The sequence below is a fragment of the Atractosteus spatula genome, chromosome 13, assembly GCF_055471065.1.
Source record: "Atractosteus spatula isolate fAtrSpa1 chromosome 13, fAtrSpa1.hap1, whole genome shotgun sequence".
NCBI classification, from domain to species: Eukaryota; Metazoa; Chordata; class Actinopteri; order Semionotiformes; family Lepisosteidae; genus Atractosteus; species Atractosteus spatula.
In genome coordinates, this window is record NC_142718.1 from 27952732 (window position 1) to 28208434 (window position 255703).

General features: G+C 36.0%; 5 protein-coding genes and 1 long non-coding RNA gene across 8 annotated transcripts; 3 read left to right on the forward strand and 3 right to left on the reverse strand.

Annotated features, from left to right (window-relative positions):
* The first annotated feature begins 2370 nt into the window (after positions 1-2370).
* LOC148822024 (uncharacterized) lies at positions 2371-5949 on the forward strand. Its single transcript, XR_016093938.1, has 5 exons — positions 2371-2483; positions 3794-3955; positions 4080-4176; positions 4562-4715; positions 5176-5949. It is a non-coding gene; the product is annotated as an uncharacterized LOC148822024 (long non-coding RNA).
* Positions 5950-7944: 1995 nt separating this feature from the next.
* Positions 7945-12615, forward strand: spc25 (SPC25 component of NDC80 kinetochore complex). Its single transcript, XM_088930556.1, has 7 exons — positions 7945-7987; positions 8515-8672; positions 9364-9429; positions 9522-9668; positions 10864-10968; positions 11760-11858; positions 12099-12615. The coding sequence occupies exons 2-7, from the start codon at positions 8522-8524 to the stop codon at positions 12221-12223; spliced, it is 693 nt and encodes a 230-aa protein (XP_088786682.1). The 5' UTR covers positions 7945-7987; positions 8515-8521; the 3' UTR covers positions 12224-12615.
* A 954-nt stretch (positions 12616-13569) lies between these two features.
* Positions 13570-25899, reverse strand: nostrin (nitric oxide synthase trafficking). 2 transcript variants are annotated; one of them, XM_088931004.1, is made up of 16 exons: positions 25853-25899; positions 25464-25549; positions 23568-23651; positions 22972-23034; positions 22793-22874; positions 22305-22367; positions 21400-21498; positions 21031-21156; positions 20534-20632; positions 20104-20229; positions 19171-19279; positions 18478-18566; positions 17967-18092; positions 16863-17115; positions 15055-15138; positions 13570-14841 (listed from the first exon to the last, which is right to left on the reverse strand). In XM_088931004.1, exons 1-16 carry the CDS (start codon positions 25877-25879, stop codon positions 14705-14707), a joined length of 1653 nt encoding a protein of 550 aa, XP_088787130.1. In that variant the 5' UTR covers positions 25880-25899; the 3' UTR covers positions 13570-14704. The 2 variants fall into 2 exon arrangements, with proteins under 2 accessions (XP_088787130.1, XP_088787129.1); XM_088931003.1 differs by having other exon boundaries at positions 16863-17133.
* Positions 25900-26816: 917 nt separating this feature from the next.
* On the reverse strand, positions 26817-83233 carry cers6 (ceramide synthase 6). The gene is made up of 10 exons (XM_088931305.1): positions 82827-83233; positions 65886-65991; positions 64662-64792; positions 59390-59447; positions 51273-51323; positions 49943-50035; positions 40590-40718; positions 39160-39266; positions 30627-30783; positions 26817-29354 (listed from the first exon to the last, which is right to left on the reverse strand). The coding sequence occupies exons 1-10, from the start codon at positions 82994-82996 to the stop codon at positions 29196-29198; spliced, it is 1161 nt and encodes a 386-aa protein (XP_088787431.1). The 5' UTR covers positions 82997-83233; the 3' UTR covers positions 26817-29195.
* A 2808-nt stretch (positions 83234-86041) lies between these two features.
* stk39 (serine threonine kinase 39) lies at positions 86042-122920 on the forward strand. Of its 2 annotated transcripts, XM_088931126.1 has the most exons (19): positions 86042-86182; positions 90635-90747; positions 91840-91948; positions 93020-93161; positions 93599-93654; positions 94891-95000; positions 95102-95203; positions 95363-95496; positions 96273-96321; positions 96415-96480; positions 101691-101762; positions 102635-102757; positions 103401-103430; positions 104128-104184; positions 105670-105737; positions 116083-116135; positions 117582-117650; positions 117799-117863; positions 121492-122920. In XM_088931126.1, the coding sequence occupies exons 1-19, from the start codon at positions 86077-86079 to the stop codon at positions 121564-121566; spliced, it is 1599 nt and encodes a 532-aa protein (XP_088787252.1). In that variant the 5' UTR covers positions 86042-86076; the 3' UTR covers positions 121567-122920. The 2 variants fall into 2 exon arrangements, with proteins under 2 accessions (XP_088787252.1, XP_088787253.1); XM_088931127.1 differs by lacking the exon at positions 101691-101762.
* A 6775-nt stretch (positions 122921-129695) lies between these two features.
* b3galt1b (beta-1,3-galactosyltransferase 1b) lies at positions 129696-241541 on the reverse strand. Its single transcript, XM_088930480.1, has 4 exons — positions 241450-241541; positions 181706-181757; positions 150516-150630; positions 129696-133016 (listed from the first exon to the last, which is right to left on the reverse strand). The coding sequence occupies exon 4, from the start codon at positions 132750-132752 to the stop codon at positions 131769-131771; it is 984 nt and encodes a 327-aa protein (XP_088786606.1). The 5' UTR covers positions 132753-133016; positions 150516-150630; positions 181706-181757; positions 241450-241541; the 3' UTR covers positions 129696-131768.
* Between the last annotated feature and the right edge of the window lie 14162 nt (positions 241542-255703).

Genomic DNA, 255703 nt, shown 5'->3' on the forward strand with positions numbered 1-255703 from the left:
AGTTTCTCTAAAAAAGAAGAACATTAAAAAACAAGATGCCTTTTGCAGTTTCAAAAATTTTGAAAGGTTAAAGATAAGGAGTGTGTTGTCCACACAAAGAAGTACTGTTCATGGGAGATTTTTGTATTAAATAATGAAGTGTTATTCAACTGTACTGTTTTCATACAAATTGAATTTTGTGATTTGGACATTTAGATGCACAAATGAATTTATTGGCTTTATACAGCTGCCTGGCAGGATTTACAGGATTTAGTTTTGGTGTGGTGGCACACATACTCTCATACAGCGGTAGTCAATACAGAGTACAATACTGGGTGATGCGGTGGCTAAGGATCTGCGCTTGTGGCTGGAAAGTTGCTGATTCAAAATCCTGTGGCTGGCAGAGGAATCCTAGTCTGTTGGGCCCCTGAGCAAGGCCCTTAACCCCAACTACATCAGGGGGGCCATATAAATGGCTGACCCTGTGCTCGGACCCCAAGCTTTTCTCCCTATCTGTGTGTCTCAGGGAGAGCAAGTTGTGGTGTGAGAAAAGACAAATTCCTAATACAAGAAATTGTTTATGGCCAATAAAGAGATCATCTAATACAGAAGCAAGTGTTTACATCTTTGCATCCAGGACATTGATGTATAATACAGTAGGTGTGTAACTTGCAATTATATTATAGCATATGTAGGACATCTGATTTTAATGATATACCTGGAAGAACAGTCATTAATAAGACTAAATTAGCAGTGATATATTAAATGAGCTGAAGGCAGCTTTTCATCTCAGGCATTTATTGATGGGATTGCTCTGACCATTGAGTGTTATTTCTGTAGTGGTGCCTGTGCAGCTTCTGCTAATGTATTGTTTGCAGAGCTCATCCCGAATGGACATCCTGTGATCATTCAACATGGTGATTAAACACTGAAGCTGCTTTTAACAAATGACAAGGACTTAATGTAACTCCAGGTTAAACTTGGCAGACAACTGGGAATCTGGTGATGTTCATATGACTCTTTTTTAGGATTGTGTCTAGCAATTTTGAAATGCTCAGTCTGCCATTGGGTAACTCATGTTCACTCTCCTCATTCGGAGTACATTTGTCATCAGAGACTGCATTAAAAGGCTGTCATTTTCACAACAACGTGTCACACTAACTGCAATTGGTAATTGGCAAGCAGCAAAACACATTTTGAAAAGAAAACCAGTTAATTTGATATGAAGAAAATGTAATAGTTTTTTTTTCTTCTTTTTGTAGGAATAGGACGTGTAGCTTCTATTATGTTATATTAGTGTTCTATGTAGTATTTAATGTTACAAGATGGGAACCCGAAAACGACCAAATTAGATCCAACCCAAACTAAAGTGCCCCTTCCACCAAAATTTCATTTTTTGCATCATCATAACCCTCAAGGGGATATCTGGTATAGCTTGTCCAACTCTATACAGTATGTATTTGTACAGCCATCCACCAATTATCAAAAACCTCTTTATTATTCCTGATAAGGGTCCTGGCAACATAGATCCTATTCTAGAAGTAAGAAGTATTGAATTTTGAGAAGTACTGGAAGTTGACAAGACAGCTGTCTGCCTTAGGGTTCATTCACACACACACAAAGTCAATTTAGAAACGTCAATTAACCTAGACGGCACGTCTGCAGAAGGTGGGTTAAAACCAGAGCATGCAGAGAAACCTGTTTGAACATGGAGAGAACACGCAAACTCCACACAGACGACACTCCAGTCCATGATAAAAGCTAGGGTGGAAAGGCTCTAAAACAATGGCACTAACGACCAGCCCATTGCGCAGCAGGTATTGTAAAAATTAATCTTATATCTTATACACAGGATGCTTTTGAAATTAGCCAATCGTAAAAACCGTACTGTCAGGGAGACCGTGCACCTTGGTGCACTGAAAAACAGTACACAAACGATATTGTGTGAGCATGCTTCAGATTCAAACGACTGCACGCAGCCAAGATTTAAGTCTCTGATTCCTTAAAAGGGCGCTATCGTCCCAGGTATCCACCAGAGGGCGAGTGGCGCATACCTAACACAGATTCCCAGGACAAACTATGAAGGATTAAGTTCCTTTATACAGTACGTGCTGTAGCAAGAGGTTCCTGAAAAACTTGTTCATGGATTTACAATGTTGACGGCTGAACAGGCGAGCTAAAAGTCTGCATGCCAGCCCCCTACTGCCAAAATATTCGTAAATGTTCAGTTTGGATTAAAACAAATCAGAATCCTATCGCACGTCCGTATTCAGACATTGCTGTTTGAATCATTCGGGTTCCAACACACTGAACACGAACGACTTTATTGTTGTGTTTAGTCATCCAGCCACCAGAAGTCGCGGCACTACCAGCGGGGGTGTATCTCCTGCTCACTCAGGGGTGTGCGCATGTGTATTTTACACGCACATGTCGTGAAATGAACTTGCCTGGAGGTGAAATATCCTTTTTTCCCCCCATTCAGGCCGAAGGACGTTTGGCGGGGGGTAAGAGAATCCAGCATATGATTTGTGAATGTGTTAACTGTATATTAATGTTCTGTATTATACGTCTTCTTTTGTAAGTATTTAGTTACTTTGCATGTGTTAAATAGACAAGCCGACGTAAGCAAACCTGCAGTCAATATGGAGTTTGCGCTGTCCTTTTGGGCGCTTTCTGAAAAAGAAAACCGCAGTAACTGTTATAAGCTACTTCAACTGCGAAGTAGAACTGCATTTTAGACTGTATCCTAAAATTACAAGGCTGTGAGTCCACGTTGGTCTATAAAGCTGTAAACTATGTTGCTCCAACGATATTGTAACGTGTTTTAATTTAAGTCAAGCCAATATTTGTTTAACGTGAAATTTAAAGTCTGTATTCGGTCTCTTTAAGTTTTACTATTGCTGTTCTGTCCCATATCGACGGATCTCTACATAAAACGCAAAGCATTAAAAAAACTTTTATTATGACAACGAGGAAGGTTACAAAATGAAGAGGCATTTTGGGGCTATGCAGCTGCGTCTTGAAAGTAGTCAGAGGTTTGACTTCGACATCATGGATTTGATCTATAAACTACAGCTAACTGGTTGAGTTTTGATATGAATTCTAGTTGTAGGTTAAGGTTTACGGTTTGTGAGTACACTGCAATATTGTAAAGCTATATATATATACACGAGGGATGCTTTGACGGTGTCTACATAGGATGCTTTTTATTTCCATGGTTGTTAACTGCGGCCGAGGAAGTCTGTTGATTTTATGAGATTACTTGTGAAAAGACACATTTCGTAGGCGAAAACGACATAAACTAGCATTGTGGGTAACTAGGGGAAGTGTTGTATGAACCCTCCTGACTCAAGCCAGTCTACTAAGTGTTAGTAGAACTTGGTAAGTCAAAGTGGGGAGATAAATGGACGATACCTACGGCTGGGGAGAGCTTATGGTAGCCTCTCTGGTATACTCTAACTCCAACACTTTAACCTTTGTGAAATACTGATCTAGAATGTAAAGAGTAAAGTCTGCTTGCCTGCTTCTCAGTTGAACTGCTAGTTCTAAGAGATAGCAATATACATTTTATGCACTATTGCACCATGAATGAAATATTAAGCACTTTAATCCTAAAACAGCTGTGATGTGAAAATCACAAAGTTGTTTTTATGTACTGTGGGCTTTATGAGAAATAAGCTTTGAGTTGAACTGTCATGTTTATGATCACTGTTCAACTTAATTATAACTTTTTTTATAAAATGTGAATGTTTTGGAAAATAGTGTGATTGAAAGTGTATATATATAAGATTCAAATCTTTTTGTTTCCCTGTAGTTATATACAGGCTTCAACTAGGTACATCTGGATGACTCACATTAAGTGATTACCAGGATGGATTTGAGACGTTTCTGCAGCTCAGGAAACTTGGGGTTACTAATGCCAAGCTTTAATGCCAAGACCTCTTGTACGACTGGAGGATCACACATTCTTAATCAAGTAGGTAGCTCTCGTTGTGGTGGTGAAGTGAATTAGTACTTCTTTTAAGAGTAGAAATCTTTAAATTCTCTGAAGGTAACTCATATGGGATAGGTGGATTTTTATAAATTGTCTTTGTCTTTAGGAAAAGTTCCTGAAGATGACTTGTGCATTTGGTAGTCAAGAACACCCAGACTGAGATTTACTTAAGCAGGAATTGGAATGTCATTCTTTATTGTAAGGTAACAGCTAAAAGGAGATTTTTTATCTTTTTGCCATTGAAAGAAATTTCTTGATCACTTTGCCAGTCAGGGGTGCTTAACCTACAGACAATAATGAAATAAAGGGAGCAGGGCTGTAGTGATCTGAACTTGGTAAAATTGTTTCCTCCCACAAAGGCGTTCTTGTAATGGTTTGCTTGCAAGGACGTAAGAAATGGAGGTATAATAAACTGAATGGTGATATTTAAGACGCTGTCTGTTTAAGCAGATGGTCAGTCAGCATTCATACATATACATTGACAGCCATGTGTAGAATCCTTAGATAAAACTTTTTTTTAAATGTATGCTGTATTTTTGTTGTACCTTTCTTTAACATTGCTTATAGTATTCCTCTGTTTCCCTCCAGACTGTCCAACTTGGTGTCCTCACCTTAGAAGACACATGATATTCAGATACCATCTTTTGTTTTTAGAACTGCTGTTCCTGAGGTATACAGCAGAATGTTATTGAGGCTTGTGTTACTGCCTAAAATTCTTCAAGAATGTTTTCAAGGACAGAAGGTACCAGCGCAAAAGTTTTTCCAACGAAGAATGATTTATATGTGCCTGAAATCCATCCTTTTACTTACTAGTTGGGTTAATTGTTACTTGACCTTTTGTGTAATCAAAAACTATTTTCCAGCTTAATGAAAAGGTAAAAAAAAAATGGTGAAATTTTACTGTGCATTCTGTGCATGAAATTGGTTTAATCTTAGGACATGATCTATCAATGATGTTTCTGAATCTGTGTAAAAGGTACACCCTCCCACAAAGGCGAGCTTGTATTGCGTGCTTGCAAGTTCGTAAGACCTGGAGGTACAGTAACCCGAATGATGTTTTTTTTGTTACTTTCTGTCCAGTCAGATTGTCCCTTCATCATTCATACAAACACAATCCTGTATTAGGTGTAATTTCCCAAAACTTTTAAAGCTTATTTTAATATAGTTAAAATCTTGTGCTTTAATAAGTATTTCCATTTTAGGACCAGCACCTGGAAGTTAATGGAGGTTATCATGAAGACCTACATGGAGCTCTGGAAATGTGTGTGTAAAAAAAAAAAGAGTACTAACAAATGCAAAGAACGACTCCCCTACGCTAAAAGACTTGTACTAACGGAGACATGCACGTTGAAGCTTTTCATCCATATATCGCTAGCGATAAATACTTGAATTAGAAGTTACACATCTAAACAACATCTAGTATTGTCTGCCTCTGTTTCTGTGTTATGAACTATGTAAAATTTCTTGGTGACCAATAAAAGGATCACAGACTATAGAATGCAAGCAGTAGTAAATTACAGTGCTCATTTTGTACCTGAAGTCAACATTTAAATGACCGTGTAGATGAGTCTGACACTGTACATTTCATATCCTGTATTGGTATAAGCTTTTATAGTTGTGTTGCTGCACTTCTTTTTTTCTGTTTTAAACTGTTTAATCTTCCTGATTTATGGAGTTTTGAAACTGCTCAATTTTAATTTCATGATGTAGTTTGTAAAATATTTACATAACATAAAAGGCAATACAATGAAATTGGTGCCTGAGAGTTCACTGTATCCATAATTATATCTTACTGGTTGTTTTCATTTTTGAGCATTTTCTTCATTGTGAAGTGTTTAAATATTGCATGAATATGGTTATACTATAATCACCACAATTTTAAAATGTTATAGCTTCATCTGAGTACAGTAAGTTGCTACATGATTAAAGCTTTTGCACAATTGTTTCTGCAACCGATAAAGGACAATTTTTCAACATTTCTGAAGCTTGTGTTTTATTTTCTTGTACCTAATGGTACAGAATCTTGTGTACAGTCTTCTTCAAAACACAATAAAAGGCTACAGCTGCTTCTAAAATCAGTCCAGTGATGTGGTCCAAACACAAACATGAAGTTGTTACAGAATTTACGGTTTGTGACTTCAGGGGTGTTTATTAAAGCCACAGACAGTTGGGATATAATTTGGGGGAAAAATAACTTTTGTATAGTACCTTAAAAATCAAATATGTGGGATGTGAAGTTGTGTGATTAATTTTGTATGCAGTATGTCTACAAATGTAAACTATTGTGTGGATAGCTTGATTTATTCAACTCCAGCGTTCCTTGACGTTTTACACAATGAGTGAATGGCAACAAAATGTACACAAGAATCCATGCTGAAATAGTTTTGCACTCATAAAGTCCAAGATCAACTGCTGACTGACAAATGTAAAGGTACAGTAACTGGTTGCATAACTCTCAAGTTTAGTGCATTCATGGCTGACGTGTCCTGCACAGATGATGTCCGGGGCGGGGCGGAGCGGTGGTTCTGTGGCTAAGGATCTGCGGCTGTGGCTGGAAGGTTGCCAGTTCAAATCCCACAGCCGGCAGAGGAATCCTACTCCATTGGGCCCCTGAGCAAGGCCCTTAACCCCAACTGCTCCAGGGGCATTGTACAATAGCTCTGACCCCAGGCTTCTCTCCCTGTCTGTGTCTGTGTTTCATGGAGAGCAAGCTGGGGTATTTGAAAAGACGAATTCCTAATGCAAGAAATTGTATAGGACTAATAAAGTGATGTTATGCAAGATGAACTAGGCAGTTTCCCAAGGTGCCAAGTTAAATGGGGAGCTGAAATATCCTAAATATCCTTATTTCATTTCATATTTGCATACAGATGAAATATGTAATTTATCCATTTCTATACATTACATCACTAATGGTAACGATTATAATTATTTTTCCCGCATGGGAACCCTGACCGCTAATGATCTTGTGAATTAAAATGAATTTGTTAATGAAATTCTGTAATGCAGACTTGAGATGTTTTAATTTTAGAATTTCGGGTCATAAATAAGAGGAAGCACTAAGCCCTATTATATCTTGTTTGGTTGCTACTACTTCGTTGATCTAAAGATCTTTTATAGCTGATTTTGACGTTTCAGATTCGCTTGTAATCTTCTGGTTATTAGCAAGAGATTAAATTCATTTGACCTGTCAGAAGGGAGTTCTTTTAAACCCAGACTTTAGACGGTTTATATGCAATGCAATGTAAGTCTTTGCTGTAGTCAGCAAACATTTAAGCATTTAAGTACATAGTATATCATTGTTTACCTACTCCATAGCCAACACTATAAGAGGAACAAAAAAAAAACGCTGATAAGTGGAAAGAAAAATATCCCGTCTTTTGAGCTTTGTTCGGTGGTGTGATACAAAATCTATAACAAAAAAATCGGACTACAGAATCTTTTCAAGAAATCCTTTCCTAATACAGGATCCCAAAATAAGAAAACTAAAACTTTAATTATACATAACTAACATTGACATTAAGACAACATTCTAAGCATAAGAGCTAAATCCACCAAAAAAAAACCTGTTACTTTCCGTTGTTTTGATAAAGTTCACTTGACTGTTTCAGAATGGATGTATTTTCATCCACGCCTGACAGTCTCTTTATAAGACGTATAAAACTGTATCAGTTGCCCTGCATCTCTTCACTACCGCATGTGAAAACGGAAGAATAACAAGAGGTGGCGTTGCATTCTGGGATGGGTTTGGACCGTACCATGTGTAGTAGCGTTTCACTGTTTTATACCTTTTTAATAAACATTAACGAAATTTAGTGTATCTTAAGAAGTAGGAGTAGCCATCTATTTATAAAAATGTGAGATTTAACAAGGCAGCTAAAGTTACGAATTGCAAAGTAAAATCCAGCAAATTCCACCCACTTGATTTTAATTTCCAGTGTCCTTTCAAATTTGAATATTCCAGACGTTTCCGGTGATTCGTCCGAAGCTTGTTTGGCGCGGAAGTTGAATTTGGTAACTGTTTTAAAGTATTTAGAAACATTTTAATTTATTAGATGAGAATCTTCATTACACTACATTATTGCATGAGTAAGGGAAATGGTTTAGTGATTTATTTTGCGACTAAGATGTGATGTTTTATTATATTCGCGTGTCCTTACTCTATTAATATGTGCGATCTAAATATAAATGTTTCTCTTTATTTGCACTATTTATTTCTGTTTAAGGAATGGTGTTAATATTTTGTGTTATGCCTCATTGAATTATCTCCATAAATATTTAAGCCTTCATGCATAGTTCATTAGTTTGTTTTTTCGTTTAAAAAAACTTCGCACTCATTATTGTGAGTTTCATCTGGTTTTATTAGAATCTCGCTTCAGTATTTTATTTTGTATTTTTATATGGTATATAAAATTATATATGTCTGATTATATTCTCACTTACCCAACTGAAGTCAGCCTGCACAATACATGCGTACTAGACGTTAAAATTATTTTCTCGTTGCATGCAAACGGGATAAATGAATGTAATTTTGTGTTTAGGAGAACCATGGCTTCCATCAAACAGCCAGGCATTAACAATCAGTTTTCCAAGAAGCTTGAAGAAATGCGAATCACACTTTTAAATGAGGTCTTAGGAGATGTGAGCACTGAAGTCGAGCTGAAGCGAGTGCACAAAGAGAAGATGAAATCATTAAAAGGTATGAACCTTAGATTTTCATTCACTAGTGACATTACAGGGTGGCGCGGTGGTTAGCATTGCTGGGGCCCTGCCTGGGTTCACTTCAGATCAAATCAAAGTTGATTTATCAAATGCACAACAATACAGCGTGCAGCAGTAGTTACTGGCAATGAAATGTCTTTTCTGCGAGCTCACAAAAATCACAAAATTAAGGTTAAGAAAATAAGGTTACATGATAATAGAAATGGAATAAAACTCAATATGAATAGAGCTGCTATGTGTCCAGGGTGTATGCAATATATTATGTCCAAGTAGTGCAGTATGCTGAATCCAATGAAAACTGTATGTCCATGTAGCCATTACGTGTAATTTGCTAAAGGACCTGCAGGTTATTCCAGACCTGGGTGTTATTTCTGTGGAGTTTGTGTGTTCTCCCCGGCATCGTGTGGGTTTCACCCGACAGTCCAATACTTCCATACTGGTAGATTGGCTCTGGTGTGTGAGTGTGTACGTGTCTGTCTGTGTGTGCCCTGCGGTGGACTGGCGTCCTGTCCAGGGCGTAGTCTGCCTTGAGCCCTGCAGAGATGGGCTCTCCTGTCACCCCGAATTGGAAGAAACGGTTAGAAAATGGATGGATGGTGACATTCCGTTGACAAATTGAATGCCACGCTCTTGTCAGATTTCGTGATTTGTCTTTTCCCTTTTTCCAGACGCGTGTTACAAGAAATGCAAGGATGACGAGGCCATGTTTGAGAAGATGAAAGCATTTTTAAAGGGTAAACGAAAACTTTTTGGGAAATATTAGGTTCCCCAATATTGTCTGTCTTGTGATTCTATTTTTATGGATTTTACGGATTTGTCTTCACAGAAGTGGAACACAAAAATGCCCAGATTCAGGAGAGAGGAGCCGAAATAATTGAAGTTAAATCGGAAATTCAGGAAAATGAAATGCAGAAGGAGAAAATGATGCAAGCATTGCAGAAGCTTACAGAAGAGAATGCCAAAAAGCGGGAATGTGAGTTTCTCGTTTATTTATGCAGTACAGTAGATGCAGTCGAAAGTAATTTGCACTTCAAACTTAATTGAAAAATACTGGTTCACTTCAATAGAATGTACGTTTTGCATTGTATTAAACACGAGATTCAGAATATATTTAAAAAGGACAAGTAAACTTTCAGAGATGATACAATTCAATCATTCTTTAGCTGTTCCTTTACAATTATGACAGTCAACTATTATATTTGATTCAGCTACAGTTACAGGTTTAGAGTAACCTGTTTATATTGAGATCTCTTTGGTTAACTTTTTATCTAAAACTGTTGGCTTTCGTGGACTTAAAACTCAGCTTCTATATCCAGATTTACTCCGCTGCAATAGCGTTTGAAAGCTTTGCAAAATTGTGAACTGTTCTATGGTCAAATTTTATTTCACTGATTTATTTCATCTTTACGTTACTGTTAAACTTTGGTTCCACTAAGACTAATTATAGTGGTAATAACTGTTGTTTTGTTCATTAAATAGGTAACATTTCAGATAAATGTAGAATTGATTCTAAATTGTGGTGACTGATTATAGAGGCTCTTCTTGGTTCTGTACTATTATACCCACAATCTGCTGGGTTCCCCCCGACCATACCTGTAACTGCTTAACTCCATTGGCTGCTTAAGTGTTAAATGATGGTTCAGTCTTGAATTATGTCTAAATCTTTTTTTTTAATTCAAAGCTACTACATTTTCTGGTAATCTTTTTGTTTCAGAATCATTTGTGAATTTGACTAATCTATTGAGTATATGAGAATCTATATCATTGATATAAATGTAGAAGATTAGGTGGTCCTTATATAGGTCCATGTGGTTATTAATACTTCACCAATTGTTACTCCATTTTGAGCATTCACCTCTTATCTGTCCTTTTTTCTATCCTTTAACCAGTTCTCAGTCCAAAGACATGTAATGTCTTAAATATTTAATGCCTACATTTTTAGAATTGGACTTTTTATAAAAGAGCAGTCTGTGAAAAGCTTTTTGATAATCTAAATGTATCAATTAATTTCACCCTTAAAAGTATTCATTTTCAATCTTCATGTTTTGATTAAAAAAAAAAGCTTTAAAAAGTGTACTGTATTTTATCGGACCACAGAGACTGGTGTACAGCTTCGACTTTAGATAGGATAAGCAAATAAATTTGATTTTTTTTCTTCACATTTTAAGTGATGACCTCTCAAAATAAGGTGAATAAGGGCAGACTGAAGAATCTAAACAAGGCTAAACAAGTGTTTCAAGAGAGTCTTGGGTTGGAAATACGTAAGCTTCATGGTAAGTATTCTTGCATGGCTCTACACAGAAATGTACACTAAATGATCAATTTAGTTTTAAATAAAAAAACTAATAGATGTTACATAATCCTTAGGTTTAAGAAGTGTACAAGTAGCCAGTCGATATTGGATACAATAGCGGTGGTTCATGCAGCTGCAGTGCTGTGCTGCAGTGTAAATCACACAGACTACCTAGAAAAATTGATTTGCAAGTTTTCAATGTGATATACTCTCATCTGTAGGAGGAGAGATACAGATATCTCTGTCAGGATGGGTTTATGAGGAGGCTGGATGTAATGGCCAGGGTTGCATTGCCTTTCAGTCGCATCACATCTTTGGTTTTGATTCCTGTGAACAAATTGCACAAAATAACACATTTCCTGTGCTCACAGCCACAGCATCTGGATTTCATGGCAAATATCGGAAATTACAGTTTGTCACTTAATTGTTGCTAATCAATATTATACGAATTCCTACATTAAAATGCTTAATGGGCCTTTTAGCATTTTTATCAATTGTTTGTGCTTTGTTTGAACATTTTACGACTTTCTCTAATCCTTAGGGTTTTACGACTGGCAGGGAAATGTAATATACAGGATGCCAGGGGACACTGATTTTTACAAGCTGTGGGAAAGAAACAAGCAGCTCTGCATGAGTGTGAATGTAAATCGATCTCTTCCTAGAGCTGCGCTGTCGTATATTTTTCAGGACAGCTTCCTCAGGGTGCTCGTACTCTTTTTGGTGAACTTTTGGTTACAGTAAAGCTTCGGTGTACATGTTTGTTTTTATAAGGCGAGAAGCTGCAGTTTGTGTTCAGAAGAGTTAACCATAAGGATCTGGACAGCGTGTACACCTTTACACTGCGAATCAGTGAAGAGGGCGTATATGAAGGTAAAGTGACGCAGGATAAATCTACCAAACTAAATGAAACAAGAAATTATTTAATTAATAAGATGCTAATCAGATTACTTGTTTTATGCTACTTTTGTCTTCTAGACTAATTGCTTATTCATGCTCCTTTTAAAATTGTTTGGTATTGAACAATTTTGAGACTTAAGTTACTTTAGCAGAAGAATGGGCTTTGCTGAGAATGTCCTAATTATTGAAACCTAATTTTCTTTCCCCATCCAGTGGTTTCATGTGATCCACCACTGGAATGCATGTCTCATCTGGAGAGCAGATTGCAGGAAACCAACAACTTCTCTGCCTTTCTTACTAATGTTAGGAAAGAATTTGCTGCTCTACCAAACAGCTAAACATCCTGAACTCTGCAAACATCAAAATATATGATCCAATAAGTTATTTTTAACTGAGCTTTTACAGGCCAAAAGATCTAAGAACATTTGTAGAATGACCCTTTTTGAGTGTTTTCTTGACTTTGATCGATTACCCTTGCTATTACTCATTCCAGGCAACTGAAGTAAGTTTTTTGTGTTGGGATTCATAAGTGGATATGGCAGTTGTGAACTTGCTCTGTAACATAATACTTGTTTGATATGCAGAAACAGTTTTTATACCTTTCACTCAGCCACACAGCCCACCTCCAGTATGTCCTCAAATGTCTGTTTGTTTTTTGTATCTGTTACTTTCTCTTATTTGTTATTCTGTTATTTTGTAAGTATCAGTTATATTAAAATTACTAATAAGTGCAATGAGTATTGTTTGTTCTGTTAAATATTGTTGATATTTAGTACAATTGTATTCTACGGCCTTAAATTATTTCTTAAAAAATAATTTCTTCCCTGGAACACTACACTTTTAGATCTATATTGTATCTATAGAATATATTTTTAGATTCTATTTTGTCTTCACATGATCAAATGTCTGTAGTGCTTGAACTCTGATTTCTAAAAAAACTTACTTGGCACAACCATTTGGCTTCAAAACAAGTGATCCCTTCAGATGTGGTACTTTCTATTCTCCTATTATATTTCTAGCTATAAACATACAATGAAACAAATCTCAGTTCTACATCTACGAAGAAATAATGCTGATTCCAAGGAATTTATAAACATGGTAAGTGGTAACAGTCATGTCTCAAGAAAATAAATTGGGCTAAAACTGAAATTTTAGTTTTTATGTGTATGTTTAAAATGGCTGTCCAGTTTCAGGTCCCACTTATGGCTGAAAGCATTTCTAGTATTTAAAACTGAGAACAGCAGGCATGTGTTTACCCAAAAGGCCATGAGAGTATGGAACAAATTGCCCAGCCAGTAAGTCAGCAACCTGGGTTCTTTCGAGAAACAGCTGGATGAGATCCTTAAATCGATTAGCAATTAATTAGCAAACTATCTAGATGGGCTGAATGACCTCCTTTGTAACAGTTTGTAATCGTTCATATGACTCATTGTAAATTATGCCTTGGATTAGTAAATGACTGGAGCCTACAGTGCAGCAGCAATTTACCATGGATGTAGGCAAATGTATTAGACTTAAAAAGCAATTTTACTGCTTTTTTGTGTAGAGAGATGTGTTATTAGCAGTATTTTAGTGCTTTTGGAATTATGGATTTTCCTAATGTACTGCATGGTGTTTGACCTACTTAAGTAATGAAATGAGACTGAATTGTGTACCGTAGAAAGAAAGATGCACACCACATCCGTTTCCCTTTGCTAATAATAAAATCTTTATTCTGTAAGTAGTTAACATTTTTCTATGTTAATAGAGAGTGGAATACAATTTGAGGAAAAATATATTTTTTGGTATTTGGTATTAGCATGTTAATGATACACCTATTTGCTGGAAATGAATTTTAACGTTTTCCCAAACAAGCTACATGATGGACTATGCTTGGTAAAAAATAAAAAATGCACGCGTGCATTATTTTTCATTGCTATTGGCACTTTAGTAATAATATCACGTAACTTATGTTTTTAAGTAAAAGAGTTCTTTGTTATATTAGCATATATATGGCAGTCTTTTTAAAATATCTTTCTAAATATTTTTTTAAACAACATTGCAACAATATTTACATTATGTATAATGTAAGATACTGTAATGCAAACAAACACTTGAGAGATGAGATTTTAATGGGAAGAGGAGAGACTTTAATTCTTGGAGAATTTCAAGACCTGAAATGGGTACTGATAGCATTATAAAGTATAAATATTAAAGCAACATTTCCTGATGAAATGATGGGGGAGTTCTCTTACTGCAGCATGGAAGATTAAATATCTTTTTGAAGAGCAGCAATGTAGCCAAAGTGGCTGTCTTTCCAAATCTACAAATATTAAGCATTATCTTTAGTCTATATAGGATATCTACAGTAAAATGTACCATTAAGTCAAAAAAGAACAATAGGCAAACATGAAATATTTTTTTCAGGAAAATTAATCCCAGTTGCAGATCCAGTCCAGTGTCACTCAGGCTTAACAAACATGCTTTGTTATTTTTTTCCTCACTACAATCTTATACAATTGTCTACCACCCTGATTCAATAGCACGTGGAATAAAAATGGGAGTGTGTAATATGGATTTTTAAGGATAATAAGATGTGCTAAATTGATGTCGAGAATGTTCCGAGTTCATATAGTTCGTATGCTTGAAGGTGGAGATACAGGACAGGCATTTAGAGGGCTATTTTTAATTTGTCTTCAGCAATGAATTCAATACAAATGTAGATCTTTTCTAAATCTAGCAATAGCAATTTTTCAGTTTGAAAACATTTAGCAGCGTTAACTTGCCAGTTTTCATAAGATACCTGAACCGTATGAGAATATGCAAGCACAAGCAGCTTATTATACTTCTGACGATTGGTTAAAATTTAACGTTGGCAATTCTTCAACATATGTAGATGGAAAATGGCCTTTCTTCCCTCTTAAAGAGCCATACCACCAACCACTGTCGTCCTTTTGGTGTATGTTTAGTACATCACCTGTTGAAATACAACGTGTGAGAGCATCAGCTAAATAGATTTAAATAGCCATCAATCTAAATGTTGATATGAGTGATATCACAGCACACAATTTAGATAGATAATTGCATGGTAATACTACAAACATAAATCGAAAGTAATCTAGAAGTTTTTAAAGCTTGAAGTTGCTTCATTAACAGTACTTTTAGTGTTTTTTTTCCAGTAATTGCTTACCTTCCTGTATGGTTAATTCATCAGCTATGTCGGTCCTGAAATCATAAAGAGCCCTGCATCTGCCGATAGTGGCAAACTCCATACCTAATATGAAGTGGAAAAAGAACAGAACAGTTTAATAAGATTTCTAAGTCTTTGACTTCGAAAATGTGTGTTTTTGAAGAGTTCAGCTTTTGCAAAAAATACACAGCATGATGATTTTCATAGAAACATAGCTCTGCTCTGTCACACTATGAGACAGCACACAGTCCCTTACGCCAGTCTTTTAAAGAAGGAAATAAACGTTAACCAGTTTCTTACAGACGCAATTCCATCCACTTTTATCAGCCATTTTATCCCTGGAGGATGAGGATGAGCCTGAACCTACCATGGCAGATACAGGGCAGCACTTCCCCCTGGAGCAAACCCATATTAAAATTGGTAGAATATGTACATTGCATATGGACTGAATGACATTCTAAAAAAAATAATTCTGAGCAAATAAGCCTCTTTAGCTTTTTTAATGTTACTGATTACACTTATGTTTCTCATTTTCTTTCAAATTCTTGAAATGTGGTTTTGAAAAATTAAAACTTACAGTATATCCCCACAAGATCTTGCTGCACAAATAAAATTGATTCACTGGCTCTGGAGTACACAGCTGTGACTACTGCAGCTTATTGGCTTGGAATACGAGGCCTTTCTCTTATTTATGTAACCTTGCTGGTTGTGTGAGCATTTTTTAGAGATCACTCTGCAACAGGGGTTTTGTACTGTAGGTACAAAAAAGTATAGGCTGGAGGATCGGACTATGGTAGCTGATCTGTAAGTGAGCATGTTTGATGTTTCATGAAAATGTGTCTGTCATTGTTTACAGTATATATCACAGGTGACCAAACCTGGTCCCAGAGAGCCACTATCCAACAGATTTTATAGGTCACCCTTAACTCCTAAAGTTATGATCAGTTTCACAAATTAAGTAAGGAATGCCTAATTGTCATCCTTGAGGGCCACAGGGCACTGGGTATGTTGCAAAACTGAAAAATTATCCAGTTCTTAGGGATCTAATGATATGGAAAGATGTGCTTCTAAGAAACCCAAGTTTCTCCTGTCCTGCAGATTCTTTCATTTACGGCTGTTGTTATGGAAGCCTATTTAACCTGTGTAAGTAGGAAACTGGGAAATAATTCTGAAATGATTCACACAAACAAATTTTCCATATTTTGTATCTTAGATTTTATGGACCACAAACTATTTTACTTAAATTAAGTTCCCTCTGATGCAGCTGAATTTGCCTTTGAAGTTTAAATTCTCAGACATTGTTTGTTGATGAAATAGTTGTATAACTGTTTGTGGCTTGCTAAGAACCTAAAGAACAATTAGATATCAGTGAATCACAAGTTCTTATACTGGGGCTCTTACTCTCTTCCTACAAAGCTGAGTTTGACTAATGATCTCTTCACAGATGAATTGAAGGATCCACTTGCTTTGAGTGATCTAAACAAAATTGACCTTGTGTACACATCTTCCATGTAGAACCAAGTGTCAAACTGGAGCTGCATTGATACCCGAATGTTTCTGTTCAAGGACGGCAGCATGAAAAGGGACAACATAGTGTTTTAGCACACAACAAGATCAAAAGGCCTTTTTTTTGTTTCGCAGATATAGCTTTATTTTGTCTTGAACCTGACTTCACCTGCGACCAAGTTTTAGACCTACATGATGGTGCCGCACACAATGATTTATCATTGACAAGCCTTGTCACAAAGGAAATGCATACCTAGAGTTCTTAACTGAGGTACTAAAGAAGGTTCTGAAAAATGGCTTACCCTTATCGATTTCCTCTTCCTCGTCAAAATCCGACAGGTACCCGTTACGTGCATCATCATCTACTGCTGTTGAAGTTGCAGTGAGGGCACTAGCTGTACCACTGTTGCTACTTCTTGACACAGATGGGATAGCCGAGTCATTTTGCTCCTCATCAGTGTGAATGACTGAGAATCTCATGGACAGCCTCGATCTGTAAGGTGTCTTTTTGATCTTGACTGGACGGGGTATTTGTACAATGCTGTGGTGATAGTCCTTTGAAAAAATGAATTTCTATAATTCAGTGAGCTGCTGTTGCATTTTGTCGGTGTTGTCCACTTTAAGTCATATTTACCAAGTCATGGTAAATTATTCTTTTAAAACTGTACTGTTCTGTCCGATGGTTTGTGTTTCTTAAAACGCAGTGCACACGCAGTGAACACTCTTTTGAATGTGCTATCCCTGTTCGTTAAAATTGTACTGTGGCAGACAGGTGGCTCTCACATTGATATCTGGTGTATTGGCTTCTGCTGCACACTGATTCACTGACTTGAGAATTCAAGCACATGTTTCATGCTCATTGGTTGGGCAATTATTCAATTAATGACGTTTCTATGATTTGAGGTCATTTGAAGGTCTGTTACTTCCAAGAGAAATTACATTTTCAAGACTTTTCTGATCAGATCTACAGTTTAATGACCTTGGTTTATATCCAACTTTATATACTCCACCAGCTATTAGGGCTATTAAAGCAATCACTACATCAAGGAGATTATGTAGATTATAATCTCCTCGGACACAGTGTTTAATGTTTCTGAACCCATTTTCACACATGAATAGATCAATAGACAATTTTATCCTACACGGTTTGTTATCCTTAACATAGTGATTACTTGAATGTTCCCAACACCTGCTGAAAGTATATTACAATGTCATGACAGCTCTTTTAATTAATATGATCCTAAGAATCAGTTACAAGCAGATGTATTCTTCACTAGCCTATTCTGCAGTCCATTCTACTATTTTGTGTTTAATGGGTAGAGGGTGGTTGCTGAACAAACTTATAAAGAGAAGTCAGTTTTAGTACCATTTAGACAATGTTTCAATAACTTTGCATGCAGTCTTACCTTGTCTTTCCATTTGGTGATGCTGTCACTAAACTGATGTGTAGGCTTTGGTTTCCCTTGTAGTTCTGCCATAGTTGTAGAAAGTTTAAAATACGTAGCTTCCAAAAGGTTCAGTTTCAGTGTTGTCTATGGACAATTTCAAAAATATATATTTTTTTATAACAGAATCGTTCTGAAAATCATTCTGAATACGTTTCACTGATTTAAACGATTGTTAATATTTTCCCAGTGGACTGATATATGGCTGGGAACTGAAATTTAATTTTCAAAATGAACAGTGAAACATTAACCAAAGAATAGAGGATAACCAGAAGCTGATATCCTTCAAAAAAGCTTGATTCATACAAAAAAAGCTGGATAAGGTTCTCAGATAAATTAGTTTCTAACTACCAAACTAGCTACATGGGGTGAATGACCTTTGGAACTTGTCTCAAAACTATTCTTTTGTTCTTAATATGCTTTGCTGATGATGTCTAATTGCCTTGACAACCGTTAAACACTGCTAGCTTACCTCATCAAGCAACTGTTCAGTCTCTTCTAGATTCTTTTTGTTTGAAAAGGCTGGATTTTCATTGTAGGTCTTCATCATTTTCTCCAAACCTGTTAGATGTTTAAAAGGAAAAAGAAATTAATCAAATGATTTCAGAATAAATCTTCTTGTTGTAGGCATATGGTCCGTAGCTACAGTACAGTATGTAGTCACTTGGCATCCTTGTTGTAACTTATTGCAGTAGTCTATCAGTGGCTTATTATGCTACATAACAGGTAAGCTCTTAACGTGACAAAGTTCAAAGTTCATTTGCTGGAAAGGAACAGGTAAAGGTTTATTCCACGCTGAAAGGAAAAAAAAGAAACCCTACGTTTCAGCTGCAGAGCCCTTTTCAGGTGTGTGTATCCAGAAGCTTGCGTCTCTTTTCTTTTCCTTTCAGCATGGAATAAACTTTAAATAAACATAAAATAAACACGACTACATAGCAGATAAACTACACGACTCTTAACACCTTTTTTGCATAAGCCATCAATACTAGAAGTGTGTGCACAATGTGTAATAATATAATGTATTCTTCTTACTACAGTACTATTGGATCTGTGCCTCTAGTTGAGATAATATTTAACATTGGAATTCAATGGTCATTTTAATTACAGTTGCCCCTTTGTAAGTCATTCCCACTACAGATTCAATGTGCCTTTCAATAATACGGACCTTCCCGGTCTTTTCTGGTCTTTGTGATGTTATCCTGCAGCCGCTGGAGTTTCACCTTCAAGGAGGCTTTTCTTCTGTCTTTGTTCATTGTAGTTTTGTTGTCCTCTTCCTGTATTGTGCAAAAACATGTTGCCACAAATTTAGGTTAAGCTTGATTAACCAGCGTTTTCACAGCTCCCCCCTTTTGCTCATATCTTGACTTCCTAATGTCATTTTAAGTGAACACACCCAGTAATACTGCCAGATCTGGTTGGGGAGATTAGCCTAATATCAAGTACTGTAACTTGAAATAAATAGGGAAATGAATCAGCTGTAAGTAACTGGGAAATAATAATATAACCAATACTGGTTCATACTGTAGGTGTTTACATTGGTTAATTAAAACAACTGTAAGCTGTTTGTGTAGTAAAACCGTTATATAACACACAGTATAAGACAAAATTGGAAAAATTCAAATTTGATCCTGTGTGATTCATGAGATAATTTGCTGCTTAGATACAACGTGCATCATTATCACAGCGGCTTTAACTTTTAAGACACCCCTGTTTCCAAGTAACTCTTGATGCCTGGATTGCTGCCAGCACAGACCCTGCTCGGGGGGTGCAGTGCATTTTGCCATGCTGTCACTAGCCCCTTCAGAAGAAGCAAAAGAAAGCAGCTTGAGACCTGAGGAGATGGGAGTGAATTCCAACAGGCAGCAGGGGTAATCGCTTTGAGTTAACTTTAAAAATCACTTCCTTTACATTAATGAGCTGCCTGTGTGAGTCATGGCTTCTCCTGATTTCCAGAAATTCTTTAGTGTATTTTCTAAACCTACCACAAGAGTGTACTTATCAGAAGTAGTGAAAGGCATTTGGGATAGATATTCTGTGTACCATTGCAATCACACGGATAGCAAGAATCAATCTGAATCTTTCACAAAGTAACACTCACAAAATAATCTGCAAGCAGGAACTCGGCTTTGTTGTCTTCTGAGGTTACGCTCGTCTCTTCCACTAAGGTCCGTATGTCCTTTTCCACATTGACATTCTTAATGGCTTGGTCAATCTGTTTTTGACACTGTGAGAAAACAAATATAAGCACTCATCAGCACTCTGTAATTTATTACACCTATTGCTTTCTTGATCATTAAAACTATGCAGTGCAAATATAGTGCAAAGCATTAAAGTTATGAAGTACAAATCATTTGCTTCCCTGTTTTATTTATTCCTGGCTAGTTCGGACGGTGACGATGACAATTAGAATAGTGTATACATCTACAACTATAGGACATTTTAGAAGACACAGACTGTTATTACTCTTTTTGTGAAACAAGATGTAGTGTGTGTTTTTAAGATGCCAAAAAGGATGTCTATCTTCTTACAATGATGAGAGTCTTCCCAAAACTGGAGATGTGCTCGTTGTACTTATTCAGAATTTCACATAATATTTCAATGCGCTGTTTTTCCAGCTCCTGGATGCTCTGCATGAAAGATAAAAGAGATTTTTCTTGTTTGAATATGAAATAAAGAATGTCTCAGGCTTATTCTCCAAGGACACCATTATCTTTTACACAGGAACTATTTCTGCAAAGCCCTTCAGCCAGAGCAGGCAGTGCCTTAATTGCAGTACAATCTGTCTACAGTCAGTGATAGTGGTGGAGAATTTAATAGCTGGGTTAAACTGGGACAAGGATAAATGGCACAACATGATGTCGTCTGTTACGTGGATTGTGAGTGCAAAGAGAGGAAAAAGAATAAATGAGATGAGAGAAATCACAGGAAATGTCACTTGGAAACTTATTTTTTTGCATGATAGAACTTCAACTCATGATAAAACGTTTAAAATTTCTATATGTTTTAATTAGCAAACAGCAATAACCTGGTAGCAGTTCTTCAGAGTTGTCTCCCATTTTATTCGGTGTTCGTGACCAGCCATACTGATGTGATAGTATTCCTCATCTGTCCTTGCCAGGACTTCAGCAGATTTTGTCAGTCTGTTAAGCATCTTGAGGACAAATAAAACAGAAGATTGCATAATGCATAATGTACTGTACAGTATTACCTGTTTTCATATTACTGTTAGGAGAAAACATAAGGCAATGAAATATCATTGAAAAATATTATTGTGGTTACACGTAACAGTTACAAATGACAAATTTCTTCTGGTGGAGATTACTGGCTTTTACTAGAATTTCATATCTAATAACAATAAAGCACACACTCATTAGATGGATCTTAAGACAATTACCTTCTGCTTTTCTTTTTCAGTGGACAAATGCTTGTTGCTTTCCACAAAATTGAAGAGGGCTTCATGTTCCTTTGTTAACCCAAATAACTTCTTTTTTATCTGCATGGAAAATATATTTTAACATACTGTGTACTGTACAGTATGAGAGGTTTTCAAGCATGTAGCTGAATTCCTGTTCCAAGGTCAGTTCCAGCTTACTCACATACTGTAAACACATGTATTCATCAGTAACCTCAATCTGACAATTGTGTTCTTAATATGGTAGCACACGCCAGATAATTGCATTAACTATGCAGGCTTAGTAAGAGATTTAAGGAAGTAAATGTTTATAAATGTATGCAATTTATGATTTTTCTTTCTCTTCTAGTATCTGCCTCTTTTACAAAAAAAAACCTGTCTTTTTTTTAGAAAATAATCCTAACAGGAAGGGCTGGTTCGGCAAAATCTTAACTTTGACTTGAAATATTTCAGCTTAACTAAATGGTCCAAAGATGATTTTTGGAAACACAAATCAAGATGTTTTATATTGAGGAATATAATATTAAGGGGTTAATGATTTAATTATTATAATTAGCTTGATCACAAATGCTTGATAGTTACAGGATCATGATAAAACTGATCAGATAAAGGGACTTTTATGTTGACTAAAATATTTTCAGAAATATTATGCTACTAATGCTAATTTATGTTAATAATTATTTTGTATGTAAACTAACAATGAAGCTTGGGAAATGCATGTACAGTAACATCTACACATCTTACTTGTCTTTAGTGAATATTCTAAAATAATAGGATATTATATTCATATGTCTAAAAGAATATGACTTAACTGTTGATAAATAACCATTTGAAGTCAATATTTTGACTCATTGCATTGACAACCACAAAACAAAGAAAAAACTTACCTTTATTTGCTCATTCCAGTTGGCTAGTACATACTTTCCCATCTTTTCAACGGCATTATCTAACTACAAAAAACATTTGATTTATTTTAGAATTTAGTAGAATACAAGAGCTAAGCCTAAAACTAGTCCCCCTTTAGTTCCAAGTCACACACAGGTTTGGGTGCTATTACTACCTGCTGTACAATACAGTATCCGCTGTTATCAATTAGAAACTGCATTAATGCATTAATATTGTTATTACTCAATTTTTTGTTTGCTGGTTTTATCCAAAGCAACTTACATGTTCACCCATTTATGCAGCTTGGTATTGTACTGGAGTATTTTGGTTGATATTCCTTGACTTCCTGATATTCTAGAACCCTGCTCACTACTGCTTCTGTGTTATACGTTCTGTCATGATCTACAAGTGATGAAGTCATTTTACATACAGGAAAGTAAACTGACAGGATTTATATCACTTTTGTGGGGAAGGCAGTCAAAATACATACAGGCTTTTTCTTTTTTGTGTGATCGTCAAGAACTTGTCGAATTTGCTGAATGGCTTCCTGCTGAAAAGCATTTCCCAGTGTTCTACGGACAAGAAAATGGTTAATGGCAAGCCCACACTTCCAATTCTACAGAATAATCAATTCTGAACAAAAAGCCGGGGTGAGAATTCAATCCTTACCTGTGTATATCAGCTGTAGAACACATTTCATCCGAGACATGACTCCAAGCAATGTAAGTAGAGCTTAAACAAAAAAAAATCAATATCACCTGTGTTCTGTCAAAAATTCAATGGTTGCGCTTCACTGCATCCATAGAGAATAAGTTCTTCAGTGTAACATTTGGAAATGTGGAATTTGAGATTCAAAACTGCCATATTATTTCAAATGGTATGCGTTATATCAGTAAGTGCAAAAGCATTTTCTGTCCCCAAATCTCTATATTCTGTATGGTCTATATTCTGGATCAGAGTGGCATTTTTATTGCGAATATAACAGAAACATAGTATATAAAAAGTGTATCATAGTTATCCACAAATATTCATCCGTTCCTTGAATGTAACTAATCAATAACAGGGAATCTTATATCCATTTAAAATTATTTGCAGCTTTCACTCATTAACTGACTTGCCTTTCTTCATTTTACACTCTCAAATGTGTGGTCATTTTTGAAATATTGTCCAGTTGAGAGAAAGAGAACGGGATTGTAAATACAGAAGAAAAAGGAGGAATGTGTATTGCTGTTGAGATCCATTATGGATGAGGTCAAGATACTTACTTCTTAGTCATGCCACTTGATGCTTTGGTTAGCTTGTTAGCCAGTTTCTGCAGTCCTTTTGCATAACTGATCTCAAGGTCAGCTCTTGAAGCAAAAAGATTACAGTGATCATTATGTGGTTTTAGCACAACATACTGTAGGTCTCTATGTTCTTAATTTCAGCAATGGCTTTTGAACTGGACGAGAGACAGATTCTGTTTTATCCAAGTAGCAATTTCTGACGAATAACAGCTTTCATGTGGAGCTCAGAAGACATTCACTTTTCAACATACTGTACCTCAATACAGAAATAGAGAAACTGGTGAGAATCAAGCTAAACCTTTGTTCTCTATTTATTCAGCATGGGAAATATTTAGAATACATTAGGGTACAAAGAAGCTCTGATTACTAGAACTCTCATTCTTATTTGTAATCATTCCTCTGTATAGATTCTATTTTTTAAATAGTGTTATTCTGTATAAACAAGTCCAGATTTTTGCCACCAGCATTAAGGTAAGTATAGAAATATCAAAATAGATCTTAATCAGTGACAAATGTTTCTTAGATCTATACCTGTAAAATGTCAGAATGTATTATTTCTCATCAAATACTGGGTAATTTGTAATGGATACTGACACAAGTAATGGCCGATGTAAATACAGTTTTACATATGGTAAGGCAACAGAAGGGTTACTAATTTGTCATTTAGGTTTTAAGACTGAGGTTAAGGAAGGCTGCAAAGCATACGTATGAGCGCTAAACAAATGTTTCCTTAATCTGAAACCAATGCTCTGTGAAGGACTTTCTAATTAAAGATGTGCAGTTTCACCCCATGACTGAGCAAACAAACACAGAAGTGCATTGTAATTTCTGTGGTTCTTGTGGTCACGCTTTGAAACATACTTTATTTTTGCCCCGATTTTGCTCTTGCTTTACAAACAGTGAAGGTCATGGCACATTGTTTTTCATTTGTCCTGTATCCTTATCACTTCTTCCACCTAAGGCAAGAACCCTTCCGATTGAAGAAAAATCACGTTGTTGCTAAGCACCAACCTTTTTTTTGTTCCCTTATAAAATCATTTAGAAATCCTTTATCCATGCCTTATCCTCTCCTATCAGCTGGTTTGATGTTCACAGTGTCTGAAGGTCTGTTAAACACTGTGACAGAGGGGGCTGTGCTTTATTCAAGGCAGATACCCCCCTGTGACACTTGTCTGCAGTCCTTGACAACTCGACTGCCTGCAGTCAGTTCCCCTCTACATATTCACTGACATTGTTAGACTGTGAAAAAATAACTGCAGTGGTTATTAAAATTTAATTAGGGACATTCAGTCTGCTTCTTGGCTTTGGGCTTGTTTTCATGAGGTAATTTAAAGCCTTATGAAATGTCTGACATATCCTAGACATCATCTTGGAAATGAAATTTGTATTTAAAGAAAGCATTCGGCCTAACCAAAAACATTTATATTATGCTTATTATCATTTTTGTGATTGACACTGAATCTCTTCCATTAAAAAGTCAGTTTAATTCAACCTTTGATTACAAAGGCTAATTGGGGCCAGTGCTTGTTTATTTTGCATGTTAAAAATGAAAAATCTGTGAAGAGTTAAATTGCATTCATTTCAGGCTATGCTTGTTATGCAAAAACTGAAAGCTTTTAAGGACTGGAACTAAACATGGTAAATATATATTTTAAGCTATCAAAGAACATCTTAGAAATAACACAGGTGTTGTGTATAGCATTTGAGGACATTGATATGATACAGGTGTGACTACGTAATATTTTTGTAAATTGTGATATTTCACATTTTTTTAGATTTTGCAGTGTATTACCATTACACACTGTTTTTCACAGAGTAAACATACTGTAGTGTTTAGTTCGAAAGGAAGTGGGAAAACATACATACACAAGTTACCTTTGTTGAAAGACTGTCATGAGTTCCTTGCAGTAATGTTCTCCATTTTTTGAAAATTTCTTCAGATCCTGATACAGCAGGTTGTACTAGAACATACATGCAAACCACACTGTAAAGTCTCAACCCGATCTGTTTTTTTTTTAGGGGGGGCGCTTAAAGTATTTTAAAATCCATGTCCAGTTTTGAACTAAAACTAGTACAACAAGTTCAAGGTTAAAAGTTGTGCTGCATGTGTTTGAATTGCAACACCTGCCCTCCTGACAAAAATCTTTAGTTATTCTCAACTATGATACATAATAGGAGAGTTCCGTTTTAAGGTATTAAATAATTCCATTTTCCAACAAACTGAACTGTGGCTCACTACGAAAATGATTTTAACCTTTACTTACGGTACAGCCGCTCACAGGATCCTTCATTTTGTTTTCCTTTGGCTCGAATTATTGACTTTGCACTCCAGACTTTTGCATTTATTGACTCTGCACTTCAAACTTTAGCCATGAAAAATCACTCACTGGGTAATCATCTGGGCTTGCTGGGCCAATAAAAAAAAACCTCTTTGGCAAATTCCATCTTTGGATTGTTAAAGATAGCCTACATGGCTCTCTAATCCTTCTTTCGGTTTGGTCGAAAGAGAAAGAAAAAAGAAAAACATCTTTAAACCATTCTTTTTCTTAATGTTAAAAAAACCTAAACCTAAAAAATCTAGGCACTTGCTTACCGTGGTTTAGGTTAGGTAGAGTATTTACAACTATAGTGTATAATTAACTGTGGTTGTGAATTTAAAATATTTTAAAGGCTAACAAAAAAAGCACTGAAACACATTTAATCTTACCTGTGTCATAAAACTGCTGAAACTACAGTAGCTTGCTGGTGACATACAAAACCTACAAAGCACATTGGGAATTGCTGATGAAGGTACAAGTGGCTAGAAGTTTTTTTATTCCAGTGTTTCTAGGAGAACTGCACAGACACATTATCACATTAAAGAAGAAGAAAACTCTTCTTTCAAAAATCTATTTCTTTTACATGGATGCACAGTACGCATAACAAATGATCGATCATCTTAATAGCATAACGTTTATTTTCTTCTAATGTCTGGTCAGGTTTTTTTACATTTCCAAATAGTTTATAGAATTCTGCAACAAAGATCTAAGCTGTCTTAATAGAACTGAATTGTAATGTTTATGTGAGACTGTAAATTTACTGATCATCTGGACTAGTGACAGCAGTAGCCACAGAATGTAATAACATGTTTTTGCCCTTTTAGCTTTCTTTCAACACCAATTGACAGTCCAGAAATCAACATGCTAAAATGCAGAAGAAGAAAAAAACAGACATTGTCATGGTGTGGTCTTGTTTGAAGGAGTTTATTCAAAAACAAACTTGGCAACAATTTCAGATTTGGACTTCCTAAAGGTTATTCTGTCACTATGCATATGCACTAAGAACTGTCCACCAAACCAATGACAGTCACAATTGTGAATCAGATTACAGTCTTTCTTAACCAAACTGTTGAACTGATAAAAACTAGGAAACCTTTGCTATTAAATTGCTGCAATTTCACCTCATATTTAGGCAGACTACAAACCTCCTATGTATACTTAATGAACTTCATTTATTTGAAATAAAAACGCATTTGTGTTTATGTTTGAACCATATTGTTAATGAAATACATCTGCTTGAACTCCCTTGCTACTTTTGTTTAATATTTAAGAACTGGGGAAATATATTCCAATACAAAGATCAATGGTTCTATACTTGATGAATACTAGAAAAGGAAATCAGAGAAGGCACCTTATATTACGTCTTAAGTGTGTAATCCTGCTGCCTCCACGATTTTAAGAAGAAGAGCAGAATACTTTGGAATATGAAATCTTTTGATCAGAAACAGTAAATTAATTCAATCTAGACTAGAGACAGTCAGGTCAGTTTATTCTTTGTCAATGGCATCCACTTATTTAGCTGAGATTTTAGAGTCCATAGTTGACCTTTTTCAGATAAGAAACTGAAACAGTGCCTTAACATCACTGAAAAAAAACATCACTTAAAAAGCTTTGGACAATCACGCTAACCTAACAGGAGACTTCCTCCAACATTTGTTTCTTATCAATGCTACCCATTTTCCCTTCTACAAATACAGTACCAAGTCTATTTATTATTTCCCAAAGTAGAATGCAAGGATTTACTATCTAGGTTAAAACAGCAAGAGATTTAAGAGATTAACTGCAAGATTCATGGACAATATTCTTTTTCCTATTAGATGGTACCACATATATGTGGATGCAAGCAAAACATTTTAGTTTATCAGATGATACCACTGCTGCAGCTGGGAACCATACATTTTTAGTTTCCGAACATTTCCAGAATTTCCTCTATGTGATCTGGTTACATACCGTAAATGTATCGCAGATGATTCATTAAATACATGTTTTCTGGTGAAGGATTTTTAACTGTCTTGCTTCCCAATCGGACAACAATTTCATTAATCGTGTAATGAACTGGAAATCCTTGTTTCAGTGATGGAGTAAGACGTACAACAATTTGTCAGTTGCGGAGTAAAGTTCTTGATTAATAAGCATGAGTGTACTGCTTTGGTCGGAAAGTGTATTTGAATTTAGAGTATTAAATATTTTGTCCAGGAAAGAGCATGCTTTCAGGTTTTCCTCCATAATAATGAAATGCAGCGGTTTAAAACGTGGCTCCCATAAATGAGTTTCCCATTGATGTGAATATCATCGGTGAAATGTAGGATATATCCTCAAAGCAATGTTCAGTGTAAGCAAAAAAAAAACAAACTAATGCAAATACTGTTATTTACTATACTTTGCAAGAAACAGCTTAGTGGCTTGCTAATCATTTACAGATTATGTTATTCACCAATGTGAACACAAGCTTTAACCACGTTGTTGTTTTCAATTTTTTCATATCATCAACAGAATATTTCAGTGTTCTTTAAGTAAACCAAAGCTAACCAGGGTTTTACACCATAGGCTGTTGAAAAGGAAGTATGAATGGTTCTATACTATTGCTTGAATACTATAGGAACTTGGAATACAGTCATACCTTTTTCACTTCAAAATGAATCTACATGGACATAATACTGTTACTGGTTGACTGGTTTACAATCATTATAAAAGTGTTCTTCCTTATAGATATTGACTGAATACATTATTACTATTATTAAACCTGTAAACAAAAAGAATGCAACCACTGATCTAGCAAGGTGACACCACTGCATTGAAAGCGTATCCAAAATTGCTGCACGTGGCAAAAATTAAGACCCATATTTGTCAAAGCAGACTTAGCAGTGAAATTAATAGCAGCAGGACCATGACCTAGCAATTTCAACTTTGAAAGTCAAATATTTAAACGAAAAAAAATCCCTTTTGTCCACAAATCTTAAACAAATATAAAAATAAATAATATACAAAGACAAAACATAAGAAAATACCGCTCCCATTATGTCAGACTACATATACAGAGCATGCTCACACATAATAAAAATGGAAATCCTTCATTCTTTCACGCACAGAAGACTGGGCAGTGCACTATTCGAATGCTTTGATATTCTATTGAAACGCTGTTTGATACCAGGATACACGGTATCACCACAAATTCTATTAAGTACTTCCGGTATCAAACAGGAAATGTTGTTCATGTCTCACATACAATATTCTACTAATGGTGCTTGCGACATCTTTCCAGTGTTTGAAACGTCAAATCGGCAAGTGATTAGTGTTCGTCTTGACAGGGGGCCCCGGAAAGGTAGCCGTTGGTTCTGGTGGCACCATTAGTACCGTTGGTGGCGCTGCTGTGAACCTTCTGTGTGGGAGGCTGTTCCTCGTCTTCGTCGGAGCTGGATTCAACGTCGCTCCGATCGTCTTTCGAAACCTAGGAGGCAGGCAGCAAAAAGGAAAGTCCCTCTCGTCACCCCTTTCTAAAACCTCGGAGGTTCTCAAGCCGGTGCACGCCCGGCGGCGCGGAATAGAGGAAAGCAATCAAAAGGGGCACGGGAGGCGACGGAAAGGACATCTTGCGAAAATTTCTTAAGCTTTGAGAATGTCGGTGAAAAAAAAAAAAAGACCGTTTAAGGTATTAGGATAACGACAAGTAATGACACGAATGACAAAAACAAACCTTCTGTTCAGCGTATACAGTAAATATTGACTTTCACACACGGGCTCAAAGGCATGCAAATGAGGTGGCCTGTCTATACTCCTTAAACCTTCATGAACATACAGTAGGTAGTAGATGGAAATGTTAATGATGGTGTTTTGGAAAGGCCTGGATATCTGTGAAGCTCTGAGTGGCCTACTCCATACAAGGCCTACTCTTCATGCAGGACTCTGTGTCCAACTTACATGTAAGGGATTCCATTTCCCCACCTTCAAGGTTAGCAGAATGGAGAGAAATAAGTCACACAAGAAAAAGCCATTAGAAGCTGAAGCATTTTCAACATGGTGACAAACCCCTTAAAGCACATCACTGCCCCCTACTGGTCATCTTTGTGTTTTGGAGGCTTGCCTTGTTTTGGGGTCTTCAAGAGTCTGCATTATTGAAGCTTTCTGCTGCCTGCTGCACATGAGTTAACATGCTGTTCTGTAACTAATGAGTGCCATTAATAAAATAAATAATCTCTAACGCATTTGACTCCAGAATCAAACCACAGAACAGTCTTAGCAATTACTAATACCTTAGAAGTACTTTTACCATAAAACTGCTTGATCAGTTCTTTCAAATTTTGCCCACTAATTATTAATATTAGCTACTTGGAATTATAGTGCATAACATTCTAAGATGTTGAACAAGCAATAATAAGCTTATATTTTCACTTGAAGTACAATACAGATGCAGACAGTAAAGTACTATTGATCCCTTTATTTCTCATTAATCTATTAAGGGAAACAAAAATTGTCTTTGTCAATTAAAATCTTGGGATAAAACGTAAGGAGTTTGAACATTTTTTAAACCTACTTAGTGGAAAAGAGGTTTCTTATACAATAAAGACATGAAAGCAGTAAAGTCTATATCTGTTAGCCTAATATTGTAGATTTCTCCATTTTATAACCTATGCATATTATATATTATGGTCTGATTAACTTCAAAGGCTAACGTAGAGGAGTTAGACTGATGACAATTCTGTGATTCTGTGACAATTCTTACCTTTCCTTTAGAAATGGCTTTGCAAGCTATTTTTATGATGAGATAGGACCAGAAGGAATGCAGGACTTGCAGGAGAATGAGAAGGAAGTTGAAGACCCACCATGAAGGATAAGGACCCACAATCTCCCAGCTTTCAAACAGCGTTGTGTTTAAAATCCTGAAAATAAAAAAAATATTAACGGAATACACATCAAATTTCTCAATACGCAGACTCAGTACTTTTACTGAGTACCCCTTCCCTGACATAGTACTGCAAGCATATTTCATTTCATTCAAATTAATGCTCTCCTGTTACAGTCACTATAGAAATTATACATGTGTTTGTTTTCTCACATTCATTCACAAAATATGCAATTTGCAATTGGATTTTTACTGAGGATTAAAAGGAAAGTGGTATTAATCATACTGAGAAACATACTGAGTATCAAAAGAAACTTAACATCTCTACATATGCATTTTGTAAAGTAATAATAGTATGCTAATTTTGGATATTGATTAAATGTTATTTTGCTTAATTGTTCATTCATGATTGACCATGACAGATGCGAGTGACCCTGTTGAATAAACTTTGAATCACTTCATTAGTAAGAGAGTTGATTGGGCACAGGTGATGAGGCGATTTTACTGAATGTCAATTAAGTGAAAAAAAATCTCAAAAAGGAATAAACATGCCCTACAGTATTTATCAGGTAAACCAATTCCTTGTCATCAGTAATTGGAAGATTGACTGTTTCTTGTATCTGCTGTGTTGAACATTTGTGAGATGAACCGAATTGATGTTGTGCAGAGACCAGGAAACAGGCACATGTCCTCTCTACACTAATGTATGCTTCAAACGGTCTCTTAGCTTCAAACGTGACTAGCCAGTAACTTTCATGGTTGACCCCCGTTGACAAATTTTAAACGGCATAATACATTTACTTATGTCATGTCTGTTCATGTCTATGCTGTGAAGAAATCTTGCCCCCTGATAATAATTTTGTGTATTTGTTAACAGTTTTCTTCTGATCCTCACATAACAGTAGGAAATTACCATAGCCATGTGGATAACATGACAACTTTATACATGAAAAGTGTTCTGCAATTTATGTACCTTTGAAGTACTTTTACCACATTGAATAGTGTGGTATAAGATAAAAATAGAAAAATGAAAGGTTAAATTGTTAAAAATTAGCATGAGCAAAAAAGGGTTTTCTGTAATGAAAACAGCCATTTGTTAATCTAAAACAAAACATTGGAAATTCCTTTGGAATTTCTTTTTCAAGAAAGGAAACAAATTACCATGTAAACCAGATTTTGACAAATCTGAAAAACAAAGTTAGAAATGCATGTTGTACCATTTAACCCAAAGACTTGGGTCTGGGTGATTCTCTTCTCAGTCACTCCTCAGAAAAGGTGACAAATGGCTGTTTTCGTTACAAAGCCGGGCAGAGCGGCGTCTCTGTGGCTAAGGATCTGCTCCTGTGGCTGGAGGGTTGCTGGTTCATATCCCGTGGCCGGCAGAGGAATCCTAGTCTGTTCGGCCCCTGAGCAAGGCTCTTAACATCAACTGCTCCAGGGGCAGCGTATAAATGGCTGACCCCTAAACATACAGCTATTCACTGGTGGGGAGCTTACTTAAATAATTTCTGATTTATTTTTATTTATTATATCATTAAGTATTTTGAAAACCTTTAAAAGATTACTGTCTCCATGTTATCAAAAATACCTTATAAATGTAAATGTAAATAAAAAGACCTTACTTTCAGACCAGAATTTAGTGAAGTTTTTATACTGCCTGTTAAGAACATATGTTCTAAAGCATGCTGATCTTCTGGCATTACTTCTGCTGATTTAAATACTAGAATTTTCACTACATATCCAAGCCTCCTGTTGTTATTTGTAAGACCCTCTACATGTGGTCGACATAACGAAAGTAACATCAGCATATATTCCTCGATATAGTTTTATACTTGGCTCCTCTAGTTCCACACAAAACATTCCAATATTGAAAATGTACATTCTTGTTACCTGCATGTAAAACCTTCTGTTTTGTTTTAAAGACTGTGAAAGAACATAAGCAAGTCTCACAGCAGACTGAAGGACATAACCAGCCACTTACTGTATCTGACTGACCCTAAGCTATCAGTATAATTAATTATTAACAGTATAAGCTAACGCTATTGTGAAGTAAAGAAAACAGGGCTGTGAGCACCTCAATGTCTCCAGTTTGGAGTGCTACTGCCCTCAATCCATGATCCAGTGCACATAAAGAATGTGTCAAGGGCTGAGTGGCTACTGGCATTAAATCAAACACTATAAACAGCAAAGAATAATTACAACCCATGGGAGCAAGGCAGTCTGCTTACTTTGTACAATGCCTCTAGCCATAATAAATTGGTATAAATAGTCCTTATTGGTTTTTATGTTAATTAAACTTAATGCACATATATTTGGAAATATATTGCAAGTTTCACACCAAAAACATTCCTGAATTTTTATTCTTCTGTTAGAGAAAAGTACTAATAATCCATCTGCTTAGCCATCCCCGGAAAGCCTCTTATTTTCATTGGAGGGTCATGGCAACATGGTTCTTATCTTTGAAAATACACACCTTGGACGGAAATCCAGCTCCTCATAAGGCACACAGGGGAAATTAAGAGACACCAATTAAGCATGCATTTGAGAAGGAAAAATAAAAAACAGATCATCTGGAGAAAACCTGCATGGACACGGAGAGAATGTGTGAATTTCACACAGAAGGTGCTCCAGTCCAGTACTGAACCCGAGACCAAGACCTGGGAGGCAGCTGTGCTAACTGCCAAGCCTCCATGCCACCCAAAACTGCTGATCACCATCAAAAAAATCCAAAATACCGCACACTCACCAAAATCTATGACTATAGACATAAATTTAACATTACATTAATGTTTAATATTGAAATCATTTTTTCTTAATATGGTGATGCTCACATAAAACATCTGTGGCTGATATAACACTGATCTATAAAGCCAGGATCATGCCTTTTTTAGGATAAACCCAGCAGTAATGCAGAGCTGAACATAACTGTAGCAGAATTAGGGTATAAAGTGTTGCAAGAACAGCAGTAGAAAACAGAGACTGAAATGCACTGTCTTGAGAATAATGTAGACAGTCAAAAACAGACATCACACTGGCTGATCTGGTGCACTTCAGATACTAGTAACTTTGGACTGCTTGGTGCATTCTTACTGTAGGTATTACAGTAAACTGATATTTTTAAGGCAATTTATTTCTAAGGTGCTTATACAATGCAGCATTATTTGTTCTATGTTTTGTATGTTCTCTGTGGGTTTGTGTGAGTTTTCTCTGCGTTCCACGGTTTCCTCCCATTGTCTTTAGTCTGTGTTTGCCCTACGATGGACTGGCCACCCGTCCCGGCTGTATCCTACCTTGTGCAAGGATAAGTTCCTACTCGACCATGACCCCATATTGGATAAAGCAGTAATAAAATGGATTGATGTAAATTACGTTGATCCTAGTTAATGTTGACTTAGACTTAAACCTGAAGGTATCTAGAAGTATAAAGAAATTGTAAAATTAAGTTCCTCAAACCTCAGTCATCTCGCCTTCCCCACTTCAAAGACTATCTTGGGAACTCAGACCTATTTGAGGTGGCATTTATTTTTACTCTTTGTCATGGTACATTAATAAATGTTGCTTATTATCGAATAGAATGAGAACTCAATATACCGTTTGGTCATATACTGTACCATCCTAACCTTTATTTAAAGTCTTGGTGCTTTAGTGTTCCACTATTATTCAATTTTTTTCTTCCATTATTACATTTCTGTGCAGTGTACTCAGATTAAAGGAGGATATGGTTTTCAAAATTTAGTTGCAGACAATAAGAAATAGAAAATGAAAGAGATGAATAGCTGTACTCCTTCTAATTTATGAATGTCAGTGTAAGAATTCAGAAGGACTGTATGAGTCAAGCATTGACACACTACATCCAGCAACTGTGATGGATAACTGAGCAATGTGAGTGTTAAGAGGCCAGAAAGTGAATTTCCAATTATACAGTCAGCATCAATTACTGCACTGAGCATTTTATGGTGACAGCAGACAGGATATTTTACGGCATTTGATAAAAGCACAAAATACATCTCTCTGTAATCACTCAATATTATGAACACTTTATCTGTGATTTTTAAATCATGTTTAGATCAATGAAGCCAAGCTGTAATTACACCGACTATAAGAATTCCAAAGCTCCTTAGGTTAGATGGAATCTGTTACTGAGTAATGACATCTTAAGTGGCCACAACCAGTTCGTTTTTATGATTGACTCCTTACTCATTGTTTTGCAAGTCAAGTGATAAAAGCAAAGCCAGACGCTGGATGTGCAAATTTGTTAACATGTAAGAATGAAAATCACAGGGGGCGTGACCTACAATTGTATTGCTGCATTCAGGGTTTAATACAAGTCTCTTATTCCTTCCATGTCAACATCTGAATAGGCATAATTAACAATTAAGACTGTTTTCTAAATATGAAAAAAACCCACTAAATGCTGTAAGCACAGTTTAATTATCGGGAGAAGTCTAAAACAGCACAGGAAGTGTCCACTTACTGCAAATTACTGAGCACACCATTGTTTTTTAAACCTTCAATCATGTCTGATAGGACCAAAGCGAAATTTATAGCACATCAGTCGAGGCTGGACACTGATATAATTTCAATTCCTATCTAACAAATATCATATTAATGTGAAGACAGAACAAATTTTTGCTTTAAATGTAACTAAAAAAGGGTAACAATACGAACACACCAGCACAGGGGAACAGCTTTACTGAGATATATTGTTTATTCTCTCTTAGCTTCGATGTGAGGTAGCATCATGCATTATTCAGGCAGTACACAAGAAGCGTTGCACCTTGCATTAGACTGTAAAAAGGAGAAACATTCACTGACTGAACTCCCCAAAGTTCTCTCATCTCCACATCATGTTCTATTTTTAAAGTGTGGCTCAGTAGGCCGGCGATTCCAGTGCGTGACCCGTCTATTACTTACAATGAGATGCGCTTCAAGTTAACAAGTATTGGGGCACTTGTAACAGTAGTACTCTCTGACACTTGAATGAATCTCTGATCAATGGGGTTTTTCAATTATTAAAATGAAGCACTGAAGATTCAGGAAGTGAACCAAATCTGACGCAAGTGTTACTATTGATACCACGAACAGTATATTAAGCTCCTCTCATCAGGACCTGCTTCATCTGGCTAATAGCTATCGACCCTCCATAGTCCTTCAGGACCATCATCAAGCATGCCTCTCTCCTTTCTTTAATAGGCTCAAACCAGTTTATCTAAACCAAACGTCCAGTAAACACTGTTCTTCTATAAACTCAATAAATCTGCTGGTTCTGAGTGAGCACTATAAATTTCTTCTTGCTCACAAACTACGGTGAAGGAAAAACTAAATTAAAAGGTCATATTATCACACATTTCCCTGTTATAATCCTTTCTTACCATTAGGTTGATCATATTCCCTATTAGTGATGTGGCTGCAATACCAATGGCTAAAAAGGCTTCTCATTGCATGATTTGCTTGCATATCTTGCTCACAATCCATATATAATCCACAAGGACTTACAGCAATGCAAGTCACTCCATACATCTCATGAAACACTGTGCACAGCAGAGAGATCATGCTCTCACATGTCAGACAGCGCACACTACACATGCAGATGTGTAGTGAGGGCTGGACTGTAGCTCAGGAAACCAGACTCTCTTTGTCTCTGGGAGATGCTGGGAGAGAGACTCACCTGGATGTCATTAAATCAATCAAACCCACTTTAAAGGAGCAGCACCATGATGCACAGAAAGCAGAATCTTATTTTGGTAGTTGGTAGTGGTGGGGTTAGAGGTAGGTCATCCAATTTTTTAGAGCAACTGGCCATGTCAGTAAACACAAGCATACAAGCAGAAATAACATCACATGCCCCATTTTATCTAGGTTCAGTTCAACTTCTAACCTAATACTTTTTACCATACTTCTCCACATGGATCATTTTAATTTGACAGTTCTTATTTTTATGGCAAGAGAAAACAGGATTATTATTTTTTTAATTTAAAACCAAGCCTTCTTTTATTTTTTTTAAATTTAAACTGACACAAATAATAATAATTGCTTACACTTATATAGCGCTTTTCTGGACACTCCACTCAAAGCGCTTTACGCTTATTATTTATTGATATGTACAATAAATTAGGAAAAAACATAAATCATATTTAGAGCATACAAAAGGTGAAGCCAGCTGCAGAGCTGAGATTCCTGATATTACAGATGTACTGTATAATAATGATCATTTTAGAATTTCTTCCTATGCAAACAGACACTTTCTCAATTAAAAAAGAACCACCATAGGGTGTACTACAGTATATACTGAAGTACACTGCAAAGCAAACAAGTGAAACAGTGTTTTAATACAAAGAAACAGTTTCATAACTGGCTCATTTGTATGACTCATTATGTCAGCCTGCTTGCAGAAAACACCTTAAAAAGAGAAGGGGATTGCTCATTTAGTGGATACTAAGCATGTTTCGAAAATTCTCAACACAACACATTCTCGGTTTTAAATGTAAAGGGATTTTAAATCTGGGAAAAATTATCTACTGATTTTCACTGAGCTTTTGCAGCACACAGGTGCAAGTCTGAAACAAAATCACAGAAACTGTAAACAAAATGCATACTAAACAATTATGATCATCACAAATCATGTAAAAGTTTGGTATGAAATCGGACAAACTTAAAATGACAAAACATGAATCTGGTATGACCATGACATGGGTATGTTGATCAATGAAAACATTACAAAGTTAGTATGGAGTGTAACAGATGGTTCTGTCGTGTCTTTCTGTACATTTGCAACCAGATGACTAAGGTTAGCTAATCACAGTGGTCTCCTGTCGTGGTCATTGTGTGGTCTGTTGGAAAATTGACACTTTTAGATAGGCTTCCAGGAACAGAAAACCTCAAGGACTCAAATAAAGCTAAAACCAAACTGCAGTAAAAGTTGCCTTCTATATGTACCAAAGGCTTCTTGTATTGAAGTATACAATTCCCCCCCATCACCACACTTCCACTGTCCCACTGGTTTGCTTCCGTCATACTGTATCTACCAAGGGCAAAATGACATTCACTGGTGAATAAAACAATCCATTACATCATCTGTGACTGCTGCAAGTGTTCTCTGGACTGCCACAGGCAAAGATTTTATCTCTAAGCTGTCATCTGGTAAGTCCTCAATGGCCTCTAAGTATACAGATAAGTTTTATACAAAGAGCTTCAGTCAGTTTGCTGATTAGCAGGTTATTTCTTCCTACTTCCGGGATGTCTTGTGCTGCAAAACCACAACAATCTGATCTGAAAACGATTCTGTGGACTGATCAGTCCCTCTGCCACTCCTGGGAAGATATGGTGACCTGACCTGGCTGTTTCCTTCTTCCTCTGGACTGGTTTACAGATCTTATTCTTTGGGACAACAACTCTCACAGCCAGCCAGTTGTGATCCTGACATTAGCAGTCAGGCGATGCTCAGTGCTCAGATGGGGGAAAGAACATCTCTTTTACTCTTCTTGTGTTAATTCATATCAAGTGAATTTTTGGATGGGTATTTAAACATATCTTTGACCTATTGATTCATTTGTAAGTCTAATAAAATTTTACTATTCACACATATGACTGTTGGATTTTCATTGTGTCATTTGTCATAATGCAACATGCAACTAATGTTTTCAGTTTTTCTTATTTTATAATGCTATTATTTTACTTCAGTCCCCTATATGTAAACTGGACAAAACGCATATCCCACTATGAATTAACAATACAATATGCCTTACATGCACATAGAGGAAGATCGTTTAGGGTGTATGCAGATTAAATCATTAGATTATAATAATTAATTATAATTATAATATAATAGATTATTTAGATTTTCAGAATAAATCATAGGCCACAAGCACAAATTAAATGGCTTAGTTCTGAATAAGTATGACTCTGAGTCTTGTTATTTAAAATATTTTTATATTTGTTATGGTTTGGGCATTTTTCCTTACCCTTTTTATACTATTAATAACATTATGAAGGTAACTAACTTTTAAACCAGCACAAAATTGAGTCAACATCAGAAGCTGAAGACTGGCTTGTACTTTCTCATACAGTGCAACAATACTAGTACAGCAAAACTGGTTCAACTGCTCTGAGAGTATGAAAATCAGGGTTAATGACTGAAATTATTCAAAATCCAGCAACAGATGTAGATTGCACTGACATAACCAACATGATTGATACAGGCTATTCCTGCCACTGTGTTGCATAAAACTCAAAGAAATTCACATTTGTGGATATCCTGAAAAGTAGACAACACAGCATAAGGACTAGGTTTTTCTTAGGAATGTAGCCAGTCGAATGCAGATATTGTGTTTTTTTAACCTTTTGGGAAGTCACTTATGCCAAATAAAAGGGAACAATCAATTAAAAAAAAAATAAGAGAAGAATGCATACTTACCAAACAGGATAAATGCCAAGCCTGGTACTTATGAAGACCAGTGCAAACATGACAAATATGAGGTCACAGAGTCTTTGACACTTAGCATAATTGGCCATTTTAGCAGCCTGCAAATACAAATATGGAGAGGATTTAGAAATGTCCTGAAAAATTAACTTGCAAACTTTTCGGTTGTGATTCCAAAAAAGAACCAAATGAAATGTTTTAATAAAAAGTTAAACATTAATAATCACAACTCTGTTAATCAACTAAATATTAATAAGGTATTACCCTACCTGTACAATAAGTACAATATATAAGATAGAAGAAAGCAAAGGAAAACATTGGGGATGCATTATTTTAAAATATATTTTAAATTACAAGTAGTAGTTAGTCTTTAGATTTCTGGCTTTAATATTTTAGCCTCAGTAACTTTATTACACTGAAATATGAAAACTTCAGTCTTAATGGGACATACTGAATGCAAATATTTTTAATACAATTTTTATTCAACATTTTGTATTTATCCTAACAAATTAGCAACAAATTACATCTTATCATCATTGTACAAATTATCCCAATAAGCTTAGTCATACTCATAGTATGACTATTTAAACAGCCTCTTATAAGTTTCTTTTATATAGTGATAAATCATTAGGCTTGATCGTTTTCATTGAAGGCTTTCAGAGACAAAGTGACTTTGGCTAGTTTAAATTTCAAAATCAATTCTCACAGCCTTAATTATTTTAAATACCCACTGGGCTGCTTTTCATCTCAGCTCTTCTGTCAATTTTTAATTTCTACGTCTTCTGCAGCTTTGGTAAGGTTCTAAAGCTAATACATTTAAATTCAAATATTATCATTGTACCAGGTCATAGGTATCACTACCACAGTCTGTACTAACACTCGTGTGTTGCCAGAATAGTAATAGAGGTTAGAATAGGGGGCATCTTATGACATGCAAAGGAACAAGTAGAGGAATTCCTCTCTGAAAAGTAAAAAGTACTTTTTACTTTACAGCACGGAACTAACCTCTACCTGTTCCTGGAATAGCAATACATATTACACAAAATTTAGGTAAAATTAACAGAACTTGCAGTGATACAGTAAGATGTCAAATTCCACAAGGACAGAAACATACAGTCTGTATATGCTCAATATGAACATCTAATAAGAACACACGCATTGCCATGCAACAGATACATATACAAATATTGCATGCTTTTAAACATCAATCAGAAACAAATACATTTGTTTCAATGAGTCAGTTTGTTGCAGAGCTATAGTACTAAATTCTCTGTGGTGATTACCTACAGTACCTCCATCTGTACCGTGTGTCTTGTCAATAAACTTAATGCTGTTATAAACCTAAAATATTCTTCCCAACATCAGACTGATTTTGAGGGCTACACTACACATTTCTAAGGCAGCACTTTTGTAGGTTCCAGTACCTCAAGCAGGACATCCGCAGCATCGTGAAGGCACATAACCAGCGTCCCCACTCGCACCATGTTGTTGACATACGAAAAGGTTATCAGGGAGAGTGTTGCAAGGTGGTGAAGAAACATAATGAGGAAATCCTGGAGCAGAAAGAAAAAAAACAAAGTATGTATAAAATAATGCTTAACTACTGGGCAGCCAACTTGTAACATGTGAGATGCTTTTAAATATTTTTCAACGTATTTTTACCCATAATATCTAAAAGATTACGGTCTCTGCCTTGCAAATGGCCTGTGTGGACTCATGAAAACCAGCTCCAAAATGTAACAAAACACTGTTTTTTCCTTCTTTAGCGGCACACATTCATCCTGGGGATCTTGTCAGAGCAGATAGTGGTTTTATGAATGCACGTTTACCCTTAAAAACATATGGTTCTGTGCATTTCAAACGGTATACAGAGTTTTGAATGCATATGCATAAGATATTCTTCACTTATTTTAGGTACTTTACAGCTTCCAAAAGTGTGAAGTTCTAACAAAGCCTGTATATATGAAACCCTCCATCTAGACGAGCTGTATTATATCATGCTTTTTTAAAAAAGAAGGATGCTGAAAGAAGGTATTCATCATTTACATCAAATCACTACTTAATTTGTGCACAAGTCTTACACTGTTGCATGTTTCATTGCAAAATCAAACATATGAATGTAAAAATACATAACATTACACAGGAGGTACACATACTGTACACCAGCAATTTACTTCTCTGGTACAAAACCCAAGCAGAGTGCTTCATTTTCTAGCATTCCACTCTTCTGAAGAAAGCACTCAAATAATGTTTGACAGGGCTTGCATCCAGAAATTGACATCTGGTGTGCCAACATACCAGTTGTATTTGCTTTTAGGTTTCTGAGTTATTTCTTCAGGGATGAAGTGTTATGCACGAGGCATAAAATGTTTAAGAATTCTGTTTTGCAGTTTGGAGAAGAAATGTTGTACTTAACGATTTAACTTTGGCATTAATCCATTTCATATACACAACTGTATCACTTCTGTCCTATGTGGGTATTATGCATCTAAAAATGTATGAAGAAAATCCAATCCATAGCTCTCTGCCAAAGGCACCATCTACAGCTGGAACAACTTAATTCCAGACACAGCTCCCACATTTGATTCCTTCCTTTAATTAATGCTCTTCTCACTGAGACAAACTTATTTCATTATGGAAAAATGGGGCTTTCTTGGTCAACCTGGTAACTTGAAGTGTTTGCTCTTTCCTAAAAAAATTGAATGAACCTTTCCTAATTGGAAGGAGAAAACTTCAAATATAATTGACTTATCCATGCTTTAATTAAAGGTGTAGCACCTTTGTTTTTAATGATGCAGTTTGATACTTTAATAAATTAGTTTTTGTTGTTTATCATGCCAAATTAGAATCACATGGTTTAATGAATATACAGTAATATACACACACCGTCAGAATCCATCTCCAAGCATGCCAAGTGTTTATGGTGTACTCATGAAGTACAGTAATGTTTATTTTAAGAATTTTTCTAATACATATTCACTTAAAATCAAAAGGATATGCACATATCTTAAACATGAAGCTTTGGGATACACAGTTTAAGTATGTGGAGTGTTAGAATGCACTAAAAAGATGCAGTGGTGTACATATCAACTGAGCACCTCATGTCCTGTAAATCTCTTTAGTGTAAAGGATACAATGTATTTTGTGTACTCTGCCTGAATATGTAGTTTTTTCTTGCACTTTCTCCCAGATCTAATAAAACCTGAATTTTGCCAAACCTCAGTGAGATTTATACATGGCCATATAATCCACTACACCACAGTCTGGAGACTTAAATTTCTCCTACTCACATACTTCTTCTGTGAAATAGTAGCAGTCACACTACAAAGCAGTGTAGTTAGAGAAGTGAGAAATGGCTTCACCAATTGAATTAAGGGGAAACTGTAGGAAGACGAGATTGTAAAAGAATGTAATTTAGTCAGGAAAACAAGAATAACACCCCTAGTCTTTGAAAATGTGTCATGGAGCCTTTCATATCAAAGTCGTCTTATGTCTTATGTCTTATCTGAAGGATGGCACATTTCAAAGCACGGTATCCCTAGTTACTTAGGTACTGTGACATGAATCCAGAAATGTTGGTCCAGATGGGAAAGTGCCACCTATGAGACCACCACCACCACTTGCAGCAGCAGATCTCATGTGATCAGGCTACCAAGTGGTAATCCCATTGCAAGGATGTTATTGTATGAAAAGTAAAAAATTTTTACCCTTTAAGTTTCTAATGGTCAATTATTGTTGCTGATAGCTGGGCAAACCTGTAATGTCAGGACTACAGGGTACAAAACCTGCTTCCAAGTTAAATAATGCTTTATTTTGATTAAAAACACCTTATTCCTAGTAAGGGTCATGGCAACCCACAGCCTGTCCTTGAACCGATAGGCACCAAGGCAACACTACACACTGGACACTGTGGGACAAACTAGAGACTTGTCTCTGGAAAGTGAGAAGGGACCAGAGCACTCAGAGAAGACCCACTGGGAGCACAAGCACTTTAGAACTGAACCCCAGACCCCATTCTTGGAGGTAGAATAAAGCGTGACACAACAGCATGCAGTGCCATATGCAAACAATCAAATAAAGCCCCTTTCGACTATTTGTGTATTCCACTGGTGCGGAAAATGACAACTGTCTCTTATTTTGATTACTGGAAACATAGGGGATGGGTGTTTTTGGACTGCAGGTTCATTTCACGATTAAGATTTTCCTAAAAACTCTGCAGTGATCAAAATAGGACTCATTATGGCCTTGACCAAGAGTGAATTTGCAGCATGCTCATCATTCTTGTCTGTATAATTATATTTAACATGCACAATGCTAAAGGTGGAGTAGGGGGACGACTGGCTGATTAAAAAAATCATATTCACTAGAGCCAATATTTAGGAAATATTCAAAACAGCCAGCTGTACTGTAATACAAGACACGGTTAAATACCAACTCAATTCAGGTGATCTGATGTCTTAATCTCTTTGCATATTTTTCTGTTTCAGAAACAGTCTTGGTCAAAAATTAGCAGTACCAACATTATTCAGACTACACCATACGTGAATAACAGCCCATCCTCTCACAGAGCTACAGTATGCAATTGTTCTTAAGTAGAGAGGAGCAGTAAAAGAGTAAGCTGGGCATGAGGACTGAGAGCAGAGGTGTGAAATGCAGAATAGAAGCATGGAAAGAGTGCAGGGAACATACTGGATTTGGCAGGGGAGTGCACAGGACCTCCTCAGTGCGTTGTTTTGTGCATGAAAAAACTGAAAGAAGAAAACAGACAACATGCAAACAGTCAACAGAGATGAAAAGCGAGTGCATCATAAACTGTGGCAATCTGGGGGCAGTCGTGCTCAGGGTTGGAGTTACAAAGAAAGACAGACATGGAAGAATGCAAACAAGGAACTGGTGAACATGGGAAGCACGCACAGATACCGTAGTATTTAACTCTACAAAACAGCAAATAAAACCAACTATGATACACACGTTTTATATTGGCCTCTGCTCCTTAAGTGTAATCCTTTTAGGTAAGTGCTCCTGGAGTTAATTATTTGCCATATGCCGACTGTACAGTGTAAATAGTATAGCCCAGAAGATGACAAACATCACATCACCTTAGATATTATCAGTTTTTTTTATAATTGCTTTCTGCCAGTAAAAGCTTTAAAAATGCATCAGCCAGTTAGATTATCCAATGCAATGTCTGTTGTCAAAAAAGAAATGTCCTTGAAAAGGATGCAGTCAGCTTCTTGAGAACAAGTATTTCAGGACATACTTTCTGTGAAGACACATGAAAATGCCTTGTACTGTATTTCTACTACTCAGAAAAAAAAAGGTTTGTTCAAATAAAGCACAATCGACCAGTGGTGTGTTTATTATTTTTATTCGTAATGGGTTGAACTGTATGCGGTCAGGTGTCATCTGCGTTGATGCTGTGTTGCGTATGCCTCACTGATGTTTTAGATCATATTATAGTTAAAGCAGGGGTGAATGCATTTTCATCTTCTTCATGTTTGAGAGATTTGCAGGATTGCACATTCACAATGCTAAATAACTATGATGTCATGTCCCAGCCTCCGTAGTTAACATATCTGACTGTTAATTATTACTGAGTTGATCTGGCGTTTAAAAGACTTAAAGCGTAATCTGCATTTATGTGGGAACGTATTTAATAAACGTGCAATCAGCAAGGCATTACTGTCTTTGCAAAACGTTTAACAAAATAATTAATATACAGTACAGAACACGTGTGCAATGGTTCTGCTGAGAAAAACAAAATGCTTTTTGGTTTCTCATATTTAAGGAGGTTCCTGGACATCGAAGACACAGTAAATAACATTAGCAGGAGTACAATGCAACAAACAAGTTCTCCTCAACGACAATGTCTTATTAATGGTAAGATTAATGGTAAAATCCATCCATTTTCTAACTGTTACTTCAAATTTGGATCACTGGGGAGCCAGAGCCTATCTTGGCAAGCACTGGGCACAAGGCAGGGTACAACTTGGATGGGATACCAGTCTATAACACATACAAACACACACACACTCATTTTTCCACTCGAACATGGGGGAAACATACAGTACAAACTCAACGCAGATGGCATTCCAAGTCTGGAACTGAACCCAGGACCCAGTACGACAGCAACGCTAACCATTGTGCCACAATGCCACCTGCTTTACAGTCTCTTACTATTAATGAAGTTAATGCTTTGTTAAAAGGAACTGCAAGGTTACTTTTACATTTTGCAGTTGGAAAATGATTGGCAATAAGTGCATTTCAAACCTCAATGAAACTACCAAATACACAGTAATGTGTACAACCTCCAGTTTACATCACAAAAGAGATGGAGTTTTAAGTATGTGTAGTGCCATATTACCGTTGTTGACTGTGATCATTTAGACCAAGCAAACTTTGCTACACTATTAATAGTAAATATTTCTATGAAACCGACACATACAAGGCGACATACTTTTAAGTATTGCAAAAAAATAGCAATCTGCCAACCAACTAGAATACACTCATAACGATTAATGTTGTTAGGAGACCATGTTTCTCATTTGCTTACAGCAACTAGTGAGCAGGAAGGGCTGCTTTCACGTCACAATTGAACTCTCACTCTTGCCCTTGGCAAAACAAGCGGTTTCTGTCTGCCTGCAACAATAGGCAACCATACAGTACTTTTACAAAGTACAAGATTTTACACTTAATTCAATATTGGTAGAATATTGCAATACCGTCAATTGATTTATTTTGTAGCCAACATTTAATAATCGTCTGAAAAATTGGAACCGCTGTTCCCCTTTAATATGAATAAATTTTATGATGAGCACTCGCAGTAATTTTGAAAAGATAGCACCCATGACTGTATGGTTTTAGAAGCAGAGAGAGAGTAGAGAGTAGAGAGAAGAGGTGTAATTCAAATCGTGAGGTTTACCGGGGCAACTCACCTGGCTGAGGAGAACAAAAACCTGTCCATGAGAACAGGGCTGACACAACCCCCTTTGTTTAATAAACCTCAGCTCTGTTTAATGCTGCAGAGGCAGAAATGGGATGGAGAGAGAGAAGTTGAAATAAAAAGTGCAAGGGAGTGAGCAAGAAGCACAATATTTATACGTAGGGAGGTGGAAGTGGGCAAGACTAGGTGTTGACCTCCTCTCGGACGTTTGTTTAAAACTCCATACTGGCAGGCTTGCTGAAGTTACAGCTGACCTTCCCCTAGAGCTCTTTAAGGAAATAGTTAATTGTTATATAACTGGTGTAGGGTCAGAAAACCACATTCTCACATGGCTTTGCACAGAATATAAGAAGTGTGCATGGTGTTAGTTGGTAGTGGGGTGTTGAAGAGCAGTCTTGGTCTCCAGAGTGGGTTTTGGTGAATGAAGACTCCTTACCCTCCAGCCTTTAGTTCATTGCAAGTTTTAATGAGCTCAGGCCTCACGCGCCACCTTATTTAAAGTGTGGCCAATCACATCCATGTTTTTTTTTAAGCATCATGACTATACAGTATGGATGCTGAACACAATTAACATACTTCTTTTCTGAGATGTTAATGTAATTTAAATGTCATCATATGGATTGAAGGCAATCCGTATTTATTTTCTTCATTGTTCTGATTTGAACTCATTACTGTATGTGCCAATAATGCTATTTAAGAAAAAAATCTTATGTTGGGTATTAACACTGTGCAGAACAGTCATGCATGCTAAGGAATAATTGTTATAATATGCAACATTAAAGACACATGAGAATCTGAAAATAATTTATTCAAAAGCATGAACAGGATATTTAAAGAAAATATTCACATGGGGATTTTGATTTATTCCATTATCTTTCTCAGGAACTGCATAGAGGCCTAGATGGCCATATGTCTACTCTCAGGACTTGGGCTTTGAAGGTCTGAGAATTACAGATGAGCAGATGCTCACAGAGTAAGACTGTTGTGCAAATTTAACTGCTTATCTGCTTTGGGTTTTCCGCATGGAATTACTATGGCACAGAATTCCTGTAAAACAATTTCCCATGGAATAAAAGCAAATGAGTGAAATTTCGACATGATTAAGAATACTGAGAAAAGGCCTGCCCCTATTATTCTGTCCTTCAAGGCTGTTCAGAAGAAATACAGTATGTACTTATCAGAACGTAATCTCTTGGAATCAGAGATTTTATATTACTGCAGTACATACAGCACACAAATTGCAGATATATACTAAAAGGTCAAACTATTAGGAACATCCCACCTCCACTGCTGTCAGAACTACATCATTATGAGGGCAATCAGAAAAGTTAATTGATAGCAGAGATTGAGGTACTGTCAAGAAATGTGAAAAGGAACTGTCTCTTTGGTATATACATCAGGTGTTCATATGCATGTCCACTTATAGGGAAGCACATGTGCTGAAGGTACGGTAATTTGTCTTCCCTATCTGGAACGTATATCATCATATGATCATATGATAATTTGACATGTGTGAAGGAATAGGCAGGCTCCATCCATAAAATGGATGAATTTTGAAAATCACTTTATTTCATTGATGCATTATTTCAGATACATAAAGGCTCTTTTTATAAAAAGATAAGTATTGTACTTTAAGTAATGAACAATGAGACTGAGGACTCATGCAAACAACTGTGTCACCCAAAAGACTATATGCCAATGCAAAAACGAGGCAGTAGGCCTATTCTTGATATACTGTAGGATGTTCAACATTGACATTTTAATGCAATGCTTATATAGACGTTATCAATAATATCTGCAAAGCCCATCCAAGATATAATTATAAGATATACAGTATAGATATATAAATAAGGCTGAAATCCATCCTGTTTCTGATTTTTGTCTTAATTGTCAGAAGAAACAGATTTTTTAGTTTTAGTGGTCATGAATGTTGTTACCGTTTAGCACTCTTACTGAGGTGAACCTCAGGGATCTCTTTTGGGGTACCGTCCTATTCAATACCCCCAAACTACTGGGTAAAATAATTAACAGTAATAGCATGTACTTCACATCTACGTTGATGACAATGCAAATCTATCTAAATAGTGAACCTGATGTTTCTTTAATTATTTCTGTTCTTAATATCTGTCTAGTGAACTTTCAAACCAGAACACAGTAAATAGTTTTGCAATTAAATTGTAGCTGAAGTGATATTACTGGGTCTATGAATCAGTTCAGCACAGACAGCAAGTTCAGACTAGTTATAGTTCTGAGACTGTTTTCAACTTCTGATGTTACAAACCAAGGGGTTGGATCTGACTCCTTTGAGGAAAATCTGTAGTGTTATTTAATCATTTGCAAAGCACTGCTTGCTTCACACCTTTTTGTCTATGGTTGATGTGGAGAAACCGGTAGATGCTTTCATTTCATTAAGGATTACTATAATGCTCTGTTTGCTGCTGTTTCTACACAAAAGGAGGAAATATATTTAACATAGTGCTTCAGGGGTTTTAACTTTGTGAAAAAAGCATAACCACTGAACTAATTTTAGCATCTCTTCATTGGTTATCAGTTCTTTTTTGAATATGCTACAAGATCACACTGCTTACTTTCCAGAAATCATAACCTGTGCTCTACCAAAAATGGCCTTCTGTATGTACCCATGGCAAAGTTACACCTCATGGAAGGGCAAGTTTAAATACTATGGCTCAATGTGTATGGAAATCCCTTCCTAGGTTTATTAAAGAATCAAAACACTCATAATGCTTTAAAGGTGGTAAAGGTGGCAGAGATGAGTCCTGTGTTGTAAAGTTGCAGGACCAAGACTAAGATAGGGCAGTGCTACAACTTCGTAGGAAGCAGGATTATTACCTTCAGACACAATCCTGTCACATTTCAGAAGCTGGGCAAGGTTGGGGCAGATCAGTACTCGCACTTCCAGAGAAAATTAGGTTTTGCTGCACCCAACATTGGGGGATCAGTATGTGGCGCTTTGTCCTCTGGGTCAGAATTATCAAACCGTTGCTACAGTAACTGGATAACTGAGCTGTAGGAAGTGCAATCCTTTAGACAATATGTGAAACTAAGACTTTGATTACTCGGCTATCAAAGATCCCACAGCACTTTTCATGAGAGTAGAGATGTTAACCATGGTGTCCTTTGTGAAATTCCACCCTAGGCTGGTAAAATCTGTCCTCCCTAGAATTTCCCTTTAATTCGATTGGTCTAGCAGTTTCTAACCTATCCATCAGGTATGTTGTGTACTTGGGCTGCTGACACTTAATGGCTGCTATGCATCATGATAGCGGGAGCTGCAATTCAGTGATGGATGAAGTAGGTCCTTAGTACCAGACGAGCAAGTACTGTATGCAAACAGCAATGAATAGGCTGAACTTAGGACAAGCAAATCAGAGAAGTTGCATCTGGAATATTTTTATTGCATGCAACCATGATAAGTGCCATTGTATATATCTTACTCTGGCCCTCGGAAAAGATATTCTGGTATACATTGTTAAAACACATCAAGGCATTTTTAAATGGAATCCATCCACTGGTATTCCTAGTCTCTGTTTTAATGCTTTTTATGCTCTCATTCTTTTGTGTATTCTGTGAAGTGCTTTGGGACTTTTTCAATGGAAGGGGTGATGAAAAATAAATGCTTTATTTTTTTATCTGGCTGTCGTTAAATTGTAATAATTTAAAATACCTATGTGCAACAGACTGTCACTTCCTGCATCTCTGCTGGATATTCTGAAAATGAACGATTAGTTCAAAATTAAATACTGCTCACTCAGGGATTTACAAATCAAGTTGAATAATTGGCATTCATGGTACTGTAATCAATAGGCGTCTTACCTTCCTTCTAATATCCGTAAACTGGGAAAACAATAATGACAAATAGAAAGACAGCTCCACTATGTAGTAGTAGTGAAGGTCAGCTGTGAGAGGCTGTGAATAAAGAAAACAAGAACTGTTAGGAATGACCCACAACATTTAAACAAAAAAATCTACTAGAGAAAGCAATTAAACCTCTGTGTCCACCTGGGATGAAAATAAATTCCCAGGGGTTACAAGGACAAGGACTGGGAGTCCTGAGCTAATGCAAAGAAATGAAAATACATGTAACTGTAATTGAAAGATACATGAAAGTTTGTTACACAAGGATCAGACTATTATTAAAACACCATTGGTGTTATAGTTTTGCCTCACTGAGTGTGCTTGTTCAATGAGCAGGAGCATTTACACCCTACTCTGGTACTGTTCTGTCAGAGCTACAACAGTGGACCCAGGAACTATGCTGGGCAGCTGCTGAGGATACTGGGAAGGGTATTATTCTGGACACCTTAACCCTAGTGGCTAATTAGTTGCTGTTGAATTTTTTCCGCTTTCAAAGCTGTCCTACAGTGTTGCCCTTGTGTTGTCTTTGACTCCCAGTCTGTTTATGGTCATTTTGTAGGCGAGTGTGTGGTACGTGTGAGTAGGATGCTTATATGGAAGCAGGTGGAACCAGGGAATTCTCCTCTTTTGAGTTGGTGTGCTTGCGTGTGGGCTGTTCCCTGTGCAAAGAACTTACTAGCTGCTGAGTGCTGCCAAACTAAAAACTCTACGGCTATAATCCCTTTGTGCAGATGCACCAAAACAAAAAAGTACTGTGTGCTCATTGCTCGAACCCTTCAGTCGCTGGCTAGGATTGTGATATAATTCCTTAAATTAATTGGGAAAATGAACAACATCAGGTGAAATAGAAGCTAATGAACTCTTTTGTAAATGTCTGTATGTACTTATACACAGGCTTGTGTGGGAAGTTACAGGTCTTAACAATGCAATCTTCTTGTGAATTCCAAAGCAGTTGTGAGAAGCACATAGTTAAGTGTCTGTACTGTACAAAATTGGATATTGTACAGACTGTTCCAGACTCTTAGACAGGAGTCTCAGAATCTCACGACAGGAATCTTTGTTTTTTGAAACAGAATGAAATATCATAGTATATCAGTTCTTATTTTTCAGCCACCAGAGGATGGATACACTTACTATCTTTTTGTAAGTGATTCGAAATGTCATAAGATCATAATACATAACAGGAAGCTACTCATAACAGTTTCTTTAACTCTAATTAGAGCATATGAGGATTCGCTGATGATGCCATAATTTGGACCAATATTTGCAGAAATAATCTGATAATTACCTGATAAGGGTAGTTGTACCAAGATTCTCTGGTGTTCCAAAGCCAGGACGTCTTTATAAGAAACAAAAAAAAAAGTCAGAATGTTTGACAAATGATTCGTACAAACTTTGTGGGGAGTAACAGTGATTTATTTAAACTTTGTCATTCAAATTCATTCCTTAAAGAATGTTAATAATCTATTTATTTTCAGTCCTCTAGTCTTCATAAAAGTTGAAGATTTAAGAAAAATATAAAAAAACAAACATAAAGGTAATTTCCTTTTTTATAATCCACATTCTATCTAATCTAAATAAAAGTAATTTGAATGCAAATTTTCACAATGCCTGTAAGGACAAGGAGTTCATTTCAGGCCCAATACTACAAATTTAACAATAGTTTTTCTTTAATATTAAACAAGAAAATTGTGTATACAGTATTAATTAACAGTGTTTATTAACTATTCTAAATTAGTTATACTGTATGCGTATTATATGTGTACAGACTTTCACATTTATGCTACCTTCTTGTTTTTTTTTTACTAGAAAATAATGGTCTTTAAGTTACTGAAGATCTGTGAGTGACAAGTTAGTTTGTGTAGCCATGGACACAGATTGAGTGTTAGGAGCTCATCATTATATAGAACAAAGCTTTACGATAAACAAACGAAAAAGGTGGTCAGATTAGTTTCTCAGTTTACAAGGGAATTCATTTAGCAAACGTATAAAATCTATTTTCAAGTCTTCAAGCATTTAATGCCACATGACTGGAGTTTAAAATGCTTCACCCTTTTCAAGTTGTTTGGTAATATGAATTCTGACTTGACCATTATGGGGATAATGTCAAATGTTTCAGATTGGGAAAGCAGATTCTGTTTTGAACACCATAGCTGTTAAAGGGTGTTGTAAGGAAAGGTCAAAATACTGACCAGGCTGCTACTTTTAAAAGCTTGTTGAAAGAGCTTCTGCTTTTACTACTGTGAGCTGATGGGCACTGCTTTCATTCTGTCAGATGTTCATAAAAGGATTCTTTGGCTGAAACACAAGCCAAACAAAAGAAATAAAATGACTGTTAAATGTACACTCAGTATATATGCAGTGTATTCTTGGCTGTGTACCTTGTCTGGTAATAAAGAAATTAATTGAACTTTAAATCGATAAGGAAAATACAATTATTTTTAAACCTTTTTTTCTTGAGTGGCTTGAGCTGTTGATAACCAAATCAACAGTTTCGTCTTAACAGCCCGTTGCTTAACAACGAATCGAGAATCAATGTTAAAGATCCTTGAAAGACAACAAATACCCATGGCAACTCTAAGTTCAAGTAGCAGCTGCCTTACAAGTACAGCAATTGCACACTTTAAAAACAAAATAAAAAATGTTTTGCTTTCAGAATGGATTGGTATAGAAACATTTAACTGGATTCCACCAGTATATATTTTGGTGTTATAACCAAAATGTTTAGACCATATCGAAGTTGTTGTGTTTAAATTTTACTGGTGAACCATCACTATACATGCAGGAATTAAAAATCAAATTTCAAAATATATCCCATAATCAGCGCAAATGCAGCTTTTAAAACAAGAGATATGCCCATAGATTATCTTCATATCTCGGTTCTTGACATTTAAAAAAAATAAACACAAAACCCACAAATGTTTAATTATTTATGAATGGTCTATGACTGCAGCTACATCTAAGAAGCCAAAAATGTAGCTACTTGGCACACAACATGGCATCAATAGAATACAGAATAAAACTGAATTTTGCAACTAAATTTAAATGTAATATAGACACCTCAAATATTTCAAATACTCAAACACCTATAGAACACTATAATGAAGAATTAAAATTTTACAGACATTCTTACAAAGACAGTCAGATCCCAAACCTACAGTAAATAATATGTTGCAATATCAGGTTTTTAAAACAAATTTCAAGTACTTTACATTATAAAAGGCATTACATAGTATAACCATAGAACCAGCATTAAATTTCAAACTATTTTATAGCATATTAGTGTACATCTTTTGATTATAATTCCAAATAGTTCACACATTTGGAATTAGAACTAAAGAAATAAAAGTAAAATTCATAAATGAATTTCAAGATCATGGTGTCATAAATAGTTTCAAGAAATATAGTGTAACCTCACTGTGTGTGCACCCTTAAAAATGTTTCAATATAGGTAATTTACAACAATTCATACTATACAATGGACTAGATGCACACGATGGTTTAAGGTTTGGACACAAAAGGTACAGGAACAAGAAAAAGCAGAAATCATGATAATATATTAAATGGATTATTTAATAAAATATAGAATGTGTTTAATATTTTAGATAAAACAAATTTTCTTATACATAAGGCCTCTTTATGATATAGTGTATTATCACAGCTTAGATCTGTAGTAATAGTATATACTGTACATTTTATTGTGGCTGTGTAAAGTTTCATAGATACTGTGCAAAAGATGCATAAAAAGAGTTTTCAGTTTGAAAAATGGCACTACAAATCCTGACTTGCATGATGCCCCCTATTAATACTATATAAATTTGCAATGCAGGTGTTTAACCAAGCATTATTTAGTTTATGTTGAAGCTGAGCAACAGCTTGATGTCATCATTAAAATATCATATATTTATCAGCAACAAGAAGAACTTTGGAATCACATTTATCTAAAGTCATGCACACACGTCAGCACTACTTTGAAACCTTTCAGAAAATAGCCCTAGTTTGTAGTTCTTGCCACAAGAGGGACCTAAAATACAGTATGTTAGTATATTGCTTCAAGCAGTTTCTGTACCTCAGAGGCCAACACGGCAGTACATAACAAAATCTTGGAGATTCACAGGGTAAAACCAGTATTTAAAAATGCAGTCTAGTGAGCCAAATTATTTGGAGGCTGGGCATCATCGTGTAATTTGTATAATTGAAACAGAAAAAAAATAAATTTTATTAATAAGGACACAGGTGAAGTAAGTGAGCATGCCATTAAAAATGTTTGAGCTGCTTCATTATAGCCATTCCTTATTTTTCAGAACGGATGGTGCAAGCAGCTATCTGACACCAAGAACGTGTAACTCATCATTGTCTTCAGCACTTGACAGATGTCAAAACTCCAACTGTAATTAAACCAAGTGAACAGAAGTTCTTTGTTTATTTTGGTTTAAGGAAAACAAATACTTCCCAGGCGAACACATGGCTCCAGTCCTACTAGAAATATAAAGTGAATTGCCAATAATACAGCAGGGTAGGTGGTTTGCAATAGATTTACTCTTAGACCTCTGTAGTAGCAAGTAAAAAACAACAAATGCAGGAAATAGCAGATACTGCCCACGAGCTTAGTCACACAAAAAACAGTTCTGAGTAAATCCAATATTGTATTAGCAAACACCAGTATTTATGACCCTGAAAAAAACATTATGTTGGACCTGGCTTAACCAACAGATGCATTATGCCAATCAAATGTATTTTTCTTTAATTTGATTTATTATTGTCTTGTTTTCATGGTAGTTTATTTGATTAAAGACTAGACAGAGATATTTGAGAAAGATATATTGATAGCATACTGCAGGAAAGCACAAATCCATCATTTATCAGAAGGCAAACCAATACAGTAAAGGGATATTTTTTTAAAAACTACTGTATGTTCATGCACTGTCAAAAAAGGAAAGGGAATCACTTGTTAACTGGTAACTCACTTACTAATTTCTTTGCATCTATTAAATAGAAAATATAAGAAACTTGAAAGCACCAGCAAGAAAAAAAGAGGCATGAAAGCAGCCATGCTTTATGAATTTCTGTCATACAGGTTGTAAAATGAGAGGATCTTTTACATGCAACATGTCCTATTTTTCATCATCTGGACATCATTAATCTGGGTATTTTGTTAACACAACATCTGGCTTAAATGGTGGTGAAATGTAAAGGGTTTCAAAAATGTCTGAATAATATTTTATGGAGTTTCTACAATAAAAGTTAAAAATATTCTCATCACACAAAATAATGAAATACATATGGAATAACAAAGAGCAGCAGTGGTTGAGGAAAACGTCCAGAGTGCTGTTAACACAACACCCAACTAAACTGAATGTTAAGAAAGTTTATTGAGATGTTAGTTTTTGCTTAACCCAACCGGAAGAGATGCAAACACCTGGCCATAGACCAGGGAAATTAGAGCTTACAAAAGTGTCAAGTGAAACCCAAAGGCAACAATGTAGAATTAAGAAAAGAAAACAAAAAGAAATGAAATTGTGACAACTGTCTCAAAGAACCATTAGATACAGAGAAGAGTGGGACCAAAACTACTGTACGTGAGGAGAAAATAAACCACACAGACAAAAGACCTAAATAGTTTGGCAGTTCCACTCCAAGTGGTTAAACAGAAAGTTGGTGAAATGCCTGGATACAGTATCAGTATTGGTTTTGATGTACAGTAGGTGTGGCATGTCTCTAAAGACCTGCATTGAGTGGTTTGATGGGGAGAATTAGGAAAGCTTTAACAGGCCACTGTGGAAGCTGGACCTTTTTTAAACAAATGACCGGAAGAGTATGGGGTGGCAAATCTAGATTTTAAAGGAACAAGTAATAGGTTTATTCCATGCTGAAAAAAAGAAGAAAGAGAACACAACGTTTCAGCCGTGGAGCCTTCTTCAGGTGTCAAATCTAGATTTTGTTCAAATCTAATGGAGGGGAAAGAGAAATCAACAATGAGACACAACAAGAACTTACTCATTGAGAGAGACATGAGATCAACAAGATCTCACTGGAAGAGATCAGAAGCTGGGGTTTTTTTTTTAGGACTGGTTCGCAAGGAATAATAATAATTTTGAATTTCAATAATGCAAATTTAAATTTAAATTTACAGTAACAGCTTTCTTAACCTGCTGGATGCTGAACAAATGATGAAAAACAAGAAAAACTGTAACAATCAAGGACAAGTCTTAATTAAAAGATGTGTTTTAGGGTCATATTTTAAAACAGTTAAATAATCTGCCTCTCAAAGCGTTGCAGGAAGGGCATTTCATAAAAATAGAGCAGCGACAGAGCAAGCACAGTGTTTGGTACAATGAGCAATTCTGAATCCAGAATGATTCCATTAAATTCTGTAGAGGGGCCAGAAGTCCATCCCTAGCAGAAGTCCATCCCTAGCAACATGGTTACCCATTGTTTGAAGAAATGAATATCAAGGTGGACTTGACTCTTGCAGGGGGAACACAGGGAAAATTGATTGTAAGGAAATTGTCAACGAGTTGAAGGAAAAAGGGAAACTTGTAATTATTTATCAGACTCCAGTAGAGGGCTTCCGATAGGTTGTTGAAAGTGACTGGGCTGCTCCTGCAGCCAAAGATTAAGCGAACCTCACAGTAAAACGCAGACCAAAGAGACACCGAAATTTGGAATTCAGAAACATGGTTTTGACACCACTGTAGACATCAGCTGCGAAAAGCCTTGTGCCAGGTCCTGCAATCTTAATGAAGAGGATGATATATTCGGTGGCATAGTGACATGAAAAATACAAGCTGGGAATAAGGGGGTTAATGCTCCGAATAGCAGAGTTGTGAGGACCTGACAAGTCGATTATCAAATGCTTCTTTCTACAACATTCGGAAAGTAGCAGCCCTCATGGTGATACTGTGACATGTAGAGAAAGGAGGAGAAGCAAAGGGAGCAATCAAAAAGTCTAGTGACTCAGGGTCAGAGGCTGCAGATGGAAGATGTTTACAGATGACAGGAGAGGAAGGAAAAGTGAATTAAACAAGCAGAAAAAAAAGAAAAGAAAGGACATCCAGTAGCTACAGAGTGAAGACGGGATCAGGGTGGCAGTGTAATACGGAAGCAATTCAATATCAATTGGAAAATGAATGCAGGCATACTGGGCCTGTGAAACCAACTGGAAACCAATGCAGGCATACTGGGCCAGTGAAGGATGGTGGTGGCTTTGCCTCAGTTGCTACAGAAGTGAAGGTATCAGCAGGAAGGGGAAGAGAAGGAATTGAAGTTATTGCGAATTTGGCAACTTCAGACAAACAATATTTGATGGCAGTAAATATCTTTGGAATGGAGAAGATTAAAGAAAACGTGTGGCTGGGGTTGAATGGGGGAAGACAGCGGGGAGATAATGGAATAAGTCAAAGCTCGAGGGGTCAATCCTGGAGGCTGCTGCAGGCCAGGGGTTTGAAATACGAGACGCAGAGAAATAAATTCTGCTGGAGATGGATCTAACACCAGAAAAAGGTACATCAGCAACATTCAATATTCAGGGCTCTCCACTAGGACTGTTGGTTCCACTGGAATAAACAAGCTGCTGATATGGTGAAAAACTGCTTGTGGTGTTCATTACAATTACATTCATTCGTCTTGCAGATGAATGAAAATGAGAGGGCGGACTCTCATCAGGCGGACTATCTTTTTGTAATAGATAATTTCACGTTAGAGCACCAGAGGTGAAGGGGAATTGAGTTTCTGTCTTCCCACCCATACCTTAGTTAAAAATATAATTTATTAGTTTGAATTGGTTTAAAGGTTTCTACTACATTAGACCTACAGTATGAAGATTATTTGGTCAAAACTGAGAAAATAAAGTCCATGGATTGCAAATAGGCAGTTATTTTACACCAGAGGATGGACGCTTCTGAACATTTATCCAAATAAAAGAAGAACTGAAAACTGTTCAGACACATTTCTCATAATATTTTAATTATCATCTACATTATGACAAAATATTATAGTGATAAATAATGACAACATTTTGAGCGAAGCACATCCTGAGTAGAGGACACTATCAATTTTCTCATGCTCTCCTTCTACATCTTACAGAATCTTTAGTAAAATATCTCCAACATTTTTTTCAAGATGTCCTTCTATCATTGAAAAGCATTGAATTCCCCATGCTGGGGTTCTAGTAGATATGACACCTTTTACTTAGTTACACCAATGTTTGAATGCTATAACTTTCTTCTCATAAATTCCAAATCCTTGTTCTCTCTGGAACTAAAATATTGCAGAACTATTTAGCTGGAATTACCAACCCAATCTCCAGCTCTTAAATTCTGTACCTCACTTGTTATTTTCTGTGCCTCACATGAACATAAGGAAGGTTACAAAAGAGAAGAGGCCGTCTAGCCCCTTTGTGTGCATGCATCCACCTTTCTCTCACACATCTCTTCCTTTGAACCCTCCTCTCAAGATACCAATCTGTGCTCATATCCGACTCAAAGTCCTCTCTTTATACTCTCTGCCCTCTCCAGGCCCTCATTTCTTAATTTAGTCCCTGATGTCCTCTTATCTTCTGCTTTCTGCTGGTTACTTAGTGGACCGTTCACTCTCCTGCTTCTCGAATCGTCTGATTTTCCTGTCACCTCAAGTGATGGAACCAGTTAACTTGAAGCATCAAAACTGCCTTGTCTTTAATCACCTCCTAAAGCCTCTTGAAGACCCACCTGATGAGGCTACTGTACTGAACTATACTGTACTGAAGTACTGTAGCACCAATGTACCTTACTGTACTTGAATTTTTACATTAAGCAAAAGTTTTGACTATAGGATGGCTTGCTACCCCAACATTCAATATTTACTTCCCTACAAATTGATAAACATAATAAGAAATTCTAAATTGTTATTATATAGGTAAATATAATAAGAAGAGTGCCACATGGAACAGAATGACTTAACTATCAGATGACAACATGTTTAGCATGTATTTAAATTGTAAAGCTGATGCAAATCAATATAGATTCATATTTTGAATACTGAAAGGAATGTGAGAGTAAGGTTACAGCCTTGCACCCTATAGTACCAGAATAGGTTCCATTTGCTGTGACCCTTACTAGGAATAAGCAGTTTGCTGATTATGGATGAATGTGAGTAAGGCCCCTGAACATTTAAAAAATCCAGTACTTCCTTCACAGTCATCAAAACATGATTAATAATATTTAAATTAGCAATTCGTAAGTCTTCACATAAATGATTGAGCTGTGTAGAGCTGTGTACAAAACATATGGACAGTTTGCTCTGAAACAACAAGGCATTTAAAGTCCACAACAAGAACACAAATGTCTACTTTTGCACATTATGCTTGGCAGCATAGCTCCATCTCCTTCAAGTATTAATTTGGGAATAATGCGTTTGTTTCCTTACCTTTTTAAGAAATCGCACTCCATACGTAAATATGTACAGGTAAAATGTAAATCTCCACCTGGGGCAAATACAAAAGAATTAAGACATTAATTAGGCAGATCTGCTGTGTTAATGACATCCCTAAACTGTGCAATTAATGGCAATAATATGGAAATTCTGGATTTTATGACCCAAAGGCACATATGGTACATATTAAAGATAAAATTCTTTTTGGGTGATGAACCAATAAATAAAGAAAAAAAGCTATTATTATACAGTATAATCAATATCTCCCCAAGCACTCCTGGAGCATTCCTGGATAACTCATGGTCTTTGTCATCCATGGGTTTGCAGCAAACACACAGGAAAATATTCTGTTTAAAGACCACAGTGTTTACGCAACCTCTATTATGTTCACAGAATGAGATTGTGTTACAGTACATGATGTATTTTCTTTTATTTCAAAAATTAATCAGCAAAAAGTTTTATTAAAAAATAAAAAATGCAATATAGGTCAAATGAATAACAGAAATGATCTATGAAGTACCATTAAGGCACTGTCAAAGGGTATTAAAGCAAACCAACAAGCATTGTTTTTCCAATGCGACTGTGGAAAGCATGCTCTTTTTTCTTTTGTTTTGGGGTTTTACAAACACCATTTATCATATTTAAATATTACAGACTGATGAGAGTACTATGTAATAGGAAAGTATTGCATAGTAGTTCACACTGTTACAATACACACAAATGTCAGTCTAAAATAGGAAGGAAGATTGTGTGGCCAGAAATTAAAAAAGGTCAAGAGTAAAAGCTTTAAACAAGAAAATAAAAGCATCTCCTTTTCGCACAAGTATATAACATTTTATTTCTCTATTCAGATACACGTCTCTTGTAATAACTCAGTAAACAATTACCCGGTCATATCTTATTTGTGTGCAGATCCCCATACATCACTGAAGAGGCCTGTAGATAAAGTACTTTATGCATCAGATATATACAGCATGTGAATTTTAAGGATAGGTCAATAAGAGAATACAGGGGCAGAAATCCATAGAGACACAAGAAATTACAGATTAATCAGAATAATCCAAATGCATGTCTAGTGTGCATATATACAGTACATGAAATATTTCTCAGCTGTTATGCCCAAAAGCATTATAGCCCCTATTTGACATGAATTAAAGCTTAGGATGCCATTTTTTCTGCCATTTCTGAGTAAAATAAAAATAAACATCGAAGGAAACATCCACCAGAAAGATGGATCTGTAATGAGCTGTGCTGGGTAACGTTTATGAACAGAATCCACTGTAACTACCATGACTTGAGAGTAACACGTACTGACAGGAAAATGCATATTCTTTCATAAAAGCCTCAAATAGAATGACCACAATCTGACACAAGAAGATCTCAGAAATGTTCCCTCGTGTGAAGCTGTCCTGTAATTATTTTTAGCTGCCTGGTACAGTATATGCTCTTTAAAGCTGCTCAAAGGTTGAATGTTCTATCTATCAATCAGTTCTATCTAACTGATTGATCTATCTATCAATCAGTAGACCATCAAACTACTGATTTGTGTAACACTGAAAGTGTAGTCTTACTTAATGTGTAAAATAATAAAACAAAAAAGAGGCATAAAACAATGAAGATACTGCAATAATAAAAAAATGTAAGACGTCATTTAGCTATTCCAGATAGCTAAGCATCTATCATCTGGATCCTTGCATAATGAAAGGTGCAGGAGTTTAAAGCTATGCCCTAAATCAAATTAATCAAGCTTTATTTATTGTTACTTTATTCACAAACATATTCAAAATAATTAATCTTCAGTATTAGAAATCCAACAGTTTTAAAGGCTAACATGCTAAAACAATGAGATAAAAAAAGATGTACAAACAACACATTCAAGGGATCTATCCTGATTAATTTTAAAATGTAGAGGAATAAATACATTTTTGGCTACTGTATAGCATTTACCGATTGGTTTTGGCCTTTGTTCTGTACCTTCTGTTTGATTAACTGCAAACACAGAAAGGCAGGATTGTTTACCTACAGATATGCCAACACTGTTGCACAGCAACTGGACAATTTAAAATGTAGGGTGCATGCATTTTGAAAAATACACAGTGTTAATACATGATTAAGAGGCTCTATATTCTATGCAAAAGGGTGTAACCTCTTTGTAGCAAACACACAATCCACCCCCTCCAAATACACACTGGTATGCCTACATTTACAAGATCTCCTTTGAGAGATCCAGTGGTTTTAAACATGAAACAAAGTTCTAATATAAAATAGAATATAATGCTGGAATTCATTTAAAATTGGAACAGAAATGTCAGTATAGTACACAACACGGCATTTGAAAAATTCTGAACAAACTTCCAATAAAAACTTTAAAATAAGTAACTCCAATCTGATCAATTGAATTACAATCAGTTTCTCTTCCAGATGTATTACAAAGATGCATGTTTCCAGTAAGGACTTTGTCAATGTTACTTTCCTTCCAAAGTCTTTTTGCTAGTAATTGAAGTAATCAGTGTAAGAGTGGGGGCTGTGTGTTTTGTCGTTGTAACCCTTCTTAGGGTTATATATCATATTCTCCAATGATGTATCATAGGCCATTCTTTTCCAATATTCTTAATGTTATCTTAGTGAACCCCCCTCCCCCTTAACTACCATAACCACAAGCCCACACCTCCCTATTAAATCCAACAGAGGAATTCTTTCAGCTGCAGAGACAGGGACAGGCGAGTCACTGCAAGCCTGTCTACATAAAGGAAGGTTGGGCTTCAGACACTGCATTCGATAATGCCTTTGCATGCATTGGCAACTGTGTTTAATATGAACCACAGCTGGTGTTAAACACCTTCAGTATGAACGTTTTGAAAGATTATTTCATTTTGCGATTAATATTTAAAGTTAAAGCCCTTTTGGTTCTATTGATTTTTCATACATGAGTACAGTATATAATGCATTTATGCATTTCATTCTTTGGCTCATTTAAGGAGTTTCTAATGTCTTAAGCTTCAGGAGTCAGGATAAGTGATCCTATATATGACATTTCATTCACCTACACATAAATAATTGTGTACAGAAAATGATGGCTTCCACATTTCCACAAATAATACAAGAGAAAAATTATTTCATACTGGTTTAATAAGGAAATGGAAGTGAGGTAATAGTTTCAAAAATGCCTGGCACTATAAAAGTCTACAGGACTAACAACCTTTTCCATTTCATCATACTGGCTATTTACCATTTTACACACCACTCAGAATATTTAAAAACATTGCTTAATGTCATTTTCTATTAAATGTTATCTTAATAGTCATGTACTGCACGCTTCACTCCAGAGGCATTGAACCTCGTGGTTGGTATAGTGTTTTAAGGTCCCAAAGCCAGTCCCATTACTGCAATACTGTTCATTTGTAGTTCTACAAAGTTGTAGATATAAGTATTGAAACACCTTTATCTGAAATTATTTAATTCTCCAGAACATGTTTAACTAGAACTTGCTTGGACGATTAAGTAAACCTCAGCCAATCATGAACACCAACAAACGTAGAGAAGGGTGCCAGCAGGCTGCCAGTAAAACACAGATTAACAAACTACTTTTAGTTAAACTTAATTCATTAGAGAATAAGTTTATCTGATGCAGGTTTGTACATATTTTCATATAATGTGTGGGAAAGAATTTCATCAAGGCTGGAATCATGTTCAAATTCTAAAAGCAGTTTAAAGAGTAAAGGAGTAAAGAGCTTAAGATAACTACAGTAACTATAAAAAAATGTAAAAGGAATAGCCAAGATAGTCATTTCAAGTATTTTTAAAAACCAAATTTCATAGAACAAAAGTTAATATTTTTATGATAATGTTTATGTTCAGTAAATCAATACCAAAATGTGCTTTTGTGGTAGGTTGTGCTTTATGACAGCTTCAGCAAGAATCCTTTTACTTTTTCTAATAATACTCTTTATTAATCAAACCCAAACTGTCTAAATTAAGTCTACAATGAATGCACTAAATTTGTACATCCTTGAATGTTTCTTCCTATAAAGGACTAACTCCAATTCTCTACACAGAAATGGGCCTGAGAAATTAATGATCCTTTCTCACTGTCACCTGAGTAATTTTGACTGTAAGTCTTTGACAGAATGAAGACCTTCTGGGATACAAATTAGAGAAACATTCCATCCTTATAAGCTTTCCTTGTTTTCAAGCCAGCTGCTGAGTATAAGATATGTTTAGAGTCTGACAGGCGCCTACTGCCTGTAGCAACTTGAAATACAAAAGATCTGGGTAAACAAAAATCATTTCTGAAACACAAATAAACCTGCCTAATGACCCTGTATGTCAAATTCAGCAATATCAGATGAAAGCTCAGTTTAATTTCAACCCTAATTGGCTGAGGATTAAAGTGGAGAAAATGCTAAATATTTGAAAGTCTATTTTGATTTTCTGTTCTACATAATATATGTTCTGCTATTTATAACACAACAGGTTATTACTATAAATAATACAAAAGGGGGAAGAAGATTCATTTGCATTATACAGTATGTGGCAGGCTTGTTTCTGGTAAGTCATACAGAATGAAGGACTGAGCAGCTTGTTTGCACTTTAGATAGACACATCATTTTGTTTAAAGGTCGACATAATTTAAGAAACAATATATACTGCTGACAGAATCTAAAAAAATATATAAATTCTCAGTAGGTAAGGAGCACATTAACAACCGCAGAGGTTTTGAGTAAGATGCAGCACCATTTTCAAGATTTCAGCTGTCCATGATATTGAATGTTCTCTGAACTATTTTTTACATCTCAGCAAGTGGACAAAACCGCTTTATTCTATCAACGAAAGCTATCATTCCTGCACAATGTTGCGTGTGAAATAATGTGTTCAGGTCTGGAAATATAGTTTTTAACTGCTGTAGTGATTGTAATGGATCAATCCATTTACTGTAGCAGCACAAGGGGATTCTCAACCATATTAAAAAAGGGAAGGCATACACAGCAATTAATTAATCCTAATACCACAATATTGAATCACTGCAAACTGATGTCCACACTCTTGTACACCGTGGGCTCTTAACAGATAATAAAACATTCATCTGTTACTTAATTATTCTTGACAGCATCAAAAAATATCCTTAATAAATGTGAATTGTCTGCTGTCCCCTCAGGATTTGTTGTGTGTTGAAATGCCTCACACGTCAGTGATTACAAAAGTGGTCCCAGCAATTGAATGAAATATAAATGGCAATATAATTTTAACAGAAAAAATATCTCCTTACATGCTCTCACAGAATCTAGTGAGTGTACTGGGCTTCTCTTGGTTCCTACGCTGTCGAAACCAGCGCTGGATGGTGCGCACATCCCAGTCTAGTTGCTTGGACAGGCCCTCTAGTCTCTTCTCATCAGGATGCTGAACCAATGAAAACACAATGAAAAAGCTCAGGAGTTCAGAAAATAGTTGTAGTGTTTTTGTTGGAGGGGGGCAGGATTCATTTTATGACAGGGCACAACATGTTCAGCCTAGAATAGTGTTATTAATGGCTTGTACAGTATTTAAATGTAGCGTGCAGAGTGCACCGTGAAACATTTGAATTTAGGAAATATTAATAATGAAAAGAAATGAAGTACTGTAAAAGCTAGGCCTCCCAAACCACATGGCCATGGAAATATCCAGTGACAGATGGCAGTTGGTCTCCCAAAAAGAAACTTGAGCTGAGGAGTTTCAAGAATATTAAAACAATTAAGAAAAACATGTTTTTATTCTTGCCCTCTGGATATTTTCTTCTTTGCAATTTTACATGACTGCATGGAATTGATACTCTTCCTTTTTTTGGTACAAGCTGCATTTTTGAGAATTCTCGTTTCAATTGCCCACCAGTGTTGAAATCTGTAGCTTTATTCATGCATTTAAGTAATATAATTTGTTAAAATTACACAGTCTTCTTTGTGCTAATTTAATTTGGAAGACATAATTCATATTTCACTTCAGTACTAGCAAAATGCAAGAAAAAAAATTCAGAGCTCGCAGCTCAAAATTCTCCCAGGGTCTGTATACTTGGATGTATCTAAAAGGTCACTTTTGCATGGTTAGGTGCAATCTTACTTCTTTATCCAGTAGGAGCTAAAGGCTTCAACCAAAGTTCACAGACTGGCATAGTCCTTACTAGAATGTGTCAAGTCTCACACGTCTACAGTACACTGAGAAGCTTTACAGTGTGTCACTAGGTTTTTGTATGACATTTTATGACACAATTAAATACTTTTAATTGTACTTAATTGCACTAAGTCACAATACTGGAGCACACAACTGACTTAACTGGGTCATCTTAAGCATTTTAGATTCAAAATCAAAGTAAATACCAGTGGCTTTCGTGAAAATTTAAAAAGTTGTAGCCTATAGCCGAAAGTCCATAGAGTTTTCAGGCAGATGTTTACTATCAAACCTAAACTTTGTTTAACATTCATGGGTAAATTGCTATTCTAAATGACAAGTGTTTACTCACCTTTGTAATTGCAGTGAACACCTTCTCAAGAATAGCATTGGGCTGGGCTTTTTGTGGTCCATTTGCTTGTATTTTAAGACCTAAGGCACATGGTCTTGCAATAAATCTGAAAAAGAAAATATACACCTATAACATACACCTATTAAGAATCTTTTATCGAGTTATTGTTGGTGTTTATGATAGGCTGGCAACACACCCGTTCCTTTTTAATTTACTGCATTTTATTTTATCCTAACAGGTGTGTGATTTTTCTTACAAAGTATTTAATGTGGGTCTGACATATAGCATTTTTGTCAGAAACAGAACAGAAAGGGTGAGGGAATTTAACATTAATCACATTAGTCACTCTCTGCTAGGATAATCCATTTTCTCCATCAAATAAGCATTTCAGCACTTTTCTTCAGACATTTCACTAGATTGAAGGTAATGCAGCTGTTGTATTATGTTGAAAAATCTTAAGTTTAGAATACAAGTAGAAGGAAGATATCTTAAGAAAATAAAATGAGGATTCCCAGGCTTGGTATTTATAAAGATTAAAAACATTAATGTGATATGGATCATTAGGTATAACTGGAAAAGGTTAGAAAATTAGAATTCATACATTAGCATCACACATCTTTTTCAGTATGATTAACGGAGAGATTCTAATTAATAAGCAAAGGAAAAGAATAATTCATGAAATCGGTTCTTTTATAACTTTCAGGATGCATCAATTTAGAGAGCAAAGAAAATTATTTGCAGCATTTTGAAAAATAGCCTGAACATACAGCTGATTAAGTACAACTATACAGTACTTTTCTCTCTGCATGCAATCTCAGAAATTGACAAACACTATCAAGATGCACATTAGTGGTTTAAATTTGAACATTAATTAGTTATTATTTTGAAATGTGACATAATCAAGTTTTCAGAATATATTTAGAATATAAATATATAATATAAAGCAAATTAATAAGAATAATTAAAGAGATATTTAACTATTTTAACGAGATTAATTTCCATTATGGCAAATGTATCAGCTGATATTACTTCACTGCAGGTGCACATAAATTAATAATGTTACCCTTGTCTCCTTTGCTAAAATGAACTCAAATTAATCCTGGTAAAAACACTGAGGAGCAGAATGAAAATAATAAGTATGACAAAAGATTTATTTTATAACATCCTTCTTATACTTTGAATATGATGAGTAATAGATCTGCCTAAAGTATAAAGTACGCTTAAGTATAACACAGTTTGCTTTTTACCATTTCATAAAAACCTTATGACTGCAATTAAGTGAGAAACATTACACTTAAGTGGCAGAAACTAATGACACGAGAGAAAATGTTTATTCAATGATCAGCTTGGTTTTGTAAGATCCTACAACACAAACATATGCTAAGAAAGCAGCATAGCTGTTTGAAGCAGCTAAAATACATGTACAGAATCATCAAGGAATTCGATCTGTTAATAATATATAGATCAACAGAATGAAGAGGCTATGAAGAATTATTGTTTCTTGATTATTGTTATCTGAGATGAACAAATTTAGAAAGGTGTACAATGAAAACAGATGCTGAGCATATGAGAAAAGCAGATTGCATACTGTACCGCATACTGATTTTGAAGGAAACTGCAGTACTGTGCACAGCTGGAAACATGCTAGGTGAGCAGGAATTTCAGAAATGGCCTCCATGGATTTTTAATGTGCCTAGCATAGTCTTACAGAAGAGGACCACACAGATAGCGGAACTGCATGCAATGAAAGACAGCAAGAATCTTGGAAACATGTATTTAGATCTTCAAAGGTCTTCAAAACTCTGAATTGGATTCATTACATTAAAACAGAAGAAACATGATTAAATGGTAGGAAAATAGTACATCTGGATATTATTCTGGCCTTATAAAATGTATTTGTATCCTAAATACTATACCTAACCTAAGTTTTATCAGCTCCTATCTAAAAAGTCTATACTGTATCTCCATACAGGTATGTTCAGCACAACTCTGAACTACAGCAGGAGTTCTCCCATGTCTTCTGGTAAGAAAGATATCTGAGGTTGCTTAGCAAATAAAACAGATAGAACTGCATATCCAGTGCTTCACAGTTTTAGTGGTCACCCAGCCAATGTTACACGTATGATTTACTAATACAGCAAGTGCAAAAAACACTTCCCCAAAGGTACTTAGAGGCTTGTCATGTTTAGAATGCCCTTTTTATCTGACATTACCTTACATGTATATTATGCCTTCACTGAAGTGAAGGTGGGCAGTAAGAGTTAAGAAAAAAGTCCTGGGAGAAGCTCCTGGTACTTGTTATTACATCCCACCACTGACATCAGGCGTAATAAAATGTATATACAGTAGGATGCCTTATGTACACTCCATTAAAGAATGTCAACAATGATTATTCATTAAAATAAATACTTATTAATTGCCTTCTAATCCACATCTGAGGGTTTACATTTTCTGTCAATGTTGGACTAAAAGCAATTTCTTAATTAACAAAATCTTTAAATAAATATTAATGTTGTAAATTAACAATTAATGTAATTAATATTTTGTATGTTACTTTAATAGAGACATCCTGCTACAGATCTTAATAGAAATCATAGGGTAAGTGTTAATTTATGCCTTAAGCAAACATGAATAAAAAATAACACCACTCTGAGATGTACTAGGTCTTCCGACAAAGGAAAAAGGTAAGCCTCCAGGTTTGTCTCACATTTGTATTAGAAGCATTTGCCTTAGCAGATTACAAAGATGGATTCCAGCTTTAACTGTGTGAAAAGAAATCAGGTCAGTATGTGGATTTACATTTTTAAGCTATTATGCAGCTATATAGGTCAGCATAGAAAATCATACTAGCCTTGAGCGTCTAAAACCAGAGTTTTTCACACTTAGAATTACTTGCTCTTTCTGAATCAGAGACGTTGAACCTACAGACTTAAAATGTAACCTTTCACACTACAGTATACAAAGCATGAGAACATCAGTTTTGAAAAACAGCTTGACATATAATATATATAATTATAATTTTAAGTAACACTCATATAGATCTACTATCTGCCACATCATTGTCATTTTAAAAAAGAATAGAAGGTAGACATTTCTTAAGAAATCGTCTTGACAGAATTTTAACATACTGTATCCAGAATCCAGAATTGAACCCAATTTTAGCTTTCTTTTTGTAATTTTTGGTCCAAAGGAGTATTTTCCTTTGTATTAGAAGCATGTACTGTATTAGAATGTGGTATATGTGGTATACCACATATACCACATTCTACCCTACACTGGAGATATAGACTTAAGATGCTACAGACTGTGAAATAAGGTGAAAAAAGTACAATAAATATTTTAAGAAACCTTCAAAACTGAATGACCATTTAAACTGTTTTTTAGAATCCATACAAAGGACATACTGGATTGAACAGCATAGAGTATGTCATTTTAAGCTGTATATACCACATTCTAAAGAACTGATCATGAGATTGATATTGTTAAATATTGTAATTAACAACTATTTTATGGAATTATCTCTACAACAGTACAACATAGAATAATTAACCTCCATCCAACAAAGGGTTAGATAATTTCTTAATACAATAAAGAAAGATCAATATTGTTTTTCCCTTTCTCCTCTTTGGTCTTAATTTTGAAAACTAATTCTGAATAAACAGCTTTTTAAACGATGGATTCTTATTAAGGGGAAAAGAAGGACAAGGATACTGACTAAAAATGTTATGGTATATTTTTTACTTCACAGTAAGCAAGTTACTAGAGTAACCTGCGCCAAGGCTAAGAAAATAATACCTTAATGGACCTTACACATGATGAGGTTGGCTTGCTCTGGACAAAATTCAGTAGTGCCGTTTTTTACAACTCGAACATTGTTTTTTGGTAGAGTAGGATTAAAATTAAGAAAAAAAATGTTTTTATTGACCATTGCAAGATTGAGTGAAAGGGTTATAAGGAAAATCTGTACATTTCTGTAAACTAAAATCACACAGCATACACAAATCTCACTCGACATAAAGGGCTTTCAGACACCATGCCAAAACTATGTCTTAATTCATGTTCCTTCCATAACATATATTCGGAACATGCTTTATGAAATGTTTAATATAACCTGTAATACACTGTATGAGAATTGGGTTTAATGTAAAGATGTAAACTAAGTACTTGAAATGCATTTCTGTAGTTTATTTATATTTGATACCCACGTCCCCTGAAACATGAGCCAATATTTGGATTACATAATACTGTCTTGTAAAAATAAAATCCAGTTTTCCAAAAAAATCCCCAAAATGTTGTTGATTTGGCTGTAACAGAGAAGCTTATTGTTTTTTGAAGAAACGCACCAATATTTCACAAATTCAAGATTGTAGTAACAGACATCTTTAAGACAGTAAATCTAATACAACAATTACATTTAATTTAATACAGGATCAATGCACCCTTATCAAATTGGGCTCTGTTTAGATATGGGTAAGATGCACTGATAGAAAAATAAATCCAGGAATACAAATGGGGAATGTTTTCACTTCCTAAGCAAAATAATCTTAATTCTCAGATAATTACAAACAGTCAGCCAGCCAAAATGTCAAGAATTATAAAAAAACTGCAATGTACGACATAAGACATAACAGAACAAACAAAGCTAATGTTTTCAAGAAAAACCTACAGTTTTTCATGTTTACAATAAAGTGAATAGAATGAGAATTTAATATCTACAAGGACCAGTCAAGGCTGCAAAAATACAAAACATGAGACTGTACTCACACAGATCCTTATGTAATTTAATACAAAACAGTGCTTTTCTCCCAACCATGAATCCCTGCTACTGTACTGTACTGCTACTGTACAGTATATACAGTACTAAATATAAAACATTAAACACATATTTTATATTTGTATTGGAGTACACGGTAATACAAACCTTATTAGAGTAATGGATTCAACAGAATTTCTTGAGTTTGTAATACCTCTCTGTGAATTCTGGATCCCCTTTTTGTGCAATCTATACATTTGGTGATATTATAAGGAACTTCTATCTTGATTTAGATTCACGTGCTAATGGTTAACAAAATTAGAAATCATTCAATCTTCAAGAAGACATGGCATTAAGTTCTCCAAAAGAGAGTTTAACTTAATTTCAATCTTAGACAGACATAAATTGTCTAAGGATAATCTTAGGCAATACAGAATTTATATTAAAACAGAGATTTAAACTAAGATTAGAAAAACCCAGACATGTCAGGAAAATCTTTGATGCTAACTCTTATTTTATCATCAATTCATGTACGGAATGTGCCTATCATTCTGAACCTGAGCTTTCTTTTGATTTCAATCTCAATTTCTTTAATGAGAACAGCATTTGAAAAATATCATTTGAAAAATTGTTGAACTCGATGATTTCCCTCATAAAACAGGATGTAGAGGTGATAGCCCTTCTTTGTGTGACCTCTTTGCTTGACTACTAGATTTCCCTATGAGATGTTATGCCTACAAAAAACTTAATATGCTTCAGCTTGTATAGAATGGAGTAGCTACATTATTTAACACCACAAAAAGATTGCAAAACAGAGAAGCCTTTCGGTCAGTCTGGTTTGTTTGGTTGTTAAGAGTCAGTCATTCAAGGATCTCATCCAGCCATTTCTTAAAGAATCCCAGGGTATCTGCTACAAAGAACTTGTTCCAGACTCCTAGCAACCTCTGTCTAAAGAGGTGCCTCCTGCTCCTAGTACACTTTATTGAGAATTCAACACACATCCTTCTGGACATGTTGTCCCAATGCCCTTGTCATTCCATTGTTTCTGTTGAATTGTCAAACTGATAGTACAGTAGCTACAATAAACTGTAAAGTCCTTCATGGGCTCTGACCATTTTTAATTAGAGGAGTGAACCGGTCTCTAAGGTCATAAGCTCTAGTGATCAGAGTCTTCAGCTGTCATGGTCTTCACCTTTGCAATGCCCTTCGAGTTGACATTAGGAATACTGAAACCTTGGTTTTGCATTTGTAGTTGTCTTTAATACGAATGTATTTTGCTCGTGGCATTTACTAAGAAAAGGAGCGCGTATCCATGCAATTGTTCAAAATGCTTGTTTTCACTGTAATGAATTTCTGATGCAGTGAAGTACAAATCTGCGGAAAAATAATTTCAGATTCAATACAAAATGACCAAAGAAAAAAAAGGCCAAACTTCACAGTCCATAAGGTACCAGAATCTCCCAGTCCAGTTCTTTGTGGCTATACTAAAATGCATGAACATGTATCAGCTCTTTAATTTTAGCTTTCTTTTAGAGGCTGTCTGCGAATAAAATTCAAAATACTGTTGGACACTTAAGAGCTTGAGCAGTCCTTACTGCATCAGTGATCTGAATCATTTCCAAGTCCTCACCAGTTCTTAGAAATCAGGCAGCCTTTTCAAATCCTGTTTTAAAGACTCACTTTTAGACTTTTGATCTGCTGTATTAATTTGGGCACGTTGGGATTTTCTGCCATGCAAGTCACTTTCAAAAATAAAGTGTTATTAATATGATAATACAGGTTATAAATAAGCAAGAGATTAAAGGGAATCATTATTAGGGAACCCTATCATTAACATTGACAATATATCCACAAAAATAGCACTGCACATTGCAAAAGGGGGTTCATCAGGTAAGAATGAAGAAACAATTATATCTGCCCCTTTGGTAAAGAAGTTCAGAGTCACAAGTTTGATGCTGGTTTTAATTTTTTAAAATGCTCCAGGTGCTAGGGAGCTATGTAGACATAATATTGTACTGTACAGTAGGATATTGGATTTGTCTCTCCAACATTTTTCCTGTTACAGTCTAATATTATCTTAGCATGTCTAAGATTTTTCTTTAATACTTAATATTTTAGTTAGCAAGGAAGTTGACAATAAAAAAATGCTTTGAACTAGTCAGATTACAAGAGAGATTCTGTATGTTATAGTTTACATTGTACAGCCTGTTGAAGTAATTACAAGATTTAACATTCGATAGCTTAATACTAAACAAACCCAAATACAGTATGTCCAAATACGGTTACATTCTATACACACATACTGCAGATCTGTAATATTAGGTGCTAGATGTTACAATTATATAGTATAACATGTTTTACATAGACCTCAAATGTTTTAAGCGTTTAAGACATAATTTGTGAAGCCCTTCATGTTGCTTATTGCATATTGCATATTGCATATTGCATACTGCTTTTTTCAAGCTTGGCTGATGTTACTACACTGTAACCATTTTGTTATAAAGACCTATGGAAACTGTGTCAAAGAGAAAATTACTGTATGTCAGCAGGTCACAGCAATTGGCCAGAATGTGGGACTTTGTATAAAAGTTGTTAATCTCAGAAACTAAACATTACAGAGATCTGAAACTTTTTGAGACATATTACGTTACATTCATTATAAATTTTATTAATTTATTAATTGTATTAATGACAAGTAGTGGATTGGCTGCTAAATTATATTTGTTAAAGGGGAACTGCGGTCCCAGATTCTCAGACCATTTATTAAAATTCAGAAACAAAATAATTTTTTACAAATTCTGAATTCAGCACAAAATTGTGAACTTTGTATAATTACTAGATAGTCACCATATTGTCAAGAGTTTTTTGTATTGCAGATCCATGTTGCGTGAACTGTGACATGAAGCGGCCCTTCCTGCTCACTAGTCACTGAAGTGACTATTGTAAAGCGATGCACGAGCAAATAAGTACATGTTGTGCAGCAGACATCTCACCAGAGAAATGTTTTAACATGTTCTGCATGTAGAGTTAACAAATACTGTAAGAACTTGTTAACTTGTTAGGGCAAAACTGTCTTGAAGTCAAGAGTAATATTTCTGCTGGGCTAAGAAAGATGCATTCATAAGCCTGCTTGTTTACAATGTAACAGGGCAGCTTCAGTTTTGTTGCCTTGTTCTGAAACACAGAATACCAGGAACACATGTGTAATTTATTATGCAAATTGGAGGTTTTACACATTATTGTGTATATTTTACTTTCATTGTGGTTTGAAATGCACTCATCAATGCTGATTCTGTCACGCTCGTAAACCCCTCCTCTTAAGGACGCTCCAGCCCTTCCTAGTTTTGTATTTATCTTCTGCACCTGCCTCCAGTTCCTGCCCCCCGGCCTATAAAAGCAAGGCGTTCCTGCCAATCTGGGCTCAGTATTGGAAGATGGACGCCCGGAAGCCTGCCTATCGGTATCGGCTTCAATGGCGTCCTGACCCTCTGAGTCCGGGATTAGGGAGCGTCTGGTCCCATTACCCCCTTTTTATTCCCCCGACTCTCTGCCGGATCCCGCTCCGGCTTTTAACTCTGTTTGTCTGTCAGGATGGATCTCCCGGTTTTGGACATTGGAACATTCTCGGATTTGCCTCGGACTTTTTCGGACTGTTTGCCTTGGACACACCTCCCTGAACACCAGTGCACCTTGGACACGCCCCCTGTTTTCCTTCCAGCCCCTTTGTATGCCTTTTTCCCCGTGTTTTCTTCACTCCCCCCCGGATTGTGCTGTCTGCATAGGGTCCTGAAAGAACGCTTCGTGACAGATTCTTTCCAACCCCAAATGATTAAAATAGCATTACAGTTCCCTTTTAAAGAACACTTTAATCCTCCAAAACCATAAGTGTGAAAAAAATCATACTTAATATAAAGTAGCTGTGTTGTGTATCAAGAGGGGTCATAGCCAATTGCTCTTAAAAATCACAGCTTCCATGAGCTCATCAAATTTGAAGTGTTCTTTACATACAGTACATCATTTTTGCATATGTTGTGATATATTTATATTAAAATGACATAGGCATAATAATCAGAGAGGAATAATTACATCATAACAAAGGAATCACACTGGGAACTATTTAGTTGTGAAGTATAATTCCTACAGTATGTAGCCTGCGGGAGTTATACTCCACAACCGGATAAAGCTGACTGGTCACATGATTTGGCAGCTCCTCCAAGTCAAGTGAAAAACTAGCTTTTAACCCTATAATGAGTGCAGATGCTGTATGGTAACTGTTACAGGGGGACACAAATTGTGTTACAGTAAAAAAATATAGATTTGATATATGCATCACATAACGATTTCTGCATGCAGTTATTTTTTTGGAGTTTACTTTTATCCTGCTTATTTTTGTTTAACCACCAGGTACTGTCCTGTAAATACCAATACACAAGTCACATACCATGAATATTCAGTTCACGGACAAGCAACTGCCCTGCATCAGCTCTCGACATCAGGCTCCCTGAAGAGCTCAGGCTTCCTAAGAAGATGATGCCCACCCGCTAAAAGAATAGCTATGGTATTATTCTTCATCCATTTCTTGCAACAAAGAGTGCATTCCAATGATATCATGCTGCTTGTCTAAATAAATTTGTATTATGTCAGCTCCCACTTTGTTGGCACAAAGACCACATGAGGCCAGCAAGTGAAGGAGATCAATGGCAGAAGACCAAGGGAAAGGAGTCCCATGGGCAAAGGGAAAACAGCAGGAAATCAAGGGAACAATATCGATCCAGTGAAGGGACAGATGATATGAGGTTATTTTTGCATTGTGATATTTTAGCTTCCTTCTGTGTGTAGCGTTCTGTCTTTGTCCTGTTGCTTTCTTCAAATCCTGACTTCCGTTTGTGTCTTAATGCAACTGAAGGGTAAATGAATGTACAGTACAAGGTGAACAATAAACACCCCCACATTAATATATACTGTATATGCACTAATATTTCCAAAAATTATGGAAACAGCATAAAACTGGACATAAGATACAACCAAAATGTGACAGAAATCTCCTATATCAAAATAAGGAAACAAATGTAAATTACTAATACAACCACTATGAACCAGAAAACCCTCTAGTAGTGATCAGAATTTTAATGCCCCAAGCTGTACACGTGTTAATATCACTTGTGGTATAATCATTAAACTAGTCAAGTTTGCAGATGAAACCAACCTGCCAATCCTACTATGGCAAACACTTGGCAGATGTCATTCAAGGTAGACAAACAGAGAGTCACATACACGTAGCAGACACATAATCACGTAGTATATAAATCTCTAAGATGGGAAATACAGAGCATGAACAAAAAGGTTTTCTTCACCTGCTTTTGAAAACAATGTACATTTTTATTACATTTTAATTTACATTTCTGTGAAAAATGTGGGACAGCAATAAAAAAGTCTGTCGTTTTCAATGTTTTCACCAGCCCTTCCACTGAGATTGGGTTTTGTTCAATTCATCATACAGTACATTTTGCATTTAAGTCACGAAATAACGAAGCATTTAAATACTTGTGCTCCAATCTGCAGAACCTAAATATCCCTCCACAATCATGAGTCAAAACCACAGTATGAGACTTATCAAGCTCCCAGGAATTGAACAGACAATAGGCAGCCATTCTTTGATAAACAGTTAGTACAATTTGACTGTTGTTGGGACACTAGGCAGATACAAGTTTCTAAACGAATACTGCTGCAAGTCATTTGTTTTTTGCGAGTGCTGTTGTCTGCTGCATGCAGTTTAAAAAATGAGTTTTGAGTTACATTGTTGTAAGGAATGTGCTTTTGGCAGAGCTGGTTACTGCACCACCCTTAATTAATTAGAGTGGCTGAGGTGCTAGATGCCTTGTGTAGCCTGATTGACCTGCCTGTGAATGCAGACATATGCCTCACTCTCAATACACCGACTTCAATCAGCTCAGCCTGTGCTTCCTTTAGCTCAGCTTTGAATTCCACAAAATTTAGGCCAGTGGTTTTGCAAAACAGGTTTATTCTATATGCCTTCCATGGATTTTATTGCAGTTTTAAAGCCATTGTGCTTTGTTTGTTTCCCATTTCTGTACATCAAATGCAGTGTATTTAAATATGGTAAACATGGATAAATGTGGTATTAAAGGTCTAATACAACTTAGAGTATATTTGATTTAAAACATACTTGCTCACTAACACATCTCAGCTTCCTGCTCATAGGCACAAAGCAATAGCACAGCAATGTTAGTGACTTTCTCAAGGAAATAGCAGAGCCACCAGAATGAGCTTGAATATGGTGAAAGCGCTGACAAACTTTGTGCAGTCCCAATATGAATGCCACTTCCACCTCATTTCAGTCTTTGTGTTCATGAGTGAGCTCAGCAAAAGCCTGTTGCAGAATTTAATTTGTCACAAAAAGTAGAAAAAATACTAAATTTAATACACAGGAATTTTCTTTGCTTAAGACGTGCCACAGATCTGCCTCTTTTTAGGCCTTAAACAGAAAATACTTTGGAATCTTGCTCCAAGAAAAGGTCAATATGAATGGCAAATTTGAGCTCACAAATGAAGGTTGCGGGTCAAAATTTACCTGAAGTACTAGGAAAACTAATAATGTGAAGCATGCCTTCGTTGATAGCTGTTTGGAATCAGCTACTAAACATGAAAGCTATAATGCTATATTGCTATATAATAAAATAAGCTATAACAATATGAAAGCTATAATGAAAGCAGATTCATTGAGAAGTTTTGGCAAATGCCTGATATGTGGTTCTGAGATTAATGAAATATTAACAGTCAAACAAATAGTGCACATCTAGTGCTTGACCATTTCCTAGCCCTTCTTATGGTCTTGTGCTTTATTGAGTCAGAAAGCAAATGCTTTATTAGTATTTTACCATGTCTATGATGGATTTACACACCCTACGGTGAGAAGAAAGGGATATCTAACACCTGGAATTAATTTATATTTAATTTATATACTCACATACGGCATGATCTGAAATGACAAACTGTTAGGCATGTAAAATCTATTCCAAGGGATTCACCTAATCCCTTATTTCAAACATGCTATACGCAACTTCTAAACAAATAGTAGTTAATGTCAAAATTTATCAAAATTACTGATTTTACAACAAAGGCAGAATGTTCAATATTTTTGGTGGTGACAATAACGTTCAACAAGTTTAGCCTTACATCACTGCAGGCTACAATTCTGCAACCTGGTTCCCTGGTGAGGACTTCCTTTAACACATATTGTCTAATGTGCCAATGCAAAATGGCAGCACAGAGGGGGAGTTAATTAAATTACTCCCTAGACATTTACCAGTAATCTCCCAGCTGGCTCTCCTGTGCGTTTTGCACATTCCTACTGTAAGTACTGCTCCCTCTGAAAGAGACTGTTTGAGAAATATGCTGCAGAAACTCCAAATGTTTCCATCAAATGAAAATGAAGCAGTAAAAAGACAATAAAAAAGAAAAAAAAGAATCCACTTTATAATTAATACATCAATAGGAGCACACATCATTGGGACACAGTTCTACCTTGAAGCCTCAAACATCAGGGTTAATGAGTTAAACTACGATCTTTATCTTTGCCTACTCTCAGAAATCCAATATACACCAACTGTCAAAAAGCTAGTTAAAAGTGAGCTAGTTAGTTAAAGGCTAAGACAATGATGTTATAGTTTTATTAGTAAATATAAGCAGAGCTACAAGTTATGAGAACTTAAGAAACATGGGAACTAAGCACATTGACAAAAAGTGCTTACACAGGGAATCAATGCCAATTGGCAGTCTCTAACACTGCGGTTCCTTTACCCTCTACAGCAGGAGCCAGATTCAATAGTTCAGGTTCCTTGAGCACAGCTTTGATCTCTTTCTATTTACACTTATGGTTCATGATGTCATTTTGATAAATTTCTCAAACACAACCCTTGAGGCCTAACCTAAATTTTAGAAACAATAGCAAATACAAATGCAAATAGAAACCCAGGGTTTTCTTCTTATACAAACAAGAGGATCTTAGGATTTTTACACGGCAATCCTTTAACTATCCACATTAAGAGATACACAATCTTCAAATGGAAGTAAAAAGTACATGCTATCCAAATGCTAAACAACATACTGTATCATGAAAAATGGTTTAATTCAAAGCAGTTTTGCATAGTTTCTTTTGCCAAGTGTCTCATAGTTTACAGATTGTTTGGACAAGATCTCAATTTACTATGCAGCGATTATTCAGCGTCCTTCCCTGTTTTACATTAAAACCAAAGAACTGATATTTTTTTATTAAAAATGTGCTCCTCGAGTATCGCACTAAAAAAATCTTTGAGTTATAAACAAATTCCATAGGAGCATAAATAATACGAAGGACCACATACTGTATGAAAAGGAGTCAAAAGTTCCTTGATTAAAAAGTAATTCTCAAATGGATCATTATTGTAACTTCAGTGGTGCAAAAGAAACTGAGATTTAAAGTGTTGCTAAGAAAGATGTTGATAAGTAAACAGTACAGTGGCAAAAAGCGGGTTAGTGATGATGAAAATCCATAACCTAAACCATACAATAATTTTAAATATAATATGTGATCTCATTTCAAATTGATTAAAATGACTGCGATTTAAACATACAATATTTTCAGAGCTTAAATCTTTAGAAACAAAACAACTAAAATTGAAAGGTAATGCTTAGCAGCTGTAGAATCAAAATAAAATTATATTAATTTAAATTCATCCTTAACAAGTTTACCCATGTCATAACCATGAATTCACAACTCTTGATTTTTGAGATCCCTAGGATTCAAGAAATCAAAATAATGCACTGGTTGCCAGCTTCACTTTTTAATGGTTATTATACCACACAAACAATAAGAAAATTATTTTACTTGAGTTACCTTAAGAAATTGCATCAAATACAGTAGGTAATATTTTCTAACAGATTATTAAACAAAAAAGCCTATACTGTACGTTCATATGATGTATGCTAGATATGCCTGCAACGCCGAAGTACAACAGAGACAGAAGTGGATCTTTAAAACACTTTTAAACTACGATCAGATTAAGTTCAGCACTATTAAGTTTACTTAAGTGCAACATTCTATATAGCTCCAAAGGTTTGTTGAGACTTAACCACATTGTCTTCGCAAAGTCTCTCCTCAAATTATATTTCCATTCCCTAAAGAAATTCCTTTACGATCACTCGTGTACAGAATTATAAATACTTGTTTTAGTTGCTTCTTCCTTTGAAATTGCTTCCGTGAAACGATTTATGGAGGTTAGTCTGACACAAAACACAAACTTTTTACACAAAAAAGAGAGTAGAGCAGCATATTAGGAATTCAAATTATTTTTGGAAATTACAGCTATTTGCAAACTTGTAGGAACCTCTTGAAAATTAAATGCAGACTCCTAAAATCTTAGAACTACTATGACACAATCCCCCTTAAAAAACTCTTAATCTGAGAGATTTATGAAATGATTATGCTTTTCAGCAAAATAAAATGCTATAACACATTTAACACGGTAATACGGGAACAAAAAAAACAAAAAGTGTTTACTTTGTTGTTTAAAAAGGTAATGCCTGCCATAAAGAAAATGTATCTGCTTCAAGGCAATAAACCCCAACTGCTCAGTGGAAACAACACTACAGTATATGAATAGCACCAATGTTAAATAACAAGTTTACATATTCCTTTGTATGTTCAATGGTGTTATATACAATACATTTATACTGTATATATACTTTTTTTCCCATATATAAAAAATCTTAAAACTACTTGCATCCACATTCACTTCTGACAATAATCACTATTCTAAATTCACAGGTTTAGCAACTTCATCATAACATTTCTTTCCTCCCTCCGCAATAAAGTTCAAATACTAACCAAAAAAGTAATTTCTTATTGGAGAGGATATACTGTACACAGTACTGTATATAACAATTTTCCAAAGTAATATTTAAAGCTTCAAATCTAATAAGTAATGAAAGGGAGGTAAAACATATGTTTTTCTCATGAACATATTTCTAGGAACAGCTGGATTATGCAGCAAAAGAATTTTTTAAAAAGATGCAGTTGAAAATGTTCTGCAGTTGAAAGACTATAATTTGTCCTTCACAAAAACAGCAGTAGGGAAAGGAAATGTCTTTTCATACCTGTAATACTACAGTGAGGACAAATTACCTTTTTGGTACTGCACATAATGGCATCCTTCTTTACTGCAAGGTTTTACCAAGGCCCTAAAGACTTCTTGATTACTAATATTAGGTTTTCCTCTAATATCCTCAGATTACAAAGCACAGAGTTGGTGAAAAAAAACCGTTCAGAATTAATGCCAGTTGGTAGACAATCATTAATTTGCCTAAATCTAATAGAGGAAAAAACAAGGCTGCATGGATTTAATAGTTTAATTATCTAAGTTCACATAAATATTACCAAGGCCACAAATCCATTCCCGAGCCATAAAGTTTTTGAACTCACATTTTCATGAGCTGAAGAGCATACCTTACTCAACACAAGACTGTGACTTAGAGGCCACCCATTGCATCTATTACTCTTGTTTAGTTGTAAAATTAGACACACGGGTTAAATGCACAGGTACAGTACAGTGCTTTATGACAAGATTGTCTTTTTTTTCCAGGGTTACATCTCACAACTCCATGAATGTGGTACCGTTATGGCAGTAATTGTTAGTGGGTTGCACGTGGGCACACATGAAGAAAGATGTGGTTCTGCTTGTGAAATGCTCAGCTGTTTAACATTAACTTTCATCACACCAGCAGTTCTAAAACCTTTTCCAAGTGCTAGTACAGTGTAGCCATGAGTGCGTAGTATTGCTTCTTGCTCTGTCAACATAATAAACACATCATGACTATACGATGATGAAGCTCTGAAGGGCTACACACTGTGGGTCTCATTTGATAAACTTCTTTAAAAAAACCTCTGACACTGCAGACAAGACAGTTCAATAATCAGAAGTTCAGATTTATCTGAAGTTGTTATTAATGGATAAAATGGATATTAATGGATAATCATAGAGCCGAAACCCTAACTAGTGGACCAGTATATAACTTTAACCAAGTCTAAAGCATTCAAAAATAAATTTCCATTCATAATCCCGATACAAAGGCACTTTGAAAAAGGGGCTATCTCCATAAATATCATCCTTGAGTGAACTTCAAACAGCATATAGAATTGTCAGAGAAAAAAATCTTCAACCAGTCACAATTTTGACAGTCTTCACTTTTAAAGAGTGCTTGCAGTAAAGAAATGGAACCGCAATGTTAAATGCTTAAACGCGATACCTTGGTTATAAATTTATATGTAAAAATATACAATTATTTTGAACACCTGCACTTTTCTGTGAACCGCCGTGCAAAATACATGTATCTATTAGAATAAACTAAAATTAGTCAATCGAGCAGATACAGTTTAAACGGACAAATTTTAACGGTATGGTGTTTTCTAAGTATCGGCTACAGATGTGGTCAGATGAACGGCGTCGACAACGTGGGGAAGCACTCAAAGCATGAGACGAAGTACAGTACATTTAGTGTACCGTGCATCGCACTTGAGAAATACATAAAGGACATTCTATATTAATACTTTATATCTTAATCATGTTTTTCCTCCAAAAGGGTGGTCATAAAATACTTTCATGATGTTTCAGATTCAAATCTCAGCATTTTCTAAATAAGACAGCATTTGCTTAGAAAAGGGCATAATGCATCCGAAGTTAAAGGTCTGAACAAAGAACACACTTTCGCCCCCTAGTGACAAATACAACTCACAACTGCCAGAATGCTAGGCCAAATGTATTTCATTGTGGTTAAAATAACATCGACAGAAAGATTAAGGATTGTGCAGTTATCCATTTACACGCCTTGGTCATTTGTAAATGTATTGCTTTGGTATTAATTTGGATTATATTACAGCGCCAGAGTGGTTTCTTCATTGTTCTTTTAACCAGACATAGGAGACAAAGATTCTGCCATCCAGGTTAATTTCCATAGCACTGCCTGACTGTGCCCCTCTATCTGATCCAATACTTTATTGCACTACTCCTACTTTGTAACGCTCATCAGTCAAACGGGTTAAAATTTTCGGGAAAGAGCTGTCAATAGTTATATAATTCCATGCACGTCCATCTAAACGTGCGATACTGGAACTCAGTAACTCAGTAACTTACCTTTCGAAAACCAGCCGGATCATGAAAATACAGAATGCCAAAGGAAACGCCAAATACAGGTCCTCTGCTTGCGGGAAGGTTGCCTCATCTGTATTTTTTAGGTCTGCCCAGGTTACATTATGAGGGAGCCAGAATCTCTCGTTCCAAAACCAGGCTAATATACCTGCCATTTTCCTTCTTGGTTTATTTTTGCTGTCGCTTTGCTCTGCCTTCTTATGTTTTCCCTTACAGTGGTTAATGTTTAGTTGCAATGGTCTCTGACGGCTGATCTTTGCAGGTCTGAGTGTGTGATGCGTTCAGTTTCAGCACCGCCCGTCGATTTTTTTTCCTCTCTCTCGTTGTCCAATGCTATGGGGAAGTGGGCACTGTCAGACGCCGTCTACTCCTCCACAAATGATTGGTGCAATGAAATGTCACACATTGGAAAGAACATATACAAAAGGTATACTCACAGAACCGGTGCAGTAACCAGGGCTCTACATAAAACAGGATACATATGGAACAATAATTAGCAAACCTAACTACACAGAATTATCACCTTCTATGTTATTTATGCATCATTTTGTACATATTCTTATGAATTCGTATCAACATCCCACTTTACAAAACGCACAGACAATGCCTCGTCTGGACTTTTTCAATATAGTGTAACTATTGTATAATAGTTGTACTGGTAGTGGAATGTACTTCGTGCATATTTTTAAAATATAAGCTTTTAACTATTTAAAGGGACATTACTCTTGCGCCACCTACCTCTTATTATGATTGTAATGAATGGAGAAGCTGTCTTAGATACTGAAGCAAGACGTTGTTTTACTCTCTTTCTCTCATCCTATAGGTCAGGTGTCTTCAACTTATGGTACTTCCTATTCATAACATTACTCAACCTGGAATTCTCAACAAATTACTTACTAATTTGTCCTTAATTGCTAGAATAACCCAAGAACTTAAGATAACTATTTAAATATTAGATAGAGCCAAAACTTCACACGTGTTCATATGTAGTCTGGTACTTATTTAGTTCAAGGTCCTTAACAACTGTTACAGAAATCACTGATGCAATGTTGGATTGTTGCACGCTTTCTGCTTTCTTGTGAACCACGTCCATAATAAATTTCTTTCACTCCACTTTTCTATGATTATGTTGCCCTCTGCTGGAATATCAGTGTAATACATCTAATCAGATAGCTAGAAATTGTTATGAAATAGTTTAGAAAGATAGAAGAAAGCTCTCCAGTTCATAATTCCAGCTCAGATTTATCATTCAAAAGCAGTATACCATATGTTTTTCATCAGTTTAGTGCATGAGCCTGTAGTTAACTTATCAGCACTTTAAACGGTAAATCTGTCAAAAATGCATTCACCCCAATATCTTTGTGTCAACCTTGACCGTTCACTCAACTGCAAAAAAAAACTTCAGAAATTTGTTTTAAAAATACTAAATTACTTACTCATCAATCTTGCTAATTCAATTCAGGGAACATACGATTCTCCTTCCCGAAAACAGGAAGCATTTCTTTTCTTTTTAAAGGATGAGACAATGTGGAACAAGTTGCCCGTCTACAGTATGTTGTTCAAGTCTGGTTCCTCGCTTCTTTCAAGAAACAGTGGGATGGGATCCTTGGATCACTTTGCTACTAACTCCCAGTTGTGCTAAATAGCTTCCTCTGGTCTGTAACCTTTCTCATATTCTAACATTAAACTGCTCTCATACTCTTTTAACTGATCTTTCTGTCTCAGCCCAACTGAACTAATGGGCCTTTAGACCTTCTGTGTCTTTTCTCAGGAACTTTAGGAAAGGAACTTTAGAAAACTATCCACTGACCTCTTTTGATTAATTCTTCTCACCAGCCCCTTACAAACATAACCTAAAGGTTTCTGATGAGATGTCCCATTTCTCCATAGAAATCTACAGGGAAGTGGGGAATTTCTATTGAAAGCTATTGGTCTTCCATAGGTTATTTTTCAGAAGCATGGCCGATTCGGTGATGCCCAACATGGTTAGGTTTCCTAGACCACCTTGGAGTGAGAAGAGTGTTGCAGCTAAAAAAAGATTTCCAGCCCTGTGGTCTTTCAACAAGGGTTTAACTTGTCCTCTCATGGCTGAACATTGGTCAACCATTTTTGAACGGAACAAGACAGAGTGCCTGTTATCTCCACCACAGGTGTTTTTTATGATTACAACAAGTGTCCTTACAGACAAATTCAAGATTGCTGAGTCATGTCCACCAGCTAAGCAAGAGGGTGGCCTTGTAACTATACATGGTTGTAATGAATACCTTTGGATGGTTCTAACAATATCCCAAATGCACACACACATATTCTAAATAGGGGCTATCCAGTCACTGTTGTAACTGGACAAATTAACTGTGTTCTTCCAGCTACTCAGGTGCTACTCATTTACTGTAGATACATCTAAAAAACACACCGGACCTCCTGAACCAAAACAATAAGCAACAGCACAGCCGAGCAACGCTAACTGACACATGACATTTGTTTCTCATTTACTTGAATTTTTTTCTATTTAAAGTCCTGAAACAGCACTGTCATGAAAAAGGAAATCCAACCTGAATTATTTTTCTGTAGGAAAATCAATAAGTACATCTGAGAGAGCTTCCATTCATTTCTTGAAAGGAGTCCTCAAAACTTTAATGGGTGTTGATGTGTTGTAGACAATTTGCATTCTGATCCACAAATCGTACTTTAGTCTTTCTATCCGTTTCATTGTTAATAGGAGAGCTCTTTGGAAATTAAGGTCCCAAAACAGCATGACAAAGATAATCCGGAAGATAATCTTCCCTATACAGTAAATATTTTTACACAAAAAGAAAATGTGGAAAATATCTATATATATATTCTGTTTGGGGATCAAGTTTTTCATTACCATGTTTTTTTTATAAATATTTGGCGTCAGATCTCACAATTAAATTTACAGTAATGGACTCTCTTGTATTTTTACAACTAGAACATTCACCGAATAATTTAATAATTAAGACGTACTACTGAAAAGAGAGACACTAATGAAGATGTTTTTTGAAAAGTCAGTTGTGATGTATTTTATAATATTAATAATTTTCACCAAACTTATTGCAATCAAGCAGTATGTTCTGTGGCAGTCTGTGATATTTGCCGGATGTTTGTATCACCAGCGGTAGTAATCCCCTGCAGTAGCTGACACTATTCTGAGTCAGTGAGGAGGTGAAGGGAAGTTTTGCAGTCTGAGGTCGTTTAGTATCTGAAAAGCAGCATCATGGCGGAGCAGAGCGATTCTCCTGTTCATGTCCAAAATCCGCAACCAGCACCGACAACGAGCTGGCCTATTACCAGGGAGTCATACGAGCTCCAGGAGGTTATCGGTTAGTATTTACGGAGCCTATTTAAGTGGTCTGAATTCTGTTTGATTTTAAGAAGTCCGGCGATTATCTGTAGAAAAGGACGATAAAGGCCTACCGGCTTTTTCGATGCAACATCCAGTGCTGCTCTGTGTAACAAACCTTAGGTTTGCATTGCGGATGTCAATAACCGCAGTATTTTACTTAAAATTTCGGAAGACACTGATCGCGTTTTTGAGGTGGAAAGAAAGATTCAACGGTTTTAATGATCATTTGGATTTGTTACTGAGTTGTCATTCTCGGGAAAGTATTTTTTTCCTTTGAAAATAGCAGGCGATATAGGCGAGAGATGTCACAACGTCTTTAGTTACGGTCTGCAGAGAAATTATGATAGCAAAACAGGCCAAGTTTGGGTTTTGTATTCAGAGCTTTATAGAATGTACTTTGAGTAAAATATGTATGTAATCATCTCACATATGTCTTCTATCTGGGACATGAACATCCAGTAAAACGTGTTTTAAATAATCGATTAGATTGAATGTATACAGTGTATAACTAATGTTGTATCGTAAAGATATTAAATAGCTGCCCTATAGTAAAGGATCACTTTACTATAATCTTTTGTGATTGCCATTACATTGTTGAAGTTGAGGATGCTTGCAACATCCAGTTGAAACCCAGTTCAGTAACTAGACATGACCAACGAAGCTTTTTTTTAAAGTTTAGCCGTGGAGAGTTCGTAAAGTTAAATGTGCATTAGTTATAAACGACGAAGGTGCATTTGAGATCAAGATTACCTTCAGCAGTTAAAGGAGAGGCAGCTTTTAAGAAGGTCTTCTCCTTGTGTATCCTTCCTTTTTATACAGTAGCTGCCTGTTTGAGAATTGTGTTGATAGTTTATTATTTACTCGTATTTATAATCTTGTCACGTTTATTGCTTTAAGTTTTTAGAAGAACTCTCTATATTTCTGAGTAATGTTTGTTGTCATCACTTTCTTTAACACCACAAACTGAAGGGGATTTGTTACTGTTGATCGATCTTGTCGCTTGTCGTTTAGGGAAGTCTTACATGACACTAACCACTCCCTCTGCAGGTCAGACTCTGCATCCACTTTTGGTCCAGTAACTTACTAAAAGACTGTTTCCCCTTTAAACTTTAAATTCTCTAACGTTTTTTTTCACTTCACTTCTTGGCGGACGTGTTGAACACTTACGAGACAAATCCAACAGATTTTTTATTTGGGTCACATTCCTTAATATCTGCTTAAATACACACCATTCCACTAGGGATGGTGACAATATGCTGCGGATGTATTTCCTTCGAAAGCAGGATTGTGCTGAAGCATAGAGTCTAGAAGAACATGTAAGGGGTAACGAGGAGAAGGAAGAAAAGTCTGCTACAAAAAAGGTTGAGGACCTGCAGAGCAGGGGAAAAAAATTGTGATCAAATGACATATCCACATACACATCCTAAGTAGATTTAATCTTTTTTTCATGCCACAAGCAGAAGGCCTCATCTCATAAAGGTGGAGGGAAAATATGATTGGCATCAGTGGAAGAAAAGACAGAGAAAAGTTATCTCCTAAACTGTGCCCACATTTTAAGTGATTGTTGTTCGAGGGATTAGTAGTAAAGTGGGAGATATACAGTAGTATAAAAGAAAGAATCTTCTCTAGTCTCCATACTATCCTGGATGGTGCAATTGTGCACAGCCATTTTCACACTTTAGGTTTTATCCCTTTTTACAGTTCACAAGGAATAACGACACCGGAGAATTAGAGGCTTCTTGAGTGCTTAGGTATTAATCCCCTTGGTTGAGGGTCCTGGCCTGATCTCAGTACGAGGAGGCCAGGACCCCCATACAGAGTGAAGGGTGAACAAGGTGCAAGTGAGCAGCTGCACAGGAGGAGGAGGGATGTGTGAAGCGAAATGCAAAAAGAAGAGGGGTTTGTGTATTGTATTTACAACTTGGTGAAATGACATCGGAAACGATTATGATTTAGAAAAGCCGGGGGTCAGGGCTGGGTTGTCTTCATCCCTCCCGGACTTCTTAAAATGGAAGTTCTTGACTGGTTTTATGGGGGACAGATCTATTGCATATCTTATCATAAGAGGAGTTAAAAAGGTGTTGTTTCATGTTTATTCATCCTCTGTCTGTGCCAGACTGGAATGATCCAATTTAAATTTTTCCATTTGATTAGTTTATCAAACAATAGCTAATATTTAGGTGAATTAGCTATTAGGATATTAAGTAGGGATCTTATTATCTTTTTGAGTTTTTATATGCATATTAACTGTTTTTAATCTTATGGTACAGGAAGAGTTCTAACCAAGCAATGTTTTTGAATGCTGTTTTGTATTACAGTATTATGCTGTTGTTGTCTTGTATTGTTGTCATATACATGTTATGTTTATGATCTCTTGATGTGCAAGACACATTCCCTTAGGGGCAATTAAAGGTTAATCCAGTTCAATTCAATATTGTGTTTCTGGATGTGGATCCGGTATGTGACAGATGTAAGCAATCCTCTGTCTCTCTTGAGCACATGTTTTGATTCTGTCCCAGGTTTTATCATTCTCTGCACTAACATTGACCCTACTCTTCTAGGACTTTTTGGTGTTGTGCCCAGTAGCATTTCTCTGACCAACTGCAGTCAGATCCCCTGGCTTTTGCTAACTTTTTTGACATATGCCTGATGTAGTTCACCTGGCAGCAAGCTGCCCCATCTTCACCAAAACAATGATGTAGGAATGTATTGCATTTCAAGTCTCAAGCTTGAAATGAGAGTTTGTGACTTGAGGTCATACTGATAAAATGTTATTCACTGTGACAGTCTCTTTTGCATTTTTATAATAATCTACAGCTCTCTTTAGACCCAGAGACTTTACTACAGGTCTCATCCCCAGGTGTTAATTAGATTTATCACATTTTAATAAATTCTACAGAAATAGGTTTTGTATGCCTTTAGTCCCCCCTCCAATATGTACATTTGACAGATATTTGAAGAAAGTTTACAGAAGTTGTGCTTTGCACTTAAGTCCTTATACCTTTCTGCAAGTTGTTTTATATTCATTTCTTTAACTTAGTTGGCAAAAGCAATGTTAGCTTATATAAAAAAATACATTATTGAGTAACAAATTATAAGTCATTCAATCTATCTAGTCATTATTTCAAATTGAGGTGTTTGTATCAGCAATTGTTGGTGCAGTAATAATTATAAATCCCAGCTCTGAATGAACATTTGTGAGTATTGCTCTTATACAGTGACCACAAAGCAAAACATTCCAAAGACAAAGACCGCAGCCATCGGGCTGACGGGAGATTTTCCTTTAGCTCAACTGGCTGGTTCCCTGTTGAGTGACGCCGGAGGCCCGGGTTCGAGTCCCAGATGGTGGGGGGCTGACCTGAGGCGGCAGTGGCGAGGGCGCATACCCACGTGAACCCTGGAGCGTTACATTGGTGTCAGGAGTGGGATGGGATAGCCCTTCGCTGAGGACAGCAAGTTAAGCGGGGGAGAGTGTAATGCATACGGCCACCATAGGTTGTTCGAGCCGGCTTACCAGTGTTACCAACTTGGTTTTCTGTCGCAGAGATTTAAAATCGCACTGATTCTGAAAACAAGTCTTAATGTTTTGCATGTGCTGCTTTGTTTTGGATGTTATGCAATCTCGTCTCCCACTAACCTGTCATGGCCAGTTGCTATTTTGCCTAGTGTATCAAAAAGTTGCTTACTAGAGAATAATTACAAAGTACAGTACACTTCATCTTGAGTGTTGTATAAGTGCATAAATACTCCGATTTAAGTGCAAAATGATCTGAATACACTAGTTATTTTCCGTTGATAATACTCTTGTCATATTGTTGTTTTAGGAGGGTAGCTGTTGCTTAAGCAGCCCAATCAAACTCTTTCTTGGGTAAAAACAAAATTAAAATGGTGTGAAGAATGGAAAAATGCAGATTTAATAAAGTATTAAACATTTGTGCTGCTATTACATTTTAATTACACAATTACGTATCAGGGTTTATAGGTGGTATTGGGTTTTGATGATTTGAGTTGAAAAAATGCTTCTGCAATATCATATTTTTACTAAAGCAAAAATCACCTAATGAAACAAAATCTGTGTAAATAATGAGAACACAGTTATGTTTAATATCTTTGATATAATTCCATAATATAGTGTAGTTTGAGCCATATAAGAGTTATATTTCAAGCAAAACTTGATTTGTACTTTGATTGTACTTTGATTTTCCCATTTAAGGAAGAGGTATTTATATAATTAAGGTCAGGTTTGGACTCTCAACAATTTGTTACTGCACTCATGTCATCTCCTGCTAATGTTTGGAAGTAGTTAGATGTCATATCGTTAACAGAATCTGACAGAATTTTCTCATATTTCTTCAATGTACTTGGTTTGATAATGGCTTACTGCAGTTCTGACCTAACAAAATCTTTTTTTTTCTTTCTCATGCTTTAGGTAGTGGTGCCACAGCTGTGGTGCAGGCAGCACTTTGCAAACCCAGACAGGAGCGTGTGGCGATAAAGAGAATTAACTTGGAGAAATGCCAGACGAGTATGGATGAGTTGCTGGTAGGTAAAATTATGAATGTGTTTTTGTCCTTTTCCCTTGTTCCTTGGTGGACATCATCTGGCTGTCCCTGACTCTGTTCATTCATGGGTTCTCACTGTGCTCCTTCTGTTTCTGCAAATATGTATATAATGAAGCAGTGCTAAACATCGTTCAGGGATTAAATCCAATTCTAAGAAGTCTAGTACAAAAAGCTAATTCATTCTGCCATTCAGGTGTTGATGATGTTTAAAACTTTGACAGTACTTTTGTATTACAGCCATGCTCCCTGTGAATAAATCTAGTAGAGTTTCTGATTTACCGTGCTCAGTGCTGTTTTGTCGTTACAGTTATACTGTTAACATGACATGCCATGTTCCTAAATGAGCTGCAAGTCTAAAAGCAGGCCGAACCGAAATTACTCTTGGATATTTTTCTTACTGAGGCGATCCATGGACCTGAGGCATTTTACGCATGCCTCTTGAGGTCCTGCGTAGGAGGTGTTTGCATAATTCTCTCCGAGCGATGTTTTTCTTTTTTTCTGAATGAAGTACTGTGTGGCCTGCCGGTCACAAAAATAGTACTCAAGCTTTCAATTTTATGTTTCTATGTTGAGTACAGGGCAGGATGATTGTTAAATTGGGTGAGGATATAATTTGTGTTGATACTTGCCAATTGAAGCCACCAGCCCTAGGACAGCACTTAATTACTTGCACAGTGTCAAGAATGGGCTGGGTGTGTTTGTCTTGAGGGATCTCGTCTAACCTCTCATACAGCTTGTAGCTGTATGGTGATGTTTTGAATTTTCTATCTGCTAACTGGCCTTTCAACTGGCCTGTTTATCTTCTAGTGCACAAGGATGTCTCAGAGGCTCAGAGGCTGCAGTGTTTGTTTTTAGCTACCCTGCTGGAGATCAGTATGGGAGACAGAAAGTGTGAAAGTGCAGAGTAAGATCAAAAAGGGTGACTGGTAAAAAAAAATAACAGTAGAAAGCAGCGCATTCATGAAGTAGCACACTAATATTTTGCAGATGTTGTACTATGTCATCTAAATGTAACAAGTTAATTTTGAATACAGGTGTATATCACATTAAAATGTTTCTTCTTTTTTAACAGAAAGAAATTCAAGCAATGAGCCAGTGCAACCATCCAAATGTAGTCACTTATTATACATCGTTTGTGGTAAAAGATGAGCTTTGGCTGGTAATGAAACTGCTGAGTGGGGGTATGTTCTTACTGCGGTGGTATTTGTCTTTGGCATATACTCATACCACTGCCTTGTGCAGAGGACAACATTACTCTTGAGTACTTTCACCATGAATCACCATTATAGGCAGACATATTGAATATTTCTGACAATGGTTACTACCTTTTGCCAAGGGAAAATAATCTGTGCCATATATAGGCTTGGCACTAAATATCTTAGTACTTTGTTCTGACCCACTATGGCAAACATTGGAATTGTGAACTTCTGAAATAGCCCCTGGCTGCATAGGTTACACCCTGCAAATTTAAAAGAAATTTGAGATGAAGTCATAGAGGCCCTGGGTATTAACTGTCTCCACAGGCATTGTACGCTGTGACATTTACTGGACCTATGATGTGTAATCCGGTCATCCGGTCATATGTACTTGTCAGTTAATAGGTGATTATGTACATGAGCTCAAGTGTGCTAAAGCGTTAGGGGTTTAGCAGTCAGTGATACATATTATGTACTGTATAAGTCTGTTTACAAAAAATGTAACCATGCTGTTCCTGCATATGGAGTCATTTTTCTAGCAGGTTGTAAAATGGCTGTGAATGGATTTTTCTTTTGGTACTTTGGCTGACTGCCAATTTTTGTTATGAATCAGCCTGTCAGAAACATTACTTAAAGTGGTACTGCTATGTTTCATGAAGGCTAAAGCACAAAGAAACACCTTGTTTTGGGCTTGATGAAACAATTTATAAAGAGCAGCAGTGACTTGTGTTGGTGAAGCAGACCCATTCAGGCCAGTAGTTAGAACAGGATTTACCACAGCAATAAACTGATTATGTTGGCTGACCCAAAAGAGCTATGCTCTGTTGCCACAGTAGGACAACAAACAGGGGCATGAATCTGTAGGTACAGAATTCATCTCTTGATGATGCATTGAATCGGGTAAAATGTGTTACATTTCAAGGGGAGTTCATAGTTATTTATCCAAGACAATAAATATACCCAGTTGGCATCTTTGTTTGTTTTTCAAGTCATGCATATAATTAAGAGATTTGTTTCTTAACATAATTATTATTTCTGTTTGAACCCGATCTTTAGGATCAATGTTGGACATCATAAAATACATATTCAGCAAAGGAGAGCATAAAAATGGAGTCCTAGATGAGCCAATTATAGCAACAATTTTGAAAGAGGTTTTGGAAGGTTTAGACTACCTACATAGAAATGGTCAAATTCACAGGTAAGAATTTTATTAGAGTATTTGTCTTCAATGTCATGGTATTAAAATTGGTGGTCTTCTAACTACACTTTTTTAATAGATTAAGTAAACTATTAAAAGAGTTATTTAACTACAATTAAAATAGATTACAATTAAAAAGTTCCAATTCCTTTGACCTTTACTTAATAAATATACTGTATATATTTCTGTGACTGGTGTTCAAAACTTTGTTGTTACCAATTCAAAGCTTAAGGACTTTCCTAGTTCTTCATTTTGGTTTAATATAAAAACTTATTTTTCACTTATTTATCCCAGGAGCTTTTTAATATTTCTATTGTGTTCATTGGCTTGTGACAACAGTTAAAAATATATGAAGGAAATTACTGTAATTTAACACCATTCATGTAGTATCCTGGAAATGAAAGAAGGCTAACTCTTTCTTTTTCATGTAACCATAGAGATGTAAAAGCTGGAAATATTCTCCTGGGAGAAGATGGTTCTGTGCAAATAGCAGGTCTGTCACGTTGAACTGAGCAGTAACTGGTACAGAATTATCTAAATTCTCTTTTGTATAATAATGTTAAATTATCTTTGCATTTCAATGTTGATCACCTTAATAGCTGGATGTATTGTCTAAAAATGTGAATATACCCTTTCAAATGCCACAAAATGGAGCATCACTGGAGGGGGAAAATACAGTGACACTGGAGTGCTTATTCAACAATTAAAGGCACACATGTATCACAGAATAATTTAATAAATATTGAAAATCTACATTGTTTTTAAGAACATACGGTAGAGCATAAATAAAGTGGTACATTTCTTTTGATACTCAGAATGCTCTGGTGAGTATGAACAGTTAGGACAGTTTATTTTATAGCCCCTGAAAAAATAAATGACCAATGTGTTTTTCTTGCATCCTTTATTTAAAATATGGAAACACTCTTAACACAGTGGTTTTCTAAACTCTGAATGTGTTAAGTTCAGTGTCCTGGCTAGACTTTGCATTGCATTATCGAGTACTCTATATAACAGCTTTCTCTTGCTAGAATCTAATCTGTATTTTGTTTTGTGCTGTCGGTGTCCTTTGCCTATTTAGTGTACAGAAAAGCATGGAAAACTGTTTTAAAAGGATCATAGCCACGTGACCTTACAGCATGAATACAGTTTTGCTTAACGAATACAGTACAGTAGCTTTTTCCCATATGTTATATGCTGGTGTATGAAGCTCTATTTTAGTGCGCATGATGTGTCCTCTGATTCTGGTGTACTTTAATTTCCTTGTTGATCATTTCTACAATACTGCAGTAAATACCATTTATCATGTTATTCTCTAACAGTACAACTTACATCTTTCTGAAAACTTCCTCAGCACCAAGGAAATGCCATAAATTATATCACCTACCTATCAGTGTGTCTTGTTTGGAATCATGACACAATGATGTTTCATTCTTGCTTTCACAACACACTGTATATAGTTGTTATTCTTCTGAGAGATCAGTGTAAAGCTTATAATGTTGTTTTCAAGACCTGCATACTGTATCATTCCCCAGTCTTTTTTATCCACTACTAATATGACTTTATAAAGTGTTGCCTTCTTTTTTTTTAATGTACTACTATATCTGCTTGTGTGATTCCCCCCCTCCCCCGAATTTAAAATTCTATCAATCTGTGGGTAAATTAAAAGGACCTTTTTTCAGAATTAAGAGGTGGGGGAGGAATCAGTTGAGATGATATTTTTACCTTATAGATTTTGGCGTCAGTGCATTCTTAGCAACAGGAGGAGATGTTACAAGGAACAAAGTTCGGAAAACCTTTGTTGGAACTCCCTGTTGGATGGCACCAGAGGTTATGGAACAGGTGAGATAGTACTGCTACCCTTAGTCAAAATAGTAATCCAGATTAAACATGAAGAGCTTCAGAAATAAATATGATTTTTTTGCATGTGTGTGTTCACACAGGTACGAGGCTATGACTTCAAAGCTGACATTTGGAGCTTTGGGATTACAGCTATTGAATTAGCAACAGGGGCTGCACCCTATCACAGATATCCACCTATGAAGGTACGAGGACTACCTTTAATATGCTTAACTTTAAAACTAACTTTAATATGTCTCTGCATGCTTTAATGTTCTTGGTGACAGTTCAAGACTGGTTATCTTGTTGCTTTGTTGAAAAAATGCATGTGTGATGATCCTTTGTTTTATCCTCTTGCTTTTCAGGTTTTAATGTTAACATTACAAAATGATCCCCCTACTTTAGAAACAGGCGTGGAGGACAAAGAAATGTTAAAAAAGTACGGCAAATCCTTTAGAAAACTAATAACACTGTGCCTTCAGAAGGACCCTACAAAGAGGTTTGCAGTTTACATAACTTTACCTATCAAACGATGTTGAGTATTTGATTGACCGGGATACTTATGTGGTTAAATGGGCATTTAATCTATGCTTCATCTGTGAGTTACACAAATGAATCTTGTATTTAAGAAATGTACCTGCTTGTTGATATAACATGGAGTGAACAGTCAGATAAAGAGTCTTTAAGAGAGTGCTGCATTTGATTTACTGAAATGAACCTCCTGTACATGTTTGCATGGCTGCAGCTATGAGTCACAGTGTCAAATACAGAAGAAATTATATAGCTGTACTTAATGGTAAGGTGAAATAATGTACGCAGGGTATTACATATGAGTTAATTAATATTCATAACAGCCTTATTTACCAGCTTTACAAAATAACAAACTTGTTTTTGTCTGTTATCTAAAAAAACTATTACTTAAACTTAAAAAAATTATGTATACTTTATAATAGTATATAAGATACGTTTTGGCCATATTGAAACTGTTAAAATACTGTCAACTAAGAAAGTGTTTATTTGACAACATTCCCCTGGCTACTCATTTTTTATATTTACTGGTATCTGTTTCTCTGCATACCACTTACTGTGTTAACAAATACATAAATTGGTAAAATAACCAGACTTCCCTGAAAAATGCAGAAATATGACCTACTTCTTTCCTCTAGGTTTGTGCTCTGAAATACAAGTGGCATATTACTTGCAAATCTCAAAGTCTGGAGTTGAGTGTTTGAAGGCGCTTGCATTTGAATGTCCTTAATGTTTTCCTCTTTTCAGGCCAACAGCTGCAGAGCTTTTGAAATGCAAGTTCTTCCAAAAAGCCAAGGTATCTGTCCATTCTCAGGTAAAATTGTAAAGGTACCGTGTATATCTGTTTTTCACTTTTTTATATTAATCTGGTATGCTTCTTGCTTTTCAGAACAGAGAGTATCTGATTGAAAAGCTGCTACATAAAGCACCGAATATTACCCAAAGAGCCAAAAAGGTAATATTTTAAAAATACTGTTTATGTGGATATTTAAAGTGCTAGCACTTATGCTGCATTTTTTTTCATTATACAGATCTCAAGTCAACAATAGAAGACCTAGGACTAATTTCAGAACCAGTAGAAAAATTTAATACACCTTGGGATGGCATGATCAAACAATCGTCAGTTAAATGTGCAGTTCATTTTTGGGATCTATTTTTTAAAATGTAGTAAACTGACAATTGAGCAACAGTGTGAGAGCTTTCATTAGTCTTGTTAAACACAGTACATTTTGCTTACACCCTCACACATATAGTAAGTCAGTGATAGGTCTTGTAGGGTAATTGGTGAGTAAGACTTTTTGTACGGGTTAGAAAATGACTAAATACTGCTTTTGGACAGTTTGACGTTTTTAGGAAGCTGACTCCTGTGCCTCTGTCATAGCTAAAAATGCTCCTGCTCAGGTACCATGACAGCTTTTAGGAGTCATTGGCCTAGATTTTCCTTGTGGGTAAACTGCCCACTACATAGTAAATTAACTAGATGGACAATCTACCCACAGTGTCCCCACAAGAGAACCTGGTCCGGTTGTCTTCTGTTTCTTTAGTCAGAATCTTTTTAAGGTCTATAACATGTGTTTTACAGCCACTAGGAGTTGTCTTGGAGATGATTTTATTATTTCCAGTAGGTTATGGGCCAGTGAAGTCACCTAGATGAGTGGACTTAAATCAGTATTTCGCATTTTGAGTGAATACCCAGCTGCTGCTCAGGGCCTGTACATTTCCCACTTCTAGTGGTCCTCTGATGTGTGCATGGACATGACAGCAGGCTTTGCATGGGTGTGGGTTCTTTGCCTGGTCTGGTAAGTGGAAGCCAGTTGTTTCAGTTTTGAATATGAAAAGGCTGGTTTAGCCCGCTGCCAAAAGATGTAGGACCAGGCACCTCAGACAGTTCTAAATTTCTGTTTGAAGAGTGAAAGTCAGTTTAACCTCAGACAGTGGCGGTTGTGTATGATTAATAGCAGGCAAACCAAAACAAGAACCTGCTGTGAATTGTACCTTCACTGAGGGGCGGTGATAGAGGGGTGATATTGTGGTTCACTTTGTGTGTATCTGGTGAAAGTCCTGTTTATGTGATTGTATTGTTTATTCTGTTTTGTGGCTTCAAGCCTCAATGCATGACTCCAATGCCAACAATTTGTTCAGAAAGCAATGAAAGTGAATTTGGAATACATTTTAATTCCAAGGTAATTTTTTACTCTTCATTAAATACACTGGATCCCTTTCGTACATGTTTAATCACAAACACCGTAGAACATCCCTTTAGCGAATTCATTATGAAATAAAAGTTTGAATAATTTTGGGCATGGTTTGTAACATGTTTCCATGCTAATTAAAAATAAAGTGGAGTAAAAGCATTGCTAGAAAAACAAGGGAAGCATAAAAAGCAAAATGCCACTTACATTAAATCTCATATGGAATTGGTTTATGATGATAAACCATCTTGATGTCAGGATTTCAAAGGCCAGAACGGCTGACTCGATTTATTTCTATGAGGATGTGGGAAGGACAAGTAGGGGAAGTTTAATGAGAAAAATAAAGTTCTACCAACAAGTAAGGGGTTTCCCTCCAGCTCAGATTTGATTGGGGGGTGTTAATTCCCACCCAAAAATTATCTGTTTGCTTGTTAAGACCTTTTTAGTATCTGTTTCAGGACTTTAACTTCATAAAAATGCCATTCTTCAAGAGCATTGCTCTACCAATTTCGGCAAATTGATTTAGTCTCTCCTTAACTTGTTCACTGATGGTTTACTCTCTCTGTCTAAAAAGCTATTAATCGGTGATTGATTTATAATGAACAGGCACAGATGGGAAGGACAATGTATCAGACACTCCTAGGAAAAAACGTTTTCCCTTTCTTTCCAATTGGCTATGTTTTAGCTCACACCTGAATTGTGGGGATTGGTTCTCGTACTCAGAAACTGCACCCTGGCTGATTCCAGTTATCAATCCCATTAAACTGTTCTAGAGCTGAAAGCTCATTTAAACGTGGTTCAAGAAGAAAATTGAAAACAGTTGGACTGAAATTAGGGACTTGACTGGAACAAAAACCAGAAGACACTTAGTCTCCCAGTGTCTGGGTTGGAAATTGCTGGTGTAAAAAACCCCACTGTGATCTGCCATAGTTGGTGTTTAAACTGAATTAGATTTGACCACTAGGATATAGGATAGCAAATTGTCATGGAATAGGTAGTCCTTTCCCCCTGTCCGAGGGAATCAAAAGATACATTGTACAATACTATATTTATAGTTCTAAAAATAAAAGTCAGTTTCTGAGATGATAGACGGTATTTTAAGATATTCTCCCTCATATCATTAACAATATGTTTAATAATTGAGCAAATTCTGAAAATACATTTTGGATCCATTTGACTTGGACATTATAAGGCTCCATTTCCTTTACATCATCCTTTTCTTGATTGCTTGAACATGTTTGTCATTCATTTGAGAAACGTTTTAGAAACAAATAGTGCCTGCAAGACAAGTTAAAAAGAAAAGTCTTCTTAAATGTTAATGAATTTAGTGCTTTGAAGGTTTGAAAACAATTTAAAATTCTCATGAAGCTGTGTTCAGCTAATTCTTGGCAGTATAGCATTTGTGTGTTAATGCACACCTTTTGGGAATTAAATCTTAATTATAAAAGTGAAAGGATTGTGGTTGCATTGTAATTGAATGTTTAATATTCTAAAGAGATAGACTAAAGTGTACACATTCCAAAGCCTAGCTTTCACAAAGCAGTTCAGCAGAGTTTGCTGTCCTATTTTTTCAATTTCATATTGATTGATACACAGAGCTAACAGATACTGAAAATCTGTATCTGAGTGTCTCTTGCAATTTATTAGGTGAGAAGAGTTAACAAAGGAATGTCAGCTATTGTATCAGACCTCAAGAGATCAGAACATAGTCAGTGTCACTTTCACTATAGTTCTCAGTAGAGTTCTTCTGCCAACATTCATAGTCTTTGCAAGAAAGATCCAACAGCAAAATATACATCCATTTCAAAGAGCAACCTAACCACTAAACTCTGCCCCCTGGCTTCCCTGTCATTCCCTTTGAATGCTGTCTTTTTCCACAGTTTGTGAAAGTTTGAGCTGGTAATCCAGTGCTGTACTATACCTCATGATGATGAAATCAACATATTGATTTTGGTACAGGCAGCTGTGAAATCCATGAGAACAAATTATTGTATTGTATAAGAAGCTGAATTGGCCAAAGGTTAGTTTAAGAGGAGGTCACATGATTTTAAAAATAAACAGAGAAAGTCCCTAATTGTACTACGTGGTGAGCCAAGCTCAAAAGTAGTATGGTTTTCTTGTTTTAGTGATCTGTGTCGATGTAGAAAATGTCTAAATTTTTACTGGTCACATTCAGCTGCATGTAGAGATATGTAAATAAACCAATTTCAATTTCGAAAAGAAGCATTAAGAAGGTGAAAGCCTTTTTGAGTTCTAGACTTGAGTTGGATTTCATCTGTAACTGGGTTTGAAGCATGGTTGTTCTGACTAATGTACAAAGGCACTCTGCAGTTAGCGGTTTTTCTGCTTATTTGCTTTATTCTTCACCAATATATGTGAAAAACCAATATCTTGGATAGGTCAATAGGGGTGATGTGCTTCATTTTCTAAGCAGTCTAAAGCATTTACGAGTAACATACAAGATATTGACAGCCATCATTGCAGGTATTATATGTAATTACAGATGCTGTTGAATCACCTGCAAAACAATCAATATTCTAATTTCCTAAGCCTTTTTTTCCTTTTTCCTGTTTGAAAGTAAGAATTGTTTGCAATCAATTCAACTGACAGGAGCATTTCTACTTTCTTTTTGAGAAGTGGTGTCAGTGCTTAGTGTCCAGCAGAGAGCAGTGTAGTCCTGATTTTGTTTGCTCATAACCTTCATTGTTGTGTTTAGGGACTGTGAATTCAAGATGATCTTATTCAAGAGTCTGATATTCTCCTGCAATAACTTGAAATTCTATGTAACTGAAAGGCAATAACTGGGAAGGAAAACATAAATGCCTTGTAGATCCTCTTTCACTGCACTAAAGCCCTAACCCTTCCTCTGCACAGTATGTGGAATATTGGTATTATTTTTTTCATTTTTTAGATGTTCCCAAAGACAGATCAATAAAAGACATTATAATCTAGTATCTTCTCTTTTCCTTGGAGTGTCACTACATGCAATCTTATAAACACAGTTTTAAAACATTACTATTTTATGACACCTTTGTTTATGCCTTATCTTTACTTAATTAATATTTCCAGCATAATGGAAATACATGCTAGCATTTAACATGTATTCATAATTTAGACAGATAAGGCCACTGTGATCTTTACATCAGTGATATGTCCTTTACTACAGCATTAGATCTTTAAGACCTTAGACACCAAGAAAGTTTTAACTATCATAACTAATGTATGGACAGTGTCAGCCGATTGGAGATGTCATGTACTTGTGTACCTTTCCACATTCTGAAACTTGCTCTTGGATGGTTTTAAGACTATGAAAATACAAGACCAGCTGTGAAATGCCCTACAGCATGAGCCAAGATACATCATTTGAGTCTGGTTAAAACCCATGAGTCCCGCAAGCAGTTCGTACCAATATGAAGCGCCTTCCTTTTTTTACTCTCAGCCTGAAAAACTGCAGGCTAGATTCAGTGATGTGAACTGGCACCTGCTGCAGTTCCCCCAGGGGCACTTTATTTTCATATTTCTGTATCTTTCCTGCAGAAGATTAGAAATGTATGTAGCCTGATACTGTAGTACAAATAACAAGTTTTAAAGGTCCTTGAGATTGAGTCTGTAAGGCCATCTAAAGACAACTGATGCAATTTAGGTTTAATTTAATATTCTGTTTCCAAAACAAAAAGCAAAACCCATAACAAAAGCAATACACAATACCAAATGATTAGGCAGACCAGTCAACATAAAACAGTTGTAAATGAAAGCCTTTGAAGCTTTTAGAACATTATTTTTGTGCAGCTTGTTGTGCTTTCATGTTCCTATTCTCAGTGCTTTTATTAAGAAACCAATGCCTTGCCATCATGGTGTACTGTGCATTTCTTGCTGTGTGTAACGTGCAAGGCGATCAGCTTCCTCTCGGGTGTAAAGAGCTTGCAGGTAATGTGGATGGGAATGGCTCTGATGCTTTTTTGTTTTGCTCAAGGAGCCTGAGCAGAAACCTGGGAAAACAACCTTGGTGCCAGGTTCTGAGAGAGAACACGAGGGCATCAGAAGGGTATTTGTTTTTTGACTTAGCCGTTAGATGCTGGGTGCTTCTATTTAGGCTGCTCCGACGTTGCCTGTTGGAGGTGTCTGTGTTTTTTTTTTTGCATTTAGTGTGTTGCTTGCATGCTTATCGTAGGAATTGCTCCGCCAAGTTTCTCTGAATAGCTGTAATCTCTGCAGAACATGCAGACCTCTGACAAGTAAAACTTGGGCTAGAGTTTTGATGTACATACATATCTTAATATGTATACCTTCCGTGTATATATTATAAATGTATGTATATATGTATTTATATATATGTATGCAACTTTGCTTAGTTTTCCATTTGCATACATTATTTCTGAACTACCACACTGATACCTCTTATAACAATCACCTGTTATTGCTGTATCCGCCTGATTTTAAATGGCCAACTGTGTGTTTTTTCACATCTCAGCTTGCGAGTCCCGTTGGGAGAAAGAGGAGGTGTAGGTAGACTCCTCTGACCCACCAATCTTTTGAGCCTTTCGTTTTTTTAACACGTCACGAGCGCCACAGCCACCGGCTGGCGGTTCAGAGTCCTTTGGAGGGTGGCCACAGGGGTCGCGGTGTCACCGAGGGCCCTGGCCGATCCCAATCCCATCCCAGTTGCCAGTTGCCCACAACTGGTAGAGCGCCACTGCTTGGGGACCCAGTGCCATGATCCAGGCTCGCACCTGTGATGAGGCTTGCAGGATGCCTGAATCTTACCCTTTATTGTATTTTGTAAGATATCTATTCAAGAAAGATTTCCCCTATCCCCGGAGATTGCACAAAAGGAACCATTTCTGGTTGTAGACATCCTGTTTCGGAAATGGATAAAAGTTAATCTTTGGAAAACTGTCTTCTCTTGTAATCACCTAGGTGAGAAGAGTCCCTGGGTCTAGTGGCCATCTCCATAAGACAGAGGATGGAGACTGGGAATGGAGCGATGATGAGATGGATGAAAAAAGTGAAGAAGGAAAGGCAGCATTTAACCAAGGAAGGGTAGGTCCTGTGCTTTTAGGATCATTTTATCCTTCCCGACTGTGGGGCTGCGCTGAGGAGGAAGTATTTGCTTTTTGGATTTTCTGGTTGAATCTCCTGCACTGTGTGATTTAAGTTATGGGGAAATACAATGCAGAGAATGCTTTAACATACAGATGTTTTGGCATGCTTTCCTCACATGCTTCCCTGCCTGTGTTAACCATTTAATGTCACCATCTGCTAATGGCAAAACGTTACTTATCTTATTCAAGGGAGAAAACGATTGCCAGAATAGGTGGGAAAGATTTTGGAAATCTCTGGAAGGCCTAGGTGAGAAAGAGTTAGCAGATGCTTGACTGGCAATATCAAAGATGAAGAATGTCTTTGGTATATGTAACTGAAAAAAATCAGCTTTTACACAGACAGTAAAAAAGGCAAGCGTCTTCACTGTGAATAAGCTGACGATTCACTAAGTGTTTCTAAGTTGTCTGTGCCAACTTGTTTTTTACGTGGTTTGCTTTATATCCATTTCTGATGATTTTGCAGTTGCTAACACTTCTGATTACTTCCCTTGGCGTAAAGAAATTCATTAGACCATGCCTAACTGTATTATTGGCTTGTTTGTTGTAGTTTGAGGAATTCATCTTTTAATGTTATTTTTCAGTCCCGAAGAGTACAGCAACAAAACGAAGCCGTAAGTAACTTATGTAAATGCATGTTCTGTCATTCTAAAGTCACCTCTTCCAATAATATGGTCTTCTGATGAGTGTTATCAACTGTGTATGTTTAAGAAGCGTTTAAACTACATTTCAAGGTAAAGATAACAGCTACATGTCATTATGTTAACCTCATCATTTTAATGACAAAATGTTCATGACAGTAAAAGAAAAACACATTTTGTGGGTTGGTCTTACTGTTACATGGCATTAGGACTGTAGATGAACCTTGCTTAAAGGTGTAGATGAACCTTGCTTAAAACATTTGTTTCAGGAACGCATTATATGCTTTTTGTTCTGTGAGATGATGTTATACTTAGCTTGGGTTTGACCCGTAAAATATCAGATTTATTAATCTGTTTGCAGATTTCATCAGTTACACAAGAATATGCTTAGTGTGGCCTTCTCATAAATATTTATGTCAGCACTTACAGTGTTCTTTCCTTATTAACTTATTCTTGTTCTCAGCCTTGTTATGACAACCTCCTCATTTTCAATTGTAAACTGAGCCTACAAATTAGGAATTAATATGCCATAACTTGATTTTGACTGAAACAAGGGCCTTTAGAGGAATTTCATCATGCCAGGGAAGAGGCCCTAATCCATTTTGTTTATTTTTTGTGAAGCTTATGGAGAAGCAGATGTGAATGGTATTGTTAATATTTTTTTTTTCAGAATGAAGTGAACGCCAATAACATTCCCATTGGAGGACTGTCAATTCAGCACCCCCAGGTGTGTTTCAGAATTTAATAAATGACAGTTTTTTCATGATTTGGTGGGTTACTTTCTGATGTTTTAGTCTATCAAGATTTTGATACTTTATTGATAGCATTTTGATATTGGCTTCCAATAAAGGATTTAAACTGTAATTGTAACTGTAAACTGTATCCTGGAAAAGATTATTAATTCTAAACGACAGTTCTAATAAAGATCAAGCTTTTCCTTGAGCTTTCAAAATATGAACATGGACTGGGTCGTATTTTAATCAGATTGTTCTTTTTTGGCATGCATTCCTTAAGTGCAGGCATTCCTGTATTTAAATGCATGAAGATTTTATAGCTTTATAGTTTTCTGAAAATTGATGGTCATTTCTTCCTTAGTGTCACTACCAGTGTCATTTGCAGCATTTATCCTACTTTTATTTACAGAACAAAGAATGCACTACTTCCCGCACTTTTATTACATAATTTGTCAGCATATTACTAAGATTTTCAGGTCTACCAAATGGCAGATCTCCCCTTACTCATCCCAAGAATACTGCATTTACTCTTGAAGCAAGGAAAATAAACATTAAATATTTACCATCTCCCTGATGTCACCCCACATACAGATGGCCTTAACATGGGTGCAGCTGTTCTGACGTTATTTTCAGAAGATGATGAACATCATTTCTGCAAATAGAACAATATTTTTGCAGTGTGTACAAAGTCTTGACAGAGTAAATGCATCTCTGATAACATTCTAAACACAAAATAGAACTGACACAGGCAAATATACTGCACATATAAATAGCCGCATGTTGCAGGCATGCAAGTAATAGGGTACAAATAGAAAATTGCCCAATTTTATGAGTGGTCGTTGTAAAATGTCAACCTTTATCTACAGTTATCCTTTGCATCACAAACTGGGCTTGTGAGTGGCTTAGCTGGCAAAGGCACTTGCCCGAGTACAGGTTGAGCTGTGATCTAGACATTGGCGTCGCGGGTTCGAGCCTGGGCTGTGTCATTAGCAGATGATGGCCTGCATTCCCCGAGTGGTGGAGCACAATTAACCTAGCACTATAGAGGGTAGGAAGGAATTAGTCAGGCTAATTAGGCTCTCTCCGCTCCCTGTGAAACATCACAGATGGCAACTTCCTGGGTGCCTCCAGTGCAGGACTGCATAGCCAGTGACATGTTAAAAAACTACTTGGAGGTAGGCTGGTGGGAGGAGCCATCTGGATTTCCCGTGTGTGCACACAGGGTTTGTAGCCATGACTTAAATCATGAAAGCAATGGTGATTCCAAAATAATAGGGATTGGACGGTTGGGACAAAAATGTTCCAAAAAAAAAGACACAAATTTCTGTAATGCTGGTCGGTATTTGAACTGAATATCTGTCTGGCTGTCTCTGTTGAACTTTCAGGAAATTGACGGAAAACCCTTTCATATTTAAATAAGACACCTAGTTGAGAACATTAGAAAATGCCTGCTAAGGAACTCTTTTTGTTTTTTGAAGGTTCAACCTTATGAACATTCCCCGTACATTCAAGGCCAAACTGCTGTAAATATGGTCCTTCGGCTAAGGTAAGAGCAGTAGCACTTCAGGTAGAGCTTCATTTCATCAGCTGAGTAAATGCAATTAGAAAGAAATATCCAGTTGAGTCTAACACTGTGACCTAATTGCCGTTTGCCTTACTAATGAGCAGGTGTCACTTTCATAAAGATATTTTTTTTCCTTAATTTCACTGAAGATTCGTATCATGGGGAGTATCTCTAATGAGCTGAAGTTCACACTTCAGTGCTCATTTTCAGCGCAGGAGAACTTGAATTGGGAAGACTGTGTGGGAACAGGTTTATATTTCCATATTTGCTGACCCTGGATCATGTTAATTTCTTTGGTCTACCCCTGGTGGGATATATCTGTCAGTTTCCTTAGACACATCTTTAGTAGATCAAACCTCTTGCGGTTGTACAGTCACGCCTTTAAAGGAAAATGAACTATTATAGGGCTGCAGCCAATAATAATACAATCCCCAAATCCTTCGTGTTTATGTGGTATTCAATTAGTTTTATGTTAGCTCACATTGGAGGGTTGTTAAACTGAATACACATCACCCTGTAGTAATTGGCAGTTGGTACATTTGGTCTGTTCTCATGCACCATCAAAGTATAAAAAGCTCCTAGTTTGAATATTGATTTTCCCTGTGTAGTTTGCTTGCTGTCTTCATGTGGACTCCCTCTGGGTACATTGTTTTAGTCTTGTGCACTCCCCTGTGTGTGTTATCCTGCCTCGTAACTGGCTTAGTCTGGGGCTCAGCACAGCCCTCTCCCTTTTTTAATTTCCCCTTCCAGAAGTGTCTTTCTATACATCTTCTTCCATACTGGAATAAACCTTTTATGCTGTGGGAGTTTGATTATTAAGGCACCATGCAAAACAAAATTTCCACAAACCCATCAATCACAAATTATAGAGTCAGTGGTAGAAGCAAGAAGTCTCTGATACAGACCTACTATCAGACACTAGGGCTGTTACTTGGGATTGATGGATTGTGTCAAAGTTTTGATGTAATATCATTCTAAACCTGATTTTTTTCTACTTAAAAGAAAATATTATTGCAGACCCCAAACAGTATAATTTTGGGGTCTGCAATACCCTAAGATTTGCAATTTTCCTAAAAACAAAACAAAAGTTGTATTACATTTATTGACTAAACACTTCTGGCTTTGATTTTGTCCAATGTTTTTGCAGAGCAAAAGAGTGCAGTATTTCCCTTACCATTATAAACATACATAATTGCCAAAGACAGCAGGATGTTAAGGATTATTAATTAAAGGCTTTTTTTCTTTTCTGCTGCTGGGAAGAGGTGCTGGAGTTACAACTCAGTAGTCCCTTTTGCATGCGCCATTGGCTCATTTAATTTGCGGGCCCATTTCTGCCTAGGCAAGTACTTGTAACTTATAACATGGACAACATGGAACTGCTTTACTCAGAATTGACTTTTTTAGAATTTTCACAACCAGTTTGAAATAAAGTTTTACCAGAAAAAGGAGGATTTAAAGACCAAGAAAAAATGTCCCCTTCTTTATTAAAAGAAGTTAATAATGTTAACAATATTGTAAAAAACTGCATCTTACTGCTTTCTTTAGTTGCAGTTATACTAACATTAATTAATGTTGGAAAATATTTATGAGACTAAAAACTCACAGCATATCGCAAGTCAGCTTGATCTGGGTTACATGATATGAAGTACTGTAGTTCTTGAATCATGCATTCTAACATGCCCCATACCTGCATAAGGCTGTAGACAATACAGTGTACAGTATGCCTATTTTAAAACAAGTTAATGTACTCTTCCTGTTATGTTATGGGCCACACATAGCTTTAATGTGTCAGTGCAGCAACATTTTTATTAAATAAAATAATGTGTTGTACAAGGGCATTTTATGGGCAGACAAATATTGTTTGGAAGGAGCTGTATGAATTTATTACATTACATTTAGATCTTCACTGCATGCAGACTATGTGCTAACAGATTTTAAACTCCTTGCGTGATAGACTAGGCTAGCTTTGTGGTTTTGAATTTAAAAATATATGCAAATAGTTATAAACCTCTAGAATCTAGGAATCCTACAGCACAGACAATAGAGCATTTTTAGGAGACTTGCAGCCGGCTGATTTATATTTCGAAAACTAAGGATGAGTCTTCCTGGGAAAGGAGCTCTGGGGTGTTGAGATAACTGCTGTCTTTGAGCCTGTATCTTCAGGCTTTTCTTCATGGCACACAGAGCCCAGAAATTATTGGAATTTAGGGACTGATTTGTGAATGTTGTAATTATTGTGATGCAATGTAAATAAATGGGCTTATCTCTTAAAACCATATTTTGAAGTTTCCAGGTTTCAGTAGTCAAAGGCAACATAACATTTAGATATTCTTATGTACTTGCATTTGTTTCTAAATGTATACGTACGCTTAGATAAACCTAAACATAGTTAGGGAGTACAAAAGTATCACTGCTGAATTAAACCAATTATATCTCTGCTCTTAAATTGTCACTTTTTACAGTTTGAGGATAGCCTTTGGTAAGTTATGCACCATCTAGCTTTCAAAGGAATGGTATAATTACTGGAGCTATTCTTAGGAGATCTGGCTTAATTCTGTCACGTCTGAAAAAGAAATGTACTACAGTTGGTACAGTTATCTCTAGTATATTTTATATAAAATGTGGTTTAGATTTGTGTTGGATCTGTAATTTGTGTAGGACTTTCCAATAATAGAGACCTGAATACAACTCAGTGTTGTGACAAAGATTTACTACTCGCTATAGTTAGTGCCTAGAACACCCAGAAAATATTTACTGATGATAGGAGAGTCAAGATGGTGTTAAACATAACCTGTGAACATACAGTGCCCTCCATAAGTATTGAGACAAAAGTAAATGCCCTCCATAAGTGAAGTCAAAATTGCTATTTCTGTTGTATACAAAAGAATTTTAGATGAAAAGATGTTTATGAGGATTAAATGCAGAATCTCTCTTTAATTTTAAGGTATTTCTGTGCATATATGCTTTGAACATTTTAGAATTACACCACTTTTTGTGTTCCATTCCCCTACATTACTATATTAAAGCCTACATTCACATTGTATCGGAACTCATTACCACGTCAAGATGATCTCAGCATGGTGTGGTACACTGCCCAAAGAATGTGTGGGAAAATTCATTACATTGAGAATAAAAGGGATTGGTAGACACAGATCTTCTGACATCTTTCATGTTGTATGCCTTGCGACATGGAATTTAAAAGAACTGGTGTTGCCTCCTGTAGATCCTTAGTATGGTTCAGGACGTGTAGCTATGATAGATCAATAAATTTGCCTTTGGCTGTCAGGACTCTAAGGCTATGTCAAAAGTTGACTGGAAGCCATTTGAATTTTGTTGTTTAAGCATTAGTTCGTGGTTATTATTGTATCCAATCTGTGTAAGAAAATCCAGTTTAAATGTTGCAGAAAGTCAAGGTTATCCATCTGTCCTAAAAAGGCCTCACACTAAGGGTAACATAGTTTTGACAAGGTGCTTGGATGTCTCTTCAGAATTAGCACAAAACCTTTGTAAAAAGTTCATAATTAGCTCTCTGTAAAAAGCCAACAAATATTATGTGAATTTGCATTTATTTCGCAAAAGGAGGAGTGTGGTCTTATCCTAGGTAGGTAGAAAAACACAATAATCTAAAACTCTTCTCGTGTTTTATTTCTAGGAGGACGTGTGAGGCTAGACAAGTAGATAAAAGAGCTGGATGTAGTTGAATAACAAAGTAAACATATTAAGAGTGTTTTGTCAATGAATTTGAGAGTTGGGCACTACAGCAGTATCTTTAGCCAAATCTATAATGGTTGGGCAGAAATGAAGAAAGAAAATAGAATAGGCTTAGACAAGCATTACAGTCATGATGCTTTACTCCTAATAGATAATATAATCACATTTCCATTTTCTTCCACATTGCACCAGTCTTGGTTTGAAGTTTATTCCTTGTTATTTCATCGGTAGACTGCACTTCTTTATGTTACAAACATTTTTATATACTTGAACAGGTTGGTTTATTGTTTGCTTAAGAGTACATTTTACTTTACTTTGAACCTTAGTCTAGTGTAAACAGTCCTGTTTGGGGTATTTATTAAAGTTATGGTACTTTTTTACCCTCTGTCAACCAATCGTTTCTGTTTACAATCTGAACAAACTTTTCAGATGTTGTCTGCAGCTTAAAGCAAGACCCATAAAAAAGTTAAAAGAACTAAATGTAACTGAATATCAAAGAAAAAATATAGGGAGTGCTGTCTATGACTTGGACAGTTGGGCATTATAGCAGTATCTATAGTAAAATCTGTAATTGTTGTGCAAAAATGAAAAAAGAAAATACACTTTGATTGATTGCATTTAGTGTAAAAGTGACCTATATTCATTGTAGTTGTACTCAGATTCATAGGCTTACTACTACAAAATCAATATAAATATATAAGGAAAAACATTCCCAAAGGTTTGGCTAAATTGATACACAACTTTATGAGTGCAGATTAACCTGTATATAACCCCTGTGTTACTCATCAAATTTGTAAACTATTGTACTGAGTGCTGGTCTGTGACTTTGGTCTTCCCTGCACAACTTTACAAAGCTCTAATTAATTACAGAGTATATTATTCTTTTTCTTTTTTGTATACATGTAAGGAAACAAAACTGCTTATCACAGTAACGGGATTTAGCAAACAGTTAAGTGCTAATGATGCATCATATTAAACATCAGTTTATTAGCAACCATTGTGTCTGTCTTAATGGTCATTTGTATTTGTATTCCAAATACACTTCCTTTAACTTTTGCCTTTTATATTCTGTAAAGTGTGGCAACCATGATTGAAAATTATTTTTTAATAGCATAAGTATGTTACATCTTCTGTGAACAAGCAAAGATACCTGATACTTTCGTCTCTTACAAAAAAAACTGTATAGTTTTTTTTTATTACTGTACACGGTTTCTTATATTAATACAAGACAGAATTATTATTTTTTCATTGATTTAGGTCTTTCATAATTTTGAAAATAAATAAATTTAAAATATTTTTTCAGCTCTAATGTTGCAGGCAAAGTCCATGTTTTGATAGTGTTTAAAGAAATGAAAATGGGAGGAAATTCAGAAAATTATAGTTTGTTGTAGTGATTTCCATGATGGGAAATCATTTAATCCTTTGACTGAGAAGCAACGTCTGTTTTAAACTGGTTTTCCAGTACCTGATGTCGCCTTATTTGTATTCTCGTTTTGTGTGTAGGCGCTGAAATGTTTACACTGCTTGCACAATAATTAAAATGTGGTTGATAAAATGAATCTAAAAATGTTGATATGACTACTATACAGTACATCTTCTTAGAATATGCCTTCAAAATAATGGAATCGTTATTTTATTTCTTTGTAAATTGCAATCATTTTGTAATTTACATCTTGTAAGCTTATAGTATATGCTTATTTAATTATACTTATTAATGATTTTGTAAGTTGCATTCCTTTTTATATACAAAATTATGTAACATTTTATTTCTTTATTTTGTGTAAACTGTAATCCTTTTTCTAAGTTATTATTTTTGTTGGCTATATTGATGTGTGTTGTCTTGAAAATAATAGTCTATAAGTAATTAGTGCTTAATATTTGATTTCAAAAGATTTTTTGTCTGTTATAAAAAGCAGTGTTTAATGCTGTCCCTGCTTCAGAAGATATCACCGAAATACAGAGTGTTTATCCTGTCCAATTGCCGTGTTTGAGTTTTAAACTGATAAGTATAAATGTGTCTTTTGGGACTATGATGGTGATACCATTACTCACAAAGGCCTGTCAAGATCTGCAAGATGCCAAGGAGCTGGAGTGGAAATTTAGGAAGCTTACGTGTCCCAAATGCCATTTCATTCTGAGAACAAGAAAATCCTTTTCCTTAAAAGCTGCTTTTGTGAAATCTTTCTGAAAGTAATCTACTTGTGGAGTCTTTTCAGGGAGAAGGAGCATTGCTTTACATCAACTAAGATATTATAATCGTATCTGACATAAGTTACACATGAGAGTGTCCTGTGAGAGACTACAGCAACGCAACACATGCATAAAAAGCATATTGCATTGGTGTTTCTTTTCAAGCTCAGCCAAAGCCAAACTATGTCAGGGTATCAGGGCACACAATTCTCGCAGTGTAACAAAGAAAATCAGAGTGTGATTGAAATTCCTGTCTATGAGCGTTTGACACCTGACAAGTTCCAGAGGAGGCCGTCTGAGCAGAGACCCAGTCTCCTAAGATTTCTGCTTTGCAGTGTCTGATGATCGTGCCCGTGTGGCGGAAAGAAAATCGGAATTGCTGGGAAGCCGTGAGACCTCTCAGCGAGCATCAGAATTCTTTGCTGGTATTTGGGTTTCAGAAGGGGAGGGGGCGGGGGTGAGACTCGAACAGGGCATTACCAACGTTGAGATAAGAAGCTAGAAAGAATGTGACATGAAATTCATTTTTTTTTCCGTTTCATTTTAAACATTCCATTTTCTAACACAACCTTAGCTTTCCAAATAAAAGAAAAGCATTTAAATGGTGAAATGCATCCTTTTAAGATCCCCAAGGTAACGTGTTTGAACCTTATTGTGTAATCTATTTATTTGAACTGATATAATCTGTCAAAGGCTTTCAAGGCAGCTGGTAGCAGATTTTTGTCAGCTGCAGAACGGAATGAGAGGACGATGGCAGATTACAGGGTTCAAGGTTGTGGTTACATATTATGATGGTACTGAAGACTCTTTCACAGAATAGGCTTAGACAAGCACTGCCGTCATGATGCTTTACTCCTAATAGATAGTATAATTCCATTTCCAATTTCTTACATGTTGCTCAGGTCTGGGTTTGGAGTTCATTCCTTGTTATTTCATCAGTAAACTGCACTTCTTTATTTATGTTAAACTTTTATGTCTACTTGAACAGGATGGTTTATTGTTTGCTTAGTGTACATTTTACTTTACTTTGAAACTTAGTCTAGTGTAAAAATCCTGTTTTAGGTATTTATCATACTTAAAGTTATGGTACTTTTTTACCCTCTGTCAATCAATAATTTCTGTTCACAATTCGAGCATACTTTGCAAACTTAATCTTTAACTTAAAGCAAGACCCATAAACCTTTGAAAAAGAAGTTCTTATTTTTGGCAACATTTTATTTTTTTTACATATTGCAGTGCAACAAACAAAACGGTATAAAGCCCTCGTAATTTAGCCTCACAGAAACAATCAATATATAATAACTAATTTAGTGGTCCCTAAAGATTTTCATATATTAAAGTTCCTTTTATTGAAGATAAACATTTGAAAGCAATCTGAAAGCAAAACAATTTAATTATCACATCTGAGAATTTATTCCACATTTTGGGATGCGCAATTTTTTCTTATAATAAACACTTTGTAATAAAAATGTGCTACTTCAAAGACAGAACTCCTACCTACAGTGAATTTGAAACTGATAGAGCATGTTTTAAACTTGTCCCTTATTATTATTTCCTAATGTAATCTAACATATAATTGTGTACATATACAGTAGCATGTAACATATAATTATTCAAGTACAAGTGATTTGAATAACCAATTTAGCTTGTGATACAGATATACAAAGTTTGCATCCAGCATCCTAAAAATATGAGGGTGAGTTCTTCATGAATTATTTTTAGACTATATACAGTTTTGTATTTTTATTTCTAATGGAGTTTATGTAAAACCATGTATCATCTTCTACTCCTAAAACAAAAAACCTGTACGTATGGATAAGAATTCTAAGATTGAAGAGGTCTTTAAAATAATCCCTCCCATGGCAATAATGTGTCAGTTTCCATGATCTCTGTGTTACTTTTATTGTAAATCCCCAAGCTAGTGAAATGCACATACTGTGGTAAATGCATGTTGAAACCACATTATTTCCAGCCACAAATTGTAAAAAAAAAGGGAAGAAAAAGAATGTTTTGGCTGTAGAGCCCTCTTCAGGTGTTTTTAGGAATGGGGGAAGGGAGCAGGAATATGTGTAACAGAATGCAAAATGGACAAAGGAGAACAAAAGGCTTATATGAGAATGGGTAAGAGGAGGTAAACGTGTAGGGGTCTGGCTAAAGAGACAGGAAGTCGGGTGGCAAATTCCATGGGGAAGTGTAAAAGCCATAAAGCTCTTAGTGAATGGAGAGATAGACGAAAATCATTTAATTCTGCAGGAAGCTGTAATTTAAGGATAATTTTGGGTTCTGATGTCTTTCTAGATTAGCAGTCTCAGCTTCTTCAGTTCACTGCTCTGACATGTTCCTAGGAAGTGCTGAACAGTCTTCTCCCTGTTGTGCCAAAGTTATATGGCACTACGGCGAGCTACTTTCTCTAAGAGTTTCAATAATTGAAATTGCTGGACAAGCTTGATGCCCTCTGGGTGATCTTGGAATGGCCAGAGGCTTTGTGTATACAGTATGTGTTCTAGTGGATGTGTATTTTTGCAATTCATATGACTTCTAATGCATCCAAAAGTGCATTAGATGGCAGCTGTGAGAAAGCAGAGAGGATCTGCAATCTCTCAAAACAGAGGAGCAAGCCTGTGCATTTTTGTTTTAGGACTTTCCATGTTATTTTAATGGCTAAACCTGAAACATCCTTGGTGCATATATTTGTTGATAAACTGTACTTCAGAAGGGATTAAATGTTAGGATGTTCCTAGAATGATTTTCTATTTTGTCTCTCCCAAAGTGATTCAGTGGCTTTAAGTAGTAAGCCAAAAACATTTGTTAGCTTCTGTCTTCTTACTGTATATTTGGGTGATTCATCATCTGTGTGATGCACAGCGGCCCACTGCTGTCCCAGCATTCCATTTCAGATAAACACCCTGTCCTGGCAACATGAACACTGTATGGGCTTAACTCTGGGAGAAACATATACCACTCTCAATTAAAATTAGAAAATATCCTATTTTCAGCAAAATCTTCGGTTTCCAGTGCATGCGTATTGTGTTCTAAAGCCCTCTGTGAGTAATTTATTACTTGCGATTCAGGTTCCAATATAATCCCCTTCGGTTTGGTTGCTTTGGTTACATGGAAGAGGCAGGGGAGCCATATCATGGGCTGCAAGAACACTTCCCACAGAACTGTTTCCTTAAGAGATACTGTAGGTCTCGGATTCATATTCCTGTCATCTGATGTGTTCTGGGGCCAAGCAATTTATTTTTTTAATATTCTGTTTTAGTGCCTTCAAAGCTTTTTCATTATCAACGCTGCTCTAAAAAAAGTTGGATCTGCCGGTGTTATGTACACCGCCGATATTTTGCTTGATCTATATAGGATTTCGTGGGTGGCATTCTACATTAATGGTCAGTAGGGTTCTAGCATTTTATTAGATCATGACTATTGAAATTGCAAAGAAAAATCACCTGCTTTGTGTTTTTAGCCAAAAAATGAAAATCAAATAAAATTTGATTTTTGCTAGATATATCATACCTCCAGAAGTTTTTTTACTGAGTTTTTCCATTAAGCTAAGGTAAAGACTTGGTTGTTTCAGATTTGAAAGTAATTTATTGCAGTTTAAAAATTAATTTATTGCAGCATCTAAAACACTCTTTCAGCACTTATCTTGTCATGCAATTCATTACTCCTAAAGCACAGTAAAGCACATGATTTATATTCCCAGTACAAATAGCATCCATTCATTATATACAAAACAGGTTCATTCAAACCAGTAGGTATGAAGACACATCAATATAGGGATTGTAGACTCTGCCTGAGGTTATAAATGGAAAAGATTTTCTGTGATGTTTTTCAATTTGGAAAGACCCCCACGTAAATTTGTAAACATACAATACTGTAGTATGCATAATGTGGAACACTTCTTAAAACGTTATTTCATTAACTTGTCTTTATTCATGATTAAAGACTTTTTTTTTGTATAGATTAATAAATGATACGTGCTAAATATACCCATATAATAAGTCGGAGGATGCAATTAGCATTCAGCAAACTGTGATCTTCAAAGCTGCTGCTCTCCACAGATTTTGTTCTCTTGGATTGATGGAAATAATAAAAGCTCAGCACAACTGTAGAAAGATGTTGATGAGGCAGCAGATAGTTTTCTGTGTTATGTGCTACCATTCCTTATTGATTCCCATTGACAAATTCTTCCGTTGCACACAGTGGAGCAGTTCAGATGGCAGCACATCTTCCCAGATGTTCCTAATTTTCATGCATGATCACTTGAGTTTTCGAGCTGTAAGCACAATAGCCCATAATATGGGTTCTGAGTGATTTACAGCCTGACCTTGAATAGGAGTTTTGCAGATTGCTTGTTGTTTTGTACATTGGAGAGTTCATGTTCTGTGGTAGCTGGAGAAATTTTTTTCCAATGTTTTTTCCTTAGGAATTCCAGGAAAGAATTAAATGACATCCGATTTGAATTTACTCCAGGGAGAGGTAAGCTAATTCTGGATTATCAATCAACTAAAATAATGTGGTTTGATGTTTCTAGCCTTTGCATGTGTTGTGGGTTTGATTTGTATATCATTTTGCATTGCAATGCAGTTGTATATAATATTGGGAGATTCTGATAAGCAAAGTATTTTCCAAAAACAACACTCAAAGAGCATAATTGAGTTGCTGGTCTCAAATTACAAATCCAGAATTTGAAAGGAAATTCTGTCAGTTATGATAGAAAATACATACACTGAGCATCAAAAGAAATGCACCACGCTGTTTATGCAGGTATGTTTTTTAGAGGAATAAAGAACACCGATTTTGTGTAGTGATGAAATGTTTTTGTTGTCATTCTGACTCTGTGACTGCCTGTGATGCCGTGAGTGACTCCAGTGGCTTTGGCTGTTTCATAAACAAATCAGCTCATTAGCCAAAGAGTTGATTGGGCACAGGTGATAAAGTGATTTCGCTTGTTGAATATGAACCCTGATGATAATCGAGAACAAAAAAAAAACAACAACTAAGGAACCAATGTGCTCCACGTTTCAAGAGAATTATATCATTTCAATATATTGGAGCAACACCTCAGGTGAACTCGACAACCGCATCCTCTTAAGTGATGAGTCAAGGTTTTGTGTAGCCGATCCTGACAGCTGTCCACAAGTGCAGTACAGATGAGCAGAATAGAATACTAATTGTTGAGTTATAGGATGGTCCAGATGTGATTGTAGTGATTAATGGGAATTTGACTGCATGGTACTACAACGATCAGGTCCCGGGTCCTCACTCACCTTTCCTCTGGGCTCATCCTGGAATGACAACATTCCAGCTGGACAAGGCATGACCTCATGGTTTCTTGCAAGACTACGATGCCTCGGCTGCCCTAATTGCCAAACCTGAGCCCAGCTGAACATTTGGAACGAGCCAGACAATGTGTGGCATGTATGGCCCAGAGAGCGGTGAAGAGGCAAATGATTGTTCAGACTCCATGGAATTAAATGAATGAGACCACACCTCACAAGACATCATCTGCAGTCTGGAGCAAATCATGCTTCACACATGTACTCATTGTTTCCATTGATGCCCACACACACTAATGACTTGTGATTTTTAACGTACAACCCCTTTTCATCAAAGAACTTAATCGGCATAATGAATTTGCCGATGTCATTTTCGTTGTATACAATGTCATTATACCTGCTTCAGAAAATACTTCCTCCTGGTAACTATATGAATTTGCTACAGTTCTAAATGATAAGTTTCTTTTGACGCTTAGTAGAGGCACATTAATCTGTATCATAACTCCTGAATAACTGTTCAAGTGTAAAATGAAAATGTGATTAAATCGACTAACCCGTACAACTTGTCTCTTCAAAGTGCATTTTTTAAATGGGAGTCAATGTTCTGAACCTTTATCATAATTTCCTAATTTTCCCAATTGTGAAGACACTGCTGATGGAGTATCCCAGGAGCTCTTCTCTGCCGGCCTGGTTGATGGACATGATGTAGTTATAGGTAAATTAATCTCTCTTGATATATTTGAATTTAGCTCATGTCTGCATTTTTCCATAAACTAAATATTAAGTCGAATGTAATATGTGTAATGTCTTTAATAAATGCTGTATTTCATATTTTAAAATGTATATATTTTTTCACTTTTCAGTTGCTGCTAACTTACAGAAGATTGTAGATGATCCAGTCACCTACAAAGTATTGACTTTTAAATTGGTGAGAACTCTAAAAGATTAATGTATACAGAACATACAGCATGTGTGAAGCCAGTGAAATGTCTATGAAATATAAAATAATGTTTTGATCCTTTACCTCAGCAGTGCTGCTAAAACCGCAATATTTTTTGTTCTAGTTTAATGAAAACTTCACATTGCAGAGTAAAATTCAAATGCACATATTTGAATGTGATCTAAAAACTAAGCTGTACAGTATAAACACAATTAATCCTTATCATTTTCTCTTCTTTTACTAAAAGGCCATTGATATTCTAAGATTCATGCAGACTACATTGAAGTCTCTTTGAAAAGGAGATTGAATCTTGATACAAATATATATTAATTTATTTAAAAGTTCCAAGATGTTTTGATGAGGTGCTGAGGGCTAATTCTATTATCAGTCAAGACAAGTTTATTTTTTAACATTGTTGAATGTGCACATTTGATATTTTATTAAAAACTTTATCAAAGGCCTGAATGTTGAAATACTCCACATTGCTTTTGCTTGTTCACAAACTCTTTGCCTATTTGTTAAGCAAGCTACCTTTTCTAAATCCATGCTGACTGTTGTCTAGAGTCTTACTGCTATACAGATTATCTTCTATTTACTGCTTACATAACCTTACATATAATAGGTAAAACACATACTGGTTATGGTTTTGTTTTGTCACCCTTTTCTGACAAACGTTTACACTCAAAAGTGTCTTGTGTGACTGGTGGAAGAGTTTTTTTTATTGACTGTTTCTTTTCCCTGAATTGATAGTAAACTGAGAAGCCAGCCTTGGGGATTTATACTTTATACCTAAAAACCTTGGAGGCCTGAGTGCATATACAGTAACATATGTGCCTCTTGATGATGAACTTAATCCTCTACTGTTATCTTCCTGTGGTAGAACAGAAATAATACTTTTATTATTAAGTTTTGCTTCCATTGCAGCCTTCTTTTCAATCTCAAAACAGAGATAGCGCTAGAGATTAGATAGCTAATCTCTGATATCCTCTGTACCTTTGTTTACAATTAATTTAATTTCATATATATTTCGTACTGTATGTGTAGTATAAGTCTCCATTCTTAGTTATGGTATTGATCTGTTCTGATTAATATGTGAATATAATTGTATGCACTGTAGTAGGTTCCTAACACTTTGGCTTTTGAATGGCTTTTATAACTGACCCATATTCTGTGGTTTCTGAGATCCTTGATGCTTCTATGTTCTTGTGCCTGCGTGCTCTTTTGCTGTACAGTGCTCTACCTCTCCTTGTTCGAACTTTCCTTTCTCTCTGTAATGCTGAGTTCCCATTGATATTGTGCTCTGTACCATCACTCTCCATTAGCCATGTATCAGTGGTTCCAATTACGTCATAAGTGCATGCTATTGCGCTTGCTTCTATTTTTTTGCATTTTATTTATAATAGTCCAAGCTTGATTTAAGCACTTCATCACTTGGACATTGTTTTATATTTAAATTTTCCTCTGGGTTATATTTTTGACCTTACTCCCTGTGTATCGTCATCACAGAGTTTCACTAGAACCTCCCACCTTCCAGTGTAGTTGAAATGTTTTTGAAGTCCTCTGTAGATCCTTGCCCCTAGCCAGCTGGTGCTCATCTCGTATCTCACTCAGATGTAATCCATCACATCTGTACAGACAGCCTTTGCCACAGAAAGGTTTTCAGTGCACAAGAACGCTGAAGCATTCCTCACCACTCCATGTGCTTAACCATGTGTTTTGTTTACACATTAACATTTGCAATCCTTCACCTTTGCATGATGAAGCAATGAAGGCACGGTCCATCAGTGGATCAGTGCTTTGCCCTGCTCTTCAGCTGGTTTCTAAGTTCTTTCAATTTATGTTAAGGCAAACTGTTGCACTTGCAGTCTTGCAAAAATCGATTCCCTTCTTTGTGAAGTAGATGATTTATATTGTTTTAACAAGTGGATTTATTTCACAGAAGGCCGGGGTGCCAATTGTAATCGATTAATGCCTGTGGTCTCAGAAAGTTGAAGCTTCCTAATGTCCGAATATATACAGTAGGGAGAGAAGGGAAGCTCTAAGCAAAATCTGTTTTTTTCTCAAGATAACTCATTGGTTTTTCACAGGAAAACTGCTGCTGTAAAAGGACACAAGGGAAAAGCATGATTTGGCTTTAAGTTCAACAATAAATTGTTGTGTACTGATGCACAGATGTCATGCTGTGGTGTTACTAGGGTACTTTAAAACTGAAAGGGAATATTGATTGGTCCTCAAAGACCCTAAATCCAATGCATTAAATGCATGTTACTACCAACAGGATTTAGTCATACTTTGCTCTATCATTAGGCCAAAAGTTAAAGTAATGCATTCATCCCCTTTCCATAATATATTATTCATAAAATTTGTGAATCAGTATGTCAACTAAAGGATAGCTGATAGCTTCGGCACTTCTCCATCATCACATATAGTATTTACATTTTCAAAATGCAAAGATCAGACGAGCGCTGCAAAAATCAGGCAGTGATATAATTCACATTTTAATCAAGAAATTATTTTGAAGAGCAGAACAATAGACGATAAAAGTAAAAAATTACATAAGGGGTTTTTACTTTTCAGTCGCTTATTATGAATCAGGGCCTGACATAACTCTTGAGCTTGCTCCTCCTAAGTCTGAAGTGTCATTATAAGAAAACGGCTTTTTTTGGCCGTTGAGTTTCACACAAGAAATAGATGGATGACTACAAGACAGGGATGTCTTGTATTTCTTATAATTCATTTTGCAGAAGTATACATAGCTTTCTTTGAGACAAGCAGATGTTTAAATCATGATGAATAATTAGCTACTCTGCAAGTCAAAATGTAATCTTCATTAATTCCATGTAGCTTTCGCTATGCTTTGCAAATGCTGCGACATACCTTGTCATAACATTTATTTGGAGAAAAAGTTACCATCCCTCAAAGCATTTAAAACAGCTTTGCAGTCTGAATCTGAAGAAGGAGGAAGATGAACTCATGAGTGCTTTAGATCAAATTGACCAGTTTTCTTGTATTTGGAACATTTCCAAAGCACGTCTGCAAGAATATCTTTCATTTACTGTATTACCAGACCAAGGTACCACGAAGGCAAACATTTTATGACTCAACAGAATACTTCCATCCTCTTATCATCCATAATTACTTTATTTCCAGGGTAGAGGTTGAAGGTTGTGGGTGCACATACTGTATGTAAGAGGAGTATTTGAAAAAATAATAAATCGAGACTGCTGTAATATCAATAGAATTTAATTTCTTTATAAATTCAAATATCTCAGTTTAATCAAGATTTATAATGATACAATGTTCTACTGCCCCCAATTAATAGTCTGTGAACTTCGAAACAAGGAATGTTTTCCATTGTGTCGCATGAAGCCTGTATTTTAGAAATCCTCCAAATGCCTCAGTGAAATTGTTGAATGTGGTTGCCAAGTACTCCGCAAAGTGGTGCCAAAATATTATGTACTTCTGTGGTTTGAAACGCAGCTCCCACTAAAGCCTGAGGTTTTAAGAAAGAGTCCTCATATATGATGGTTGTGCGATGGCCAAAGATATGAGAATTATCTTGCAGTGTGTATCTTCCTGTATAACCTAATAAACTCTCCCTCTGTCTGCTTCTCAGGCATCTGGCTGTGATGGCAGTGAAATGCCGGATGAAGTCAAATTGATCGGGTTTGCCCAGCTGAGTGTCAGCTGATGCCGTCTTATTTCCCGGTCTAAGCAAATGCTAGGATCAAATGGTAGGATGCAAGAGAGATGGAGACAGAGGAAGCACATTGCACAGGATTCTGCTTCATTTCCTAGCCTTTCACAGGACCCAGCACCCACTGCTTGCCTCTTCCTCCAACACTGCTGCTAATATCCAAGAGAGCATTTATACAACTCCGGAGAAACACTTGAGAATCCATCCACAACACAAAGTACAAGAATTAAAAAAAATGTACTCAGGTGGTAATATTTATTGATATTAAGTAGCCTATTTTATTTTTTACCGTTACCTCTGCTTTTGGCATAGCTTTTTTGATGCTGTTCAAATAATTTATTGAATCAAATATGTCTTTCTTTGTTGAAATGTTCTCAAAATAAAACAATAGCTTTCATTGATGTGTGTATTAAGGACCAGCGGATTGACAGGAAAGTTATTTTCTAGGTCCAATGTTTGCCATGTTCAAAATGTAAGATACCTTTTATTTATGTAATGCTTATTTGACAATGAATAGCATTCTTATAACTGTTATTGAATTAATGTACTGTATATAGAAGGAAGAGTTCCGAGTTGGAGACTGAAAGTATGGCTGAGATTTTGGCGAGTCTGTGTTTATTGTCGCTTCAACGGAGGTCAGTGTTGATGCTGTAAGATGTTGGAGGTGCCTTCTTAATTTTATCTTTAAAATGTGCCTGCGAACGTAGTTAATGAACACTGATGAACATCAGTATGAAATGTCAACAGCAGTTGTTGTTTTTTCAAGTGCCACAGGATTGCAGTGACATTTATATTTCTGCAGAGATTGTTTAAAGAGCGTGTATTCACAGTTATTGGTGATCCTTTAGACTGAAGTTGCAATGCACTTTCAGACAGACAACTTAATGTCTTGTCCTGTTGGATTAAATTTTGAGTTTATTATGTTTACTATATTACTGATGAAAAAGGTTATCTAAAGCATAATAGAATTAATAATACTCTTCTCTAGAAGTCTTGAAGAGGCCTAAATATTAATACACAAGCTTCTTGTTTTGTCTAAATGCACTGCAAGACTAGAGTTGTTTTTCAAAGATACACAAGATGTTAAAGGTATCAGCAGACCTAACCCGAAAGGCATTCATTAAAGGTATGATTAACAATTTACTTGTACGATTTATAAGTACGATAGTTCTCAATGCCACTGATCATATTTTAAGTGGTTCATAATGTAACTGTACTGGATCCATATGGTTATTGTGTGTTCTATATACAGTATGTATTTCATTTCAGCATATTTACTCTGTTAAATTTAATTCAGCAGCAAAACTAAACTGTCTGCAAAAGAGCAAGAAAATAAATTATTGCTGAACTGGTGTGTCATTTTTATTGTTTTTAGATTGAATACGAACAAATTTAACATACTTGTTGAACACAATAAATCCGTTTCTGGTTCAGTGTTTTAAAGCTCTCCAACAGAGATGTTGTCAAATCTAATTCTCTCTAATCTCAAGTCCAGCCAAGTGAAAGTGGCAATGACAAATTCACAGTATGCAATTGAAGAACTGATATATTTGTAGAGTAGTGAAGCTGTCCCCATTGGTGGGCTGATAAATTACAAAAATCACACAGATTTTCAGTCTGTTTTTTCAATTGAAAACTAGATTTAGTCTTGTGATTCCATGTGTAATTCAGCCATGGTTACAGTTTGATACATTCATGTACAGTATCAGTCTTTGATTAAGTACAATATAAAAAATAAACAAAGGCACTCAGAGTGGTACTTACAAAACAGCAGAGATATATTAAGAATGCATTAAGAGAAATAAATGAATTAATTGGTTCACCTTTTGGTTTATCCTTTAATACTAATCACACAATTTGTAGCTCTTGGCTAAATTAAAAGCAGTGTCCATTTGCATGTGGTTAAAAAAATTGTAGCCATCACTGCAGAAATACCACAAGTCCAACTGTGAGAACTGTGCAGCTGAGGCTTTATTCAGGTCCATAAAGAGCATTGGGTAAACAAAAGGAATACAAAATTGGTATTTTTCTCCCACTGTTGCAAGTCAGTGGTATGCAACAACCAGTAATAAGAAATTATATATCCACATTTTATCTTACTGTGTCTTCATTTTTCTTCAGCTGTAGCTTCCATTGAAACATAATTATAGAAAAAGTATGGAAACATGCAAAATGGGTATGTAACACAAATGTTCTTGATTAAAATATTTTGGTAAGAATTAAGTGATCATATAAGATTGTGCTATTTTGGTATAGTACAATGTGACTGGTTCTACTGAATTAGCTACTGAAATAAGCTGCAAGGGCTGAATTGCCTGCTCGTGTTTGTACTGTAACTGTTCTTATTTTGCTTGTCATACAACACATTAGAAAGTGCCATACCAGCTCAAGACTGTGATGCTACTACAGTTTTAAAAATGGCTTGTATGACACCTGGTTGGCAAGATGAGAGCGATCAAGGTGTTAATTAAACAAGGGTGCTCCCATTGTCAGATTGCAGCCAGGCGTTGTGTTCCGCCCAGAGCTGGATCTAAGTTCTCATTGGAGCTTTTCTTGTGTAAAGAGCAATGTTCAATTGCAACACAAACCACACTAATGTGGGCAGTTTCTGGTGGAGCGCTCCAGCCCACTGCATCTTCAATGTCCTGTTTCTCACCTTACCCCAGTCCTCCTATTCACTGCTTTCGAACAAGCTGTCCCATTCTCTGATGTCCACTCCACACATTTTTAACAAGGGCTCCTTGTTCCAGTAGCTCTGTCATTGAAGAACTCTGCATCGGTGTTTGGGGGACCCTCTAGTGGTTTTTTGAAGTTTGTGAGAGGTCTGACCTCATGGCTGTTTTTTCATGTGCCAGGCGAGTTACTGCCAATAATGATATATTACGTATGCTATGCCTTTACATTCATCAGCTCATTTGTTCCAGTTAGAATTTGACCGAACTACTGAATAGTGAAAAGGCACATCTGGATTTTGCATATGGAGATATATCAACCCTTTGCTATCTTCATTGTATTACAGCTGTATTGTAACCAGCTCTTGTTATTTGGTGTTTCAGTACATTGAAGCAAATGGAGTGGAAGGCCGACATGTTGCCCTCAACATCACAAAATATTTTACACATATTATAGGCTTTTAAAAGACCTTCGTGAATTTGGCAGAAGCTCGTGTGGCTTCTTTGCTGTTATATTTGTCACCGTTCCAGTAGAGTAGTCGAAATATAACAATGGTGGTACTGTTGTTGTCATGCTGAATAAAACAGCAGAGCAAAGATAATGTCAAAATGATCTTGTCTCTTTACTGTGCTGAAAATACTTTATACACAGACATGCACTCAGTACAGTGCAGTCACATACTTCAGCACACAAGAGGCTTGGAACAGAAAATGATTTAGTCCCTGGGAGCAGGAGAGTGGGAGAAAGCCATAACCCCTGCACTGCAAACAAACGTTGCAATGTAGTGTTCTTGTTAAATTTTGTTCCAGCCATTTTGTTGTAAAAAGGTGTTGTGTAAGATGTGTACAGTACATGGGTGTACAATATATTCTCTCAAATTGGAAGGATTTCGAAAACATCTCCAACACAAAACATAACATTACACTATATTATTAAGACATATTTGTGCCAGGATCACCAGTTGTACTGGTGTTTCACCTCACTAAGGCGATACAAAAAGGCTCTAGCAATCAGGTTTTCAGGATAATTCATTCCCCTCGCTAACAAAGTATTGCAGTATACTAGGGTTTTTTTTGCAATGTGTGGGTTACTACAGAAGAGGATTATAATTACCAATTATTTTTTCTAAGTTTGTAATGCTAGCACTGTGTGGGCAGGTGTTTAAGACTTATTAGGAATTCACAAACCTTGCTGCGCTCTGTGACTGTGGCAAAGTAATTGCTGTTCTTTCCATCTTCAGGTAGACAGAGTTTAAAACACAGCGTTTTACTGTTTCCATAACATAACATGGCAGCTCGGCTGAAAAACGGGAAGGAAAAAAAATGCATACAGCTATAAAAGCCAACTGGTACACAAAATAAAACAGCGGGATATGAATACTTGAAACTGTTTCTGTGGAACTGCAAAGCAATTATAAAATATTCACAGCTGGAGGCACTAGGAATGACCATTAAAGCAGTTCCTTTCCTTTGGGAGGGGGTGTTTATCAATCATGATAAAACTAGTGTCTGCTATCCTTCTTTTTCAGGAAATCATTGAGTCAGATTGGTGCTTTTTTCACTCTGATTCTCTGTGGCATTTTTCTGTAAATATCAAGGTTTGCTTGACATTGTGTTCAACCTGTAATAAGCAGATGGATAACAAATTGCTGCTGTGTTGATATTGGAGGATTATGCCCAGTCTTTAGTGTTTTGTTCCCATGAATGTCGCGGAACTATGTGCCAGAATCTGTTGCCGAGTCATTTTGTATTTACTCTGTAATTTTGACCCCACCACTGTTTTTTAATGATATGAATGAACAGCTTAGAACTTTGTGTTCAGAGCAAGGCTTTCATAAAACATATTGTTTACTGTATAAGGCAACAGCTGTGTTTTGTGGCTGTAGTTTCATCAGGGTTGTGCTGATCTTCAGTTTTGTCAGTACAAGTTATTCAGGCCTCAAATGAATCCCCAGACGTATACTGCCATCCAAAATGAGATATATTTTCAACACGTATCATGCTTCAGATATTCGTCAGAAAAGGTTTTTTCTCCTCCAATAATGAAGGGAATTGCAGTTAATAGCTGACAGTTTTAAACAGATGGCACATGTAAGCGAAGGCACGGTCAGGCAAACATGGTAAAAAGAAATGAAAAATATCCGTACCTGCTGCTCAGAGAAACTCCTTGATGTATACAGAAGTTTTGAAGCCAGGAATAATATATGGTACTAATGACTTTCAGAACATTGAGAACACTTACATAGACTTGCCTCTTATTCAAAGTACTGTAATTGGGTATTTTTTTGCCTAACTGTGCAACTGTCCTTTCTGCATATCCATTTGCAATGTTTTTTATGGTTAAGTGGCAGTTGTCCAATAAGGATAGAGTTTGTGTTTGTGAGTTGGTGTTAGGCCAGGGGTTCCATTCCAGCTGTGTTTGGAATGTTTTAATTGGCTAAATCCACTGGTTAATAAGGGGGAATTAACATGGTTTATAGATGTAGGACTCCCCACAAGACCAGGGATGCAGACTCCTGGGTTAGTGTTCCTGTGAGGTTAAGGGCTAAAATTAGTGGTAGGGTTCAGGGACAAAGTTGGTTTAGAATTAAGACTAAGTTTAGTGCATTGTACTTTAGGCTCCAGTTAGGGTTACTTCTGAATTTGTTTGTATAGCTACAGGTGGGTTAAGAATAGGTTTTGGTTTGGGGAAAAGATGTGTGCTTTTGTTTATGTTTTGTTGTAGAGTTTGAGCTGACGTATTTAGGCTTTCAAATGTGACACAGTCAACCTCAGAATTTTATTTTTATGTGTTTTTTTATGTGACTTTCAGCAACAGAATATTCCAGTGTTTACACACATTTTCTAGCGAATGGAGGTAACGCTCTTATACAATCTGTATATACAGTAATGCTCAGTACGGTTTCAATTATTTTTTATCCAATCATTCTCTCAATTACATATGAAAGCTATAGCTTTTTGAAACATTTTGAAGAAGGAGTAATTTAAATGAACATACAAACTCCACACAGTTAGTACCCCAGGTTTATACCGTAATTGAACCAAGGGTTTCCTCCAGGTACTTGGCTTTCCTCCCGCAGTCCAAAAACTTGGTAGGTTAACTGACATCTGGGAAGCTGATTGATTCTGGTGTGAATGTGTCGGTGTTTTTATCTTTGCGTGCCCTGCAATGGGCTGGTCTCCTGTCCAGGGTGTATTCTGCCCTGTGGCTGTCTCTTGCTGGGACTGGCTGCTGTTCTCCCTTGACCCTGTATTGGATAAAGCTGTTAGAAAATGGATGGATGGAAATGTGCATTAATTTAGCAAATTTCTGTGGATTTTTCTTTATATTCTTTTTTTCTTTCCAAATGGCCCTTCATGACAGATGGTGTTACTGGATTATTGTTAATTTATGAAACATTTCATAGTAAATATGTAATAATTACCCACTAGCTTTACTTGAGTGGTTTCAATCAGCCGTCTTTGCTCATGCTTAACGAGATTGCAAAAAGGCAGCCTGAAATGCAAGGCGAGTTGAATACTTTCCTCTTTATTGTCGTCGATTCGGATTGAGTGACAGGGCAGTATTTACTGGAAGTGATTCTGGAAATGGGAGGAGCAGTTCCAGCTCTGCACATGTGGGGGCTCCAGTGAGCCCAGCTGTGGCTAAGCTCTGCCTGTGTAGCACAGCTGAGTGAACAGCATGGCAGGTCTCCCGTTCCTGGAAACAGGGCTGGACACAGCTGGAGACTGCCCAAAATGGTTACCGTATGCCCCAAATAGTAGTCAAAATCTTGTGTAGGAATAGTAATTAATTCCATTCTTCTGGACAGCAAATTTCCCCTGTATCACAGCTTTCATACCTGATGGTGCTGCCTTAAACCCAGGAGGGGGGATTCTATGCCTCAGTCATTCTAAGTAGTCACCCTGACCTATGGAGACTTGTATGTATTATACTGTACCACAACATCTACTAAATTTATCCAAAACCATAATACCTGTTCTAACTCAGAGCAAGGAAAACATTGAAGATATTGGAACTCTCTTAAGGGAGAGTTTTAATTAGGGTCCCTGATACTGCAGTTTATATACAGTAAGCAACAGTTCATGTTTGCTTGGAGTTGTTAGTCCCTGAAGTTTGAGGCTCTGAGGCACTATGTATCCAAGGCCTGAGGTTTAGCCACACACGTGTAAAACTGAAGGAACGAAATTGAAATAAAACAGACAACAAAATAAATACTATCAACCAAAAATGTAACAAAAGCTGTGCTGCACCTGTTGTGGAAAACTAGAATGTCTGCCAGGAAGACAGACACACGTTTTTCTTATTCACCCAGTTTCTCTTATCAAAAAACAATTCAGTTTCTGTTTTGCCTCTCTGACACTCCATGTCCCTGTGTGTGCTGGTTGTAAATAAATGTGGTCACTGAGGGTGTGTAAAACCCACTTTTTCTTTTACCATGGCATGCTGTCAGAGGAGCTATAGAAAAGGCTTTATTTTTAGATAATTTAAAGCAAAAATAACACACATGGAATTAAGATCATATCCACAGCAACTAAATTAAATCACACTGCTTGTAAGAGTTTGCTTAGACATGTCATCATTATTATCTTTCTGGCAGAATAATATCACACAAATTGTTATCAGGTGGTGTATCACAGGACTTGGAATAAAGGAAATACGATGGAATAGTATGATAATTGCTTTAAGGATGAAATGGGAGCTTTGAGCATGGTTGATCCATTAGTTTAATTTGTATTTTTTTTCTGACCAGGAATTCTTGATGAACTGGCAGTACAAGCAGTGCCTGTCTCGGAAAAGGGCAAATTTACATGTTTATGAGAACAGCTATTCACAGCATCTAAATTAGCTGCAGCACAGCAAATCTCTGTAATTCTAATGGCAGAAAGTCACTGTTGCTGCAAAAATCTGGAAAGAGTGATCCAGAAAATTCTTCTGCTTTTGGACAGAATGCATCTGGAAGGAAACAAAGTTTTGCTGGGAGGAACTGTTAGAGATTTACACACATACCAATAAACCAATCTAGGGGAAAAAAGAAAAATAGCTGTCCAAAGTTTTCCTTCTTAGGTGTATGAAACTAGCCAGATTTATGTGTTCATTCTGGCATTTTAGCACTTTAATTAAAAATTAACTTGCTTTATCACACATTTTCATAGGGAGATATACTGTACAGTACTCTAATTATAATGTAAGGATGACAATATATAACTGCATATCAGAAGCATACAGTACATACAGTTTTAAATATGGCCTTTTAAGATTTTTTATATGGTTTTCCTTGTATTTTCTATCAGTCAAGTTTCTTATTGAGTTTTTGGATCAGTATCCTTGCGAAAAGGCTTTCTTTTTTATTATTTTCTTCACTAATTTACAAAGAAACATTAGTTACTGCTACGGTTTTGCACTGTTAACAGGTAATGTGTAATGCCGTAAAAAACTTGTCTTAATAATGCTCAAGAATGTTTATTTCAATGTAAAAAATGGCATACTGTACATAACAATAATCAGTTAGGAAAGTTTTGTATGCTTTGACAGTAAAATATCACAACAGCTCAAATTCTACAGAATAAAAAATGTTCTGTGTATGCTTACAATTATACTGGCTCTGACAGAACAAAGCCATTTTAAGCTGTCTTTATCAGACTCAAGTTATACAAAATATATTTATTTGCAGTAATTTCAATAGCAGTGCTTAAATTAAAATTTGATACTTCACATACACATGATAATACATTCACATAGGAATGTACATAGTTACAATATGTCACTTATACAACATAATACATATATACCCATTGATACATACTGGTGCTGAAGAAATTAATAAGCTCTGTACATACATTAGAATATAAACAGAGCCCAATTTTGAATTGAGAGCACAGTGTATCACCATCATTTTCTGAAAGAAAGGAAACAATTTTGTTATTTAAACATTTAAAAAGAGCTACAGTTGCATCTCGTTAATGTCACATGACGGAGGTCATCATTTTTTCATTCAGAAAAAAGGGTTCCTTTTTTGCTGACATTTCAAAATTGAGCCTGGCACCTTTTAAGCATCAAATTATTTTTACACAATTGATTCTTAACACTGAGCAGCAATGATAGCTATCAGCTTTTCTGTTGTACAATACATCCAACAATGTTTTTTCTTACTTCTTGATTTAACAAAAAATATTAATTTAATGACATTCATGATTGGCTTCAGTATGCATGATTTTATACATGGGTCATATTGCTGCCTTTCTGATCAAATGCTGGCATGATATATAAATACTTTTTTCCCACTGTGTCACTAATATTTAATGAAGTCCTCTTCATTTATACATCATCCTACGCTGTATTACGCCACACTAGATTGTAGACCTAAGTGTGTTTTATGTCAACATAAAGAAATCTTTTAGACCCTCAGTTCAGTTCTTTGAGTCCTGCTTATTTTTTACTATAGATTTAAAACCCACTAGCGTCTTACAAAAAATGGTGTGCATGTACACATTGAAACAAACCTAGAAATGCCTGCTTTAAAACTGAAATGGGTATCCTTTACACATAGTGTAGTAGTGTAATAGTACCTTTAAGTTGTTGGCAGAATTAACAGCCTTCTGCATCAGTCTCATATAATAGACAAGCTACTTAATACCATATTGTGTTCACGTCACGTTTTGTGCTTGATATTAACACTCATAAAACTGGCAATTAATAATTAAGCAACCCTGAAATGTATTGCACATTTGCAATACATCTGAGAGGACATTGGCAAGGCCGAGGGACATGAATGTCAAAGATATTTTAGCAGCAAAAGTTGGAGCACTAGTGAGAACAGTGCCAAAAAAATATCAACGGGTAGTAAGACTTATCTGAAACCTTTCAAATTTACAGAGTCTCATATATATAAATTAAAAAAGAAACAAAAAGAATCCTAAAAATATTTCTGCTCCATTGCCAATTCAAGCAATTTTCATATGGTACACTATGAGGAAGTTGTTAAATACAAACCTTAACTTTAAAATTAACAGAGCATTATTGTCCTGCTCTTTCTTCATATTGTTAGTTGCTCTTAATTTCCGTCTTTACGACGGGTTCTCTCAAATACTGAACACATTTTTAAATTAAGCAATGAAGAAACCTCCAAACCACTCATCATGCTGATTTTGCATCAGTTATATTATTTTCCTTTTGAAGGCGGCTCATTTTAATATGGCATGGCTCTGTACATTATTAATATCGATTGTTCTTGAATTTTCCATTATTTCCGAACACAAAATAAACTGTCAAACACGACTCATATATCGGTGTCATGTTTGTTTTAGCAAAACCATGCACCTTTCAAACCTTGTAGGCTCATAATAAACACAAAAAAAAGTTAAATCCAGCAAGTCGCAGAAGAAGTGAACATCGATAACTTGATTTTTTTTTAAAGACTTTTACAACAGTGGTCATCATACTTGAAAATTAAATGGATCTGATCGTGTGATCCTGGTGCTTTCTCAATAATTCAAAGTTTTGCTCTTCCCAGACCCGAGGAACTAACATCTCAGGTGCTTCTTACTTGACATATCATTCCAGATCCTGTGCATTTCTTCTGGAGATATCTGATGCACTGTGATAACTCTCCGGTATCGGCAGAGGCTGTAAGCCATTTTCCAGTGATTGAAGCCACTGTTCTGAAAAGGGTGGATACCAAGTTTCCTTAAGCACAAGCCAACATACACATCCTCCAAGTGCAGCAGCCTAGTGTGAAGAGATGTCTTGTAAATAAGTTCTGCTACATCTGCAGAAAACACATAGCCTGTCCCTGAGCAGAATGGCGGGTACTTGCTGTCAGGGTATAAATCTCTGGGCATGTACCACTTACTGCGTACATCTCTTATAGGCCCTCCATTGATGACATAGCCTGTGAAGTACCTCCTCCTTGGCTTTGTTGTTGGCTTTAAAAGCTTGTAGACCAGATTATCCATATTTACAAAAATGTCACTGTCTGTCTTCATTACATATTTTGCCTTTGAGCAAAAGGTGGCCACCCATCGCATGCCCATCAAGGTTTTGAGGGTGAGATTATGGTAGGAGTCAATGAAGTCTTCAACCACAATGTCATGGAAAATCTGGCTTTCCTGCTCCACCATCTGATTTAAAACATAGTCCGTGTTTTTGCCCAGGAGAAACAGAGTGACAATCCTGATACCGTTGAAGTTGTTTTCGTCTCCCCATGTCTCCCGAATGGCCTGCCTCGCGTCAAACTCCTTGTGCGTTGTGCTGATGAGGATGACCAGGAAAGGGACATTGGTTTCGCATTTTTTAGGCTCGTTGATAAGGAAATCAAATGAATGTGGATTCAAGGGGCGAGTCCGGATGTTGTTAAATGTCACGTTTTTCCTTCTCGCTACTTGTCTCTGAGGTATTGACGCTTGGCCAACATATGAGGATGATGGGCGAGAGACACTTAAGTACCAGAGAGCACTTGCCCAGCAAACTACTGTCAAAACATATAAGCAAGAGACCTTTGAAGGCATTATGTTACATTTACTTATATTTAGTGTACTGAACCTTGAGTGGCTTATTTCCCATTAGTGGTACTATTTCAAATTGGGCAGCAGCATGCTGCTCAGTTGTATCACTTGACATTAATGGTCAATAATGGATTGCTTCAGTTTCCAGCGGCCAGATCTTCTTTTGACAAGAGCGTCATATTTATTTTTTTAAAGCAAAACGTGCTTAGGAAATATGCCGTCCCCCCGTTTCTCCACTTCGCAATCCTCCTGCCTCTCCATTTAATGCTGCAAGAAAGAAAAGGAAAAGTAACAAACATGAATGCTTTTGAAATTCTGTGTTTATGAACTGTTTACATGTATGTGCTACCGCATAACTATGGACTGCTTGCATTTCATCCATACTTTTATCCCAAAGAATCCCAAAGAGATTTGCATGTAGGGGAAGAGCTTCATCCACTACTGAGCAGCAGCCCTCCCCTGAGACATATGCAGCAGAACCTTATGCACCAGCAGCCACACTACACTGCAGATCAGGTGGAGAAGTGAGATAATACTTCACCAATCGATTTCAAAGGGAAATAAAGGGAGGCCAGATTGTGAAAGCCCCAAATGGAATCTTGTACAGTGGACGTAAGACTTGTACTTTAACAAACAGTCTAATGAGATCTTTCATTATGTCATGGGACCCTGACTGAGCCTCTCATTCAAAGGACAGTATGGCACAGCATCTTCTTGTCATGGCCGAGCGAGAGCTGGTAATCAGTCCCGCGTACACACACTGGTAGAACACACTTTCACAGCGGCCAGGCAAATAATCTATTTTTTTACTTATTATTTCTCTATTAGTTCCATTTTCCTTTAAATACTGCCACTGCCCTTCACTCAGGGCTCTGTCATTAGCAGCTACTGTGCATTTGCTACTTCGTACTGTAGTTTCTTTACGGCAGTTTTCTTTTTTCTCTACCTTTATGCGCTAACTTAATTATTCCAGCACTTTCCTTGTTCTTTGCCACTACTGCTCTGCAGCCCTGAGTGTTGGGTTTATTTTTGTGTCTTTCTTTTGTTTTTGGCTCCTCTGTTTTCTGTTGTTGCAGTGTTCCCCACCTCGCTGTTGGCTCGTTGCGTCATTACACTTCTGCAACACAGTGTCACCAGTCACTGTGCTGAGGTATTGGTCAGTACATTGTTTTCAGAGAAAATAGTGCCACCTACTGGTCTACCACCACCATGTACTGTACCTACTTGGTTTCCTTAGAAGTGCTCTATCTCTGTACTGATCAGTCTACAATGTGGTAACGCTGCTGTCATTCCTCACTTGCATTCATAAAAAACACAGAGCAATGAAGAAATTCAGTAGACATGGGCTAAAATAAATGAAATTGAACTGATGTGGTACTCCCTACACAGTGTATGCAAGGATGAGCTTCTGTCAGATTCTTTTAAATAAAGGAGGTTTAGTTGTCAGAGCAATTAGAGTGACCGGTTGCATGCCAATTCATTTTGTCATAATAACATAGTGGAAACATGACAAAATTAGCCTCTTAATCCTCAAATGGTATCAAATTTTATCATTATTATAATTTCTAAATGAAGCAAAAACAATGAAAGTTAACACATACTGTACCCGCGTTCAGCACAACATCAACATAGCTTTGTTAGGACAGCTACAGGGATATCAGTTTGAATGAGAAATTACTGGAGCACTTGATTGAGTTCCCAGAAATTGCTATATTTTGGGACCTAAAGCTATTGATAAGAGGGCCACTAGTTTAGAATGGCTAACTGGCAGACATCCAAATGATTTTTATTTCAAAGAGTCAGCTTACTGAAAGGATCAGGTAAAGTAAACTGGGGGCAAAGATAATTCTAATGTAACATTCTGACAACTCAGAGAATGCTAAATGGAAAAAAATATATAGGCTTTCTCACACCTCTCCAGAAATGTGAAATAAAGCTGTTCTAAAGCTCTAGAAATCGGAAAGGGTGAATATAGATTTTGAGAAGCCATATTGTAATCTTGTCACTGCATAACAGCTTAGAGGATTAAGATATGTGAACCTGAAACAACAGTATAGATCAAAATCTGATCCAAATCTCTATTATCTCTCTTAATCTTTATTAAATAGACACTATTGTATAGAGAGGTAATAGCTTTTCAGAAATCTCTAACAAGTGTCCTGTAAAATAATTCTATTCATAGATGCTAAAACAATGAACAGCACAGTGTAGAAAGTGAACTCTCACGTGACAAGGTAATCTTCACCTATCCATAATGCACTGGGTGGGAAAAAGACATAAAACTCAGAAATCAATTTCCTCATTCTGAACTGCAAAACATAATGGAAATGTACAGCAAAAAGTGCTGTTAACCTTTGAAAGAGTACAAAAATGAAAAGATAACAGCTTGGCAAGGTGCCATAAACTGAAATTTCATTTGCCACATTCAGGCTTTGTGCAGTTCATTTTTTGTCTTGCAAAACAACTACATTATGATAGAGTATGTTGATGTGATGCACAAATGCTCTATATTTATCTCAATGTATCAATTTAAAGCTGCATCAAGTATGACATTTACATCTCATAAAAATAACTGGCAAAATTCTGCAGTATTTGTCATGGTTGGATGTACCATTTATAGTTTCAATAAAATGTACACTGGGATGAATTCTTGTGTTCTTTTTTATCATGTTATTAAAAATGCATGCTACTGTACAGCCAGCTGGATATTCAATAATATATTGGAAGATGCCATTTCCATATTTTGTTATATGCCCATGTATGAGTTATATGGAAATGTTATATTATGCAAATGTGAATTATATGAGTAGAGCATGTTTTTCACCCTTTGGCTATTAAAACTGATCGGTATTTTCATGAAAGGTTTTTAGACAGTTTAAAAACATTTCATACAAGTATGTAAAAAGAAATCTTAAATCTTCAGGGTTTCTTATTCTAGCTGCATTGGAAATGGTTTAACTCTGAAAATTGAGTCATTTTCATTGAATAAACTGCATGGAGTAAAAATACTAAAGCAAGCCACAAAAAGCCAGACAGATTCTAGGGGGAGGAGACACTTATCAATGTACTGTACAATGTGCAGAATGGGCAACACTTGCAAACAACAGTTCTGGTTCTTACTTGTTAAGATTTCAGAAGAAATGATGATATTGTAGGATCCACAGGGGTTTTTAAGACCCATGCTTGTTATCAACACTTGTAATACTGTACAGTTTTACATGTTTTATATCTTTTGTTTTATTTACTTAAAATTACTAAGCTAAATAGGTATTAGAACTGTACAGTCTAAACGGGTTAAATGCATCACTTCATTCCTTTTTCTTTCCCTTTAAGGTACAGTATTAGAAGAGATTGATACTCCATCCATTTTCTAAGCACTTCAGGGTTGCAGGGGAGCTGGAGCCCTTTGTAAGCAACAAGTGCAAGGCGGGATACACCCTGGACAGGTCACCAGTCCATTGCAGGGCACACAGGCAGAGACATACAGTACACTCACTTAAAGTAGGTGGATGCTCCACATTGGTGGTGGTGGAGGGGAGTCCCCATTACCTGTAAAGTGCTTTGAGTGGAGTGTCCAGAAAAGTGCTATACCTGTATAAGTGTAAGCAATGATTATTATTAATTACATACACCAGGGCCAAGTTTTACAAAAGCCAATTAACCTTCCAAATACAGTATGTCTTTGGACTGTGGAGCACCCAGAGGATACCTGCACAGGAAAACATACTGTACAAACTCCATGCAGATAGCACCCCTAGTCCAGAATTGAGCCCAGAGCCCCAGCACTGCAAGGCAGCAAAGATAACCATAGTGCTACCTAAAAAAAATAAATTCACCTCAAAAGAGAAGCAGCCATATATTAAATTCTCCATTCTGGGTAGGACCTAGCTCTACTAAACCTTAATATTATTTCTGCTCCTGTCATCTTGGTGTCCTACTCTATCTTGGTTGAGACACTTCTAAAACGTCTGGGCTCTCCACTTTTTCAGTTTTAAAACTTCCTGACAGATTTTGAGATTCAATTTATAGTAGGGTTCCCCTTAGATACTGTAAATTTCAATTTGGTTCTGTATTATGGAATTAATCTTTGGAGTTCAGTAGAAAGATTGACAAAGTCTCAGGAGAGACTTTGTTCTGTTTTTCATAATCACTAACTCCTTACAAGTGATTATGTCTTCAGTTTGAAGCAATAATTGAATTCTCATTCTAGCAAATGTGCTTAGTCTACATCTGGGCCAGGACTTGCACTTCCAAAATGATCTCCAGTATCTGGCTCTGTTTTTGGCTTACATATCCATTCTACGGTATGTACTTATGGTGTCCCCCGAGGAACAAGTTTGACTGTACTGTAGGTTTATCTACACACATGGGTTAAAACAGTGTGCTGGACTTTTGGTAAAAAATGAAGGGAATGGAATATTTTTGTTTCAGGGCTTTTATAAACTCTTAGCAGATTATTATATGACTCACCATCTGAAAAAAAGTCCTTGAATGTTACCAATGAGGAAAATCTTTGGAATCAAATAAATTTGCCTTCCGGAACCCTAACCCAAAGCCCCAATTGGACGATTTGCTTAACTTTTCTTCACAAAGTGTATTTGGCTCCTCATAGACACTATTATATAAGATAAGATAAGATCACCTTATTGGCCATATACAGTACAATTTCTTGTATTAGGAATTTGTCTTTTTTCGCATATCCCAACTTGAGACACAAAGACAAGGAGAGAAGCTTGGGGTCAGAGCAAAGGGTCAGCCATTTATACTGCACCCCTGGAGCAGTTGGGGTTAAGGGCCTTTCTCAGGGGCCCAACGGAGTAGGATTCCACTGCCGGCCGCAGGATATGAACCGGCAACCTTCCAGCCACAGATTCTTAGCCACAGAGCTGCCCCCATCACATGAAACTTGTCCCTAATCCTATGTGTACGCTTTGTTCAGAGAGCACTGTGGGTATATTTTCACACAAGTTTTGTGTTTCTCTGTGTGGTTAAAGAAACATTATTCCACTTCTTTGTCTAGTATTCTAAACCAAAATATTCCTCACTGTCATCTGGTACTGTTAAATGCTTACTCCAGTCCTGGCCTCTCCAGGCTGTAGAAATGGATCTGGTTGGCTAGTTTCAAAGCAGATAAAAAGACTGGAGGTCTCCTCATTCTCTGTCTTTGCATCATTGAATGCTCTCCTGACAGTATTCAATGTATATGTACTGTAGCTCTCTTCTGTTAACATCCATGGAGCCCAGGGGTTGATGAAGGCATGGAGGATTGCTGTCGTTGTGGTCAAATCCTAATTTTTCAGCACTTCTATAATAACTATTTGACTTTATTTAAGTCAACAAGTGCAAGGCAGGATATGCTCTGAACAGTACACGTGTTCTTTAGTAGAAAACTCTGGTGGGGGAGTAGGGGGGTGTACCAGTGTTAGGGAGTGTTGTGTTGTTTATTTCTGGCCTTGATCCATTTTTGACAAAAGAAATCACAAAAACTGGTTCCCCCCAGAATGTTCCCTTTACTCCTGAACAGAGAAACTGTACCAACCTTTAAGCTTTGATTTTCAACACTGTAAGAATATTAGTGTTTTAAAGGACTTTGGTATATTTAAGTACTGTTAGTATGTCATTTTTTTTGTTAGTATGTCTTTTTTTCTAATAAGGAATTTGGTACTTTAACATCCTTAAACTCAAGAAAATATACACTGACTTTATAACAAGGCTGAGATGTAGAACATTTTATCATATTCATGGATCCTTATGTTATTACTGCATTGCTATTTGTCCTAGAAGGATATTAAAAATGTGTCCATTTAAACTGATTTTCTTTTTTCCTTTCCTAGCGACCTACTGGCAGGGGAACCTTAGAGAGTCATTTGTTATTGCTGTTACAGGCAATATGTGACCTTGAAGGACACGATTTTTTATGAGAGAAGTCAGCAGAAACATTGACGCTTACCTTTATGTGAATGCATTAAGCATTTGAAAGGAGACACTGCTGATTTGAATGTGGAGAGATCAAATACCACTGAAGTAAGCAACTCACGAACACCTACATATGTTAGAATTTAAATCCTTATTTTAACCTTCATTGAATAATATATTTTTTTTATTATCCAGTAAAGGTTAACATAAGGATTGAAGGTAAATTAACATTCGTTTGAATGATTATTACTTTAATTACACTGGAGTTTTGCAGCCACATTAGCATTTTATTTCTGATTTATTTTATATATATATCTGTATTACTTTCAAATATGATGCTCTCTAAACATATTTGCTAATGTTATACAGTATATTCCTCGTAGCTTACAAAATATAATTATTGAAAAGTTTGCAATGACCACATTACTCTACAGTGGACTGGAACTATAATATAAAAATGAGGCTCCACCAATGGGGACAAGCAAGTATCACAAAGAATGAACTGCTGAAATCTTGCTGTAATTTGAAAAGTACTAAAATTCTAATTCTACTCCCTTCCCCCTTTTCTGTGGACACTACATGTCAAAAGGTTAAAAGTAAAAAATTATGTAGAAAGGCACCTATGATCTTAAACAGTGGTTTTCAACCTGTTGGCTGCGGCGTATTGCAGGGGGGCCATCAAATTATGTTGTAATTGTAAAAGAGTCGTAAATATATAACATAATATATATAATATAAACATTTTATAGATATTATGGCTTAGCATGCTGACCGCCATTTAGCGCCATTATATGTGACATGACAAGAAAGCTAATGCAGAATGTAGTATAACTGCCTAACTACGCTTCATGTCATGGATAAGTGGCTTGCGTTTGGTTCTCCTATGAGGAAAGACACAGAGGAAGGCCTATCTACGGTGTCTCATACTGATAGCCCAAAATCCAAACTGAAACTAAAAAAGAGAAAATATTGCAGTGAGTACCTGGCTCTGGGCTTTACGTGCGTGGGAACTGTGAACGAGCCGCTGCCGGTGTTTGTTGTGTTTTCCAAAGTGTTATGAGGCTTTAAAGCCAAACAAATATGGCCAAAAAGCCAAAACAAGTATGTGTCCAAACCTATTGAGTTTTTTTAACCAAAGCAAGAATAAAATTCTTGAATCAGCTTGAGTGGGAAGCGAAAATACTAAAGCAGTTGAAGCTTCCTACCGTGTAGCGCAGCTTATAGTAAAGGCTGGAAAGCCTCATACAATTGGGGAGAATTTGCTTTTGCCTGCTGCTAAAGAGATGGTTGGTGTCATGTTAGGAGAGAAGGACCTCAAGCAGCTAAATCTAATATCACTTTCAGACAACACCGTTGAACGAAGAATTAATGAGACGGCACAAAATGTACAGTAACTCAGCAGCTGTTACAAAGAGTGCGAGACAGACGCTTTTATGCTCTGAAATTGGACGACTCTACTGTAGTTATTGCAAACCTTTCCAATCTCTTTGTGTATGTTAGATATGAACACAATGGGGAAGTACACTTTCTGTTCTTTAAGCCTTTACCTACACACTCAACTGCCGAAGCCATTTTTGATGTTTTGAATGCGTCTATTGTGTCAAATGGGAGAGAATGGTCAAAATGTGTGGGAGTGAGCACCGATCAAGCAATGATGGGGCAACACAGCGGGGTCATTTCGTGTGTGAAAGCTACTGCACCGCTTGTGACATCTGTACACTGCAGTTTACATAGGGAAGGGGTGGCTGCCAAAAAAATGTCAGCAGATCTTAAGAGCGTTTTGGATGAGGCAGTTAAAATAGTCAACTTCATATAGTGCAGGCCTGTACAGTCACGCACATTTCGAGAGCTATGTGATGAAATGGGTAGTGATCATGTTCAGCTAAACACTGAGGTACGATGGCTTTCTCGGGGCAAGGTGCTTACTCAGCTTTTTGAGTTGCGTGACAAAGTAAGAATTTTTTTATCCGACTCAAAATTTGATCTCTCACAGATCGTTTCAATGACTTTGTGTGGCTTGCTAAATTGGCTTATGTTGCGGACATTTTCAGTCACTTTAATGGACTCAGCCTTGGTCTTTAAGGTAAAGCAGTTATGATTTTTCACATCCAAAGTAAAATAGAAGCCACAGTAAAGAAACTGGAAATGTGGGCCAAACGTATCGACCAGTCAAACTACGACTCATTTGAAAATTTGTCAGATTTTCTAACAAAAGAAAAAACCCAGCTACCAGCATCATTCACAAAGTTAATTACAGAGCAACTGCAAAGTTTGGGGACCCAACTGCGAGACTACTTCCCGGCTCCCGATGTTCAGTTCAGCTGAATTGAAAATCCTTTTACAGTATAAACCTACGTGAAGAGGCTCTTGCAAGTTTGGGCGCAAAGGAGCAAGACAGTCTTGTGGACCTGTCCTGTGACAGTGCTTTAAAATTGATCTTTTTCACAGAAATTCTTAGCACATTTTTGGCTTCATGTTACTTCGGAGTATCCTGATCTTTCGGACAAAGCAGTGAGATTTCTGATACCGTTTCTGCCAACAGATCTTTGTGAAACTGGATCTTCTGTGCTAGTGGCACTAAAGACCAAATACAGGAGTAAGCTTAATGTTGAGCCAGACCTCCGCTGGCAGCTTTCCTCTCTGCAGCCCAACATCCAGCATTTGGTATCTGTCAAACAGCACAAGCCCTCTCACTAAGTGAGCCAGAAAGAAGGTGCGTGTGTTTAAAGCCAGACTAGTTGTAGGCTATTGAGTGACTGTGCATTCATTCCTCCATTGGAAAATCTACATGTTGAATATAATGTAACGGATGGGGAATTAACATCTACTTCTGTTTTATTATTGTTCTGATCGTTATTGTGCATATTTGTGTTTCTCAACGTCTTTATGAGTTCATTGTAGCACAGAAGGCTATCATGCGCTTCTGGAAATATTTTCAGTTCGTTTTGATACCGCCCGATCAGTTTTGTTTGTGACAAGGCTAATGTTAAGTGCGTGAGATATCATAATGAAGAAAGAGCTGTACTGGTGCCTTAGTTTTTACAATATTTCTTATTATTTTTATTTTTTTTGTGAGGTGCTGACTGGACTCCTTCTGTAATCAATAAAAGGTCTTTGTAAAGCCATTGTTTGTAGCCTGTATATGCACATTTCCACTGATTACTGGTGTCAATTAGGCTACTGCTGAGGTATAGTGCTAGCCGTTTCAAAATGGTGAGAATGGCCTGGTCTTTGTATGGGCTGCAGAGGATTTTATGGTCGGTCCTGTGGGGCGCGAGCTGTAATAGCTTGGGAACCTCTGATCTAAAAGATATTACTTAGTCTTCTTGGCTGCAATCACACAGTTGATAAATATCTGGCACCCCTAAACTGATTAATATATTAACTGATTTATACAGTATATAAACATTTGATTGGGGTTCTGTGTCAACATGCAAGCTGCAAAGGAATCAAAAGAGGTTAATTCCATGCTGAAAAGTAGAAAAAGGAAAAATTTTTAGAGAAACAGCAAAGGTGCAGGAATGTCTTATCTTCCTGTTTACTTTTCTGTGTGGTATTATCATCTGCTTGGACAATATATAAATACTGAAATATCTCTGAAGAAGAAAAAATTAAGATATTAGTTTTAAGTACAACGGTTACAGATTTACAGAAATGATATTAGAAAAGTGTCAAAAATATGAGGGTCATTTGATAACAAATCAATGTTTTTGAAGAAAAAAAGCACCCTTTATATACAGTACCAAATGTAAAAACTGAAATCATAGAATAAATGTATCATGACTATGAATGAAAACTAAAAGCAAGCTCAACCTTTTCAAATTGACAGGTTTATGCAACCGGTGAATTCGAAATGAAATAATGATTATCCTTGTTCTGTCCCAGTTTTGGCCTTCAGTACAAGACTGGGCTTTAACAACAGATGCCATTGCATTTAATAGATTAGATATCTCTCTCATGGGTAAAAAGTCAGTTGAATTATTTTTGCCAAATAGTAATAGTTGAAATTCTCCAGTTTTCTTGATTTGTTTCATGTAACAATGTTCTTCAGGTTTTTTTGTTTAGAAAAATTCAACATACTGTACCCCATCACCTTTGAACACATCACCAGAATAACATTTTAATTGCTACTGTCATCCTTGGAGCTTCATTAAAAAGATTCTGCTTAGACACCAATAAGAAAAGCATCAATTGATTAACAGATTAAACATAGAATTGAAGTTACTCTTTGCAGTAAAAATTACTAAATGTGTACATTTAACACCAAAGTTCAAACTTACTGTAGCAAATAATTAGACTATATCCTTAATCAGGCTTGGGTCTGGATTAAATCAGAACTGTGGTCTGCCTGTTAAATATTTTACAAATCCAGCACTTAATGACAGATACTGTATACTGTATGTTCTGCAGCAGCAGGAAAGCTCTGACTGACAAAATCAAGTACTGGGTACATAATTTATAATTGGTGGGTAGGCTGATTTCGATATGGGCTTTTGTGATCAGTTTTCAGATACACAGTGACTCTAATAAATCTTTTCTTAGGTACATAAAACAAGACATAGAAACTACACATCATTACACATACTGTAGCTGCATATGCTTCATTTAGAAATCACTAAGTGACTTCTATACGTTCAATACGACGTTTGCACTTTTCTTTATTTAATTAGAATTCTTTAGATCCTCTTCAGACATTGAATTAAATGCATTTAAATCCCATACACAGAAAGTATCTATTGGAATTGTTGCAAATTATATACATGTTTTGACACTAATATATTCAGCATCTCAGCTAAGTGTTCTACAGTCAGAAAAAAACTAATCAAGGGCTGTTACTGAAAGCAGTAACACAGTCTGCAAGTGATTTTAAAAGACTATAAAAACTTTCCATCCCATTTAGCTTCTGTACACCTCAGTAAAAGTTTATTCAATTTCTAGGTTACACGCGCATCATGAAAACCAGCCTTATGTTGGTCTTGCTCCAACAGATATAGTATAAAGCAGTTGGAGACTGAGATTTCTGCAGTGTTCAAGCATAATCCTTTGATACATCTCTAGCTTCCTATGAAAACCAAAAACAGAGATGGGAAACAAATAACTTTCTATAGATACTGTACATTAGCCATCTATCTAAAGATACTACATATCGAAAGGTAATCCATCACCACTCTCCATTGGATGAACACTAGATCCTGTAGGTTGTCAGCTACTCCCAACTCCAAAATCCCAGACAGAACTGATATACTGTAAGTTAACTTATTGGCATCTTATATTATTACTTACTGTCCTTAGTCTTAATCTTGCACTCTCAATTTGTTACCCTCTCTTACATTTTCTCTCAGTCATCACTTCCCAAATCTTTTTTAGACACCAACCAGTCACCTACTGTAGTTTCTCTCTTTCTGCAAACACTGCTCGCAACATTTCTTTGAGGACGTTAGTATTTTATTAAATAAAAATGTTGACTTGGATTGACAGCCCTGTTGCCTAGCACTGCAGTCTCGTTCTCGAGTCTCATTCTCTTGCAGCGCGTTCCCATTACTGTTCTACCACTCAGGAGGCTGAGTACCTCTTCTTTGCTGTGCCACTGTAAATCAATATGCAGCTAAAATTATTTTTTTCATTAGGCTCATTACACGAATGACCTCCAAATGTCAGCTGAAATGAAAAGAATATTAAGCGCATTGTATAAAGATCTTTTTAGAATTATTATGACATTATTTAAAAAAAAAAAAAGGATTCGTTGTTGGTTCACTGAATGTCTCCATTGGGCCTCTGTCTGAAAATATATCCTGTGTATCTAAACGTACTGTATACAAATGTTTAGACAACTTAAACATGGTACAAAAAGTAAAGAATGTCCACTTTTCTGAGATGTCTATAGCCGCAGAACACCACCTAGATTAATGTCAGTGTAGACACACTGTAATGGTATTGTTTGCAGAAAAAGAAAAACACACATTTCTAATCAGATGATCATGTTGGGAGCCAACATTCTCATTAATATTGCACAGAATAAACTGCTCTTGAATTGCACCATTCCAGTGATTTTGAATCAAAGTGAAATGTCTGCTTATTTTAATTTTTTTAAGGGCCCTTGGCCCTGAAAAACCATGAAAAGTGTTTTAATACAAAGCAAGCATGCACAGCCAATAAGCCACAGAAGAAAGAGATACTTTGCTTTTGAGAAAGTATCTCCTCTGACTTTTCCTTCATTCATAAGGTAACTTTTGAAGATAATGTTTTTCTTGCTCATTAAGCAGTCTTCAAATTATGACATCAGTTAAAAATGTATGATTCATATCCATGCTCATTTACATATGTATGTAGGTTGAAATCTAACAATTTCTTCACCTTTTAGAAATCGCCTTTATTAAGTTTATAAAACTGATATTCACCTACAATTAATGAAATTAATATAATCACTCTACATATAAAAGGCCATTACTCCTGAAATACTAATAAATGCAGAAATAAATCTCAGAATGGCAGTCAAATTATATTTCTCAGTAATATTCTCACTGTCACATGACAGAAAAGAATGCATTCTTATTTCTGCGATTCCATTAAAGGAAATTTTAATGCTGTGACAAGAACAAGAGAAACTACTTTTCTTGTAATGTCTTTTTATACATTCACATGGATTGCTAATCTTTTAACAAAGAGAGGACAAAACCATACTCATAATGCTAGGTTTTTATTTATTGTAAATGTTTGTAAAACCTTTTAAGTCATTTGATTAAAAACAGCATTAATTTTATGGAAAAAATGAAGTGTTCCATGTAGTATCTAATCTTCAAATTTACAGACAAAGTGACTGCATTTAAATCCACCATTTCGTAACTAATTATAATTTATATGACTGACAAGGGATTCTGGTTGCTTTGGAAACAAGAGGCAGGCTGTGATACAGTATGTGTGTCTGAAAAGAGGGCCACACAACAGAAAGAACATGCTCTGCTACCTTATGACTGTTTACCTATCCTGACTTAAATAGTCTCTTCAATAATGAAGCAATGTAATTATATGTTATTGTGTACACAGTCCTTTGTTTATACATCACCATGTTATGCCATAACTGTACTCAAATTGCACTCACACACATTCTCTGCACCCTTGAAAACACAAGGGTCAGTCCAGGAACATTGAAAAACTACTAGTAAATTAACTGGCAACACACCAATGCACATAATGTACATACTGAGAACCGTATAAATGTTTTAGTTACAGAGTAATAAAAAGAGCAGAGCACTTCATCATTAGTCTAAAAAACTAATGTTGAAAAAAAACTTCATCAGAGAACAATAAATGGTGATAATGTTAATTGGAATGCACAAAATACCACAATTTGATTAAAGTGTATTATGCTTCTGTCCTTATTAACTGAAGTATGTTGATATTGAAAAGATCTTTGGAGACATGGTTCACAAGAATAAATAAATATTTATTCTCAGGCAAATGAAGGAATGGTGGGACACAGGAAATGGAGCTGATTTAAGACATTTGAACAGTGTCTTTCTATTTGACTTTTAGTAGTAGGTTGAACAGCTGTGCACAGATAAATGACAGAAGGCAAAGACAGTTTTGAACAAGTTCATACCACTTTGGTTACATTTCTTTCCAAACAAGTGGAGAAGGACATTTGTCAGAAACATCATGAAACAGTTCAGTTTATACCTATCTACCAGTCTGATAGTATACGTGCAAATCTCTCTTGTCTGCCTACATCAGATTGCAAAGACAAATTTCAGCTCTTCCAGTTTTAACAATAGTCTCGACTGTTTCAAAGACAGTTTTAAATATTACAACAGTATTAAATGTGATTGATATGTAATACAAAAACAATAACATTAGATATTCAGCAACACAAAATTATGTGAGATGTAGAGAGCTATCTTACACTGAACTGCAGCAGGATAAAACAGAAACATCAGAATGAGTGTCTAAACACTTAGTGAAATATATAATAATTTTCTAGGGTAAGAGTTAAATTTGTTGTCAGTCAAGAATACAGTCACAATCAATTGCCACAAAGCAATGTTAATTCTTGTTCTTAGAGAGCTGCTGAAGTCTTTTGTGTAAAAGGATTAATTATATTTTTCTTTACACAAGCGAGGAATGCCTTGATTTATGGTGAAATGTTAAAGTATAGACACATCCGTCAAACACAATGCCAATAAAGGCGTTTCTAGCTTAATGGGTGCCGGACTCAATTTACAATCCTATATACTGTATGAAAGTAAAATGGGAAAAAGAATGAAAGGCTTTCTAATGGATCAATGCATACATTACACAGAAACCGAGTGGCAAGCAGAACATCCTTTGGCATTTATGAGTACTTAAATGCATCCTGAATGGGAGAAACAGATAAACAAGTCCTATTGTGTTGGATACACAATTGGTACAATCTGTGCTGTAGCTGCAGAGATTTATTGCACAAGACAGATCCCGTTGCTTTACAGTTTGAGAAAAAATATTGGACATCAAATATATAGTACATAAATGAAAATAAGGTATTGCACATACTGTATACTATCAGATGGTTAAATGAAAAAACCTGAATTAATGTTCTGTCAAATGTTCTAACACATGGTGTTTTAGGTGTACTCAGCCATTGTTAGCTGCATAGTTCCTCTTTTTGGGTACATCCAAATTAACAAAGTCAACTTGTTATTAATTCTTTCCTCTTTAATTTATACTTTAAAGGGATTGTTTCTACACCGATGTAGGGGACATTTTTCAACACTTCTTTGAAGCAAAATAAAAAAATACTGAAAAATAAAAAATAAAATGAGGCTTATCTAAGGAATAACTATATGCTAGGGCACTGGTTAGAATATTTCATAACATTATAATTATATCATATTTATCTGAATACAAGGTGTATCTCTTCTAAGATGTTAAAAATTCATATGCAGCAGGCTCTGAAAAGCCAAACAAAAAATAACTGCAAGCATGAGAAAAAAAAACTATATTCATTTTTTTTATATTTGACTATACAATATGTTCTCCAAGTTTACTACAGTTTTATATGTGAAAAGACACCTTGCTGCTTTTTTTATCTTTAATGGAGCATGAAGGTCTTGGGGAGGTTAAGTTCTGAAGTGTCCTTTTACTTTCAGCATTTTAATTAAAATGGAATTGATGATAAAAAATCCTGCTAAGCTCACAGCATTGTGGATTCAGCATGATAACAGATAATTGAATGATTGTTAGCAGGCAATAGTAGAATACTGGAAATTCCGTTACATTAGAAACTTGATAGCCTGTTCAGACTGTTGTCTTCAGGTAAATACAATCAATGGACATACAGGAATTAACTCGCATGAGTAGACAAGTCATGCTGTATTTGTTATAGGTGAGTTTTCTCCCTTCAGTTTGATACTTTTAAGTTTTATATCTGTATGGTTAACAGGAAAAATGTTACTGCTTAAGGAAAACTGAAGGGTGAATGCTGAAGAACAATTAAAATAAAATAATGACAAAAATCATAACACACTGTAATTTCCTACTGATTATTTCATCTTTGAGAGTTTCAATAAAGCCAGAAAGAATTTTATGTCTACACACAGGATTATTTTCAGGAGACAAACTGTCTTTGAAAGAAAGCAAATATTTGCAATGTCAAAGAGCACAAATAAACCACCAAAGAAACTGCAAAACATGACTGATATGTCACGATCGTAAACCCCTCCTCTTAAGGACGCTCCAGCCCTTCCTTGTTCAGTACTGATCCCCTGCACCTGCCTCCAGTTCCTGTCCCGCGTGCTTTGAAAGCCAAATGTTCCTGCCAATCTAGGCTTCACTTTGGAAGATGGACGCCCGGAAGCCTGCCTATCCGCGAGACCAGGAGTGACTTGATGGCATAGGCTTCATCACGGCTTCCTGACCATCTGAGTTTGGGATTAGGGAGCGTCTGGTCCCGTTACCCCCTTTTATTCCCCCGACCCTCTGCCAAATCCCGCTCCGGCTTTTAACTCTGTTTGTCTGTCAGGATGGATTACCCGGTCTTGGACTTTTGCTACACTCATGGATTTGCCTTGGACTCCCTTGGACAGTTTGCCTCGGCCACACCTTCCCTGAACACCAGGACCATGTACACGCCCCCTGTTTTCTTCCAGCCCTTTGCATGCTTTTTTCCCCGTGTTTTCTTCACTCCCCCCCCCCCCCCCCCCCCGGATTGTGTTGTCTGCATAGGGTCCTGAAAGAACGCTTCGTGACAGACATAACAGTAGAAAACTAATTTGCGCTGCTTTGCTAGATGCCTTGAATTGTACATGAAACCTGGAAATGGTCACGGGAGTTTTATTTATAAGGGTGACATTTTTTAATAAATGGCTTCAAAAACATTTAGCCTATTGAATGTTTAAAATATATTACAATTGGATATATGCACTTTGTGAATCAATGTGTTGAGAAGACTGAACTTTGTTTAGTTAAAGGTCTTATTAATACATTTTTAAATAAGTTTTAGCATTAGTTGTATATTACTGTATTTTCCTTGGTATGTGTTTTAGTACAGTATAATTTTTCAATTAGGCATAGGGGACATAGATTCTGGCTCCCTTGAGACCCTGTATTGGATAAAGCATATAGAAAATGGGTGGATGAAGTTTATTTTTGCATAATTTATCAATATTACGTTCTTATAAAAGGTAAAAAGATACATTAGGGGACAGGTCTATTCATTAGTAATTAATTTCAGATCTCAGATATAAGGAGGTCAGAACAATGTATATAAATATTGTGCATAAATATTCACTGTTCCCTGCAGTTACTGTATATCAGACTAAGGATTAAATCTTTTTTTAGCATTTAGTATGCATAACCAGAATTCCCTAGTCATGATATAAATTTCCATTGAACACTACAAATGAAACTTGGAATCTTCATAAAGTGATGACAAAAAATATACATCAAATAAGAGCAATTTTTTAAGGAAATCAAGCATCCTTTCCACATTTCCATAACGCTCAATGTTATTTTAAATGGTGAGACTGTTTGTTAATGTAGTAACTAAGTTGGACTAGCAATGGTTAATTCTGACTTTCTGGTTGTTGACATACAGGATTTGACATTTTTCCATAATATTATACTTAATCATTGCAGCAGGAGAAAGTTCATCTGCAAATGTTCATCAACACATTGATCTGAGCAGATATAATAATATGGCCTTTTTTTATTTGACTTTATATATATACTACCTAATATCTTCAAAGAATTACTTGTTAAAGTAAATAATAAATAATTATACACAAATAATTCTACATTCTACATTTAATTCTGATTAAATTCACTAAATTATGGAATTTTGTGAAAGTGGAAATACAGTACATAATTTGCTTTATACAGTATTTATATCATTCATTTGAAATTCTAGGCTACAGTAGTATAGGTCAATTTAAAATCTTAGATTAAATATTTTTGGCAAGAGCACTTCATATCTGTGATGTCAGTACATGTACAGTACAAAGTCAGGCTGCTGTTGTGCTCATTACAGATATACAAATGTCTTAACACTCAACCACCATCATGCCACCACAATCCACAAACACGCTCACAGCAACTGCATTACGAAGAATGGACTGAGGTTTCTAATGAGTCTTCTGCATTATTTATTTAGGCTTGTCAAAGAAAAAAGCATGTGGTTTCCGAGTTGATCCCATTTAAATAGACCAGAGTGCATCTAACAGAATGCCACTGCTGATCATTTTAAATTCTCTTTAAGCTAGAGTTAAAACTAAATAATAAAACATGTCTAAACTAATAAAAATCATCATGCGATGAAGTGAGAACTCTTTAAATATCTGAAAAGGCACAGAGCATAGACTCTTGTACATGAACAGGTACCTGAAGATGTCAGACCAACGGCAAGATTCAGGTTCTTTTGTGGCAATCGTTCAGCTCCTGTCTGCCCCTCTTCTTCCTCCTGGCATTATAAAACCCATCCTTTGTTTCCATACACCTGTAATGTGAAACATACAGCAATCATTTGTAAAATTCATAAATAATTGGTCTCAAGTGCTTTTATGAGCTGCAACAAAAACTATCAACACAAAACCAAGGCAATTATCTTTGGTTTGAAATCTGCACTGGGCTTTCCAGCTTCTTTTAGCCACCTTCATTTTTCTGCCTTTTCATCTGTCACCTGAAGTGAAGAGCAGCATATCAGGTTTTATAAACCCAGTGCATTACTTTTGCTACCACAGGCAAATTTGGATTTATGTACCGCTATATGGGAGAACTTCTGTTTTAACCTCAAAATCTGTGTTTTGCCTCAACGGTACCTAAAGGCAAGAAGACATTTTTATACGGTCTTGTTTGATTTATGATTCTGTGGGTAACCATAGCAGCAGGGTGATGACATCGTACTTAGCAGCCACGCTGTGCTTTTGGGTGTTTGCTTCAGAGAGGTTCCTGCCAGAATTCATCAGACAGATACTGTATGATGATCAAAACATCACATTAACAGACTGAAAAAATCAACATCCTTCTCTTCATTATTTTTTTAGTGTATACACTTTCTTTAGTTAGATGATAATTTTGCTTTTCAGTTGAATGTCTGATATCAAAGGAACAAGAGGATGTTACTTCCATTCTAAAAAGTAAAATGAAAGAAGAAATAATATAACATTTTGATTGTTGAGTCTCCTACAGGTGTGTGGAAGAGTCCACAGCAGCAACATTGTGATTTTTTCATCTTTTATTTTAGTTTCCAGTATGGAATTATTGTTCCTTTGCAGCTTGTCCCCACTCCTAACCTCTTCAGTCTAATATGAAGTACTGTGCAGTCATACCATCAACTAAAATTGCAACACATTCCTTATGACAAATATGTGCATATAAATGCCTTGAGTTCTACAGAGAATACAGTGTTTTCATGTACAGTATTTGCATCAATGAATTAACACAGACGTTTTTAAATTAGAAATGGGAAATTAATATTAAACATATTACCATGTCATAACAATGTAAGCATGAAGAAAATACTATATTACTTTAAAAGCCTCTTTGAATTTAATACAAAAAAACTTTTAAAAAATTAAGTAAGATATTCTTGATAGAGCTGTCCTAATTTAGCAATATATCTTCCTAAAGGCATTCTACTTTGGACTTGTTTAATGACTATGAAACAAACACAGTAGAATTAAAACTGTTCTTATATTATGATTCATGAATAATAACAACACCCAGGAATTAGATGTGTCTGAGGAGTTCATTGAATGTTTAGGTGTGAGGGTGCTTATTGACCAGGTTAAGTGAAACTTGTCTTAACCGCTTTGGCTGAGGCTGGCCCTGGCCAGAGGACGAGGACTCGGGGACCTTGTGCAGAGTGAGGAGTGACCGAGGGGCAGATGAATGGGAGGAGATAGGTTGGAGGAGGGATGCATACGAGAAACACTGAAACAGGGGCTTACTCTGAAGATATATACTGTACATAATTTTTGAGACAGTACCTCAAGATAAATTATGATTTACAACAGCCTGGGTTAAACTGACTCTATTGGTGTCATCCCTCCCTTTCTTCAGTTAAGAATTCTTTTTATTCACAAATGTAGTACAGTCTCATTTATTTTACTCAAACTTCACAGCATTGTCTTATCTGATGAAATGAGATTAAATGACATTTGCTTCAGCTCTTTCAACCCCAGAGGCAGAACTGAATTTTCACAATTTGAATGTGTTTTTTTACTCTTTTTGTAATGATATTGTATGGCATACTTTTTGACTGCTGACAGAATGGAGCAGATGGGCGGAGCTATGGCTCTGTGGCTAAAGGATCTGCGCCTGTGGCTGGAAGGTTGCCGGTTAAATTCTTGTGGCCAGCAGAGGAATCCTACTCCGTTGGGCCCCTGAGCAAGGCCCTTAACCCCGATTGCTCCAGGGGCCCTGTACAACGGCTGACCCTGCGCTCTGACCCCAAGCTTCTCTCCCTGTCTGTGTGTCTGTGTCTCATGGAGAGCAAGCTGGAGTATGCGAAAAAAAAGAATTCCTAATGCAAGAAATTGTATAGGGCTAATAAAGTGATCTTCTATAAGAAGATAAAAATGGCAACAAATGAAAGAAAGACTTTTGATTGTTTGGTAGTCAGAAACCCTTTCATGCCTCTCCTTTTATTGCCTTAGGAAAATTCAAATCAGTAGAAAAGGTCTGGTAGCAAAAAAAACCAGATACAATTAAAATGAAATTCTTCACTTTAAATTTAAGAATTGAATTAATGGATTTATTTTAGTGAAATTCTTGTTATGGTGCTTATTCTTTAAAAATTATGCTGACAAATTGTGGCTCTCTGGGTAGCCATATTAAATCTCTGATCTCACCCAAGATAATATGAGAATAACTTTACCATTTCAGAAATTGGGAAATTTCTATAGGCATGTTATATTGGCGATAACATGAAAATATACATACACTGTAGTGATCACTTCCCTATTGGCATGAAAACATTCATATAAAAAGCCACTCATCAATCAGACCCATACTATTTACACTGCTTTTGAGTGCTTCTTTCCATTACTTTCAAAATATAACTTTCAATAAAAAAATATTTATATCTCTTTGTCAATAGTTGATTTCAAAGGAGAAGAGTGAATGTGGAGAATAAATGATGACTGAAAAGCAGTCACATTGCAATGTTACAAAGTCCAGTGAGGTCTGTGGCTCAGATGCTGAAACCCACAGTGTTCATTCTTAGAGGAAAGAAGAGCAGTGCATGACACAGCATTGGTTGGTACAATAGTATGAACCTGAAATGAAGGATTGATCCCCCCAAAAATGCAATGGACAATCAAATTATTTCTATGAATCAGATAAGAAAACTTTTGGTCAGTGAAGCTGGCCTGTAGAAGCAAAGCCTGAAATTCTAGACTTTGCCAACCAATGCAGGGGCTACACAGTTTGCTGTATGTGACTGGGATTTTTCAAGCAGCATCTGAATGCAATTTAAATTTGTTGTCATCGACCTGAGTATCTTAGGCTGTCAAGCAAATGCAGTCCAAGAGTCTTCCTGGGTACCCAATGAACTCCAACAGATGCACGTTTTAGATAAATAGCATTCTGCCTAAGGCACAAGGGTAGTGGCAGTCAATTGAGTTGGCTAACAATCTCCAATTCTAAATTGAGAGTGTATGAAAAAAACTGATAAGTTATTCATATAAAAAGTAAGTAAAAAGTGCTTTCAGAGAACAGAAAAAGAAAGCAGTATTCACCTCAGAAAGGTTCTGTGCTAATTACACTATTATGTCTCTGTCTGCTTCAGGGAATTGAGGAGCAGGGCAAAAACTCCTTCCTTCTAATCAATAAGTCAAGATAAAATGTCTAAGCCCCACATGTACACTGTAGGCCCTGACTGAAATTGTCATGATATCTTTAATGTACACTTTTAAAGCACTTGAGTTTGTGAAGTGTATTTTGGGATCATTCTCAAAAGAATCAGACCTCGTTTAAATCAATATCAATGTAGAAAAAGTTTCTATTTGTCGCAGGACAATTTGGAAAATCCTGTTTAATGAAATATAAATCAAGTGGAATCCTGCTTCCTTCCTGTTTTGCTGAATAATGGATTGTACAAATACACAACCACTTGTCTTTTAACAAATATCAACAATCGAAATGCCTAGCAAATATCAGCTTACCGCATTGTAGTGTACGCAAGGTTAGGATTTAATCTAGTAAATATTACCTTCCTGCTGAGGTGGTTGAATTGCCAGAATGAGGATCTTTCTTTGTCAAATTGATCACTTCAGGGAGACAGGCTCATGATTGGAAAGCAGTATGTAAAGTCTATTCCCAGGAATAATTCATTACAGCAACATAAATATGCATTGTTCACTTTTCAGCAAAATATAAAATATGGTTGGAGTATAGACTATAAGTTAAAACTAAGTTTGCATGAAATTGACCTTTTTACAACTGTTCACAGAGAGAGAATTTAAACCATACCAGCACTTTAAAACTTCCAATTACTACAGAAGAAATTTCACATTTGCTGACATCCTCACAGTTTTCACAGGAAGAATCTACATCTAAGTATTTTACTTTTTAGAGCATCCAATTCATTTTTATTATGCAACTCACCTACTGTAATTTGGAGTGGAAACATGTGTCTTTACATCTTTCCAACGACCGCTGTACTCAGAGGCTCCACGAACCCTTTCAGCTTTAAGCATGCTACAAGCTCTGTAACACATGTAGACATTTGTAGAAGAGTTGTGTTCCTCCCTGATTTCATAGCAAGTGTGTAGGTGCTCAGCAAAACACAGAAACATACACACATAAAGCATAACCTTCAACTGGAGTAGTATGTTCCTTTACAAATTGAACTATCTGAATATTTTACTTTCACACCTGCATATTTCAGTTTCTTTGTTTCCAACATCTATCCATTTTCTGAACCGCTTTATGCAGTACAGGGTCGCAGGGGAGCCAGAGCCTATCCTGGCAAGCAAGGGGTGCAAAGCAGGATACAACCTGGATGGGATGCCAGTCCATCACAGGGCACACACAGACACAAACTCACACACACTTACACCAGGGCCAAATTCATAGAAGCCAACTTACTTAACAGCATGTCTTTGGACTGTGGGAGGAAACCGGAGTATCTGGAGGAAACCCACGCGAACACAGGAAGAACATAGAGATTCCATGCAGATAGCGCCCCAGGTCTGGAAATGAACCCAGGATTTTAGCGCATTGAGGCAGCAATGCTTACTGCTGCACCACCGTGCCACCCAGTTTTCAATATGTGACTCCAAAACTCGGGATTGTGAAAAAAAAACATCATCACACCAGTATAAAAGACTCTGTCTCATATGAAAATGTATGAGAATGACATGTGACCCTAACACATCTGCTGAATGTAATCCTTGGGGAAAAAAAAGGCAGATAACGTAAAATGAGCCAGGTTTTTTTAACCTGTGTTTAAGACACATTCAACACAGTGTTTTTTTTATGCATACATTAGGAGAAGGTCAAAATGAGGATAACAGGCACAGCACATGTACTGTGCTTTAGCGGGTAATCATTAAGAAACAGATGGTGCTGTACTTGATTTGTATCTCTTTTGACCCTTTTGATTGTGTTTTCTAATTCTGCCCTGTCTTGGAGAGATGAAAAACCGACCTGATCCCTGTCAAGAGACTCTGTCTGTACTGTAGGTAACAAAGCACAGGAAGCAAAAAAACAAAGCCCCATTTCATTGACTTTATTTTCATGCATATGAAATGCTGAACATTATATACCATAGTAGCACTTTATGGCCTTTACTGAACACAATATAAGGACCTAAAACTGCTTTTAGTGGTAATCATGAAAGAAATGTCTATTTCTGAACAACAAGACTTTGCAATGCAATTAAAAGCAGTTCACAATGAACTAAAATGGATATATATACTGCAAAAATAAGGCATTATAACACTGTAGAGACTGTAGAGTCTGAACACATTTTACAAACACTTGTTATTAATTCCAAAATATACATTTTTCACTTATTTATATATTTAAAACTAAAATGATTGAATGTTGTAAAATGGCAGAGATATGGTTGAAGAGTTCAATCTCTAATCTTTAATGCTAATTAAAACATTTACATTTGCTCATTTGCTGATACTCTTCATTGTCTGTATGAATTTACTGTATAGAACCCAATCCTACTTGTTCAGCATCAACAAATATGCATTTATTATCTTCACAACTGTGCAATGTTTTTACGAAGATTATGGCCCATGACAAATATAAAATAAACACTAGCATGTCAGAAAAAGTCGACCTTATCAATAAGCTTCACTTCAACTCATTCAATATGCAATGTTCAGAATTCAAAATTTCAAGGGAGCAGAAACCTATACCTAGACTATTGTGTTAAAAGTGATGCTTTGTCACAGTATATATTTTCAATCAAGATATTTTGTTGCCTAACCCAGTCCTGGGGCTAAACCTTTTAAAAATGCAAAGATTCAACCATGAAGACCATGGAGGTTTCAAAACATCTCAGGGATAAAGTCGTATAAAGACAGATCAAAGGTATAAAGACATTTGAAAGACCCTTACTATCTCTTTGAGCATTGTAAACTTGATGATTAAGAATGAAAGGCACCCAGGCACTGTCTAAATCTGGCTGTCCCTCAAAACTAAACAACCAGGTAAGTAGGAAACTTTAAAGTTACAGAGTTTGGTGGCTGAGATGCAAGAAAATGTCCATGGGCCAACGATATCACAGTCACTCCACTACCTACAGTACTGTATGTGATAGTGCAGGCATGTGGCAAAAGATTTTGTGGTTAGAGAAGACACAATGGGAAAGTTGTGTTCTAGGTGCAAAGCATTATGTCCTACACAAATCCAACATATTGTAGTGCATCACTCAGAATACATCAATCCTACTGTCAGGCATGGTGGTGGCAGCATGATGCTATAGTTCTGCTCCTCATCATCATGGATGGGGAAGCTTGTTAACTGTGCAAAGGCCATTGAAATTGACTAAAAAAGACTTCTAGTTGTAATTACTGCCAGAGGAGCTAACACCAAATACTGAGGTCAAGGGTCTGGAAACTTAAGTAATCAACAATTATCTTTTTTTTTCACTTTAGATTTTGCATTATATTTCCTGTGACCTACCTTCCCTTAGAAGTCTTCAGTATGAGAATTCAGGCTTTGAATAAAATATTACATTTTTACTTTTTTAATTTTTAAGTGATTGTTTCAAATGGGGTCATCATGGGAAGGGTCTGAATACTTTTGCAAGCTAGTGTACTGTAGATTACTTTATTACTTTTATGTACAACCTACTTCATCTTCAGGTAAATTCTCAAACAGACATGAGCTTTAAACTAACATCTAGACTGGTTGCTTCATTGCAGATTTCTTTCTTTCTTCTTTATGAAAGTAATTCAATTCTATTTCCCAGCAATTACAAACTGGTTTTTGATTATGCCAATCAATAAGAAAAAAATAATACAATTAAATGAGAAATTAAAAGTTATAGATATCAGAATGCAAAAGAAAAAATTAATCATGTAATGGCATTTAAAAAAAAATAAATTAAGCAAATTAATTCAAAAGCACAAGGTATTTTATTTCTAATTAGAAAATAATATAAACAATGTTTACCCACAGGAATTAAATAGCGATAAAATCTGCTTAAAAGTGATTACAATTTATTAGAATATATATATTATATCATGAAAATATCATATTAAACCCATGACTGCGCAACATGATTGTTATGTTGAAAGAAAAAAAAAGAAATTTGATGTGTGAAGGCACTTAAGACTTCAGTTTTCACAGTATGCTTCTCTGGTCAGATGAGGCTACAACTAATGTCATTAGTGGAGTCCAACAGGGATCTGTATTAGTACCACTACCAGGGCCGGCCCCAGCTTTTTGGGGACCTTAGGCAAGATCTTGGAAAGTGGCCCCTTTGTAGAAATTAATCCTAGAAAAAGGTATGAAATTAAAGAAGAAATGAAAAACAAGTGCACTCAATAACAAGGGAGGTGGGACCAGCAAGACTGAGCAGATGGGAAAGTTTTATATAAAAAAACTTGAAATCAATTTGCCTATATTTTCGGCCTCAGGCATGTTTTAGTCAACTCTAGCTTCGTAAATGTCCTCTCTGTTCCTGCCACTGTCACAGGGAGAGTGACTACAATCCAAAGGGCTACAGTTTGAGTTCACAATATCTACATTCAATGAAATACAAGAGAAAACGCAGGGAAAACAATGCGTTTTATGTCGATTACGTGCAATCGCTGGACAGTCTTTTGTACTGTACATTCACTTTCACATTTCTGTTTGGCTGGGCAGCACCGATTTTTAGGCAGGCGACCCACACAGTATTATACAATTGTGGGAAACATCTGTTAATTTCTAGTAAAACAACTCAAGTAGGCTACTTGTCTAGAATGGAACTGTGGCATGTCTACCGTTTGCTAACTACATGGATCTGAGAGACCCAAAATGGAATGAAATACAAATGATTACATTATTATACATATTATGTATTATTACAATGACTTGATTTGGCATACAGTATATCTGTTGAGGTCGGTTTCCCCCAGTTTTCTATTCTGTGATTCAGAAGCATTATGTACTCAATTGGTCTTTTTTTTTGACTGGGCTTCCATTAGGATAATCTGTAGAAGCACCAAAAAATCCCAAAAAGTTGGGGCAGGTTGGGCACGCGCCTAGCAGATGCCATGTAAATACAGAAAACTGCACAATAATACAAAGCGGGTAAGAAAAACATAAACTCTAGATACAACATGAAAAACAGCTCGAGGGAGATATCTATAAAATGACTTTGGTGTTTATGTTGATGTATGTAAGTTATTATCTGAAGTAAGGGGAGGGTTAACAGCAGCAAGTCAATCTCACTCATCTTTTGTTAATCACAGTCATTATGGAAATTAGCCATATATCTTACACACGAACACCTTGCCTCTTATTCATCTCAAGCATCCCTCCTCCACCCTCTCCCCAACTTGCAGCTGCCCCTTGGTTTGCTCTTGTCTGAATGTGGAGTGAACCAAGGGGCTCTGAGCCTCCTCATCCTATTGGCAGGAGGCTACCCGTTAACTAAGCAGGTGAAGCCAAATCTATCCCACCAAAGAGATCCAAACATTAAAAAGCATCTTATTCTTGGGTCTTGCTGTCCCTGAATAAATCATTTTAACTTTTGAGCCAAACTGGAGAAGCAAAACAAAATACAAACACAATGTTAGGAAACTGTATACTGTAGTTATAGTTGATGTAGAATATACAGTACATCAAAGGAAGTACTGTACATCTAAAAATTGACCTCATTTACAATGCTGTGTATGTTTTTGGTCACCAGGATGTTAAAAGGGCATTTCTGCTGGGAAATCTCACCTACATTCTGTGGCTTAAAGGAATGTACTACACAGACAGGTACTAACAAAGTCAACAAACTGCACTTCTTGAGAATCAACATTGAAACCAGAGAACTCAAGTAAAAACTATAGTGTGTGAGACCATTTAAGACTGAGAACAGGAGGCATGCTTTACATATTTTAAGTGTAGACTCCAGAACAAGCAACACAGCTATGTTGGTAAAGCTGTATAAATATATCATGCTGACAACCAAAGTTAGCATAACTTTAATGTAAATGCATCTTGGCAATAATATATAAAGAACATTTCTTGGGAAAGTTAAATGAGTTTATTGTGAATTAAATACAACACTGTGCTGTAGAAAACTGAATGAAAATCAAATGAAGTAATTCAATAAAATTGAAAATACACATACGTACAAATGATCTACATGTATACTCCAACAACCTTGCTAGCTTTTAACTACACAAATCTAATTTATCTAATTTAACTACATGCATCTAAAATCACATGGGTAAGTCTTATTTATTTTGAATATTGAAATAATAATAAAGAAAAAATACGTTTTAATTAAATGTATCAGAACTTAGTATTTTCTTGTTGTATGATATCAATGCCATTTCCATAGATTGCTTTAAAAATAAACATGCATTCTTTTTTGGCACAAATTAATTTAGTTCATTTAGAAAAACTGATTCTCTATGGAAAAAAAGAAAGATATATTTCATATTCATACCTTGAAATGACTGCAAATGACTTAGAAAATGGACACATTCTACATAAAAAACTCAAAGCTTTTGTATTGGACCTCACTTCAGTTTAACTGGCTTTATGTGTTTTGTACTCAATTCTAGAACCTATACAGTACATTGTCACTCCATTCCATGAATGAATTGTAGCTCAACAGCACTGACCTTCTGAATGTACAGTATAGCAACGGTTTCCATGCTAGGTCTCCTTTGGCAGTATTTCAGAGGCTGCTAAGTTGTTTGGGTAACGATTGTTTTAAAACCTGAAATAGCCCCAGTGACCTGTTGCATCCACAAACCCTTTCACTGAGACACATGCTGTATACAGTATGTTGTTCCCTGTTCTGTACTAAAACAATTCAATCCAATCCTCCTTTTTCAGTGCTAAACATTTACAAAAGCAAATCACTAAAACACCATGTAAGAAAATACACTGGTATGAGATAAATCTTACCATGGGAAATGAAACACAATAATGGTAATTGTAGTTATTTGCAAAAAAAGAGAGGGGGAGAAGGAGAAATTAATTTGCGACAATCAGTAATAGAATGAAAGCTGCAACTACTGGCATATGAATGAATCCTTCTGCTGACGTGAGAACAGGTTCTGCTGACAAGGGATATAGAACAAAAGATTTTCCTATTGTTGAAAAGGTTTCTTAATGCTTGAACTGCCATATTTTTATACAATGATTTCACTGATATATTAAACCCAATTTTGCACATTTTTTGCCACAAGAAACTTTTCTGTCTCAACAAACTGTCAGGCAAAGTCTACGAACAATTGCAACATGCATTATGCAGTTGTTTACTCTGTTTGTTTTATCATCATCATCATCAAAGAGAGCATTTAGAGAACTGTTAACATGAATAAACCTAAGTATGACATAGATGATAGACTGTGGCTTTGACACTTAACTTTTAAAATTATTATCATAATGAAGGTTAAAAATTATTACTACTAGTACTACAGTATACTCCATTTCAAGTAACAAAATAGGGGTTCTAAAATTTGACATCTTTATTTAATCTTGATTTAAAAACTGTTTTTTTTACTCTGTGACACAATATAGAAAAATGTTTTTCTATTAATATTTACTATGTTGCTTTGCAAAATCTCAAGCAGAAATGAAACAGTTCAGAAACCAATAAGCCCAGTAGGACTGCTTGTCTAACAAAATGTACAGTAGCTGTTCTTTGTGTAAAAATTGACATTTGGTAGCAGGCTTTTTGACTACAGCTGGCATCTAACAGACTCGTGTCTAATTTAAACCACCTTATCTGCATGAAATTCAGCTTCATTTGACATGTTGAAACAATGTTCTTCTTTGTTGCATTAAAATTTGTGGTTACTCTGATTTAGAAGTCAAACTTATTCATACATCCTTTTAACACTTTGCTGCTTTTTATTGTCTCTCAATGTTTGGACAGTGTATAACTGTATGTCACAGTAGGTTCTAAAAATATTTTCATTTGCATTAGCAAAATACTGTAATGTTCATGTTCTACAGGTAGGTGAATTTTTTCAGTAACTAAATGATAACATGTCATGTGCATTGGTGCATTCAAAAATATCCAGCTGTCGCAAATGTATACCTCACTTTTTACAGTGGTTACATCGCTTTGCTCTAAGCAAAGAACGAAAGAGCTCTGAGGCTTTTGATATCAATGTCTTTACAGCAAAAACGGCTGATTAAAAAATATTTTCTGAGACAATTGTGTGAGACAATTTCCCAAAAGACCTGTCCTTCAACCTGAAGACTTTTCTGCTTTTTGCTGTGTTTTTAAATTTGACAAAAGGCCACATGCTGTGGTCTAAAAATGATCTATCACACTGAGGCAAAAAAGTACAGCAAAAGAATTTCAAATTGCACTTTTGATACTGTAAAGAGCTGACTGCTGTTAATGTACCTCTTGCATTTTTAACCATAACCCTGCAAGACAATAATTCAAAAGAGGTCAACGTATGGAGGTGCGTGTGTGGGAAGGATATGTAGCTCTGTGGCAGTGCGTGTGGGAGTGTGGTGGCAGTGGGATGGAGCGAAATGTACTCAGGTTCCCAAATAGATTTCTAGATTAGTTCTTCTATCATTATCATTATTTAACGAATGTACCAGAAATTAACTCTGTACACATTGAAGATGTACAGTTGAAATATGCCCTGATTGCCATTTATTTGCTTTTTATCAGAATACCTCAGTGCAGCAACACTTTTAAACCGCTGACAAATTTTACTTAGTTTAAAAAAACGGCATTCAATCAACAACGTTTCAGCAAAAGCCTCTCTGTCTCAAGAGATCAGGTGATTATGTTTTTACACGAATAAACATTAATATATTTTATGTTCACTGTACAAAAGAAGGGTGACTTGGAGGTGAGGCAGTTAGCATTGTAAACTCACAGCTCTTGGGCTCTGGATTCAACTCAGGCTGGGGGTGCCTTCTGTGTGGAGACTGCATGTTTTGCCCTGTGGCTGTGTAAGTGTTATGCCTGTTGCTCCTGTTTCCTCCCACAGTTCAAAAACCTTGCTGGCTAGGTTAAGTGCTATTTCTAAATAGTCTTCGTTTAACACTGTGTGTGTCTGCATATGCCCTGTGATGGACTAGTGTGTGCTCCAGGGTCTAACCTGCCTTTTGTCCTCTGTCTGCCGATTTAGGCTCTGGCCCACTGCAACCCTACTGAATATAGGCCTCAGCAGTTAATGAAAATCAATCATGGCACAGAAGGATTACGTCCTGCATTCTCTGGACTTTCGCTTGAAATACTCCTACCATTAATGTAGCATCAGTGCCAAGTCCCCTTAACTATCAATCTCTCTATCAGAGACACAGTGGACCAGATACAAAAGCAAGACAAGGCATGGGAAAGAGAGATGAATTTAAAAAAAGAACTTAATGTTTTTCAGGTAATTAAAATCATTTGTAGCAATGTTTTGTTGTGTTTTTTACATTTCTATGAATTATGTTGGTTGGTTTTCAAAACTGGCACAAATTGAGCTGCTGAAAAATGATCTCAAATGTGTCACATGGGAAAGTGTTTTGTTTTTAAATTTTATTTAAGGGACTGAATTCAGTCTCCTCCCTAAAATTTTTGCTTAGGTTTATTGAAGAAGGCAGAGATTTTAAAATGAGCACAAATGACAGGGGTCTTTATAAATCCACCGTATAATAAACACTCTCAACATAAGAAAGTTATAAGCCTAAGGTATTTTACTTCTCTACTTTATTAAAGGTGTGTGTGTGATTTACATACTTTATAAGACCATTATCTGGCCATACTGACATTCCAGTTAAGCTGCACAGTTAACTTCATAGAACTTGTTTACCTTTCAAATAATTAAGTACTACTGTATGTATAAAAAAAACACTTTATGAAAAAAATGTAACATACTCTAAGGCAAACATGAAGATTAAAATTGATGCATCCACGGTCATCTTCCAAACATGTCAGTTTGACTGCATTTATACTGGAGCTTTAAGGTTTGCTGAAGGCCAATAGCAGCACTCTTACTAGGTTGAATTATTTATCTGAAATGGTCATATAACCCCACATACTTTCAATATACAAATTATAATTATGTTATGCACCGAACTCAGTGCATCAATGCACTAACAATGTATGTGTGAATGTTGGGGGTGGGCTGGAGGAGGGAAGTTAATTAAGTTTAATTACCGAAATGCTACAGCTCAGCGTGCTGTTAAGGGCTCACAAGATCATACAGTATATGCTTTAAATTCATGGCCTCAGTCAATGTAAACAACGATGCGTGCAGTGTACTTAACTTTTCTCTTTCTCTGGCATCTCCCATATCAATCCCCACAGCTATAGAATCAGCATTAATGAACATTTTGCAGATTTTCCATCAGATAGTTTGGAGTGTGTGATATCCTTAGACTCAAAGTTAAATTATGCACACTATTCCTCCCCCCCCAAATTTTTTTTTTTAATGGCACACTCTGGCGAAAGCCCTCAAGGTTGCCAGTTAAATATGATTGTTTTTCTCATGTTAAAATTAGCTAGTGCTTGAAGCCTGACCTAAGGATTCCAAGACATTCTGCATTTACAGAAGGCTGATTTGAAGCAATGGAAATTCTCTCATGCTTAAAGGAAATCAGCTGTCACTCTAGGATCCCGCAGGGGAATGAAAAGCATGGTAGTGCGTTATGCAAAGTAGTATTCATTCAGGAACACTGGTCACTCTTGGTTTAGTTCCATCTTTCCGACTTTTAACACATATGCCACGATTGGAACGGTTTTTCTGTTTCTAACTTTACTTTCTTTGCCTTCACCTTCTTCAAAGGTTATAATTTACTGAAAACAGAATTATGTGATAACTGCATCTTCTGTGATAACTGTAGGCATTGCAGTGAATTGCAGTCTCTTCAGTTTTAGTCAAAACAGTAAGGCAGTGTCAACAGTGACTTAATTGTAAGGCAATAAGCATTATTACCATGAGAAACAAAAAGTGATGATGAAGATACTGAGAGCTACGGGAGCCTTTAAATGCCACATAAAATACAACATGTGTTTTCTGAATTCGGAAATACAGCAGAATTGTAATAATATTAAAATAGTATTGAAAATCCTCTAGTGAAGGTGGCAGTTTTAATACCCATTCCACAAATTACCGGTTTGTGCCACAATGGAAGGCATTCAGGCTACTGAGCGTGATTGTTATTGATGTAGTCAGATGCTAAATGGTTAATATAAACAGGTAATCATAGAAAAAATATTTTTTGCCACACATGCATGTAAAATACCACACGATTCATGTTCAAAGCCAAACCTGCTTCACCTGAAACACAAATTAATTTTAAATTCTGCATATTCTGGCTTTCTCAATCTCCTGCAAAAATAGCTCTAAAACATTTCTCAACCATACTGACAGAAAAGCTCATCTGTATGGAACAGCATTCCTCCCGATGAGCATACACATACAGTACCTTGATCCAAACAGAATTAAATATATACTACATTCAAACTATAAAACTAATCCCTGAAATGGGAAAAAGTACACTGTCAAAATATCATCTTGGTGTCTTTTATCAAGTCAACAATCATGTCACCAAAGTTAACAAGCTAGGAAGATATGCTGCTTTTTTGTTTAAGTTCTATATTTGGCCTTCTTAGGATGGTAATGTTTTGAAATTGATTGTATGAACAAACAGCAACAAAAAAACAGCATGTGTTCACAAATAAATCACCAACCCTTTTCACTCAGTAAGCAAGTTTTGCTATAAAGGGGCATTATAGATTTGTGTGCAACAAAATCCCGGCTTGTATTTATTGTGCACTGATGTAATACTCTCCTGCACACCCTTGAAAATGTAAATAAATCTCATTCTGGGGTTTAAGGGAATGTCCTACAATGACACACTGAAGAATCTGAACCATTCTAGTCTTGGGACAGAGATTGACAACAAGAGATACTGATCTAAGTATTTAAAGTCATGAAAAACATTGACAAAGAACAGTGTTTACAGTGGATACAAGTGGAAACTATGTGGCAGTAGATTTAAAGTTAAGAACATGAAAATCTTTTTTACCCTTTCCTTAATTGTCAGCAGCTGTATCACCCTGCAACTCACATTGGGAAACCCACTGATGCTCAGCAGGTGTGCGTGTGGCCAGTTCTTGGATGGGAGACCTCCTGGGAAAGCTAAGATGAAGCTAGGAAGGTGGCGCTTACCCTGCGATCTGTGTGGGTGCTAAGGCCCAATCTAGGGATGGGGACGCTGTATTGTAAAAAAGTGCTGTCCTCCAGATGAGATAAAACTGAGGTCCTGACACTCTGTTATCATTAAACATCTCAGGGTGTTTCTCGAAAAGAGTAGGGGTATTAACCTCAATGTCCTGGCCAACTTTCCCCCTGGTCTTTACCAATCATGGCCTCCTAATAATCTCCATCTCTAAATTGGCTCATTACTGTGCTTTGAGTGGAGTGTCCAGAAAAGGGCTATGTGATTAATTTATTATTCTTATTATTATCATCCTCCCAAAGGGCTTTGGTAGCATGGACTGAGATACCCATTAATTTTACCTATTTTATTGAAGACAATATCCTGGCTTCTTTCAAGAAAGAGCTGGACGAGATGCTTGAATCAATTGGCTACTAACTACCAAATGGCCAAGATAATCACGACCGCACGCAACCAGACACAAGCACATAAATGCCAGCACATACCCACGAGCACTGAATCCCGCAAGCGTCCATGCACCGATTAATTATCCAACCACGTTCCCTGTCCTGCACCGCACTCCCCACTTCCACACTACTTAAGGACTGCTTACTCACTTCCCTGTGCTCAGCATTGAGTCAACGAGTGGAGTTCTCTCTCCCTCGTAACTTCTCTGTGCTTCTTTGCTGCGCTCTTCCTGACCGTCTGGCTTTACGACCTGAACTGCTTCTTTGACTACGACTTTGGATTCGCCCTTCGGATAAGTACTGTACACCTGGCTTTCTTTCCCTTGTCCCTCTTTCCCGTGTGTAACCTCGCCTCAGAGATTGCACAGGGCCCTACTTTCCTCTTGTATCCTCTGTTACACTCCTCCAGTTTGTTACCTTTCTTATGTTCTTAATGTCCATGAATCAATAAGCTTGAGATGTCTATTGATAGACATACTGATCCTGTTGAGGCTGCAGACCTCTTTAGATCATTTAGGGATTATTCTGCTATAGTAGATGTAGATGGGTAAAATCCGGCACAATACAAACACTGTTAATTGTGTATGATATAACAACCACAGCTGTCTGAAACAGCTTGAAGCAGTGGATGATGAAAGGCTTCATTTTTTACTTTTGATGTAAATACTGTAATTGTAGAATTGTGATTCACCCTTGAGTGAATTAATCTAATTGAGAAAGGGGTATGTAGGGAAATAAGAAAACACAGAGCCTTTTCAAATCAGAATGTCTGAGGCCTTATCTAAAGGATGAAAGGTAAGGGAAAATATACTGTCGGGCAACAATTAAGAAATGGATAATACGAGTCTAGAAGCTAATGTGCAAGGAGACTGAAATTCCAGTCAAAGTTGAATAAAAATGCCAGACAGCTAATATCACTTGCATATTCAATAAAGACTTGACATCTGGATCATTTATCAACTCCCCAATGGTTTCAGTAACACAGCTGATATCAAAATTATCGCAAATTTGTCACAGATTCCCATGACAACTTTTAACAATATTTCAGTTATCATCTTGGAAACAGTTTTGTAAGAAGCAGCAAAAAGTTCAAATAATGAGACTTGTTCTCATATTAAAACTGTTAGGCAATATTAAATAAATGCATAAATGGCAAGGCAATCTGATAAATATACTGAGAGGCTTTGAAAATGCAATAAATGCTATTTTTAATTTGTGTACCTTTCTAGAATTAGGGAAGAAAGAGGTCATAAAAATATATATTAACACTCAGTGTTTGAACAGTACCATCTGGAACCAAACATAAAAAACATGATTCAACCGAGTAAAGCCAGTATTACTTTATCAAGCATTTGTTTTCCAAGTCAGTCATTTAATATTTTATTTATCCAGCTAAAGCAGTAAAGCAATTACAATTATACTGCATAGATGACTCACCCTGTCATCCATGTGGGGTTCTGTCACCATTACTCAGCTCTTCATGTAGCCAGGCTACTTTCAAGAAGACACCCATTGATATCTCATTTTCAGCCTGATTCAGTCAAGAGAAAGGGGCTCATGAATCTTTTTCATTCATGTTTCAATTACCTTTTGTGTCAAAACCCCTACCTTCAGCTAGCAATTACTGTATTTGACAGGGATGTTACAGAAAAGGAAACAGAGTTTTCCAACACGATAGATACATATGGTTTCTCTAATACGCTTGTCAGAAATTAAAACTATCAGTGGAAAATTCTAATGATTAAATCCCTTTAAATTAGTTTTACTTTAATAAAATGTCAGAATATGCCTCTTAATTAGTCCACTTTATTTAACAAAAAAAGCAGTTCTTTAATACAGTAGTACTTGAGTTAGAAAGCACAAGCTTTTAATAAGCTACTGTACACTTTTCCTCCAGTTGCTTTCAAAAGCAGATGCATGGAAACAGCAAACAGGTTATATGAGTTGAGTCTGGCTAATTCTTACATGAAAAACATAGGAGACCCGTTTGACAGTAAACACGAGGCACTGTAAACTTCACAGGGAGTTACACTAGCAAAGTCGCAATTTCTGCAATGTCTCAACCTAATGTTACAATACAAAGAGCTGACAGAAGGCTTGTCTCTCACAAAAGATATTAAACCAAGGCCTAGGGATTTTGCTATACAGTATATGTTGTTCAGCTCTTCTAACCACCCACTGAAAGAGCCAACATAATTCATACATAAAATGAGCAGCCTTTATAGGATATTAATATAATATCAAAGCCTGACTCAAAGAATAAAAAGAACAGTTTAATTAAAACACTAAGAACTGAACTGTCAATGCATGGAAACATTGTGTTTGAATCTATGTTGGTAATCTCATTTTCCATAGATTAAGACCAACCCTTGTTTTCATTGCAGGAAAAATTAATTATAGGAAACAAAGTAGTTTAAGGTTTGAGGTTTGAGAAACCTATTATCAGAAGTTCTATAATATCAACTTCAGTAGCTGAAAGAGTCCAAAGAAGACATACAGTACTTCCATCTCATATTACAGTATTGGAAGTTAACAGTTCACTGGTGTTATCAGGAGCCAAATCATTCAAGACCTCAAAGGTGAGCAACTGTTGTTCAAAATCCATTATAAAATAAATAGGGAGTTAGAGCAAGGAAGCAATATCAGTTGATATTTGCTCATGTATTTTAGTTTTAATTAAGATCTGAGCAGCTGGGTTGATCTGAGCTGAAACTTGTTAAGAACATGTTTGAAAACACCAGTAAACACTGCATTACAACGAACAAGCCTGGAAAATGAAAAGGCTTATATAATGTACAGATCTAGACTTCCACTGAATTACGAACAGAGTTGTAAGGGGTTTGTTGTGAAGGAGAGCGTCCCTGGCACGGTGGGAAAGGTACCACTATAGGTTTCCCAGTGGGGGTGAGAAAAAATATAATTGGTAAAAGTTTACTAATTACTTATTAATGTACTACAGTATATAAGTGACTTTGGGGTGGATGTTAATTTTAATAGTTGTAGTTCTTGTCCTGAGCAGATGTCCTACTGTAAGTAAATGATGTCCTTAGTGGAAACTGAACCCGCTGCCAAATTAGTGGTACGTGCGGGACAGGTGTTAAAAGAGCTTGTTTCCCGCGGATCTTTCTTCTGTCCCGCCCGGAAGTGCTCTTGGGCTATGTTGTGTGTTGATTTGGTTACGCATGTCCGTTATTAATTAATATTTTTTGGTTATGAAGATTATGAATTGAAAGCGGTATGAGACGGGAGTAATAAAGTTGTTCGTTTTAAAGTAAGTTTTGTTATGTGTGGTGTTTTTACTTTATGTATTTTGTTTCATTATGGTTCTTGAGGTTGATTGTTGTAATAAGAAGAACCTTTGGATGGACCTGTCTCATATGAGTTTCATTTTCCCGTATAGCGCTTTACTGCTTTACTGGTCCGGGTTACTCGTCTGATCACATCACAACACGAGGCAGAGGAAGGTCGGAGATTGTGGTGGGGTTGCGCCCGCTACACTTGCATGAGCTTGTGTGCATCTGACTAGGAGAGATGTGAATGAAGGTGACAAACGATTCCAATCGTGAGAACTTGGACTGACTTCAGGACCACCTGTAGCCAAGGTATGATTTAGAGAGTCGAACAGCGTAACTTTGGTCTTGTCAGACTTTACAGTTTTCCGTAAGATGTTTTGTTGCATCCATTTTTAACATAACCTAAACTCTGACAAGGTTTTGATCAGGATTTGTGAAAACGTACATTTCGGTGTCATTAGCACAGAAATGAAAGCTGATACCTCACCTACAAGGAATCAATCCAATTGAACATACTGTATAGACGATATGAGGAACTGGACAAAGAGTATTATGAGACATCAAATGTGACCTAATTGATTCAATTATTTCTTTGAACCACAAAACCAAGATTTAAACCACACAAATTAGGGCCAGTAATACTAACAACGCCGTCTAATCTATTCAGCAAGATGGTGTGATCAACAGTATCAAAGCCAGCACTAAGCACTTGTCCAGGAGGAAGAGAATGAATAAAAAGAGAAAGCAGACAACAGTGGTTCATTATTTACAATTATCATAATTTAATAGAAGAGTTACTTCAGTACCTATGTGCTGATAAATCAACTTGTAACTAAATAGCAACAGTCTATTCTAGAACCTTTGCAAAAATGGTTAGTTATGTATTTTCAAGTATTACTAAGTTTCTGCTTTTTAAACAGATTAATTATAATTCCAAGTTTAAGGGCAGAGTGAACAAGTCCAGATCTTAATGTTTCATTGGTGATGTATGCAATAATAGGACAGAGAACTACAAAGTTTGAACATGGCAAAGCAGTGGGAACAGGAATCAAGAAATATCCAGTGGGTTATATTTTAGTGATCATTTCAGATACTCCTCTGCTGAGGAGAGAGAGAGACTGCATGAAACTCTGCAAGGTGACATGCATTAAGAGACTACATAAATTATCTTTGAAGTGGAATCAAAAGGTACAGCCTGAATCAAGATGTTATCAATTTTAGCTTGGGGAAAAAAAAACCCCAGAAAAATAATTGCATTGAATCAAAGACTCTTCAGTCTTTTCCCCTGGTTAGAAATGTCTGTATGTTTTCACATAATTAACTTCTTAAGTCTCTAAAAGTCCAAAGTGCTGTTCTACATTTGGTATAATTTGATTAAGCAATACCAAAACTGCTTGTCTATAAAAATAAATTCTCACAATCATGAAAACACGTATTCGAATGTGAATGTCAGGTTTACAAAGTAAGAGTATTGGCAATTATTGGGATTATTTCTTAAAAATGGGAAACTTGGTTCACAAAAATCCTTTGCATCATGAGTTATAAAGAGCAGTTATGAAAAACTATATATTTTCAATAAGAGCATACTGAGTTCTCCTTGGTATTTCATTCCATCTCGGACCTGTTCTGCGCATACTTGAGCACTGACTCCACATGCTACACAAAATAATTTCTTTAAGACTGCATTTGGGTCGATTTGATGATATTTCAGGGAATAATGCTGCTAAAGCAGTGCTTGGCACATTTATCACTTTTATTCACATGAAGAGGAAGTGCCATAAAACTGAAAAACATTAAGGATCTGTGAGGCAGGTGAAACTGCAGCAAAAACTGCAAAGAAAGGCTGTGAGGATTGTAATAAAGGGTGAAGTTCAAATCGAGCCTTTGAAACGCAAAACGTTTGACAAATTTTTACAAGAAATCTCTTCATACAATACAGCAAAATTCATATTCGAACAGCAGCTTCTGACAATCCACTATGAGTCCTGTCATCATTTTCTGAAAATATGGTACTGATCTCTAATGCTTGGAAGTATTGAAATATACATCCTAGTCACTTGTCCAACAACTCTATTGTACTTTTTGCTTTAGAAAGCTTTTAAGTTATTTCTCTTTAAATTTATATACTGTACTGTAACTTACTGCTGACAAAGTGCAACTTGATAAATTTTTAAGATGCTTTTATGCAAATCAATATAAGACTCTCCAGCATGGGGACTTCAGCTTCCCCATGCATTAATGTTTTTTTTTCTTTAACAGTCAACTAAATATACAGTATGTGCAAGATACTGAATATGCTGCCTTGTAGGCACATAATCTTACCAAATATGTCACTTATGATGCAAAATCCAGCATAGACATTTTGCAGAGTTCTAGTAAAGCATGTAAAACATGCTCCCAACACATTCCCAGATCCAGGTTTTCTTCATTTAAGGGGGTTAACTACAAATTCAGCTAATCGGCAATGTAAGAGTTATTTGCTGTATATACAGTATAAACAGCTTATGTCTCATTCTCCTCACCTAGCAGAATGACCTTCCTAGCATTTTTTTATTTGAGCAACAATTTGATACTTCAGTTTATTTGAAGGATTCACGATGACTTATCTGTCTTACCTTGTATTCCCTGGTTTCCATGTGTAATACAGTATATAGACGCTCCAAAGCCTTTTTGTGCGTTATACTTTCGTTCACTGCATTTATTCACATACATAAAACAGCAGATGTAGGGTGATTGTTGAATCATAAAATACATCCCCCCTCAGAGAAAGCAAGGATTTTTATAGCTGAGATATGGTTCATGCTTTAAAGTAGACATGGACAACTCCAGGCTTTAAGGTCTTCTGGTTTACATTCAACATCTGATTTTTAAAAACTTACAACATTTTGGGGGAAAAAGTTGAATCGCCTATATTTTTTAAGCCTAAAGCAGTTGCTAATTGAAGATCCATGTAAAATGTGCCCGACTTAAGCCCTGAAGGACTGAAATAACCTATCTCTGGTTTAAAGATGGGTCAGGTTTACAACTTGTTTTACGAAAATAAAAATTAAACCACTTAAGAAAATACAATGTCATTCCATTGTAGACTACAGAAACTAAGAAGTGTAAGGAAGATTATTACCAGACACAAAATAATTAAGTGGTAAGTATTTAAAGAAATTATATCTAAGAAACAGTGCAGTTTTAATTAATAATACATAAATAAAACATTTATGGTGCAGTAAGTTAACTGTGCAGTACGTATGTAATACAGTATATATTCTTTACATAACATGAATCCTTTTATTCGTATACAGTTCAGTGTAATTAAGATCTATTTAAATTTTATAAGAAATGTACAAAGGTCTTGTAAATCAATAAATATATTAACACAGCTTGCATAAAAATAATTCACATAATTTTCTTGAAGATGAATTATAACATGCATTTTTCAATGGTTATTAACTTACAAAATATCAGGGAAAATGTGTATGAAAATAGAAAATATTGGCAAAAGGCTGTTGACATTGAACATAGAAATCACTGAAGATAAAATGTAAAACCTTGAGGAAAATCAATAATACTGCAAAAACTATTTGGTAAACCTTGCTTCTTACTTTTGTAAAGCGAACTGTCATGTTATACAAAGGTCTAAAGAACCAACTGGAACATTCTCAAAAAAAAATTGGTGATAAAAATCTGAATCAATTTTTTATGAGTGCAGAGTTTACTACAGGCCACAACTTAAAATCTTTGCCATGAGACAAGCCATTGGCAGAAAAATAACTGTTAAAACACTCATCCACTGCAAATAACACACCTTGCATTTTCAGTCACAAAAAGCCTTTCCCCTGAAAGGGCAGTTAACAGAAAATACTATCATACAGAGATACGGTCCACTGATTTTAGTAAAGATTATTTGATATGTATTACTATTTATTCCATTCATTGAAAAAACATTGCTTCTCCTAAAATGTTAACAGCAAAATCAATGATTTCTTCCCCCCTGGGACAATCTAGAGGACAATGATTTATATTTAGTGTCATTTGGGCAATATGCAACTTACCCCAAGCAACATTCCAGGTTCCATATTTAATTCCATAGGCGCAGTGCTGAATGTGACAAATGGAGTCGATAACAAGGAAAGGCAGCAATAAATACTGCTACATACAGAACCCCATATCTTTGATGTTATTTTCAGTAGGGTAAAACATCAAAAGTACATACATGATACAGCTCTAAGATTGAAGGAAAGAGCACAACACTGCTTCACATTCTGTTTCAGAGGGTTAGAACAACCACACAGAATTTGAAGTCATTTGAACTTTTCCCATTTTATCGCTTCATACTTCACTTCTTAAATGTGCTTTGAGTGAATTTTTTTTCTCCTTAGATTTTTTTTTTCTCTCCAAGGTAAGGCATGATTTCAGTTAAAAAAGGTTCTAGAAAGAATTCTGAAAGCTGACTGTCGGCAAAAGTGGGATGAAGCAAATGTACAGTACTGTATGTTGCACAAAAGATAAGAAAACATTAAGACTGACTTTTCAAATATTAAAAACAAAGTAATGCGACACTAAATAGCCGCTCCTGTGTAATATCTGGGCATCAACTAAAACAAAACTCTGCAGTTTTATTTAACTGGAAAAGCCCTCATGACATGAATATGTAGAAACAGCTGCAAAGAATCGTGTGCGATAGGATAAGCAACGAGTAAGAAAGGAAAAAAGTGACAAGACCAGAGGACACACAGAATGTATTCTGTGTCACAATCTAAATGCAAAGGAAGAATAGTAATTCTGCTGAAGATAAAGTATTCTTGCACCAAAGAAAGGTTAATAACCCTGACACCAAAAGGGAAGATCCCATCATTTTTTAGTCTAAAGAAGTAGAGTATAAACATCTTGTCATTAGGTTTAAGAAGGCTCTTAACCAGATGTCCATCAAATACTGTAACAGTGTCAGAGGAGACTCACATTAGGATGCTCATAACAGATTTTTTTCTCTAAAATGTGCTGCAACTAGACCTATTTATTTTCTCCCATTGTCAACCAATTTAATGTCATAGATGATCTTCCTGTTACCTATCACTGTCTCTAAATGATCTAGAAGAAAACCAATATTCAAGTCAGAAATTGTTTGATTTTTAGGCTTGAGAGGAAACTCCCGTTGGAGTTTAAGTATAAGAAATATAATGTGTCCTAATTTAATCTGGAGAAGATTAACTTGGACATTTCTTTGGATAGACTCAATCAGTGCCAGATATAAAAAGGCCCTGAACTGATTCACATTTTGTGGCTGGTCCCTTTCCGTAAGTCAATTTTCAGAACCTTGTTGCAGGTCGCCGAGGTGTCATTTATTGGAGTTAAAGTTTTACTGGTTTTTCACATTTTATTGGTCACCTGGGCAGACATCTCATTTATTTACCTGGAACCATGGTTTTCTATATCCTAGGTCCACAATATAATAAAGTTTCATAACATTACATTGTTCATTTAAGAAAATCCGGTCTTCCTGTGTGGATCCAGATACTCCCACAGCGGATTAGTTGTATCTTCAGCTATTTTATCAAGTCACAATTCTGTATTTTTGAACATTTTGCTCCTTTCTCTTTTTGCCCATTCTTAAACTAATCATTTTATTGTTCTCTGAGGCCATAATCTATTGTCTTTTAAAAGTCATTTTCAGTTATGTTAAAAATAAAGACGGAGCACAAAGACCTACTCAGCTAGCCTCAATTTGATTTCTGTCTAGTGAAACAATGAAAACACGTACTTACTGTGGCTATTAAGGTGCAATCTCTTCCATAAACTGCATTTTGCATTATGGCACATTTATATTGACAGTGCCTTTTAATGACTCATGTTGACACAAACTTTCATGCGCTCATTTTTAAATATAAAAATCATTCAATTGTGCAGTGTCACTTAATTTAACTCCTATATAATCTGCTAATAGAATACTATTTCACCTACTGTGGCATTTTGTCAAAGATAAAGGCATGCTTCAATAGCCTAAGAGTCTGTAAATGTTTTCTCCCTCTTTGTCACTGTAAATCCAAATGTAGTCACGGCTGTCTACAGAGATGCAGCGATACATAAAAAAAACCAGGGCGTCTTGTCATTCAAATTGAAATGCCATGTCATTCTTTCACACACCTTCCTGAGCTAGAACACTTTAAACCTTCCATCAGGGCGAAGGATATCGAAGATTCTCTTTGTCTGTCATTGTGCTAACGTGTTTCAATGTGTGTGCTGAAAAAAAGATTGTATATGCCATTTAAGTGGAAAAGCACATTTTAAACAGGAGAATTTAAAGTTGTTGCCTTTCTCAAAGTTATACATAACATAGAATGTATGCAATTAGAATGAAATGGCTTGCTATTGGAAGATATAGATGGAGGACACTGAACAATATAGACAACATAGCAGAATATTGAATATATAGCAGAAGGGGATAAATTATTTTACAGTGCATGACTATATTAACTACCTAAAAGTGCATGATAGAACATTTTGTTTGACATTCAAAAGACTGATAAAGTTACAATAATGTGCTTATTCAATCTTTTAGACCGTTTTTTTGTTAGGGAAGTAAGGACTGTGGATTTTGCATATCTGTGTGAAACAGCCAAAACACAATGACATTGAGACTTTGTATTAGATGCATGATTTATAAAACCTTAAATCAATAATGTATCATATTGTAAAATTTCTTTTACACGTGGTGGTAGTACTGGATTTAGGTCAATGAGGACAAAATATAATTTACAGGCAATATAGCTAATTAGAAAATAACAAAAGAGAACATAAACATTCTGTAGCGTGGGTTATGTACTGTATACGTTATTTTTTTTTGTTGTTTGCTTTTGTCTCTCTGCTAACACATCTTTGAAGGTTAGGGAAACATTTTAACTGCAATTCAAATGAAATGTCCTCTTGATATGCCATCTCACTGTCCACAAACATTTGTTTTGTTGAGATGACCTGTTTTTGGGTATTTGTATTTATTTTTTGGTTACAATTGGTCATCAATATCCATCCATCCATTTTTGAACTGATTAAAACTATATAATATATATATATTCAATATAAAACTGGAGCCTATCCTGACTAGTAATGGGTACAAGGCAGGATACACCTTGAATGGGACACCTGCCCATTGCAGAGTCACTAATATTGATTAATGTAAATGAAAGCCAAACTATCTTGTACTAGAAAGCTAATAAGTTAATGATAATTCATTCAACTTGGAGATAATAACTTCCTGAGCATTCGTGAATGCAGATACTGTAACAGATTGAAATTATGGGGATGCTGGCCAGTGTACACTGACTGTGTACAAAGAAGCTGGAAAAAATAGATTTTTTTAGACCTTACCTCCTTAAATGTTTTAGAGAATGTTTTTGAAATTGAATCCATAATTATTGCACATTTTGCTGCTGGAAGGTCAGCAGATTTTTCAGTATCATACTGTATTGTTTGCTCACTGGGTTTTAATTTGAAATATAACCTGTTATTGCCAATATACTACTGGTAAGTATGTGGATTTACAAAGCAAGAAAGCAGTGTGCTGCGCAGATATACACATTATACATATCCTAAATAATGCCTCATCAGAATGAGTTCTGATTCTTTTTATTTAAGCAAGACACTCTATTACCAATTTCCAGGACAAGCATTTGTGAATTTCTTTCACAAACAGGATCTTTAGAGAAAATTGGGCTGATATTGTTGATGGTTTACCTAACAGATAAAACTTCTAGCTATGCTTGTGACAAGGAATGCAAATTATAATTAAACTTCTTAAAGCATAATTAAAAGAACAATTAAGCATTTCAAATGCTTACATTTTAGATTTGTATCAGAAATATTCAGCTCCGAGCCTCAGAAGTTTGCAAGTGTAATCACCTTACTAAGCTTGTCTTCAGTGAATTGATTATATTTACATATTTATTCATGATAAAAGACCAAAGATGTTCATCAGAATTCCACTGCTATGCTCTTACAAGTGACACAGCTAACAATGCATTGATTTACATTTGTAACTGCATAATGTTAAAACCTGCCCTTGGGAATCCCTACAGCATTGAAAGCAGAGGAAGTAAATTCACTTCAATCTATATGTGATTATATTAATTTTTTCCATATAATCTCTACAGCTTTGAAAATTAAAGTATTACAAATCCTCCTCACACATACTTTATATAAAGATAATGTACTGTATACTGTACGTCTGTAGGTGAGATTAAATCAAAACATTGATTCATCCACCAATTGCAAACCATGCATTTGACAGACAATATCCACTGGGTAGATTACAAGCTGCGGAGCCTCACAAATCAGTGATTTTCTTGTAAAGTGTTCACAAAACCCAAAAGAAAATGTATAATTCTTAAGGACAAATGGTCATCAAGTATCAGGTTAGCTGGCGTGGTGCAGTATAATGGGATGATAGTTTGGGTTAGAGCAGTTTGTTGCTATTTTTGTCTTCCCCAACTTCTTTTGGTTGTGTTTGTGTGTTGCAGTGCAATCCAAGACATCACAGACCTGAAAGAAAGCTGATTCTTCACCTGCTTTTTCTGTAGTTAAGAGGAAACTGAAAGAAGATTCCCAAAATGGATAATATGGGTGATCAGTTCACACAATCACTGGAGAATCATACTGTGCTTGTTAAAACTAAGGTGAGCCCATGGACTGCTGTGATAGGTTTTCATAGTAGTGTAGCAGAACAGAGTCAGCTCTGTGTGAACACTCCAGAAATTCGACATTTATGCTGTCAATGACGTACGGGTATCTCACTTTTATCATTTCAAGTGGAAAGAGAAGTATAAAGGAACTCAAAATTGGATGGCACTTGTAACCCTAAACCTTGTCTGGCCTCAAAGGCATGCTCATTTTTAAAACCATTGTAGCAGGATTTTTCAACTCAATTGAAAAGTTGCTTCGAGAATGCACATTCATCTTTTTCAGTACTGTACAAGAGCTTTTGGGGATGGACTTGACTGTTTTAGGCTCATATTTCTTGATTTGAGGAACATTTTCAAATCTGATGAATATAGGGCTTCAGAGACGTATTGCAGAAAAGCTCAGTTTAAACCCCAACTAGGGTTAGGGTTAGGATTTTCACAGTACTTGGACATTTTATAACCTCATGGCTGTGTTTTGGTCCCCAACTTAAGTTTAGGAAGAGTGATACTTTTCTCCCATCTTCATGTTTATTTTTCATTTACTTTCAGCTATTTATATTGTATTCCATAGTATATAGTATGCACTATGTACACTTCAATTTTATTTAGCACTATAAGAGAAAATTGTTGAAGATCAGCTAGTCTCTTAAGACATTGTCTGTTTCTCAATTGCACTGAAATCTTTCTTTATTCTATAAATCTTTATTCTATGTTCCCTCATAGAGTGAAAATGTTTTCTGACTTGTTAACAGTCTTGCTTCAAGCAGACTTCTAAATTACAACCAGTGATAGTGCAACATGATTAGATTTCCTTTTTAATGTTTTCACATCTTAATTTTGTATTTTACATTACTTTTCCATCTTGAAGCCACATATTAACTTGAAGTAGCCTATATTATAACATTGGATTTAGTGAAATGATACCCTAAAGCCTAAATTATAGAACTCGGCTTTACATCTCAGACATGTTGAGATTAAATAGTAATACCTATTGTGAGTATAGCAGGCTTTCAAGAGCTCCTCATGTTTATTATGAGCAAAAAATATCATTTAGGATAAAAATGTATGCATAAGTGTCTTCGTAATAATAACTAAAAGTAAAATCTTCTATATCTCCTTCTATCTCATCTGTAATACTGAGGACTTACAGTTGGAAATCATTTCAGTTAAATTTGCTCATCAAGTGCACTGCTATGCAAGTCTTAGGGAACTTAATCATACTCAATAGTTACAACATATGTATTTTTTGAGCATCAGCAGTTTACTCGAAGCCTGCAGTAGTGTTTTCTATTATTATAGCACGTTTGTCTGTTATAATACAGCTTAATTTGCCCAAGCTTGTCATTTAGCACTTTCATTCACATTCTTCAGAATCTTAAATTAGATTAAAAAAACCTAAAAGTAAATTATACTTGATCGCAAATATGAAGTCCTGATTGTAGTTACTAATCATATTTACCATTCAGATCCAATCAACACATTGCCAGGTGTTCTTGTCATTAACATCATTTCTTTATTTTACATGTCCTTAAAGCCAAAAGGTGCATTTTCTACTTAAAAATACAGATCTATTGGGACAAACTGTGATCTTAAAAGAGGATGGAAAAAATTCAGTAGAATATTCAAGGTATTGCAGTGATCCTCCCTTATTTAACCTAGCTGTGTCTGTGAGAGGGGAATGAGAGACAGGAGAGCAGAACTGCAGGCTCACCATCGTTCATTGTCTTTTAATTGTTAACAAGTGTGTGTGCTAATAATGGAGTGGGCTAGTGAGCAAGAGGGAGAGAAGGTAGCAGCTGCTGGCGTGTCTGTCTGAGAGGGAACCAGAAAGGAATTTATATAGAGGGAGGAAACTGAAATAATGATTAATGGGGAAAAAAAACTTTTAAAATCCTGTAATTAGAATAGATAAACACGAAATAGCATACGCTCCAAAATATGCAGTACAGTAAATTGAAATTAGGAGAGAATTGTATCTTAATTAATGTATAAATACTGTACATTTCATTACCCTATACTATTCGGTAATTAAACACAAAATGAAATGCACAGTAAATAAAATCACTTGGGAGCTTCCCTGATACGATTGCAATACGGATTACACACAACATTCAGGGATAAATCCTGAAACGATATGCAAAAGCAAACGAGACTGAAGTGTAAAACAGAGCCCTGGTGGAGACCACATTATGCTTATTCTGCACTTTTCATCCATGAAAGGAACTTGCTGCACTCCCTGCTCCTACACATACGCTGTATTAATGTAAACTCTTCTATACCTCCAAAACGTTGTTATGGGACCCACAGGAGTTTTTTAATATAAAAGTGACTTTGCGTAAATTCGAGTGTTGTGGGACAGGGTGTATTGTAGATTATTGCCATTGCGTCATGATCATGTTATTGCTTCATGATCCATATGCCATGCACGTTTAATACTGGGTAGGCATGGTGACCTTTCGGTGCCCTCTCAGGTAGTGGATTCTCTTCCCGATGGGGATCTTTGTGGCATTTGCATGCTCTCCCTGTGTTTGAGCGGATTTTCTCTGGAAGCTTTGGCTTGATCCCACCTTCAAAGATCTGCTGGCTGGTTTATTGGCGTCTCTAAGTAACTGTGTGCTTGCATGCGGTGTCCCATTTAGGTTGTAACTCGGTGCTTCTGGGATGGGTGTGGGATGCCGTGACGTTTGTCAGGAGTGTTTGTCTTATAAAGGATGGATAGATAAAACTGGTTTGCGTGGGAACTTGTATATAAAGCTTCAGTTTTGGGAAGCGGCCGAAAGAATGAGATCATGGGTACACGCAGATGAGGTTTCTCTGTAGGGCTGCTGGGCTTACTCTCCGTGACAGGGTGAGCAGCTCAGCAATCTAGGAGGAACTTGGAGAGTTGCTGCTCCTCTGGATTAAGCGAAGCAGCCAGAAAAGGTGGTTTAGATCGGGAAGCACCACTGGAGTTGTACTACAGTAGCTAAGGCCCATAAGGAAGAGACCTTGGAGCAGACCTAGAACACGCTGGAGGGATTATGTCTCCCGACTGGCCTGGAAGCACCTTGGAATCTCTCAGGAAGTGCTGGAGAAAGGGAAAGTCTGGTCTTTCACAGCCTGTTACCACCACAGCTCTCAGCAGGAGTAAGCGGTTAGAAAATGAGATGAGATGATATCTGTAGATTAAAGCTGTTGGCTTATGATCAAAACATTATTTCTATGTGAGATGTTCACCGTTTTCAATAAAGAAGGAAGGTATTTTGAGTTGTAGGATAGGGTTTTTTCATCCATTATATTTTTTTTAACAGAAAAGCACATTGCAGTACTTGTTGAACAACCTGGCTTATATAGTGTACCTTAAGTTTCTGGCTCCAACGCAGATCACATGCCTCCTTCATCACACGATCTCTGGAAACAAATAGAAAAAAAAACACCTTAAGTGATAGAATGTATTCTCTTTATTTTCTTCCTGATGTTCATTTTTTCTTCCTTCTGAAATGTGCAAAGAAACATTCATATTATCCATTATTCTTTGAAATGAAAGAAGGAAACATTGGGCAATTAGTCATAGCTGATATAAGTGTCCCTGAACTGTCGCCAGTGACAGTCATATACAATATCCTCATTAAACTTTATAATTTTCCACCAGATAACATACCATACATCCTATTTCTCTGCCATCTAAACTAAAGAGTAAAAGAAATTAAGATATTTAATCTTAAACAACGCTGACTAGTTTTAAATAAAGGAGGCTTTGAGGTGACATGATTCAAGTATTCAATATCCTTGAGTTGACAAGGGCAATCCAATATACTTCCTCAAGATCAATAGTGAAGCCCTAGACCAGAGGACACAAATGAAAACTGAGAGCAAGAGAACGTAAGACTGAGGACAGGGGCACTTTTTTACACAAAAGGTTATTGAATTCCTTGCCTCTTCTCAACAGAACAAGCTACATGGCCGAGATGGCATCACCTCATTTATAACTTTTTTTATGTTCTTATATTCTTGCACAATATGAGAGGGGTCATAGAAGGGTGCACGTCAGTATATGAAAAGCAACAATCTTCAAACAAATGTATGCATAAACCATTTTAATTCCCTGTGGAGTCCGATACTATCCTGCGTGGGGGATGCTCTACTATGTTCCTCAGCACTCCTGTCTTCTATAAAAATGATCTTGAAAAGGTGAAAGTTGAGAGCTGCAGCAAAACAAGTAGAGGATAATTCCATGCTGAGAAGTGGAAAGAAAACATTTTTGGGCATTTTCAGGTGTGTGTCTACAAATTAATCAGGAACCAAAATTATCCTTAAATTTGGATCTCCATTTTCCACCAGCTGTTGACAGACTAATTTCTTTTTCAAACCTGTTCATTCATTTACGGATTTCAACATTTTACACTTCTCCCCCAGATTTTCATTCATATGGGCAGTCTTTCACACCCGCTGTGTCTATTCTTGCACGATATTCCTTTTGTTCTCCTTCACTTTATATCGATGCAACATTTCTCTTCCTCTTTCAAACCTGAAGAAGGCTCAACATCTGAAATGTGCATTTTCTCTGCTTTTCAGAGAGGCATTAACCTCTACTAGTTCCATATCTTGATTAAGAGAGGCATAGATAGAGAAACTCTGATGGCTTAATAGTGGATAGTAATCTAACGTACTGTAGACAGCCATGCTGGTGGCCAAATCTGAGAAGGTCAAGTGCAGGGATGATTAAAAGGGATAACATTTTTGATATGCATAGTTATACCTTGGGGAACACTGCATTAAAGAAATTGAGGATGAAGGGCATTTAAGAAGTAAAAAAAATAAATAAATTTTATTTATTTTAAAATAAATATATAAAGCAAATCCCATTTCATGGAAGCAAGAGGGAATGACTGTTTCCAGGAAAACTCAATTCTGCTTTCTCAATCAAACTAATGACCCTATCATAATATCTAAGGCTGTGAGACTTTTGCCATATCCCAAGTGTTCTAATTTGGACAAATATACTTGTACTGTTAACATCATAACCTTCAAGAATTAAGCTTTTATTCCAAACATGTTTGACAAAGATCAAATCACAACAGTAACTAAATATTTACTTGTATTTTAAGTGTATAAATGCTGATGTTTTATATGAGATTGATTTAAATTATGAGGTTGGTTACAATACCAAGTAATTATAATTAACGTATTTAAACCTTACTATTATTAGCATCTTTGTAATCCCCGAGTGATCAACATTTGTAACATGGCAGATTCATTCACATATATTTGGTCTAATTTGCACATTTTTTTGTTATATGAAAGAAAATTGCATATTGTAACCTTTGAATGTCTGTGTATATGTTGCCATTTGTTAGGATTGATCGATTCCTAGTAGTCATAGAACACTCTCAGAATTTACTGTTGTGACTTCTAATTGTTTCAGAACGTTCAAGCCATCACCACTACAACATTAATTTGGATTATGAACATAGTCGCATGCTGATAAAAGGAAAGATATTGCAGTGATAGTATATGACCTGGTCTGAGCAATAATTGACTCTTGTTTTAAAAGATCAGCAACTCTAACAAAGTTCCAATAAACAAATGTTTTACCAGCTTCACCCTATGTTTTCTTCCTAACTTAAACTGACAAACCCACTGATGCATGCCCTTTTACTATAAATCAGCATTCACACCTGCTTAGTATAGTAAAGGTCATACAATGCTTTCTAATGAATTTAGAGGTAGTGTTTGCTATCTGAATAATCTTGTGTCATGTCATTTAATACACTAATAAAAAAATAAATGAAGTGGATAACGGTGTTTTTTTCAAAGACTGGAAAAAATAAATAAGCTGAAAGATATTTTGCGATGGATATAACTATTCACTATTACTACCATCATGAGAAAGGTCTGTTCATTTGTAATACAACGTCCTCTCAAATTTTACACTGCACTGTATTTACACTGTATTTGTTTCAATCCTGAACTGCAATTCAATGATGCCTTTGTAATGCTGCTATTAACATAGTAAAGGTGCAGCTTTTGTTGCTAAAAATGAATATATAATATGGTCACACACAAAGACAAATACAGGGCGACTCTTTGTAAGACACAACTCGTAATTTAATGTATTAACATTAGCATTTTTCTCAATATGTTCCTTTCAGAATTTTAGTGTTACCAATGACACCCCTGAGTTATAACAACTTTAATATTGATAAGTGCTGGGGGGTATGGTATCAGTAAGGATTGACAGCCACCAATCATTAGAAATCATTTAGCCTATACGGGCCTACAACCATGATCAAATGAAGACCGCACAGTTGCAAGCCACAAAGAAGACATTGGAAGACCACCTGTTGAGTGGCTCCCCTAGAGTCAATTAAACAACACAAGAATCTGAAATCTTTTACTAGTGCCTGTGTGAAAAATGACCAAACAAGGTATTAAAATAGCAAGCTAAAAGGTGAATGTCTGGTCCTGGAAAAACATCTTGCTATCAGAAGTACAGTAGTCAGCCATAATACTCTCTTGTACCCCCCAGAGCTGAAGAAATAAGTTCCACCTTCCAACATACCGAAGCTCCAGGAGTTTGGACCTACCCTTTGAGGACTAATTTAACGAGAGTTTTTTAGCACTGAACAGACCAAAAGTGAAGTTGGGGATAATGAGCTGCATTTTTATATTTGAATTATTTCCTTTTAGGATGACTGAGCATGGATCTCTATACAGTATATCTGGGATGGTACTGTACTGACCTTTCATTATAACAGAAAAGTTACTTTTAGAACAATCCTGAACTTATAAAAACTTAATTTTTCTATACAATAAATTGTCTAAAATCACATGTATGGAATTATTGAAAATTTCCTCGTAGAAGGATTCCCACAAGAATAAATTAACTTCACCAAAGGAAGTTTTATTTTGTTATTAATTGCTACTCACAAGCAGTGGCTAATGGAATGGAACTCTGCAACAATTAAAAAGAGAAATTAATCAGATTTACTGTCATCACTTGTCTCAAGGGAAGCTACTCAAAGCTTGAAATATGGTAAGAAAAAGAGCATATCTCTTCACAGCTCATCTCTTACTAGCAAGGTTATATGAATTACAGCTTTAATTAAGTCAAACAATAAATAAATCCAAAAGATTCATAAATGTCCATTAACAAAATGCTATCACGTTTTTCTCGGAGCAGACCGCAATCTTAATTTACTGATTGGATGCATATGATTATTGAAACTAGCAGATGTCTGGTATGACAACTAAATGCTTAATTTTAATTTGCGTTTGGGAAAAATGTAGATCTAGGGCATACATTTAATTAGAACATATGCTTTTAAGATAAACAGGCGACAAGTGTTCAGCAGCTAGTTATGCAATACATTATCACGAATTTACCTATACAACTTTGTGTGGTTTAAATTTATGAAAATGTTCCAAAAATAGTGTCTAGAAATTGCACAAATTATATTAAATTGAACTTATCTGCCTAGACACTGATATTTAATTTCCTTCTAAGAATTTCCGGGTTGTAGAAGGATTCTGTAACTTAAGTATATGAAGTGTATATATACTGTATATAGGCTGCCATGTTGTATTATAATTGTTTCAAAAAAGCAGTCTAAAAGGGTTGCAGGGAAGCTAGTGCCTATCTGCAAAGGAACAAGTAATAGGTTTATTCCATGCTGAAAAAAAGAAGAAAGAGAACACAACGTTTCGGCCGTGGAGCCTTCTTCAGGTGTGACACCTGTGACACCTGAAGAAGGCTCCACGGCCGAAACGTTGTGTTCTCTTCTTTTTTTTTAGCATGGAATAAACCTATTGTTTCTTTGCAGCCCCACCTGAACTACTAGTGCCTATCTGGGCAAGCAAGACAGGACAGACCCTGAAAGGGACACCAGTCCATCATGGACACCAGTCCATCATGGGACACCAGTCCACCAGTCCATCAGACACAAACACACGTACAGTATACACTTGCACTAATACCCAATACACAATTAGTGCCTGAAACTGACTTAAGTGTCCTATAGGTTAGGAGCGTGACAGTGAAAAGCCTGTATGAATGTAATCCCATCACCAAGGGTTAAAGGCTCAACAATTCCCCAGTAAGTGAAATAAATTCTTTACTTTCCCTTTAGAGCATCTCAATATTGGCTTCTTGAGCCCTAATCATATACAGTAACCTCTTTCTGTTAAAACAGCTGATACTGTCAGATTCACAAATCCCCTTACTGAGAAGCCAATAGCAATCAGCACACCTCTATTACCTCTGGGAATTTATCCACAACAACACATTTAACACGACTAGAATCAAATTCTCAGAGTTTTGACAGGTTAATAATGGACTTTTATCACCCTCTGAATTAGCATGTACTTGAGGGGAAGTGGAAAATTGTCTGATCATACATCAATAAGTGTTCACATTAAAAGAAAAATCAGAGCCTAGCTACTAATGTCAGTACTAAGTCTATATTAACTGTTTCTATAGGCACAAATACATGATGAGATTGATTTATCCTTGCTTTAATATATAGAGTATCTTTCTAATGCTTTAATTTTTGGTGGGAGATTTGAAGCATCCATACTGTATATTTAGTTTTTTTTGTATTAGTTTCACAGAATTTTTAAATAATGTTCTAATGTCTATGGTTTTGTCATTGGAAATGGGTCATATTCTCCAGAGTCTCGTTCTGTTTGCCTTAGTTTTGTAGATACTACAATAAAAAGGGAAAATGCACACAGTTTCACCAATCAATAAAATAATCAAGCTATAATTGACATGCTCTCTGGGCTACTATTAAGGATCAATTATCGTTCATTTATTAAAGATAAAGGAATTAAGTGAACTGCTCACTGTAAAAGACCTTCACCTCTTTTTGGAAACTAGCCATTATTATGCCAGAATGATCCTTTTTTTTTCTTTATGGAATTTGATTTTTAACTCTTGCAGTAGGACAAATACTACTATGAAAATGACAAATACAGTGATGCAAGAATTTGCTTGCATGTTATACTAACATTGTGAAGATAATTCCAACGAATATTATGCCTGTGAAGAAGAAAGGACAGGCCTCATAGCATCTTAATTATTTTACACAAATGCTCTTTTTTAAAAAAATAAGCACAGAATGAAAGTTGTCTCTTATTTAAATTACTACTATAACTTATTATAATAAAGACATGTTTTAAAAATCAGATTTCTGTTAATTTTAAAATATAGTATTTGTTTTATTACATTTTAATTTTATTCACAGTTGTTAATGAAGCGTCATGCATTTTAAATGCAAATATAACCACAAAATGTTTTTTTACCTATTAAATCCTAATTGTATTACATTAAAGAGATTACTATATACAGTAGTTTATTAGGTGAGTGACTTGTATTCACTCTGATTTCCTACAGTGAAAAATGTGTCTTCTTTGCTCCAACACAATGTGTTACTGAGATTTACAGTGCCATTTCTGCTTCCAGCAATCACTTTTCCTCTTTTCTGTTGAATGACACAAAGCATACGCCTCTGTGACTGAAATCATTATGAAGATCAATCAGAGTTGTTCTTTAAAACTTTTTATTGACTCGTTTGTCTCCAGGACCCTAATTAAACAAAGAAAAAAGGGTAATTGTAGGATTGCTTTTTTGAAATGCAAACCTCACTGATGCTTCTGAGGATAGTAGCCTATTCTCTGCAGACTGCTATGATACAAAGGGATTAACGTTTTCCTTTAAGATTCCCTTTACATAACCTGACAGTTGTAATTACAACAGATTCTCTAATATATCCCACACTTATTGCACAGTTAGTGATAAATGGTTTCATATATAGTACTGGAAGTAATTTGTGAAATAAAACTGGTGGGTACATAATGAAAATTACATGTTATAAATGGATATGTTACAAATTACAATATTTAATGTGCCACTCACAATAGCAGTAGATGAAGAAGAAAAGCTAAACTATCCACGAGTCATATAAGGCTCCTCAGAGTGAATTCACCACATGACACATGACAATTCCGAAGACATCCTGCGAGACCTATTAATGTTTTTTCTCTAGCAATATAATACTAGCACAAAAAAGAATGAAATTAAAATAATGAAGCCAAACTAAAAAGATCACAAGATATTAGTCGGTACCCAGCAGAAAAATCAAAACATGGATACACTATAAAAAGGTTCCTAAATTCTAGGTCCCAAAATATTTATGGAATACATCCTTGAAAAGAAGCACCAGACAGTACTATAAAAACGAGACTGTAGGTGGTGAAAGCACTACATTACTTTTTCGGCCATCTGTTTCCGGGACCATTCCCCTGCTTTAAAGAAAATTATGATGGCAAAAGCTATATTTACAAAGAATTCCTAATTTGATTTAATCACATTTTTAGGCAAATCTAAATGAGGAACCACTATGTATTTTTGCAACTGTGAAGTGATGACATTATTTTTCACTGAAGGTAATTTTTCACTTGAAGATTTTGTCACAACAAAATCTATTTCCTCCATTTCCATATGAGAATACCTTGCTTTTTGATCGACAGGGAGTATTTCAAGATGATGCAATTACCCCATATAACTAGGGATCTGATCTTCAGATGCGGCTCATTATTATGCACTGCTATGGGGCTCACAAAATGATGCTTAAGGGGGGATTGTCCTGGACATCTGTGGTGCCTGGAAGGTTAATGCAACAATCTGTGTCACCTCCAGCATTCTTCTGCACTTGGCCATGCATATTTTCCAGCACTGTAGATTTTTTTGGACCACTAAACACCCACGTTTTTTTTATTAAAAAATAATCACCGTAGACTGCTCCCTTAAGAAACGCGGAATTTTAACAATTCAATTTGATTACCAACTTTAAAGGACAAATGTGATTTTTTTAATAGATACAGGACATTATACAGTATGTTAATTTAGGGCCTATTTAGTACCAGTGCCATGCCTTCTTTGTGATTATTTTTTTTTCAGTTTCTAAAGATGGTTTATAGCTTTGACCCTCAGTGGGAAGTCTAGCAGAACTGGCTTGGTGCAAAGCAGTAGGAAATGTGGATTGGATCAAATTGGCCTATCACTTTCATAGTAAGGAGCCCTTTCAGATGTGCATTCAACCTTGTGCAGTATCATGAGAACTTAGTTATTATGTGTCATTTTCAGCCTCTGACAGCACATTGTCTGGATGCAGAGAGAGACGAAAGTGTTGTGTAATAACCAGAGTTCTCTCTGCTAGTGCTATGAAAGAGCTGTTCCAACAGCAGTAGTGTGGGGTATTGTTTTGGGGCTCTAGACTTGTGACTGAAACGGTGTGGGTTCAAATCTCTAGAGCAACACTGTAAGTTGTACCCATGAGCATGGCAGTTTATTCAACTTTCATTAATGAAATGCCCAGCTGTATAGAAGAATACAAATTTAAATTGCTTTGGACAAAGGGGTTAGCCAAATTATTTTTGAAAAAAACAATTTTGTTTTAGAATGGAGGAGGGTAGCCATAAAACCACATGTTATTTTGTGTTGGGGGTAGCTGATTACAGTTAAATCATCAAGTCAGTCTTCATGGGAGATGTGACATACAGTAGTAGCCATGGCCTGCTCCGCCAGGATAAAAGAACATACAGAAATGGAGATATATGAGGAGGACTAAGTCACGAAAGGAGAGTGAAGGGAGAATAAACTACTTTGATGGGAAACCTCCATAACTGGAGCACTTAAGAAGACCTGATTTTTGGCTTTGTACAGGTATTTGTTGGAAATACTGATTTCCTGTTTTCAGGCTGGAAGAAATCACCGTTTAGTAACGCACTATTTTGAATACCGAACAATTTCCCTCTAAGCCGTGCACGCACGCACAGGTTATTAAATCGGCACAAACAGGAAATTGAACGGCGCACAAAAAATAAAAAAAATATGATAATAAAACAAACACGGTTGTCAATTGAAAAACGCTTAATTGACCACGTGAGACTGGCTGCGAGAGGCCCAACTTGGCTGTGTGCATTATTACTGTTGCTCGATAATCTATATCTATGCTCTCGCAGTCTCATACCTCACTGTTCATGCTCGCTCCACACTCGCTGCATCGCTGTCCCGGTCTTTTGGATCTTTATTCATCTAGGAGAATGACTATGTAAACAAAAAATAATTGCAGGTTTACAGTTTTACATACACTCAATTTAGTCCGCACTAGTTTTTGTCACCGGGGAAAAAATTTGCACAACTTGAAATTGTTGCGCACACAGGCTATTAAAAATTAGGGGAACATTGATAGGGAATAGTTTCCTCTTTGTTTAGCTTGTGTTTTAGAGAGTGAATAGGATAGTCCTGAACAGGATCATTTTATTCAATAAAACACAGGTTCATTCTCTTTATCCCTCTTTATTATACAGAACTGTAAAAACCTGAGCATAGCTGTAAAAATTGTATATTGTGAAGTTGTATTTTATTGTAAATACATACTGTAGTTGTCTTGTTTAAGTTTTCTGCCTGGTTATTACTTCAGTACCAAGATGTGTCAGAGAACCCAAAAAATTACATGTGTTGTTAACACTTGATAGTCCTTGATTACAGAGAATGTAATTGTTAATTTTTATAATTTGTTTGACCCAGTATTTAGGATTTGATTTTATGTACTTGAACATGTCTTATATGTAATTTGATTACTCCCAGTTTGCAACAATATTTAAATTTGAACTCTCTTTTGTTTTGTCTTTTGTCTTCTTTCTCCTCAGCAACATTATATGCTTTTCTCATTGATGTTGGGAACCTTCAACAACTTGTAAAGGACAGAGGCTTATCCTTAAGACTACCATACAGTAGGTTTAATCATTTGGCCTATAACTGTTTCACCATAGAGAATATGGGAGCAGATTGTGTCACCTTTCATGTGCTTTAAAATGCCTAAGGCTGTCTGTTGCAGTAGAGTTCACAAAGGAAAGCTATTTACATGCTATGCAGTCCTCCAAAAGCTTTTTGCTCTTTGGAGGTAATTAATAAAATATCAACATTATGTTCACAGGGCTGTATAATTTGGGCTCTTGTAATCCGTATCAATTTTTAAAATTAAAACTTTGTAAAAAATACATATATACATACAGTAGCTTCCCCTAATTGTGGATATGGACATTTTATTATTGGTTTGTCTGTTTCAAGAATATGTTATACTCATTTTCTATTAATGGGGGGCTGCTAGGGAGTGTGCCATTAGCAGTAAATTATTGGATTGCATAGAATACCATTTTGGCCAGACCATTACATTAAAGAAAGCCCTATTTAGGTTTTAAATATTTAAAGACAACAGCATTGTGCATCTCAGCTCAGCATTGAATTTATGAAGATTGTCTTTGCAGATACATTAATTTGATAAAGTACAGTACATATCTTGCATGTTGCAGATACAGTATGAGATCAGCAAAAAGCAGAAGTGATTCTGCAATGGTTCTCTAATTTTCATTGCCAAATTATAATTTAGACATTCTGCTAACAAAAATGACCAATAACTACACTTGCTAAAAATGTATTGAGCTTTAAAATTTGGAAATACATTTTAGCTGCAACAGATACAAAACTGTTCCAATCTGTTCCATGCAAATTAAATTTACATCTATATGCTCCACCATCATTAATAAAATACCTATTAATGATATGTAAATAATGCTCTAATCTGTACAAATAAAACCTAAAATAAATTATCAAACTGGACTAAAGTGTTATTACTGAACTATAAATTGTAAAGAAAGGTTTTCAGAGTAAATTGTCTGCAATCATCCTGACAATGAAATGTTAGATCTCATCAAAAGGTAGACCAGTGTGACCTAGATTCTTCTTCCCAAAAGACAGTTTGGATCTTTTTTTAAGTGAAATTACCAGGATGCTTTTGACTACATATTTACCGACAAAGGAGCATGTGGTGCCCCAGCTACATGCCTACAAGTATGTGCCTACTTCTGACATTTTGGATTACAGTCAAGGATCACTTGACTATGAATTTCTCTCATGAATCAAATTGAGGGCATGGAATCCATCATGAATTTATTCTTGGGGAAATTGTCTTTCTTCAAGTGTTACCAAGACCTACAACATGATATACTGTATTAAAATTTACATATGCCCTATTTTTTTAATCTATCTTCTACATTTATCTGTTTTTTAATCTTCACATTTTACCAACCTGCAACAACAGACAACCTGGGATGGAGAATATTCCTTTCACATCAAAACGTATCTGAAACTTTTTTTGGTCTCCCTCAGAGTGAGATTTTCTGAAAACTGAGTGTCAAGAGAATGCCTTTTATCTGTATTTTTTTAATACTCTGGCTCATGGTTAAGTAATAAAAGAAAATTCCTCCCTTGGTAAATCTACTTTTAATTTCCACAGCAAAGCTCTCCTTAAACTTTAACAGCTCTCTGGAGCATAATCTTTAATTAATTAAGTATTAATAATTCCTTGCATCTGTATTGTTTTCCCATCCTAAAGGATACAAAAGCACTTGACACATAGGAGAGAGCTATTTCATTAAGCCCTGAAGGGCAGCAACCATCTGGGTGAGGAGAGGTAACCATTAAGTACCAGCAGCCCCATTACAGTACAGGCAGAGAAGTGAGAAACTGCTTCACCAATTGAATTATGGGGGCATTTGAGGTAGGCCAGATTATGCAAAGCCTGAGTGAAATTTGGCCTGGACCCTAAAGTTAACACTGTACACTTACGAACAATGCAATGGGTTCTTTAATAACCAAATAGTCAAAACCTACCTACTGGTTTAATGTCGCATCTGAAAGGGGACAACTCCTATAGCCTTGTATCCTGTCACCATAATGAGACTATTTGCTGGTCCAAAATAACCACTTACTGTACAATAGCAACCTCTTACCTCTTCACCTCTCAGACATACTACAGACTATATAACCATGTTGTGTTTAAATAAGTCTGAAATCCACACCAAAAGTGGTCTGAGAGTCTAGACAATTTCATCACTGGCTCTAGTAAACGAAAACATTATATACAGTCAAGGGCTTCTTGAATTAAATTTTGGATTTCTAGTTGTTACGATATCTGATTGTAAAAGGTAAAAAATACCTTTTTTAGTTTAAGTTAATATTTAAGTTTTAAATATCATAAATATTATAACTTATGATGAATTTTAAATTCCTTTTTACTTTAAAGTAGTCAAGACCACTGACCTTTTGAGAATTGAGCTTACAATATGTAGATTCATACTTGACTGTTTAGACAAACCTTGGAATCAAAATTGTTTCTGGTTTCATTTATATGTATTTTTTTTTATCAGTCACACTATGCAGTAAACTGTCTTCCATCTCTGTAGCCTGACCTATTTCAGATAAGCATATCAACATTAAACCCCAGGTAATGCTTATCAAGTTAATTATTTTAACTTGTTGAAGTACTGCACAATTCACACCTAAAGCCTGATAAGATCAGGGAAACATCTATTCCTTCAGCATCATGCTGCTTTGAACCACTTAAGAAAGATCCCATTATACTGAAAGATGATCTGTCTGCTTTGGTCTTGTGCAGGGTTGATTCTTTCACACTAATCTTATATGATATAAAGTTTAACCAAACTTTTACCTTAACATCTTTTCACCAGTTCTCGGTCTCAAGTTACTATATAACCAATTCTAATCGGTTTGCACTTTGGGTTTGTTACCAGTGCTGGCAATGGGATTACAGAAAAATGGTGCATTCAACAGATGTTTGTTAGTGATCTGACATTAGCTGTTGAATATATTCTGATGTTTAGTTTGTACTGGTAGATATAGAGTGAGAGGTTTAAACTGAAAATAGGTGTGCCACTTTAGGCATTCAGAGGACAAAAATGATAAGTGCAGAAAGGTATTGATTGGACAGGGGTGAATTAATCCATATGCCACAAATATTGCAAATGGCTTCACAAGGCTTCATACTGTCTTCATGTGTATTAGGGCAGTAGTAAGTGTGTGGTGTAATACAGTGCCCCACAACTCAAGGGCCACACATTCTAAGGATATGGAGCCTGTCTTCTCAACCACAGTAATCCTTTCTATAGCAACACCTGAATAAGGTCCTTGAAACAAGGAGCAATGGAGAAATTATAAAAAAAAGGAATGGAAGCGTGAAAAATCCAAAGTAAATCCACAAGGGAGATACATACTGTATCTGGGAGAACAGGAACCCAAGGGAAAACTTCAAAGGCCAAGGGAAAGTGTTTATACCTACAGTACAGTAACTGCCAGGAGCATCAGGATCAACATGCAAGAAATGGGAACTTCTGTGATTTATGATGTTTCTGTAATGGTAAAGGATACAATGTTAGCAGACATATCAAAAGACATGAAAGATAGAACGTAGTGGTGTAGCACAAGACAGAAACAAATTCCATATCTGGAATGGGATAAGAATAATTATTGGAGTACCATGGGGCTCTGTATGATATTTATGAGTGAAATCAGTGGTAGGTAACTCCAATCCTCAATTTCCACATTTGTTTCTGGTTTTCATTCCATCTCAGACCTTAATTGAACTAATTAGGTGGATAAGATTGAGCTACTTAAGTGGATAAAAAGTCAAAACAGCTGTGTTTTCCAGGTCTTAATCATATGCTAATTGAAAGATGTAAAAACCCCACAGGAACCCAACACTTGAGGACTGGAGCTGCCTACCCCTGATTAAAACTCTGGTATAATCATGCGTTTATTGTAAGTTTAAAGTCTGAGGGCTATAATGACAAGGGGGGAGGTCACAAAAGAGGCAGTTCAGGTGGCCACCTGTAAGTAATGCACCTGTGTTGTGTAATTATGTAAATGTTTAACAAATTGGAATGTTTGAGTTTTCACTGAGTTTGTACAGTATATGAGGGTGTTCTTCACTGTTCTTTTGGTAGACCAGCGGAGTAAAGGTGGTATTGCTATCTTCATTTTTATCAGTTTTGTTTCAATAGTAACAAATGAATTGATCCTAGAATTTTCCACCTACAGTATGTTTCATGTGCATAGGTCATGGAGGAGGGATGTGTTAGACTGCAAACTAGTAAAGTTTTCATGTGATGATACTGATCTCATTCATATTTATATATCAAACTTTTATTTTGAAAAGAGAAGATGAGAAGATGTGCCATATGTAAGATAAAAAGTTTCATGCATATTTGAACACAAACAATGCAGAATCTGAAACTGAGCTTCAAATAAAATAAGTGGGGTATACTTATAACAACATATTTGTATTCACAAATACAGTATATTCATTAGTAAATATCCATAGATCTGCACACTTCAGTTTTACACATGGACATGAATGTTACAAATAAACCATTGTATCTCAATTTAAAAACTAAAAACATAAATGCTTTCACCAACTATTGTAGAATATAGACAAAATTCCAATTTAAAGTGTGAAATAAAAAAGGTACATTGTAAATTATAGGACCCCGAGATATAGAAACATAGAAACTTTAGCTGTTTCAAAATATTTAAGAAATTACCCACTAATCAAAAGCTTCCTTTGAGCCACAGAAGACCTTGTATTTGTCTGGCCTTCATAATAAAATAAGGAATTTGCTAATTTTCAAGATGCACACTGCACAAACATCTGTTTCATTTTCTATATAACTTTTCAATCTGCAAATCATGTCTGAGAAAATCCATCTAAAATGTCTGGAATATTTTCTGATGTAAGCATGTCTCCCCACCGGAGAGTACTATTTGAAGTAATTCAGGAAGCATTAGATTGTATGAAGAGAAACTATGGCCTTGTAAGATAATTCTTGAGTCCACTTCTTCTACTTGTATAAATAAATAATTTAGTAAGATGGAAAGTGCTCATTGACTCCACACATTTTTATATCTTTAAATTAATTCTAGTATCCTATAATGCATTCCCATCTCATAACACTTTTCCCATGATATGTCTCTTAACTACAGTATATGCTATGACCCACTAAACTGGAATATGCTGGTAAAAATTCATAACTGAAGTATAACACAAGGGATATAGTTGCCTGTACTTACTGAAAAGTTAGTCTATAATTTTGACTCACTTAGCATTCCTTCATTATCTATTAATAGATAATTCAGTGGAATTCATTCTTATCTCACTTCTGTAAGATCTTTCTGAGCTTCAGATTTCACCCAATCCCCCTTAGAATAAAACCTTTGTACTGTATAAAGTGGACATCGTCAATTCTGACTGTTCTAGTGGAGGCATTTTCATGTTAATCAACCAGACAGTTAAGGACTTTGTTTAGCCTCTTATTCAGAAATCAGCTATTAATATAATTTATGTCTAGGGGAAAACAGCTCAAACACTGCAGTGTTCCACATTGCATTAAATATGTACTTGTGAAATCTGATTACTCGTGTCTTGTGCCAGTAGAGAAATTTGCCTGCTAATGAAGTGAAAAAAAACTATGACCCAAGTTAGTACATATTATCTGTAAATCAGCAGGTAAGAACAATTACAAACCCATCTGCAGTACAGAGGACAGTGTTCCACCAACACGAAATTACATGCCAAAGGCATAGAAAGGACCTCATCTTTAACAATTACTGAGGAAACACAGTATCTGCAGCTGCAAGCAGTGGGTTAGTTCTCTTGAAAGTCACTGGGCTCAAATAAACATAAATTATTAATTAAAAATAAAGAGCACATTTGCATTCAACTCTTTAAAAATAACAGTGTTTTAAATATTTAAAAAAAAAATTCAGTCACCTAATGATGTGAAGGAAGGGTCTTACAAGGAAGGTGCAAGAGGCTGCTCAAATTATCGGTCCCTGAAAATGCTCCAGGCCTGCTGTTGAAAATAGTTTGTACTTCACCCTTGATTCTTAGTTATCCAAAAGACTAAAATACAAGATGCCAGTTTTGCTAAACAAAAAAAATAACCTTTTAGTAGTAAAATCTTGAACACAAGCAAAAAAAATGATTGAGGTTCCAGTCAGCCTTAAACTTGATTGCAGCACTTCACTGGCAATAAACTGCTGATGATACTTTTGCAGAAGGCTAAGCACCCAGAGCTAAGGATTTACATCACCTTCCTTACTAGCTGATGGCAAGGTGGAGCGTGTAGGGTGAAGTGAGATCCAACTGAGTGATGGGATGCTAGTGACTGGTAGGCAAATTGATCTCTACAAAACAAATATTTAAATAAAAGCTAACTATTATCCTCCCAATCTATTGATCCATGCTCTAATTATTCTTCAGGAAGATTTATGAACCATCAATTACCGGGGTTCTTAAGTGGCCCAGCCTGTAAGGGAGCTCAAATTTGATTGCATTCAAATAAACCAAATATTGAAAAATTCAAGCCTGGGTCATGTCAGTATCTGATGTTGGTGTGAAAACCCCAAGTGACATCACATGATTTGCTCAGCACAAGCTGGGGGTGAGGTCAGGGTCAGTTCAATTGAATATTTCTGTGAACACTTCATCTACACAAAGTCACACAGTTGTCACCCTCTGTAGGTGTACATCCCTCTTGGTTACATTGTCATGGGTCTCTTAGCTCAGTTAACGATAACTATGGCTTCCTGGGCACTTGGAAGCCTACAATGATGTCAGTGAGGGATGTGCCTCTGTTCTAATCACAACTATACATTCTTTACATTGCTGCAGAGCTTGTAACTTGTCGAAAGATTCATGAACTGATAACATTAGGAAACATTAGAGGAGCCTGTTTGAACTTGTGTAGTTACAGGGTGGGTATACAATAAAAACTATTTGATGATTCTACATTAAAAACAGATAAATCACTAAGGTAGCAGGGAAAACATACGATTTTATATTCACAACGTGCTATGTTGCATCATTAGGTTTACATTTCTCTAAATAGAGGGCATAGTCAGTCTTCCATCCATTTTCTAACCACTTTATCCAATATAGGATCATGGGGAGCCGGAGGCTATCCCAGCAAGCAATGGGCACAAGGCTGATAGACCCTGGAAGGAACATCAGTCCATCACAGGGCACACACGGACAAACTGTTTATGCACACACTCAGAGCCATTTTTCTCAGAAGCCAATTAATCTATAGTACCATAATGTCTTTGGACTGTGGGAGTAAACTGGAGTACTTGGAAACCCATGCAAACATGGGGAGAACATAAAAATTACAATCAGATAGCACCCCAGGAATTGAACCCAGGGCCCCAGAACTGCCAGGCAGTAATGCTGCTGGCCACTGTGCCAATGTGCTGACCTATGTGGTATCATTAGGTTCAAATTTCTATAAATATAAGTTATAGTCTTATCACATTAAAATAATTTTCTTTTAATTATCCTCCAAACAATCCAACATTTAGCCTTTTTTTCAGGTTCTTGGTAGTCCACCCCAGAAAGAAAATTTGTAAAAACGATTCCTTATTCTTAACATTCTAAAGAATTTCACAAAATACCATATTTCATACTCAAATTGGACCTCAGATTAAAAATCAACTAGTACTACATCTATTTCACATAGAACAGCAAGGAATTTGCCTTAAAAAATAAGCAACAAAATAAATTCTGGGCTCTGATGCTAAAAAATATTTTCAATAACTGTCTCCTAACTTCCTTAAAATAAATCAAAGAGATGGCTTCTTGCAAACTTTCAAACCATCAAAATAAACAGGAAATGTGTCAGAAAGTAAAGGGCAACAGTGCAAGTGTCACCTGCCTTTTAATATCTATATCCTTCCTATACTGAGAGGCATTAAAAATGCAAATGCTACTGGTTCCAATACTCATTTTTAGGGGTTTTAATGCCTCTTAGTATGCATATCTGTAGCATGTGGTGAATCAGTAGTAATGCGCAGATTCACTCTGGAGGAAAAGAAGACTCAATAGAGGGTCAGGAGTCATTTCCAGCAAGTGAGCTAATCTTCCTTTATGTAATTCAGACTAGTGCAAGGTGAAATGGAGGACTTGCTTTATATTAAAAAGAAAAACACAAAATGAGAAACTCGAGAAAGAGCATGATTTTTTTTTCTGGAAGTGTGGCATGCCTGTGTTTTGAATGTGTTATTACTTCTATAGATGTAGTCTTACAGTATATATCCTGGGTCGGAGCGGTGGCACTGTGGCTAAGGATCTGTGCCTGTGGCTGCAATGTTGCTGGTTCAAATCCTGTGGCTGGCAGAGGAATCTTACTCCGTTGGGCCCCTGAGCAAGGCCCTTAACCCCAACTGCTCTAGAGGTGCTGTACAATGGCTGACCCTGTGCTCTGACCCCAAGCATCTCTCCCTGTCTGTGTCTCATGGAGAGCAAGCTGGGGTATGTGGAAAGACTAATTCCTAATGCAAGAAATTGTATAGGGCCAATAAAGTGATCTTATCTTATATCCTGAAAGTGAAGGCAAGATGTATGAGGGAAACTGATTACAGGCTTCCAAACAGGTTTTGTGTTAGTAAAAACTTTAAATAATGAAATCAACTCCAAACATAAAAAACTTTCTCCCCAGTCAGTTCCTGAAATCATTCCTCTGAGTACCAACAGCTCTATATTACACACAGTCAGCCTCAAGCTTCAATTTAAGATGTGCACTGAGGACCTTTTCAGTTGTCAATTACAAAATGTTTTATATTGTTCACTAAGGGACTCCACCACTCATTCTTGGATCACTGCAGGACTTCATCCAACTTCAAATGTCCGAGGGAACAAAGCAAGGTTTTTAAATTGTTTTATTTTGTTGAAGCTAAAGTTTTCTGCTCCTCAGATTTTATGATTAAGTGTTACAGCCTGCAGAGTCCTTTTTTTTGCCAATTCCATGAGAAAACCAGTGTTGACACCATCTGAATACCAGTACGCATTTATGACTATACTACTGTATATATCAGTGCTAGAAGAGCAGTCAATCAAAAGAACTTAGATATATATATAATAACAAGATGTTTCGGAATGACAATGGTACTTGATATTGTTACATTTCAATTTTTCAACTTATTTCTAAAAGCATTCTGATTACTGTTTGAGAACACATTTCTTGGAATATTAACAAATATTTTATTAGTTGCATTGAAGAATGTTTAAAACATTTATTGCTTAACATGTACCTGGAAATCCTATAAAAATCCTGGTTAGCAATGTGCATTAAATATGGCTGGAAAGCTAATTGCTTTCAAATGGATTTAGTTAGATTGCTTTCAGCAAGCTGATTTATGGAAGGTAACAGTTTTTTAATGCTTTCCAGTGTTTTTAAGCTTTGTTGGAAACATCTCAGTGTCAGCCAGATAATGTACTATACTACAGATGCTTTTCTTTCCAGTTGCTAGCTATAATAAAAATGATGTAAATCTGTAAAAAAAATATTTCACACTACAACTAACTGGCTTAGATCGGGCCCAAGAAAATTACATACTACCGCAAAACAGATGGCCAGCTAAAAATGAAAAAAAAAAAACACTACACATTATCTTTGCAAATACATGCATCTCTACAATATCACAGAGCATTTTTTTCCATTTAAACCTGAAATTTAATTCCACATGGATGTGGGCATATGAGAGTTATTTATCAAAAAACAGCTGCCAAACTGTCAAAAATCTGTAGTCTTTTGTAACTCATTCCACTGGGAAACAATTTAGAGGCATTTTTACCCCCAAAAAATCAAGCCATGTAGTTTTGTTTTGTTCTTTGCAGAAAAAAACAAAACAAAATGTTTTTGCCACATTCTTTTCTCTAGGTGACAGAAATTCATTTGGTATGTTTTCATTAAACATACACTGAAATGCTATTAGAGTACAGACTGAGAATTCTACAGATGATGCTTTGTACTACACTGTTTCAACAACAACAATTCCTTGCATTTGTTTTGACAGAATAGGGACTAATTTCATGCCCATATTTTTTCAGGTCACTTCTGAAGAAACGGTAATGTTCTACCTGAGAAAACACAACATCCACTTAATTATCCACTTATTCACTAAATATTAGCTGTAAACTACAGACATCTTCACTCACATCTCTTCCTTTGATATTTTAACCCTCATTTCTCTTCAGTACCAAACAGTATAAAGATACCAAATCTGCAGTAACTCAATCTATGAGGCAATCTATTCAACACAGACTAGCTCATTTCCCCACCCATTGTAATTCACATTCAGAATGGTGGACTTGGCCATAATTACAGTGATCTTGCTTTCCATTTCAAAGTCATTCAGTAAAGTACAGTCTGACATTTCAGTATAGACATATATTCCAGGTATTTTTTTAGTTTAATTGAAGAGCATTTAGCAAAGACACTCTGTATAAGACCGATAAGACGAAATCTGTGGAATATGGGGTGGAGTAGCTAAGGGGTGGGTAGATTTTTCAACATTAAATTATTCAGTAACCTTAGTTATTATATTAATATGTCATATGTAATTTTGTATTTTACATTTTGTTCAAAAAGAAGCAGAACTATGTGGGAATTAAACATTGAATGGGACAGCTTTGCTTTGATCTTGTTAATCTTTTACAGATGTTTCACATTTACTGTGCTGCAAGGATAGCAGGGTTGCTTTCTAGATGAGCTCTTTTACCTTGCTTTCTTCCCGATGACAATATTATTCTGTGGTTTCCTCGTATCCAACAGTTTCTCTAAAAATATACTAACTGACTTTGTAAGTACACAGAAGGATTTGTAGTATACTTTGTTAATCTTTCTAAAGTCTTTCTAAATTGATATTCAATGATTCTTCTTTTTCTGCTGTATAAGCTGGAGTATAGTAGACTGGTGTACTGGTTAGCATTGCTGCCTTGCAGTGCTGGGGTCCTGGGCTCAATTCTGGGGGTGCTATCTGACTGGAGTTGGTATGATCTCCAATGTTCACATGGGTTTCCTCTGGGTGTTCTGCTTTCCTCCCACAATCCAAAGACATGGTGGTAAATTAATTGGATTGGACCTGGTATATGTGTGTGTGTGTTTCCTGCCTTCTACCCAATCATTCCCATTATAGGCTCCTGGCCATGAATTGGATAGGTGTTTATTGAAAGTGACAATTTGGGGTAGATTTCAATTTCCATGAAGTACTTGGTTCTGAATCTTCTTTTACTGTATATCACTGAATATTATTGAAATATTTGTACAATTATGTACATCAAACGGTTTGGCAAAAAGTAAAATTAAAAAATGTTTTGCAGGTTTTGCAAGTTATCCAGCACTTCTGGGGAACGTTTTTATTAATAAGCATTTTCTGAAGGCAGAAATATTCCTACACATGGCTGGAGATGAAAAGTCAAATATACTAGCACATACCAAGAAATTAAAGGTTGCATAGATTGTGAACTTCCAGCCTAGTTTGTCTCCGCAACAGAATGTTTTTTAGATGAAGGATCTCAACAGGGACTTAGGAACCTTTTGGAACCCAGCTGCTGCTCAATACAGGGCACAGCTCAGGGCATATGTAGTAATCACTTGGAAATAAGATGTGGTCTTGCCACAGAAAGGCTTTAAAGTAAGACGTGGTAACTTATAAAGTTATGGGGAAGAAAGCTGTATGGATGGTGACTTTAGACAAGGGAATGCATACATGTGCAAAGTGAGTAAATTATTCTCATAGAAACAGCTCCTTTCATGCAAAAAACCTAAGCAGAATGTATTCTTTAAAACTGCACAAAATAAATGCATCTGTACTTTTTATCCAGCAAGACACACTTGCTCAAACATGTTATGTTTTCTTCTGATTCTCATATGTGTACTCTGTGATAATGACATTTAATATTATGAAAGGGCCTTTATGCAATTCATAACCCATCCATTTTTAATTAATGGACTAGTGGAAGTACCAAGGGATTGCTTAATTACATCTAGAACATCATTCTTGTAATATAATTTCCTAGAGCTATTGGCATTTACTGTTCCTTTTGCTACTGTTCTTACTTATCCTAATAAGTAAAAATAATGACTTCATAATAAGTGTCTTAATGAAGACAATAAAGACTATTAAGAAAAACATTCATGCAGACACAAAAAAACTCAATTCTGCCTTACTGTAATTTTCACATTTTGATGCATGCCCTTTAACATTTTTATAAAGAAATTTACAGTCACAGTGAATGTTTTTTACTGAACATAGGATTCACATTATAGACACAGAGCACAGAATGTTGAAGTGTTGCTTACAAAGGCACTAATTAAAACATGTCCAGCAGCTCCTGCGAGATTTAAAACTACCTTATGTTTAATATGGTATGTGTTTTATAGTGGCATGTGTTATGAAAGTGCTATTAAATGAAATTGCTCAGTCATGCGGATAGTGCTCAGTGAAACAGGGGCTCACATCTGAAAATTACTGTTGAAAATTACAGCAATGTCTTCATAAATTCTATATCTGTAGTATATCTATAGACAGGTCATGTTCCTGACATAAATTTTGACATTCTCTATCTGCAACTGGGTTATTTCTTTTACTTTGAAATCATTCTTCCAGAACCACTAAGTTTCATGTATTTGGAATTGAAATTCCTAAAAAAATATACCGTGAAATGTGTGAGGTGATGCTGGCAGGGGTGGGGGGATGGTTAAAAAATGCATTTTATTAAATATAACATTGTTAGTCTTTATTTTATCATTTTTATTGACATTTCAAATTATTGAGTAATACGTCACGAAATTCAACATTAATTATATTAATTAATTTTAAATCCACACGTGGTTACTGACACAGACATATTTACTATTATTAATTTCAGTATTGCTAAAATTCCTCAGAGTTTACATAGCTGGAATTTTTGGCATACGTAAAAAAAAAACAGGGATCTGTGATTCAGTTAATTTGCTCTGTGTCCCAACAAATTACTCTCCATCAGCTGATGGTTCCTCGAACTTATGTTCAACCAACTTTAATTATCCATGTATTTCAACATTATTTAAATTAGTTAAATGAGTTATGAACTACAGATGTCATCATCTTGAACAGATAAGAGTAAATACTGTAGTTCCAACTACACAGCCCTTATTGTTACTTTTCTTGTGTTAACTACTCTTACAGTCAATGCAAGACAAATAAGTGCCATTGCTGGTTTATGATGTACAGTAGTTCATGCAACTCTAGCCACAATCATTACATACTGTACAAACAGAATAACATTTCTAAATGCTTTTTTCATGTTCTGTTCACAAGAGTGTTAATAGGGAGGTTCTTGACTGCTCCATAACATGTAGGTGATATACTAAAACACCTTCAACATTTTAAACCTCACAAACTTGAAAATGAAAGCCGAAAATGAAAGGTTTTTTTTTATTATTTCCTGTGTGAATATCTTTGTCACTATCAGGCTAAAATGATGACCCGAATGAAAATGAGTTTGCAGATCAGTATGAACCATGTTAAATATTTCATATACAATATATTAACCATCTTTTTCTGCTTATTTGAGTTTTCAGACTACATATACTGTACTGTACAGTATCATTTAAATTTAAAATCTGCATTTCATATATTTTTTACCTTTATTTGCAATTTTCATGATAAACAGTACCCTCCAAAAGTATTGAGAAAATGGGGTTTCCAATATAAGCATTTCTTATGAAAAAACAGTGACTGATACAGCAAATACAACTTGTTGGTATTTTATTTTTTTTAAACAGTCGATTGTTACAACCTCTTGGGTTAACTAAAAATGATAATGTTTAGCCTCTATATTGTATATTGAAAAAGCAAAAATATTACTGTATCTCAATATGTTGAGAGGAGTCTGTTTGTCAGGTGTTTGTTGTGGGGTAATTAGGCACTCATAAAAGAACTGTGAACATCCTATTTACTGTCCACTGTCGAAAGTAAAAAATTAAACAAAGGAACTTTTTAAGAAAAGTAGATGAATTTGAAGCTGAGGGAAACAAAACCTTAATCAGAACCATAGCACGGAAATTAGGCATATTGTAACAATTTGGGATATGCAGTACTGAAGAAGAAAACCAAAAGTAGAATTATCAGTCATTCAAGACTGGGTCAGTAAAAAAAACAAACATCTTCAGTTAATGACAAAATAAATATCAGTGCCATCAAGAAAAACCCTGAAACAACCTCCAGTGTGCAAGAGTAAAGGTATAACAATTTACACTTTACAGAATAGCAAGAGCAGAATTACCAAGGCTTCACAATAAGATATAAACCTCTCATCAGCACCAAAAACAGCAAATCTCGATTAGAATTTGCTCAGATGTGAAAAGCTGAACCAGTAGACCAGTTTTGGAACAAGTCGGACAGATGAGACCAAGATAGCGTTTCATGAAAGTATTGGATAGCTAAAAAGAAAGAAGGAAATGAACTACAGACGTTCCAGAGGACATCACCTTATCTGTTAATCATGGTGTGAGCATTCTTGGCTGGAACTGGATCACATGTTTTATTAATGATCTAATTAATGATGGCAGTAGCAGAACGGATTCTGAAGTTTCCATCTCTAGAAGTATTTCTTCACATGCAGATAAAAATGTTTCAGTACTGTGGCATCACGCGGGGACGTGTTCCCTGGACGAAGAGCAACGCGTTACTATAGTAGCCACAGCTGTGTTGGCTGCTTGAGGACGAGCCACAGCTGTAAAGGCTCTTTAAAAACACACTGAACACCCTTCGAAGGGACGAGCAGGGCAAATCCTTGGAAGTGGAGGAACTTCCATTGGCAGTCCCGGAGGGGACTGTACCCGAGCGTAAGGCCGTCATTTTTCTTTTATTTTCCTTTTTGCCTGTCCCGTCATGCATCTCTACTGGGGCAGGCTGACTTTTTTCACACGTTGAGTTTTGGCTTTGCGCTCCCTGTCCTTCCAGACTGCACCCCGTTAAACAGGGTAAGCTCAGTCTTACCGCTGTGCTAAGTGGTTCTTTTTCCCAGGCTGGACCCCGTTAAAATGGTGCACAGCGGTGCATTTTTCTTTTCCCTTTTTATTTCTTTTTTTTTCTTCTTTTTTTGGTGTTATTTTCGGTTTTCGCTAGCCTCACACCAGTGCCTCCGTCCCTCGGTAGGGGCGTTGACTAAATACCGTTACTCGCTGTGGCTCCTCCCACTCCTACAGTGTTACAGTTACTTACAGGACACCACTTCATCATGAGGGATAACAATGATGCATAACAAAAATCCAATGCAATCGAGGAGTTAATCAGGAGGAAAAGTACATTGACTTGTCCAGTTTAAGATTTTCAATCTTTAAAGCCAATGGAACATGCATTTTACACACAGAGGAAGAATTGTCAGAACACATCTAAAAAAGGCAAAACCTCAAAAGTGATTGGCAAAGCATCTCAAATGAGTACACAAAGGGTTTTGGTGTTCATCAAACTTAACTTTGAACTCTGAAATGTAAAGTGAAGGGGTCCCAATACACAGAAAGTTAAACATCAGTTGCATGAACTAATATGATCAAATGGAATTAGCCAAAACTGACATTATATATTATATTGAAATTATTATTAATATTGAACTCATGATTGTACTGTAAGTACACATATTTTTGGCTGTTTTTACTTTGCTGTCCCAATAGTTTTGAAGGACATTATATTTATTTTGTAAAATACAGTTTCAAGTTACTTTTGTGAGGTATTACTGAAGAGGTGGGGGGAAAATAAGTTTAAAAAGTCCTAACACTCATATAAATTAATCAGCTTAATTTATTAGAGGAATTCACTGGATGTCAAACAGGTACAGGAATGAGTGATCATTGTCACCAGTCAGCCATGTTACAGTAATGAAGGGAAAAAAATCAGTAGCTCAATCTGAGAATGAACTTAAGAGCAACTAACTTTGTTTCATAATGAATGCATTTTTTTGTGGTTTTGGTTATTGCATGGGAACAATTAAAAATGCAAAACAAAAATAAACCCCCTAAGACTCTAAGCCCTAATTATGCAACAATCCCTTCAGCTATACTTAGAAATAGATGGCATAAATACCTACAGTAAAGTATGTACAAACCCTGTATAAGGGTCACTGTGAAATGAAGAGGGTTAACAAGCCAGGCGCTTCCCCTCTTCACAAGGGTGGGGCTAAGAAATATTTTCTAAACCCATGCAAAAAGCATGGCCGATATTTTGTTACTACTTTCACTTCTCAATTAAATTTTTGTAATGAATAACTTACTGTTTGTTTCTTTCCTTCATTAAACAAGAGACATGCCAGTTAGTTAAGCAATAAAATCAACTACAAATTAATAACTGTGTTAGTATAATAACCCAAGTAAATGTAACTAAAGTTCTCATTAACGAGAACAAGCCATGCAGGAGCTGAGCTTGTAGCCTGTGGCAGATCATCATTCACAAGGATCTTATTCCATATTACAGATACCATTTAATGGGGAGACACCCCCTGGCACAGATTTGGGATATCAATCAGAGAGATGCAGGCAATTAGTAGGCTACTCTTTTTATGTCTCCTTCTCCTCTACTGGATGAACCTCAGACATAGGATGTCATCTAATGATATTCTCTGAAATCATTTCATACTGCTCATTACATTACAGAAATAGAATGAACCTTAACCTCAGGATTCTGCAGGAGGGCATTCTGTTGAATTGATCTGTCTTCAGACATCACAGTGATCCTTGATGTTGACACCTTCCACATTCTGTAACATCTAATATACACTGTAGTGCAGCTGCATGTGTATTATTGTACCAAATCCCACAACCACACAGACTACATTTGCTTGAGGTCTAAATGAGCAAAATATACTGTACAATACTTGTTCCCAAATGATAAATACCACAACTATTGTTATCAATAAATCATTTTCCTTATAGTGGAACCACTGATCATTTTAAAGAATGATGTTAGAAGAGAAGACTCAGAAGTACAACTGAGAAGAACTTTGAGTCTGTCATTGTGATTATTTGTCTTGATATACTGTAGGATATGGATGGAGTCATTGCTTATCATGGCTCTGAAATCATGTCCAATAAAATGAACTACTGATTGTTTCCCAAAAATGTTTGTAAATGAGTTCATCAAACAATGCAGCTATTTTATCTTGTTCAGTTTTTTATCAGACACACAGGACACTATAAAGTATTGAAATCCTCTTGCGATGCCATGAAAATGTTCTAGGTTTTTGAGTACTGAACAGTGCATTAGTTGCTTGTACAGTATGGTTATAACATTTTGGTGACTACATGACTTTCCAAGACAGACACCTTTGACAAATACATGCCCCTGAGTGTGTTTAATTAGCCCTAGCATTTCAAATTTACACATTCATAGACAATCACTATCATAATTTGTGGAGGTTACTAAGGTTTCGTTAGCCTTTGTACTCCTGTTAAAGGCTTTTATACTTTTGTCAGTCTGAGCAAAGCCATTCATCTTTACATTATAGCAAAATATTTGTTAGGAATTAAACAAGGAGTACTGCAACATCTTAGTTAAAGGAAAATTATATGATGCATTATATTTCATTTGTATTCATTTATAATATCTGTACTCCCTCATGATTACAGATTTGATTTGCTCTGAAAAGCTTCCCCATAGTTCAGAAGAAAAACAAAATAAAATAATATAATTTTCTAGCTTCGGAGACACCAAAGGGCTGCTGCTTTTTTTTTACTGTAGTTGGTTTAGTGAAATTTCATAGATGCATGCTTTGTCTCATTGAAAGCCTATTTCAAGACAGAAGAGATTTGTTATTAAGAGATGGACTCTACTGATTTATCATTTGATGGAGTAAGACTGTAGAAGATGGCAGAAATGACAGACAGTAGAACAGCAAAAGACTTGGTAAGTTGTAATGCCTTCCTGCAACCCTCATAAAGTATTCATGTTGAGATGTTAGATCAAGTTTTTTCAACAGTATATTGTATTATTCTAATATAAAGGGGTACCATGGTCCTAAAACTTTCTGACAACTGAACACAGATGATGATGATGTTATCCGGTCAGTCGGATCCGACTTTCGGCGATTCTATAGGCCATCTCTCGCCACGCTTTCCGGTCTTGGACTTTCCCTTTCAGCTGTTCTATACCTAAGCCAGTGTCCGTTTTGATGGCGTCGAGCCACCGCGTTCTTTGGCAGCCTCGTCTTCTTGTTCCACTGACCATTCCAAGCATCATTGCTTTCTCCAGTGAATCTGATCGCATCACGTGACCAAAATAAGTAAGCCGGAGTCTGGTGATCTTTCCCTCAAGCGAAATTTCTGGCTTGATGCGCTCCAGAACCTCTTTATTGGTGAAAACAGATAGAAATCTACAATTACAATCTGATAAAGATTCAATGAATTGATCCCTTGAATTTTAATTCCCTGTAGGCTTGAAGTACTGTAGGCAAATTCCAACTCCTGCGGTTCATCCTTTTAGAAGTTTATCTTAATATTCTGCAATTTCCTACCAAAAATTCCATGTGTCATTAAGTGTCTGTGTGTTATTTATTGTGCTCAAATTACCTGATTCAGAGGTACTTCATAGATAGCTGGGTTACTATTCCCTACAAGAATTGTTAGATTACAATAAGCAAAAAAAAAAAACAAAATATAAAGCTTGAGACCTTGCCTTAGTCCAGTTATAGCACGTGATTAGTTAAATAAAAACCGTCCTTTAAGAGTGTTGTTAGCACTTTACAAGTAATCATAAACTGACTCGTCAACCATGAGAATTTTTTTTTTCAGGAAAGGATCATTGCTTGGTCAAAACAAAAGGGGATAAGACAAGCATAAATTATGCTGGTCACATACAGCAGAGAGAAGGTTGGGAATACGGTTCAGTGAAGAGACTGTAAAAGTAGCACAGTGATACTCATATAGAATTGGGGGCGAAAAAAGCAGATGGCAAATAGGAGATTGAAAGGCCATCCCACTGACACTCAAATGGAAGTTGAGCTGGAAGGTCTGGCTTGAATCACAGCTCTGCCTGTCAGAGCAAAGAGTCTGAAATCATACTGAATTCTTTGTTGGCAGCAATATAGCAGGTTGGCAGCCAGCAGGAGGCAAGCCCTCAATTTGAGGGATATCATCACTGAAGCTATATGACCCTCCAGTGCAGAAGGCTGCAGTAAAGAAAGAGGAAGAATTTCTATACTGTAGCAGGTCTATCCATGTACTGAAAAATACAGGCAAATATTTGTACTTCAGATAAAATTGTCTCATGCAATATTTGGCCATGACTTTATTATATTGTTCCACAATTTTCGGGTTTCTGTTTGAGATATCTGAGACTAAAGTATGATGAGGATTCAAGACCCCCTTTTGATGCTCAGAAGGTTTTCACTCCCAAATTAATTTCCTTGCTAGTCACTTGTATGCTAAATCTAAATTTATTTGTAAGTTTCTTTGGTAAGCTTTTGTGAAGTATTAAATAGAACGCTAAAAAGACTGTAGTCATTAAATGTTTACTGTTACGATTTCAATTCTTTATCTGACATCATGGCTAGTTGTCCTTTATTTATAGTTTCCCTTTTCTCATTGCATAGTTCTTACATTGACAATTACTGTATATCCACTCAATACATTTCCATTTATGCTCTAACTGGATACTAAGTGGTTGCAACATTTAAGCTCTGTACTTGAAAAACAGTGCTGCACATCACTATACTTATATATATTTATCACTATACTTCTGATTCCAGTCTTGAAGCTTAACATTGTGATCAAATGTTTTTTTTCATTCATTAAATATGAAGTCCTTTTAGAAGGCAGGATTTTACAGTTTGTGTTAAGTACAGGGACCACTAGATACCTGTTGTAGATTTAATAAAACCATTTTCTACAATTCTCAAAATAATTTCATATCAATATGCAAAATGTCCATTTTGTATTCAGGTAGGCTTCCAATGCTTGACAACAAGCCTGTTTAGACAGGCCTGACAGATGCAAATTTATTGTGAACGCACACAAAGTGAGTTACTTTGGGAAGGTACTGATATTAGGCAGACACATTTCTCCATGAAAATACAGTTAAAGCAGATCGTTGTTTGAAGAAAAACATTGCTTGTCACCAAAGAAATCTATTCTTTTCATTTCCCCCTAGAAGACTGATGTAAGGAATGCCACAGCATGCAACGGGACTCGTATTATTCTGACAATAATCATTACATAGAACGTTCTCTGTGCCAAAATGGCAAAATTAATTTCACATAAAGAATCAAGGCAGTTGCACTTACAGGAGAAAGCTAAATTATTTTCGAAAACATTGGTTTGAGCAAATTAATCGATTAACAAATGATCTCTTTGATTTCAGTCTTTTCAGTTTTTTACCCAATCATAATCCTGCCTGCCCAAGGACAAGTGGGTTTTACAGTAGGAACCTGGCAGGATTTTATTTCTGTTAGCATCCTTTGACTGTGGACTGAAATCACAACAAGCAGATCTGGGAGTCCACTAGCTCATGATGCCAGGCACATCAAATTAGTCTGATGGAAAAAATTGACTTCCTTACATGAAGGTAATATCTAGGCAAGAGTTCCTGCTGGACAGATTATCACCGGCTAGACATAAAATGCACACATTAGCATACAGTAAGTTACTAATTTTTACAAACTATATTAGTCTGACCATCAGTTACAAAACGCATATATACAGTGTATACTGTAAAGATAGGTTGTTTTCTCACAGACAGAGAACATCTTGTATCACATGATAACTGTGCTCTTAATATTGAAATGTGATGGGTGATTGCGAATGTGCTCCACTAGTAAATCTCATGCTTATATACTTACTGTATAAGGTGGGTAGCTGCGTCAGCATGCGTAGGCTGCAAAGGAACAAGTAATAGGTTTATTCCATGCTGAAAAAAAGAAGAAAGAGAACACAACGTTTCGGCCGTGGAGCCTGACACACCTGAAGAAGGCTCCACGGCCGAAACGTTGTGTTCTCTTTCTTCTTTTTTTCAGCATGGAATAAACCTATTACTTGTTCCTTTGTTACTTACTGTATCGACCATTCTCTTGTTTGCTCTGGTTAAATTTACACTGATGTACAGTATATGTAACTGGAGCAAACTAGAGAAAGGTAGATAAGCCAGTGTACAACAACTGATTTAAGAATTAATGTACTGGTTAGCACTGCTACCTCGCAGCACTGGGGCCATGGGCTCAATTCCGATGCTATTTTTGTGTGGTTTATACAGTATGTTCTCCTCATATTCATATGGGTTTCTCCAAGTCCAAAGTCCATACTGGTAGGCTAAATTTCTTCTGGTAAAATTGGCCCTAGTGTGTGTGTGTGTGTGTGTGTGTGTGTGTGTGTGTGTGTGTGTGTGTGTTCCCTGCAATGAACTGGTGTCTCGACCTGGGTCTATCCTACCTTGAGCCTTGCCGTAGGCTCCAACTCCCTCTCAACTTAAAGCTCTTAGAAAATGTATGGAAGGATGTGCTGTTAAAGTCTATGCCAATAAACAGAAAGAAGAAAGGGAGAAGGCCTTGAATGATCACTTCTTGTTTGCTTTGGGTTTTTAGCCTAAAAAGACCAAAATCCAAAATTTGTAAACACTGCAGAGGTGTTTAAACCCAGGCGGGAATATAAATCAATTTGATATGAAATTATACACAATATAAATGCAAGTAGTAGGACGTACTCATGCCTATCTCAAAGCAATAAAAAATACACTAATAGAAATAATAAATTCTGGTAGGTTTTACTGAGAATTATTTTGTTTGTGCAGTGGAGAACTGAGCACTCACTTTGTCACAAAGTCAAGGGAGCAAAAATAAGAATGCCGTGTCTCATTCAGGTTTAGGTACAGTACTCAAGTACACACACACACCTTTCTCCAAAGCAATCAGTAAATCAACTGGATAGAAACCAGAACAATCAGGTATTTTGTCCATGAAATTCAAATTATTTGAATATTGTAAATGAGGTGGAAACTGCACACACAAATTGGCAGAAGTAAAAAAAAAAACTAAAGGCACTGAAAACTGAAGGCACTGAAAATGAATCTAAGGTTAAAAGCAGGCACAATATTGCAAATAGAAATCAGTTTGGCAGAATATAGAAACCAGTTCTTAAAAAGGGGTCATAACTGTAACTCTCTGCTCCCAGATCGAGCTATATTTCCCATTCAGTGGCATTAAAATAACATCACAGTGTGTATGAACAGTTCTGTAATATAATAACAAAAATCAACTACTGTATGAACAAAAGGATTATGTAGAGCTCTATTTCACTATTTTTCCACACAGTGTTTTTGTAATGTATGTAAAGCATCTGTTTATTTGCTGCCTGAGTTTTCAATTTTGAAATGATGACTATATGGAATAACTTTCCATGGTAAACACAATTTATATTTTATGATCCTTAATTATGTTTCAAAGCCTTGTCCTTAGTTATTTAAGAGCCTGTTTATTCCATTGCATACAAGGGATAAGGGTAATAAAACTGTTTTACTTATTAAAAGTTTGCAAAAGAAAAATGTTCAGGTTAAAATAAGAATAGAATTGCAATCATATTTACAACAGTACACAGCCTGGCAGTTCCGTAGTTAAGCTGCAATTTAATACTTTGGTTTTCTAAGTAATCAGACCCCTTCTGCACTTCCCACAATTGCACATTTATGGGCTCAATTCAATAACAGAGAAGATTATATGGACCCTGGCTTTTTATTTTAAAACATTAGTTTCTTATAATGACAATCACTTATCTCAACTGTTGAAAAGGTGGAAATATGGAATGTGAAGATGGAGCTTATATGAAGTGAATTATTAAATTTATTACCCTGCTGGGGAAATTTCTTATTTCAATATGTAATAAATATGAGGCAGTAACCGGTATTAAACAAATGTGAAACACTTGTAATTGAACATTAGTTTCACCCACCGACTCACCACATGCAATGAAGGATGTAGTGTACTCTAACAACATAACAAACATTTGGTTATGTTCTTAAAGGCTGAGAATAATTTTGACCTGCTGAATTAAGTGACTTCTAGTTTGGGTCTTTTCAGTGATTTATGAAGTCCTGCGCACAGTGCCTTCTGTGTTTCATGTTATAACCTAGCCCTTGATTGATTAGCCATTGTGATTTTTTTTTATTAATCCAAAAATGTGTAATGTCTCTCCGGATCTCAGCTTTCTTATGGGTAACTTTGAGTTCATCTCGCGAATGATGAAATGTGAAAAACATTTTAAAAAGAAAAATGATAGTGTGTTTAGCTAATAAAAGTAGTTAATTGAGGCTCTAAAAAGTTAAAGACATTGAAGTCAAGTTCAAGTTTATTGTCATTATACTCATATGCAGGACATGGTATAACGAAATGCTATTTAGCTACTGTAGATCTCAGACGGTAAGCAGTACAAAAAAACCCAACCATACAATTGTATAAGAAAAGAAAGAAATAGACAACAGGCAATGTGCAAGACAACAACAGGTAACAGGTAATGTGCAAAACAACATCAGATGTGCAAAATCATACATCAACAGAATGAAATAAAGGATAGAAAATTATAGGGATTGAGCTTCTTCACATGTGAGGTAGATGTAGATTTCAATGTGTGTTTGAGTTTTGATAAAGAGAGAGGTTCCTCTAAAGATTGGAACCTGGAGTCTTGTGTACAAATCTGAAGCCATCCTTGAAATGATATCGGTCAATTAGGTGTACACTGGCATTAAAGCAATACTGTCTGCACTTTCCTTTTGTTTAACCTCTTTCTTGCTGCTGGTTTGTGAGGAGTGCGCATGCTTTCCTCATGTCCCCATGGGTTTTGAACAGGTCCCCTGACTCCCTCCTTCCTCCAGAAGACTTGAATATTTGATTTGCTACTTTCCAATGTCCCTCCCCAGTGTGGGGTTCAAGGATCGTTCATACTTGAACTACATAAGAAACCTGCAGAACCATAGTAAGGGCTCATACTGTATATTTATCTCCAGTGTTGACTCTGTCATTTCAATTGGGGAAATCTTTTTTCAAAGCCATTTGCTTCAGCTTTAAATGATACTAATTTGCTTCACCAGAACACGTCTGCTAAATTAGTATTGAGGATTATTTTCTGAAGCTATTTTAATTGAATAGTTATTCATCAAATAACCCCAGAGATATATAGCAGCAGATGATACTAATGACTTCTTTAGGATGCACTGAAAATAAAAAAAACAGGGATGTTTCAAGAAACAGCCTGATGAGATTCTTGGATCAATATGGTACCTACACACAAGTTAGTGAGATAGGCCAAATGGTCTCCTCTCGGTTGTAACCTATCTAATGTGCTTCTGCTCTCACATAAGAAAATCTATAATATTCCTTCATACCCAGAAGTGAATGTGTTGACAGTCCTCTATATCCTGATAAAAAGAATCCTCAGCTATTTGTAGCAGTGCTGTGCAATGAACACATCCCCTGCCTGGGAAAATAAGAATTAAGATTCTAACCCTTTCCCCATCTCATTTAGCATTATATGCACTGTATTATGCAGTATGTAATTTGATGTATTATCCAAGAAATTTGGATAAAAGAGGTTTTGAACAGCAGTGTATTTACAGGTCCTTCTCCATAATCCGTCTCTTCTGAGATCTGCGGACCATTTCACATGGAAACATGTACAAAGGATGTACAGCAAATAGTGCTTACGGTGCTGCAACAGCACTCACGGTACATCTGATCGTAATTTTGCAGGCTGCATCACAAGTTGAAGGAGACAGGGCCACAGTGGAGAACAGATGTGGCCCAGATGCCCGAGAGTCTTTGAAGAATAGTCACACAAGGGTGAGGACCACTGACAGAAGAGAGCAGTGTGTAAAACACAATGCAGTAAAAAAAAAAAAAAAGCTGAATTCCAAGACCTCCTATCCAATTTCAGTATCGACCAATTACTGTGGGTGGATCAGATCTATAAGCATGGTGAGCCAAGCAGTAACTCTTGTGCCTGGAAACATGGGTGACATGCAGGGCTGTATTCATAAATATATGCAGGTCAACAATGATACTGTACCTACAGTATTTTGTTTGCCAAGGGAAAGAGAGCTTTTTATAACCATTTCAAATGTTTTAATAAGTGTTTCCTGCGTTTTGCTTCGTTCATTCCTTTAAAAAAAACAAAGTTCTGAATGTCAGGGTATCGTGACAAAGCCCTGCATTCTCCTGTGACTCCGGATGACACAGGCCTCTGCCCTTGTTCAAGTAGTTATCATTATTTTCAGTCAAACTGTAATAATCATTTTAATCAAATCAATGGTTTGATCAACTATTTGATGTTGTACACTTTTTGTACAATTACGTGATGTTGTACACTTTGTAACATCAACTACTTGATGTTGTACACTTGTTATTAAGTATACACTTGATGTGGTACACTTTCTTGTGATAGAAACATCCCAAAAATCAATGGAGTTCAATACCCGCTACTGGAATAAAGCGAAATTGCTAACTGTTTTATTTGTTTCTAATCCCTGTAATCGAACATCAGCTTTGAATAATTTTTAAGGCAGATTTGCATTTCTGGTATCAATATCAGTGCTCAGGTTCAAAATTGCAGGTTTTAGAAAGTGTTTCGTTTTACTAGAGCTGTGATCCAACCATCCGTTTTCAGAAAGTTGCTTATTTCTGACAAGAGTCATGAGGTGTATAAGCCTATCCCAGAAGCGCAGGGTGTAAGGCAAGGCTTCTGGATGCGAGGCAAGTGTATTGCAGGGTACACAGACCCACAGGGATAACTTAGACATACCAACTAACCTAATGTAGGCAGCATGTCTTTGGAAGGTGGAAGGAAACTGAAGCAGCTGGAGAAAACACATATGAATATGGGGAGAAGGTGATAACTCCACATGGAAAGCACTCCAGTCAATTCACTCAGCATTATGGTGGATATGTACAACTACTACTACTACTACTACTACAAAGGTTTACCAAAACAAAAAAGCAGGCACTATTAAAGATTAAAACAATTTGTACATTAAAAAATAATGAGTGTACACATATAAAATAATAACAGACTATTGTTATTAGTAGAAAAGGACACCTAATATTTAATATTTTACATTTTGTATAAATAATCTGTGTCAAAAAAGTAGTTTTATAAAGTATCTTAAAATGTTCTGCCATAAGTGATTAACTGCTCGACCATTTTTGCTACAGGTCTAAAGGAACATTCAGAGAGAATTTAGATTATAAGGAATTTTAAATCTGGATTGCTTTCCAAATGCAACTCAGCATCTGTGAGCGTGGCAATCTTTCACTTTCGCGCCGGGATGCTGTGTGTTTTTTCAGGATTGATTAAAATGCTTGGTTATGTCTATTCAGAATGCGAGTTTCGGAAAAGTAAACATTTAAACAAAGTTAATTATCAAATTCAAGTTTATGTTTTTCTCTATTGATGTGCTCAGCCAATCTTCCTCTGCTCATCTTGTCCGATTCATTTTTACAGTACATTTTTCCTTTATAAGGTGGACTGTTCAAGCAAATTGCTGGTGACACCATCTATTAAAAATAATGCTGCCATTTTGAGTCCTTCAAGTCTCTACCTTCACTGTCATGAGTCCCGCTGCTGATTTCAACCAAAGGACTATATGAAAATAACACAATCTTGAGTTGATACAAGCTGAACAATGAATATGCAATGGGAATATGTAATGAAATACATAATGAATCTAATACATTCAATAATGGCAATAGCAGTACCTTCATTTAATTGTATTAGTTCTCAGAGCTATATAATGTCTTGTTACATTAAATTGGCCTATTCTAATATGAGAAAGACACCTGTGAAAAATAGTTTGATTTGTCATAAATATGTTTGTTCGTGGGGCACCAAGCTCAGAAAAACCTTTCAAAAATTAAGTTTCCAGCAGAACAACTGACATACAATACAGACAATTTTAGGAACTGAATCCCAAGGAGTGCCCAAACCATATTTCATTACAATTGAATATACTGTATAGCCGCGTTTTGAAGACCTTACAAGCAGTTCAGACTGATGATCCTATTCTGTTATACTGAATATTGACAAGTGCTAACTGATGAAAAACATACTGTAAGTATACCCAAAAGCAGATATTTCTATGGAGTGTACACATTGGTTTTCTCTTTTCTACGAAAAATACCGTATATGAATCGAGAGAATATATACATACTGTAAATTACACTAATTTATTACTATTATTTTTACTGCTTGACATAACCTTTTACAATATTAATTATATGTACAGTACATAGACATAGAAGTACATAGAAGTAAGAGCACTCTAATATAAATGCAATAGGGAAATGTACTTCAAACCTTAAATCCATGAGGAAGCAACATGATGTTGAGTCTTCTACTGTTTTGTAGGTCAAAAATGAGAATTGTTGCTGGGATGTAATGCAAAAGAGCAGTAAAAAATAATCAGCACTCCCCTGCAAAAATGGCATTATCAGAGATTACAGTTCAATTTCACAATTCCCTCTGTGTCACAGCGGTTTTATTAGAAAAGGTCAACAGAAAAAGTTAATGCAATGCAATGTGCATTACATAAGGCTACTTCATTGCTCTTTTATGCAACACATTTTATTTGTTCATTCTTCTGCTGTTAAAAATTGCTTGAAAAGTTAGGCTTCCTAGATATTCACCTTCTTTTCTAGACAAACGAGAACGACAAACGATTGCTGATGAGGTTGTTTCGGAAAGTGTACAGTACCAGAAAAAAAAGGCAACTCTGTCTTGCAAGGTTCTGCAACATATAATTACAGCTTTTTTCTTCAGTTTTCACAACAGTAAAATAATTACTATTGGTGAAAGAAAACCAGAAATGTGTTTGTATATTCTCACAGTGTGCTGTTTTCTGCTACACTTATTTTGATTAATAGATTCTGTGGTGTGTGATTCAATACCATATAATTTGCATTAGACATATTTTTCTAAATTCTATTATGCACAGAGTCTTGATACAAGTAGGATTCTTGGCTCTTTTACAATATTGTTATTTTAGAATTCTCTTTGACATTTTGCACACAAATCCATAACACCCAGAGACATTACCTCTGTTATCAAGGGTAGAGCTAGAATGAAATCCAACAGATGCAGTGGTCCTCTAGGACTGTAGTTCGGCATCCCTGATCTACATGAATACAATTCCACCCGGACCAGATGGGATTCATCGGGCATGACAACGTGAAACTAAAGCACTTCAGACACGTTTTAGACACTACAGGTCTATTTCAGTGGAAACATCTTTAACCCAGATGGTCCAGGAGAGGAATGTCTTCTAGTAGGCTAGGAGGTGAGTTGCTGAGCAACCAGCAAAATCAGTGGAGTCACTTGCTTGGTGTACAACTTAGCTCAGATGTCGACAGTTCTATGTCATTTTTAGACTGTGACTGGTATTCCCCTAAATAATGGTGTCTGAGACTTGTCGGGTGCCTGTGAATGTGCTGTGTAGTCACTGAGGGATTAATCACTCTTCCAGTCGATGGAAAACTCCCTGTAAGGCATTATGGAGCTAACAGTATATCACATGATGGCTGCCTTTGACAGCTGGATGTGATAGAGCAGTGCATGCACAAGTCCTGATTCTCCCCAAGCAATACAAGGTCCAGTAGTTTGGTCAAATTCTAATTAACACAAGAAGACCATAAATATAAAGGGATAGAGTACTTAATATTTTAATGTTTAGCGCTAACTTGCCATACTGAGGAAAAAGACAGCCTTAGTCATAAGGTCACGGTTGACACCCCCCCCCTCCCATTTGTAAGGAATGAACCAGGGAGGTTGCTGCAAGGGTCAAGATGGGTGTGGGGGGAGGGGTGTGAAAAAGATGGGAAAAATAAGAGTCAAGAGTGCTTGACAGGTGGCATTGGAAACTTGAGGGGAGGAGGAGGGAAGAGTTAAAGGCTGATATTGCACCAGTTAAACACCAGAGGAGGGGTGGAGGGGAGGTAAGACATATCAACCGTGAGTAGTGCGGGCACTGGGGCTGGCAAATGATGAGAACGAGGAGCCCGGACGACATGGTGCAGTCAAACCCCCAGGGCAGAGTGAGCTTCAGCAACTGGTGGGGAGGGCTCCTACAGGGACAGCACAAAGGAGGATTGAAAAAAGGGAAGAGACGAAACAATGAAGACAGGCTTAACCAGTAACGGACAGAAAGGGGGAGAAGGAGAGAGTGGGACGAGCAGGGACTGAGGAAAGGGAGGGGGGACTGGGGAGGGCAAAAGGGAGAGGAAGTGACTGTGGCTGTTCCAGATTTTCAGGGAGAGGTTAGGACTCCAGGAGACTGGAAGAAAAGTTCACACATCACAAATAATATTTTTAACTTTTCTTGTGGAAGTGGCCATAATGCTTTTTTAAATCAATACAACCACACTGAAACCAGAACATGACATTTGGACTAATGTGTCTGTACACTGCATAAAGGAGAAAACATTTTGTTTTTAGGTGCCATTTTTTAATAAAAAATTATATATACTACATCATGTCAGCTATAACTGTCATTTTTGTCTGTCATTTTCCTCAATGACATTCAATACTGATAGTACCTGCCTTGTCATTAGTCAGACACTGCTGCAAAGAAAACACTCTTTGCAGTATCATACTGCTGTGTTCAGTCTGATATATGGCACTCTTGAAACAATATATTGTATTTTATATGATATTATATGGAGGCCAGTGGTTACAAATAAAAACAGCATCCAAGGCAAGCTGTAAAATCTGTTTGCCAAGTCACAAGGGAATTCAACCCACTAGAGATCCCAAAACTCATAAATCACATTAAACAAATATGCAATAATCGTAGGACTTCATATAAACAAATGAGTTTTTAGCATTAAGACTGATCTCTTGTAAGTTATCAAGTTAATTTTGTATTGATACAGTACATTAAGATGGCAGATAGGCGATTTGTACCAGCAGAGAAACAATAATACAGTATGAATAAAAGTATGTCCAGCACTATATTTTCTTTGTTCCTAAATCCAGTCATGTATCAGAATACCAATCTGTGTTTAACATTCTGTTATGAGAGATTTCTATGCATTGTGTAACACTTGGTAATACTGAACCACAATCATAAACTGCACAATCTAGCTTCAGAATTCCGTCATATACTGTATTATACAAAGCAGTTTCATGACTCATCAATATGCATTAAGTATAACCACCTGCTGTTAGGTGTATGTTTATGAGTTGCGTTTGATTGCTAATGTTTCCTCATGAGACTTCCATTCAAGCAGACAATAAGTAGATGCCTACAGAGACTGAAATGACCAGCTTTAGAATGAAACAAAAACGCAGCTCTCTTCAAAAAGAAACTACAAAGGAGGAATATGGGCTATACTCAGGACTTCAAGAGTTATTGGTTTTATTTTAAGCCTGCACCAGCTTTCACCCTCAATAAATTGTACCAGGAAGGTGTCAGAAATGAATAGTGAATTTGGCAGCAAAGATGTTTCCCATTTCTTAAGGACCATCCTGTGCCCTGAAAGCACTGATTGGATTCCTGACATGAAGAGACTCCCGAGCCAATAAAAAATTATAGAACCTAGCTAAAAAATCAAGACCAGGTTCACTCAATGCAACAATACATCTCCTCTTTCTGCAGATATGATATATACAAGCATACATTAAATTATTTAAAAACGAATAATACCATGGGAATGTCATGTTCCAAGGTGCTACATCATGTATAAGTTTTGGCAGTTGAGGAACCAAGTACCTTTTTTAATTTGTCACTTTTCTGTTATTCTTGCTAAGCTCAAGAATCAGAAATCCCCACATTCTGTGAAAAAAAAAAAGTTTTTCTTCCTTGATAAAACAAAAAAAAAGCAAGAGAAAGAAGCCTAGTGATTCAACAAATGCCTGTTTTATATGCTTTCGGCTGAATAAGTCATTTTTAAAACGATCACCTGCGGTGTATTTTGCAGTCTAAAGCTCATTTTTCACTTTGCACAATACATAAGTTTGAAGCAAGTCACAGTGTGTTTGACACAGCAGTCCTATGCAGTGTGAATGATCACCTCTTGAGAAAAAATAGCAAAGACACAGAGAACAAAACAGCTTCCAAAACACTGAATAGCAAAGAGAAGAGCTGAAAAATCTGTTGCAGTCACTGTATGCCTGACCTCTATCTGGCTGAAAATTTCTACCAAAAAACAGCAGTTCTATGGCTTAAATAGGCACTGTCCTTAAAGTTTTTTAACTTATCTTAATGAACAGTCATCTGTTTTTGTCTTGCCACTCTCTCAGTTATAACATTATATTCCAAGGTATGAAGTGTAAAAAACCGCAAACCTGATTATCAGTCCCACTTTATTGCTTTAGTTACTTTTTCGCCTTCCATTGGATTGACTTTTTCACGTTTTGCCATGTAATTTTTACAACACTCCTTTGACCCTTTTCGAACATCAGAAGCCTCGAAAGTTAATGAGTCTTTCAATGGCTTTTTATTATGATCATTTCAATTCTCAATAAACTATAGCCTCTGTCTCCATTAGTTTTAGTAACTGTCTCTGTATTATTACTGATCAGATATAGCCTGCGGCCTAGAAAGTACTGTGCTTAATTAATACATAAGTAAACATTAAGGATATCATCACTGAAGAGTGGGTGTTCAAAACCAGGACACCACACATAGCACTACTTTTTTACATGGGCAAAAGATACAGATGCAGCCACTCAGAACCTGGGTTAACACTGCTGCGTGAGAGGCTCTGCAGCACAGTATGGTGTACTTTGGCTGTGTCATTCACTGGCCAAAGATAATCGATAGGTAGTACTTGTGTTAGATGTTAATGAAACGACTGATTCATTTAATGTTTCCCTACTGTAAGTCTTCAAATCCACTGCATAGGGAATATAAATATGGAATTATGTAACTAAAGGGAAATTCTGGTAGCTCAAAATAAAAATAACAGAAGTAATATCTCTTAACATAATAAATTATATTAACTTACAAAAATAAATACATCATACAGTACATACTGTATGTACCACAGCTGGTAGCGGTAGCTTAAAACAAAAAAATGAAAGACAACAGTATTCCACCTTCTTCAGAAACATTTTTTGCATCAAAACTTTTAACTTGGTCACTTACCGCAGTTATTTTGGAAAAGTTGTGCTGGCGTGTTCTAAACAAAAGTTTATAAAAAGGTATAATGTTTTAACCTGTTCTATGAATACTTGCTGTCATTATTGTTGTGAAAAAAAGTTGTGGTACTTTTTAAAAACCACGGATATGGAATCGTGTAACTAAAGAAAATTTGGTAGCTGAAAATAAAAATAGTTTCTTCACATCACTTACAATATTAACGCTATTAATTTATGGATATATATATAAATATAATATATTTATATATCTGGCAGTGGTATGTATTCCACTTTCTTTGTAAACATCAAATTCTTTAGCTTTTTCACCTGTGATTATTTTGGAAACATTTTCACATGTTCATTTTAACTATATTTTGCATTTGTGATTGCTGCAATGGAAAACAAAAAGCTTGACCAAACAAGTGGTACATGGTTCAACAAGTGATGACTTGGTTCAGAGGTACTGTAGCATTGTCGCCTGCTGAAAGGCACATCTTGAAGACTCAACAGACTACAGAACAAGCTGTGATCACTAATGGTGTAAGATGGTTGAGCAGCTGGAATGAGAGGCTTTGACTAATGTAGTCCAGCATGTACTGAACCTGATCACACTTGATCACATACCGTGGTACTGGTTTCTGTTTAGCACTTCTCATCAGTAGTGAAAATGCATAGCTTATTCATAAAGAAGTAATAAGTACATAACATAAGGCACTTGCTGTTTGGATTTACAACTAGAAACCTCTTTATAAGCATTGCTTTCCATTATAGCATTACAACCTTGAGTTAATAACTACATTTCTTCTTATATTAAATATAACCGTGCCACTTATACCAGCTCTCTTTGAAGAAAAGAAATAAACATTGTTTGAATGCAGAACTATGAGATTCATTTTGTTGTTAAATCAGCCATTGGAAGTCATGTATCCTTATAAGAAAACAAAAATAAAACAGAATGCACATTCACAATTTAACATTTAGAATTAGCAACAAGGAGCAACATGGATAAAGATATGGATGTGCATACTGTATATTTAGAGAAGAGTAAGGAGTTGTCGATTGCTAATACGAAGATGTGTTACACTTTGCAGAAGCATTGTTTCATTTCAGTTTAAAAACAAAATTCATTATCACTAATACATGAATAAAACTCTTGATGGCAATGTTTCTTCTATGACTGGACCTGCACCAAAACATACAGTACAACACCACTTTGCAACGTGTGAATCATATTTTTACAGAATTTACATCAATCAGTATTTGCTGCCAAAATTCCATTACATTGCCCACATGTGTGTTTATTTACTTCTAATATGAACACTTGGTAGTTTTTCCAATACTAATGGAAAACTAGAAATAAAAAAATGTAAGTATACATAACATTATTATCTTTTAAAACCAAAAGAGAGCCCTCTAGTGTATTTTTCTAACAGCATCATAGTTGTTATATTTTAGATCCAAGAGGTATAATATATACCAGTAAGTTTATCAGTAGGAGTATTCATATCTATCTGTGTCTAAGTTATTTAAATACATAATAATAATTGCTTAAACTTATATAGCGCTTTTCTGGACACTCCACTCAAAGCGCTTTACAGGTAATGGGAACTCCCCTCCACCAATGTGTAGCCCCCACCTGGATGATGCGACGGCAGCCATATTGCGCCAGAACGCTCACCACACATCAGAGAACAGAGTGATGAAGCCAATTCATAGATGGGGATTATTAGGAGGCTATGACTGGTAAAGGCTAGAGGGGACATTTGGCCAGGATGCTGGGGTTACACCCCAACTCTTTTTCGAGAAAACGCCCAGGGATTTTTAATGACCACAGAGAGTCAGGACCTTGGTTTTACATCTCATCCGAAGGACAGTGCCTTTTTACAGTATTGTGTCCCCGTCACTATACTGGGCATTAGGACCGACACAGACCGCAGGGAGAGCACCGCCTGCTGGCCCCACTAACACCTCTTCCAGGAGTAACCTTAGTTTTTCCCCAGAAGGTCTCCCATCCAGGTACTGACCAGGCTCACAGCTGCTGAGCTTCAGTGGGTTGCCACATGTGATTGAAGGACACTGATAACATAAAACACTTAGCTAAAAGAACAATAATCACTAACAATTAAAAAAATCAAGATGGCAATTAACATGATCCAGTTAAAGAATAGGATTATAATGAATTGCAAGCTATTATATTTTATGACATTAACATATACAGTATGATATTTATACATTGGAAAGGTTACATGAGGAATAAAAAATAATATTTCAGCAGATACTTTAATAAATAATAAATGTTTTATTACTAAAGTACTAGTAGAGGAAAGGTCCTAAGACACATATACTAAATCCTTGGACTGGCACAATATATAGACTTGTAAATATTATGTACAAAAAAGGTATAAAATAGGCCAAGAGGTACTGTAAGTGATCAGTCCAGGAAGACCAGCTTAGTGTATCAGAAGTAGGGTAAGTCATAACTGTCTCTGATCCTCTTCATCTTATTCTCTGGTGTTGAACCCAGACACCAAGTGTGAGTTCCACCTTGGTACAGCCTAAAGCTCTCATAATTTGACCCTACTCTTTGAGAATTAAAAGCTAATGCATACTGAATACTGAAAAGACCAAAGATGGATTTAGGGTCCAAGGACTATTTTTTTATTTTAAGGAATATGTATTTTCTTTTAGTACTAATCAGACAGACTTTGGACATCTGTGGGATGATTAAGGAATATGGTTCTCAGAATGTGTCATCGGTTATTCAGAGCAGACTGTTCAGTAGACAGTATTTCTGTTGTGCAGAAATCAATCATTACCTATCTAACAGTACACCTCTTTCAGTTTCAGTGTCCTAGAATATGTGTGAAGGCAACAAAAAAGCCAAACAAAATTACAATATAATGTTAAAATTTAGACAAAGATGTAACATGGGACATGTTGAAAATGAAGAAGGGACTAGTAAGACCTCAATTAATATTTTGTGTACAATTTTGGTTGCCATGTTCCAAAAAGGTATTGCAGCTCTGGAATCCATTCAGAGGAGAGTAACAAGATACTGTACATTGCATTGCACACATTCACAGGATAAAAACTAAAACTTTTTGGTCTCAGAAAGTACTTTGAGGGAACTTGATTCAAAATCCTTAAAAGCATTGACATAGGCATCCCAATGGACTCAATCTTCAGAATCTACAGCAAATTATGAAGTAGAAGACACTAGTGTAGAATACATGGAAGTGCATTAAACACTGAGAAAATGAAACACTTTTTTACACAAAGGGTTTTTGAGAATCTGGAACATTCTGTTTAGCCATATTATTGAAGCTAATACCCTGGCTTATTTCAAGAAATGCTGGATGAAATCCGCCGATCAATTTGGCTAGCAAACAAATGAAGTAGATGACTTAAATGGCCTCTTCTTGTTTGTTTCTTACTTTCTTACTGTATATACAGCTGGTGAATTCTTGTTTTTTTTATTTTTTCCACTGGATTTGTTTACCATCTGGAAAATGAAGGCAATCTTTTCTTCTCATATTATTTCTCCCTTTCAATCCCCTAAAGTAAATTATCCAAACATTACAGTGCTGCAGAGTTTACCTCACAGGTACTGTGATAAGTACTTGAATTATCTGTGTTTCATACAAACAAACCAACCAGTACTGTATACTTGAATTATTTGTAGGTGTTACATTAAAAAACCCAATAAAGTATTTAATAAATATGAATGAAAACACCCTTAAATCTTAAGGCTTTGTTATATTCTGCTGAAGGAATTAATGTATTTTTCCATGTACTGTAGCATAGCAGCTAGTGCTCTAAAAGTGCATTTTCCAATATAATTGTTCAGGTGTATTACCATAAAGGATATTGTAGTTAAAAAGATTATATTAGTGTGTCACAATCCTCATAACTTTGGAAACATTATCTCACAAGCCCATAATATCAAATCACCAAAGTATTATTTTTTAGTTATATTTTTCTTCCAGGTTTGCATACCAAGATCATGATAATAATCTCGCTTGGCAAACCCGTTGCTTTTTTGAAGAGACCTGTTTTTTTACAGACAATTTAGACAATTGTTATAGAAATATTCCAAAAGGAGACAAAAGTGGTCTTTAAAAAAATGTAGAAAGGCTTAAGAGTGAAAATGTTCAGACTTATTATTATTAATAGGTGCATGGTGCATTTTAAAAAGTTTCACTTTTTGGAATCAGGTAACTCAAATCTTGTTTCTATTAATTTTATCACCATGTTTTTCTTTTTCTCATTTATGGTTAAAGGTATTGAAAACATTGTATTAGAGCATGTTATTACAAAAGCACCTAACCTGAACACCTGTGACATTTTTGCTGATATAAAATCAACCTTACTTCTTGTCTGTATGGGAAATAGATGTTTTTGTATTCACAAATGTTGGACCACTGCTGTGCTAATTTTCATGATCATTGTATTCACCACCAAATGGTTCTATTGACAATGGAAGTGGTTTTATTGACAACGTCCGATCAGTCACACACATTTTGGCATTAGTGAGTGTTCGGGAACTACAGTACAAGCACTTTTCAACTACAAACACTTACAACTTTTAGAATTATAATTCTTTAACTTAACATCACTAAATAACATCAACTAACCTGCCTCTAACAACTAAAACACCCATCAGATTATCTCGGTATGGTCCATGCTAACTTTAAAAAATAAAATGTTTAATAAATATGGAAATGATCAATCAATGCGATCAGCAACATTGTGAAGTATGCATATACAACAGAAAATTTGAGTTTTTGTTCACAAAACACACTAGGTGATTTTATAACCTTTAAAATCACTCCTTAGGATAAGACCCCATTCCTCATTATAAGTACTATAGATTCTAAACTATGTCTTCATAGAGAACATACAAACAGCATTTTACTACATTAATTCGGCAGGTACTGTATAGTGCGGTTTGCAGGACAGTGGAGCACAATCAGTTAATAGGTTAAAAAAAGCTAGGTCAAAAAAGTGATTCTTATTGCTGTTGGCTAGGAGTGTCCATTATCCCTTTAAACAAAAAAAACAAAAAAAAATTCAAAAATAAAAATAACAAATACTTTGGATGCTGTTTTAAAGTCTCTCTTAAAGTGAAAGTTCAATGATTGAGATAATTTGTCTGTCCATTAGTTTCATGCAGTAATATAATTTTGAAAAAATGTTATATGTATACATTCAATCCTAAACATTTATATAACTGTTTTAAGTCTCCCATAATCCTTACTGTGAAAATGTCCAAATTTTCATGCCCAAAGGAAGAGATGCAGCCATACAATGTAGGTTTGTGAAATTCTTGTCTGGTATTGCATGTACTCTCAAGTACAAGTGTGTTTTCCTGAACTACAGCTTTATGCTAAATAGACAGGGTAAGTTTACCCTGTTTAATTAAGAACAGTTTGAATGTAGCATAGTCTTTAAAGAAAACACTGCCAAGTGAATCTGGAGACTGTTAGATTCTAACACTATTCTCTTGAGGCATCTGGGGTTATAACTCTAATGCATCAATGGTGAAAGATATTACCACACAATGCAGGGGCTGAGGGAAGCAATGAACTATGTTTGACTTCTATCACATGTTTACCATGTACATCTGGTATCCAATCTTCCAAAAAGATTAAAAGCAATTAATAGTTTTTACAGTGGTCCATAACCACTAATTCCTATTTTACCACACGAAAGGTTAATAGCTGATGATAGAGAAACAGTAAGAAAATCTGGGAGCAGTGCACTGTGAATAATGGTTCTGTTTGTAATTGAAATGGTGCTACAGGTGCTAAACAGAAGGAAGCAACAAATAATGCCAAAACAGCCTCTAAGGTAAATCTCAGTAATACTGGTGTAGCAGAGAATTCAAAAACTTAAGTCTCAAATTATCGACTTTAGAAAAAAAAACAAAACACAAATGAACTTATATCCTGTGTGTAGTAAAGTGATTTCTGTATTAAAAAGTCATTTAGAACAGCAATGTTAAATGACTCGACAAAAAAGAGCCCTGAGGGAAAAACTGAGAAAAAAACAGTAAAATCTAAAGAACTCGTCACCATGCAATTACACCCCCACCGACTCACTGACTCACTTAACCCCAAAACTGCTGTGAACATTGGATAACACTGAAGCCATACGGACAAGTGAGAAAATATTCTAGCTGTATGTACGCATAACCCAATTACAATGACCATTCAAGGGATATTACTTTTTATACAAACTAAGTGAAGTGGAAGAATTTCAGTATCCTACTCACAAAGTGTTGCATGAAAGTAACATATTGTATTACCCACATGTCCTTCCTGCTATTTTTTAAATAGTCTAATTTGGCTGTACTGCTGTTTTACAAGGACAATATCCAAATAACCGCATGAGTAAATAGGTTGTCTCATGTTCATTAACCTGAGCCACTACATTATGTGCCCAAGAGATACAGTAATATGCAGTGGTTCTAAATATTCTTAAAGTACCCTCTCCCAGTATCTAAATAAAATGCTATTAAACTTTTATGAAATATTACATTCCTACCTACCTAAAAATGACCTAATTTGATATGATCAAATTGTTGCTTCAGATTTTTATTGGATAATCTAGTTTTAGAGAATAATCATGTTAGTTAATACAAATGTACCTTAGTCAGTACTGATTAATTTTAATTCACTATACTCACATCAGGAACGTCAGAATACCTTTCTTTCATTTGTATGTACTGTATGTTGGCATTTATAAATACATTAATTTAAATAAACATTTTAATTTTTTAAATATTTTTTTGCAATAATTCTTTTTGTGTTTAAATTAAAACACATCATTCAATGCTATTTAAAAAGAAACTAGAACCTCAAACAGTGTTCCCAAATACAGTATCTTCACTTCGAACAGTGTAGAAAAAAACAATGGTATATTTTATGTCCTGATACTTTTCAAGCTGTCCCTACAATTTTACAAAATACTTAAAATAGCCACATTTTCTTCATTCCTTAGCTGAGTCTGATGTGAACAGAAAATATATGCACAGACACCGCAACACACTCAAGTTGTTATCAGTGGCTTCCAAATTGACTTCAAGTAAATTTCTATTTCTGCAGTACAAAACAGAATCCAATATATGTCAATAAAAAATTGACATATTTTGAAAAGTCAAGAATGCTCTGATTCACAAACTGTCTGACTACAGTATGCACATGAGTGGAAAGACCAAACATACACATACCTTGGCCTAAACCTTGTGTCTGTGTGCTCATTAGCTTGGGTGTGTAATAAGTTGGTAGAAATCAGATAACAATGATAGACACCATTAAACACCATTAGGAGTTCATGCTAATCTCTTCCCAATGGAAGGGGAGGGCACTTGTACATGAACATAATGATGAGGTAAATCATGCTTGATTACCTAGCAAGACAGATAGTATGAAATGATGTTTTGATGCAATAGGAGTCTTGAGAGCTCCAGAGTTTTACCCTGCCTGGTACAGTGTTTCTCAAAATGGACCCGATGTCTATAAAAGATGACACGCACATATCATTTCAGAAGATTAATGAATGGATGCGAGTCTTTATATATTTTACATAGAGGCAAAAACAGTGATCAACATCAAGATATTAAACTACACATGTACACCAAAGAATACAATAAACTATGAAAATTAATTTGTCAAACAGACTTATAGCAAACACTTCAAAGCAGGACTGTAAAGATTTGTTGAGACAATTAACCTTGTTTTTAGCATGAAATAAACTCTTAAAGACTTTCATTTGTCTGGGAACTGAAACATTTGACTGAAACCTAATGTAGTAAAAAAATGTTATTCTGATGTGATAGTTAAATGTTCCCAGTCTTTGTAACAGCAAATATTAGAGACATACATTGTAGGAAAACAGCAAAAAGTTCAAAAATGAAATGCAATTCAATGTGTCATAATGTGTTTGAAATCCAAACTGAAAATTGTGATAAAAAATCTAAAGTGTCACAGTTTCATTTGTATAATAATAATTCATATGCATTTAACACTTTTCATGCCAGAGGATCCAAACAGCACATTACTGTACATATAGGAAGAGACCCACTTTATCCATGACAGAAGTGCAGCACCCACCTGAGTGATGCATGGCAGGCACTGTGCCCCAGTCAATCCACTACACAGTAGAATAGGTACTGAAGTGAGAAATTGCTTTGCTGATTGAATTAAGGGGGATTTTAAGTAGGTCAGATTGTGTAAATCCAGAATGGAATTTATCCAGGACACCAGGGTTAACACCACTAGTCTTACAAGCAGTGCCATGGGATCTTTAATGACCACGTAGTTAGGACCTCACTTTAACATGTCATCTGAAGGACGTCTCCTCCTTCAGCACGGTCCATTTCTGATCCAGAGGGAAGGGGGACAGCTATTGCTCCACAAACACCACTCAAAACAGCAACCTTAGAGGTCTTCCATTACTAAAGAGACCCAACATGCTTAGCTTCTGGAGGTCTGATTAGATTAGTCTACAAGGTAAGTGATACTGTACAAATATATTTCAAATATATTTAACTCATGCAAAATTTATGTTGCAATAGCCAGATTGCAATACACTTAGGTATTTACCTTAGGTATTTACATCTCCACATTAAAAAAAAGTGTGCCTTAATATTTTCAATATAGTCTCAAAAGACATGGCTACTCTATGTTCCTTACATTGACACTTTTAGTAGTGTACAAAAATAAAAGGCACAGGTTTGAGTTATAAACGCAGTTCACAGTAACACAATTTTCTATAAGGTGGAGCAATATTTGCTTGTTATGAAAAGTGTAACCAATTGTTTGCCAATTAAAGAGAAAAAAGTCACAAACTGAGAAACAACACAGTCAGGGTGTAGATGGATTGCTTATCATTTGTTTACAATGGATTAAAACAGAATAGATATAATTATAAAATATAACAGAAATATAATAGATAGTATAAATGGAAAATTAAATTATAGATATTAGATGCCAGGATTGGTATGCTGGACTAGGTTTTAGCACCCAGAGGAGCAGGGCATGGCCTAGCAAAGTAGAAGAATACCTTCTCCTCAGCTGTGAGAGAGGAGTCCAGACAGCACAGCTTGACCCTTGAGTAGTCAAGTGCCTTAAGGACTGCAGAGAGATGTACAGTCTCTGAGAGAGAAAAGTAATGGCAAACTGGCTGTTACTGGGTGAGGGACACAACAATTTGTTATACAGAGGTGTCCCTGGCCAAACAGGATTATCTGCCTTAGAGTATTAGAAAGAACAGGGAAAGAGTTTTAGAGATGTGAATCAAGGATGAGATAAGCTAAAAAATAAGGTAAATCTGGGCACTATGGAGTGAGTTGAAATGAATTTGAATACTCCAGTGTCTGGTAGTGACGCATTAGAAGAAAGACGTAGTGACAAGCAGCAAGAAAACTGCTGTTTAAATAAAAGTCTTTATACAGTACTTATGCAAAATTCTGTTTGAAGTCAGTTGTATTGTAGAAGCCTACGGTTGAGTGATGTGCAGGAACTAAAACCACATATAATATAAATATAATTTGTCATTTCAATTTTTATTCTATTTTATTTTTTATACAAAATGTACATAAACATGCATCTGTGTTCTTGTACTGTATGTTGGCCAATGTTGTTGAGACCGTAGTAGGGTAATGGTTAGTTTTAGTGGTGGATTAGAAGATATTTTTAATGCAGGCCTAATAGTAAGCTTAATGCTGACTGTAACCATAATATTTGTACGAATCAGCAGCTATTTCAAAATAACATTGTACTTATTATTATGAATTCCATTATTATAGCCAATGTATTGCTTTATTTATGTTTATATACAATGTGTTTATTCTTATTTTCCTGTTTTGAACACTACAAGTGTGGACCTGCAGAGAAAATATGAATATTAAAATATAGAGGAATAGAGATACTAAAGAGTACTAAATGATAATACCACTTTTTGCTGTCCTCTTTTTAAGTACTGTATGTGGAAGAATGTGAAACATGGTAACCCAGGTATTAAGTAATAAAGCAAGGATTTAATTATACAGAGGATGCACACCAACAAACAAGTTTCCTTATCTTACTCAAGTTGTTTCTTTATTAGACTGCTTGATTTTTTTGCTTTGTTGTGCAATTTCAGCACAACACAGTTGTATTGTTGAATTATGTCTGTTCAATTTTGAGTTAATTGTCCAAGCACTCATTGAACAAAAGCAGTTTGTGGTATGTGGGATGCATATCGACAAGGGAACAAAATGGCAGACAGTCAAGTATCTTGGTTAATACAGAAACCCTATCATGTCATAATATTACTGCACTGTTGCTGAAATATACCTACAGTTTGGAATTAACAGACCAAACAGCTTTTATTGAAGAAAAAATAGGGTTTCTGGTCACATTCTGAAAACCCCTTGATGACCCTGCATTGATGTAAACAATATCTCTGTAACCGGTAACGCGCAGAGACCTTCAGGTCAGTTTGTGAAGAAGTCCCCAAGACTATAGTAGTTTGACTGTTGTGAATAAAACAGCAGTAAGGCAGATATTATGGTTTATGCAGGTTTATTTATTTAACCATATTTTAACTGTATGGGCACCTGTCAAACTTCATAATTGACATATTTTGCTGTACAGAATGTATATCAATAAGAAAACAAATAATTAAAAGTTATAATTGCATTGCCACTAGAACAATACCTATCAAATTTTGTGTTAACTGATTAAGTCTTTTAACAGAAATGGTTTGCATAAGAGTTTCATGGATCAGTGTATGATCCAGTGTGGTTGAGACAATTATCACAGCAACTTGAGGTGTATATAAGAAACACCTTTGGTTGTTTGTATAATCTGCCAAGTTTCAATCTAATAAGAACAGCAGTTTCTAGGGCAGTGTGAATCTTGAGATCAAAATCGTTGAGAACAGCAATCAGGGTATGCTAACTAGGATGATAGTTCCCAAATATGCAATTATTTGGACAAATGATTTTTAAACAACAGGCGCTTATGTTACTGCATCCCCACATCAAATGAAAGAAAGGACATGCATCCATTTTGGCTTATGCAACAGCTCCATTTTCAAATTTGCCTATCCAGATGTTACTGTATTTATCCTAGAAAATTTGGATTAATTAGCCAGTTTCTGAGCAAGGAAATTTAACCTAACAAATTGGTTTATAACCATAAAAATCATGTTATTGTTGTAACTTTTCTGGTGCAATAATTGACTATCCTTGGCTGTTGATTAATGCTTTAATACAATCAATGCTGTAGTTTAAGTTTTTCTTAATTCAGTATGCAGGACAGGCCACCATCTTGGTTCATGCAAGGCCACTGTCTTTGTCAGAGATTTAATGACTTATACGTCACAGCATACTTGGATAGTATGAAGTTGCCTGGTTGTATTGGTTTTTGACATACAGTATTATTGTAACATGGGTGTTTTCATCCTCTATCAATCTTGTTAGGAGGAACTTTTGGAAATGTAAAAATAACTGCATATTTTAAAAAATTATTACATTTCTAAAATAATTAACAAACTGGCTTAGTAGCCCAATAATAATGAATAATAAATAAACGTCCAAAAATATATAAGATCTCGTTTCTGGTCATTCTTCTGTACAATTCTTCTCTTTGTCCCCAGGGTATGCTAGCCTTGGCTTCAGTTTAGCTAATTCTGCTACTGATGCAAAAGCAGTAGGAATAAAAAATTCCCAACTGCAAACTCAATGTCTTGCTTCTTTGTAACTGATAAGCTTGAGAAAACTTGCAGAAAAGCCTGGATCGGCCTTCCAGTTTCATCTCTTCCACATATCCAAATGAGATGGGTTCTGCTCTTCCCAAATGAACTCAGTGGGGTTAACACCATAAATATGAAGCAGCTTTCTTGAAGCTTCAATGTTAAAATTGTAATGGCCCTCAACATGATCCTACGAGATAATTCTAATACTGAGAAAATGATTGCTATGAAAAAGAACTGTGCACAAATGCTTGTTTTACAAAAAAAGAAGTAAAAAAACACTATTCCCCCAAGATACCATAAAATGAAATTTTGAAATTACCTAAATATTGCAAATGATATGCACAGATCTAAATAAGAATGCTTACAAATGAGAGGAGACTAATTGGCCCATTTAGCCTGTTTGATAATTAGTAGTTGATCCAAGGATCTCTTCCTGCCATTTCTTTAAAAAACAGGGTATTGGCTTCAGAAACTTGACTAGGTAGCTTGATCTGTACTCCTACAATTATAAAGAAGTGACTTCTATAATACCTACAAGCTATATAAAAGTATGTGTGACAAGTTTGTTTGTACAGTATTTGACTTTGATTTTAATACATGTAACGTAAATATAAGAATACTGCAATATGACTGTGATGCCATCTAGTTTACATTGTACTAACGTCTGATTCATGGCATACTTTGAGGTGCATTAATAATAACATCAAACTGAAATCAAAATGCACGAACATAGTAATGTTAATAATGCCTGTCATTCTGTTTATACAGCATTAAAATTATACTTTAGAAAGTATTAAAATATATTATTGGTGTGATTACCAGAATCAAAATAATAATAATACTATAATGCAGGCATGAAAAAAATCATCTCATATGTTTTTATTTATGCTATTAATATGGTAATCTGATGCTTTGAAGTTGTATTTTAAGATTTTTAATATACAACATGATTTGTAATTGAATCATATACAGTACATTTCCAGAAGGGACATCACGGCCAAATAGCTTGGACTCTGAACATTACCTAATGCCAATACTGTGCAACCACCATATTATGGCCAGGAGAATGAAGGTGGATTAGTGCATTTAATTTCATGTGAAGGGAAATATTGGGAAAGGAGGAAATATTTTAGGAAACATTGGGAAAGCAAGCTAACAGATCCATCTCTCTTTAAAAAGGGACTTCAAATTAATTACCTCAATGCCAATGGCTAGAGAATTACAGTATCTTGACGGTCAGACCCAGCCGAAATCACAGAAAGAAAATTTCAGAAAGATTATAGAAACCTTGAGGAATATCTCAAGGGAGTACAAAATGTATGATACAATATATTAAAGTCTAAAGAGGGGTTAAAATGAGTATATAGAGTGGTATATAATACAACTCATACAACTCATGCTTATTTCACATTCCAAGGTTTAACAAAATCATAGGCTTCTTATTCATGTTATACTAGCAAAAGAGGAAACAATGTATCTAAGAATTTACACAATACAGTAAATATTACATATATAATATATAATAATATATAGTATTTAACAAAGTAATTGCTGAGGATATTAAAATACTCTCAGATTTGTTTTGCACAGGCAATAGTAAAAATGTATGTTCTTTACTGGAATATTTCTTAATATTTTATGGAAACATATTTTTAAACCTAAACCTATTCATCATCTCTTTGCATTGAAATATTGGCTTACTGGATGACTGCAGATTCTTCTGTTTGTTAAACATGAAGGAGCTAGGAAATGTCTTTCATTTTTATACCTTCTGCAAAGATTTGACAAGCATGCAGATATCTTTTATTTCTGTTTACTATGACACATTCCATTGTTTCATTACACACACAATGTTCAAAATCAATATTTAAAGGTGGAAATACATAGGATAAAGTTTAAATTCACAGAATACACATCATTACAGAACAATTTTCATACTATACAGTTTTTATGTACAGTATATCTTTATGCTAGATAACCATGTTGCATACAGTATATAACCAGATGTCTTCCAAAGTTTTAACAGATATTCTTTAAGTAAATCAATACTTTGTTTGGATTAAAGCCACAAAATACAGGGTGCCCTCAACGTTGCTGGGAAGGTAGGGAGTAATGAAACCACTTTACATTAAACAAATAGTGTGACAAAGCAGAAAAATGTGACTGGAATAAAAGGCATGAAGCATGTGTATTTATAAGTACATACAGTACGTATATACTATTTATAAGTATATCCTTGGGTGTTCAACAAGGACAAACATACTGTACATACTAAGGTATCTTTCATATTTGCTTATAAAAAGATCTGCTTAGTTCGCTTTACATACAGTATGAACCGTAAGATGCAGCTAGAGCTACAAAAGAAAATGACTTCCAGATAATATTTTCTGCAAAATTAATAGGTTCTACAGTATTTGTTCTGCATTTTGTACTGAAAGGGTGACAATTTTTCACACTGAGCAAAAATGAAGTTAGAAGACAGTAGTGGTGTAAAAGTATATTATTTTTTACTTTTATTGATTTTATATAAAATTAGCAGTGTTGTATATACCTGTATGGTAAATTTACATGCTTCATGTATGCCTTTTATTCTTACTATATTATCATTTTAATGGAAGTGCAATGTGTAATTCTACTGGGATTTCTACACTACACTAATATCACCAAAATGTGTGTTGCATTTGCTATTTCAGTACATTCTTTAGTTCCATAAAGTAATTTAAACATAAGGACACATCAAAAGAAAAATGAACAGCTTGCTGAACACCATTAATGGAACATTTAAAAATTGTCTAAATTTATTTCTATTATATCTGCTGTTTATTAAATCAATGTCAACATCCCTTTTTTAAAAGAAGTAAATTAAAATATCTTCAGGAACATCTGTGCATGACTATATGCTTTACAGAATCTGCCCACAGGTTTTAAAGAAAACATTTAGTTCAATCTATTTTATTATTGCCTAATTAACAAAAGATGTTAAATACTTAGTATTTTAATACCTCATGCACTCTAGTCATTATAACCAGTAGAAGAATAATGGCAACAATGTGAAAATATTTCTGACACAAATTTCCAATATAACTCTTGCGACAGAAATACAGTATGTTGGCTGTCTTTATAACTCAGTTTAACTAGAATCATATTCTCTTCAGTCTTCATTCTTCAACAAACGGATTCTAATATTCAGAAAACAACCTATTTAAGACCCAGTATAAAACACCATCAACCCATTTAAGTTAAATAACTAAATCTTCCTTTTACAGTGATGCAGAATTTCCCCAGGAGATTAAACATGAAACAGTGTTATTAATATTGCTGATAATGATGGGTTATTGGTAGAATGCCAAAGAACACTTTAGAGCTGTAGAACATTATTCTATCCATAAAGTTTACTAGCAATACAGCTATGTGTTTGCACATGTAATATCCAACATTTTGCAAAAAATAATATCTCTGTCATTGGAGCTTCCAACAGACGTACGACAGGTAAAAGGAGGAACACAGTGGGGAAAAAAGTGCATTCTATTTTAGGTAATATCACGCAAGAATTATGGAATGGAGCACACAGGGGTCAGGTCTTGTAAACTTTGACTGGCAGCACAATAGCAAAAGGCAAAAATGATAATTTAGACTACAGTATGGGGTAATTACTTAAAAAGTGTCAGTTTTTATACCATGTGCATACAGTAGAGTATATATACTGTATTGTTTTTGTTTCTCTGAGTTATTTTTGTTTTATTTTGTTTGTTTTGCCTACTGCAGTGCCATGCTTGCTTTGGTGTGAATGAGAATCTGTAGCAAAAATGCAAGCATCTGTGATATATAAAATAAAAATGCAAAAAAGAACATTGCAAAGCGGCACTCATTAATTCTTTGTAATCTCTGTTCTAACAATATTGGGCTATATTTGCTGTAATATTGTTGCATTTTAGAATACTCTGCTTCTTTGCAGGGTCTGACAGCAAAAAATGCTTTATGTTTTGTGTGAAAAGGCAAATAACAAAGATCAATAACAAAGAGACATTTTCATTGAATGGACCGTTGTTAATCTTTCGGGATTACTGAAATGGGGTTTACTGAAATGGACTGTTTAAGGGTACCTGGTCCCTTCATTTTTTATAATTAAGAGGCAGAAATACAGTCATCACCCCTGATTCTTTGTTAAGAAGATTCTCTGCCACACAGAATTCTACTGAAAACATTGGAAACACCATACAGACAGAAATGCTTGTACTCTCTGCCTGTCTCGTGGTTTACATTGACCTTAATTATAATACTCCCTTAGAGTGCAAGCAGAGTAAAGGAAATGCAAATACTGTCCTTAGGAACATTAACAGTTATAAATGAAATGATTCAGAAGATTTTATGGGCAAATTTGCATGTTTAACTTTAACTTGATTTAATATGAGCCTAATCCCCAAGAAAGCCATGTTTTTAAATAATACATAGCCCAATAAAATAAACAAAAAACCACACAAAAAATCAGACCTCTGGCATGCTTTATAATTCCTATTATTAACTGTCTTTGCATATGGAAAATGAGGGGAAAAATGATACCCCATGGAGAAGCATATAATTTAATATGATAATTTGCGGTTTTTTTTCTGACATAATGTACGTCATAAGATAGTTTTGGCAAGGATCTTTTTAGAGTGTTTACTTGTTTTGCAACAAATAACCGTCACTATAAAATTTGTATTTTCCTTTGTGTTCTTTTTCTGGTGTTTTTGACACATACATCAAAGCAACACATTTGTTGACACTTTATAAAACCTATTAACGATCTAAATTCTCACACCATCCTTTTTACTAATATGACTACTTCGAGTTTAGAGAGAAATATAAATTACTTGAAAATCACTTCACATGAAACACAGGGCAGACAGTGTGTTTCCAGGACATAACCTACTGGGCACCGAACGCTTTTATTCCAATTTCCAATTCTTTCGTGTATTTTCTAGTGTTAGTTTGCCAGTTTTATATTGTATATACAGTATTCGAAGTTTATCTTTGTATACTATTATTCTTATTTGAAGCTTTAGAATTCTTAAAGCATACACACGTACAGTACACGCACGTACGTGTACAGAGCCATTCGGTAACTGCCGTGTGGAAAGTTCACATAGCTGTTAGCATAACAAATACAGTAGAGTATGAGTGGGTATTGTAGCTGTATGCTACTGTACATTCTCTGTGTGCTTACTAGTCTCTGGACCTACTGTATGAGGTAAACCATGCTTGACTAGGAATTGCTCAACAGAATAGATGAACTACCTAGTAAACACAAGAGCTTACATTTTGTTCACGAAGTGCTCAACCTTCACTCACTCGTACTGTACTGTATGTCTGTCTTTCATAAACATGGTCGATTACGATGTACAATAACGATACACGGTCTATTATTAATCCATTTTATATCGTCCGCCTTAAAAATACGGCAGCTACAGGACAGCGGAATATCATTTAGAACATTTATCCACTGATAGTAAAGTTACATTGCCCAGACAAGTGTTCAAAAACGAAGTCGTTAAGACTATGAAAAACCGTGCGTTTCAAAATGCGCAGTGGTCAATCATAACAGTATACTGTATGTTTACTGATATGGCCTTTCTGTAACGAATCCACTTAATAGTTTAGATTTTATTTTAAAAACTAACAAATCGAAAAGTTACGAGCATAACCTCGTTTTACGATAACTGTACACAATGTAACAACGTATTTGGAATAGACAACTTAATCAGATAAAATAATTATACCTACTTTAACAACAATTTCTTGTAGGCAGCTGTTACGGGGAAAAAAGTGAACAGTGTAGATTCCAACCTAATAATATACTTAGAACGATACACACAGCATACGATTTCATATACTAATATCGATTTTAATGGATACATACTGTACATTTACTTTACTGTTAGCGTTTAATATATAGATTGCGCTTTTGTACATAAAAACGCAAAAGCACGCACTCTTAAATACAGTATTTTATCTCCCTTGAATCGCCCTTAGCCCAGTCACTGATGAAGGATAAATATCCCTCAACGTCAATTCTTTCAGCAAAGAAGATTTGACAAGTTGTCGAAATTCTTTGGTATTTTCCATTATTATTATAACCTGTATAAATAAAAAAAAACTATATCGATTGAGAATATACTATATAACGTAAAAATAAGAAATCCCACCGCTGTCCCGAACAACACAGATGCAAACTCCTGCACAGCATTTCCTCTAGAGTACGCGTCCTATTGTACTGGAGGACACGGGAATTTTGGAGGGTGGAAGGTTTTCATAAAATAGAAAATAAAGTGGTTAGTGAAAAAGACTTCTTACAAGACCGAATAAGCAGCCCGCCTGAGAGGAAAACGGTCTGTGTAACAATTGATGAACGTGAAGGTTACATAGAACAGTCCTATTCACGTTTTTCACGTTTAACATTTCAACTGTACAGTTTTTAAAACGTAACGAAGAAAAACAAAAGAGGCCGTCATTGCACAGAAAGTAAACAGTTTGCACATACCGGATTTACTGACTCCATCCCACAGAGACTAGTGGTGCTGATGCTACGAGTGTCCCCAGAACAGCATCTCTGGACAAGAGACTATCGGTCTCAAAGAAACATGATAGCAGTACATAGGCTAGGCTCAAAGGTTTGACATGAGAACCACCCAATCGGAAGCCCAGCCAATGAAATCACAACCAATCCGTCTGGAAGAAAGCAAAGCTACGAATAGCACGGTAGACTGTCTCCCTAAAAATGAACGTGTTGTGTGAGTATATATAGCCAGTTAGCTGATGGAACGACAATATTTTGATCAGAAATCAACACCAGGTTTGTGTAGTTCACAAATAATGTTATATAAGAACGGCAGCTTTATCTGAAACCATTGCTTGTCTACCTAACCGTCTAAAAACGCAAACGCTCGGATTTTGTTTTTCCAGAATTGTATCGGAGATACTGTAACTTTTACTCTTGAACAGCAAGCCTAGGTAAATTCTGTTCTTTAAAAACCAAAGCGAAACTCAACACATGCACGACAGAAGTAGCATCTTTTATCCATTACCTTGAAATTAGAAACCTGCAATATTTGCTGTAACCGACGATATACTGTACAGTAACAAGGCAATACAAAATGCTTTTCATCTAATACGATGACTCACATTGTTTTTAAATGTAATGTTATGCAATATATACTAATAATCGTACAGCTGGAGACGCCCACATTACAGAAATTATTATAGTACCTCTGAAACAGAACAAAGTCTGTTAATTACAAAGCTCTTAAATTTTATAAGATCCAGCCCTCAGTCCACTAGTGCACAAGAAAACTGTTATGTTCGAGTTAAGTGGACATTGATTTTCTGGGCAATTATACTGCAGTTCAGGCTCAATTTAAAAACTAAATGCTAGGCTAATTAAAAACTCAAACTCTGTTATAAAGTGCATTGGAGTAGCCAATAACTATGCGCGTTATTTTTAAAAATCTGTTTAAACCATTAGTTTTCAACCCAACAAGACACTAATACAGTTTTCAAGCAATAGCCCAATTCTCAAACAAAAAAAGACTGGTTGTATCACAATAAAAAAATCACATTTTGAATACATACAGTACTGTAGAAGACCCCTTGCCCACCCCACCCTCTTGTGGCTTAGAAGAAGTGTCTAAAGAAGAACACATTTTTCTACATTGCTATTAGTAAAAAAAATAGACAGAAAGACAGAGATGTGTTGTGAAACAGGCCCTTGATCTAAACTTGAGTATAGTCATAACAGTATCATAAGAAATGTGTGATCTATGGATGGTTTACTCATAGAATGGCACTCGGATTGATAGCCTTACCAGGTCTCAGAAGCTAAGCAAGTCTGGACTTGGTCTATACTAGAATGGAAGACCTCCATGGAAAACCAGGTTGCTGCTGAAGGTGGTTTTACTGGGCCAGTACTGGCACATTTTCTTCAGGGCCATGATTTCCAAAGCAGGGCTTGAATGTGGCAAGATGACACTGTGTTCTTGAAGGTGCCATTTTTCAGATGAGGATCCCTTGGTACTTTGTAAGAGTATGCATGCTAACTCTGGTGTCCAATGAATCCACTTTGGGCTATACAATCAAGTCTAACTAAAGTTTTATCTCTTCATTCCATTAGTAAAAGAATATCTCACTTGTCCGCCTGATTTGCTATGGAGTGGGGCTGCTGGTGCATAATGACTGCTGTGTGTCACCCAGCTAGATGCTGTATTGCAGTGGTAGATGAAGTGGGTTATCTCTTATCTCTAAAGCACTCTGTGATCCTTATGGAGGAAAGCATTGTAAAAATAGAAAGAAGTGTTAACTGTTAAATCATAAAAAAGAAAAATCAGACTTCATTAAATTGACTGTAAAGCACGTTCATAGTTTAAAGATTTGTTCTACATTAGATAATTATTTTTATTTTCATTATGACAAGAGAAAGAAAAGTGGTTAAACCTTTCAAACTGTTGCATTTGGCATTGGATGCACTGGAATTTGAACAGATACAGCAAACATTTATTGGGTATTCCTGACTGACATACAGTATTAATTGTTAAAATATTGCTATCATAGGTCATAATCAATTTTTTTATTAAAAAAATATTATAGTTTTGACAGTGATCTTGACCATTGTTGGGGTGACTGGGAAATTTGGCAAGCCACATTATGAAATTGCCTTTGATTATGGTCAGTCAGTAAGTTTGTCTTTATTTTAAAGGAAATTGTACAGTCAGTTCTTTGATCTTAAGGGCTGACAGTACTTTAATATAACCCACTAATGTCAGACTAATATTTTATTATTGTAAGCTGGTCTAGGACTGTAGATAATTGGAATTTGTGAAACTAGCCCTAAGAGCTCTGTGTTTAGGATGCTACATAGCCATAACAGTTATGGTGTGAGAGGAAGAAAGCAATTTGTCCAAGATTTGTAGTTGCAGATTTTCTGTGTGCAATGAGCTCTTAATAGTGTTTTAGCCCAGAAAGCATCTTCTTTTGGGAAATAAAGCAGTGAAAAATAGCCTTCAAGCATCAGTACTTGAAAATATCAAACCTAGTGCCTTTTCAACATTATCCCATTAACACAGTCTTCTCTCTGTTTCCAATTTGCTTCCTTACTATTTTAATCTGTCCCAGTAATCAGTTAAGCAATTAACCAAGCAATTACCCACCTGTTTTCAATTACATACTGAGTGGCATTAACAACACAAAAAATGAGCTTTGAAACCAACAGCATTTGGTATAATATAATGCCTCTCAGTATAGTGTGCTACACAAATGGCTAACTTTTATCTTGCTTAAATAAAATCCAGATGCTGAAAAAAGGTAAGATACAAGTAGACCTCTATTATTTCAAAACCCAATCATGAAGACCGGCAAAAGTAGCTTTAATAATCCATCCATCCATTTTCTAACCGGTTCATCCAATTCAGGATCGTGGGGGAGCCAGAACCCATCCCAGCAAGCAATGGGTGCAAGGCAGGATACATCCTGGATGGGACACGTCCATCGCAGGGCAGACACACAGACAGAATCACAGATGTACACAATAGCTATCATTTAGGAGGATTTGCTGGTCTTCAGAAGTCTGCATGGAATACTGGCACACAGAAGGACATGATGGAAGACCTAATACTCTACATTTAGTACTTTTTGTAAAATTGTATAATCTTAACATGCCCAGAGGGGTTGGGCAGCCAGTTGACCTTGGACCCCTAGAGGTTTTTTTTTTCTCCTTACAGAGGAGTTTTTGGTTCCTCTCCTCCGTTGTCTTCTGGCTTTTTCTTTTCCTTTTTCTGTATTGTAATGTCATATATTGTCACACAGCTTTGTTAAGTGCCTTGGGGCAACCTTGTTGTGAAAGGCGCTATATAAAAAATAATTGAATTGATTTGAACATTCATGCCAATTTTCGCAGAAGCCAATTAACCTATGAGTATTGTACTGTATGTGTAACGCGGCTAGGTTGTGGTGAAAAGGATCCGATGCAGATGCAGGAGACCTTGGGAGGTGAGTAAGCGAACAGAGCAAAACCAGGAGCTGAGTCGTAGTCCGAAGGCGTAAGGTAGGTCAAGATCCGGTAAAGGCACTGGTGGCGAACAATCCAGAACGTGAGACAGGTTCGTGGTCGAAACAAGAGCGGCAGGGTCAATTCCGAAAATAGTCACAGGTAGCAAACAATCCAAGGGGCGAGACGAGAACCGGAGTCCGAAGGCAAAAGGTGAAGTCAGAAATTCCAGTAAGGCAAAAGGGAAAGAAACGCTAGGTAGAGCAACACGAAGTGAACTCAATACCGAGCAGCAATAGGCGGGTAAGGGAGGCTTAAATAATGCAGCCTGCCGCACGGTAAGGCGTCTGATGAGAAATTAACACGTGCGGCGGCATTTGTAATTATCACTCTGCTGCTGGAACTGATTAGTCCTCTTTGGAGCTGGTCTGGGCCAGTTAGTGGTCGTGACAGTATGTTTTTTGGACTGTGGGAGGAAGCCAGGGCACCTGGAGGAAATCTAACCAGACATGTGGAGACCATAAAAAATCCCATGCAGAGAGCATCCTAGCTCAGGGATCTAGCCCAGGCCCCCAGTGCTGCACTGTGTCACCATGCTGTCCGGCTTCAGTAATATTATTATAATTAATTGCATTAGCTACTAAACAACAGAAGGCACTAATTCTCTGACTGCAATGCTCGTTGAGTTCTATGATCCAGGCATTGCTAGATTGAGTCTGAGTTAGATCACTAGCTAAATGTGACTGGGATTCTTGAATCGGCAGTGCATAATTAACTGAGTGCCTCCAAGAGGGTAGTTGGGTTTAATCAGTAGGACTCTCTCTGACCCTGCTTGCAGTCTGAGGACTCTGTCAGTGAGATTCGTACCTTTCCTGCAGTTGACACTGGACCTGCTGTACAGGGCTGCATGACTGGGACGTGTTAAAAGAAGAGTGGCTCGAAGGTGATTTGGTCGCAGAAGTCTGTCTGCTCTTCATCGATCTCTTTCTGTGTAAGTTTGCTGGTCATGTAGCCATGACCTGAGATGTGAGATACACACAAATGGCTAATCCACATCATAAATAACATGATAAATAATTGCCAATTCTCAACATAATAAAAAGATAATAATAATTAGATTGCATCATTAGAAGACATTCTCTTTAATTGCCATTATTTTTAGATAAGCCTTGATTTCAATAATTATAATTTTTAAATGTTTTTAATTTGCTAGAGTTTTGCTATATTTTGTTTTTTGGTGCATATGATATCTCAGTGTCTTTTGCGATGATATTGTACTGTATGTTTGTTTTTTTCTTATGTTTTTATCTGTTACATTAGAATAGGATAAGTGCTGCTTTTAAACTCACAATCATAAGTGTAGGAAATTTAACATTTGCAGCCAGACAATTTCATTATTCTTAAATTTGATTAAACATATAATGTAACTACGTAAGACTTGGCATGGTTGAATGGCAAATTGCAAATGCATTACGGTTGAATATAACAAAATGACATCATAAATACATAGAGATACACAAAGATGATATCTTCCTGATATTTTCATAATATGTTTCAGTGCAAAGCAATACTCATACTATAGAAGTAATAATTTCACCACAGCATTATTTGTTTATAGAAAAAAGTAAAAGATGTGGGGTTCCTGTGTTGGAATGCAAAACAAGATCCCTAATGCTCCCGGAGGTCATTTAATTCATAAAGAATGCATGAAACTAAACAAAATTATTTTTTTAAACAAAAATAATAAAGTAATTTAAACACGAAAGGTTTCAAACATTGTGCATGAACAAATTTTCTTATTAGTTTCTTATTGTTGGTAAGGTTACCAGAAAATTGCTATGCATATACAGTACTGCATCATGCTCAGCATGTTAAGTGCCCCTTGGTTCATGCATTTCTGATAATGTCATTGCTTTTGAATATTAAGTATTTTGGCCAAACTCTAATTAAGATGGAATACAGATGCAATTAGAATTAGATTGATGTATTGACTTACTGTAACTCATCCTTCAGGGCTTTTCCCTCAGAAGAAATGATAACCCAAGCATAACTATGATGCTATCAGAAGCCCCCGGATGCTAAATGCTTAGATGCAGAGTTTAGAGTGAGTTTGTCTTTTGTTTCTTTGGATTTAATCTGGTGCTTGATAGTCTGTGGAAGTCCAGAGTTCTAAGGATTTGAAAAAAGGTGGATGGTGTAAGGAAGAAAGGACTAAAACATTCACTGTAGAAGGCATTGCAAGGACCAAAGACACAGTGGGTAGAACACCCAACAGTGAAGATGTGACAGAGAGAGGATAAGGCTTGCAAAACTAGAAGTAGGCAGAAGACATTGTTGAATGAAGGTGTCACGGATGTCTGAAAGGGCAAGCTGTGGAATGGCAGGAGAGCAAAAAAGACCCTATACGTAGCGGCAAAACGGAATAACCCGGGCTCAGGAGGTCAGACAATGTCGGGTAGAAACCTATGCCCTCAGGCTGCAGAAGAGACGACCTTGTGCTAGGTGGGTCTCAAGACATCCGAACCCTCAATGCTGAGCAAGGAGGAAAGGGTGACCCGGAAATATACAGGCCCAAACAAAGACACACCGGAAGGACAAGCAAAGCACAGGGAAACTAGGAACAGGACAGAGTAGGAGCGCCCTCTAGCTGTAGAGGGCATGACAGAAGGGTGCCCTTTACTGGGGTCATAAGCAGGTAGAGGGGCCACTGAGATAAAGAGGGTCCACAAGGGACATTAGCTACAAAGACAAGGGGAAAGTAGGGGGTCAATAAAAAAGGGGGAAAGGTGACTGTCACAGCCTGGTCCACAACTGTGATGCAGGAACTGTGATGAATGTCATTCACTTCATTTGGTCATTTGTAGAAAAGAAGACACAGTGGGTGTCATCACACAATATTGATGAAGAGACAGAAGGCAGGATAAGAAAAAGTAAATAGTGGACCTGGTTAAGATCATGGAGGGGTCAAGAAGAACTAAAAGAGGGAGAGAAGAAAAAGGTGGCTTGCAAGGCCAAGCACGAGACGGTCACAGAGTTGCTGTTGAACTGGAGCCCTGGGCTGGTGCAAATTCGTCAGGCCAAAGAAGAAGATGGAGCATCTTGGTGACTCACAAAACAATGAGTCGTTTGGGAATGGAAAAGAGAAAGGATACCCCTTGATCTTTTAGAGTCTGTTGCAGGCGAAACGCAGTCTAACCTCTGGTTTTAGGAGAAGCGGAAGTAGAGGCACAAAGGGTATGTGGAAGACAGGTATGGCAGAAATTTTGAGTTTCTTGCTGTAGAACTGGGAGTTAAGGAGCAATGCGAGTGTCCATTAAAGGGGCTATACCATAATTTTCCAGCTAACCAGTACTTAATACTGTACATGTTTTTGTCTGAGGTCCCAGGTGTTTCATCTAATTAGAGCCTGGAATTCAGGCTGTGTCCTGGAGTAGACCAATTAGAGAAGAGCTACAGCCCTACAGGATTAATCAGTTTCTCTACATATAAAATCACTAATACCTAAAGCAAATGACATTTTTGAGCAATGGTGTGTAGACTGGTATGTACAGTGAGCAAGGTGCTGATCACTACAAGGCTTAATGGAATTCGGGTGGTAAGATGTTGGGCTAGAGTCTGAGAAATGGCACTGATTTTTTTTTCCCTTCAAGCAGGGTGGAACGAGAAGGAAGAATGTCATTGGAGAGTGTGAGCACATAAATATCATGTGGACTGATAATGACCAAGCAGGTATAGAGAATCATAATATGTTTGAATATGGATACACAAAGTGGGCAAGGTTAGGTTTTGAGCTCCTTCTCAACATTAATTAAAAATTAGTTACAACTTTAATTGAATATGTTTAGTCTTTCTTGTTTTCGTTTCATCTGGCCAGATCATATCCTTCTACAGTATCTATGGATTTTATCATTTGCAAAATCATTTATTTGGGATTCAGTATGGCAAGTGGGGTCTGGGATGACAGAAGTGCAAAGCAGGTTGAAACTGTTAACTGTAACTTTCAAATTAGTGGTGCAACAGACTAGGATTTTGAGACAAAACTAGCTAGTGAGTGAACCTGTACCAGCCCCCTGCTCAAGGACCCACTACCAAGCAAGCTGCTCAAGGTGGTCTTTGTAATGGGAGCCGGTCCAGGCTCCCGTGAAGCATAGTTCAGGACCCTATGCAGACAGTATAATCCAGAAGTAAGTGGAGAAGGACAACAGGGGAAGGTACAGCAGGATAGGACGGGTTGACAGACATGGCGGCGTGACAATGGAGATCCGGTGCTCGGGGAGCATGACAAGGGCAAACAGATCCAGACAGTAAAAAGGGGGAATCCAGGATGCAGTCCAAAGTCCAAAATGGGGGGATCCATTCAAGACAAGATTAACAGAGTTCAAATCCAGAATGGGATCTTCAACAGGGACAGGGAATAAAACTAGGATTACGAGGACAGGCACTCCAAGCCCCAGACTCAGGTGGTCAGGACACCGTGACAAAGCCTTTGCCGTTGGGTCTCTCCTGGACCTGCTGGTAGGGGGGCTTCTGGGCGTCCATCTCCCAGTGCTGAGCCAGGCATAGTGGGAGCGCCAGGCTTAAATAATGGGACACAAAATAAATGGCAGGTGCACATAATTAACTAAAATACAAAAGGGGTCGGAGCGCCCTTAAGAGGAGTCTTCTCTTTATATTGTAACCAATGCTCCTGGTTCTGTGTTGGGGGTGTGGAGAAAGACAGGGCGGAGATTACTTTACAGGCTCTCTGGCAGTTTTATTACAGTGAGGTGTATTCATGATGGAGGCAAAGAGAGAAAGCACAGCCTGGATGCAGAGAAGGGATTCATGTTGTTTATTTTTTACCTGCTTACTATAGGTTCGTGATGACTGTTTCTTTTAGTTGATCAACATTATTTAAATTAACGTAAAGCCAATGCATTTGTCAGTACTTTAATTATAATAGAAGATAGGGTTGAAGCAGGCTGAAACATGTCTTTTAACCATACAGTACATGTATACTGCAAAGGAACAAGTAATAGTTTCTTCCATGCTGAAAAGAGAGGAAAGAAAGAGTCCTCCTGCTGTACAGAACAGTAGTATATATTAATGTTGTTTTCTTCACCACTGCTCTCTGTTAGAAATATTTCTGTGATTATAATTACGTAATAATAGTATTCTAATGCATTAGCTTCTACAGTATTTCTTGCATTTTGTTCTCATTACTTACTACTGGTATTAATTGTACATATAAGCACTTAATTACTAAGATATCTCAATTCAGTATCTCTCAGTATCTCTTTTCATTATATTCCCCCTCCCCGTCTAGTTACAATGTTTTGGAATTTCTTTTTAGATCCTTGCCCCCCAGCTGACAGAACCCATGTCAGTCAGCTTCAATATATCATGTCTCTACGGATAGCCTTTTGTACTGTATATCAGTATACCAAGGTTTCCAGTGGCTGAGCAAGCTGAAGCCTTCTTAAACACAACATGTATTCAGCTATATGTTATGTTTTTGGATTAACTGTTGTGTTCACAGCTCTGCTGTTTTAAACTGTTCTTTTCTTTCACTTAACTCCGATAACTGGCTGATGGTTATTTGTGTGTGTGGCACTTTGACAGAACAGTTGGCATTGCTGCCTCATAGCGCTGGGACCCTGGGTTCAATTCCAGACCTGTTGTGCTATTTGTGTGGAGTTTGTATGTCCTCCTCTTGTATGTGCGGGTTTCCACCGGGTGATCCAATTTCCTCCTACAGTCCAAAGACATTCTATTAGGTTCATTTGCTTCTAGGAAGATTGGCCCTACAGCAGGTGTGTCTGTGTTTGTGTCTGTGGGTCTGCCCTGTGATGGACTGGCATCTCATCCAGGGTGTACCCTGCCTTGTGCCTGTTGCTTTGCCAAGAGAGGCTATGGCTCCCCTCTGATCCTGAATTAGAAGAAGTGGTTAAAAAATGGATGGATTATTTGTGTGAACAAATGTCATGTCTAAAGTAAGGAAAGATTTTATCAAGGCAATGTTCATTCTATTATGGGTAGATCTATTAAGAAGCTGTCTCAGGAAACATGCTGCAATTTGTTCCTGAATACAAATTGGTCAGCACTGCTGTGTGACATGGACCTTATGGACACAGTGCAACAAACCATAATTACCACATCTGTAATGAAAGCTGTATTAGACTTTAATTAGTAATGTGCATAGTTCTCTGCATTTGGGATGATCCATAATATTATTGCAATTCTCCAGTTGCACCACACAACCCCAGATGAGAAGAATAGGTCAGCTTCCATCATGTGACCTACTGTACTGTACAGCCTTTGACTGTTTGCAGTTTGCAGGAAATCCAGTATAGTTGTTCCTGTTAATAAATGCAGTGCAGTGATAATAATTTGATTGCTTTGCAATGGACAATAATATTAATTACAAGTAAATTCTGTAAACCTTTTGCTCCTGCTTTGGCAAAAATCCAAGGCTGAACAAGTGTTTCAAAGCCTAGGAACACTTGTTTTACAGGTGTTAATGTACGGCAGCTGTAGTTAGAGTCTCTGGAGGAGTTGTTAACATTCAATATGTTGGACAGAGAGCACTGCTTCAGAATTTATTTGAGGAAGAGATTTACATAGTTACCTTGGTTTAGGGCTTTTAACATTGTTATTCACAAGTGCTGTTACCTTACAACATCTGAGTTCTGGGTTTGATTCCTGACTGGGGCATCTTCTGTTTCGAGTTTGCATGTTTTCCCTGTGTCGCTTAGGTTTTCTCTGGGTTCTTTAGCTTTCTCATGTGTTCATGCTGCATGTGTATGGTTTGAAATCCCATCTGTGGCCCTAAATTGCTGCTTCTGCTATTGGAGTAGGCTTCACTGCTAATTTTCAAATATCAAATAAAACATGAGGTTAAGGCAAAATAAAAATGATTAAAAGAGGTACATGGTGCTGGCATTCTCTATTATTTATATTTTATTCTCATGCCAGAATCCTGTTCTAAATGCACAACCCCACAAAGATATCGAACACACACAGTACTACCCTTGTCTAATTAGCTAAAATGCTCATGAATGAACCTCAGATACAACATGCTATTTCAGAATGATTTTTTTTCTGTTCTGTCAATCTTTCTTACTGCATTCCTTGTAATTATGTTAAATTATATGGAATATACATACAAATGTCTTTTAAAACCCATTATGGTTATGAAGTGTTCCTCCCAATGTATCAGTCACATTTTTGTGGATTGCATTTTCATTCTGTAATCCTTTCTTTGGTTGCATGGACCTCTTCCAGTTATGCATTTGCTGCTGTTTTTGGCAAGCTATGCTTGTGTTCATATATCCTCTGTAACATATGGTGTCAGGCAGATTAGATCTATGTACCCTGTTAGGAAATAAAAGGCCTCTCTGGGTCACACTGTACATGTAACCTTTATAAGGTTTGTGAAATATCATTATCGGAAAAACACTTACTGTACCTGAATGTGAGATATAAATACTCATCTTTTGTTGCATAATTAGAATAGTTAAACTGTGAATTGATAAATGAAAAACATACTGTAGCTTAAGCTTTGAAAATACAGTGGGACAGTAAATATTGCAAATATTATTTATAAAGGCTTTGGAACAAATGTCATGTTCTCTAAATATAGTAGTGTATAAGAACTTGTCTGGTGTGAAAATGCTATTTTTTTTAAATATTATTGAATATTTTTACTGTTGTTTATACTGTATATCATTAATATAAATCATATGAGTGGTGGCATAATCAATTTTTTCCTACGCTTTCCAGAACTTCAGAACTTTGATTTAAAAACAAATCTCATTTGCAATTTGTGTTTAAAAACACTAAATCAAAGTTCACCCTTGTAATAGAGGTGTTAAATTCTTTTGTGACAATGTAAGTTATAGAAATGGAACAATTACTGAATAACTTACTTATTTGAATGTCTATATTCAGTATTACAACTGTGGACGTAAAATCTATATGGGTCTGTTCTAATTGAGACACTTCTTAACACTGGCAATGGCACTAAATTTCACAGCTTTATTGTAATTGATTTACAGATTTTCTAGAGGAAGGAAATTGAAATTACCTTTATTGATTTTGTTTCTCTGAATCCTACCACCTAGACAAGGTTTTCAAAATTATTAAAACCCGCTCTTCTGAGTCCAAGCAATGCGAGAATTCTGTGCAAAACTGGCAACAGTAGTACCAAAGGTTAAAAAAAGAAAATCTAATGGGGTTGATTGGCTTCATAACAAACCTCTCCCAGCCTTAGAAACTCAGTAACCTTTAAGTCCAGTTGTTGAAAAAGATTTGGTCAGTCAGTAAAGATAATCTCCTGTTCTCAACTTGCAGTGATTAGATTAGGTGATGAAAAAGCTGATTGTAATGGCACATGGTAGAACAGGGTAAAAAGGACAATTAGTAATTGTGATTGCATTCATTTAAAGGAAACAGATTAAGACAGATTAATTCCTATCTTACCTAGTCTTTTGCACATTTTGCAGTTGATCCCAAATAACATGGAGATACGATAAGAGACATTCCAATAATATTATATTTAATTTTTGTCAGGTTATGGTGAGGCCTTGCTAATCGCAAATTAGAAGGTTAAGTTAAACACTATAGTCCTTACGGAATGTCCCACTGTGGGTATATACATTCTGCTGCTTTGTACAATGATCAGATGGACATCTTAACCACAGCAGAAAATAGGGTCGTTTATGTTTTACAGTGCTACTATGATTGTACTGTATGTGAAGCTGTTTTTCTTTCTAAATTAACATTTCATATTAATCTTTTCCTGGGTACTTCTTCAGGAGAAACCCTTATTGTAAGGGTATTATAAGAAATGTGTCAAAAATGGATCAGAAACCATATCTAACACAGCTAGTGGACTTTTAAAATATTTTTTTATTTACATATACTAAGATATAATAGTATAGCTCCTACTCATTTACTATTAAAAGGGACTATTGTGGAACTCATAGCACATTTGTCCTGTAGTGAGAAAATTATGACCTTTAAAATTTAAATATTATGTCATAGATTCACAGTGTTGTTTTATACAGGGCCTAAAATAAAAAAAAGTTAGATTCTATAATATATATTAAAAGTACAAATATTTGAAAGTAAAAATATGATTTGAAATTGACTCAAATATCTCATATTGGATAGTACAATTTATTTCCTTTTAATGTAAACTGCAAAACTGCCCTAATCCGAGATCATGGTCCCTCTTGTGTCCTGTGTCACTGTCTTTCTCCCTGTGCACAGAAAGCTAGATTTTAATATTTAGAGCTGACTCTGTTAACACTGGCCAGCCTGCAGTGGGTTTAGCAGTGTACCTGAGGTAGTACATTCAACTTCATCAAGCATGAATGCCGAATGTGCCTTATGCTTTTCAGCCTCTTCTGCAGTCTGACAGCTTTGCAGTCCTCAGTGGATGGACTTTATTAAAATATTAATGTGTCCTCAGAAAGGAGTTGAAGGCAGAATAATACAGTTCACATTCTGTTGGGTAAGGTTCATCCATAATTTGAATCACCTTGATAAAACGTTCATAGCAGAAAAGAAAAGGACAGATTAAGAAATGTTTTGAGCAAGATATCCTAATTAAATGTTCTTTATAGGCCTAATTAAATTAAGCTGCACTTTAAGGAGTATCGGGGCAGCATAGTGCCGTAGGTAATTCTCTGGACTCATAACACAACACTGCTGTTGTACAGTACTTTGAGTGAGGTACAGTACTTTTTCACAGTTGCTCCAGTCCACCCAGCTGTATGAATGGGGACCGGCATTTATGGAAACCTGCAAACCATTGGCCTCCCCTCCAATGGGGGTGCCCTGTGTTCTCATGTGCACTTGGAAACACCATGGAAACCAGGATAATCTCTGAGCCACTGTGACTCGTCTATGAAACTTGCCTACGTACTGTATTAAAATAAAAAATGCAGGACTGTAGAAATGTAACAATACCAATATCAAATCAGGTCTTCATGCAATCCAAAAGACCACAAAGACACTACAAGCAATGACAAATTATGGCAGTAGGCAACTATACTAATTCATGTTGTTTATTTTTTACCAAATAATGAACACTATTCACCTTTATCTATTATATTCTGACAACTATTTCCATTCCAGATATACCATGTCAAACAGATTAAAAGAATTTATGAGAGATTTTCACACCTACAGTACAGTACATTTCTCTCTTTGGGTACTGTAGGTTTATCAGTTTAGTCTCCCAACGCTGAACAATGTTGGTGTCTGGAACAGGCTTCCTAGCCAGATGGTTGTAGCCCAAACACTGGGCCCTTTTACAAAATGGCTGGATGAAATTTTAGATTCACTTCGCTACTAAACCACCAGATGAGGAAGATAAACTGAATGGTTTCTTCCAGTTTGTAAACTTTCTTCTGTTCTAATGTTCTACACCTATAGTAATTATGTTATTGTAATGGAACAAGTGAGATTCACATCTGTTCTCAAAAGGTTGGATTATTTCATTTTGAAAATGCATTGTTTTTTGCAAACTTATTGAAATTATTGTCAGTTTGCATTATAGTCTTTAGAAACATGTAAACTGAACTTTAGCCATCATTTTAAAATCATTCTAAAACTCTTTTCTTCCAGTGAATGGAGCAGAGGTACAGTAGTAAAGCATTTAGGAAAATAATAAACACAATGTGTCTCTACAGCATACAGTATGTAACAGTTTTAGATGTTGCCTAAGTCTAATAATAATATTTCTTTATTAGCCCTATACAATTTCTTGCAT

What these genes read in the sequence shown, in the direction of transcription:
- spc25 (XM_088930556.1), top strand. Translation starts at nt 8,522, where the DNA reads ATGGCTTCCATCAAACAGCCAGGCATTAACAATCAGTTTTCCAAGAAG. An exon ending in GAAGATGAAATCATTAAAAG is followed by an intron (nt 8,673 to 9,363) that starts GTATGAACCTTA and finishes CCCTTTTTCCAG; the next exon opens with ACGCGTGTTACAAGAAATGC. An exon ending in GGAAATACGTAAGCTTCATG is followed by an intron (nt 10,969 to 11,759) that starts GTAAGTATTCTT and finishes TGTTTTTATAAG; the next exon opens with GCGAGAAGCTGCAGTTTGTG.
- nostrin (XM_088931003.1), bottom strand. Translation starts at nt 25,879, where the DNA reads ATGAAGGATCCTGTGAGCGGCTGTACC. An exon ending in TCTACAGCTGATATACACAG is followed by an intron (nt 22,875 to 22,971) that starts GTAAGGATTGAA and finishes TCTTGTCCGTAG; the next exon opens with AACACTGGGAAATGCTTTTC. An exon ending in TGAATTAACCATACAGGAAG is followed by an intron (nt 14,842 to 15,054) that starts GTAAGCAATTAC and finishes GTATTTCAACAG; the next exon opens with GTGATGTACTAAACATACAC.
- cers6 (XM_088931305.1), bottom strand. Translation starts at nt 82,996, where the DNA reads ATGGCAGGTATATTAGCCTGGTTTTGGAACGAGAGATTCTGGCTCCCT. An exon ending in ACTAGATTCTGTGAGAGCAT is followed by an intron (nt 59,448 to 64,661) that starts GTAAGGAGATAT and finishes TATTTGCCCCAG; the next exon opens with GTGGAGATTTACATTTTACC. An exon ending in AAGCCATTTCTAAAGGAAAG is followed by an intron (nt 29,355 to 30,626) that starts GTAAGAATTGTC and finishes CCTGCCTCCTAG; the next exon opens with GTTTCGAAAGACGATCGGAG.
- stk39 (XM_088931126.1), top strand. Translation starts at nt 86,077, where the DNA reads ATGGCGGAGCAGAGCGATTCTCCTGTTCATGTCCAAAATCCGCAACCA. An exon ending in AATGAAACTGCTGAGTGGGG is followed by an intron (nt 91,949 to 93,019) that starts GTATGTTCTTAC and finishes CCCGATCTTTAG; the next exon opens with GATCAATGTTGGACATCATA. An exon ending in CAGCATTTAACCAAGGAAGG is followed by an intron (nt 102,758 to 103,400) that starts GTAGGTCCTGTG and finishes GTTATTTTTCAG; the next exon opens with TCCCGAAGAGTACAGCAACA.
- b3galt1b (XM_088930480.1), bottom strand. Translation starts at nt 132,752, where the DNA reads ATGCCTTCAAAGGTCTCTTGCTTATATGTTTTGACAGTAGTTTGCTGG.